The sequence below is a fragment of the Salvia splendens genome, chromosome 9 (genome assembly GCF_004379255.2).
Source record: "Salvia splendens isolate huo1 chromosome 9, SspV2, whole genome shotgun sequence".
NCBI classification, from domain to species: Eukaryota; Viridiplantae; Streptophyta; class Magnoliopsida; order Lamiales; family Lamiaceae; genus Salvia; species Salvia splendens.
This window is the reverse complement of record NC_056040.1, coordinates 8018266-8264479: the sequence shown is the minus strand read 5'-3', so window position 1 is coordinate 8264479 and position 246214 is coordinate 8018266. Positions and strand designations below refer to the sequence as shown.

The 246214-nt window shown below is 37.8% G+C and overlaps 27 protein-coding genes, 3 long non-coding RNA genes, 2 other non-coding genes and 6 pseudogenes across 46 annotated transcripts; 17 read left to right on the top strand and 21 right to left on the bottom strand.

Annotated features, from left to right (window-relative positions):
* Positions 1-2881: 2881 nt before the first annotated feature.
* On the bottom strand, positions 2882-4967 carry LOC121749096 (lysine histidine transporter 1-like). The gene is made up of 7 exons (XM_042143702.1): positions 4944-4967; positions 4623-4780; positions 4056-4439; positions 3492-3991; positions 3321-3412; positions 3167-3235; positions 2882-3088 (listed from the first exon to the last, which is right to left on the bottom strand). Exons 1-7 carry the CDS (start codon positions 4965-4967, stop codon positions 2882-2884), a joined length of 1434 nt encoding a protein of 477 aa, XP_041999636.1.
* Positions 4968-5893: 926 nt separating this feature from the next.
* On the bottom strand, positions 5894-8567 carry LOC121749642 (lysine histidine transporter 1-like). Its single transcript, XM_042144225.1, has 7 exons — positions 8383-8567; positions 8140-8297; positions 7511-7894; positions 6820-7319; positions 6656-6747; positions 6410-6478; positions 5894-6324 (listed from the first exon to the last, which is right to left on the bottom strand). The coding sequence occupies exons 1-7, from the start codon at positions 8428-8430 to the stop codon at positions 6226-6228; spliced, it is 1350 nt and encodes a 449-aa protein (XP_042000159.1). The 5' UTR covers positions 8431-8567; the 3' UTR covers positions 5894-6225.
* Positions 8568-12059: 3492 nt separating this feature from the next.
* TRNAD-GUC lies at positions 12060-12131 on the bottom strand. Its single transcript has one exon. It is a non-coding gene; the product is annotated as a tRNA-Asp (tRNA).
* A 477-nt stretch (positions 12132-12608) lies between these two features.
* LOC121749095 lies at positions 12609-16540 on the bottom strand (annotated as a pseudogene).
* Positions 16541-18377: 1837 nt separating this feature from the next.
* Positions 18378-21886, bottom strand: LOC121749094 (annotated as a pseudogene).
* Positions 21887-23317: 1431 nt separating this feature from the next.
* On the bottom strand, positions 23318-27397 carry LOC121746800 (RNA-binding KH domain-containing protein RCF3-like). The gene is made up of 8 exons (XM_042140730.1): positions 26366-27397; positions 25228-25695; positions 24826-25053; positions 24297-24557; positions 24009-24097; positions 23805-23910; positions 23599-23725; positions 23318-23497 (listed from the first exon to the last, which is right to left on the bottom strand). Exons 1-8 carry the CDS (start codon positions 27113-27115, stop codon positions 23481-23483), a joined length of 2046 nt encoding a protein of 681 aa, XP_041996664.1. The 5' UTR covers positions 27116-27397; the 3' UTR covers positions 23318-23480.
* Positions 27398-29394: 1997 nt separating this feature from the next.
* LOC121746710 (protein PLASTID TRANSCRIPTIONALLY ACTIVE 7-like) lies at positions 29395-31141 on the top strand. The gene is made up of 4 exons (XM_042140627.1): positions 29395-29502; positions 29579-29635; positions 29700-29765; positions 30481-31141. Exons 1-4 carry the CDS (start codon positions 29446-29448, stop codon positions 30808-30810), a joined length of 510 nt encoding a protein of 169 aa, XP_041996561.1. The 5' UTR covers positions 29395-29445; the 3' UTR covers positions 30811-31141.
* A 4139-nt stretch (positions 31142-35280) lies between these two features.
* On the bottom strand, positions 35281-40219 carry LOC121747872 (importin subunit beta-1-like). The gene is made up of 3 exons (XM_042142013.1): positions 40055-40219; positions 36522-38945; positions 35281-36435 (listed from the first exon to the last, which is right to left on the bottom strand). The coding sequence occupies exons 2-3, from the start codon at positions 38936-38938 to the stop codon at positions 36237-36239; spliced, it is 2616 nt and encodes an 871-aa protein (XP_041997947.1). The 5' UTR covers positions 38939-38945; positions 40055-40219; the 3' UTR covers positions 35281-36236.
* Positions 40220-41362: 1143 nt separating this feature from the next.
* On the bottom strand, positions 41363-47043 carry LOC121747891 (acyl-CoA-binding domain-containing protein 1-like). The gene is made up of 7 exons (XM_042142038.1): positions 46843-47043; positions 43835-44076; positions 43421-43526; positions 43208-43323; positions 42469-42560; positions 42059-42156; positions 41363-41793 (listed from the first exon to the last, which is right to left on the bottom strand). The coding sequence occupies exons 1-7, from the start codon at positions 47041-47043 to the stop codon at positions 41614-41616; spliced, it is 1035 nt and encodes a 344-aa protein (XP_041997972.1). The 3' UTR covers positions 41363-41613.
* Positions 47044-47297: 254 nt separating this feature from the next.
* Positions 47298-47368, bottom strand: TRNAG-CCC. Its single transcript has one exon. It is a non-coding gene; the product is annotated as a tRNA-Gly (tRNA).
* A 4805-nt stretch (positions 47369-52173) lies between these two features.
* Positions 52174-54233, top strand: LOC121746772. Its single transcript, XR_006039073.1, has 2 exons — positions 52174-52598; positions 53914-54233. It is a non-coding gene; the product is annotated as an uncharacterized LOC121746772 (long non-coding RNA).
* A 610-nt stretch (positions 54234-54843) lies between these two features.
* LOC121747876 (pentatricopeptide repeat-containing protein At4g04370-like) lies at positions 54844-58962 on the top strand. 2 transcript variants are annotated; one of them, XR_006039362.1, is made up of 2 exons: positions 54844-57336; positions 58334-58962. XR_006039362.1 is itself a non-coding variant. In XM_042142017.1 (1 exon), exon 1 carries the CDS (start codon positions 54946-54948, stop codon positions 57223-57225), a length of 2280 nt encoding a protein of 759 aa, XP_041997951.1. In that variant the 5' UTR covers positions 54844-54945; the 3' UTR covers positions 57226-57963. The 2 variants fall into 2 exon arrangements, 1 of the variants encoding a protein (XP_041997951.1); XM_042142017.1 differs by lacking the exon at positions 58334-58962 and having other exon boundaries at positions 54844-57963.
* Positions 58963-59029: 67 nt separating this feature from the next.
* Positions 59030-63836, bottom strand: LOC121747877 (WD repeat-containing protein 44-like). Of its 4 annotated transcripts, none has more exons than XM_042142020.1 (8): positions 63506-63836; positions 61872-63044; positions 61697-61787; positions 61437-61594; positions 61303-61354; positions 60862-60941; positions 60674-60788; positions 59030-60512 (listed from the first exon to the last, which is right to left on the bottom strand). In XM_042142020.1, the coding sequence occupies exons 2-8, from the start codon at positions 62955-62957 to the stop codon at positions 60010-60012; spliced, it is 2085 nt and encodes a 694-aa protein (XP_041997954.1). In that variant the 5' UTR covers positions 62958-63044; positions 63506-63836; the 3' UTR covers positions 59030-60009. The 4 variants fall into 4 exon arrangements, with proteins under 4 accessions (XP_041997954.1, XP_041997952.1, XP_041997953.1 ...); XM_042142018.1 differs by having other exon boundaries at positions 63531-63836; XM_042142019.1 differs by having other exon boundaries at positions 63552-63836.
* A 10397-nt stretch (positions 63837-74233) lies between these two features.
* LOC121749574 lies at positions 74234-75653 on the top strand. Its single transcript, XR_006039641.1, has 2 exons — positions 74234-74669; positions 74990-75653. It is a non-coding gene; the product is annotated as an uncharacterized LOC121749574 (long non-coding RNA).
* Positions 75654-81707: 6054 nt separating this feature from the next.
* On the top strand, positions 81708-83196 carry LOC121748987 (dof zinc finger protein DOF4.6-like). The gene is made up of 2 exons (XM_042143587.1): positions 81708-81866; positions 82196-83196. Exons 1-2 carry the CDS (start codon positions 81843-81845, stop codon positions 82937-82939), a joined length of 768 nt encoding a protein of 255 aa, XP_041999521.1. The 5' UTR covers positions 81708-81842; the 3' UTR covers positions 82940-83196.
* A 4678-nt stretch (positions 83197-87874) lies between these two features.
* On the top strand, positions 87875-90488 carry LOC121746389 (annotated as a pseudogene).
* A 163-nt stretch (positions 90489-90651) lies between these two features.
* Positions 90652-92368, bottom strand: LOC121746390 (protein yippee-like At4g27745). 2 transcript variants are annotated; one of them, XM_042140195.1, is made up of 3 exons: positions 92109-92368; positions 91722-91834; positions 90652-91092 (listed from the first exon to the last, which is right to left on the bottom strand). In XM_042140195.1, exons 2-3 carry the CDS (start codon positions 91812-91814, stop codon positions 90865-90867), a joined length of 321 nt encoding a protein of 106 aa, XP_041996129.1. In that variant the 5' UTR covers positions 91815-91834; positions 92109-92368; the 3' UTR covers positions 90652-90864. The 2 variants fall into 2 exon arrangements, with proteins under 2 accessions (XP_041996129.1, XP_041996128.1); XM_042140194.1 differs by having other exon boundaries at positions 91722-91831; positions 92109-92365.
* A 2495-nt stretch (positions 92369-94863) lies between these two features.
* On the top strand, positions 94864-101833 carry LOC121748155 (RNA-binding protein 1-like). 3 transcript variants are annotated; one of them, XR_006039406.1, is made up of 9 exons: positions 94864-95142; positions 95670-95791; positions 95872-96106; positions 96218-96279; positions 96367-96448; positions 97609-97729; positions 99506-99588; positions 99710-99792; positions 101064-101833. XR_006039406.1 is itself a non-coding variant. In XM_042142380.1 (7 exons), the coding sequence occupies exons 1-6, from the start codon at positions 95049-95051 to the stop codon at positions 97713-97715; spliced, it is 702 nt and encodes a 233-aa protein (XP_041998314.1). In that variant the 5' UTR covers positions 94864-95048; the 3' UTR covers positions 97716-97729; positions 97838-98144. The 3 variants fall into 3 exon arrangements, 1 of the variants encoding a protein (XP_041998314.1); XR_006039405.1 differs by lacking the exon at positions 99710-99792; XM_042142380.1 differs by lacking the exons at positions 99506-99588; positions 99710-99792; positions 101064-101833 and adding an exon at positions 97838-98144.
* Positions 101834-102135: 302 nt separating this feature from the next.
* On the bottom strand, positions 102136-103486 carry LOC121748156. Its single transcript, XR_006039407.1, has 2 exons — positions 103268-103486; positions 102136-102253 (listed from the first exon to the last, which is right to left on the bottom strand). It is a non-coding gene; the product is annotated as an uncharacterized LOC121748156 (long non-coding RNA).
* Positions 103487-106346: 2860 nt separating this feature from the next.
* Positions 106347-109779, bottom strand: LOC121749658 (molybdate-anion transporter-like). Its single transcript, XM_042144245.1, has 8 exons — positions 109491-109779; positions 108481-108625; positions 108239-108407; positions 107757-108027; positions 107318-107583; positions 107018-107236; positions 106807-106909; positions 106347-106682 (listed from the first exon to the last, which is right to left on the bottom strand). The coding sequence occupies exons 1-8, from the start codon at positions 109639-109641 to the stop codon at positions 106618-106620; spliced, it is 1389 nt and encodes a 462-aa protein (XP_042000179.1). The 5' UTR covers positions 109642-109779; the 3' UTR covers positions 106347-106617.
* Positions 109780-114011: 4232 nt separating this feature from the next.
* On the top strand, positions 114012-115883 carry LOC121749661 (rhodanese-like domain-containing protein 14, chloroplastic). The gene is made up of 6 exons (XM_042144246.1): positions 114012-114318; positions 114402-114448; positions 114864-114956; positions 115071-115209; positions 115344-115446; positions 115633-115883. Exons 1-6 carry the CDS (start codon positions 114123-114125, stop codon positions 115745-115747), a joined length of 693 nt encoding a protein of 230 aa, XP_042000180.1. The 5' UTR covers positions 114012-114122; the 3' UTR covers positions 115748-115883.
* A 552-nt stretch (positions 115884-116435) lies between these two features.
* Positions 116436-119206, bottom strand: LOC121749659 (annotated as a pseudogene).
* Positions 119207-120756: 1550 nt separating this feature from the next.
* On the bottom strand, positions 120757-122603 carry LOC121749657 (AAA-ATPase At3g28580-like). Its single transcript, XM_042144244.1, has one exon. It carries the CDS (start codon positions 122506-122508, stop codon positions 120973-120975), a length of 1536 nt encoding a protein of 511 aa, XP_042000178.1. The 5' UTR covers positions 122509-122603; the 3' UTR covers positions 120757-120972.
* A 3062-nt stretch (positions 122604-125665) lies between these two features.
* On the bottom strand, positions 125666-129810 carry LOC121748589 (vacuolar protein sorting-associated protein 26B-like). 2 transcript variants are annotated; one of them, XM_042143044.1, is made up of 12 exons: positions 129652-129810; positions 129381-129453; positions 129213-129287; positions 128809-128883; positions 128652-128724; positions 128354-128398; positions 128067-128178; positions 127599-127665; positions 127199-127243; positions 126927-126982; positions 126505-126680; positions 125666-126163 (listed from the first exon to the last, which is right to left on the bottom strand). In XM_042143044.1, exons 2-12 carry the CDS (start codon positions 129381-129383, stop codon positions 125988-125990), a joined length of 903 nt encoding a protein of 300 aa, XP_041998978.1. In that variant the 5' UTR covers positions 129384-129453; positions 129652-129810; the 3' UTR covers positions 125666-125987. The 2 variants fall into 2 exon arrangements, with proteins under 2 accessions (XP_041998978.1, XP_041998979.1); XM_042143045.1 differs by having other exon boundaries at positions 129381-129478; positions 129652-129774.
* Positions 129811-131397: 1587 nt separating this feature from the next.
* LOC121749054 (outer mitochondrial transmembrane helix translocase-like) lies at positions 131398-134810 on the bottom strand. 2 transcript variants are annotated; one of them, XM_042143672.1, is made up of 6 exons: positions 134483-134809; positions 133656-133956; positions 132794-132952; positions 132285-132580; positions 131891-132031; positions 131398-131699 (listed from the first exon to the last, which is right to left on the bottom strand). In XM_042143672.1, exons 1-6 carry the CDS (start codon positions 134681-134683, stop codon positions 131694-131696), a joined length of 1104 nt encoding a protein of 367 aa, XP_041999606.1. In that variant the 5' UTR covers positions 134684-134809; the 3' UTR covers positions 131398-131693. The 2 variants fall into 2 exon arrangements, with proteins under 2 accessions (XP_041999606.1, XP_041999605.1); XM_042143671.1 differs by lacking the exon at positions 131398-131699 and having other exon boundaries at positions 131864-132031; positions 134483-134810.
* Positions 134811-145340: 10530 nt separating this feature from the next.
* Positions 145341-148290, top strand: LOC121746641 (2-hydroxyacyl-CoA lyase-like). Its single transcript, XM_042140548.1, has 2 exons — positions 145341-146800; positions 147771-148290. The coding sequence occupies exons 1-2, from the start codon at positions 145388-145390 to the stop codon at positions 148083-148085; spliced, it is 1728 nt and encodes a 575-aa protein (XP_041996482.1). The 5' UTR covers positions 145341-145387; the 3' UTR covers positions 148086-148290.
* A 3914-nt stretch (positions 148291-152204) lies between these two features.
* Positions 152205-155558, top strand: LOC121748272 (metal-nicotianamine transporter YSL3-like). 3 transcript variants are annotated; one of them, XM_042142514.1, is made up of 8 exons: positions 152205-152459; positions 152627-152979; positions 153361-153533; positions 153639-153736; positions 153815-153949; positions 154033-154222; positions 154300-154414; positions 154500-155558. In XM_042142514.1, the coding sequence occupies exons 1-8, from the start codon at positions 152263-152265 to the stop codon at positions 155432-155434; spliced, it is 2196 nt and encodes a 731-aa protein (XP_041998448.1). In that variant the 5' UTR covers positions 152205-152262; the 3' UTR covers positions 155435-155558. The 3 variants fall into 3 exon arrangements, with proteins under 3 accessions (XP_041998448.1, XP_041998449.1, XP_041998450.1); XM_042142515.1 differs by having other exon boundaries at positions 152318-152459; positions 152575-152979; XM_042142516.1 differs by having other exon boundaries at positions 152322-152459; positions 152578-152979.
* Positions 155559-156456: 898 nt separating this feature from the next.
* Positions 156457-158075, top strand: LOC121748274 (annotated as a pseudogene).
* Positions 158076-158290: 215 nt separating this feature from the next.
* LOC121748466 (rab GTPase-activating protein 22-like) lies at positions 158291-163500 on the bottom strand. Of its 2 annotated transcripts, none has more exons than XM_042142840.1 (5): positions 163033-163500; positions 160834-160969; positions 160643-160692; positions 159943-159996; positions 158291-159785 (listed from the first exon to the last, which is right to left on the bottom strand). In XM_042142840.1, exons 1-5 carry the CDS (start codon positions 163290-163292, stop codon positions 158543-158545), a joined length of 1743 nt encoding a protein of 580 aa, XP_041998774.1. In that variant the 5' UTR covers positions 163293-163500; the 3' UTR covers positions 158291-158542. The 2 variants fall into 2 exon arrangements, with proteins under 2 accessions (XP_041998774.1, XP_041998776.1); XM_042142842.1 differs by having other exon boundaries at positions 162737-163177.
* Positions 163501-164441: 941 nt separating this feature from the next.
* On the bottom strand, positions 164442-166787 carry LOC121749093 (uncharacterized protein At2g29880-like). The gene is made up of 4 exons (XM_042143701.1): positions 166500-166787; positions 166321-166428; positions 165071-165412; positions 164442-164984 (listed from the first exon to the last, which is right to left on the bottom strand). The coding sequence occupies exons 1-4, from the start codon at positions 166785-166787 to the stop codon at positions 164442-164444; spliced, it is 1281 nt and encodes a 426-aa protein (XP_041999635.1).
* A 12908-nt stretch (positions 166788-179695) lies between these two features.
* On the top strand, positions 179696-181509 carry LOC121749092. The gene is made up of 5 exons (XM_042143699.1): positions 179696-179881; positions 179923-180202; positions 180289-180384; positions 180631-181382; positions 181483-181509. Exons 1-5 carry the CDS (start codon positions 179696-179698, stop codon positions 181507-181509), a joined length of 1341 nt encoding a protein of 446 aa, XP_041999633.1.
* Positions 181510-182339: 830 nt separating this feature from the next.
* On the bottom strand, positions 182340-183776 carry LOC121749650 (probable 6-phosphogluconolactonase 4, chloroplastic). Its single transcript, XM_042144233.1, has 3 exons — positions 183511-183776; positions 183259-183394; positions 182340-182985 (listed from the first exon to the last, which is right to left on the bottom strand). Exons 1-3 carry the CDS (start codon positions 183768-183770, stop codon positions 182521-182523), a joined length of 861 nt encoding a protein of 286 aa, XP_042000167.1. The 5' UTR covers positions 183771-183776; the 3' UTR covers positions 182340-182520.
* Positions 183777-186457: 2681 nt separating this feature from the next.
* Positions 186458-187978, top strand: LOC121746499 (ubiquitin-60S ribosomal protein L40). The gene is made up of 5 exons (XM_042140360.1): positions 186458-186618; positions 186759-186845; positions 186929-187031; positions 187631-187697; positions 187790-187978. Exons 1-5 carry the CDS (start codon positions 186516-186518, stop codon positions 187814-187816), a joined length of 387 nt encoding a protein of 128 aa, XP_041996294.1. The 5' UTR covers positions 186458-186515; the 3' UTR covers positions 187817-187978.
* Positions 187979-200610: 12632 nt separating this feature from the next.
* Positions 200611-201555, top strand: LOC121749091. Its single transcript, XM_042143698.1, has one exon. It carries the CDS (start codon positions 200611-200613, stop codon positions 201553-201555), a length of 945 nt encoding a protein of 314 aa, XP_041999632.1.
* A 4543-nt stretch (positions 201556-206098) lies between these two features.
* LOC121747313 (auxin-responsive protein SAUR32-like) lies at positions 206099-206934 on the top strand. The gene has a single exon (XM_042141329.1). It carries the CDS (start codon positions 206436-206438, stop codon positions 206751-206753), a length of 318 nt encoding a protein of 105 aa, XP_041997263.1. The 5' UTR covers positions 206099-206435; the 3' UTR covers positions 206754-206934.
* Positions 206935-221820: 14886 nt separating this feature from the next.
* LOC121748846 (RING-H2 finger protein ATL66-like) lies at positions 221821-224813 on the top strand. Its single transcript, XM_042143387.1, has 3 exons — positions 221821-222604; positions 223024-223121; positions 224294-224813. The coding sequence occupies exons 1-3, from the start codon at positions 222446-222448 to the stop codon at positions 224682-224684; spliced, it is 648 nt and encodes a 215-aa protein (XP_041999321.1). The 5' UTR covers positions 221821-222445; the 3' UTR covers positions 224685-224813.
* Positions 224814-225739: 926 nt separating this feature from the next.
* LOC121746890 lies at positions 225740-228534 on the bottom strand. 3 transcript variants are annotated; one of them, XR_006039084.1, is made up of 7 exons: positions 228325-228534; positions 227874-227976; positions 227328-227784; positions 227063-227215; positions 226669-226768; positions 226202-226423; positions 225740-226015 (listed from the first exon to the last, which is right to left on the bottom strand). XR_006039084.1 is itself a non-coding variant. In XM_042140847.1 (3 exons), the coding sequence occupies exons 2-3, from the start codon at positions 227907-227909 to the stop codon at positions 227123-227125; spliced, it is 675 nt and encodes a 224-aa protein (XP_041996781.1). In that variant the 5' UTR covers positions 227910-227976; positions 228325-228534; the 3' UTR covers positions 226788-227122. The 3 variants fall into 3 exon arrangements, 1 of the variants encoding a protein (XP_041996781.1); XR_006039083.1 differs by having other exon boundaries at positions 227328-227976; XM_042140847.1 differs by lacking the exons at positions 225740-226015; positions 226202-226423; positions 226669-226768 and having other exon boundaries at positions 226788-227215; positions 227328-227976.
* Positions 228535-232650: 4116 nt separating this feature from the next.
* LOC121749090 lies at positions 232651-242305 on the top strand (annotated as a pseudogene).
* Positions 242306-246214: the final 3909 nt, after the last annotated feature.

The following is a 246214-nucleotide window of genomic DNA, read 5'->3' as shown; positions in this document are numbered from 1 at the left end:
CCACTCTAGAGTTGATTTTAACCCACAGATAATGTCTGGTAGATCTTGATACTTACTTTTGAACCCTGGAGTAGACATATTCTGGAGATTTCTTAAAACTTGGTCATGAACTCTCTTTGCTTGAAGCAGTTGATCATCCCCCGTCGTTTGTTTACTGGTAGACATTTGGACTATGAAACAGAGATATGGACGAAGTAAGCAGTGAGTTACTTAACTGAAGAACGCAGAGAGTCGGAGCGGCGGCTTGGACAGAACCGTGGTGCGCGAGCAGAAGGCAGATCGCCGGGAAAGGCAGCAACAGAACAGGCGTTAGAAGGAGTATAGCCCCCTGCCGGAGAAGGAGAAACCGAGGGAGAGAAGTGGAGAGCAAAGAGAAGCGATTCTCTAAAATTAGGGCTTTCGGAAATGGGGATAGTGGACTACCTTCGGAATTTGCAAAGAGGTTCCCCAAATTTCAACCCTCTTAATTCACATAAATGGCATAATTAAGCCCTCCATGTTCAATTAACTCTATAATTAATCCCCTCAATTAGAAAATTTGAGGAACAGCCCTCCCACTTTTGTAGATATTCAATAAGACCCATGTCTTCTGCAAAGCTCAAAGAAATATCCTAGGAAGTGGCTTTAGGATAGGAGCAAAAATTATTTAAATAAACGACTATGCACAAGCGAAATTCGTCTAGATACGAGCAAAACTATCTAACTTAGCTCCTAGATGCAGGTCCAAATTGTCTGAATTAGGTCAATGATTGTCAAAGAAAAATTGAAGCGACTCCTAGACACAAGCAAAATTGTCTAGCTCGGAGCAAAAAATATCCGAATTAGCTCATAACACGAGCAAAAACTGATTAATTAGCTTTTTGACATGAGTCAAAACTATACGTAGAAACAAGCCTAAGTTTTTGAAGAAGAATGAAATAGCTCCTAATGAGCATAAAATAATGGGGGAATATGATTGAATAAAAAATAGAGCATATTTATCACTGCGCAATATGTTACATGTACCACATTCTACAAATGACCAAAAAAAAAGTGTTCACAAAATAAATTTGCTAGGTTCAATAAACCTCAAAAGGTTATAACAATTGTCAAAGACTTTGTGGTTACAGCCTACAAGCATTGGTTCAACAACCATTAAAGCAACAACAAATGTTATGCAAAACTGAAACTTCCGTAAGCTAAGTTGCATCAATTCAGCTTATTCACAAAATGTAGTACCACATTATCTGCTACCTTAGAAAGCCATTCCTTCTGTGCTTCTACATAGCCTGCCTGCAATCTTCCTTATTTCATTAGGATTCACAGATCCTCCAATTCCTATTTTTTGTGCAATGATTGCTTGAAGACCTACCAATACCATACAATTGTTTGTTTGAAGAACTGCATATACCTTATGATTGAAAATCCTTGCATAGTGCCACGTCATACGGACATCCCACTGCGGATGCCACGTCATACGGACATCCCATTGCGTAGTGGCGGACATCCCCAAGGACAACGCAATTTAAAAAAAAAAGAAATTAATGCAATAATCAGGACATCCGCTCGGACGTCCGTGAGAGTCAACGCCTATGCGGCACCGATACGTCACCCTGTTGCCGTATCGCGTATCGGATACGTTTCCGATACTGATACGCGACGGATACACCGACGATACGTATCCTGGGCGTATCCGCGAGGTGGGCAGTATTGGGCCGGGAAACCTCAGATTCGATACGTATCTTCGGTGGATACGGCCCAGTTTAAAGCCCATCTAAAGGAGCCCTGTTGAAAGGAGTATATAAGCAGCGGCTAATGTGTTTCCCTACCCCAGCTCGTCCCCACGCCCGACTCGCGCCTGCGCCGCCACTGCGACGACGACGACGACCCACGCCCGCGCGGCTGCAGCAAGGTTCTTGACATCGTTCTCTCCCTTCCCCTGTTAGAGCTTTCAATTTCAGCAGTATGACATCGTTCTCTCCCTTTTAATTATTTCCTAATTTAGAACCTGCTGCTATCATGTTATTTTGAGTGTAATAGACCTTTAATGTCTCTATGTTGAATTAGAATATCAATTTTGTAATTTATTATGCACTATTATTATTTATTAAAAAAATAGTTAAAACGTATCCGCGTATTGGGTTGTTTGGGAAAGAGCCGTACCCGCGTATCCGTATCGGTGCCGCACAGGTCAACGCAATGGCGGACGTCCGCACGGACGTCGCGACGGAACTCCGCGGAACGCAGCGGATGTATCCGTGCCTCCCTTGCACAATGGCGGACGTCCCGCGCGGACTTCCGGCACGCCGGTCGGAATTCCGTCGGGACGGGCGCCAAGGGTTTCCGGAAACGGGGAAAAGAGAGAAAAGAGATTTTCCTGGAAATCTGAAAAGAGGTTCTCCACATTTTAACCCTCCTAATTCACATAAATGGCAGAACGGTCCACTCAACTTGGAGGAAAGTAAATGAAACCCTCCTCCAGCTTCAATAAATTGTGCAATTAAGTCCCTCGACTGATGAGTAAAAATAATCTAAATTATCTCATAGGCACAAGTGAATTTCATCTAACACAACTTCTAAATACAATCAAGAACTATATGAATTAGTTCATCAGCACAAATCGAAACTTTTTAAATTAATTTTTTGACATAAGTTTAAACTGTCCACGAAGAATTAAATATTTTGTTGAAATGAACAAAATTTTGAAATAATGCAATAGAATACGGAGTAGTATTTATTTGGAATCCATAATTGAATATCGTATCACGTGGTCCCCAATGGTAGAAATTAATGAGATGCAATCAAGTAATTAATCCCCATTTTGTGACCACAGGGTCTATAAATGGCCCAAAAAATAAGTTATCACAAAATAAATTTGCAAAGTTCACCAGAAGCAATAAGGTTATTTAGAAGGATGAGCTTTCTGGTCACAAACATCGTCCGTACAGGGGCGGCGACAAATTAGAAATGTGGCAAACTTGAAAGAAACATACAGTGATAAAAAAAGGTTCATGATTTGTAGAAACTGATTTTGGTTTTTAAGTATAATCTCTCGTAGCCCTCCAATTGGTCCAACAACCATTAAAGCAACACCAAGTGTTATGCAAAACTGCAAATTCAGCAAGCCAACTTGAATTAATTCATCTCTTTGTCACAAGAGAGTAAAATAATATTCCAAAATAATTACCCAATTAGCGAACCAAGACATGCTGAACACTTTCGGCTTGTGAACAACTAGCCACATCACGCAAGGAAGCTGCACATACAACATTCGTAATACTTGAACTGTTTCTCCCTAAGAAACAAATGAAGTTGAAGAGAATTAGAATAGAGTGGCTTACAAAATATGTCGTTGGCGCGAATCCAAATCCTCCGAAAAATCCAAGAAGCGCGTTGAAGAAAGGGAACGTCACAGCAAGAAACGTTGTCAACGCTGAAATTATGTTGATAAAATGACACCATATTCATGAAAAGTGAAAACATATACATTTGATAATTGGCTAGTAAATTACCAACATATAGATTCCTGGAGAAAAATCGCAGATACCAACTCGGTTTGAACTTGCGTTTCTTCACCAGCGCAGCTTCTATCATGTCGAAAACCGGCATTGCATAAATCTGGTAGCCTCCTATGAGATGAACCACGACAAACATGTTAGCCATGGCGATGAGCCATCTCGGCCTGTGGAGTGTGATGAGGATGTTTTCATCGACTGCATTGCCAAATTTCCAGTATCCAATTGTAGCAACAGGAAAATAGCAAAGTGCGACGATGACATAAGCAACCACAGCTCCCTTCCACATAGGCTTCTTGGAAGGCCTATGTGGAGTGGAAGGCATAGTCGCTTGGATCTCCATGATCACGTTGTGGCCGCCATAGGCGAAGGCAATGGTCCCCATTGCATTGAAGAAGTTGAAGACGGTACCACTTGTTGTATTCGACTTATATCCATATTCCACGGCCGGTTGAACGCCTTTATCAACTGAAGCAGCCCATGCAACGGTCGAGTAACTGCAAAACCAAAAATCAAAACCAATCTCTAAAACTCTCCATGATGCTATAGTTTGTTGTATACCTTATGGACATAACAGCGGCAGCAAGAGAGACGCCGGAGATTGAGTTTAAGCTGGGGAGTTGGGAGAGCACAAAGTGAACAGAAGCAAAGATGAGTATGAAGTAAGTAGTGCTGATTCTGTGGCAATCTGTGCAAACCAAATCATGAAATTTGGCGAGGGATTGGCCGCCTGTGATGAGGTAAACCGTGTTCAATCCGACTAGAACTGTTAGCTGTGCTGGTACCACGATCCACACCCCAAGCTTTTGTCCGAAAGCATACTGTCCCAACTCATGGTACCTGTCGAACCGCCTCCCAGGAACCATTTCATGCATTTCCACCATTTGCCACAGCGAGTAGAGCGTCACGATCCACGACACAACCAACACTGTCACTCCAGGCCCCCTGATAATATTTACAGGATCAGATAAAAAAAATTCAATTAAACAGGGCATGTGGTGGATTAGTCTCTTTTTACATGAATTATGGAGTACTTAAATTTTGATTTTTAGTCAATTCTCTTTTAGGTGTAATTCATGTATTTACATAAAAAATTATGCCTTGCTATCAACCTTTGTTATGTCTTACCATCCGAGTTGAGCCATAGCGTAAGGGAGGGCGAGGACTCCAGCCCCGACTATGGCGGTGACGTTGTGGAAAGCTGAAAACCACCATTTTGCAGTTCTTGAAGAAGTGATTGGAAGCCAATCATCTATTGCTTTCTCTTGTAAAGATTCTTCATCCACCTAAACATATATATAATCCCATGTTTCTGAGTTTCTCTTGTAAATGTTTATGCATTTCATATTGTAATTGGAAATCTTGAAGCTGAATAACAAACTAGCCCAGTTTTCTGGAAATTAACTACACACATAAGGATTCAAAAGATAATTAAGGGATTTAGCTTACACTGGTGTAATCTTCACTAGCCATGAATTATACTATTGTGCGGTTTGTCCAAAGCTTGCAAATCTGAATCAGAAAATGGTGGAATTTCAGATGATCATGTAAGAAATAAAAGGATTATAAGAATTAAGATATGAGAAGAATGTGTTCTCGTGCAAACTGGGGTGCAACTACTTCATTTAGTTTAAGTATTATTTTTATGGTAGCTGGCTGTCTGAACCTTAACATTCATAGTAGATCATTTTATTTTGTTCCATCTGTCTTTTGTTTTAAGTGATACACAGTAGGTCGTGAAGATCAATCATGTATTATGATAACATTCTTTTTGCAAAATACACACATAAATATCTGAATCATGAGAATCTGGAATTATATATGAATTTCAGAGAGTGATTAACCATTAATCGGTTGTATAATTAATCCAAGAAAGTCGGATAGTGTCAACGGAACACATGCAATTTAACTGATCCTATGTTGTTTCCGAACATCAGTATGACACCCTAGCTTTGACTAATTAAAATTTATAAAATCTATCATTATTTAAATATCTTCTTGAATATGTACATGAAATATGGAGGAAGAAAATGAGTTGATTTGGATAAGTAAAAGCTAAACAACAACATTCTTTAGAGATACAGTGAAAATAAGGTCTATTAAAGTATGTCTCAAAGCTAATTTAAATACGTACGTAAATAATTTTGCACGTGTTTTAAGTGTGTTTGATTGTGATTGCGTTTGTGATTTGTGAATTATGATTGCGGAATTTTGTTTTCTTCTGTCATTAATGTGTATTAGCAATTTTTGAGAAAATATTAATGTGGTATACTTTTAGATTGAATGGTTTGACAATTTTATAGGATGAAAAGATAATGTATTAAGAGTACATATAGAAGTGGTAGAAATGTAATCCAGCTGCTGTTGGATAGTGGATAAATAAAAAACTAGCTAGAGACTAACCGCAACGTATATCATATTCAATGAAAATCATCAATACAAAATTATAAAGTCATTTTAGTATTTGATCCGTTTACAAATCCGTTGGAACGGCGAAACGTGACAACTTAATTTTAGTTAATGACTTTCCATCTGGATGAATGGTGAACAACCAAACATACTATTCCCTTCATTTGTAGTACAATTTTAAATTACTTAATCGCTCAAATGCAAATAAGAAAAAGAAAATCAGTACTCTTTATCATAAACAAAACTGAGAGAAATTTGATCACGAAGTATAACTATAATCAAGAGATACCACCGTATCTATTTCGAGTAGTACTTTTTTTTGCTACTCGTAGAATTTATAATTTTTGGCATGTGTTATAATCTGCCTTAGCCCTCCTATAGGTCCAAGCGTCATCATAGTAACTCCAAATATAATGCAAAACTGCAATTTTTGAACCAAAAATTCAAGAACACTAGTCAGTTTATATAATAGGAGCATAAAAAAATCGATTTTGGTGAAGACGTACCCAATTTGCGAACCATGATGAACTGAACCGCCTTGGTTTGCAGATGGCGAGCCACAAGATACAGGGAAGCTGCAAATGCGTTGTGTTATTGACATTACTCAAAAGATAACATTCTTTGATGCCTTTCAGCGCAAATGAAACCAATGTGCGCTGAAAGACATCAATTTTTTTATCTGGTATCGTAGTTGTTATGCCCGATATTACTCTAGTAGGACCCTATATATATTTGAGATGCAAATTGCTTACGAAGTATGTGGTAGGGGCAAAGCCGAATCCTCCAAAAAAACTAAGAAGCCCATCAAAGAAGGGGAATGTGATGGCAACAAACATGGTAAAAGCTGCAAAACAAAACTAAAATGATCAAGTGCACAAGTTAAAGAAAGTTAAGACAAAATGACATTCATACATACCAACATAAGTATTCCTTGTAACCATCCTCAAAAACCAAGATGGATTCAGCTTCATTTTCTTCACAAGCACACTTTCCATCATGTCAAAAACTGGAATGGCATATATCTGATAGCTTCCAATGAGATGAAACACGACGAACATATTAGCCATGGCAATGAGCCATTTCGGGTGTTGGAGGGTGAGAAGTATGTTTTCCTTGACATCGTTTCCAAAAATCCAATACCCAATTATAGCAACAGGGAGATAGCAGAGGGCTATGATTATGTAAGCAGCCACCACTCCTTTCCACATAGGCTTCTTTGATGGTTTTTGGTCTGTGGAAGGCATAGTTGCTTGAACTTCCATCACAATGTTGTGGCCGCCATAGGCGAACACAACCGTCCCCAATCCACTGAACAAGTTGAAAGTAGTCCCGGCTGCAGTGTTCGATCTGTAGTCATACTCAACGTCAGGCTGCACGCCTCTGCTTATCGAGGCATAGCATGCAATTGCAGAGTAACTGCACAGGCAGATAGGCTTGTTACAATTTCAAGACAAATCTATGTTAGGGGTGCAAACCACACCCCACATCGAGGAATAAGTAAATGTTGCAAGCAATATATAAGAAAAAAGCTTAATACCAATGAAGCCTTTTATACAGTGTCTCAAAAACAAAACTGTGGGGGCTTGAGCGAGGTGATGTATATATACCTCAAGGACATGGTGGCGGCGACCAATGAGAGGACGGACATGGAGTTGAAGCTGGGAAGTGGGGATAGGAGGAAGTGGACGGAGGCGAAGATCATGATGAAATAAGTAAGCTTGATATCACTGCAATCTTGGCAAACAGATTGATGGAATTTCTTGAGTGATTGGCCTCCTGTGATCATATAAACTATGTCGACGCCAACTTCAACGATGAGCTGCTGAGGCACCACGATCCACAGCCCCAGCTTCGGCCCGAAGGCATGCTGCCCGAGTTCGTGATATCTGTCGAAACGCTTACCTGGCACAATCTCGTGCATCTCCACCATCTGCCATAGTGAATACAGAGTCACAATCCAAGATATCACCAGGATTGTAAGCCCAGGGCCCCTGACAACATCGTCATCAACATCGACATCAACAAGCATGTATGTGTGCAAATATATGCAAATAGTTTTATTTTGCCATTTTAGTTCGTCTCACAAGATTAGTTCACTTTCTATTTTAGAAACTTCTTCTCTATCCACTAAACTTCAGTTACTTTTCTTTTTGTTTATCATACTTTACCAATTTCGTATAAAAACTTGTGTTGATATTAATACTAGTATTATTGAAGGTGAAACATGGTGTGTTACCATCCAAGTTCGGACATGGCATAGGGAAGGCCGAGGACGCCGGCTCCGACAACAGCAGTGACGTTGTGGAAAGCTGAATGCCACCATTTCGCAGTTCTTGAAGCAGTGATGGGGAGCCACTCGTCTATGGCCTTTTCTCGTGCCGAGATCTCCGTTGCCTATAATCCGTTACTAAAATATGAGTAGCGTAGATTGGCTGCTAACCATTTTTACTAGCAGAATCAAGAACTGAAATGGACTTACATCTTCGTAGTAGTATTTCCTGTCGAAAAGTGGGCCGTCCGTAGCCATTAATTGATGTTTGAATTGCAGATTTGAGAACTAAAACAACTGAAAAGAGAGATCAGCCATTTAAACAAGTGTGGAAGTGGAATGCTACTTGTTTTATTTTATACACAACGGAAGTTGGTTACTTGGTTTGGTAGCCATGCTGCCTTCTCTTTCCAAATTATTTAAATCTCTATTTTCGTCCTTTTCGAAACAAGAGATCTATAAAAGTCCGTGGACTTGGAAACTGAGACATAAAAAATATTCTACCATTTTTCTCCTTTTCTTTTTCTCTTGATTAATACTAATAATTTCTCATTTAGGCCATCAATATGGTGATTCGAATCTTCGATCAACAGGTGACCTACATTTTATCGTCTTATTTTTATTAATTTCTCCTACTCTATTAATTATCTTATTGAGAATTTATTTGCTAGTTTCCGTTCAGGCTAAGGATTTTAAGAATTTAATTTTGCAAAAATAACAGATCGAGGTTTTAAATGAAAAGATAGATAAACAAATCAATCTTGCAAGTTTGCTCAACGTTGTAATCTCTTAAATTTTAGTGTTTTTCAAAAAATAAAAAGAAAGCGAAAAAGAAGTTGCTGCATATACAAGACAAGTGTTGACGAGGTCTTCTTAGTGCTTGATATGAAATTATATACTACAAGTGTATAGTCCTTTAAAATAGTGTTGTCAAATGCCACCATCTGCTTCTAGAATGACGTTATTAGTATTAAAAAAAGATTCTTCATAAGAAAAAATAGATATAATTAATATTTTGGACAATCGTTAGTATGGTCTAATTTAGAATTGTATTAAGTATAACAACTAATTTCTTCTAATAGGTTATAAAGAATACCCTCATTAAAAATATATGTTCTAGTTCTTATACAAAGCAATAATTAATTAAGATCATATGGTTATTAATATTAAAAATTTATCTTGGTAATTTATTTGTATTAATTAAGTACACCAACATAATACCAATAATTGAGTGTTTAAAATTGTACTGTAATATTATATGGACTCAAAAACTGTAGTATATATTGTAGGAATATATACTCCTTTCGTCCTTAAAAAAATAGATAAACTTGTAAATGACACGAGTTTTAATGTGCAACTGGTAACATAAGAGAGTGATGAGAAAAAGTAAGAGAGAGAGGGAAAAGTTAGTGGAAGAAGTGTTAAACTGTTAATGGATTATGAGATTTATATTATAAATGATGTCTAAGGTTATTATTTGATGAAAACATTCTATACTTAGATTAGACTTGATCTAATTTTGGGGGACGATAAAAAATGATAAAATTAATTTATTTTTTAATGACGGATAGAGGGTACAAATGACTATATGAGCATCTAAATACCGAGCTAGGATGAACCCCACCTCTACAAGAGGAGTGACTTTCAACATCTTTGAAATTATAGCACATATCGTGTGGTATAGTACAATAATTATTTGCATTTGCTTTTGCAAGCGAAGATGTCACCAATATTCCATTCCACTTATTCAAAAATTCGCACCGATGGCCCAACCTCACTAATCCCTATGAAACTCTTGACAAATACTCTACACTTTTGTGGGCGCCCGTGAATCACTAATTTCCATTAATTATTTACGAGATTTAAATTATTGATGACAATAATGTGGAAAATATAGCACGCGCAAAAGACCATCTAATTGTTTTCTGAGAGCATCTGCAATGGGGTGGACAATGGCGCGCCTGATGATGACAATAATGTGGAAAATGTAGAACGCGCAAAAGACCATCTAACTGTTTTCTGAGAGCATCCGCAATGGGGCGGACAATGGCGCGCCTGATGATGACAATAATGTGGAAAATGTAGAACGTGCAAAAGGCCATCTAATCTGTTTTCTAAGAGCATCCGCAATGGGGCGGACGATAGGGCATCGTCCGCCTACTGTGGGCGACGCGGACGATGGCGCGGACGATGCAACGCGTTTTTAATTCCGCACAACGCCCTCATGCAATGTCAGGACCCGACCAAAGCCGAATACCTTCGGGGGATGATCGATGAGCTGTGCCGCAAGTTGAGACTTTTGTAGAGTAGTCAATTTTTTTTTTCATTTCTAACTCGTGTAAAACTTTTTTTTAATCAATGTAGGATTTGCCGTTTTTAATTAATCGTGGTATTTTTTAATTATTTTGCATTGACATATTTGAAAACATTTAAATTAATTAACAAAACAATAGTGAAACCTATCGGGCAGCCTTTAGGCGGCTTATAGGATGGCCCACAGCAGGTGGAAAGGTAGGAGGATAAAAATGCTGACGTGGCGGTGCAATAGGCGGAATGCTCTGACACAAGTAAATAACACTAGTAAAATCACTAAAGAAATATTTTTTAATTACTTAAAAATAATGATTTCTTGTTATTCCCAACAAGACTGCATTGCGTGTGAGCCAATATTATTCAACATTTACAGCTTGTCTGTAGCTAGCGATGGACTTATCAAATTGTCCATATTAATCGATCGGTACAAAGACTTCGTTGTGGCATTGTTTATTATCTAAGTCGTTGTTTATTGACCTTTTGTTTACGTCGTGATGACTAGGAGAGAATGTTGTGGCTTGTGCAAGACAAGTGGAATAATCTTATATAATTGGGTAAAATATATGTCAACAATTAGTGACAGATAATCTGGAGAGAAATTAGAAGGCCATGATTTATTCCTAAATCGTACACCTGTAATTAAGTAGGCATATTATTACTCCATTTCCTTGTTCACACATTCATGATGAACTAGCATTGAAAACACAACTAAACAAACGCAAAACTTATTCAAGTCCCTCTTAATACGACTGACTGTACCAAATAATAATATGTATAAATATTCAACATACTTAAGATCTGATAATAAAACAATCGCGGATAAGTATATATACTCTACGTAGTGATGCAATTCCATCGGTCGATGCCAACGACGGCGCCGAAAACATCAATTGTGTCAGAATGAGGTGAAATTCACACGACGCTTGCGAAATGGGCCGGGCCGAAGAGACAAGCTCATCGCCTCAGCCATGTTGATTTTGATTTCGAGCATCTGGCATGGTTTAAGAGGCGAAATCGTTATTTTATTGTATATTTTTTTTGGCTTTTTTATAATATTTGTATTTTTTGTTTTATTTACTTTTAAATTCACGGGGTTTCCAAAACCACTTTCAAATAATGATTTTTTTTGTTTTATAATCAGCTTTAATAATATTAATAAATTTTGTAAAACGATAAAAAAAAATGGTGTGTATTTGAAAAATTACTAAGACGTTAAAGAATTTTAAATTAATTAAATCAATTTATCAAGTAAATACAAATTAGCTTATTTACTTCCTCAGAGTAGAAATTTAATGTCCCTTCCCCAAATTTAGTAAAGCTTGTCTTGTTTTGATACTCTTTCATCTGAATTTATTTTGAACATCTCATTCCAGCTTTATTTTTCTTATCATTATTTGTTTTTGTTTATTATCTTTGTTTAGTTTTATACATATTTTTACTTTCTAGTCATTATTTCATGTTTTCGTCAAATTTAAAAGATGTAGTATATCGTATTTTCAAAATTAGAAAAACACAAATCCAGGTTTAAACAAATTTCAATAAAAAAGTGAAATATTAAAACTAAAATGTTTATACGCCGTTGCCGGGGATCGAACCCGGGTCACCCGCGTGACAGGCGGGAATACTTACCACTATACTACAACGACTTGTTGTTCTGTTGAGAAATATATAATATATGTCTATATCGGAAAATATCGTGGCATTTGCCTATATATATACTCATTAATTATCCTCTTTCATTGACAACTTCTCTTCCCAAAATACTGATTAATATTGAAAGATTAAACACAACTTCATGGAGAAATCCTAAAACATCAACTATTTTACACAAAATTCTAAAAAACCAATAATTATAAAATTGCACACTTTTACACTGGAGTACAGAATGTAGCAGGAGAGTAATTTTTACCATGTTTGGCCAAAATAGCAAGCTTTTCTTTATCAAGGCATCCAATATATTCACACTTTTACATTGTCCTACCTAACATAACTCGAAAATGCACAAAACCTGTATTTTTTTCATGAATAAAGTTGATTTAGATCAGAGAAACAAGAATAGAAACCAATGTAGTACATGAGATATAACATTAACAAAGATTCTTTGTATATGCATATATCTATGTTTATTGGTAGAACCGATATGTATTCGCTTTGGTTATAATCTCTCGCAATCCTCCAATGGGTCCAACAATCGTCAAACTAACTCCAAAGATTATGCAAAACTGAAATGCCACAACCCCAAAGTTATAAATTAGCTAAGACAATACACAAATCAAGGTCAACACATACTCTATAGTATATTAATTTAACATTCAAAAAACGTACCCAATTGGCGAACCAAGATAAGCTGAAGATGATAAGCCATATGATACAAGGAAGCTGCACAAATAATACATAAGATCTCTCTATTAAACATTTCTTTCATTCTATTTAAGCATGTAACAACGCAAAAAATGTGTAGCAAGCAACTATAATTACTTACAAAGTATGTAGTTGGCGCTAACGCAAATCCTCCAAAAAATGCAAGAAGGCCGTTGAAGAAAGGGAATGTGATAGCAATAAACATTGTAAAAGCTGAGAATCAAACAACTTAATAAATCACAAAACACTTACTGGGTTTGAAGAAAGTAAAAACATGTCACTCTTTTGCATACCAACATAAGTAGTCCTTGTAATAAGTCGTAGATGCCAAGTTGGTCTAAACATGAGTTTCTTTACAAGCAAGGATTCCATCATATCAAAAACCGGCATTGCATATATCTGCTTAAGTCAATCAATCCATATCACAATAAAGATATCGAATTATCATAAACTTTTTAAAGACATGAAACTAACCTGATAGCTCCCAATGAGATGAACGACGACAAACATGTTAGCCATGGCAATGAGCCAGGTGGGTGTTTGCAGTGTGAGGAGAATGTTGTCCTCCAAATTATGTAGTAACCGACGAGAGCAACGGGGAGGTAGCACAAGGCGATGATTACGTAGGCAACGATGACTCCCTTCAACATAGGTCCCTTGGAGGGCCTCTCCGGTGTTGAAGGCATAGTGGCCTGTATCTCCATCACAATGTTATGACCACCGTAGGCGAACACGATCGTCCCCAACGCGCTGAAGAAGTCGAACACGGTCCCACCCGTTGTATGCGACTTGTACCCGTATTCCACATCAGGCTGCCGCCCCTTGTCAACCGATGCACCCCACGCAATTGTTGAGTAACTGAAAAGGCAAAAGTTACCAAATTACTTTTCACATTTATTACTTTTATCAAACTATTTAAGAGTATCCACAGTGTGCGCCCTAAAGCCCGCCCTATGCACCGCCATGTCAGCATTTTATCCTCATGCCCTTTCACCTGCAGTGGGGCGCCCTAAGGCGTGCCCTAAGCATTTTCTTCTATTTGAATACTTAAATAACTACAAAAATTGGGAAAAACCTTCATTTCATTTATAAAATTAATACGTTACAATACGGATTACAAAAAAAATACGCAAACTCAGCGACGGCGGTTACGGGCCCATACTTCTTCAACCATGTCGTTCATGAGCTGCGCATGGTCGTGTTGGTTGCGCATTGAGGTCTGTCTAGATAGAACCTCATTGAAGCCCGTCGGTAATCCTCGAGCGGGGAGCTCGGTCGCCGTGCTGGAGGAGCTAGATGTACTTTCGTCATCGGTCTAATCGGTGATGCTCCCACTCCCACCTTCATGTTCGACTATCATGTTGAGCAAGATTATGCACGCATATATGACATCGGCGAGGACTTCCTTGAACCAGAGACGGCCCGACCCTTTCACTATTGTCCACCGTGCTTGGAGCACACCAAATGCCCACTCCACATCCTTCCGCGTCGCCTCCTGCTTTTGCGCAAATAAAACTCTCTTCTCACCAATTAGGCAGTTGATCGTCTTCAGAAAAACAGGCCACCTTGGGTATATGCCATCGGCCAAGTAGTACCCCATGTGGTATTGGCGCCTGTTGGCGGTGAAGTCGATGGCCGGACATTTGCCGTTGCATTGCTCGGTGAAGAGGGTGGATGAGTTGAGGACGTTGATGTCGTTGTTCGACCCGGCTACACCGAAGTAAGCATGCTAGATCCAGAGCCGATGGTCAGCGACGGCTTTGAGGATCATCGTCAGGTGGCTGCCCTTGTATCCACTAGTGAATTGGTCTCTCCACGCCGTCGGACAATTCTTCCATGCCCAGTGCATACAGTCGATGCTCCCTGGCATCCCAGGAAAGCCGTGCGCCGTCTCGTGCATTCTCATTAGGCCCTAGCAATCTATAGTTGTTGGCTTTCGCAAATATGTGTCGTTGTAGGCCTCCACAACTCCCCTACAAAATCTCTTCAGGCACTCGCGGCCTGTTGTATCTCCGACGTGGAGGTACTCGTCGAACATGTCAGCGCTGATGCCGTAGGCCAACTGACGGAGTGCAACTGTGCACTTTTGCAACGGCGTAAGTCCGGGTCTGCCGATGTCATCTTCCTTATACTGGAAATATTCATCACGTGACTGTAACGTCTGGACAATGCTGAGAAAAAGGTAACGAGACATTCTAAAACGGTGACGGAAAACAGTCGGGCTCCACCGTGGTTGCTCGGCAAAATAGTCTATACGTAGACGTTCGTGAGCTGCGGCGTAGTCGCGTCGGACAAACGTCCGACGTCGAATAGGCCTGGGGATCTGCTCCGCCGCTGCTGCCACTTCCGCCTCCTTGTGTTGCATTATGGCTAAGCATTCCGCCATTGCGTCGTGCACCGCTGCATTTAAGGCTCGAGTCAAGGTCGGACCACCGGCCTCTGAGGAACTCCGGTCGTCGTCGTGGTTCATTTTGGTTTGTGAGAGATGGAGAAACGTGAGAGATTAGAGAAATGAGAGATGCGAGAAATGTTCGTATGAAAAATAGAATGACAATCGAGGTTTAAATAGACAAATTTCAAATTAAAAAAAAAAAAAAAGAACGCATTGCATCGTCCGTGCCATCTTCCGCGGCGCCCACAGTGAGTGGATGATGGCGCGGACGATGCCTTATCGTCCGCCCCACTGTGGATGGCCTAAACCTCCTTTTTGTCCCATATCAATAGATGGTAATTCAGACTCCTCGAAAATCACACTACAAAAAACATGTGTTTTACCAGCAGATTTCACTAGCGGATGAAGTTCAACACTATTAGTAGCGGATTTGTAACAGAAAATATATCCACTAGAAAAATTACTAGCAGAATTAGAAGATATCACACGCCATAATTATTGGCGGAGTTATAGCGGATTGTCCGTTACTAAACAGTAGAGCGGACACATCCACGTGTCTTTTTTTAACACAAACTTCATGAATACTAATCTAACCTCAACGACATTACTGCGGCGGCGAGGGAGACGCCGGAGATGGAGTTGAAGCTAGCGAGCTGGGAGAGGACGAAGTGGACGGAGGCAAAAATCATGATGAAATAAGTGAGCTTAATGTCTTTGCAATCAGAGCAAACCAAGTTGTGGAATTTCTGGAGGGATTTGCCTCCTGTGATCATATAAACTATGTCGACACCGACTTCAACGATGAGCTGCTGAGGCACCACGATCCACAGCCCCAGCCTCTACCCAAAGGCATGCTGGCCGAGTTCGTGGTATCGGTCGAACCGCTTTCCCGGCACCATCTCGTGCATCTCCACCATCTGCCATAGAGAGTAGAGTGTGATGATCCATGACAGCACCAGAGCTGCCATCCCTGGCCCCCATCCTAGCTGAGACATGGCGTAAGGGAGGCCTAGAACTCCGGCGCCGACAACGGCGGTGACGTTGTGGAATGCGGAATGCCACCATTTGGCTGTTCTTGAAGCAGTGATTGGAAGCCAGTCGTCTATAGCCCTCTCTTCTACAGATCGCTCATCCTCCTGCCATCACAAAAATTGAAAGTTCATGAGTTTGGAGGAAAAATCAGAAAATGTTGAAAGTTCGTGTATTTATAGACAAATACTTCCAAGATAAATAAATGAAAGCTAGCCTTACATTTTCGCAGTACTTATTGACATAACTACTACTAGGCCGTTCAGCTGCCATTAATTGTTTCATGGACTAACGAAGTTTATGGAGAAAAAAAGAAAACAACTTGAAAAGAGTTAGATCAGAAGCTCAAAGGAGAATGCTTTGATCATTGCCTTCATTTTTTGAAATGCAGTATTGAATATATGAGAGAGTGGGAACGGAGTTGTAGCGCAAATCACGTTTCAAGTTTACTTAGAGAGGATTAAAAATTAATTGGCTAAATTAACTAAGAATTAATTGTGAAGTGATCCTTATCAGAGTTGGTTATATAACTAGTTTTGAGACTTAATTCTTTGGCTTTAGCATATACAAATATTTTATTTAACCTTCTTCGAGAAAACGATTGACAATGCCTTTTGTCTTAAATAAGTCTTTTCCCACCGTAATCATGTTTAGCTAAACACATATTGAAAAAGCTTACGAGTTTTAGTGTAAAAAATTAGTATGCCGTTACAATTGTGTTTACAACATAGTAACATACCAAGAGTTTATATGTTGCCAAGTGTGATTGGATAGTTAAATACTTAAAATTGTACTATGTCTTATAGAAAAATGTGATATGTTTAGAATAATCTATTATCTATCTTATGTGACTTTTGAAGGTTATTTTCATAATTTATAAGTAAATTGTTTACGGCTTATTTTGGGAGATAATTCTAAAAAATTGATTTTAAACTCAACCAATTTAAAAGATAGTACTACTATTTTAAGGAGCTTAAATATAAGCTCAGCTAAACATCCGTAATTCGGGTCGACTTGATGAATGATTGTGATAGTTTAAATTCGAGTCGTCGTTTGAACTATTAATTGGTTGGATTTGCGAAACAATTGTTGAAAGTTTTCATTTTAAAGGGAATTTTATTTTGAGGCACACACTTTTACTTTGAGATGAATGTACTCTCAATTTATTCATAATTTCTCAAAATAGGTCTAGACACCAAGAAATCATAAAATGCAATTTTTTATAATAAAGAATATCGAAGCTTCTAGCTGGACTTATTGTAATTTGTATGCTGGATTATTTTCAACGAGTCACAGAGTTTTTTTATTTAATCAGTAGTCTTTCATGTTGTTTGCACGAACATAACTCGCTAGATTAAACTAATTATATTCAAAGTATTAGTATATATACTATCGTACCAACTTATCTTCAGGTCATTTTATGGAGTAGTATAGTTCCTCGTAATTAATGATTATCCAGCTGTACTTCACTTTAATTAATTAAATTTCAAAATATTTCGCAAAATATTGCATGTCATGATGAGTACAGTATTAATTAAGAATGAAGTTGAATAAGTTCTTGAAATAATTTATAGCCACAGTTATAAGTCAAAGAGCTAAATAAGAGTCTTCATTAATTATTCCCTTTTTCCAATTTTACTTAATTTATCATCTACGTTAGGTTAAGGAAATTGATAAGTTGGAGTATTATTTAAATAATCCATGACAGACACTGTTTAGGTGGAATTTTATGATAATCAATAATTTCGTAATATTCCCGTAAGGTCAACTTTCATTTTGATTGGCACAACAGGTATTTACAATTAATTCAATTTTAATGAAATAGCATATATGTACAGCCTTATCATAATTATTATATGTACAGTTATATTATACTATAAAAAATATCGTCTTCATGATTAAAAATATACCATATCAAAATGCATTGATACTAATTTTCTTGATTGAGATCATACTATGATAGATGGACAAAAATAGCTCTAAAATAAACAAAATTAAAAAATAATTCAAATGAGATTATGTCTTTATTCAAATATTTCTGGTGATATTTTCATAACGGGGTATCGGAAATTTACAGACTTTCTTTCTATAGTTCACTCTTTCACAAATATCAATTTACATTTAACTACACATAAATGATTAAGACAAGTAAATGCAAAAATAGACTATCATGCAAGATATCTTAATTTGTTAAATGTGCTAGCATAGCTTGAATTATTTCCAGAGTAGAACTTGTAGACATGTGCATTGACGCCCCCGACTCCCGGAGCAGGGTCCCATACTTCCCCGGCTCCTGGGGGAGGTGGTTGGCCTCCGATGAGCGGGTACTACAACATGTACCCGTGGCAGCATATGATTCCGGGGTGGGCACCCGGCATGCAGCACCCTATGCAGATGATGCCGGGGTGGGCACCCGGCATGCAGCCACCGGCGCAGCAGATGATGCCACCGGCGCAACAGATTATTCCCCCGGAGCAGGGGACGCACGGGGGGGACAACGCCTATCGGCCGACTTTTGATTTTTCCACCGGTTCTTCGCACACATCGACCCCAACGGATGCACAGTATACGGAGACCTTCTCCTTAGCGGACTTGGGTTTTGATATTAACGAGGTTTCGGAAACTCTCATTCAAAGCCAGGGAGTAGGGCGGGGTAAGAAGAAGGGCAAGGCGAAGAAGGTCGGCGAGTCGTCGCAGCCCCAAGCCGAAATCCGGGGGCGGAGGAAGTGGACAGACGCGGAGAACGTTGCGGTTGCCAAGGCGTGGGTGAGTGTCTGCGACGATCCTCTGGTTTCGAACAACCAGAGGATCGTCAACTTGTAGGCCAAGATAGCCGCAGCCTACATGGCATTTTGCCCTGAAGGGCGACCGTGCACCGGGGAGAAGGTCCGGAAGTGCTGGGACCGAATCAAGGCTGACGTCTCTCGATTTTCGGGTTTGTACGCCAACGCCCTCCGCATGCAGACCAGTGGCCAAACAGAGGAAGACTGCAGGAGGATTGCGGAGAGAGCCTACCCCGATCCGGATAAGAAGTACTATGAGTTCACCTACTGGAACTGCTACGTTGTGCTCAACGAGTCGGAGAAATTCCGGGCAGGCGTCGACGCTGGCTGGCCGAAGAGGCAGAGACTGAACTATACCGGAGATTATAGCGGCAGCAGCGGTGGTTCGTCAGACCTCCCTGAGACGGCCCAGGAGGTCCCGACTCCTCGGTCGTTCGGTCGCCGACCTCGCCCGGTTGGGCAAAGGCGGGCGCAGCAGGTTGCGAGGGGGGGCACCCCGAGTTCCCAGGACGTCCATTCGGCATCCCCCCTCGGCAGGTCTACCGAGGAGCTCAAATTCTTCGCGCGCCAACAAACGCGCGCTCAAATGGTGAAGACCTTAGCCGACTTCCAAGCGGCGGTGGACCCCGAGGTGAAGGATTTTCTTCGTGTATTGCTCCAGAGCCAGCGTGAAGAATTGGAGGCGATGAGGAAGGACACCGGCGGCGACGGCGGCGGCGGCGACGACGGTGAAGAAGCGCTGGGCGACGACGGAGACGAGGATGGCGGCGATGAGTGATTTTGTTTAACTTTTTTAAATTAATGTACTTTTTAATTTTTGTACTTTTTTTATATTATTGTACTTTTTTTATAATTAATGTACTTTTTAAATTTTAATATTATTATTCGAATTTTCCGTATTTGTCTCGTAAATTAAATTCCGTATGTTGATACAAGTGTAAATTAAATTATATAATTGTTATTAGTGATGTGGAAAGGTAGTGTGAAGGCTATGTGAGGGCTATTTGATGTCCAGTTGATGTGGCAAGCTGATGTGGCAGGAGAATTGTAGTGCTGATGATGTGCCAGTGTGAAGGCTATTTGACGTCCAGTGCTATTGGAGATGCTCTTAGCCCTCCAATCCCAGCAACCACCATCAAAACCACACCAAGTACTATGCAAATCTGATTTATATATACACACAAATCATTATACTTAATTTATACAAAAAAAATAAAAATACTAGTCAATATATTACACCTTGAAATTGTACGTACCCAATTAATGAACCAGGAGGGCTGAACTTTCTTGGTTTCTTCACTACAAGCCAAATGATACATGGAAGCTGAAAAAAGGATCAAATTAAATTTTCTAATAATCCAAATTAGTTTAACAAAGTTGTAATTAAATATCAAAGACAGTAAATTAAAAATTGCTTACAAAGTATGTGGTTGGCGCAAATGCAAATCCACCAAAAAATCCAAGTAGCCAACCAAAGAAAGGGAACGTCATGGCAATACACATAGTAAAAGCTGAACTCAAAAATGAACAACTGATTAACATATAGGAGTATTTCCTATGATCATAACTATTATTTTCTTCAAATATATAAGTCTCACATACCCACATACGTATTCCTTGCAATAAAACGTAGATACCAACTTGCCTTGAATTTTAGTTTCTTCAAATTATTAATTAGAGCCACATATAATAGGAGCAATAAGTTAGTAAAAATATCTCAAATGGACCTGATAGCGGCCAATGAGATGGACCACGACGAACATGTTAGCCATGGCGATGAGCCAAACAGGTTCATGTAGCGTGACAAGGATGTTATCTTCTACGCCATTGCCAAACCTCCAATATCCAACGATGGCGACCGGGAAGTAACAAAGAGCCACGACGATATAAGCCACCAACACTCCTTTCCACATAGTTTTCTTGGAATGCCTTGACGGTGTGGATGGCATCGTAGATTGAATCTCCAGCACTACATTGTGACCCGCGTAGGCGAAAGCGACATTTCCCAACGCGCAGAAGGAGATGATCGTACCACCCGGGTTACCAGCTTTGTACCCATATTCCACCTCCTCCTTCTGCTCCTCGGCTAACGAACCTCCCCATGCTATTGTCGAGTACCTCAATTAAAAAAAAAAACTACTTAGTTTTATTAAAATTGAGAAAAACATTACAATATGAGGTAACTAGTATACCTCAAGGACATGACTGCAGCAGCGAGGGAGACGCCGGAGATTGAATTGATGTCCGGGGAGCTGGGACAGCGCGAAGTGGACTGACCCGAAAATCATGATAAAATAAGTAAAATTAATCTTGTTGCAATTATTTCTGCAAACCAAATCATGGAATTTACAGAGAGATCTCCCTCCGGTGATCATGTAAACTATGTCGACCCCAACTACAACTATGAGCTGCTGAGGCACCACGATCCACAGCCCGAGCTTCTCCCCAAACGCATGCTGCCCGAGCTCATGGTACCGGTCGAAACGCCTCCCTGGAACCATTTCATGCATCTCCACCATTTGCCACAAAGTGTAGAGTGTTATCACCCAAGATAGCACCATGGCTGTCACTCCTGGCCCCCTAATAACATCATTTATTTTATAATTACATGAAGGATTTAATTATGTTTATAAATAAAGTTGATTTGGGTAATAGTACCATCCTAATTCAGACATGGCATAAGGAAAACCAAGGACTCCAGCACCAACCATAGCTGCAACATTATGAACTGCAGAAAACCACCACTTTGCACATTTTTGTGGAGAGATTTGAATCCAATCATCTATAGCATCCTCTTCTGCGGATCTCTCATCAGCCTATCATTACATTAAATCACTCAACAACTTCTTTCCTTCAATAGCCAAATCACGTAGGTTGACATTGTTTTCTTGAGCTTCAACATTTGATGTGTGGATTTTCCATAGGTTTTTAAACAGATTAAATAGTTAAACTAAAAAAAAGTACTACTATCAAAATTCATACTTTAAAATTCTCTTTAAAATGGAGCCCCATATTGATACTAATGGGCCTTTAAACACATTGTCACTTCGGCCCAATCTCTCTCTGTCTGCTATAGATATGAAAATTTATAAAGTGCAACACTAAAAATACTCCATCAAATAAGTAAATAGAAGTTTATAAAGTATTGTTACTTTTCAATGTAGATCCAACCTCAAATTGATTTTCTATTGATTTGGATAAATTTAGCAATATACTTGCATGGATGTGAAAAAAATTCAAAATCATTTCAATTTGACATCAAGAAATTACAAACAAAAATATTACTCCCTCTTTCCCTAAAAATTTGTCTCATTTTTTTATTTTTGTCCATCCCATAATCAGTGTTTTAAAAACCAAACCGGACCAGCTGAACAGACCAAGCCAGCCGCAAGCCGGTAACCTTTCCGGTCCGATTCATCATATAAAACCGGCAGGAGGTTGGGCCATTTTGGACTGGGTGAGCCGGCTGATTGGACCAGAAACCAGGAACCAGTTGAACCGGTTCGAAAAAATTTTAACTTTTTAAAATAAATTAAAATCAATTTTTAAAATAATTATAATTATACTCCACAATATTCTTCTTTCATTTCACATTAAGCCATACTTGTATTGGGCGTATGAATTGATAAAAAAAATTATACTTGAAAAATCATTTGTGACTCTCTTTATAGAAGTGTTCCACAAGATTCTTCTTTCATTTTTCAATGTGGGATGAAAAGTCTTTTTTTTATAGTCATCTTTTATAATCTTTTGCCTTTACTTTTTCAATGTGGGATGTAGTTTCTTTTGTTAATATGTTCCATATTATATCAACCATCAACTATATACCATGATATATCTATAATTGAAAGATATATACATATAGTTTATATAACTACATCATAACTAAAAAATTAATAAATTTTAATTAACTTATTCACATGTACTATACTACTACGATACAATTTCACAAAAAAAATTCATTATACAATAATTACCAATACATTAAAATTTTATAATTTTTCTAGTTGATTTTTAAAGTTGCAAGACAAACGAAAATTTGATCAAACTTCGGAATTTTCTAGCAAAATCATTTCGCTAGCAAAAACTTCAATTTTTATTTCATACATTTACCTTACAAATTCATACACATGTCATTGATAATCCATGGATCATAGTTTAGAGTGTAAAAGGGTTTTGTAGCGTAACCCTCTCATATATACACACTACAACAACAAATTATTTGCATAAGCCAAGTTGAAAAATATTTTCTAGAGAAGATATATACTGAAAACAACAACAAATAATGCTTACATTTCCACAACATACAACAAAGTCAGATACCTTAAATGAATAACATTATGTTCCAAACAACTGGTCAATTATCATATCCTTAAAACTCAGATCATCCACGAAAACTGTTGCTGCGTCCCACCTAACACTGGTCGCGCCTATCCATCTTCTTCGGCTGAAACAAGAGTCGCGAGTTTGTGGCAAAATAATTGGATATCAGATCATATTGCTAGTTCTACTGAGTGTGTGTTTGAAAGATAAAAGAGAGCAACTTACTGCTCAAGATGAATCCTTGAAGTAAACTCTGAGCTCTCTCTGCTTGCTCTGGAGTACCTGAAATTTGAATTACCTTCTCTGCTGCTTCTGGTCCGTTGTCTACCAGTTTCACAGTTGCTCCCGATAGCTGCTTGCGTGAATGTTATATATGTCAAGGCGTATGCATGGCGTATATGCTCAAATGATCACAGAGAACTCAAACTCACCTCACTGATCAAAGTGAGCTTTCTTGATTTCTTGGCTAGTTCAGACGCTGCATGGGGCGGAATGACAACTTCCAGTATGCTTCTTGTCACGAGTGGTACTGATATTCTGGAGGATAGACAGAAGAAGAAGAGGGCGAGCGTGAGCAATTTGAATGCAAGTTAAATTGCTGTGAGTCAGCTGGACTGAGATTGAGATAAAGTGACCTATTCAATTTGGTGGGTTGAGGATCTTCGCGTTGCTCAGCCGCATTTTGCTTCCATGAATCAGCATTTGATGGTATGGAGGCCACATCCTGCAAATTGAGGCTTATTTTATTCAAGAACGATGGATGGAATGAGCTACAAAACTCGGAAACAGGTTCAAACATACAATAACTCAAGCCCAGCAGTAGGTTCATGGAGATAGAAACAAGTACTGAATAAAACTGGAGTAAATAATTCCAGCAAATTATAGGAGACTCGTCGGCAAAAGAGAAGGCGCAGCCGACTTACCTTTACTTTTTGAGATGTTGTAGCGGCTGAAAAACTATGTGGGGCAGAAAGAGTAGGACCATTTCCAGCATGCATTTCGAATGATTGAGGTATTATGTTTCTTGAAGGTGCCTCAGGTTCCACACCACCATTCACAGGGTTAGGAGCAGAAGTATGAGAGACAGGTTCATCCTTCTCATGAAACTTGCGATATGTGTAACTCCTTATCCTTGATGTCACCTCCACGAGGACCTCTCGAGCAGCTTTGATCTCCCCAACTATCTATAGTCAAGAAATGGAAGATGACAAAGCCAGAATTGTGTTAGTTGTGTATCTTTTCACCTATGGCGTAGATGAATCTTGTCAGAAATATTCAAGTATGAAGCAGTTGAAACAACGAACAAGAGCAGCAACCGAGTAGATCTAACACTGGCTACAAAAGGAATATGTATCCATAGATCCTTTACAAAATTATAGTGTAAACCATATCAAAGGAAAAGGGAGAGAGCAAGACATGATCCTCAAAGAAATAAAACTGTATAGAACAAACCTGTAAAATCTCATCCATCCCTGATACACCCACGGGACGTTGTTCTCTTGGCAGAATCTCGACACTAGCACCATTGATTTTACCTATGTCAGCCAAAGAACCAATTTCATCTGATTGTAAAAGTAGCCGAGTTGTAACAATATTTTCTTTTTCTGGAATAAGATCAGCAATGCGAGTTTGTATATGTAATAAAGCTTCTTGGGCAGGAAACAACTCGTCGTCCGGACCCTAAAAGCCATACAAGTGAATCAGCTTACAAGACATTCCAGAAGACATAAAAGCCAAGAGTTACTGAAAATTTGTGGTCAAATTCATATAGAGCTGAAATGTAGTTTAGAAGACTGCCAGGAAGCAGAGAAGAGCTCCCGAACATATTGATTACTAAGAGAGATGCAGGCTAACCTCATCAGAAGATATGATTATTACAAGTTCATCCAATCCAGCAACTGGACTAGATACATCAATGTTGACGCCTATTTCATTGTGAAGCAAATCAATGATTCCATCCGTTTCCCCAACAATATAATCAACCTTACTATCAGGGCATAGTATGCGAAACACAAGTTCCTCGCCAGGAAATGATTGAGTATTATCAGATACACTAGCAGGTCCGGACTCATGGGAATATCCAGATGAACGTGGGGGATAGTTGTAGTTCCTGGAACCACCAGAATACCTATTTCCAAAGCTAGGCCCTTCTGCAGATGATCGTCTGTTGTTGTTGGCATGGAATTCATCATCTGGAGGATAGAAATGGTCAGGTGATTGTACTCTGTTCTGAAAATGGCTGCTATCGCGATGTTGGCTTTCCCTCAAACGAGAAGAAATGATTGCTAGAGCATTTTTCACAGCATGCGCATCACCAACCACCTGTACGAATTCTACAGTAATGTTACACAACAAGGAGAAAATTATTAGACATAATCTTTCTGTACTGCAAGTTAATTTTCCACTTCCAAAAATACATGAACAACTTCTGCAAACATCTCCTCTAGATTTACATCTTATGCGCTATTGTCCTCATGGGAGAATCAGATGAACCTTGCCCTTCCACAAGGTAACTACATATTGCAAAGTGAATAAAGCAATGCAGTATGCCTATAGCATGCAATCAAGAGGCTGAATATCTAAGTAAAGGCAAGATAGTCTTAATTAGGTAAATAGAATTTCAGATCGTCTATTCATTTTTGATGAATTAGTCATCAATTCTCCATTTAATGCTATGAGATTATCAGCAGCATATTATCACATGCTATATTCCTACAGCTCATTAATGCATCTCCGTCCATCATCAGTAGCATAACAAGAAACTACATTCCATCATCACAAACCTCAAAGTTACTGCATTAGGGCAGCCGTTCTCAGTTTCAGAAGGCAGTCATGCCTGTAATCACCTCATAGTTACATCTCAACCATTCAAATGAGTTGAGGAATCATAAGTTCAATTCAAGTTCTGTTTTTAAGTCAATGCACAAAAGATAAGGTTTTTCATGTTCAACAAATACTCAAAGCTCCAAAGGAGGGTGTAACAATCAAGAACCTGAACAATCTCCTCAGACATGGAAACACAACGAGGAAGAGTGTGATCTCGCGGTAAAATCCTAATATGTGTCTTGGTCTCCATCCTCATTTGCTCAATTATCTTCCCCCCTTTCCCAAGCAAACACCCCACGTGCATCCGCGATACCACCAGCCTCGTCACAACTCTATTACCGCCGCCACCTCCTCTCCCACCATACTCATCATTCTCATCCTCCACAAAGCCATCATTATGCCCATACCCTCCTCCTCCCCCTTCAGTCTCAAGAATCCTCTCATGTATCAAGAGCAACGCCTCCTGCGCAGGCGAGAACGACGGTATCCTCCCGTCCGGGTCCCTCCTCCGTGTGTCAGAGATCTCGATAATCCTCTCCTCGTCCCCAGGCACCAGCTCGTGCACATTAATCCACGCCCCAGTATGCTGCCTAATCGCCTTAATTATACTCCCTGATTTCCCAATCACTCCCCCTGCCTTCACATCGTGGCATAGAATCCGGTAGCTAGTAGTCACCATCAACTGATCAGGCAGCTTTCTCCCTCCTCCTCCACCACCGCCGCTGCCTCCACCTCCGCCAGAGGAGGATGAGGAGCGCCGGTAGCTCGGAGCATAATGGTGACCTCCCCCTCCACCTCCGCCGCCGCCGCCACCACCGTGTGAATTGTTTCCGTAGCGAGGCTTGCTCCGCGAGTGTAGGGTTTCAGATTCATAGTCCTGGTCATAATAGTATCTCTTAGATCTCGATCTATCCATTTCCGATTTCTTCACTTCCAAAAATCACAACAATTATTCCAGCAAAAAAAACAGAGTCTAAATCCGAGATTCGGTGCTAAAGATTCAAATTTGCGGCCGAAACAGCAGGGGAAATTAGGGTTTAGATTCAAATCCTGCAATTCTTGTCAGTACAGGTCGCGATTGGAGGAAGATTCGCAATGGCAGATGAGGTCTGAGCTTGTTGAAGCAGAAGCCATGAACTAAACAGAATCATAAAATTTTGTGATGTGGAGGAGTAATTGAATTTACAGTCCTATATTTTCCTTTTATCTCTTAAATAAATTGGTTCTATTATCCAATCTCTTAGTCTCATCTCTTCCTTATTTATAGACCCCACTATACTTTTCATCACATCTCTTGACTAAAGAGACCACATCTGTAACCCTCCCTCTCTTACCTCATCTCTTAATCATCTCATCCCTTAACTATTCATTCAATTTTATTTTTTATTTTTATTTCTAACAAATTCAATTAATAAAAACATACTTCATTAAATAAAATAAAATTACAACTTAAAATTCTAAAAAAATAAAAAACCACATTAATAAAATCCTAAATAAATGGATCCAAGAATTGATTAAATTTGGGAGAAGAAGGTAGAATGTTTGAGAGTGTTTGAGTGAGAATAGAGAGTTTTTTTTTTGGATTAATTTGTGAGAATGATTTAATATGTTTAGAAGTGATTGAGGGCTTAAAAAAATACAAAAAAAATAAAAAAATAAATTATAAAAATGACTATAAACGGCTAGTATAATTTTGGGATTTTTTTATTTTTAAAATTTTTTCCTGAATTTTAAAAAACAAAAAAAATACATTTTCAACGGAAATAAACGACGCCCACTCGTGGGCCGGTGAGTGGGCGTCAAGGACGAACCACAGCTCACCACGTCGCCAACGCGCGTGGCGAGCTGTCTCGCAGACTGTCTCTCCGCGACGAGGCACGCGACGGGATGGGGACGAGACGGTTCCCGCAACGCCGTCTCGCTGCCGTCTCGTCTCTCCGAAACGAGATAGGGACCGCAACTAGACCCGTTGCGGATTGGCCAGATCAGATAGATTCTTATGTCAGAAAATTTCTATCCTCTATCTTTTAGTCTTTTGTCTAAAAATCTATTCTAATTTTTGCCATAAATAATTCACTAATCTATTCAACTTATTTTTTAATTTTATGCCAAAAAAATAAGTACTAGTACTCCGTAATACCATGCTTATTTTTTAATCGTGTAATGATGGATGGAATAATACCATGCATATTTTGTATATTCATCTTAACATTATTGGTATGTATTGTTCTTATTTAATTTATCTAGTGCTATTTTTTATTTAACTTTTATTTTAATATTGTGAAAAATATAATTGATATTGCTAAAAATTGAAAACATTACCTTGGGGGACAGATTGATTATGTATTTGATCAAATTTAAGTTGTTTAATATGGGGTGCGTTATATGGCTAACTATTTAAGTTGTTAACTCCTCAACACAGTGTATTAAAAATGTCAACACATAACGTCACACACAATATATTAAAATATCAACAAAATTATGCATTGGCATATTAAAGTCATCATGTTGACATTTTTAATACACTGCGTTGATGAGTTAGCAACTTAAGAAAGTTAGTCATTGATCACACCGGTTAACGTGAATCCACATTTTAATTAGAAGTTCGGTTACAAGTAATTAATGGAGTATTTGGATATATTTAAAATCACAATATGCTATGGGTTTTAACTTTTAAGACATTCCAGTATAAGGAAATAGTGATTATTACAATGGCATTTGAGCTGTTAATTACAATAATCGGTATTCAATAAAGATCGAGTTAACAATAGATAAAGCTAGAAATCAAGTTAATTTACTTTTTCAATCAGAAAATAATAAAGTCATATTTTACTAAATTATCCTGGTTATCTTTGTACCTCACGAGATTATTAATTGATGATTTTGATGGGAACATAAATTTATGCAATTGTCTTCGGAAAACTAATTTATATATTGGACCAAACTCGGGATCGAAAATAATTATATACGAGTACATATTAGGCCAAATGTTTGACTGAAAATTCTATCATCTTATACTAAATATTTTAAATTTAGTGAATATTTAATTTATAAATCAATAATAAGATGAATTAAACGAGAGTAGTGGTTACAAATAATACTAAAATTTATTCACATATTCTTAACCTCATGGGCCAACAGCCCAAAATATAGGGTTCTATTTTGGGCCGATTCCAATATATTTGTGATTATATTAAAAAATTGCAGATACCGGAAAGGCGGAAACTAGATAAAGCTTGACTTGCAATGGCGCTAATTGCTGCTACTTTCAGCATTTCATTGTTCCACTCCCTCCCTCCAAATGTATGTTTCTGTAATCCTCTAACTATTCGCGCTTAATTTTCCATAATTTATCGACCTTTTGATCCATCATGTGCAGAGAATCGAAGTAAAACCGGACAACAAACGGCGCCTCTGTGTTGCTTCGAAGTCGCAGGTTACAATTTTGAGTTTTTTTCGGTTTATGAAATCGATTTTGTTTTTGAGATTTTGATTGGCAGGATAATAGTTCGAGCTCACGAAATTCAGGAGGCAGTCATAGGCAAGTGTGGAGGCGGAGAAAATTGGTATGATTATGAGCCATATCTACCTAGATATGTGTGTGTGTTACAAGGAATATTTTTTATAGAGAGGGAAGTGAGGATGATGTATTTGTGAGAGAAATGATTTTTCTTACCCTTCTTATTCTTGTTGTATTTGGGGAAAGAGTTGAGACAGATGTTAGGTATTCAAAATTCAGATTTAGGGAGAGAATATTTTATGATTGCTTCCGAAACATCGATTGAATAACTCAAGTGTGAAAAATAAAATCATCTTATTGTTTTGGAAATTGAGAGGTAACTGTAAGATAAGAAACTGGAAAATATCTTTGAATAGTTAGTTTCGGAGTTTGGTTTCCACTTTGGAGCTCAAATGAGAATTCCTTCCACTTGGTAGATGATAATTTTTTGCTGGGTTTTGTTGCTATATATAGCTTTGTTAATGGTTGATTTCATGAGCATTCTTCATTCAATTTTTGGCTTACTGATCAGCATGCTTGAATACAATACAATCATTTACTCATCTTGGGAAGCTCAGTTGATGTCAACAGGACTAAGTAAAATGACATAGACCTCGAATTTAGTGATATTATGCAGGAAAACCTGAATATTTGGAGAACAAATATCTGTCTATGCATCATCTCACATGTAGTGTGGGGGCTTTGGTGATGATGATGATTGAAACTTTCATTTTCAAGTGGTGGTTGTTATTAAGCTATCTTTGTGTATCGTTTGATTTCAGGTGAAAAAAGATAAGGCGAGGATAGAAAGAGTTCCGTTTCTTGAGGAACAGGTGAGGAGGATAAGGGAGACAGGAGAGCTCCTGACAATGGACATCGAGAGGCTATTGCTCTCGGAAGATAACAGGTTTGATTTTGTTAATGAAGTGGCAGCAGAGGCGAAGCAGTATGTAGAGAACAACCGTGATGAGTATGGTGCAAAGAAAGCAATCCTCCACGTCATCAGCAACCGTATGAATGACTCTGGAGTTCACCGTCCTGAGGCATACAGAGAAGACGATCCTTTCAAGCCAGGTCCTGGCTTCCTAAGGCATGAACTCTATGATAAATAAGTAGTTCTTGTTTTTTTCTTTATACCAAGTATACGTGCATGTTCTTATTCGAGCGAATATTGATATTGCTGTGACCTGCTATACCAAACTATGTCTGAGAGGTATTTTGGATGCACTTGAAAAAGATCACTATCTTATCTTCCCATCAAGATTCATCATCTTGGGTTAGGCTATTGGTTTTTTAAGGAGGAACCGGGGGCGAAGCCAGGGAGTCTTGTAAGGTGTATTGTTACATGATTAACTCTCCTTCATTTTGTTGTATGCAATTATGTTGCAAAGATTTAGATTGGATCCCGTGATTGCACATTCAAATTTGAGGCTTTTCCTTTAATGAGCTAGGTGCAATCTGTTCCATATACGTGTTTTTATATAGTGGAATGTAGGTAAAAATATAAGCTATTTAGCCTGTTTGAAGCTTTATAAAGTTCTTGAATATTTTTGGGCCGCATTTTCCCAACTCAAATATTAGTTTTATGCATAAACATTCAGGCTTCGGGCCTGGTAGGGCGGGCCTTTTTTTACAGCTCTATTAATAAGTGCTCTTTGTTGCTTCCTATGATGTTTGTTGTATCACACATTTAGGATACCAACAGCTGCTACTATGGGCTTGAAACCTATAAGATGTTAGTGAGATTCAAATCCCCACTTCTCAGCTAACAACATGTTATGGTTTGAGCCTAACTTTATTCCACGTTTCAAGAAATGACATTTTCCTATATACGCACATATCCATATCTAAGCAGCAAACAACTGTTGTTTGACTTACTGTATGGAGCATCATGCTCTTATCTTTCACTATACTGACCTAATAGATATAATACATACACATGCCTACCTCAGGGACATTGTCTTTTTCTATTATTCAGCGGTCTGATAATTTCCTGTTGGGAGCTACAAGGGTCATTTGACCCTTCAAGAATCCCTACTACATTTAAAGTACACTTTTATTTTCTACTATCTCACACCAATTTGATGGTGGTATGTAAGATTTAGGAGCATTTACTTCATGTGATAGATTCAGTGTTGTCAGGAGTGCGGGTTCCATCAAGGCGATTAGGCAAAACCAGATTCTAACATTTAGGGTTAGATAAGTGTTAATTTCTTTTGAGAATATCCAAAGACAGTTAAACAGAGAGTGGAATGACCTGCTCGCCCCAGCCACCTTGGGGCGATTCCAGCTGCGCTCCAGGCAGGCGTGCCCTTAACACCACCGGATAAATTAGATTGATGTAACGTAGGACATGTATACCACATAAAATTAAATAGGAGTACCGATTAGGTGCATAATGTATCCTCCTCTAAAGTTGTGATATTGGTATGAGATCACTGAAATAATTGAACAAAGTCGTACACAAAGGAAAGGGACAAGCAGAAAGTTTGTGAAAAAGATGGGTCATACATTTGTGAAGAAATTGAAGTCCACTTTAATTGATTCCTTAATATGAACTCATTCATGAGTATTAATTTCAAATATGTCTTACAATACTTTGATGAAACACTAATTATTTTTTGGGATTTCAAAATTTAATCACAAAACAGTGATCATATGAAATACGAGTAAAATTTAGGTCATGTTTGGATTAGAGGAGACAGTCACATATGCTAGTGCTCAAAATTGAATTCAATGATCGCATCATTTTTCAGCGACTACTCATATTTGCACTTAGAGGTTGTAATGTTTTATGTATAGAAAATTGAGTTCTGGTAGAACTATGCCTAATTAAGGCATATAGCTGCACGATGCAAAGACTTTGATAATTGTGAAGATTAATGCTCTAAATAAATAGTGGTGCTTGTGCTTTTGACCAAACTATTTGATTTACGAAGACAAAGTTCATCCATATATATTAATTAATTATTAATTTCTCGACAAATACAACTGGATCAAACAAATCAGAAATGGCAAACACAGACCAAAACGACATTAATTTTCTTGATATAAGTATTAATTATTGGTTAACACCATTGATTGGTTTATCCAACTCAAGTGAGTTTGTTTTGTCTGATAAGAGTGTTAGTATATCTATAAGTCAATGAAATTGAAGTAGTCAAAGATAATATACTAGCATTAGTAAAAACTGAAAGAGCCGTAATAAAAGAACATGTGCTTCCTTTTTAGGTATTTTACATTTTACATTGGTTCATGAATGTCGATTAATTTTAGAATGAATTAATATTAAAATTACAGATATATATATATATATATATATATATATATATATATATCCTTTTATGAGAGTAATTTATAAAAATTAACATTTTCAAGTTGAATACATACATATTTAAAAAAGATTAACTTTTTCATTGAATATTTGTATAATCATCCTTAAATTAAATTGTAAATCATACTATATAAATTTATCATAAATATTTGTGTCGTTTCTTTTTCATTGCCATAAAATAAATATTAATAAATAAAATCAACTTCAATAATACCGACCCAATATATAAATTATATTTATGTTTTATCTTTATATCCTAGTAACAAATAATGACAGCAAGAGGCGATACAATAAATAATATGGTTATAACATTACAATGTCACAAACATTGATACGGAAAACACATTACAACATAACATATAGATTACGACAAGAAGTTACTGAAGCACCATGGCTTTTGTTTTGTACTACACTAGTGTCTAGTGGTTATTGGTCGGATCATAACTATAATGTCTTAGCATTATTTGTAATATGTAGTAGAATTTAGGGACCTTTGCCACCTCTCCTCCCTCTTGGATCATGCTTCACATTAGGTCCAGCATCATCATAATCTAATACTATGTCGATTCCAAGAAGCTTTCTTGAATTTGCTCCCATTTCTCCCTTACAAAATAAAAACACCTTTAAACGTTAGAATTACATTGGGAAGAGGGTGTGGACTTCCTCAATTCCAACAAAGATGGCCTCTTTTTGCACATCACATGATTTTATACAATATTGTTTTGTATGTTAATCGAAGAGAATAAAGTATGAGACATAATAAATTAGAGACAAATGGAGTATATAACTACCTTGTGAAAAAGATGGTTTGTCTTGATGTAGTTTGAGCCCTTAGCTGCACCTGCATAGATAAAATGATATACTATAATGATATCTTAAAAAATATTTTACCAGAGAAATAAAACACAATTCCACACTAATATTCCAGACACAAGTAATTATTAATAGAAGGATAAGGGTCTTATGATGTAAAATACATAAAAACAAGTCACCTATTTTGCATAAAATGTATAGTAATTTAGGTTTGGATACCTGCAGAGAGGAACATAAGGAGCAACAACATTGCTAAACTCTTTGTCCTAGCATTCATCACTATTCAATAAATGTGATGAGTGCTTGAATTTTTTGAGCTTAAAGAAAATAGCTGTGGGTTTTTGCAAGATTTATGAGGGAAGGCAGCCTTTTTTATAAGCAAAAGTGGCCATGAAATGTGTGTGATATATGGCAATGCCCACCACCCCCCAATGGCTTATACAATCATGATGAAATGCATTACCAAAATGTTAAGTCAACTTCACAATATGCATGTTTACATCATGAATTCATTGCATACATGTATATGCAATGTATGCAATTTTGTGTGTGTGTTTGATCTTGCATGTCATGGATCAAATTAATCAATTGGAAATTTCAATCTATTGACTTTTTATCGCTTCCAAGTAAACATCTTTTTGGAACAATTACAAATATTACAAACTAATTGAAAAAATATACATTACTCATTTATCTTCCGGAAACTAAGGAAACATATGAATATATGATGATGAGAATTCTCTTACTGAAAATTGTTGAGATTTGTTATAGTACTATTAACTATATACTCTTGTTAAGGTAGAGCTGTCTTTCTTTGTTAGAGTTCACTTTTGTTTTAAATTGCTGAAATTTGATGCTTTTCAACCAATAACACTTAATATTAGAGTTAATTTTCATTTTTCGTTCGCCGTTCTTTGCTAGCAACAGTCGTCTCACCAATTTTACCTTCCGACATCGACAATAACCTTATTCACTGTTCCTATTCCAAGATTTTCGTTTCTTAAATCCACAATTAAAAGTGATACTTTTACCATTTGATCTTTTGTCATCATTCAACTAGGAGCATAACTTTTGCTAGAGATGTAAATGGACAGTCGCCTAACCTACAAAATCGATTCTAGTGCTTTTATATAAGGGTTTTATTATTATTTGAAAAACTAGTGTCGTCACCGCTCATTCATCCATAAAAATAATTGCCTCACATGGTAAGAAAATATTAAAACTATAATAGTAACAATTTCAAAAAGATATCTACACAAGCATGGAAAAAAACTCTATTAGGTAATTAATGCTCAAAGAAATCATTAACTAACAAATTAAAGGTCATATGATTCATATCCACATGAAATTTACAAGCAAGACATATAGTATTTAAAAGCAGTAAAGAAGACATAAAACAAAAGCAAACATATGTATATAACGACAGCATAAGAGATGAATACCACAAGGCCACAAATACATTGCCTTGGCTCTGGAAGAAAAATAAAATTAACTGCAAAGCAATTCTTCAATCCTATTCTCAAATCTGTTCAATGTCATCAACAAATTTCATGACATTTCCCACTCTTGCAACGTCACTATCTCAACAAAATATATAGATTTTACATATTCAAAGGAAAGATTGAAGAAAAATCTGTACGAGACGGCAGAAAATTGCAGGTTCTTCTCCTCGTAAATGGAAGGAAATTCGACACTAAATAAACCACCAGTGAAATGCCTACGAACTAATGAAAAATGTATGCAAATGAAATGTGACCTAAATCTGGAGTAGTTTGACAAAACCCCATGCAATTTTCTAGATGAATGAAATGAATGATTTTGTGTGCAACAGACTAATGAGTTTGGAATGTTTATGCATGAAAAATGTATGGATTTTTGGGGAAAAAAGGAAAAAATGAAAAGAAAAAGTGGGTATGACAGACAGCTTGACTTCATGCAAATACAGAAACAAAAGCTGCAAGCTGATGCTTCATTTGAGACCATTCGACGAGCACATGGCGACCAGAGCAGTACGGGAGCTGTTTCTGAGCAGCCCAAGAAAAGTAGTTCATGTCGAGCATGCAGCATATAGTTAACCTGTTCAGCCCACTAACAAGCATCCATACCCAGCACAAAATTGGTATTTCAACTTACAACTTCTCCAGAAGGAATCACAGAAGCCACCATCACCAACTACCCCACCCCAACACCAATCCAAGGTAAAAGAAAGGAACCTGACCTGACCTGACCTGACCTGACTGGACTGCATGATGCTTATGCATGAGTTAGTGACAATGCTTCTGTAGTCAGAAAATGGTATGATCCAAAATGATATGACTATCCCAACCTCAACCCTGACTCAACACGACCATATGCATGCAGGTAAAGTAATATGCACCAAGTGAAACCGCCTCAAACAGATATGGCACGGCTAATAGCCAACCTGGCCCACTCAGCAGATTCCTTAATCAAATGGTCGTCTGAGGACAAACATTCATTTAGGAAGTCTTTGCTCGACAGAGATTCTTTAATCATAGAACCAGCATTACTTCCCAGAGTGTCTGCAAGATCTCCCAGGACACCGATAGCAGTTTTCATCACAATATCATCCCTGAGTCAAAACGATAACACAATCATTAAATTATTATTAACAGCCAGAGAAAAAAAGGGAGCAAAAGTAGATAATTGTAAACATACATATCCTTCTCTATGTAAATGCTATCCAGGAAATGCAAGATGTGAGGTGCATATGGTATCAGAAGTTGGGTTTTCGGTGAGTTCTTGAAGCCCTGAAATATCCCCGAATATGCCTCCAAAATTCCATTTCTAAGAGAGTTAGTGTATTCAATCATTTCATCATCCGCACCAGATGTATGGGCAGACAACTCTGCAGCACTCTGTAGCATGGGCATGGCATACATCAAATACTTCTCAAAGTTCTCGCCTATAGCTAGGGCTATATCTCCAAAGCATGAAAATATCGGAGGCTTCACAGACCGGTGCAACTGATTGCTCGACAAGTCCTTCAGTAGCTGCGTCATTATACCATCACAGAAAGACAGCACCTTATCGTCCAATGCCCTGCAGATATCCCCCACAACGCCAACAGTGACAGCACAGACCTGGTATTCCTCAAAATTCTGAAGACCCATCTCCAAATACTTGTAAAAATCTGGCATATACTTTGCAAAGTTTGGCCCTGTTGCATAGGCAAGTGCACCAATGGAAAGCATTGCTTCCTCGTGGACAGTGGCATTTCTACAAGCAAAGACTCGCAAAAGAAGGTTCATTATCTGATCTGCATATTGAAGTAACGCATACTTAGTAGGATCTGATGCCCCTAGTTTTTGTATGATGACTTGCAGGCACCCACAAAGAAGGCCTTGCAATTCACTCTGTTTCTCCCTCTCATCTGATGAAAGTTTTTGAGCCTCAAGTGTTTTGTGAAGCTCCGTCATAATGACTTGAACAAGTTCCACCACTAAGCGAGCTGTTTCCTCTGTGGAGCTCCTCACTACTTCATTTAGCGTTTCATAGGCAGCTGTCCTAAGTCGAGACTCGCCTGCATCTTCTCTATGAGTTACATAGAGAAGAGATTGTACAATTTCTTGGAAAAAAGGTGTTAATGGTGATGTTGGACCAACATCCTCATAACCTTTGGCCAGAAAATAAAGAGCACCACAAGCTTTCTCAGCAACATTTGGAGCATCTTTCATGCTCTGCAGGAGAACTGTGATTATCTGTTGACAGTTAGCTGAGGTAATAATGGGAGTCTCCACGGAGGAGCCATGAAGAAACTCAAATATCCTCCCAAGAGTCCAGGCAGTTGTGTCCTTCACATGACTATTAGGGTCTTTGGTCAAGGCAGTGAGCATGAAACCGAGGGCAACATTGACGATAGGGATTAGTTTGTCTGGTGAAGGGCCCTCCAATATCGAGCCAAATGCATAAGTAGCCGCTTCTCTTTGCCTCCAATCACCTTTTGTAATATTTTCTTCAATAAATGGCATGACAAGTGGTACTATGTCATCCCCCACTGTCCGAGCAACTAATCCAAGACAAGTACCACCAGCCATTGCAAGATTCCAGGCACCTTCATCTTGATCCTGATCCTCTTCTTGCTTAAGAAGTGTCTCCAACAGCAAGGGCACAAGAGCAGGGAGTGCCTGCTTGATGAAATAGTAGCAGGGAACATCCGAATCTGCTGTAAAATCACCTCCAAATTCGTCCAGAATATCAATTTCCTCATCACAAATCGAGCTCCAAAATTCAATTGCCTGGAGAGCAACTGGTTCCTCATCATCCCGGACAGCTTTGGATGTGATGTTAAAAATGTCTTGTATGTATGGAGCTAGTTTCTCATAATATGTGGATCCAATTGAGACCAAACACTCATACGCTGCCTGCCGAATTTTCACTTCTGGAGAAAGTGTGGCCTCGCAAACGACTCTCATTATGTAATCCCGCTCCATATCGTTCGAAAAGTTAGCCTGGGCAAATCCAAGAGCGTTGTACAAAGCTCTTGTGGATGCAAGCCGGACCTCAATATTAGCTTCATTGGCATTCATACCTTGAACAACAGCTGTGAGTATCTTATTCACTTGATCTTGATCAATCACCTCCGGAGCTACTTCTTCACACAAGTATCCAAGTGTTTCAATGGTAGCTTGCTTTACATGAGGAGGAACTTGATGAACATTTGACAGGAGAGATCCAACAAGCTCAGGCCACTGCTTCTGTGGCAGCTCAATGCCTGCAACCTTCGCAATCACTTGTGAAGCAGTTGACCTAGCATCAATAGCGGTAGATGACAGGGTCTGCAATAAGCATGCCTTTATCTGGCTCTTCACAGAAACATCTAATGACAACCACCTTTGCACAAGCTCATACTTCCTATGCTGCTCCTTCGCATCCAAAGCATTTTTTAAAACCAAACCAGCAAGTTTACGGCTGTCGACAGGCTTCTCCTCACTAGCAAGTTCTACAGAAAGGGACAACAAAAAAGCCGGAAGGTTTTGCTCTTGAAATTGTTTCAGACTCTCTTCAGCATGTTTCCTTACTGTTGAATCAACTGACTGTGCACTTAGAAGGATCTGAGTGACTTCCATAGCCATATCTTCTCTGTGGATACCACAGCATATTAGTTCAAATTATATGATGAAATGATAGGTTGCAGTATATATTGACAGTTCAAAACATTCAGAGGACTAAAATTGTATATTCCAATAGAAAATACTAGTGAACATAGTAGAAGACATCCATGAAAACAAATGGTCAAGCAATTAACATATTTCACTTAAAATAATTCTCTCATAGTAGTTCACTAAGTCAATTTTAATGTAGATGTTTTGGCTGAGAAATATCATACCAGACTTGAAACATATAAAAAAAATCTCTCAATCCAACAAATTGAACTTATATGTCAAATTAACAAACTGTTCACTACAGTTTTTCCCCAAAGTGCACAAGAAACAGCATTACAGGATTACCGCCATAATCCACCCAGTAATAGAGATTATATGAGCACTATAAAGCACTAACTTTATGACAAAGAAAATGGCCAGGTGAGAAACATCCTTGCATATAAAAAGCATAATAGAATGGCCCAGTCACACAGATGAAATAGCTTTCTCATTGTAGTTCACTGCTGTTTTTAGGTAGCCGTTTGAGCTGGGAAGATAACAACAGAATGAAACAGATCCAATGAAATCGCCCTTAATCGAACCAAAAAAAACGTGAACAGTCAATCCCACAATGCACAAGAGCTATCATTACAGTATTGCCACCAAAACCAACCAAGTAACGGAGGTTCCATAAATCAGATTAAAGCACAGATATAACCTAAAAAATCCACTTGATAACGACAAACTCATCCAAACAACAAGAGTAACCACAGCTAAACTGCAATAACACGCAGGAAAAAAAAGCTTCAGAGCGCGATCCATTAAAATATACTACTACTCAATAATTCTTTTTATTTACATATTAGCTAGCAAAATAAGAGATCGTGGCTATTCCCAACCTAAGGTTTTCAACTACGCAATCAGATCGTCCCAACAGGAAGATCCAGTAATCATCCAATTGCGCAAAGCGCTATCCAAACTGCCATTTCCGTTTCACAATAAAAAATAATTCTTTGATTACTCAACACACACATGTTATGTTATAGTCTGATACCAAAGGACAAATGGAAATATAACTCGAAAACCAATGCAATAACATGAAATCACCTGGGGAGAAATGAGGAGGGAGGAGAGAGCGAGTGAAGAGTTCACTGTCGGATCGTATTAATTCAAAAGCGGCGCCCCTGAAAACCCTAAACAGGAGTTTTAGAGAGAGAAAGTGGGGAGTTGTGTGTTTTTAGATAGAGAAAATCCTTACAGATGAACACTTGAATTATGAGATGTAATGAGTTACAATAATAATAATAATTTCCTTTTTGTTGAGCAATTATTGTATGCGGAAACGACCGGGTAATTTCTACAGCATTTATACGCTGTATCGTGTCGGTCCCACTCTTATGAAGATTTTCATTCTAATTTTTATTCTCTTCCTTTTTAAAAAAATCGAGTTTAATATTTTAATAGGAGTAGTAGATAGTGTATGACATATTTTATACAAGTACGTTAGTGAATTTGATAATATGTATTAATGTAATCTATATCCATTAATAAATGTTTAAAAGTGATAAAAATGTGTCTAGTTGTTCAATATATATTTCGATTAGTCTCAAACTAATTAAATTATTACTATTTTAAGTCAAAAATAGAGTATTTAATTAATATATTAAAATTAATCAATTGTTTGCTCTCTCGTTACACATAAAATATTGAAGAATCAATCCCAAACTTACAATTTAAAATGAAAAGTGTAAATAACATAGGACGGAAGGATTATATTTTTTTTCTTTATTTCGAGAGGTTTTCCTTCTAAGTTATATATTTCCTTGTTTAAAAAAAGTTTATGACTAGAAGAGTTATTCTAATTAATTGTAGTATGTAGTTTTAAAAATTAGGTGATTGTTGATGGGTAAATTCTCATTCAAATCCCAATTTTTGGTTGACTTTTGGTCAATCCATAACTTATAAGACTAGCAAATTAAATCACAACTTTTGTACATTTCTTTGTTGTCCCATACAATTAAAATTTTATTGAAATTTGTTGTAACTCATAAGAAATTTGCCATGTTTATACAGGAATACATCCTTTATCTGATTTACATTCATTTTTTTACTACTCCTATGATAGGATGTTGTGACTTATGAAACTCATAAGAAATTGGTCATGTTGGTAATTGTTCAAGGACTCGGGTCAATTTTTTTGTGTAATCGAATACAATGAAGATATTTTGCTAACCATAGATGACAAATAAAGAGTAGAGTTGTTACACCATGAAGCCAGTGACAACTCCAGACTCGATTTCAATGGAGTTTTCCAGTCATCGGACCAGTGGTGGGTCGGTTGACCCCCCATTCTGCCGGTTTCTGCCACTTTCTCTTGAAAGTTGCAGTAAAATATAGGCATCGAGAAGTGAATTGTTGTTAAATAAATTGACGCTAAGAATGTTGCATAACAAACGAAGACGAGACAGTGCATGAATTGGATTAGCTTCAATTAAACATGAGCCCTCCAAACTCTCATTTATCCAAGTAAGCAAAGAACAAATCGAGGTGAGGAACTACAAAAGTTCAGACAGCAGCGCCAATCTATCAAGGCTTAAAAATTGCCTAATCTTTGAGAAGTTTAAGACAGAAGAATGTACATTGTTGGAACCCTTGAATTGAAAGAATTAACCAGCCGCTTTAGTCACAAGCTCCAACCCTGACCACCTTGACCCACAAAGATCCCTAGGAGCATTTCCTTCATTGTCTCGCACTTCTATGTCAGCACCGTGTTTCACAAGTAACTCTGCGATTGCAGTTCGCTCACACCCAGCAGCATAATGCAAAGGGGTTAGACCTTCACCATCCTACAATAACACACACAAATGCAGCTCTTTTTTTTACAACAATCGAATGGTAAAAACCATATTCTCAGAGCATCTCTACTTTTTCAGAGGCAACCGAACATCTAATAACAGCCTGCTCAGAGCCCAAGATGTATAACTCACCTTATAAGTTCTAAACATTTTACCACATGAAATAGAAAATATGATGTTGTATACTGGGCATGCTATCCTTTTGTAGCCAAGCAAATGATAACATGTGATCAACACGTATAAAATTTGCAGCTACCTTAGCATTTACATCAGCGTTCTTGTTCAGAAGCAATGCAGTAATGTTCAAATGGCCTCGATCTACAGCCCAGTGCAAAGGAGTGCGGCCCTCACTGTCTGCAAAATTGGGAATTATATATCCAAACAAACAAATTAACTGCCGTGAATCAAAAGGATTTGCAGGCTAGAAATGCAAGACACACATTTTGATCTGACAAGGGCGGTACTGAATTTGTTGAACTACAGTTTTTCCTTTTATCTCCCTGAAAACATAGAACAGATTGAGAGCCTAATTGTTTAAATTTAAAATTCTCCTTCTCAAGAAGCAGCTTCGTGGATGGTGATCATCAGCGAACAAGTTATCATAACATGCCTACAAGAATGGGAGAAAGTATAGCAGGGGATACAAGAATTTTGACATCTGCAAACCTTTCAGATTTAAGGGGGCATCGATCTCAATGCACTTGAGCAGGTTTACTTCATCTCCTTCTCGTGCAAAAGCATGAAAATCATCCAATTTCCTTCAAAGAACATAGAAAGATAAAATTCAAATAACCCTTCCTCTCTGAATCATAGTCATGAATAAAAGAACTAGCAAAACAGTTTAATGTCCAGACTCCATGCCAACTACCTCAAACTCCATCTAATCCCTGGGGGCTTATCTGCTGCGAGTACTAATTTACTCAGACTTGACTGGACAATAAGAAGTTAGATCCGTAATTCAAAATCGCCACGGAAGTATGCAGTATTAGTTGAATTCAACAGAGCATAAATATGTTTGAACCAAATTGTAAAACGGGCAAGAAAAAATGACAACATAAACGTGAAACAAATTTCAGTAACATCTTCAGAGTCAAGGAATTGAATGAACCATTAAGGTGTTTGATTCATAAAAAAGATACAGCCAGTCAGCCACAGTAAAGATGCCAATACCCTTGTTGGTGGATAGGATAGAGTGAGAGACAAGTCTTGCAATAAGATCTCAAAAAGCTAGCATTTAATGTTCTTCAACAACCATCTCTACTACTATCCTTGTTTATACTGGGTTAAACTATGGTTAGATATACAAGATTGTGCCACAGAAGTCAAGAAACATGAAGACAATACAGAGGATATGATGGGAGACATGGAAGTATAGTACATTAAATGAAATAGTTAGAATACCCACAAGTCACTTCCTGATTCCTCTTCATAAGCAAATGTACTAAAAACAGGTCCCATAGGTCCTCCCCCGGCACCTCCCATAGATGTATCGCTGTTACTTTCATCTCTCTTCTTATGCTGCTACATGACGCATGTGAATGCCAACAACAATGGTCAAGATGAAAATCAATATAGAACTCGGAGTTCATAAAAATGAGCTAAATGAATCTAATCTCACACTGGCAAGGCAAGAAGCCCAAGTGGGATATAACTCCGAAACAACATCAATGTACTTCTCCATTGCTTCTTCAGGAGGCATAGCACCCAATTTCTTCCATGCTTGCCTTGCACACAAAAAGACATAGGAGAATATTTCAATGGAGTCGGCCACAATATCTTCAATCCCAAAAGTCAGAGAATTAGAGAAAACCAGCAAAAACATGAAGTAGAAAGCCATATACCACTGTAATTTTGTAACTTCAGGCTTCATATTAAAGAATAACATGTTTCTGAATCGAACAAATCCTAATCCCACAACCTCCAAACCACAATTACAAATTTAAAACACACATATATTACAATCTCCAAGATATCAATAATAAATGAAAAATGACTCGATCAGGAATAAAAAATGTAGTCAAATGAATATTACCATTTGGCACGAGCAGTCATTTTCAAGGCAGAAGGCTTTGGATCCGAACATGGTCCCTCGATCGCGATCTTATACAAGCTATAGAGCTGTAGCTGGACTTCATTGGACACCTTCACGGCCGCCCTATCGGCAGCCGTGGCCGCAACAAACGCAGTGGCGGCACTGAAGATCTCATCCAATTCGGTACTCTCAACGCCCTCCCAATCGTCATCACTATCACTATGATCATGATACGAGTATATCTTCGGATATATCTTCGGAAATATATCTATATCTCTATTATTATATTATCATATCTTTATTATCTTGTTCACCAAGTTAGGTCATAAAAGTATTGTAAATAGGACCTATTGTTATTCTCATTAATCATTCATGAAATAAGATAATTTACGTTACTTTCTCTTCTTCTACAATACAAACCCTAGTTCTTGTCGTTGTTGATCGTTGGGCAAAGATTCCTGCGACTTCACGGAGGAATTGATCCTAGTTCTTGTCGTGTGCGATCGACGGGCAAATGTTCCCGCGACTTCACGGAGGAATCTAATCGAGGTTAAGAAGCACATCCTTAACAACTGGCGCTTTCATTGAGAGAACTCACTTTTCATTGCCGATCTCAGATTGACGATGACGAATCGTGTGGGAAATATATCTATATCTCTATTATTATATTATCATATCTTTATTATCTTGTTCACCAAGTTAGGTTATTCATAAAAGTATTGTAAATAGGACCTATTGTTATTCTCATTAATCATTCATGAAATAAGGTAATTTACGTTACTTTCTCTTCTTCTACAATACAAACCCTAGTTCTTGTCGTTGTTGATCGTTGGGCAAAGATTCCCACGACTTCACGGAGGAATCTAATCGAGGTTAAGAAGCACATCATTAACAACTGGCACTTTCATTGAGAGAACTCACTTTTCATTGCCGATCTCAGATTGACGATGACGAATCGTGTGGGGAGCTGCACGGAGCCGATCGTCGTGACGCCTGCCGGCATCATCCGCGGACTGGAGCAGTTTCCGGCGTCGAGTGGCGCGCGGGACTCCACTGCCTTGGCGTTCCAACACGTCTTGGCGTCGTTAGCCCGCATCGAAGCGCGCCTGGACGCTTCGGAGAGGCGATCGGCCTCGGCGCAACCGCCGCCTAGGCCCGAGCCTAAGCCGCCCTATGAGGATTGGCAGAGGGGGAGAGGCGAGATGGGTAGGCAACGCCCGATTCTATCTCCACCCACATTCGTGGCTTCTCAACAAAACCTAGGTTTAGTCGGCCCTTCAACAAAGATCGCGATTCAGCAGCCAAGGACAGATCCGCTGCCATGGGATAGGTACGGCAGTGGTAGCGTGGGATTTCGAGGGCGACGTCCTACTTCCTGGGATAACCCCGCGCTTGGGTTCGACGATCAGCCGGGGCGACTTGCGCCTATCTGCTTAAGTTTCATCAGTGTCAGTTACCAATACTAATATTATAACTGAAAAAGGATCTGATCTTGTTAGCTTAAGCACACCTGCTACTAACATAGGCGGTCGTGATGCCATAGCAGTTAGATCTTCAGGTGCATCTGCCTCATCTTCTGCACTGGATCTCACAAAAAAAAAGTTGCAAGATTCTAGAATTCCCGATTCTAGTTCCTCCCCATCTGTGTCTGGTTCAGTTGCAATAGAACTTAATGGCTCAAAATCAATGGAGGATACCATGAAAAATATCCAAAATGATAATAAGGATAAGAACGGGGATGGTGACATATCCAATTCTTCTTCTGATTCTGAGGATGAAGAGGGAGGCCCCACCATGGAGGACTGTCTCCTCCAGTTCAAGGAGATGCTTAAGGAAAGGGGGTGGCACCATTCTCAAAATGGGAGAAATAACTTCCTAAAATAGTTTTTGATCCACGCTTTAAGGCCATTCCAGATCAAAGTGCACGAAGAGCTCTCTTTGAGCACTCTGTTCGAACTCATGCTGAAGAAGAACGAAAGGAAAAACGAGCGGATCAGAAGGCTGCTTTGGAGGGTGTTTCAAGCCGTTACTGGAAGAACGAAACGGTTTCAAGCAGTTATCAAACATTTAAGAGGAGATGGGGTGAAGATCCTCGATTTCTCTCCTTGGACAAGAGAGAGAGGGTACATTTGTTAAATGACAAGGTGTTACTTCTGAAAATGAGTGCTCAAGAAAAAGCTCAAGCACAACGTGCTGTAAAGACATCTAATTTAAAGTCGTTGCTTAAGGATAGAGAAGACATTACATCTACTTCCAGGTGGTCAAAGGTGAAGGATAGCTTAATAAGTGATCCCAGATACAAGTCAGTCAAGCATGAAGACAGGGAAAAGTTATTCAATGAATACGTAGCAGAACTAAAGGCTGCTGTAGAAGAGACTGCTCAGAAGGCAAAGGCAAAACAAGATGAGGAGGACGAGATCGTGATTTTGGAAGGGATGACAGAGTGCCGGAACAAGTTCAAAGTCGATCCGTTGGCGAATCTGGATGATGACGGGAGACGTTCAGCTATTCGTTGTGCGTTTGATCCAGGAGGAGACGCGTCTCAACAATTTTTGGCTATCAACTCTCGTCGTTACTTCGTGGTTTCCACCTTGAGGACAAGGTGGATTTCAACCGTGGGGGAGTTGATACGAGTATATCTTCGGAGTATATCTTCGGAAATATATCTCATATCTCTATTATTATATTATCATATCTTTATTATCTTGTTCACCAAGTTAGGTTATTCATAGGAGTATTATAAATAGGACCTATTGTTATTCTCATTAATTATTCATGAAATAAGATAATTTACATTACTTTCTCTTCTTCTACAATACAAACCCTAGTTCTTGTCGTTGTTGATCGTCGGGCAAAGATTCCCGCGACTTCACGGAGGAATTGATCTTAGTTCTTGTCGTGTGCGATCGACGGGCAAACGTTCCCGCGACTTCACGGAGGAATCTAATCGAGGTTAAGGAGTACATCCTTAACAGATCACTAGTCACCACGCTTTCATTCCCCTTTACCCCATCTCCGGGGATCAAGGGCTCATTCTCATCCGAATAATCTGCGGCTTTCTCTTCAGCTTCGGGTTCCGATGAACTAGCTCGCGCGATCCTCAGATTATCGTCGCGGAAGGTGAATATAACGGAGAATAGCTTCGCGAGCAGGTAGGAGAAGATTAGCCCGAACAACACCGATTGAAGGAATTGGTGCCACTCCGCCATCAATTCCCGATCAACGGCCGAATGAACAGAAACCGATCCAAATTAAAACTTGACAAATCGGCATAGGGATTTGGTAAATGAAGGATTTGCGAGAAAAAGTAAACCTATAAACAGCGGAACTGGAATTTGTGAGATTTGTGCTTTTTTTTCCTAGAGTGCAAAAAATGCAGTGAAAATTAAGCGGCAAAAACTTTCATCTTGAAAAATAAGGCAAATTAAAAAAATAAAAGCAAAATGAAAAATTATTAAAATAATGCGCATCCAGGGAATCGAACCCTGGTCAGTACCGTGGGAGGGTACTATGATACCACTACACCAGATGCGCTATATTAACTGTGCCGTTATGCATTTATATAAATCGGTTGAAATATTGTGTACTCCATAAATCAAATACCACGTTTTATAATGACGCTTATAAAAAGTCAAAATAACAATGATTATATGATTCTAAAATCAACATTTTAAGTAAGATCAGTTGTGATGTGTTATGTGGAAATATGTTTTGTATCCAAACATGTTTAAAAAGAAAAAAGATTAGATATGTGCTTCTAACATATGTTTCCATTTTTTGTAGTATAATTAATTATGATATGAACTGAACTATGAGATTAGACACAGACCGGATGGTATAGACAATCTTTGATACTGAATGATGGATTTACCCTTATATGCAACAAATCATCGACAATTATATTCAACAAAGAGAAAAGATTCGAACACTGAAGTCGAAGAATACCTCAATTTGCAAAGTACTCCTATAAAGTCGACAATATCGTAGACGTACTACTGAGTACTCCGCGAAACTAACATGAAATACGCTATTGATAAGTTGGGGAAAATAGAATTGTCGTAGTTGTTTGATGTACTTCGTAGCAAAACAATTAGGAAGTATTCCCTCTGTCCGTGAATAGGAGTCTCGTTTTTCCATTTTAGTCCATTCGCGAATTGGAGTCTCAGTTCATAATTACTACTCCCTCCGTCCATTAATTGGAGTCTCATTTCTCCATGGCACGGGTTTTAAGAAAGTTGTTGGAATGTGTAATAAATGGTGTGTGATAGTGTAATATGGGACCCACCTCTATTGTGTTAAATTTGCTGCCAATATTCGAATTTTGCAACCAAAATTCGAAATTAAATATGCTTTCAAAAGTGAATTCAATTGCATTTAATATGCTTCCCAATTTCGAAATTTGCTGTCAACCTTAATTCAATTCAATTCTATTCAAGAGATTCACAATTTAAAACTGAATTTAAAGATTACAGTCAACATATTAAAAAACCCTTCAAATCATAATTCATCAAAAAGTTTTGAAATATGTTCAACATTCAATAACCACAGAACCTGTTATTGTTTGAAAGTACAATGAGGGAAACCAAAAATCAAATTTCCCTCTACAAAAAAATGAGGGAAATTTGAACAACAAAAGGTACAACTTCAAGGCTGCTATTAATATCTCACCTACACTCATTTACTCCACTTCTTATTTTTCTCAATCTGAAAAACTCCCAAAAAATACTCCCAACATTTATGTTGATGTAAATCCCTCAGAAAAAATTCATCATAGGGATGGATATTGGGCAGAGGCAAACCAAACACTTGAATAGCAGCATCAAGAACAATATGGTGCAGTTTATACTCAAGCACAACCATGATGGAGTGCTCGCAAGAGGGGCTGTTATGGAGGCAGCAGAGACATTTGAAGTCAGTAGGAAAACCGTGTACAGGCTGTGGAAGGCAGCCAAGGAGCAGATGCAAAGGGGAGAACCTGCAATGATGCAAGGAAAGATTAAAGGATACCATCATGCTGACAAATTTGTACTTGATGAAGAAAAGGTTAGAAACTTATCTACTCTTGAGAGAGCTTCATTGAGGAAAATGGCTATCAAATTAAATGTGAGCAAGAGCACATTAGCGGGTAAAGCAAGGAAAACTAAGGCCACATACAAATGCAATCAAACCTGCTCTCACCAATATCAATAAGCTAGCAAGGGTTAGATGGAGTCTTAGTCAACTTCAGCCACAAATTACTCAAGGTAGGGTTCCATATCAAAGCATGCATAATGTAGTGCATATAGATGAAAAATGGTTCTATATGACCAGAGTATCAGACAGGTATTACCTCTTGCCGGATGAGGATGAGCCATATAGGTCATGTAAATCCAAGAGATTCATAACCAAAGTTATGTTTATGTGTGCTGTCAGTAGACCACATTTTGGTCTTGATGGGCAGGCAACATATGATGGTAAGGTGGGAATATTTCCATTCACTGAAGTTATGCCAGCACAGAGGAGATCAAAGAACAGGCCCAGAGGGACCATGGAAACCAAGGCTATCCATTCAGTCACAAAGGAAGTGATGAGGGGACTGCCTTATCAACAAGGTATTCAACTTTTTGCATTCTATCAGATCTTAAAAACTCATTAAAGATCATCATTTAGATATGTTATTTTTCTCCATGGCAGATCATGCCTGCAATAAAGGCCCAGTGGCCTGTTTGGGCAAGTAAAGATATTTACATTCAGCAAGATAATGCAACCTCACACATAACAGCCATGGACCCAGATTTTCAAGCTGTTGCCAATTCAGATGGATTTAGAATCCAACTGATATGTCAACCACCTAATTCCCTTGATACCAATATCTTAGACCTGGGCTTTTTTAGAGCAATTCAGTCACTGCAACATGAGAAACCATGCAAGACTGTGGATGAACTTGTGGGGAATGTGTGTTGCTCATTTGCAGAGCTTTCACCACAAACTCTCAACAAAGTTTTCCTCGGTTTGCAGGCTTGCCTCACTGAAATTATACAGTGCAGGGGTGGAAATGGCTACAAAGTTCCACACATCAACAAGGATAGGCTACAAAGGACTGTGGGACTGCCCAATGTTCTTGAGGTGGAGGAGGATGTTGTGAGAGAGATGCTACATTACTTACAAATGCCAGAGAATAATTATGGGTCAATGTATGAAATAGGCCCTCTGTCAAATGCATTTGGTCTCTAAGTAAGCCAAATGGATGTTTTTTGGAATAGGGTAGTCTGATTTTTTTGGTGTGTTGGTCAGCCCCTATTCTTTTTTGGGTTAGGGTCTGAATTTTTTGTTTTTTTGGTTTATAGACATAGTGCAAACCTAATGTAATGCACATACTCAGGATGATGATATAAGACCCTCAGAAAAATTTCATCATAGGGTATGGACCCAAGCCTCCAAACCATTTAAGGGGTGGCTTTTGACTTTACCATATTCAGCACATACTCAGAATAATTTCATCATTTTGCAGCAAGAAAAACTTCCAAACCTTGTCAAGGGGTGGCTTTTTACTCAAAAGAACCAGCACATACAAACATCATCATCACAGAAACTCTAAACTGCATATTACACCAAGTATAGCCACAATTCACCATCATAGAACATACTCAGAATAATTTCATCATTTTGCAGCAAATAAAGCCTCCAAACCTATTCAAGGGGTGGCTTTTTACTCAAGATAACCAGCACATACAAACCCCATCATCACAGAAACTATAAACTGCATATTACACCAAGTACTGGCAGAATTCACCATCATAGAAACAACTCAGAATAATCTCATCATAGTTCAACAAGTAAAGCCTCCAAACCTAATCAAGGGGCCACAATTCACTCAAAATAACCAGCACATACATAATCACAGCAACAACCAACAGCACATTCACCAAGATAAAAGTACCAGGGACTAATTTCAATTCACTTCCATCACATATCAGTAGATTCAACCTCCTAACCCAAATTGGGGGTGGCTTAAACAAAATTCATTAACCACGGAACAGCCCAATGCACAAATTCCACCAACCAACAACAAATTCCATAAACATAGTCAGTCAGACAAGATTAAACCTCCTAACCCAAAATGGGGGTGGCTAAAGCAACAAGGCAAAATATCCCTACCTAAACCCCCAAAAATCAGACCAAAACATGAATCTCCAAACCCTAGATAGGGGGTGATTCTTACACAACTCACAATTGTTAGAGCAGATCTTTCATGCCAGGCAAGAGAATCAAGAGGATCTCCTTGAACCACTCCTCGCCCTCCACAGGACGCCTCCGCCTCTTCCAGGGACGTGGTTCAGGTACCACGGTGGAGTCAACAAACTCAAAACCCGGTGTTTCAGGGACGATAAGCTCCGAATCGAGCCAAGCATCCGGCGTATCAGGGACGTATAGCTCCGAATCAACCCAAGCATCAGGCGTATCTGAGACGATAAGCTCCGAATCGAGCTTACATTCCACATCTGGTGTTTCAACGGGCATAGATGGCTTAGAATCGGTCGAATCGAGCTTCGATTCCACCATCGGAGTTTCATCAACTACAGTGGACATCGAATCGGTCGAATCGAACCCATTGATGGGGGATAGGGTTTCAGAGGGTCCATACTCCATTTAGGGTAGAATGAAGAAGAGGAGGAGGCGGCGATGGTGAGGAGGAAGAGGAGGCGGGTAGAACTAGGGTTTTCGAATGGGGTGAGAGACCGAGCGAGAGAGAGAAAATGAGAGTGAGATAGTGAGAGTGAGAGTGAGAGTGAGAGAGAGTGAGTGAAAAAATTAGATTGTGGGAGGGGGGTGTTTTTTAATGGCATATGGCGTAAATAATAAAGAAGGGGGAGGGTAATTAAAATGTCCATTTATGGTAAGTAGAACCGGGACTCCTATTGTCGGACGGACAAAAACGGAAAAACGGGACTTCTATTGCTAGACGGAGGGAGTATAAATGGTAAAGAGGCTCATATTCCACTAACTTACTTCGTTCGCAATTCATTGAAAACTAATATATATATAAATGAGACTCATATTCAACTAATTTTCTTCTACCCACTTTTCTACTCGTGCCGTGAAAGGAATGAGACTCCTATTCGCGGACGGAGGGAGTAATTAGTTGTACTAATGATTTTCAAATTTATTAATGAATTTTTTTTAACTTATTAGCGTAATTTAAAAATATCTAATAATTTGAGTCATTTACTTATATTTTGTAAAGAACTTTTCAAATTAAAATATATATTTATAATAATTACAAAATATAAAATAAATAATTAAGCCGATCTAGAATTTAATTTGAAATCTGGATCATTATAAAAGTTGAAAATAAATAATCACGTGTTCGTGTGGGTTATTCCCATCTTTGGCAATTCTATTTCTCTAAAGCATCCACAATTCAACCGATCGATCATCAATCCAAATTCCAAAATTCAAAGAATCAATGGAGAATGAGGACGAGAACGGGTCGTACTACGAAAAAGTCGATTGCCTCGCGCGGTGGCTCGGCATGGGCGTCGCGGCGGCGTTCTTCGCCTCCCTCGAGCGCTGCTCCTGCGTCAACCTAACCACCTTCGACACCGACGACGACGACGACACGGAGGAGGCTAAAGATCGCCCCCTCGTGCTCACCTCCTACCCTTCCTTCAGCTCCCCCACTTCTTCTTTCGCCGCCCCCAATAATCCCGTTGTTAATTTGAAAAATCCTCCCACGCCCGTTGAGAATCTGCCGGTCTGATCGCCTCGCCGATGAACATGATCGGTAAGAGATTGCATTTTGTTCTGCGATGTATTTGGGCATTTTGTTATTATTCGTTTAAATTTGGAATTTATTGCGGAAATTAGAGAAATATTTGTTGATTGAGGAAGTGGATTTGTTACTGACGATATCTGTTATCAGATTGTATGTGAATCTGTGATCAATTCCTAAAGTTACTTTTCAGCTGAACGATTAAATGTCTCTGATGCTTTATGATTTCCAGTTGCTATAAAAATTTGAGCAGTTCAACTAATGGAGTTTTTGCTTGTTCATTCAGAGTAGATCATAAAGTTATCGATGGTATTTGTAGATGTCTTTTTCAAGGTGTCTACTTCATCCTGTTTTGAGGATATGAGATTAAAAGATAGTATAAAAGGGGAGAAAACATAAGTGGGTGCTTAAAATATCCTTAATCTAAGAAATGAAAAGTTTAACCGTATGTTATATTTGGCTAATAAAATGCTTGGTTGCAATTCAGATCATGATAGATACAATCTGCAACTTGTAATTGATATTCATTAATTGAGCCCATCCACATTTTACCATACACTAAATAGGATCTGGGTATAAGGATAGATTTCGAAGTAGTACTCGTTTGTAGCCCATTCACATTTACATGGTTGCCAGAGTTCGTGACTCGGCAGTTACCATATTTGGATTCTCGTGTTCTCTTAAATTGTATTTGACTTCTCTTAATAGCTACTTGAGTTGCTTGGAATGCCTTGCATTTGTTTTCAGGGAAGTACACAACTCCTATCTACTGTCTACTTATACTATACATGGTTGATATGTCAAATGCCCATGATAGTTGAACCTACCTGAACTAGTGGGGATTAATTTTTGTTTTAGTTTATTAATGAAGTTCCAACGCGTGGATCTCTCCAGTGACCATGCTTGAAACATGAAAATCTGCTAAACCAAATAAAAGATTGTTCAAAGGGTAAGGTTTGCTTCACGAATATACTAGTAATTTTTATTAATGATACGGATGCCATATTAGTAAATTTGTCGCTTAGTGTGTCTAGTTTTTTTCTAAAGCTTCTCTGCGAGGTCGATAGACCAACAACCATGCGTTCTGAGTGTTTCTATATGAGAACAACTTTGATCTTCGTTAGCTTGTATAGATCATTCCTGGGTGCTTGCTGCTCAATCTATTTAATCTTTACTACTAACATATGGCTGAAAATAGGAGATGATCGATGTGGATCAGTGGGGTGGGTTCTTTAGCTTTTTTTACTTCTTGTTTTGTTTTTTTGTCTTGGATCTGGTTTCTGGTAATAAGAAAGATATCTGACGTCATTTTCACATTTGAACCCAGGTTATCTTGGTTAGGCAGTATATATATGTGGAATTCGAAATTCTGGAGGCTGGACATCTTGTGAAGCCCGACTAAAGCCGGTGTTTGTGTTGGATGTTTTTACTCTTGCACTTGAATAATAGTAGTACTAGTAGTAATTTTACAACTTGGTTTCACATAGTGTCACATGGGCAAAATAGCTCTTTTACAGCTCCATGTTTCCATTTTTTTCAATCATCTTATATTTTTGAGATGTTAATCTCAGCGTCTTGTTGTCTTGTGTGAGAATATATAAAGATGTTAAAATGCCTACTGCCTAATAAGTATGACATTTCACTTCAGTTTGCCGTGTGATTTTTGCTAGTTTTTAATTTGGTAATCTTTTTATTTTTTGTAACAAAAGCTAAACAGAGTAAGTATCTGAGTGCCTCTCGGCTCTCAGGAGTCAGGCTCTTTATCCATGTTTTCTGAAAATCAAGAGATTGTGTGTAAACGAAAATTTGTTACAGATATTTACTCATTAAATTATCAAAGATTCAACGGATTGAATGAAAAACTGTAATTAGGAAATATTTTTTTTGCGTTGAAATCGTATTATTTAATGCTTGTATCGATAAATGTCACATATTGTAATTTGATGTATAGATATAAATATATTTTTCTTCAGTAAATGATTGTATCGCTCGCATGCATCGTGGACTGATTCGATCAATGAATATGTTAATTACTCTATTAATTAAATTTGACAGATGATCAATTATCTAATTAAAAACTTGAAGTTTCACAACTAATTATACTAGAAAAATGTTAATTACACTATTCTAGCAAAAGGCTTTATTTTTCGAGTACATAATGTTGTTTTTCTTTGTAGCTTTTATGATGTGCAAAACGTATGAATCTATATTTACAAAATAAATAATACTAATATACCATAATCAAATAAATTGAATTGTCGCTGCATGCTCTCACATTTGATTTATAAATTTCCCAATATAAGTACTAATAATTGGAGTAGTTTAAATTGTTAAAATTGGCGGATTAATTATTGGAGTGATGAAGAAGCTGAAACTGAGCTGCCTCCACCCTCCGACGCCATCAGCGCCACCCCTAACCGCTGCCGGAGCCACCACCGCAAATCCCTTCAATGCCACCATTACGCGCCTATCCGCCAAGAGCTTCCACCGCGAAGTCATCGCCACCTTCTCCTCCATGCTTGAATCCCCCAACACTAATCCAGACGCCTTCACTTACCCTTCCGTGCTCAAGGCATGCTCCTCGCTCGGCCTCTTCTCTCTCGGCCTCCATCTCCACCAACACATCACCGTCAATGGCTTCTCGTCCGATGCTTATATCTCCTCATCACTCATCAATTTCTACGCCAAATTCAACAACATTAATTATGCACAGAAGGTGTTTGATAGAATGCCTTACAGAAACATTGTCCCATGGACCAGCATTATTTGGTGTTATTCTCACGCCGGTGACATTAAAGATGCATTTACTTTATACAACGCTATGCAATATGAAGGTATCGCGCCTAGCCCGGTCACCATTTTGAATCTGCTCTCCGGGGCTTTAGAGATTGAACATGCCCGTGTTCTGCATGCCTGCATCGTCAAACATGGTTATAGTTGTGACTTGGCTTTGATGAATTGTTTATTGAGTGCTTATTCCAAGTGCGGAAGAGTTGAAGATGCTAGCGAGTTGTTTGAGTTGTTGGACGAAAAAGATATTGTTTCGTGGAATAGTTTGATTAATGCTTTTACTGTGGTAGGGAATGTTACAAAAGTCCTATATTTATTTTCCCAAATGAGGTTAAATAACTTAGAGCCGGATCAGAAGACCTTTGGATCATTGGTCTCTGCTTTGGCAAGAGGGGGCAGTCTTGATGTGGGAAGAGTTGCGCATGGTCAGATAATTACGTCTGGATTTGAATTAGACAAGCATGTCGGAACATCGCTTGTATATTTTTATTTCAGATGCAGGAACGTGGATGATGCATTTCAAGTTTTTGAGCGAGCAGCGGATAAAGATGTAATATTTTGGACGGCCATGATATCCGGGCTTGTACAGAATGATTCTGCAGATTATGCGTTAAGAGTGTTCCGAAAAATGTTGCTTGTAGGAATGAGGCCATCCTCTGCAACCATGGCTAGTGTTACTGCAGCTTGTGCATTACTGGATTCTATTAATCATGGAAAATCAATACATTGCTACATTTTACGGCAGCAAATGGCTGTGGATATTGCTCTACAGAATTCTCTTGTTAGTTTGTATGCAAAATGTAGCCTTTTAGAGCAGAGTTTTACTGTTTTTAGCAAAATGGATGAGAGGAATGTTGTCTCCTGGAATGCAGTTGTCGCTGGTTATGCACAAAACGGATATTTAAGTGAAGCATTGTTTATGTTTTATGAGATGAGAGCAGCTAACCAACAACCTGATTCTATAACTGTAGTTTCTCTTCTCCAAGCATGTGCTTCCATTGGGGCATATCATCAGGGGAAGTTGATTCACAACTATGTCCTCAGGAGTTGTCTTGGACCATGTATCCGGATAGGTGCAGCCTTAATTGATATGTATGCTAAATGTGGCAACCTAGATTGTGCTAGAAAATGTTTTGACATAATGCCAGAGCACGATAGTGTTTCCTGGACTGCTATTATTGCAGGATATGGTAGTCATGGTGAAGGGGAGGCTGCTTTGAAAATGTTCTCGGAGTTTTTGCAAAGTGGGCGTGCACTTAATGATGTCATCTTTTTATCTGTCCTCTATGCCTGCAATCATAACGGGCTGGTTGATAGCGGCATGAGATATTTTGAGTCAATGATACATAACCATAAGATCGAACCAAAGATTGAGCACCTTGCATGCATTGTTGATCTCCTCTGCCGAGCTGGCAGGGTACATGATGCATATAGCTTCTATAGGAAGATGTTTTCCAAACCCATGATTGATGTCCTAGGCATACTACTTGACGCTTGCCGGAATAATGATGATGAAGTGCTTGGGCATGCCATTGCTGAGGAAATTTCTGAATTTGAGCATGCAGATGCTGGTAAGTATGTGCAGTTGGCTCAAAGTTTTGCTTCAATGGACAGGTGGGATGGAGTGGGAGAAGCTTGGGTTCAAATGAAATCTCATGGTCTAAGGAAAGCTCCGGCATGGAGTATCATTGAATTGCATGGTACAATCACCCAATTTTTCATGCAACATAGCTCTCATCCAGAAAATGACACAATTGTCTTTATATTGAGAAATCTGACTGATAATATGAAGAGACTGGCATTAACTTCAGAATATGAAGATCTCTCTTCGTATATTGAGGTCATTTGAGAAATTGAGCTCCTGTTTCTGTATCTGATCTTATGACTTATCTCTTATGGAGATCCAGACCTGGCTCGCATGAAAGGCTCGGCAACTTACTTTTCCATATGGACGAAACAGGTGGTACTTTTTAACTTCCTTCAGCCTGCTGTTCAAGAAATTATATCCATTTCTTCTCTTAAATTATTTTTGCATTACGAGCTGAAATTTGGTGCATCTGGGCGTGCTTTAGATATAACATCAATTTAGAGGAAGGCTTGAAAGAGCAGTTATAAAATAAAGGTTGGGTTGGGTAAAACTATCGAAAATAACTGCTTTTATCAAGTTTATAGTATTATTTTCTAAAGGTTCAATGTTGATTATATAGACTTTGGTTATGCTATTGTTCACTGAAGAAGTTGCAGTGGGGATTGATTTCTGCTTATTGAATTATTGTATAGCTGATACTAATATTTAGAATTTAGAATGTAGTTGATACACGGTTACTTGATGATTGTATTAGAGGGTAATTATTTGAAGTTAGTGGGGGAGTTATTTGAAGTTAGTGGGGAGTTAATGGGTGGTTACATAGTTATTATTGTAGTTAATAATAATTATTATCTTTATTTCCTTAGTAGTATATATAGGTCCCTTAAGGTTTTAGAGATTATGAAATATTAAGTTTAGATTAAGGACGGTATTTTACCGTAGGGCCTCGTTAGAGGGTTGGCCTCGTGAGAGGATTATTGTTGTTCATTTCAGTTTGTATTTCTATTTCCTATCATATTTCAGTTCGTGTGTATAACTTATCATGGCCGTCTTTCACTCTGTATCAGTAGTTCAACCAAAATATGACTGGATAATACGAATGACATCTTTGTTTCGTGCTCTACAAAAGTATTGGTCTTTATTATGAAGAAGAAATGGTATTTATTATATTTCCTGACAATTGTGTATCCTTGCTTCAGTCTAACCTTGATGAAATGTAGTTTGCAATGTCCAACCATTGTATTGCATTAATGTATTAGATATGATTGTAATTCAAGGACATTGAATTTCATGGTTCCTTACATTACTTGAGGTTCACTTGTAATGTGGATAAATTAGATTTTGTTTATCTCGTGTCCTTCTATGGCAGGAAGTTCAGTTGATCTACCAGAGGCTCAAGATGGCCATGCTATAGAGCAGGAAGACATACTCTTATTGCTGTGGCTCTTCTTGTTGCATCTGCGACTTCTATAAAAAAATGCAGGATCCATCTCCCAACATGATACCGCAAAGCAGTCCTGTGGATTCAAGCTAAATTAGATTGGTGCTTGTTTGCTTGATAAGATTTTGAACAGATGCACTACGAACCAGAGATCAGGATCAGGATCAGGATAATGCGGGCCGGATTCAACCATCATTTTGTGATTACCTGCTGGGTGCTCGTCTGGTATTTCTTCGATTTGGATGCACTTATGCACGTAATCCTTAATAACTAGAGGGAGACTGATGTATATCTAAGAAATGCTTTCCCACAAAGCTTTACCCAGGATGCATGGACAACCTCATCAGAAATACTCCATATGACACCAATCTTGATCTGCTGAGTTTGGGTTGTTCTTAGTCTTTTTTAAATTAGTCTTGGGACTTCATAAGCATTGAGGTTGCAAATAAGGGTGGCCTTACTTCAAGCAGACTTTAGATATTGCTCCACTTACTATATATCACGGCTACCATTTAACTGTGCTATTTTCTGTTTCAAAAAATATTAGCATCTTCTTGTAGTGATTCCAATTATTAATTGATACAGATTGAGATATAACACCACTTACAATATCAGTAGTAAGAATAACAAGAAACTTACATTTATTTCTAGGCATGAGAAAGAAGAAAATACATACAAAACGTTGCAAATACTGTAATAAACTAAACTACTTCCATTGAAGCTAACAATTGTAGTAGCTGGAATAAATATACACGCGGAAATAATGTATTTACATCAAATGTCACCATAAACATCAAAACTTTTTTCCTTTCCTTTTCTTTAAACTATAAACTCCCTCAACTTTACACTCATATTAAAATCATCTCAAATCTCAATATCCCAAATGTTGCAGCAATGACCTCAGGCTGTCAGAGACACATCCAACAGTCTCCGAGGACTAAGCTCACATAGCGGGCAAAGTGAATGCAGTTAGCCTATGAAATGGACGCTTTATAATTCCTTAACTATTTTCCATCAAGAATCAAAATGGCAGATAAATGAAAACTCAATAATGCAGCCACAAAGAAACCATTCCCCACTACTTTTCCTACGACAAATTCCGGCCACCAGCCCCAGTCCCTCCTCAAGCGCAGTCCCACCACGAATAAAACGTATGGAACTGACTGTACACGGTCCTACGAGCACCTCCATAATGCACGTCAATCTCAAGCAGAGATTGTTTCTTTCTCGTGGTCACTCAAATGGGCCAGCAGATAAAGATCCACCGAGATTTTAAAAATGAAAGAATCATCGATACAATTAAGCCCAGCAACAAAATGATGGGGTCCGTATACCAAACCTCAGCTCTCTCAAGAATTTGAACATTTGACTTAGCCAGCTGTCATTGGTCTGGTCTCGAATGAATGCATGCATCTGAACAAGCCCAATGATTCACAATTGTGGAATACCCCCAAAATACGTAGCAATCTAATGGATAGGGTATGCTTGCCAGCCCCTCGTGCAATGAATTTGCATGCACATACCAAAAAAAGGGGAACGTCGTTAGCAGAGGGCACCTTTCAAAGGATATCATATTCAGTTTTGAGCACTGATGTTGCCTTGTGTTAAAGTTGTACTGGCAGACCATAATTGTGGAATGACCTAATCCGTCCATCCCATGCGGCGGTGACGATAACCATGCCCCAAGCATGAGAAGTCGACAAACTCTGGAAAGAAGTCCTGAAAAGCTTGTACTCAGACTTGCTCATGGAATATCTTATGGGTAGAGGACTTGGCGTGGGAAGCTTTTCCTCGGGCCATGTTGCTGAGCCCTTGGAGTCGATGGGAAACTCTTGGCTTAGTGAGAAGCCATTGGATGAAAAGAATGGCAACGGATTAACTGAGCTGTCAAGGTGCGAATTAGATTTCATGCCAGGCCACGTGATAGCAACGGAGGCATCAGCGGAGAAGCATTCAAATGACCTAACAAGTTTTGGTTGTGAGAAAGCCGAATCTCCATCCCCATTGTAGCTCCAAATATAAATATTTGAATCCTCGCAGGCTGATACAATATGCTTTCCACTTGGAGTAAACAAGGCAGAAAGCTGGTTCCCTGCATTGCGGAGGCCTGGCCACAAGGAAATCGACGAGTCAATTAAGGAAATTTGGGAAACTGGTCAAAGATTATTTTCTGCCAAAATCAGGAGTTAAGTAAAACAAAACAGGTAACACCTGAATCTGTACATAACTTGTAACCACAAAATACGAAAAAATGAATCAAGTATATACCTTTGTATTTTTCTATCACATTTAACGCTCCATCAACAATTCTGACGTGTGAATCAGCAGAAGTAACCAAGAATTTCGTTGGGTTTTGTGGTAAGAACTGCATCGTTGTAAATGACTATTTTAAAAAAATAAAACACACTAATAATCTCGTATCAGGTAAAGTCAGATATTCGGAAGTCGGAACTAACCTGAAAGTCAATTATCCTTTTGCACGACGACTTTTTCTTACCGGCTAAACACATCTGTCCCTCCAACTGGAAGAGATTATCTGATCAAAGCAACAAAAGTAATTAATGTCCTGCGAAATACAAGTCCATTTTAAGGTACTAATATTTACAAAGACATTGAACTTCAAAATCATTTTACGTCTTCAAATATCACAAAAGGTTCACATAAACCAGATAAATCGACCTTCAAATGAAAAGGCTAGCAAACTAGAAACTATATTTATTAGTCCCTAAGTCGAAACATATCACTGAAAGGAAAGGGTCATAAACCTACTAAGAATTATTGGAGTTGAAACTAGACAGATAATGAATAATGACATTTACAAGATTAGAAAACAGATAAATAGAAATTAATGACAATCCTAGATCAGAGGAGAGTTTGAGTATTCCATAAAAAGTTACCAGATATATTGAAGAGGTGACAGGTCCCCGTAATACAACCAATAATCCCTCCCTGTATAACAAGAAAACCCAAAATCATTACAAATATGCCGTATGAGATATAAAGTTGTTTATAAGCAGGGTAGTAAACTGACCTTTGCATCAGGGCGATACGAAACAGCAGTAACTATGTCCTTCGTTTCTGCCCAGTCAATAACTTTAGAGCCGCTGATACTCCACATTCGGACCTTCCCATCTATTGAACCACTGATGAAGAGATTGTCATTGACAGGGTTAAACTGAATGCAGGTCACTGCACAGCATTACATGAGGTCTTTAGCCAAGGAAATCAGTAACAAGAAATCAGATTTAGTCTAAAAATTTTCATTTCATAAAGGAATACAAGCGTTCTTACCGTAATCTGTATGGTTGAAGACCTTGAGACAATGATCGACCCCGACCTTCCACAACCGAACAGTTTTATCAACCGATGATGAAAGCAGGCACTGCACGCAAACATGTAAGACTACTTATTCCCATTTAACCAAAAACAAATTGTATCATTAACAAGTTGCAAATATTACACCTACATTATTGTTTGACCATGAAATATCCAAGATCTCCCCGCTGTGTCCACTGAAAACATGCAACGGCTCCTCTGAAATACGAAAACCCTTTTGAGGGAAGACAATGCAGGCCGAGTCTGATGTCTGTCTCAGCCCAATAGATTTACCAAATCTGTCTTTTTCTGCTATGCGAGGTGCTAATTCAGAAAGATGGTTCACTGAGAAGTACACACACGAAGGATCCGCATCCGGTATTTCAACTGTTGCTGGTCTATCATCTTCCACCACTTGCCATATTCTCACAATCTTGTCTTCACCGGCACTTGCTAGGTACTGCCCATCAAGGCTGAATTTCATCGCCAATATTGAACCCTGATGGGCTTGAATATCTTGTCCTGTGAAGAGTCCTGAGAGTTCTTTTAGCTTTTTCCGACTATGTTGAACCTTGACCCTACAGTTCTTTTTCCCCTGAGCTTGGCTATCTTTAACACTCACACTCATCATACAACTCATGGAGCGCAATCTACTCAACCACCTATTCCTCAATCTATCAATGAATGTAGGTGCATCACAATTACCCTCCTTCGCAAGTTTCTGAACCAAGGGAGGGGATTGAGACTCAAATTTTCCAGAAGATTTAAACTGGTCCAACCCACCAGCCCAAACCTCTCCTAGCCTGACATTTTGCCTCACCCTAAATTCAGTTCCACCATTACTAGTCCTATTGACATCATTTGAACCGACTCGACAAGGCATATCCAAATCATCAGCATTCCAACTAGACAACGAACAGACACTAGAAGAGGAATTATCTTCTACACCTGAAGGTCCCAACACAGCCTCGACGTCCTCCCCAATTCCGCAAATATCGCCACCGTTGCCGATTTCACAGGCATCCACGGAATTTTCCCCTTCAGATGCATCGGGGTCCAACATCCATCTAATGAATTTGCTACGGCGATCCCTAACACTCAGAGGAATGCTAGTCCACAACTCATATTCCTGATGTTCAGATGATGAGATATTAGAAAGCACATCAGGCTCTTGCACAATGTGCTCGAGGGCGTCAAAAAACAGTGACTCTTCACCCTCGTCGCTGCAGCTATCCATGGTTTTTCAAGTTCAAGCCATAGAAAGACAGAGAACCCCTCTTTTTGAAAACCTAGGAAATGTGCTTATTGCTTTCCAATATAAAACCTTTAAACAAACAGCGAGAAGAAACACAGTTTAAGTGATAAAAAATTAACCGAGTAAACAAATACACCAGCACCACAACCAAGGCTTTCAGCAAAACTATAAAACAATATTAAAATAGAAAACAACCCAACAGCAAGAACATAAAACAATTACTATACAAAGTGATAACTAAACATGTGAAAACATAAACAATAGATCCAACATGGGTCCCAAACCACACACATTGTAACTAGCCTTCCCACATCAATAGCACACACAGCAATACCAAATAAAATAATGAAGAAAAAAATCAAACTTTTCATCCAGAAAAAATCACAGAGACCCAGACACATTCAACCCAGAAACCGAAAACCCATCACCAAAAACAAGACTTTTCAAACCCCAAACAACGAATTATCACAATAAAGGCGAATTAAACAAATATCACCAAGTAAACCACATCATTTGCAATGAAAACTCACAACATCATTTGCAATGAAAACTCACAGAAATGGAAGGTTTGCTCACATGGCTTTGATTCAGATTTATGAGATCGAATTGGAAGTGGCAACAGAGGGATCGAGGGGTTTGTTTCCTCTCTCTACAAAGTAGAAAGAGAGCAACAGAGAGCACTGCCCATTAAAGAAAATAGGTATTCGAGAAAATCATAGCTCATTTACAATCAAAGGGGGCCAAAAAAAGAGGGTGAAAAAAAACTAACAATGGAAAATAGAAATTGGAAAAAGCTGAAATGCCTTGATATCCGTGAATGGATGGACCGAGAAAGGAGATTTTATGCTTCGTTTGTGTGTAACAGTGCGTGTGATAAACAGTATCTTCTGCAATTATGCCCAAATTAATTTACTCACAATATTTTTCCCATTATTTATGCAATATTTCCTTTCTTAGCAATTTATTAGAAAAGTTAAAAGGAGATATACAAATATATACTCCATAGTAGAGTAGTATTATTAAAAGGGTAATAATATGTTAAAAAGGAAACCCGCCTTGTTACATAGGATCCATGGTTAAAAACTTTAAATAACAATTAACAACTAAACATGAGTATTTAGTAAAGTTGAAGTGAATTTAAGGAATCCACTATTTAAATTTGATTGATTGTGTGAAAAAAAAAAGAAACGTGTCAGATGATCTAATTAAGAATGTGTGTAATGAATAATAATAGGACTAATGGAGTAATATAGATAGGTAAATTAGTATTTCCTACATTCGATTGTTTTCAGAAAAAAACAGATAAGCTAATGTAAGAATTTGTTTAAAATAGTATTATTTTTCGTCGGGGGAAAAGACAAAAAGATTAGTGAAAATGTTTAAGCGGTTTTCCTTCCTTTTCTTTTTATTTAGTTGAGTGTATGACGGCAATTTAATGATGAGAAATTGCAAATCTGAAAAAATAAATATTACTGTAGTACTATAAATATAATAATAAATAGGGGTGATTTGTTTGCATCCATAATTGAATTCAGGCTATGTACCTCAATAAAATATTCTGTAGATTGCTATGTCTTTTAATTGCTATTTGCATCTCGCTCAAACTATAATATATTGAGATGAATAAATATATATGTCGATTATGTATGGTGGAAAAAGTAGTACTAGTAGAAAATATGAAATTATCTGGGGTCGTTTGATGAAAGATATTCTCAATTAATTAGTCTATCCTTTCCTTTCTCGACGTATTCGATTTAATTAAAGTGTATAAAATTTAAACTTTGTTTTAATACAGAAAACGTTAGTATATTTCGTTTGGTATCATAACTAAAAAAATCCATCTGATATAGAGGGCAAGATCTCATTGAATCTATCAATAATTTATAGTATAAAACTTTGGAAAACTTTTAATCTGCAATTAATTTGTTGTTCCCTTAATCCGGGTTTAAATACAATAATTTACATACTACGTGAAAGATATACACCGCCAAACAATAAACTTAATAGTACTATTATATTCACTCTAAGCTTTAAGAGTCTCCACAATGGTGGCCCGGCCATCATTCGTGGCTCTCATGTGGCCCTCCGCAATGGTAAAGTAACAAAATTAACAAAATTAGCAAGGGGCACCAAATGTGGCCCTCTATAAAAAAAATTAAATTGTTCTCTTTTTTTAATGTTATTTTTAATTTAACTATATTAAATTTTAGTAGACTTTAAATTTATGATATTTATAAATTTAATTAAAATAAAATAAAAAATATTTATTAAATCTATCCATACATAGCAATGTAATGGATGGAGTATATTCTATGAAATATATGATTTTTCATTTTTGTTATATATTTTGTTTTTTTCCCTTTTTATATGAATTTTATGGCTATTTACCAAAAAGAAAACGTTATGTGAGGACCGACCATGAATAATAAATTCACGAATATTATAAAGAAATCGTAATAACTTGAAGCTAAGAATGCCACCCTTAATTAGTCAAAATTCTATCTATTATTATCTAACTTTTTAAATGTTTATTTAAAAATCCGTGTATCGAACGATCGATTTACATCAGCACAATTAATTTTGTAAACTTAATAAAAATTTAAGCTCAATTTATTTATTTATTTATTCATTCATTTTAAATTATAAAATATAAATAAAATGAACATTGATTTTTATGTAATTTATAAAAATAATCACGTCAATAAAAATAAATAAGGTATTATAAATAAGCTAAATGTAGAATAAAGAATTTCGAACTTGTATGGTGCGAGATATAGTATACTATCATTTCTCATGTGTGTATATATATATACACACACTTGTACTATATTTTTGACTAAGCATAAAGAATTAACAATTATGTAAAGTATTTTTCTGAAAAAACACACTAATCTTAATAAGACCAACAAGGGGAATGAGAGTGCCCATGTTTGACCATAATTATCATAAGAGGCTCGATAAGGCTAAAAGAGGCAAATATCTTTTCAAATACTCAAAAAGTTCATCTTTCTCGGTCTAATTTGAAGGCTACCAAACAAGAATAAGACTTGTTTTAATTGATCAATTTGAAAATTATTTTGGCTCATATATACTTACTTATATTTTGTAAGGCAAGGAGATTGGGTATCGCTAACATTTTGTCTAAATTTTAATGTTGAAATTACTTTAAAATGCATACTGAAAAGCATATTTGACAATTAAATTAAGAACACAGGATGTTTGTTTAAATTTCCAAGCATATAAATTAAGAACACAATTATTACTGTTTTTTAAAGTTTGTTTTTAAGTAGAATGCCCGCCAATTCATACCTATTTTGGTCACACACACGCCCCCAGATATTATTAATCCCAAGAAGAAAGTCACATTTCAGATAGGTGTGGATATGAAATCAATGGAAAAGTAATACTATCAGATTTTATTAATATTCGTCAAAACTTTTGAATAAATTTTGGGCTGCTCTTTGATGAATTTTCTGGACCAAAACAATCAGACACACTGATAATAACTCCATTGCAATAAAATAAAATAAGTAAGATTTTTCCCGATTTTCCCCTATTCTCTTAATCTAAGTCGCCTTATTTGTATAGACACAAAATTTAAAAAAAATATTTACTCCCAAACTTCTACTTTAGAATCCAACAAAGAACTTACCTGAGTTGCATTGGAAGAACTACTATAAATAAGAATTTTTTTATATTACAATCAATTTACTTTTATATTAGTATTTGATTATTAGCATAATATCATAATTACAACATATAATTTGTTGACTTGCAATATTCAGCAGTAAATACTCTAATAGTAATAGTAATAAATATTCTAATTATACTGCATTCTATAATAGTAATAGTTTGAATTATTCACAGTACAAAAGTTTCGGACCTCCAATATCACTTACCACTATTTCTTGAGTGAGTCTGCAAAATTAAATTGTTACTACTTACTAACATTTAACTTAATGTTGATTTTTTTATGTTGCATTCTATTTAATGTCGTTTTCTATATATAGCTCCCCACCTATTATTTTGCATATAAAGTCAATGGGGGCGAGTATGATTTCGAAATGATGAAATGACTTTTATAGTTAGTCCACAGATAAATAACAAAACAATTATGGTTTTTTTTATGCAACTAATAGTAACCTTTTATTTCGAATCATCATGACATGCATGTCTTGGCATTTCTTACATTATAGTATTTCAATATTAAGTAGATAGGCTGAATTCCCTATATTCTTACATTATGGAGTATATATCTTCTGATATACTAAGTACATTTGATTTCACAATATTTTAAAAAGTGATAGTACTAGTTTTGTTAAATGAATAAATAATATAATTGGAGAGAGAATCAAGGTTAGTTTTGCCGAAGGATAATATATGTCACATAATTTTGAACGTCCTAATACAAAATATGCACAATTTAACTAGAGATCTATTCTTTTTAATTTGTATTATTTCATTTTCTCGATATTTGCATGAAGTGGGGGGAAGGGATTACGTTGAAATTGAAACTTAAATGAGTATCTTAAAACAAATTCAAGTGGCTTGAAGTGTACCTAAACCATGATTTGATGGTTAAGTGTGGACATAATTATCAATTAAGAACTCAAAGCCTGATTATGGTGTGACGCATTGACGCATGTTAAGGTTAACTAAAGTCAAGAGCGATTATTGTACTTGTTTCTATTTTAATTAAACATTATACTTTGATGCTTTCACCATAATCATATTAAACCAGCACTTTTTTATTGGTTATTTCCTATGATTTTCCGACCAAATTATCTAATAGTAGGAGTGATGTAAAAGAGACAAACTCCCAACAAGCTCAAGAGCAATTAATTAAGGTCATGTGAACAAAATATTCAATAGTACTATTATTATTATTTTTACTTTTTCTTGATACCGTACGCCGTGTTAATTGTATAGTTAAATTTCTAAAAAAGACTATTACTATTATTTTTACTCAAGAATAAATGTAATAATTATTTATATTATATACCTTTATATATATAGTGCCTTTTTTTATTTTGAGCTACAAAATTAAGAGACAAACCATGTTATATTATGGATTCCTTAGCTGGAATTGTGCCAAAGGAAATAATTACAAAATAAATAACAACAGAGCACCAACCATCATTATATTTAATCATTGATCTAGCAATAATTGAAAAATGATCATTCATTTTACGAAAATTCTACTTTATCACGGTTTGCCAACATCAATTTGCTTTAGTTTTCTTAAGGAAAATAGATATTTGGGTGAAATTATACAGATCACATTAACGTATTTTTGGCATTTTAATCAATTCCAATTTCATAAATGTACCTTTTGCGTAATCATCACTTTCGATTAGTCCACATTATCACTATTTTTTTTAAATTGACATAAATGAGGAGTACTACATGCATAAGTTCAAATCTCAATTTCTTCTTTTATTTATTTATTTATTTGATGTCGTAGAAACTTATCAGTTTGATGTTAATTAGTTACATGATGAATTATTTGTCCTTCAATTTTAAATATAGTCAATGATGCACTCACAAAACGAAACTCGTACATCAGACATAATGAAAAAGGTTGTTGTCAATGTCAGAAGGCAAATTGATGCAGGGCAATAACTATCGCTAGCAATGGAAATCTACGATGAAGAAGAGTTAACTTTCAGATAGTACTATATCGCGATTGACATTAGTAACAATTTCACATACCAAATTTATTTAGATTTTTCGATGCCCGTGAACCTACAAACCTCTAAGCATATAACATATTTACGGAATTATATATTTTGAGGTCACCATTAAAAGAGATTTTTTTTAAACCATAGAAAATTGAGAATGTGAAAATCACCTGATATGTTTCATTTTCAGATTACAAATAAAAAGGTTTGGGAACATAGTTAATAATCATGCACGGCCTTTGATGTGACACAAACCCTTTTGTTCTAATGAGGGTGAGATTTGTCACTTTTCTATAATATCAAAAAACATAAATTAAAAGAAATTTAATTTTATTTATACAAGAAGAAAATATTAAAAAGAATAGACAGCCAATATTCAATTTCAGCCACAACATTATTATTAGGAAGAAAGACTAGTCAATATTCATATACACCAATATCTTCTTGTATTTTTTTTAATGGATACAGAAGAATTCGATAAAATTTGAAAATTACAAGAATGTGAGAATAACGCATGTGTGTTGCATGATTTGCATTCATGAATTAACGAGATGATAATTACTATAGATTTTAACAATTGAATATCTGAAAATAGTTTTTTCTTACATATGCATGTTAATTTTGGTTGTGTGGGAATTTAAATCATCATTTTTTTGTCTATTGGATTTCGTATTAATTATGATCATATGAAGCTTAGGGAAATTATTTTCTCTCCTTTAGCAAGTGAGTATCAACAAAAAAAATCAAATTAAACCACAAGAAAACGACAGCAATACACACAGACATACTTGTGTGTGCATAGGAAAAATCCACCAGCTAGCACGTGTTAATTATTTATTAATTCTACTATTACCTCTCACAATGTATATTATTATGAGTAATTTAAAATTAATCATTTATTAATTACTGTATTTGGTTCTATGTAGAATTTCCCTACCAATTGTCTCTTATTATATACTACTATTATATGTTTGCTCTAACGTCAGCCATATGTATATATTATTATATTCTAATTCTGTTAGATGCATCAACTCAATTATTTATACTCACCATTACATAACTTGTTTTTAATGTCTTATAAATCCCACAAACGCCTCTACAAGAAAATAACTTTGCCACATCTAATTTTTTTCTAAATTTGATTTATTTCTCTAATATAATTTGCAAGCTATTACACATGAACACGAATTTAATAATTTGCATTGAGTGTAACGACCACGCACGAAAAAAAAACATGCCTTATACTAGGAGTACTATTTACACTATAAAATCAGAATTACTAGGAGTACTATTATTCCACGTTAAGTGCATTATTTCTCAATCACATCATGACTCTCATGATTGGTTATGCAATAACGAATTACAATTTCAAGTTAAATAAATACAAACAGAAACCATATTAATGGTCTCTACAAAACCCCAGTTACAAAGTTTCAAATCAAGAATAATTATTGGAGAAATAATTGTAGCAGAAACAGTTAGTAGGGAATGTATGTTTTAATCATTCATATTCACCAACTACTTGATGCGTGCAACGAATTTTCCCCTCAAATAAAGGGAACAAATGCCATTTTCTGCCCCTAATAATTGAAAATCCATTTCCAATAATACATTTTTGGTTAAATAACATAGGGGGTGGATACTTGGAATATGTGGTCACAAAATGGTGGCAAACTAACCTAACATATTTTAATATCTCTATTTATTATCTCGAATCTACTAAATTAATGAAAGATTGTGAATAAAACATACTATAACTTGACAGTCTAAATTGTGATAGAAATGAGTTGGGGAATCCAACAACCTACCAAATATGTATATTTTGAGAGAAATGATAAAATAAAAAAGAATTAAATATTTGCCATTATTAGAGCAACATGTCTGAAAAATGATGAAACCATATAGATAAACAAACAAACATATAAAATTGAATGAGAATTACCAAACTGAAAGAAAAATTGCACAAAGAGGCATTAAAAATGATTGTTTTTTAAAATAATAATAAAAGGTAGAAAACGAAATGACGAGGAGATTGATATTTATAGTTTATCTGGTAGCGGATGGATGTATGGAACAGTACTATAATGGAGCACGAGTGGAGGGTTTTTATTACAAAGAATTGAATTCTGATAATTTGTAAAAAAAAAAAGTAGAAATGAATATGGAGAGTGAGGAGCAAACAGGTATGAGAAGGTGGGCCTTTGATAGTTGCATTTCTCTGAAATGTGATTAATTAGAAAATGGCCATTTCATTTGCAAGAACTATGGAAATCATTTTTAGCTATCTGCTTTTATGTCGAATGCGTATGTTGGGTGAAAGTAACATATATTCGAATCTAATAGGAGGAAATCATTCTATTTCTAATAATGAATTGAACAACAAATGGGATTGACACTTACATTTCTCGAAAATATAATTTCCTATAAAAACTTACCCATATAGTAGTATTATTATATGCAGTGTGAGAGAGGGTTAAAGGTCAACCAACTATGATTGTGGGATTTTATTATTCGATGTTATGGATGACTATTTAGGCAATTTGGGTGGATCCATATATAATTGGATTTAATGTCACTGGATGCCAATGATTTTCAGGATTGTGTGAAGCCAGGGATTTTATGGCCTATAATAATGTATCGCATTATTGAATTTCCACGTCTATTTAGATTCAAATCAACATATTTAAGCCTTTAATTTAATTAGATATTTCATCATTATCCCTTGACAATAAAGGTGAAATTTAAATAAATATATTGCAATATCTATATAACGAAAGAATCAAATCTTCATGTCTTTGCCATTGGGCCTAAGTCCTCTTTCGTCACGGTGCATATTTATACAGCCATTGGTCAAGAGTCCAATTAAAGAAATCAAGAAAATTTACTTAATTTTTCTTATAAGAATCAAAGTGAATTTAAATCATAAAATTTCAAGAAAACACAACAAAAAAATGACTATAAGTACGTGTATGGTAGAACATCTCCCTACATACGTGTCCACAATAAATTGAATTGAATCCAACATATATCGAGGTGGGCCTATTTAAATTTATCTATTTTTATTTTTGAAAGTTTAGAGCAAGATGTGATTTATAACTAGAATTTATTACTCCAGTTTAGTCGATTAACTAATTAATAGTTAATACAATTAATACTATAACCATAGACTTAAGAGGTTGCTTTATAATTAAATAGTGATTTTTTTTAAATTTTAGAATAAAATAGTGGAATACACTAGTGAAAGAAGAAAACAAAGTAATAGTACTAGTTCATACCAAAACGAACATAAAAAATTGTTTATGAATGAGTTTGTGGGGATCTGACCTCTGACCCCAAAATCTCTGGTCACTGAACTCCTCTTGCTGGCATTTTTGTGGACATTTTTGTATCACACCTTGTAATCATAAACACGTACAACCACATTAGCTTTGCCGCCCTCGGCCTTAATATTTCGGGTTTACTTTCATTCTTCGTCTGTACTCCATTGTTAAAGACGGTCGTCGCATTGCATGTCTTCGAAGCTGACGATGATCTTTTTTACTGTAACTATAAGTTTTATTTCTTGGATTTGTCATTGGGTAGCAACCTCGTCGTCCAAACAAGGAATAAAAATTAAAAAAATGTGATTTGGGAGATGGAAAAAATGGTTGGGGTTTGATTAATACTCCATAAGGGACAAGTGTGGGTGTGGGGAGTAGTTAAATTCTGATCCAAAAACAGATAATGAGGGTGTGTGATCCAGCTAGGGATTGTGGCAAAAAGAGGTAAAATTGGACCACCCTATAGAATTAAAGATTTGCACAAAAGGTGGCATTGATGTACAACAATAGTGTGGTCCTATTATTGCCTCATAATTACCCTCTCTCTCTCTCTCTCTCTCTCTCTCAAGAATTTGGCTGGACTGACAGTCACTCCCCTGAACTGCCCCTGCTCCTTCTGTACCTCTTTACTTTGCCAAAATCATACCACTAATTCAATTCATCTCCACAAATATAAAAAACTATGATCATTGTGTCATCCATTTGTTTTGAGTAATTGTTGTTTGGGCTCATTTTGGAGAACAATTTTGAACTAGGCCTTACATCACTACCCTTTGGGCCTTACTTTAAAGCCCTGCTACCTTTTGAAAGCCTTCTTCTGTGATTTCTTGTGCTTTTATATATATGTTGAGAATTTATATATTGATCTTTGTTTCTCATGTTACATTTGATAGCTCGGGTAATGTGGGCCGGAATCAAGATGAAGATTTTAGGTCACACGGAGTAAATTTTCCCCTATAGATAGATAAATACTTAGCCCAATTTTCGTTCAACTTAGAAAAAATGAATCTTGAAGATAAAACAAACAGGTAGTGTGGTTTCTGCAATAATGAAGGAACTATGTTCATCTTCTCTCAATAGCCTTTTCTGATGTAAACACTTAACATTTTGCTTTTTCTTCCCATCCCTGTGTCAGAGGAGCAGAGTTTCAGTTCTCGAATGCTTATTAAAGTAGAAGAAAACCAACAGAAAACATGCAAATGAGACAGTGATTCCACTAGTTTATCTAAAAAGACTTGCTCCAATCCTCCATTACAACGCTAACAAAGTAATGGGCATGAAACACAACCATATGACTTGTTCCATCATATTTTTGCGTCTTTTTTTTAATAACTTAATAATTAAAATTTAAAAAAAAAACATACTACAACATCTGAATAAAACAGATTGTAGCAAACATAATAGTACTCCTTCCATCCCACTCAGGATGTCTAATTCTCGAGTGACATGAGATTTTTTTACAAAGAGATGTTAAGTTGAATAGTAAAGCGAAAAAAGTTGTTGAATATTTTATTAATGAGTGGTAGAGATAGGTTTATTTCAAACTGGACATTAGGAGTGGGGAGTAATAACAATTTTTGTCGAACGTTAAATTAGAAGACTGCGTAACAGTTAATCTTATTTTTCGTACAAATCTTAATTCCATCTTAGTTGCATTTAGAGCATCCGCAATGGGGACGGATGTCCCGGCGGACACCAAAAAACACATCTTGCCACGTCATAAGGACATCCCACTGCACAATAGCGGACATCCCCCAAGGACATCCACAATAATAAAAATTCAAAAATTCACAAATATGCAATTTATGGAATTAAAATTTCATCACGAATACGGGAAAAATGCAACCATTTTATTTTAAAAAAAGCATACATATTTAAATTTTAAAAAATACATAGTTCACAAAAAAAACCATCCCAAACCAAAAAACAATTCAAACAAAGTACGTGTTATGCCTTGAATCTGTATAGTTTGCCGCTAGCTGAACGGGGTCCCGACGGTATGATACATTTTTGTTTTAGGCCTTCATTTTCGACGATAATACATGCGTTAAAGTTTTTAAAAAAATCGTATATATAGAGTTTGCAACAAACCGTATATATAGAGTTTACCACGAACCGTATATATTGATTTTTTTATAAAAAAATAAAAAATAAAAATAAATTGAAAATCGGGACGTCCGTCGTGGCACCGTAATGGCGAACGTCACGACGGACGTCACCGGAAGACCGCGGATACCTCACATCCGCCGGGGATGTCCGCATCCGCCTCTCCTGACCAAATGGCGGACGTCCCGCGTGGATGCCCGGCACGCCGATCCGATGTCCGTTGAGACATCCTCCATTGCGGATGCTGTTAGTGCTGTAGCTAAAGATGCCAATCTCCTGCCCGGACGGGCCAAAATTGCGATCCTCTTTCTATAAGCTCAGTTTATGCCTCCTTTCCCCACTCTCTCAAACCTGCGAAAACCCCACCTCCTACTCTCTCGCTTTTCACTCTAATTTCACCATAATTCTTCCATCTAATCACAAATTCCTCCTAACCCACATACTATACTTGCCATTTTGGAAGAGATTCACCGATTAATTTTGTTGAATTTGTGGGTTTTGACCAAGAATAGTTCTAAGAAGAGCAATTTTTCGGTTTTTGCCTAAACAACAAAGGCATGTTTTTTACCCCATTCGTCATTATTATGGTAATATTTGGTTGATTTTATGCTGGGTATGAATTTATGCACCTAGAGTTTAGATTTGTGGAAGAGTATGTTTTGAGCTTAATTGTTGATGAAATTACTATTGAAGTGAGTATTGGTGTTTAATTTTAAGAAGAGATTGTGTTGCATTGTTTGCTTGTTGATGGCTTTGATGTTGGGGTGAATATTGTTACTTTAATTCAAGGAGGAATTGTGTTATCCATGCATAATTCACAATGGGGGCAAGCTCTTGAGTAGATTAAAGTTGTTGTGTTACTCTTGTGTGATCGGAGAAGATATTGTACTAATACTTCCTATTTTAGAACAATTATCTCAATTGCCCCTACATCAATGAGTTATACAAGTAATGGAGTTATTCCTGAAGAGATCCCCATGCGCAATCAATGAATGATGAAGAGCAACTCGCTAGTACATTTGAGAGAGGCGAGGAGAGCAGACCGAGGAGGAGGGGAGGAAGAGACGCCTCAATGGAGAATTACATGAGGGAGATGGCCTCGAGCATGACGAGACTCGAACTAAGCATGCAGCAGGCTAGGGAGGAGCAGACCCATTTTATGCAAGGCAGGAGGACCTCAAGTGGCAAGCTGAACAGGATACACGGTGGGCTCAGCAGGTGGCATGGCAAGCCCAGCAGGTGGCATGGCAAGCTGAGCAGAAGGCATGGTGGGGCAAGATGGAGGCTTACATGGAGCAGCAACAAGCCAACTGGAATGCATACCGTGCGAACCAACAGTGGCAGCAAAAGATGGAGCAGAGGTTCAGCTCCTGGCCCAACTATCCTCCACCTCCCCCGCAGTAGAGGTAAAAACCATCCAGGGTTCTGACATGGATTGGTTTCTTTTACATTTTTCTGTATTTTTTATTTGTTTGCGTGTTATTTGTATGTCCTCCTTGTGGGACTTGAATTTGGAGTGGGATGGTTGTAATATTCGTGCATCAAGATGGGGCATTGCATCGGCGGATCTACATGGTGCCTTCCTTGGCAAATAGCCCTCCTCAAAATTGGATACCTACATAGTTCAAGCATGAAATCCCTAAAACCACCCTTATAGAAGGGTTATCAAGGCCTCTGGATGAATTTCAAATGGGAAAGTTGCTTGAGAAAATACACTCCTCCACAGCCTCAAGCGTCAAATTTGAAGACTGCAAAGCATCTCATTCTATAGAGCATCAATCTTAATTCAAGACAAGAAGGGTAAACAACATTTGAAAGTACCTGCATTCCGCCTCGTTCAAGAGTAGCTCAGTTTGCTGATCTTGGAGCCATGCCTTGGGTATAACTCAGCTCGTTGCTGAATTCCGTTCCAGTTGCATTTTGTGCAGTAGCTAAAGAGGACATATGTTCCAATCTCCTAGCAGGATCCTCAGTTGGAACGAAAGGGAATGACTTCCTTATCTTCTTTGACATCACTAAACCACCTGTTCATCTTCAAACAGAGAATCTAATGGTGGGGATGCGAGAGAAGGAGATTGAAATGGAGAAATAAGGATTTTGACTGTGGCTTAGGAGATAAAGAAATTTTAGAGAGATTCCCGGGTAAATTGGATTTCGCGGCAATTGCACGCGTCGAAAATAAAAATGTTAACTTATTTTTCAATAATTCACTTGAAATAAATAAAAAATTAGAGCCCAATAAGCCCATGCCATATGTTAGAAAGGAGCAAAATCGAACTCTTACAATCCATCTAATCACCCCCATGACTCGCCCGAGTTCGCTCACCTGACAACGCGTTGACTCACTCTCAACTTAAAATCAAAGCATTTAAATCAGTTTTTGTGTTCAATTTTGTTCGAATTTAATCAGATGAGGACCACGTATTCAAATTTTTTATTGAATTATTAAAGAATTTTGGAAGGTGATGAGTAGTTTAATTATTTCCGGTTGTCAAAGCAAACATCTACCCTCAAGAGTTTTGCAACCACAAAATTTTAAAAATAAGTATTGGTCATAGGTTTGAAAAAGAGCATGTTAGTACTTTTTTTTATATCCATTCTTCTCATTCCACTTGACCTATGCTTGTGGTCATGTTCAAATAAGACTTGTGGTCGGGTCATTATATCCCACTTGATAAGTTTTGTTGATGTCAAAATAAGGACTTATGATCAAACCATCCATAGTATATGTCAAGTGGGTTGGAATGGTCCAACCATATGCCTGGTTTGTGTGTAACTAGACTTATCAAGTGGGTCGAAATGACCCAGCCACAAACCTGGTTTGTTTGGAGCACCAAAGCTCCTTGTGAGACCAAATGACAATTAAATGGTAACGATGGAGAACTAATACAAACAGCATTGACACTAAAATACAAGTTTGATTTTGTTTTTCTCATACATAGGTGTGTACAGAATTCACTCTGTAAGAGTGGTTGATGACTTGAGCTCACTTTGTTGGGTTAAATGCGAACAAGTCATTATCATGTTTATTGACATACTAATTCTTGGACATGGGTCCATGTCTATGCCCTTAATGTACGAATTAGCATCATAAATTGCTTTAGGAATTATAATTAAGTTGTCCAATATTGCTATAATCTATTGAAATAAATTTGACTTGGGAGGATGTGTGATTCTTCCTTTTGAGTTGTCAAAGCACTCATATTTTTTTTATATTATGTTTTATAGCCCGAATGGGATGGCTTTGGATTATTTTTATGGTTTGGTGAAGATATTCACAAACACTTAAGTTGTTTAATTGAAGAGGTTTTGAATAGTTAAGAAGTCACTTCATCATGCTTTATTTGAATTTGTAGTTTATTAGTACACAAAAATCTAAACTTCTCTTGTTACATGTGATGAAATTACCGGTAGGTCGTTTTAGATTTAGAAAGAATTTACAAATAATTCATCAACTATGACGCATGTTGCAGTTTCAATACCAATTAAAATTGTAAGACATCTCCCATATAACAATAGGACCAAAATCATTGGAAATACCGTTGAAATTGAAGAAGAAGAAGAAGAAGAAAAAAAATCAAATTTACACATTTAATTAAATATGTCTCTCTAACATTCTAATTAAAAAATTTGTAATGGAGTAAAAAATATTGCACATTCTTGGTCGACCACATTTAATACAAGGGAATTATATGAACTTTCAAATGCAAGATGATAGGATGGGACTTTGTTGTGGAAATAAGTAGAAAGTGATAGTTGCATATTTATAGTATTTATTAGTAAAATAATACCAACAACTTTCTAACAACTTGTTTGTGTGAGATTTTCTTATACAATAAGTGGGCCCTTTACAAATATTTCGCAACTTATGAATAAGCCTTTTTTAAAGCACCATGTAATTTGGTAAAAAAAATATGGCCTGTTTTGTAAAAGGAAGTACCTGCTCCCTTACTTTTTTTTCTTCTACTAGCATTTTTTTTAAGAGAAGAAAGAATGCTTTTCATCTGCTAAATTGAAAGTGTTATTGAAGTCTACTTGTGTTCTACAATTGTAAGGTACATTGGTTGATTCACTTTTTCAGAATGAGATATTATGATATGTTTGGTTATATTTGGATTCTTGGATCTCGGGCTGAAGATGATAATAATTTGTATTTGATGAGCTAGATACGAGTTTTATTGAAATAATTATGTAGATAATAACTAGTATAATTAACATTTGAATTGAAATCTGCCATGTCCAATTTAACAAGTGTGGTTTACTGATAATATTTACCACTACAATATTTATGAAAAGAATAAGTACACGAAGGGAACATGTTTGGAAAAATACAATTATTTCAACTGAGACTTAGAAAATTTCGTCATAAAACAGGTTAAGAATACTAGGAGTATAAATTATGACTAACTTTACATGTTATTGTCCCACAATTTACTAGTGAGGTGAATCAATCAATCGAACAACCTTGATAATGGCTCTTCAGTCTTCAGTCTCACTATTGGGGTTGTAATATGTTCCATAGCATAGGTTGTTCATCTATTAAAAAAGTACTATGTCAATTGGATTCACAGCATTGTAAGACTATTTTTCATAGACGGACTATAACATCCTTATGCTTCAATTTCATTTATTAGATGTAGGTGATTGTATGGGATGTTGCCCTATCACTATATCACATTCCCTTAAAATATGATCTATTTTTATTTTAGTCCGGATTAAAATGATGTACTTTCTATTTTATTAGGTGAGACTCATCCTCTACTAATAATACTTTCATCATATGGTTATATAGTTAAGGGTCCTAGAAATTTGCCGATAGTCATTACACATGTGGATTTAACGGTTGAGATTTGTTCTTATTGTGATCGTACAACTTCCTTTCACATATGCATGTCCATTATATACACCCTTTTCACATAATATGGTTTCTTCGCTTTTTCTCTTTTTTAGTAAGTACGTACGTATACTGAGAAGTTGGGTGGGGATCCTTTGCATTGCAAGTTTGCACAGCAGCCCCTGCAGTTAATCACATAACAATAAAATAATATAATATGATTTTATTTAATTTATTTAATTTATTTGATTTGATTATTTTATTTATATGGGTGTAACAACATGTGCTACTCTGCAAACTTGCACGGCAAAGGATCCCCATCCCTAAGTTAGAGAAATAAAAACAACAATCTCCAAACATAATAACGATATAGAGGTATTAGGATTTGAGTCCATGGCATTTCCCATCATGAATTTATGCCATTTAAGTGCATGTGTAAAAAATTGGTATTTAGAAAGAATACATAAATATAGATGATTTCTAACGTTTACACGAAATATAAAAAAATGCCTTCATATTTCAGAAGTACTCCTAGCAAGTTTGTAGCCAATGATCTATTATTGTAAATCATGCGAATTGCGACATTAGGCCATACGCATCGCGTCTCGATGCTGTCCCTATCTCGTCTCGAAGAAACGAGACAACGATGCGGGCTCCGTCTCGTCCCCAGCCCGTCTCCTATCTCGCCGAGGAGAGGCGCCCCGCGAGACAGCTCGCCACGCTCGTTGGCCACGTGGCGAGCTGTGGTTCGTCCGAGACGCCCACTCGCCGGCCCGCGAGTGGGCGTCGTTTATTTCCGTTTACAATGTATTTTTTTTTGTTTTTATAAAAAAATTCAGAAAAAATTCGAACAAAAATCCCAAAATATACTAGCAGTTTACAACCGTTTTTTACAAAAATTTTAAAATTTTTTGTCTTTTTAAAGCCCCCAATCACTTCTATAAATATCAAATCATTCCCACAAATTAATCCACAAAAAAACTCTATATTCTCACTCAAATACTCTCAAACACTCTACATTCTTTATCTCAAAACATTATTCTTCTCCCAAATTTAATCCATTCATGGATCCATTTGAGCAAATGCGTCGAATAATGGAAGAATCGCTAGAAGAAGATCGACGTAGGGAGGAGGATAAGGCCGCGCCACCTCAAAGGCGATGCCGGATATACATCCATAGTAACCAGGAGGAAGCCGCCGTAAGGTTGGTACACGATTACTTCTATGAGAACCCGGTATGGGGAGAGAGCTACTTCCGTCGCCGTTCTGCATATCGCAAATACATTGGCAGCCCGGGAAGAGTACTTCAAGAAGGGTTCGACGCCGTTGGCCGTCCCAATCACACGACGCTCCAGAAATGTACTGCAGCAATCCGTCAGCTTGCTACTGGACAAACGGCGGATGTGTTCGACGAATACCTGCACATTGGGGAAATCACTGGGAGACTGTGTTTGATGAACTTCTGCAAAGGCGTCCGGGCAGCCTTCACCGACGAATTTCTCCGGAAGCCAAGCACCGCAAATTGTCAGTTTCTGCTCCGACTTCACGAAGAAGTGCACGGATTCCCCGGGATGCTTGGCAGCGTCGATTGCATGCATTGGCAATGGAAGAATTGCCCTGTGGCGTGGAGGGGGTCATACACGAGCGGCCACAAAGGCACCCACCCCACCGTTATACTCGAGGTCGTTGCCAACTACCGGCAATGGATTTGACATGCGTATTTTGGGGTCCCCGGATCGAACAACGACGTCAACGTGCTCAACCAAGTGCACGGATTCCCCGGGATGCTTGGCAGCGTTGATTGCATGCATTGGCAATGGAAGAATTACCCTGTGGCGTGGAGGGGGTCATACACGAGCGGCCACAAAGGCACCCACCCCACCGTTATACTCGAGGTTGTTGCCAACTACCGGCTATGGATTTGGCATGCGTATTTTGGGGTCCCCGGATCGAACAACGACGTCAACGTGCTCAACCAATCCGACATCTTCAGCGAAGTTTTGAATGGTAAAGCGCTGGCCATCAACTTCATCGCTAACAACCGCCAGTATAAAATGGGATACTATCTTGCCGACGGCATCTATCCGAAGTGGCCAACCTTCGTGAAGACGTTCAACAGGCCGATGAACGAAAAACAGGCTCTTTTTGCGCAGAAGCAAGAGGCTGCCCGCAAGGATGTGGAGAGAGCGGGGTTCTCCAAGCTCGATTCAACATTATCAAAGCCCCGGCTCGTACGTGGTTTATGGAGAATATGGTCGACATCATGTATATATGCATAATCTTGCACAACATGATTGTCGCCGACGAAGGACCTGAGGCAGGAAATTGGTTCGACCCTGAAACCCCGGGAATCTCTACCGCAAGTAGTCCGCCTCGCAGTGGAGTGCATCCGTCTTTGCAAGAGCGGCTGTCTGTTCGGGCAAGGACACGTGATTCTACCGCCCACGCCCAACTCCAGGAGGATCTAATGGAGTATATTTGGGTAAAATTTGGCAACCAGTAGGTGCACATGATCGTCATTAGACAACTCTTTCTTCTGCTTCTTTGAATTTTAAATTATGTATTTTTTAAATTTTTTAGGATTTTATTAATATGATTTTTTATTTTTTTTACAATTTTAAGTTGTAATTTTACTTAATGGAGTCTGTTTTTATTAATTGAATTTATTGGATTATTGACTTGCTTCAATAGTTATTGCCACAATGGCTGTGACAATAATTCAATAGTTAAATGACGAATGTAGCCTTCCTTTATCCCGCACTAGCTGCGCTGAGGCAGCAGACTGACTGCAAAAGAAGCAGAAAGCAAACACACACAACCGCCAAATAAAACATCTTCAAGTAGCTTTCTTGCTCAAAAGTAGTTACTTTCCTCTCTTTCAACACAACCCCCCCTCTCTCTCTCTCTCACATCTTCCTTTTCTGCTATGGATACTGCTCAGTGGCCACAGGTAAAGCGATAAAACATGTTTTTCTCTCTTCGATATCATGACCTCTTTCCCTTTTCTTTTCCAATTTGCCATTTCTCGCTTGTTGTTTTCTGCGATTTTCGATTTCCTTTTAATATTCTATACGTGATGAAACCCCACTCAAAATTTTCGATTTTAATTTCTGCATATTGTTTGCACTGATCATCACCTTTTCCCTCCCCACCTTCTGCTTAAAAGGATCGATCAGATTCAAAACCACTTTATTTTTACCCTATTTTGTTTTCTTATGTGCGTCCCCTCGATTTACGCTATTCATCAATTCTCCCACTAAATATTCCTTTGTTTTCTAGTCAATTGGAGTTCCCAAATCCGCCGCAGTCGAAATCTCAAACTCCAGCTCAAAACCTAACAATGGCGGTGGACCTGAGAAGAAGCCACGGCCGGAAAAGGAGCAAGCTCTCAACTGCCCGAGGTGCAATTCCACCAACACAAAATTCTGCTACTACAACAACTACAGCCTCTCGCAGCCTCGCTACTTCTGCAAGACTTGCCGGCGCTACTGGACCGAAGGCGGCTCGTTGAGAAACGTCCCCGTCGGCGGCGGCTCACGCAAGAACAAGCGCTCATCTCCGCCCCTCGCGAAGAAGCCCGATTTCACGCTTCAAAACCCTAAGATTCAGGAAAGCCACGACCTCAATTTGGCCTACAATCCCTCCAATTACAATGCCATGCCCGAATTCGCCTCCCTCCATCAAACCCTAGGAAACCCTAATTCCGACCGCCACCACCCTAATCTGCCGCTGATGGAGCTGCTCAAGTCCGGGGGAGGAGGGCTGAGCTCCTTCATGTCCGACGCCGCCGGATTCCCCTCCTCGTCGGCGGGATTTCCTGCGCGGGATTTCAAGGGGTTTTCAGTGGATGTGATTGATCAGTCGTTTGGAAATATGCAGGAGAATCAGCCGTCGAGAATTCTGTTCCCTTTCGAGGAATTGAAGCCGGTAAATTCGAATCACGATGAGTTTGAGCAGGAGAGAGTGGTGCAAGGTGAGAGTAATGTTTACTGGAATGGTATGCTTGCTGGTGGCTCTTGGTGAATGAATGATCAAATCAAGAAATATGTGGTGGTGAGTGAGACTTGTATCTGAAATTTGATTTGATATGAATGATCAGAAGCTAACAGCAGATGATAGGTTTTCCATGTTCATAGTTTGCTCTTTTTTTTAATGAAATTTCCCACTTGCTTGTTCAGTTAATATTTGGTTTCTTCTGTTGTTTGTTAAAATGTAATTCTCCATGTCTGATTTTTTGCTTTGATGTTTAGTTTATATGAAAAGATTTTATTTTTGGGTTAGTTGTATTTATATATGATGATGATTTGATTTGTTTTGTACTGTCACTGCACATTGGCCTACATATTCATTCGTCCTATGTTTCTTGAATCAATGCTCTTGGATTTGGAAATGAAACAAACCAAATAAATGTTGGGAGTTTGTTTTTGTTATGTGTTTCCATTTTCAATGTGTAAAAACCCTAATGTATGTGTTGTATTTTTTCAGTTTTTGTGTTATTGGCACTACCAAATATATAGCACACATGATGATGGCCGAACTATGGTTGAAATAAATAAACAGTAGAGAGAATGAATGATTTATATTGGGGCTGTAAATTTTAGTGGGATTGGTGATTGATTTAGAGCAATAAATAAAACATAAATTGGTGTTCCCCAAAATCATAGATGAAGTTAATGGGGTGGCTAGGCCTGCAGTCCTTTCTTTATTCTTTTCTACTGCTCTCGCTTTAACTTGTCTAACAGTTCATCACTGTCACCTGCTTCGCCAGAACACACATACATACAATTCTATACATTCCTCAATTGTTTCGTCCACATTATTCCATATAGTACTACCTATCTTATATTGGTCCACGTGTATTGACAATAGTGTAATTCAGCTAATTACAATTAAAGACTTATTATTTCTTGAAATAAAACGTTATTTAATAAAGTGAAACTAATTTATTGTGTGTTCCAGCGATATATAGTGATGAAAAGCAGAAAAAAAAGAAGAAAGTGGGTTGTGGTTTGCATAAAATAGAAGTAATGGGGCATGATAGCACATGGTAAGCACTGATAATGTGGGAAAGAAGAGATAAACCCTATTGCATGATAGTATGAGATTTGAGAATATAAAGTGATAGTGGTGGTCACCACTTTGCTTTGGGTAGTGGGCCCCATATAAACATTGCCATATTCAATTGAAATTGGTAAGTCATTGCATTACCAATTAGTTGTACAAATTACCGAATGAATGTTCTTTTAATGAGGTGGAAAATTATGCTTTCACTGATTAGTTACTTAAAATTTTAAATTTGGATGAGTCTTGGATTGTTCCTTTTTTTTCATACAATTAATAGCATCTCCAATGGCGGCTAGCGGACCGGTTAGCCGATTCCCGGCGCTGGCCGGTCCGCTCGCCGAACCATTGGAGTCGGCTAGCGCCAAATCGGCGAGCGGACGCCGATTCTCGGGCGCTGGCCGATCCGTTCGCCGGTCGGCTGGCCGCCATTGCAAGCTCCCGATCGGCGAGCGATCAGCAAGCTCGATTTTTTTTAAAATTTTTCGAAACACTATATATACGCGATTTGCACGTCATTTTCATTCGCACCACTTGTTTTAACGAGTTTTCTCTCCATCTTAATTAGGGGTCCAACGAGTTTGTGGCATGTCGACTGCATTGCTGATATATGTACGCTTGTATTATCCTGCACAACATGATTGTTGAAGATGAAGAGGTGCAACTGACTAGTTGGGCCAATGACGATGCTAATGAAGCCGGCCCAAGCCACGGCGTGGCCGCCCCCAACGTACGAAAGGGGGTACCTCACGATGAAGTCGGCCGCCTCAAGACACATGCCGACATGCGCCAAGTAGATGCTCATATTCGACTCCAAAATGATTTAATTGAAGAGTTGTGGGCACGGAGGACTACACGTCATTAGATTTTTTTAATTAATGTACTTTTTAAAATTTAAATATTATTATTGAATTTTCCCGTATCTGTGTCATAAATTTAATTTTGTATTTTGTGTGATCGTTAATTATTTATTTTTTATAATTTTGTTTATTGTGGCTAGCATATTGCTTATCCAGTTGCTTATCCTGATGATATGATAGGAGGAGTTTTAGTCTTAATGATGTGGTAGAAGGAGTTTGTGACTAGCCTATAGCTGACCTATTACGATTTTACATTCAACTATGGAAAATACAAACATGATTGGTTTTGGGCGAAAAAGGTGTAGGTGGAGAAGATATAATCCTAAAGGTTGAAAAGAAGAAGATGATAATCTTCCCGAGCACGCATGTCGGAGGAGAATGTTTGTAGGGCCCACTTTTCTCCATTAAACAAAGTCGAAGTCAGTTTGCCACGTCTATGGACTATGATTTTTTTTTAATTATGATTATTAATAATTCCTAAGATCCGACTTAATTAATTAATTAATTAGAAGAGAAGTGAGTTTTAACATGAAGGTGTGTTTTATAGTTAACATAAATACATAATGGTTACCATAGTTGGGGCCACTTTCAATGAACTTAGTACTATTACATTAAGCCTCAAAATATTTTTGCATTATTAATTATTCTCTAGATTATTGAAAATATCTTAGTAGTAGTATTAAAATGAGTTGTCGATTTTGTATCTTTAGAGCATCCATAACGGTGGCGTCCGTCGCCACGGCCCGCCGCTGGCACGGACGCCACCCGCCGCCGATGCGCTCGCGCAGCTGACATGGCGCGCCCTCATTCGTCAACGGCATAGCCGTTGTGTTTAATTTTTTTTTTAAATCGGTTTTAATTAAAAAAACCGATAAAAAATTAAAAAAAAAATCTCACTTCCCAAAAAAATTATATCCGTTTATAATCATTTTTTCCCACTTTTTATTTTTTTTAATTGTTTTTACCCCAAAAATACACACTTTCATCTATAAATACCCCCAATTTCACTCCCAAAAATTCACATCAAACTACACAATTCTCATCATCATTCTCTCATCTCCATTCTCATCTTCAATCTATCATATCCATTTTCATCTTCATTCTCTCACACCCTACAACACCACTATGTCGGGTCACGACGATAACCCAAGCGGCTCCCACGGTTGGAACTCCGAATGGTTCGGTTCACAACCGTTTCCTAGTCCGGAAACGGACTATTCGGCCCCTCCTCTCACCCAAGATTCGGGCGTTCCGGGTGGCTACCGGCCATACCCGGTCGACGACCAAGGTGGCTCCGATGGGCGATACGGGTGGACACCGGAGCCTAGGCCTCCCGTCCCTTCCCAAACTCCGACTCCTCCATCTCGCGCCGGTGTCCGCACACCGTACTCACCGGCGGAGATGGATAGATTGTTCAAGGCGTACTTGGAAATATCCGAAGATGCGGTGGTTGGCACGAACCAATCCGGCGATCACTTTTGGTGGCGCGTCTCTCGGCGGTACAATGCAAACCGGCCGCCGGGAACGATCGAGCGCAACGAGAGTATGATGCGCAACTGCATCGGCCGAGCCAACGACGAAATTGGCAAGTTCAATGGCTATTTCCTCAAGGAGTCGCAGAATGCCAGGAGCGGCCGGAGCGAGGTCGACATCATCACTGCGGCGCTGAGCACCTACCAATCCATGAACGGTAAGTCGTTCAAGTACCTAAATGTTTGGCAGGAAACGAGGACGCACCCGAAGTATCTGGGAGGCGTAACATCCTCCTCTAGCGGCTCCTCCAAACGGTCACGGTCGGCATCCCTATCCGACGCCGGCGAAGAAGTGGCTAGCCAACTCGCCGAAGCTAACTTGGGTAGCCCCGACGCCGGACCAAGCGGTTCCCGACGCCGACCGCAAGGAAGGAAGAAGGTGGCGGCCGAACGCCGTCGCGCCGCGACTCCATCTGCCCCCGCTCCCGAACCCGCACCCTATGTTCCACCTCCACCCCCGAACAACTCGTTGTGGGCACTTTTGGCCCAACTCAATATGGCCGATGGGTCATCTATGACCCCCACGCAACTTCAAACGCACGAGACCATGATATTGGGTCTCCAAAAACAATTGGGGTTGGTGCCGCCAGATGCGTTGTCTTCCTCGGGTAATATTAGCCAATAATTGTGTAATTTTTAATTTTTAGGATTTTAATTATGTAATTTTTAATTTTTTGTATTTTAATTATATAAATTTTAATTTTTAGGATTTTAATTATGTAATTTTTAATTTTTAGGATTTTAATTATGTCTTTTTTATTTTATTTGTAATTTGTAATGTTTATTGTGGTTTTTTAATGAATTTTAGTATTATGGAAATGTTTTTGTGTAATTGAATTTTAAATTAATTGTGCTCGTCCTTGCGGAAGAGCACAGCTGTGGGTGTTGTGCTCTTGCCAGAGAGCAGGCAGAAAAAGTGGGGTCGTGCCTACAACCGTGCCTCTGGCAAGAGCACGGTTGTGGATGCTCTTAGTACCTATGTCAAAATTTTTAAATTAGAATGTTGACGTACGTATGTCAATTTTTCAAAGCCCAAAATTGAATGTGGTGTACAATTGATAGTTTATGGTTAAAATGTTTCAGATTGTTGATGATATTTGTCCACAGAAATTTGACAACTTTCTATTACAAAAATAGTCTCAAACTTTTTCCTCTACGGGTGATGATAATCTTTTGATTTAAACTAATTTTACCATAATATCATTAGCTGATAAAAAATGTTTCGAAGTTGATTTTTTTAAATCTGATAGAAAAATACGTATTTAATTTACATTTTTCAATACATCTAAGCAATATGTTCATGTTTCAATTTCGTACTTAATGTACAATATCTGAATTCATAACGGGAGTATATTGTTTCCATTGTATATTTAAAACAATGGGAAAATATAATTAAAACTAATATAATTCTTAAAATACAAACATATATATAGTCAATTTTATTCCTTAAAACAACAATATAACTATATTAACTGTATTCTTCATGTTTAGATAACGTACTAAAACAGGATTGAGAAAATATCCTGCATCTCAATAGATGATTTCACAGTTTCGATCAGTAATCAACACGCCGACGGCGGTGCCACCTTCAACCACTCCAAACCGCGCTGACTTCAGAACAGATAGGCGGCAACGGAACCAATCCGCTTCTCAAGTTTTCCATTTCCTCAACGGCGGAGCAAATTCCACCGCCTACGCGGCGGGGCTCGAGTCCTGCCCCTGCCCGGACTTCGGCAAACAGCTGCACGCTCACTTGCTGAAAAATGAATTTCACGGCCGTGAATTCGTCGAGGCGAAGCTGCTTCAAATGTACGGCAAATGCGGCTGTGTCGACTATGCAATGCACGTGTTCGACAAAATGCTCGACCGAAATCTATACGCATACACAGCAATTCTCAATGTGCTTCTCGATGATGGGCTGTTTGAGGAAGCCTTGTTGCATTTCGAGAGGTTGCTTCTAGAAGATGTCGAGCTGGAGTTTTTCGTTTTCCCTGTTGCTTTTAAGATTTGTGCTGGCTGTGGCGGGGTTGAGTTGGGGAGGCAGTTGCAGGCGCTAGCGACCAAGGCAGGCGTTCTACAACATCTCTACGTGGGGAATGCGTTGATTGACATGTATGGGAAATGCAGGAGCTTGAGCTATGCCAAGAAGGTTTTCAATCATATGTTGGAAAGGGACTGTGTTTCTTGGAATTCTATGGTTACAGCTTGCACTACTAATGGGAGGGTTTTGGAAGCATTGAAGTTGATGGAGGATATGTTGGGGAAAAAAGAATTGAATCCGAATTTCGTTTCGTGCAGTGCTTTGATTGGTGGATTTGCTCAGAATGGGTACGACGAGGAGGCAGTGGAGATGCTGCACAAGATGACAGCTGCAGGATTCGAGCCGAATGCAAGAATACTGCCACTGTTCTCCCTGCTTGTGCTAGGCTGAGGGAGATGAGGTTAGGGAAGGAGATGTACGGATACATCATGAGGCGCGGATTCATGTCCAGCCCTTACGTTGTCAACGGATTGATAGATCTGTTCCGGAGGTGTGGAGCTATAGAGAATGCTCTTAACATCTTCTCAAAGTGCTCGTTGAGGGATGCAGTGTCATTCAACACCATGATTGCAGGATACTGCGAGAATGGGGAGATTATCAAGGCGAGGGAGCTTTTTGATACGATGGGATCAAAGGACTTGATCTCGTGGAACTCCATGATCTCGGGTTATGCAGATAGTTCAATGTTTAGTGAGGCTTTGAGTTTACTTATAGATTTGATGAAGAAAGGAGATATCAAACCTGATTCTTTCACATTAGGCAGTGCTCTTGGTGCTTGCGCAGAGACAGGTTCTCTGAAGCTGGGTAGATCAATGCATTCTTACTGTGTCGTCAGAGGACTGGAGTCGAACCCTTTTGTTGGTGGAGCTCTCGTCAGCATGTATTGTCAGTGCCACAAAGTAGAATCTGCAGAGAAAGTGATGCAGAAGGTAGAAGATAGGGATATAGTTATATGGAATACTTTGCTCTCTGGCTATGCTCGTTGCAACGAGTTGCAGAGTGTGGACAGTATTATTCAACGAATGAGAGATGATGGATTGGAACCGGATGTGTACACATGGAACGGGATCATTGCAGGATGTGTGGAGAATTGGTGCCATGAGATGGCTCTGCAGCTGTTTTCTCAACTGCAGAGTTCTAATTTGAAAGCTGATATCTACACAGTTGGAATAGCTATACCGGCCTGCTCGAGGCTCGCTAGTGTAGAAAGAGGCAAGCAGGTCCATGCTTATGCGATCAGATGCGGATTCGAGAAGGATTCGTACATCAGAGCTGCGCTCATGGATATGTACGCAAAGTGTGGAGCTATGGAGTATGCTGAATCCGTGCATGATGGGAGCCGGAGCCGTGATCTGGTGACTCAGAACGCCATGCTGAATGCATACGCGATGCATGGATATGGCGAGGAAGGGATAGCTTTCTTCAGAGAGATGGTGGCTCGTGGCTCCGAACCAGACCATGTGACATTCCTGGCAGTTCTGTCTTCATGTGTGCATGCAGGTGCAGTGGAGTCTGGGCAGGAGTTCTTTGATCTGATGGGGTGTTACAGTGTAACACCGACGTTGAAGCACTATACGTGCATGGTCGACCTACTTGCCAGGGCAGGGAAGCTCGAGCAAGCATATGGGATGCTTGAGAGGATGCCCTTGGAGGCTGATTCAGTGATCTGGGGCGCCTTGCTTGGTGGTTGCATTATACACGGGGAAGTCGGTCTAGGTGAGAAGGCAGCATGCGAGCTCATGAGGTTGGATCCGGGGAACTCAGGGCACTATGTGATGTTGGCGAATTTGTATGCTTCAACGGGCAGATGGAGTGAGCTGAGAGGAATAAGACAACGGATGAATGACGAGGAGATGCGTAAGGCACCGGGGTGCAGTTGGATCGAGGATAGAGACGAAACTCATGTGTTTATGGCATGGGACAAATCACACAAAAGAGGTAGAGAAATTTATGAGATGTTGAATAATCTAACAGCTCAGATGAGATTACAACATGTTTAATGTAAATATCATGGTACAAACTACATTGTAAAAAAACTGTCAATTGCTTTGGTGCTCAGTAAAGATCGATTATTTCAAGGACTGATCGGGTTTGAATCTGCAACGGTGATAAGTGACAACGACCAAGTTGGCATTGATTAGAGCAACAAAAACATTGGTGAGACACTGGCTTTTGCATCATATGGAAACAGAGGATCAATGCAGTAGACACAAGAAAGATAAAATTTAAGCAAATTGCAAATTAACAAGACGATTACTTATATTATTACAAAGACAAATTGTTTATAAACTTGGAACACATAAGATGTTCGGATGGGAGGCCAAACGCTGCTAAATTTCGATATTCGAGCAATGACTGTACAAGATGGACACTTGAAACAAATAAAATCCTATGTACTGAATGAATTCATGAGTTATTAGGCATAGTTACATCAAACTTTTGCATGGCATAGGGCTACCAGTTCTCCTTCACAATCTTTGATTTCTCGAATATGAATTTACCCTCCTTGTATTTCTGTGATGCCTCAAAAGCCCGTTCGTATTTCCATCCCAGCACCTCACTGCAATCTACACAGGAGATATCAGCAACAGTGTGGAGACCAGTCATTAGATTCCTGTCCTCTTTGGCCCCAACAGCAACGTTCATGGCGTGGGAGAACAGAAACGCTCGTCCGTGTCGTCCCTGGTACATAGAAATCACTCGTGATGTTGCATATCCGATGACAAACGCATCACAAGATACAGCCACACGAGTAGGGTTAACTCATTCAACCAAATTAATGCATGATGACAAATGAGTATTGATTACTTCGAGTTTGCAGATCTTCATTCATGAGCATACAAATTCAAGAATTATCTATTTATCTTTGGATGCAATCAACCTAATTCATATTCTACAGCGTCATGAAGTGTGCCTGACTCTGCAACTCATGCTACATCAAAATGCATCATATAAAGATTAAAGAGGCCAATGGTGAGATAACACAGCTCTGCAATGTAGTTCTACATAAAAAATGCATCATACAAAGACTAAAAAATCCGACAGTAACATGATGCAAATCTGCAACTTAATTCTATGTCAATATCCAATATGCATCATACAGAGGCAAGAACAGCAGATTCTGACATCAAATAGCTCTGACACTTAGTTCTACGCCAAAATGCATAACACGAAGATTAAAAAAGGCGATGATAACATGACACATCTCTGCAACTTAGTTTTACATCAAAATGTAGCATACGAAGACTAGAAGGGCAGCTGGAAACATGATACATAGCCAGGAAATGCTGAGAACAGATCAAATGCTTAACCTGAAATGCCTTAGAGATTATGTCGTCGTGAAGGCAAACGTGATTCCGGCATCTATAGCAGCTGTAGAGACGAGGGCCGACTAGTTCGTCCATCCAACTACAGAACCTCACTACTTCCAAAAACCAATATGTAATTGAATCAAAAACCAGAAAACCCCACAGAAATAACACACTCAAATTGGAGCATAATTAGAGATATACAAATATGGATCAAAATTATGAATTCTAGACTCGAAATTAAGAAAGAAGGTGTCAAATTCGAATACAATTCGCAGAAATCAGTAAATTTGGAATCCTCAATTCAAACAAAATAATACACGGGCTGAAATCGCAATTCAACCAAAAAACTGAAGAGTATGTATAAATTCAAGAGAGTAAGATGATTACCCTAAAATCAGTACCCAAATATGAGGGCTACAGCGCAGTATTACAGTAATTGGGATTGCGATAATTTGCAGAAAATATTAAAGCGGCAGTGAAGGAATTAGAATCAGGAAAGGAGAATTAGGCTGCTCGAAAAAACGGAGTCGGTGGATCAAGAGTGAAATACAAGCAAAATGAGAAGGAAAAAAACAAAGCTATTGAAAAGTAAACTGTGGGAGTTTTACTATTCTTCACTCTAGTGCTCCGCTGATGAACAGTGATCCCAGAAATAATAAATTAAGGAGTGCAATTATATGGATAAAATCTACGATTCATTAATATATGCATTCAATCTAATTTAATTACGATTCATACATTTATGATAATAATTTATTAATTAATTATTAATCAAATTTTATTAACCGAATTAAGTTTAATTAAAATGATTGCACGTGGACAGAGGCGTGCCTCTTATTAAAATCCATCGTTAGTTTTGTTAAGAAATTAAATCGAAAGCTATTTCTATGATTGTGGCTTTTTATAATGATTACCGGTTGGTGTGGTGTGGTGTGGCGAGGTGACGTGTTAGTCTATTATCCTGGTTTTGACTTTTGAGTTTGATGGTTTTATATTTTTATGTGACAGTGAGAAACCCATCTCCACATAGAAGGTGGACATGCTTTCACATGGATTTGAGACTAAATAATTCCAGCAAAGTATGATAAATCACGCTTAATTAATTAGTAAGACAATAAAAAGTCGTTCAATTAGCGTGTTGGGCTATCGGCAGATTTAAATTGAGCCATACGCTTTTCTGATTATGGATCCCTCAATTTGCATGCGTTTCCTAGTTCATATTGCTTCATTTTAGCATAAAATTTCATTTGATTCTAAAAACTTTCTACGGATAAATAAGCACCTTCTCTAAAACGTTATTTTTCCTAATTCAAACATAAAAATTGTCAATCTCATTTTTTAAATCCCAATTTTGAAGTTTAGAAACGTGCAACAGCACTAGTCCCTTACTCAAATAAAAAAGTATGCACTACGCAATTTGTAATTGATGACATATGAATTTTATGGCAAAAACCGTGATATGCTTGTATAACTTTGGAGTTTTACAACTCAAAAGAAACAAAGTCAGAGATATTAAGTCAAGTGTAACTTGGGTATGTTATAGAATCTATATAATATCAAGTATATATCAAAATGATTTTTTTAGTAGTACTCCTCGTTCAAAAATAAATAGATATACTTTCTGGACAACATGAGTTTTAATGTGAGATTGATAAAAAAAACTATATTAATAATTTTTGATCGATTTATAGTTTATCTCATAACTTATAAAAATAGCTAATTACATCACAATTTTTGTACATTTCTCAATTGCCATGTACACTTAAAATTTTGAAGAAATTGCGGTTAATTCTTTTTGTATTTTAAGATAACAATGCAATTGCATAAGTGTATTGTGCTTTTTTAGCTTCTCAGCTTGTATTGCTTATATTAGAATAGAAAAAGAATTAACCAAGAAATTTGTCATAACTTCTTCACCAATTTAGCATTGTTCTATATTATGATGATTGGTTTTATATGATTATTATGTAATTGGTGATACTATAATAACGAAAAGTATGAAAGGTATAACAGATTTCTTAAAAGTATGTGACAATTGAGAAATGTGCAAAAATTGTGATTTAATTTTATAAGTCGCGTGATAGACTAGCGGTCAAATAAAAGTTGTGATTTAATTGCAATTTTCTCAAAGAGGGAACATCATTTTTGGTCCACGAACGTTGCCAAAGTATCATTTTAGGTCTGTGAACTTTGAAAATATCATTTTAGGTCCGTGAACTTTGAGTTAGTATCATTTGAGGTATTTTTTACTATTTCCATGTTTTTGGACGAAAATACCCTCAATACCTTAAAGTGTATATATTTTTAATAAATTTATCATATACTCATATTTTTTTATAAATATCTCTACAATATATTTTTGGCAAATTTTCTAAATATAATTTGACCTTAAATATTATCACTTAATTTTGTGACATGCAAGTAAAATTGCTTCTTCAATTTTTATATTAATTTTTTTAAAATTGAATAAAGAACTTTTCTTTAATAATAAAAAATTGAATAAAGATCTTTTCTTGCATGTCACAAAATTAAATGATAATATTGAAGGTCAAATTATATTTAGAAAATTTGTCAAAAATATATTGTAAAGATATTTATAAAAAGATCTTTATTCAATATTTTATTATTAAAGAAAGTTCTTTATTCAATTTTAAAAAAAATAACATAAAAAATTGAAGAAGCAATTTTACTCGCATGTCACAAAATTAAGTGATAATATTTAAGGTCAAATTATATTTAGAAAATTTATCAAAAATATATTGTAAAGATATTTATAAAAAATTATGAGTATATGATAATTTTATTAAAAATATATATACTTTAAGGTATTGAGAGTATTTTCGTAAAAAAAAACTTGGAAATAGTAAAAAGTACCTCAAATGATACTAACTCAAAGTTCACGGACCTAAAATGATATTTTCAAAGTTCATGAACCTAAAATGATACTTTGGCAAAGTTCGTGGACAAAAAATGATGTTCACTCTTTCTCAAAATAAGAAAGAGGTGCAGTGCAGTACTTTTTTTTTATGTCTTATTAGTGAAAGAAAGAATAATTTTAAGTAGGGTGTAGTAGTAGTTACTAGTATAATAGTATTTCAGTTACACATGTTTATTACGCGGATTAAAAGTAATAGGAGTGTAATGTATTTACAAACAATTGGATGCCCAATTTCTACCAATTAATCAAACCTACTCGATACCAAAACGTAAAGGGGGCACCCTTAGTATCAATTTGATTTGTCTGAAATTCGTAAACCAAAACCCTAGTTTTTCAATTGGATTGAATTTGCCCGCTTTTTCTTGTTGAATTCTCACTACCAATCAACAATGGCGGACGCTTTCTGGAGGTACGGTGATAACAGGCAGCCGGCGGTGTCGCTTCCAGCTCAGATGGCTGCGAAACGGACTCGATCCGAGTTTGGTATATCCCTCTCTCCCTATCTTAATCTCACGATTCATCGTTCTCTCTGTACTTGTACGATGTGAATTTCTCGTGATTTCGCTCTATTTGGGGTTAGGGCTAGTGCTTATTTATTAATTTTTAATTTTTATCTATGTATCTTGTTCGGCTTCATGTGTATAGTCATACTTATTGGGTATGGTGAACGTGTATTTATGGTAATGGCACGCCTCTTGCAAAATGATTAATTTCTGATCTTGGGTACTGCATAGTTGAATGTGTTTTGTTTTGGTGGCCGGAGTTTGCGACCTCAGTTGTGTCTTTGTATCTGTTGCAATTTAGGACCTGAATCCTTAATTGTGGGCGATTTGGATCTCTATGTAATTTTCCATGACTCACTTCAATCTTATTGAAATTTAAACTATTGGCTACTTAAGGAAATCTCCTTAAGGTTCTCGGCCCTTTCGAGTGATAATTTAAATGCTTATTTGGTTGTCACCTCATTTTCTTTATTAGTCTATTCTCCATATTTAATGTTCATTGTGTAGAGATGCCAAGTGGACAAGACACATCAAGATACTATACTCCCGGCAATGAAAGGCCAGGAAATGTTGTCTCTAGAGATACTGACTCTGTCAATGCATCATATGAACGCTACTTGCGTAGTTTGGTATTCTTCTTATTCCTTTATCCTTCTTTTTTCTGAACCAGGGCCTAGTATTTTTGTAATTTGTTAGTGGACTGTAACAGCAAGTTCCATCATACGGTGGTCAAACTGGAAGACCCGGTACTGGTGGGCTTGATGGTGTTGACGAAATTGATGATCTTAGGGTCCTAGGAATGGTACAATCAGGCCCAGCAGCTGCTCCACAAAGCCGGTTAATGGGAGTGGGTGGACGACCTGAAATTTCACTCCCTCCTGATGCTAGCAGCACATTGTTCGTGGAGGGATTGCCTGCGAACTGTACTCGCAGAGAAGTGTCTCGTATCCTTTAAGATACATGCTAAGTTACCTAGTAACCCCAACTGGTTTGTTCCTTTAAATTACCTTGTATCCCCAACTGCCAACTGGTTTGTTCCTTTACTTGTGATTTAGACATATTCCGCCCTTTTGTGGGCTACAAGGAAGTAAGGCTTGTAAACAAGGCACCAAGAAATGTAAGAATCCTTTTTTCTTCATGAACAAAATTTAAAACAAAAGAATGTATGTGTAGTTTTGCTAAAGTTGCTTCCTAATCCATGTAGCCTGGGGGGGATCCTGTGGTGCTTTGCTTTGTTGATTTTGAGAGTCCAGCTCACGCGGCAACAGCAATGGATGCTCTGCAAGGTTAGTCAGCACATGATTTGATTATATTTCCTGTATAAAATCTTTGCATCTCAGGTTGGCATGTTGTTCTGGATTTGATTTTTTGTTAACTTATGATGTGTGCGTGTTTTAAATTGCTTATGTGATTATCACTGTTAACAAATTAATATGATACTTTTAGCTAATGTGCTTGAGGTCATAATGAGGGTTTGCGTTTTTTTTAAAGAAAAATATTGAGCGTATAACATGTGTTCAAAGATCAAAAGTAGATCTAGTTAATAACCTTTGACCTTATTCCAACTAGAATAAACTTGATGGAGAAACTCTGATCGAAGTTGGCAGCAACAATGGCATACTCCACCTAGATATTCTCTTAGTATTCTTGATGTGGTCACCAAAATGCTTCCTTGCAATTAATAATATGTGATTAAAAGAAAACTTTTTTGATATATGATTCAACAACATTTCTTAGTCTTTTGAATTTTTGAGGGTACTGTTCTTGCCCCATGCTTATGTGTCTGGTCATGGATTTTTTTGTTGTTGGGACTTCTGTATGGTTCTTTGTTCGGACATATGTATGAATTTTTAATAACTCATATGTCCTCTGGTTTTCAAAGTACACTTTTATAAGTTTTCATGATAGTTTGGATCTTGATATTAGATTGTAAAATGGTTCTAAAAAATTCAAAGTCACATTTTCATTCAACAACAAAATTCTTAATAGTACACTAGTACTATTACATTTCTCTAGGAGCTAAAGTGTCATAAATATTAATGAATTTGTTGTCTTTATCTACGTCAAAATAAAATTTGTCAAATTACTTGATGTAAATAACTATTTAGAATTCTCAATGTATTCTGTTTCTTTCATTATTATTTTTATTGATATTAGCAATACTTCAGTGATTTTATTACTTGCAATACTTGGTTATTTTTGGTGTCACAAAGCGTCGTTGTTCAAGCCAACAATGTTGAGTATCTGATACCGTAGTTGTGGTAGTGGGATTTATTGGGATTCCCTTTCTGTTACGGGTTAACTCACTATTATCGACTATGATTTGATTGTTCAGGCTTATAATGGTATAAAACTGGTATAACCTTCCTCTGAAAAATTAGATGTTTTTTTGTTGTCATCTAAAGTGAAGCTATTTGCATCATAAATACTCGAGCTAATCTTTCAGGTTACATATTTGATGAGCACGAGCGGGATTCAGGCCACTTAAGGGTTCAATTTGCCCGCAATCCTCCTGGTCCAAGGTTAGGTGGTGGGCATCGTGGTAACCGTTGAGATTGGTTTGACAGGTGAGATTTATAAATGCTCGACCCCCATTGCTAATAAACCTCTTGGTATGAAGAAAACATAAGACGGTCAACGAATTGCTCTAAATGTGGACATGCGCTTCTGTGTAGGACCCACTGATTGTAGAGGTTTACAGTTTGTGAGTATCGCAGCTTTGGAGTGTTGCGACATACTTGCAGAGGCTTTGCTTAGAATCAGGGGGTTTATCTCGATTGTGTCAGTTGGAGGGACGACTGGGTGGCCTAACCTTCCCTTCTCTCAATTCCCTTAACCGGCCGATAATAAATATCAAATGTAATAACATTTAGTGAGTTGTAAGGAACCTCCTAGGAATGCTGGGCTTATCATCTCCTGCTGTGAGATTATCGTTTTATTTCGCTACTTGCACCTTGATTTATGAATGAATATTGTGCTTAATTACCTTCCTATTAAGCTTGATGTGGTTAAATGTCATAGACAAGAACCACTACCATCTTTTGCTTTTGCATACATATTTTAAAATTTTCCTTGGAGTGTCAATGTCATCATATCATATTAATAAAAAAATATCTTGAAAATTCTATAATGAAATGACCCGCTATTCTATGTAGGCTTAGATTACCTGTCGTTTCCTAATAAAGCATTAGAGCTGTAAACAACTCTATGACCTGTTATCCCCCTCCCCCCAATAAATAAATAAAATTTATGTGTCTTCCATTGGAGCACAAACAAGATGAGCATGCATCATCACAATCCCCCCCGAGATAAAAGGCAAGTTATTGTTCCTCTCTTCCATTACTCAATAGATGCACTATGTCCTCAACTGACATCATGCTAACGATATCATACTTACCATAAGTGATGCGTCTAAAATAATTCTTGAAGACAAGCTAGTCATTGCCTGAGTTGGCTTTAGGATTGAGGACTTTGGGGGTATGCTTTGTGGAAGAGGGCTGACTTTAAGCAATAAATAAAAATACTAGTGTGGCAAAAATAGTGGATCTCACTAACAAGGATGCATAGGAGGGACATCTAACATGGCGTTTGTTGTAGTTATAAATGAGGATCAGGGATGGGGAGCTGTATTCACTATTTATTTTTGTACCGTGATATATATTTATGCACATATACATACACATGTATTAGTTTATAAAACATATATGACATTGTTGCATTTTTTATCCTTCACAATACTTTTACACAAATTTATGTTAATATTTTAAGGATTTCCCTTGAATTGTTTTGTTATGTTGTTTTAAACATACATTCAACTTTTCTTTGTGATTTACATTTTTGTCATTCTTTTTTTTTTCTAAATTTAAAAAGTATCCGGCATTTCTTATAACTTTATAATGATCTCAAGTTGTATTTTGATGAACATAATTATATCTACTAATCATATTGCATCTTACAACATAATTCTACCTACAGTCTCAGTTTTGGTAACTACATTTTGTTCAGAAAAAGGAATTTACTATTCAAATATTATTTTGTCAATCTCCAGTAGTTAAATTACAGTTATGAACATCTTATAAATGCATAAATACCACGTGGGAGAAATATTATGCCACATGCCTTACGTGAGAATTGCTCTTGTTTAGTTTATGTTAGCATTAGTTTTTTATTTACTATAATTTTAGTTTGATTCAAATGCCTTGAAAATTGTTATTAACAATATTACTTCTACACATTACATAAAACTTTGATTTGTTCTGTTATTCATTTATTTAAAGTTAAATAGAAAATGAACAGTTTTTATGTAATTTGTAGAATTAATGATGTTAATAACAATTTTTTAGGTATTAGAATCAAAATATAAAACAAAACAAAAATTGCTAGCGTGGACTATCGGAGATCGGTGCTTACACATGGTGCTCACAAGGTACGTAACATAACATTTACTGTAATGCTATAAAATGTATCTACATTTTTTCTGTTATTCATATCTAGTGCAATAGAGACAAACACTAAGTCTTGTTTCATTATTTCTCTTACTTTTCCAGAAAATGGACCCCCCAAAATCCAGCCCTCCAGAATAAACATAACCACACAAAACCTTAAGAGTTAAATGATGTACGAGCATCTGGTATGCTAATTATGTATGATCTTCTACCAGTGGATGCTTAAGGCTATAAGAAACAGTCAAGAGAGTCTGCAATCCCTTTGTCCCTTAGTGTTTTTTTTAATCTTGGGGGTTTTAGTACTAAGGGGTTGTCATAATGTTTTGGAAATTTGCGGAGTGTCCATGAATATATTTTTGAATGATTTCTTCAGAGTTCATTGGAAGGCTCCTTCCTTTAAAATGGTTTACTTCATTTAATTTGAATTACTACATTTTTTCTTTCGGCATATTGGTACCTGAATCAAATATTTATATGAGTATATCTACCTGTTTAGCAACAGATTTTCTAAACTAGTTCAGGTGTTTGCATTTTAATTCTAAGCTCCTCTGTTTCTGTTCATCTAAATGTATCGTTTTACTTTTTATAGGTATTTGTTGTGTGGAATCCTTATTGAATTTCCACCTCCAGTAATTCTAAGTTATTTTTTTAGAAAGACACTCCATTTGTCAAAACTTGAAAAACGGTATAAAAACATTTCATACAGGCTAAATTGAATCAAGGAAAAAATGTTAAACATGGCTGATGCGTTGGATTGGCAAATTTTGTCCTTATCTAAGTTTGCTTAATCATGTTCAAAACTCTAACCTATTTTTCTCCTCCCCATTAAAGAAAAAAGAAAAAACGACAACCCCACACTTTGTGGACAGACCCTCCCCAAACATATATGTATAGCTGTATACACGACTAGGATGCTATTTATTGATTTTCATTACTGAAATGCTGTTTCTGCTTGAAGAATCCTCAGATTATGCTGTCTCAATATTCTGGATTTAGTGTTTTCATGCTTGAATAAAGTGATGATTTGCTAAATTTACTGGAAATTCGTTGATTAAGTGAAAGAAAAACAAATATGGGATCATAAATTTCATGCTCGTTTGTGCTTGTTATTATTTAAGTGCATTTATTATAATAAGAGGTCCCACAGTAGGAAAAATCACTTAACCTCCTTTCATGGAAAGTGCATAATTACTATGCATACCTTGATGTCAAACTTTATTTGTGCTGTACCTCCCAGATTATGTTTTCTAGTAATCTACAGATATTGATTCAATCTGTAGTGCAGCTTCCTTTTTATTTTCGTTGCGTAGTCCATCGTGCTACTGTGTAAGCGCTACATTTGCTTGCATATAATGATATGTGGTTATATGCTACTGTGTATATGCTATTTGCCTGCATATGCTGAAATGTGCTCTTGAAAAATGCTTTATGAGAGTAATTTTGGCTTGTTGTGCAGTGTTGTACGCGGGGCCTGCCATTTGGTTGGACACTATATAGTATCTTGCTTGTTTGTGGCAGAATGATGCGCTCTCCCACAGCATTTCCACTAGAGGACTGTATTTAAACAAAATGGTCTCCACTCTCCTGAGCTCATGGAACAAAGACATTATCAATGGATGCAGCCAAAGGTAGATAAAGAAAACAGTTATTTGTGAGCAAATAAATGAGGGGACGAGGATAAACAAATTTAGGTGAAAGAGGTTCCTTTTGAAGAACGACACTTGTGCTATGTTCCGAAGGCAGATAAAGAAAAACAGTTATTTAGAGCAAATAAATGAGGGGACGAGGACAAATTTAGGTGAAAGAGGTTCCTTTGAGGAACGGCACTTGTGCTATGTTGCATTGTAGTTTTCTGTGCTGAATCGCATTCACTTTGATACTAATATATACGAGCCTAGTAACTGAATGACGTGATCTTGTCGTAAGCACCATGTCTAAAGCCAGATTGCTGGTTTAACAGAATCGGAAATGGTGCTTGTACATAACCAGCGTGTACATTATTTTGGCCTCTTTGTATAAAGTTGTAGAGTCTGGCCGGTGCGTCTCCATTTTCTGGGAGACAGCACTATGTGAAGCTTCCATTTAGGTGTTGCGTTTTGATGCCTTGATGTGAAGGTGCAAATTTGTACTTGTTTCTTTTATGTTGCCAGCTACCTTTTAGGTTTCATTTCCATGTGTGAAAAGAGATTTAGCTCATTTCTGTATAATATTAAATCTCCAGTTAAATGCTTGTATTTTTTTGGGAAAATCAAGAAGGGCTGAAAATATCATTGGATGTTGTTCATAAAATAATACTAATATGTTAGTTTTCTTTGATATGTTTGAAGACGTTTTTATGACACATGAGAAGGCCTTCTCGTTTATTTATAATAATCGGCTCCAAGAAATTTCAGTTAAAAGATGTATGCGTATCATTCATTCTACCTAATAGAAGAAGAAAAGGGTTGGTTTCTGTCTCATTTGAGCCAGAGCATTTTATAAATTGCCACTTTCTCATGAATCAATACTTTTTTTTGTTTGTATAATTCTAAGAGAACAATAGCTTATAAATATATTGAAATTTGATCAAAGTTGGGTATCACGTTTCAGAGCTTGGATTCATAAAGAATTACTGCATTTGTACGTATCATGTCTCAACATCAATTCCTGTAGTTGAAAGAATGAAATATGATTATTACTGAACAAGCAATCTTCTAATTCATTACACTCATGATAAAAGTGAAATTTACACTACTAACTTTTTTCATCACTTTCATTCACATTTTGTAAAGCTCGTATCAAGTCAAAACAAGACTATAAATCATGGGAAGAGTGTATAAAATTCCAAGTGACAAGTGATGCTAAATGATTTGAGACCAATTCAATCCACGAAAGAAACAAATACGCCCTTCAAAAAAAAAAAAGGATGATTTCGGGAGTATAATATTAAACCAAATCCTCGTTGGATTATTTTACATAGTATTTATTTTTATAATAGAAATTTTACATTATTCATCACTATTAAATACCAGTCTGTAGTACTAAAGAAAGATTCTTGCAAGTCCAGTCAATCGGATTACATGTAGTAAAACCTAGTCTAGCTACAGTTTCAATATTTAGGATTGACATTGATTAGTTACACTAAAACTAATGGGGTGGATCCCCTGCTGTGCACACACAAAAAAAAATTTTAATAATAAAAAAAAATTATTTTTTTATTCCCCTGTCTGTGCACAGCACAGCAGGGGATCCAAATCCAAAACTAATTAATTGGTTTTTTACTTAACCAAGTTGATATTTATTTATTGCAAGATATATAAATAATATGCCCACAGAAAGCAACTATTTCCGGAAGTATTAAAACGTGTGCGTATACCTTATGTTTTTTTTTCTTGCATGAGATGCTTCACAAATTCTTTCCCAGAAAAAGACAAAATTACTGGTTTTGAAACAAACACAACTTAACAAACATTAATCTTGAGAGAAAGAGAGATGGAACACCATTGTTAGTTCATTTTTCTACATGAAATATGAAAGAAGGTTTCGATTGTAAACTGTAAAAGTAATTAAATGAGCATTAATCGTCACTGTAATTCATTTACTCATTTAGAGTAATGGTGATCACACATAAGAAATTGACAAAAAGTGAAATAGTTATATACTAATAAATTTGTTAATTACCTGGAAGGTAGCTAGGTTAAAAGAAAATGCTGTTGGCCACCACAGAAGTATTCTTGCAAGTATATTGGAGATGATTTTATTTTATTCCCATTTTTGTGTGATGAAAAGTATACAAGAGTGATATTGGTTCGGCTCATCGCCAAAAATAACTGCTTATTTTGGTGGCGAACCGAAACAATATCACACCATGTCTACTTCTTCAAGCTATGGAGTGAACAAGAATAGGGTAAGGAGGGTGTTAATTATGAAAATGGTGAAACCCTGTGATTATATAGAGGGAGGGTTTTATTATTTTAATTATGGAAATGGTTGGTCTTGGTCCATCCAGCAAACAAGGACCCTAGTCCTAAATTTAGGAAACGGGGCATCATGTATTTTTATTTGAAACTAAACAATATTATCATCACGATTTCAAGATCTAAGAATCCACTAAATATGGTCCTATTTTTTTTTATGCAAGTGGGGTTTTTAATAGGAATGCCACGTGAAAATGGTACGGACCTGAATGATCATCCAATTAGTGTGAATTAAAATAACCCAACAAATTTAATTTGGTACTAGTAATAATTACAGTACTAGTAGTTAATAACGGCATCGAAATTAATGCTAAAATTAAACAATACTGTATTTATTTTTCATTATTTCAGTACTATTTTTTATTTTATTTCATTTCATTTATTTTCATTATTTTTATTTCTTACGTTGTTTTTGCGCTTAGTAGTGTATGGATTTAATTATGATATTAACTTATTTTTAACAAATTTTATATTTTATTTAAATCAAAATATTAATTTAGTTATAATATACTGTATGATATATAAAAAAATTAAATAAATACAAAATTTAAAGATGAGAGCCATGAAAAAATATTAGTGAACTAAACAAAAGGATATTTAAGGAATCGAAAATCATAGATAACCAAATTCCTCCCCTTCAACACTTATAACTAAACAATTAATAACTCTACCTAAATATGTCCGTCAAATAACCTTTTTACATATAATTTGCATCTCCTTACAACTTTCTAATTTCTTTGCAATTCAACTCTTCATCATCTCCAAAGTACTAACACGAGTTTTAATGCAAGTAATTTATGTACTGTGAGTGGAGAAATATCTTACTTTACAAATTATATAAATGAATTGATATATTTAATTATAATAGTGATAAAATGCAAACTCATATATTGTACAAACTCCAAACTTTTCAACACAATGTCAATACAATGTAAAATTTTAAGATTTTGAAGTCAACACAATGTCAATACAATATCAACACAGTGTCAACCGTTGACACTGTGTTGATATTTTCTGTTGCTATTATTTTATAATCTGTTGATATTTTTTAACGGTCCATATCATATTTTAGAGTTTGTACTATATTTAGAGTTTGCATTTGATTACATTCCTTTGTGTTATAGTATTATACTTCCTACATACCTATATCTTACAATAGTGTCATACTTTTCTTTTTAGTTTATCATATAAAAATATCATATTTTTATTTTTCGACAAAGTTATCTCTCACATTAATATAAATATATTATTTTCTCTTTTCATTTAACATATAAAACATTTACTAAAATCTCATGTCATTATCTAAGTGTGTCATCTATTATGCGATGTAGGGGAGTATACAATTAAAATTCTTTGAATTCTTTTTTCTGTTTGAACTTTTCAATGGGGTAGATTCCAGCGATCTGAAGGAATTGTTATTTCTGTAGATTGTACTACTAATCATTTAAAAACAACTACGTACACAGGTAGTTTGACTCCCTTTACATATGTTTGTGCAAATAATTTTGATTGAATTAATTAATTATCATTCTAGGTGAAATCTACTAGTTAAAAAAGCGACCTACTGCTAATTCTATATTGCATTTTTATTAAATTTAAAACCGGCCTAGCTACACTAGTGGTTATATTCTGATTTATTTTAATTAAAATTCATAACCAAATTCTCAAATTAGGTAAAGAAAGCAGATATGAAAAGATGAGCCGCCACTTCACTGTAGATATCCTATGATGGTTATTGTTCACTTACTTCTGTCGCTACTATGCATAATTTCACTTGTTTTAAGGATTTCACACTCCCTCCATGCCTTTTCAAGTTTGCATATGTAACAACTAACAACAACGTTTAAGGTTTTTTCAAGGCAAAACCATGTCCAACTTCTAAACAGATTATTGTGATTAATTGTCATCTAAATTTTCATTAAATTTGTATTAAAACACTAACAATTACTAGTATGAGTAGGAGAATAAAGTGTGCTCTGTGGAGTTTTATTCTTAATTATCTATAATAGTAATATGCTAAATATGATTATAGAAAACTAATCACGTCTGATTACCTTTTGAAATGCATTACACTGCACTATTGCATGCAGTATGTTTGCAATTTTGAATTATTATTATTCAGTTTTGTGTTTAATTATACTCATAATTTTGTAACATAGTGCAATTTCGTTTGATGTGGCACAAAACATTCAAGTTAAAAAATTTACGTTAATAACCTACGTTTTGATTTTTTTTGTCTGTTTATCTGGATTTGATTTACGTCAATTCGGATAAAATTTCATAACTTGACTTCTTCTTGAAGTTAAGTACTCTTTCCTTTCACAATTTCACTTATCCGTTTTAATAATTTGATCATACCACAACATACTTATTTTAACCACTATACACTCAATCAATTTAATCACTATAATTTTGTATGCGTGAGTTAGCTAAGCAGTAGAGAAGTTAATACTTGAGGCTAAAGGTCTCAAATTCGAGCCTCCATGGGGCAGTTTGTAAATTTGAGTTCATTTACCAATAAAAAAATCACTATAATCAAATCAGTTTACAAATCATTATAATTATAGATTGTGTCAAATTCATCAATCAACCATTTTAATTACATTCATTTTGAAATGCTCTACACACAATTAAACAATAATAGCAGCTGGGAGTTAGGCGAACAAAACACGCGACAAAATTGGCAAAGCAAATTAAGTTTGCTTGACAAAGCTATTGTATTACAGTAAAAAAGCAAATGGCTGATACAAAACTGGGCAATGGGAATACTTAAAAATCGAAGATTTAAAAAATACTATTAGTAATACTTAATAGAACTGGAAATTATGGGAAGTATTCGACTACCCTTACAGCGTGAGATAAATCCAAAATTTGTAGTATGGTGTAAATTTGCACATTTCTGTTAGAGAAAAAGGACTCTCTCTCCTCTTCTCACAACCATCTTTTTATGCAGAGTGCAAATAATTTAAATAATATGCTCGACTACAAACTCTACTTGCTCTCTGCAATTTATGGCAGAAAACAGTTGCTCATCCCAGATTCAAACTAAATCAATCAAGCATCGTTTAGTGGCTCCACCTCACTGTTTCTCTCCTTCATCATAGCCCAATCTTCAGTCTCTGAGGAAATTGCGACAAAAATGAGACAACGGCAGAGGATTTGAAACGTCTTAGTTAATAATTTCCACATAAATCTCATGTCGTGACTCTAGTAAGCAGTTAAGTTCATGCAATGTTTACTTACTTGGCTTCTCTCCAATTGCTGCAAGTCGTCGTTGCAAGATGGAGGCCACAAAGAGGAAGATGGAGCACATACCAAACATAACTGTGATAGGGAACGCATTGACCTGCAATAAAACAGAACAGTCATGAGTTCTGATCGGGATATAAAACAGAATTTTGAACTATATAATCGAACATGAACAAAATTTGAGGGGAAGAACCAGAAGACGTACATTGTATAGAACAATACAAACAAAGATATTGAGTGGGACGCGGAAGAAGTTCATGATAGTGCTTCGAGCCTCCTCGGGTATGTATTGTGATCTCATCTTCATAATGGATGGCCAGAAAAGCCCGACACAACTTTCAAAAGTGCAAAAGCCAAGAAGTTGGATACAGCCAGAAAATGAAATGCTGCCGCCTTTCTTCTCCAGATCTGCTGGTACTAAGAACTATCATAGAGCAAAGAGAGGTAAGATATTGTCCCCTCAGCCAAGATTATATAATGCATAAGAATAAAAACTTGGGCATACATTTGTCAATATGGGAAGCATTAGAGCAGCAGATGAAACGATGAATACAATCTGCATATAGCTCTCCACTCTAAGTGTGTTGCGGGCCAACAAGCGAGATGCAATCGAGCTTCCCAACATTGAAGCCAACATGAATGTAGCAAAGATAAAACCATGGGGAATATCTTCATCGTTTGGGCTCAGGGCAGGTGTCCAGAGGAATACAAATGTATACATCGAACCTTCAAACAGAGATTGAATTGCACCAAGCAGTGCTATCTTTTCATCTGACCAATGAAAATTATTGAGTCAGGACACAACTTAAATTCAATCCATTTTATAGGGGAGTCAAGATTGGCATATCTCTTTCCTTGCATTACTATCTAGGTGGTGAAAGATGTAGATGGGACCTATTCTACGGTTGGTAAATATACATTTCAGTTAAGAAAACTATGAATACCTGAAGCAATTGCTACGGCTGCACCCTTAAATTGAGAGAGCAAGTCTTTGCTCTCTGAAGGGTCACCATAGTTCTCACTCCATGTTGATAATATCACAGCCATTCCAATAGCAAGAAATATGGCAGCAGCATCAAAAGGAGATACAGGCCCCAAACTAAAAGAATCAACCAGCAAATTTCCGAACAAGCCTGCCACAATAGCAACAAGACCATTGCCAAGGAATATTGCCTTGGAGAAAGTTACTGAGAGCCATTGTTGTTCAAAGCCTCTCTGAAAGAAAGTATTGAATGCAATCAATACATAATAAATTTGTAATAAAGTAAATTTGTACTAAAAAGACCATTTCTAGATAGCAGTAAACTTGATAAAAAAATTCAATGCAAATGCAAGTTCATTACAGCAAGAAACAGAAAGGTGAGCTAGCACAAGTACACACTCATAATTGGAAATTCAGCAGGGTTATATTTAAAGAAGACAATACCTTGAAGTGCTCTGCCACAAGCCATGACTCAAATGAAGAAAACAAGAGAGATGTGGCAATACCACCCAAAATGCGTCCAACCATCAGAACTTTATACTGAGGAGAATGCTTGGTAATGCAGCTCAGTATATACGTGATACAGTAAGTCACACAAGCTCTCTTTCGCCCCCTACAATTTCATTACATGCACGTCAAACAGAGAATATATCACAGTAAATCAAATTAGCATCACTTCAACTCACTGTTTATCTGCTAGAGATCCAACAATGGTTCCAAACACCATGGAAGAGCCAAATCCAGCAATAAAGAGCTGGCCAATTTCACCCTTCCCAAAACCATATGTACTGTAGAGGTAGTAAACATATGGACCCTGCAGCCAGTCACCAGCTGTTTCCACACGTAAAACAAGCCATCAGAAAGCAGAAATTCAAAAATGCTTCGAGAATAAAAAGGAAATCATTTAACCACTGTTCAAAATCAAGTATGATTGAATGAACATGACATGACAATTATATGGTGATGGGAAAACATGATATACAGTATGGTCTATAGTCATTAATTTTAATATATTATCCAGGCACTGTATTTACTAAGGTACCAAATTCTATCAATTAAGATTCAAATAGGCATAAAATAATTAAATCAATCAGCCACAGAGTTCCAAATTCATAAGCAGCAGAACTTTTATACTTGCATATTGTTTCATAAGCAGAACAATCGATGAATCAGCAAACATATTAAGCAAATCGACCCAAACACAGACCCCACAAGCTCTCACCTGATAGTACCTAACAAACTCAATTTCCATTTATTTTTATCATACTAGTACAGAATCAAACTAAACAGACCTGTTATAACCAACTCAGACAAGTAGAAATGACTTTAAGTTCAATAAACATTCTCCAGCAGCATATGTAACCATGTTAAACAAACTCAAATTCAAGTAAGGTACAGATCCACAAGATACAACATAGAAATCAAATCACATTCACACAAATCAGATCCAGAATCAATCTCATACATTCAGTCACACACAGATGCTTTCGAATCATAGAAATCATACAACACAACAAAAAACTGATACACATAGAAATCCCCGTCCCAATCCAAATCATGCAGAATTCCACAACATCACAGCATTTTCGCAAACATTTCTCCTCTCACGCGAATCGAACTAGATCAAATTAATTTTCCACGCAATGCGATATCGAAAATGCCTAAGATCTGAGATCGGGAAACGAAATCCACTTACCCATCATGAGCGAGTAGACGAGCAGGTAATTATTCTTGAACGAATTGAAAGCTGAAGACGTATTAACCCGATCCTTGTTACTTTTGCTGAGCTCCAGCGCCGCCACCACCGCGGTTAGGCCGCCGAACACCATATAGTAGAAAATCTCCATTCTCTCTCACCTCCACTCTTCACTCGTTCAGAGAAAAAAAGAAAAATCGAGGAAAAATGAAAGAAGAGCGAGAAATTTTCGAATTATCCTCACTCAGGTTTAGCTGTATTCCGCGTATATGTATATATGCACACTCACACACACTAGAGTGTGCTTCTCTGTGTAAAAGTATCTACGCTGCTTTGCCAGAGCTGTTCTTGTCACACTCTAATTCATCATCTCCTTTGGTCTCGACACGTGGAGGAATTGAAACCGTCGATTAGTGTCGGTACTTGGTTATCGGAGCGGGCCGGTAAACGGAGAGAGAGGAATCTGGGCCGTTGGATTATAGATCTGTGGTTTCTGACCGTTGGATTCAAATTGTGGGCCCGTCATTTGGCGGGGTTTTATCATTTTTCATCAAAACAATATCGCATTACTAATCCGTATACAGTTTTTTTTGCGATTTACGGAAACTTGCATTTAATTAATTGGCTCAATTTATGATCATCCATGTGCATATGTCAAATTGTCTATTTAAATTCCAACCTTTTATTTCTACCAACCTTGTAAAGATTCGTGAATTGAGTTAAAAAATTACTCCGTACTGTATTTGCATTAAGAAAAAAATGAAAAAAAAATTATAAAGGGAGTTTTAAGAAAAGAAAAAAAAAAGACGAGATTAACTCGTCGTGCTAATGCTGATAATTCATTAACCTGACAAGATTTGTTGGTGGTTTAATTAAACATTTAATTCACCTAGAAATTTAATTTTCTTAGCACTATCATCTTGAAGTCTAATCATCACTCTCTCTCATAAGTAGAAATGAATAGTCTTTAAAGCGAAACCATAAATTTATGATCAGCTACAAGTTGCATAATTTTATACTAGTAAGTACTATTTATACCATGATTGAACTCTCGGCAGTCACGTTATACTCCCTCCGTCCCATTAATATGCAACATTTGGAAATCGGCACGAGTTTTTATGTAGTGCTGTTTTGTGAGTTAATGAAGAGAGTAAAGTAAGAGAGATGAAAAAGTAGAGATAGAGATATTTCCATTTTAGAAAACGTTTCATTTTTAATGGTACAATCCAAAAAGGAAAATATTTAATTTTTAATGGGACAGAGAGAGTATTTATTAGATTACAAGGTTAACAGATTTAATTTTAGGTTTGTCCAAACAACCAAAAAAATAGAGTAAATGCCAAAAGTGGTCCTGAACATATGACGAATTTATGATTTTGATCCAAAACATTATCTTTTGAATTATTTAGTCCTTCACAATTGAAAATGAGCCGGATTTAGTCTTTTAGGACGGTGCCGCTTAAAATTGACGGTCAACGACTAAATTAGAAATTTTGACTGGATTATAGCTTAAATTAGAATATTTAGTTATTTTCTTATTTTTTAAAGATAAATTAAATTTCACACTCTCTAAACACTCTCTCTTTGCACCTTAAATCTACCATCCGCCGCCGCTCATTGATCTCTAATGGAAGCAAAGGCGGTGTACCTTAAATCCACCTCCTGCCACTCTCGACCACCAACGAGTCCCTCCTCTGCCACACCCACCAAATCGCCCCCAATTCTTCCTTCCTCCCCATGCCCTCCTGGTCCACCTCGCCCCTCCTCCCTTACACGGCACCGAACCTGTCACTCACAACCCCAACAACAACGCCCAAAACTTGCCCGGAGTCCCTGCAATTTCGCCCTCTTCAACTCCCACACCAGCCCCTCGCCTCCATGGACGCCCGCTCTTACCCTCTACCGCACCACCTGCGTCTGCGCCCTCGCCTCGTCTTATCCATCGAGAGAGGACGCCGAGATTCTCGTCATGGTCAACGCCGGTGAGGGAGTGCGACGAGAAGACGGTGAGTGTGAACTCAATTTTCTGACGACACAACGCACTTCATCCAAGAAGAGGAAGGCACTAGAATCCCCCTTTACGTCGCCGCCTCTCACTCTGATCTCAGTTCGCGCCGTCGCTAGCTCCGATTTTCGGTTGGTCAAAGTGTGGCCTCGCCGGGGCTGTCGCCGCCTTCCATCCCTCTCTCCTCCGTTGCTTATTTCCAAATTAAAGGAGAATTGGTCTCCCCAATTTAAATCTCCCCAAACAGAGAACCCAATTTCTCCTTCTATCTTCAATTTTTCTGTCTCGATGTCGTTTCTAAGATAATCTATTTAGTTTTTTTATTTGTAGTTCTTGTCTTTCTGATTTAGATGTTCAAGCATTTAAGAAAAAAGTTTGGAAGAAACATTAATGATTAAGTATTAAGACTTTGAACTAAAAAAGAAGGCGCTGCCATGATTAAGAGAGAGAGAATTAGACATTTAGAAAAAAAAATTCTAATCTAAATTCTAATCCAGTCAAAATAATTTAAATAGCAGTTAACGGTGCTGTCCAAAAAGGATTAAATCCAGCCCATTTTCAATTGTGAAAGGCCAAATAATTCAAAAGATAATATTCTTGACCAAAATCATAAAATCGTCATATGTTTAGGAGCACTTTTGGCCTTTACTTAAAAAAAAATACTCCTTATATTTTTCCCTAGTAGTACTAGTGTACTACCCTTTACTAGAAACTAGAATTGATGAAAAATGTGAGAAATATTTTAACCTGGTCTAATTGTTACTGAAGTCATATATTCAATTTTATTTATAATTATTATAGTTATCTACTCCAAAAATTAGCCTCCAAAAAGAGAACATGGTTTCAGGCTGCCTTCATCACTCCGACTCCTATTTGGCTACATGCATGTAGCATGAATTGAAGTCAATTGATTGTAGTGGCAATAAATAATGTCCCATGCAAAATGGCATGGATTTCTGTATCATGACAAAAATTAGAGATCTAGGAACTAATAATTCCATCCAGTTGTATTGCCTTCAATAAGACCGACACTATTTTATAACGTTTCGGATGCCTATGGTTTTAAATTTAAGTAAATATATATCTATGTAACTATGTTATATGTACCTTTAACATTCTTCGCAAATACATCAAATTTAACACTCATCCAACTAATAAAAACGCACGTCAAAACACGGTAGTTTATTTATTAAAAAGAAAATTTAATAATTCCTCCGTCCCCAAAAAATTAATGAACTTGTAAATGACACGAGTTTAATTGATTGGTAAAGTAAAAGAAAGATAAGAAAAAGTGAGAGAGAGAAAAAGACAGTGGATTGGGAAGTCCAAATTATAAATAATATATAAGATTATTACTTGTTGAAAAACTTTCCTTTGTCTAATTTTGAAGGACGGTTCCAAATAGTAAAACTAATCTATTTTTTGAAGACGAAGACAATATAAAACTCTGCTAAGTCCTAACCATGTGCGATATGCAAGGATCATGGTTATCTACCACTATGCATGACAAAGTTCATTCAGCTTCACAAAAAAAAAATCATTAGTGATATGTTATCCCTCAATTTAGTCAAAAGGTTCAAGCCGGCAGATTGTAGCACGTGACTTGTTTTTCATACTATAGGACACGGCATTAAATACAAATATATGTACTATAGGGTGACGTTAAAATAAAAATAATTTCAAATTTGAACGCAGAACTTTTAACAGTACATATTAAAATTATCAACACAAAGACACAACTTTATCAATAAAACAAGTAAATTCAAATAGCAATAGTCTTGTGTTAATATACTTATAACTTTGTGTGGCTAATTTTAACATATAAAATTGAAAAAAAGTTATGGATTATGGATTGAAAATTAATTAGCATTTGATCACAACTACGTCGGAGTATATATATTCATAAACGTAATTCATAAATTTGATAATTTTTTGAAAACTATGAAATAATTAAAACGTCAACAATGCTCAGAAATGATCTGTAGCATATATGATATCACTCCTTTATATGGATCCACATAGTATATAATAACACATACACAAATGGTGCTTGCGTGTGTGTAGGGTGCTGCAAATATTTGTTTTAATATTCAGATATTGTTTCAAAATCATTTAATAGTCAAATGCTTTAAGTTTAAAGTTAGATATACACTAAACACAAATTTTTTTTTATGTAGTACGAGTATTAATGATAAATTTGTAACACGCACTGTATTAAATAATTAAACTGAGAACATGTTGATCTATCTCAAACTCAATCATACCTAATTGGTTTCACAAGTACAGTATAGCATGATAGAGAGAGAGCTGAGAGAGAGGGAATGGTGACTTATTATCCTAAAGCAGGAAAACAACAAATGATAAGAGATGTAGGAAATCCCAAGTAGAAGGAAATCTTCTCACTACCACCACAAATTCAGATTGGGAAAGCACTAAAATATCTAACATTTCCAATTTATTGGCCCACCTATTTCCTCCATTTCAATTGTTGCAGGCATTTAAATATAGAAAATCAAGAATCAAATCATTAAATAGACCACTCTAATATCAACCAGAGAAATAGACATCATCTAAATCTTAGGAAAGCAAATCACAGCACCAATATCATCAAGTTTTGGGGTAGGAAAATGGTTGCTGCATTTACTTCCATTAGCCCACACCCACTATCTTCGTCTCTACATCACAAGTTTCAACCTTCTCTTCTAGCCTATAGTTTGAGCTCTACCACTGAATCTACTAATTTATCCAACACAGGGAGAAACTTAAGCACCTGTGTACCCTTGAGAATTCAAAACGCAGCAACCAAGCCGGCAAAGTCGCCAGGTATGTTTATGTAGATCAATCGTCGAAAGTGTATGAAAATGAATGATAGTATATCTGAATGTTTCAATTTTTGGATGAATCAGCTGAAGAAGACTGGAAGATAAAACGGCAAGTTCTACTCGAGAAAAAGGTAAACGGTGATACATGTGCATGCAATAGCAAAAAATTCATGATATCAATGAATGAACATAACTGTCATGCTACATCACAGAATTAGGATAAAAGTTGAGGCCTCAAATTCATTAAGTTTAATAGAGCTTTACCATGTATCGGTGATCCCATTTCCAAACCTGCGAACTGAAACAGTTGCATATCGACTGTCTATTGAAGCTCAATCTGCGTTGAGAATAGACGACAATTTCAATAACATGGAAAGCCTCATGTATGTTATAGTAATACTAAACCATCTAGTATTATTTACAAGTGGAAACTCTTTCACAGTAAATTCAAAATTAGAGTCAGTAGCAGGGAAGTATAAATTTATTAGTGAAAGCAATGCAGGCTGCTTAGTGTGAAGTGGACAGGGATAACTAGAACTGATGCAGGTAAGAAGTGTTGACGTAAAGGAAGCATTGAGACTTCAAAAAGAGAACAACTTCGTCATTCTTGATGTACGTCCAGAGGCAGAGTTCAAGGAGGTAAATAGACAGTAGGCCAAACATGTAGTACTTATTTAAGAGGTCTAAAGTTGAGCAGATTTTTGTCCCAATTTGAACTTTCTGGTGTCATTCTCTAATCGTTTCTCGGTTTAGGCTCATCCAGCAGGTGCTATTAATGTGCAAATATACAGGCTTATAAAGGAATGGACTGCATGGGACATTGCTAGGAGGGCTGCATTTGCATTCTTCGGCATCTTCCAAGGAACAGAAGAGAACCCTGAGTTTATACAAAGTAAGATCTGTAGGATATTGTATTCCTCTACCCTGCTTCTACTAAATACTATCTATCTATCTATGGGTGCCTATTTTTTGCTTTTTCTCGCCAACCACAAAATCGTTTACTAAGCCTACAACTTGCACAATCAGGTGTAGAGTCAAAACTACCTAAGGATGCTAAGATTATAGTGGCTTGTTCAGCTGGAGGAACAACAAGGCCAACGCAAAATCTTCCAGAAGGACAGCAGTCTAGGTAAATGCATAATTAACGCATAGCTAAGGTTTTGCTGTCCTAAGTCCTAACCCAAACAGCACCTGTTTTGAACTTTGATATATAACCACAAACACCCCCAAAAAATTTACATCAAAATATATGCGTTCTTCCAAGGTAAATAACAGAAATAAGATGATATAATTTGCTTCATAACACTTACTGCAGGTCATTTATAGCTGCTTACTTGCTGGTGCTGAATGGCTTTAAGAATGTTTATCACTTGGATGGAGGAATCTACAAATGGTTTAAAGAAGACCTGCCATTAGAATCTGAAGAGTGAAATTCGGCAATAGGGATGCTTTTGAATAACCCTGAGTGTAGATTTAATGAACAGTAAACCGTTTCCTTAACAGAATTGCTGCAAATATGTAAATGGTTTCGGAAATCAATTGCCTGCACTTTTCTATGTTCTAAAAGACTCCTTATGCTCACATGAAACTATACATCAGCACCCATCACTATTATAAATAATACAAATGTTGCATTAGAAAAAGGAAACTAGAAGTTATCGCAGGAACTCATGAACATGAAACAACACTGTATCATATTTGAAACTTCTCTGTGTTCATTAATCAACTCTGCTTAGTGCAGTAGATATGACGACATGTTGGACAGCAACAAGTAATATCTAATTTGAGTGGCTTCACTTGTCAGTATTTCTTACTTATTTTCCTCCCAAATTTTAAGGAAAACAATGGTCTCACGTGAATATGAAGTTAACTGTGACAGCTCAACCCACTATAAAATACTAACATAACGTAAGAAGAAAATAATACAAGTGCATATGTCAAGCTCACTCATATTTGCCTCAAAATTGCTTGGTTGATTAGAGGGTCACTTTACAAGAAGCAAAAGCTGAGAACATATTGCTCAGATTAAAGTTATTCAGGCTTCCCTCTCACGAAGTACCATCTTTTATCAATCCTCACCATGTCCAATTTATAAACCCCAACACAGAAAAATATATATTGAAAGAGCTTGATTTTGATATACACTATATTAGCTAATGGAAGAAAACAAGCAGAAGTTTGGGAGAAATTTTTCTTACAGTCTTCATTCATGTAAAGTGCCTGAGTGCAGTTGGGAGGGGAAACTAACTTTCGTATTACATCCCAATAAATCAATGTGACAATTCTTCCAAGACAAATTCCTAAGTTGAGTTGAATTCTCTATCATGCTAGCATCAAAGATGTTCTTGCCATTGCTAGAGCACCATCATAAGTTCTATTTCCTCCAATAAATCCACTTATATGCACAAAGGTGCAGCAACTAATTCCTGAAACTTGTGAAAGTTCATCATCATTCAAGCCCCTCCAAGAAGCTGGGAGAGGTTTGCGACTATCAAATTATCAGGTCCAACTGCCACAGCTTGCAAGCGCCACTTTTAGCTCCTGTCATCCTGAAAATTGCACAGGGAGAATCATCAATTAGTAAATAGTTAAACAGCAAAAGTTATTATGAAACCTCAGCTTTCTTACTCTACAATATAAAATAGTAGATGCTTTCTATGTATCTGTTTATGCCATGGGAGAATTTATCTATGGGACTTGTGTAAAAGAAGGGAGAGAAAAGGCATGCAGACCACTACGTTCACATTTATGTTCACATCCAGAGAGAAAGATGATGAGAGGTTTAAGGAGTACCGCATAGACAACATATTTAATGCTAGGAGTGATCTTCAGTTCCTACTCAAGTTAAAAAATGTGAAGCTTCCACTGCCAAAACATTATATTCATCAGTTATGATTATATTCTCCATTATCAAACAACTTACCCACTAACAGAAGTTCAGGAAGAGACTTAAAGGGAAGGGCCTTGCAGAAAAAAATGTGGGACAGTATCACAAACTTTTGCGTAAAGTCCATTGCAACTTACAGGTACTGAATTCGTTAGCATAATGATTTCACCACTTGAATCTATACTTTTCCTGGCCAAGAGACTATTCATGACAACCGATCGAGCTGGCAACCATGATTTAGCATGAAAATTGATACACTGGGAAAGATGTGTAGAATATTCAGTTGCAGGTATAATATCTTGCCAAACATCATTAAAATTACTAGGATCCATAAAATACGGAATTTCCAAAGTAGAACCTCTAGGAACTCATTGCCAGCTACTTTCATTGCTTGTTGAAAGGATTCATCCTCTTCTGCAAGGGATTGATTTGGACATATCCAGTCAGGATTTAGTCTTTCCACTCTTGATGACAAGCTTGTATTATTTACAAACCTCGGAAGCTGAGTAGTGTTGTATTGACTGATTCCATTGTCTACAGCATCAACAGCCTGCTTATGCAAGGTGAGTATAACTCGTAAAAGTACAAGACGTTAAAAAACCATATTTCCAATCACCACCAGCACTCATGTAAAATATTTCAGGGACCATTCTATGTTTATCGAAAAGCATCAGCTAAGAACCTCTTCTAACACAACAGACACACTTTTGAGCAATATAGTATACTAAATGAAGTACATTACAATAAATAGAAAACTTTATGATCTTAGGGTGTTCAAAATAACTAAGATGAGGCTTCAATTTGTTCAATAGTTTGATATGCTTACTCCACTACATGAGCCATGTAATATAATGGTTCTGAATCAACACCTACAAGCAAACGTAAACGTACAAGTATGCAAATCATGTAGTACCTCTATAAAGTTCTTGTAGACTGTAAGAAATAAGCGATGCACATCAGGATGGTCTGAGTCCAACTGAACCTCTTTCGCAATTATTTCTTTTCCATAATGCTGGGATGAGAAAGGAATCAAGACTATCGTAAATAGAATAGTAACGGATATTTTGCTTGAGAATAAAATACTTAATGAAAGTACAAGTTCACAGACCAAACAAGCTGTGGATATGAAAATCAACTGAATAAGAACACACAAATTCAAGAGTTATTCGAATGGAAACACAAAGGCAATGCTTCTCATATACTATCACTAGTATTCGTATCAATGCATAACAACGAATTTCGAAAACTAGTCAACTATATCACACAACGAATAGTTCTAAAGTCAAAAGTAAAACATTTCCACCATATGCATTTAAACAAACATAATCCCACTGACTCAATTCAATCGTGAAATTCATCCCAGCTAAAGTGAACCATCAATTTCAGAAACTCCAGACGCGATTGATTATCATAAATGAACGATAAGGAGTAAAAAATTCCAAATATTCTTTCAGGCATTTAAGACAACACCTTATAGACAAGGCCAGCACTGCTGAGCTTAGTCACATATCCGCAACCAAAAACCTCCTCAAAACCTTTCTGATGGTGATCGTATCGGTCGCTGCTCGGATCGTAAACTCCTCCAACATCCAGCACTGCGTCGAGCTTTTCCAAAACCTACAAGCAAAGTGTTAAGCCATGCAGTTTCCACCAAATTAAACGCGGCAGCAATTAGAAGGAAACGAAGCGCACGGATTTTCTCCTTACCAGGGGATCACGAGAGCGAACGATGTCGGCGTCGTAGAATTTGGCGGTGCGACGGATCATGAAGCAGCCGAGCGCTTCATCGCAGTGGAATTTGCCGTCGTGTGTGCCGACTCTCTTAGGAGCGGCGGACGACGAGAGGGTGCGCCACCCGCAGCTAAGGATACGGTTAGAAACTGCGGCGAAAGCTCGCCGTTGTATCGCGCCGGCGAATGAACTGGAGAAAATATTCATCATAGGCTTGTCGATGATGCTGTGAGCTCAGACCGTCGCGGGTTCTATTGTTCTTTCAAATGTAAAATATTTTCATTTTTATCCCTTATAAACTCTCTATTTGCAATTACTCAAAACTAGGAGTACCTTTTTTTTATTAGAGCGATTTAAAAAATGTGTAAAATGACAAATTTTAGTCAGGTTATAAACCTTAGAAAATAACCGAGTATATAATTTTTACATTTATTTTTAATTGTTCGTAATCTGAAAATTATGTATTGATGATAAATTCTTCCTCCGAAAAAAATCCAATTTTTCTATTATAGAATGTCTAAAAAAAATAGTTTCATTTATAAATATGAAAAATTTATTTCTCTCATACTTTATCCCCTTTTCTAATCTTGCTTATACTTTATCCATTTTTCTTTATAATTCTTATATTTTATTTATGTTTTCTTCTTCTCTATTACATTATGAATTCCTTATTAGAATTCGTATCATCCATAAATGAAACTCCTCAGTATTTTTTATACACTGGAAGGAGTGAAAAATACTAATGTAGAAAAAATATTCAAACTCTTAATCTAATACACCAGTCAACTAATGTTTTTAATTTTGCGCATCCACCTGACGTCACTAAATTCAAACACATACTACTAGGACGTGTTTGGTTTATTGATTACCTCCGGTTAGAGAAAAGTAATTTTACCGGAACAATGTATTTCAAGTGTTTGGTTTGCAAAATATCCTAAAGTGCAGCCCGTGTTATTAATCTATGGCCTGTCTCGAACCGTGAGATTTCCACTGTTTAGGCAGGCTAGAGATGTATCTCCCACCTCCCCGTGCGATGATAGAGCAGGTTAGTGGAGGTAAAATTTCTCCCTCCCATTATTATCCCTCTCTCTCTACTTCTCTCTCTTCTCTCTACTTCCTCTATCCTCTCGGCTCTCATCTCCTATAAAATCTGAGCCATTTTTTTTCAAAATTCTTTTCTTTGTAAGATTGTTCTTGGATTGGAGTGATTTTCCAGAGATTTCAATTGGATCAATGTTTGAGGCGATGATGGTAACTAAACATGATCCGAGCCTCTTTCTTTTCAATATTTTATTTTGATTTGCATGTCTTCAATCCATATATCTTTTGTAAAGAAAAATTATGTTACTTTATTTTATAAATTTTGATGTGTTGTGTATCTTGTCTGCAAAAAAAATATGTTCTTCAATGCAGTTCGTCATTAGTTTGTGTTGAATTCTTCAAATTTTGGTGTTGGGTTTTGTTGCTTTTTAATTGTTTTTATTCGTCATAGTAAAATTAATTGTTCTTGCTCAAAACTTTTGGTGTTGGGTTCGTAGTTTGCAAGCTGTTCCTTTTTTCTCAAAAATTATGGATTCAATGATTTTGTCATATGGTTCATCTTCACAATTTCATTGATTTTCACATCAAATATGGACCGTTTGATTATTAACATAAGTTTTCTTTAATCAATGATAAATATGATTAAACTTGATAAAATTAACTACTATATTCTTAAATAATAAACAAATTAATTACTGATTTAGTTAATAATCCAGAAATATGCATGGTAATCTTTAAATAAGTTTTTTTTCTGTAAGGATATTTCTGTAATTTCTTATCTTACCTATAAAACAAATTTGTGAAATATCTTAATCAACCAAACAACATTATAAAAATTCTATCTTGACGTTGTCTTACTGGTGGCGAAAAACTAGTATCTTCGAATAACTATCTTATATATCCTATGAATGAAACCAAACGACTCCCTAACAAACATGTGTACAACAAAAAACTAAACATCCTAATTTTTTTGCTTTTCTTTTTGTTGCATAATAACTACGCACCATTTAATATGACCACGCCATCTCTGCTGCTGCTGGCCTGCTCGTTCTCTGCAACGCCATTTTCTTTCTTCTTCTTCTCCTCCTCCTCTTCTTCTTCCGCTAATTTCTGAGCCATGAGCTTCTCTTCCTCCTCCACTTTAACCAACGCCTCCACCAATCTCATCAAACACCCCTCCTTATCCTCACCCTTCACTTTAGGCATCAAATTCTCCGCCACATCCGCCGGCGTCATCTTCGTCTCCCCCAACAGCTCCCTAATCCTCCCAAACAAATCATGCTCCTCCAAATCCAAATAATTCTTCGCCAAAACCCTAAATGCCTCATATCCACAGTAAGACAGCTCAATGTGCTGATCCATCCGCCCTCTCCGAATCAGCGCCGGATCCAGCTTCTCCACGTAGTTCGTCGTGAACACGATGATCCTCTCCCCTCCGCACGCCGACCACAGCCCGTCTATAAAATTCAGCAGCCCCGAAAGCGTCACCTCGCTCTCCTTCTTCTCCTTCCCCATCATCATCATCTTCTTCATTGGATCCTTCTCCTCCTCTTCCTTCTTCTCATCCTTTTCCTTCTTCTCTCTCTGCCCCGTCACCACCAGCGAGCAATCGATGTCCTCGATCACGATAATCGATTTACTGGAGGTGTCAATCAGGAGCCTCCTCAGCTCAGTATTGTCCTTCACCGCCGTTAGCTCCAGATCATACACGTCGTATTGTAACAGATTCGCCATGGCGGCGATCATGGTGGACTTCCCCGTCCCGGGCGGGCCGTAGAGGAGATAACCTCTCTTCCACGCCTTCCCCACTGATTTATAGTAATCCTTCGATTCTGAGAAGTTGGTTAAATCATCGATTATTCCTTTCTTTTTTTCGGGATCCATAGCTAGGGTTTGGAATGTGGCAGGGTGGTCAAACACCACCTCACTCCACAATCTCCTCCGCAGGAAGTGGGAGCCACCGCCGCCTTCGTTTTCCCTACTATTAGTAAATAGCTTCCTCTTCCTCTCCCTAACGGCGATCTCCTTCCCTTGCTCAAGCACGTGCTTTAAATAGCGGTCGCAGACTGCGGCGCGGTGGCGGATGTGGAAGGTGAGGGAGAAGAATCGCTTATCGGCCTCCTGGGGCCCGAACGTGATGGTCTGACTGGACGGCTGGGTCTCGCCGGAGGACCACCAGAGCTTGATATTTTCAAAGACGTCGGCGACCTCCTCGCTGGAGTTGGAGGCCATGGCGAGGACCACGGCATCCGTGTCGGGGGCGACAGAGGCTTGGAGGTGCTTGGCCTGGGCGGAGGAGAGGGTGTTGAGGTAGCGCTTGATGGAGGCGTAGGAGGAGCTGCGCTGGAAGTCGTCGTCGGCTTCGTATTCGGGGAAGGTGATGGTAATGTAAGGGTAGAAGAAGTTGAGGAGCTTTTTGGAGTAGTGTTTGATGGGAGTGGTGATTTCGTGAGGGAAGAAGTTTTGGAGCATGGTGTAGGCGAGCATTAGCCCTCCGATTGCTGACCATAGTTTAGTTAGCATTTCTGTCATGGGAGATGGACGGTGATACTGTGTTATCACATTGGTATGGGTATATATATAGACATGTTGGTCTGAAAATTGAACAAGTAATCGATGTTATGGTTATTTGTTTATTAGAGAAAGAAAAAATAATAGTCTAAATGATGACGTTGAGACCTGGCCCAAAAGGTATATGGTTTTGCTTGTGCATTTGGTTTGTCTAAAAGTCTAAATTATAATGTGATAGGAACTCTGTCCATTGGTCATGGAATTTACTAATGTTGTGTTATGTTACCAAACAACAGAGACAACGGAGAATGAAGTCGAACCGGGACGAGAATCGAAGAGTCGGGCTTTGAGCAAACAGAAGCCGTTGTGGGCCAAGATCCATGTGTGTTAAGGGAGGTTTAACTGTTTGATGTCAAATTATGTCCCGGATAGTAACAAATATCTAAACCCTGTACTCCCCATGTCTACGATTAAATGACCCGTTTAGCCATTTTGTCATGTCAACAATTAAATAATTCATTTATTTTTTTCATTTTTAATAAATTGATCACATATTCCACTAACTCATTACTCTTACATTCTACTCCTATTATAAAATTACTCCATATATCCCACAATAAGAGTCATATTTTGTCATTTCGGCTATCCCACAATAAGAGTCATATTTCACTTTTACCATAAATGGTAAGTAGTTTTCACATTTCATCAACCTATTCCACTCATATTTTGTTATAAACAAATACTTCCTCCGTCCCCAAAAAGTATGAACTTTGAGTTCGGCACGGTTTTAATGCATTATTGATAAAGTAAGAGAGAGATATATAGAGAAAGTTTTTAAGTATAATTAGTGGAGAGTGGTCTCACCTCATTGGAGAGAAGAGAGTTTCCAAAATTGAAAGTTCATAGACGGACGAAAAAAAGAAATAGTGCATACTCTTTAGGGACGGAGGGAGTATATATATATAAGTGGGACCCATATTCTACTAACTTATTCAACTGACTTTTCTTTACATTTCTTTAAACTCGTGTCATAACTAAATAGGACTTTTATTCCGGGACAGAGGGAGTATTTAAAAATATGTCTCATATTCCATAACTTTTCTCCATCCAATTTCCTTAAGAAAGTTAAATAATTACTTAAAACTTTAGCTGAATCAAAACGAGTCATTTAATCATAGATGGAGGGAGTAACATGTTCATAAAATTGTAACTAATGGACCGTTTTATAATTTTATTAAAAGAGTTATTCTTATTGCTGTCCGATGACCAAGACTTTTATTTCCATCCTAAAATTGTAACTAATGGACCGTTTTATAATTTTATTAAAAGAGTTATTCTTATTGCTGTCCGATGACCAAGACTTTTATTTCCATCCTAAAATTGTAACTAATTGACCGTTTTATAATTTTATTAAAAGAGTTATTCTTATTGCTGTCCGATGACCAAGACTTTTATTTCCATCCTAAAATTGTAACTAATGGACCGTTTTATAATTTTATTAAAAGAGTTATTCTTATTGCTGTCCGATGACCAAGACTTTTATTTCCATCCTCTCTTTGTATATATGTTAAATTTGATCCTTTGTTAGGTGAAAGGTTGGCAAAATATATTTTCATATTGATAAGCATGCCAATCAATATTATGAACCGTTCTGGTTTCATTTTTTGACCGTGCGTGAGTCGCGTGACGTCCAAGGCTTCATCAGTTTAATATTATTAATTTGATTACAAGCAACAGTTAACAATATATTTTGAATTAGTTGACATATAGAATAGAATAAAAAGTAGACTAAGATGGTGGGGTGATTTAATTGTAAAGGTCTTATTTAATGTACATATTATATTGAATGACTACGAAAGATAGTGACCACATTATTACTATATTGAATGACAACAAAAAGATATTGACCAAGGAATTTGAGGAAGACGATCATGTGTCTTGTGAGAAGGTCGAGGGGGAAGACGATTTTTTCTCCTTCTAGTATTAATTGATCGAGTCCTACTTTTTCTTAGATATCTTGAATTAAAGAGATTATTTCTCCATATGCCAGAAATTAAATGTTTTTATATTTTATTATTTTCTCAATTTAATCTATTTTATTAATTTTCTCTATTCGACTCGCAAAACATCACTTGCTTAAATTAGTACTCCATATCCCAAAAAGACACCCATCAAACGCCACTTAAATTATGTCCTAAAAAGAAACCCATTACTTATCGTATGATGGAGGAGTTGTATTCGCAATATAACATAAATGGATGTGGGCATCGACCCACTTTTATTCATTTTTTACTCTCTGCTATTTGACAATAGCACAACACCCACATCCATGCTCTTCCACAAGAAAATGTTCAAGGGTCCCACCATTCTATTATTCAATTTAAATAAAAAAAATTCCACAATATTAAAATGCATTAAAAATGCCCAAAATACTATTACTAATTATTAAAAAAATTAAAAATTACATAATTAAAATCCTAAAAATTAAAAACTATATAATTAAAATCCTAAATTAAAAATTAAAAATCGTTGATATCCATTTTTGAATTTAGAGAGGGTTTGAGTGAGAGCGGAAGATGTAGATGAGCTGTATGAAAAGATGGATGATGAATGTGTGTATTTATAGATGATTTTGGGATTAAATTTTTAAAAAAAAATCAAAAAATTCAAAAAAACGGCAATAAAACAACTATATTTTTGGGAATCCAAAAATATTTTTTTAAAATTTTGGTATTATTTTTTATTTTAAAAAACGTCCCACGTCGCCCTGCTCAGCGGCACGGACGTGTTTGATGCATCGAGCAGAGTCGTGCAGTCAACAAGAGCACAACGGCGGACAGGGGCATGCCGTGCCGATGGCACGGACGGCGTCCTTCCCTACAAGCACCGATGCAGATGCTCTTAAATTTCTTGAAAATACGTATCTCATGTTTTGAATTTGTGGAAATTAATCCACCAAATAATAACTTAGCTACATAAATATTTTCCGTAACTATGTTAAAGCAAGATAAGGACCCCTATCTCGCTTTAACTGTGTATTTGTCTATATGCTACGCAATTCAGCCTATTTTACTAGGCCCGGGATATGCCCTCCAAAAGCCCATCGCTCCAAACTCAAACTCGACATACACAGTTACACTGTACATTGTAGTAAGTACAACTTATAAACACGAAAAGATGGCCAAATATGAAGTTGTTATTATTCAGATCAAACCACACAAGAATTAAACATGAAAATGACACAAGATTCAACCGACCCTGGGGAGTACAAGAGCCTGTTTACTGTCAAACAATGTTACCTAATTGTATCAAACTTACCAAAAATATAAATGTGGACATCCAGGACACATACTTTTCCCTTTGTACAGTATGTATGTGTTATGTATAATAGAAGGGTGTACAACAACAAGACACAGTTCTTACTTTTGTGTCAAACGTCTAAAATCAAGAGACCCTGGGGTGGAAGTAATTCCACATCAATACCTGATTAACTTAAATCACTATGTTTCCCCAATGCGGTATATTGCAATCTCCTGTTGCTTGAAATACCGACGGTCCTCTTCATCAACAAGTACAAGGTTTAAGTAGTACTTTACGCTAAATTTGTTGTTGATGTTCCGACAAGTGGGAGTCAGCTCATATGGGCTGAGGAACAATCTAATTGGAATTGATTCACCTGCAAACCAAGTGCTTGTTGAGTATATCATCTCATCAATTAAGTAAAACAGCTATTAGTAATTGACTAAGATAAATAAATAAGCAGTTTTGCACCTAATTACTAATAATGAAGTTGAATCAACTAAGGTGAGCTGAAGAAAGTTAAATAAAGTGAGTTGAATTAAATAAAAACTTCCTTAGAAGACAAACAAGAAGAACACAGTCGAAATGAAGAGGTAAAAGGGAAATAACAAAATTCCGGAGGAGGAAAATTTAATTCAGTCAAATAAAGAAAGCACTTGCATCTAGCTTAACCGCTAGTTCATGCAAGCAACAGATAAAGGTTAGCCGTCAGCATACCTCTGACAGGAGCACCATCCATCAGTTCAAACTTTGCAAGAGTCTCGGTCTCAACATGGGTGTTGGACCCTGACCCTGTTGATTCCCGTCGCCTAATCTCCAGATCCATATTTTTTATTTTGATTCTTACGAGAAGAAAGTATATTTTGCCTATAATAACATCTTTCAGATGATACCTGGATAAATCAGCATTCACGTTCAATATGAGCATCACAATCAACCTCTAATGAGCTTCAAGATTTGAGAATTTTTTTTTACAAATTCTAAGTAACAAAACCACTCAAATAAGGTCTTTTTAATGATCCAAAGTTGCAATAATCATATAATACTTCACCTACTTGACCTAAGAGACAGCAAGAAGTGCAATTCAGTTTTGTCTCAAATGGACTGGTAAAGTGGAGCTGAGAGTTAGCATTGCATACTTGCTCTTATTGTACTCGAACTCGATATGAAGGCAGTCCTCAATTCCAACTTCCATCTACAATAAATGGAAAGTAAAGACAACGATTATAGGCTTACTCCTGTTGAATGGGTGGGACGGTGAGCATTTTACATTCAATAGCTTTATCGCATACTAATACAGTACTACTACTTATTATACTGCATCACAAACACTCTCAGTGGTGTTTTCATGCACAAAGTTTCCCGGCCATAAACTTCAGACTATTGTAAAACTCAGAGCATATAAAAATACCTTGATGCTGTGGTTGATTGATGGAGGAGGGGTATAATTCCAGACCTAAATATCAGAAAAGTAGACAGTACTTGAGTACGACAAGTATAACAACTGTGGCCACAAAGCATTAGAAAGATTCATCCAGTTAGCATAAAAAGTAATCAGAGCTTATACAAATGAAGCAAAGACATAAAAGTTTCTTATACCCACAGAGCAATACCAATTGAAATTCACTTCTAAGAGTGCATGAATTTTCTATTAAGTCACAGTTTTACCAACTAGGCTAAATAATTCATGGCAATTACTGCAACAGTGCCATACTGCCAACTCATTACAATTAGTATCTTGATCATATATGGTTTCTGAGTATGGTAAACAAATTAAGAGTATAAGTGCAAACAAGAAGATGCTACGTTACCACAAAGTCTTGAAAGTGTGTAATGCTTCCACCATAACCCCGGCTTATTGTTACTTTTAGGACATACCTGAAACATGCACAAAGATTTGATGAAGTTGGCCAACCAATTTGGCAAATGACACTGAAAAAAACACGAGTTACAGCGGTGGCAAATCAAGCAAAACTGTAACTGAAAGGATGCAATTTCTCAGCTTTCAGTGCACCTAAAAATATACAGACCTGTCAGGCCATTTTAATGCAAAAAGAATATGGGAGCTTTCCATAACTTCAAACAACTAACTAAGATCCTAAGCTGTCATTGACACAACTTCAACAAATCTAACCACAGAAATACTAATGGCTAGTCTGACCAATATCCAAGTACATTTTCGACATTGCTAAAATGTAGCAAAACAGAATGCATAGTCCATGTCAAAGTTTAAGAAGAAATAAATGCACTACATTGAAAAAAAGAGATGTGTAACTAACCTAAGCCGCACATTTACCCCATTGTATGTCTCATATGGCATTTCCACGGTAGAAAATTCAAATTGAAATGTTTTCCTTTCATATATTTCTCCCGGAACATCCAGCTCACGAACTATATAAACAGAGTGAGAATTTCTGTAAGAGGATGATGTTTTAAACTGATATATTGAGCTAATGGGCCAATTTTCTTCAGTATATGTTAAAATGATCAGAAAGGCAGAAAGTGTAGAACACACTTAGTTTGTTATGTAGCTTCCATAAAATACAAAATCCACTAAAATACTCACCCAAAGATGTAAAGTCATAGAAGTTTCCTTTGTCGAAATACATTTCTGCAAACAAAAAAAGGTGTTAAGAAGAAGGTTGTTGGACAATAAGTCAACTAGTTATCATTTTTCAATCTTTTAGTAACCCTTCATGATATTTGTACATTTTGGGTACCTAAAAAGAGACTTCACAGTTTTGGTTTAAGATTTAGTGCGGACAGCAGAAAACAAAGAAAAACACATATCTAGAACACACATTAAGGAGTGAACTACATGTACAAGCTCTGAATTACATCCAGGATGCCAAGCAGAAACATACCTATCTGGCCAAGAAGCTCAACTTTGATTCCGTTGTGTTCCACCTTCTTCCCTGAAACTGGTTCAACAGTAATCTAAAAAGAAGACAAATGAATAAAAATCAACTCAGAAGCAACAGTAACGTGGGAGTTAAGTTGGCATCAATGAAGATACCTTACCGTGCCAGTTATATTATCTTGACTGTGAAAGAGTGGAACTGTTGTTGCTTGACCATTATCCTTCTTAATTGGGATCTACAGTTAAAATAATATGAATGCTAGTAATCAACTACATAGGAATGTTAGAAATTAACAATGCAAACTCAATATTAACAGAAACTGTCGGATCAACAACTATCAATTAACAAATGCATCAAAAAATAATCATAGAGCATTAATATTTCATGGAAAACAAAATAAATGCATACATCACAGAATAAGAGCATGTATGAGTTCAACATTCGAGTTTTAATCCTCAATCAGAATAGGTAACTCAAGGCATTGTACTCCGAACAACTTACATGAGAAATTCAACTGCAGATGAGTATTTTAATTTCAAATCAGGAACAATTAGAAAATGATACCTGCTTACGGTTTTTTCCATCTGAGAATGTAACTGAAATGTGGCATGCTGGTTTGAAAGCTCCAACAATAAAATTCTGAAAACCATTAACCCAGCGGACAGATAAACAACAGTAGGGCAGAAAGGAATCAAATAATCAGTACTGCTAAAGCAGGAACAACGACTTTACCATTGCTAAAATTCAACCCTTGTTCAATCCAAATCCCTGATCAACAATCTACTGGCAGTTCAAGCTACGGAAACTGCACGCAGATAATTAGGGCAGATCTAACCATATAAAATAAAAAACGAGTACTTCATAAGCTTAAATGCAATATACTAAGTCAATTAACAGGTAAAAGCGTAAAACTGACGCACTCAAAACCCTAAAACTGATCATTTCTTTTTAGTTTCAAATTGAGAAGATAATCTATATGAGAAATGGAGGATCAATAACTTACTGAAGAGGATTATGTCAACAATCGGAGAGTATGACTGTGTGATGTCTACGAGAAATGCGAGCTGAGAGAGAGTGGGAAATGTTTTTCTTCTGTCAAAAACGCCAAACGCCAACTAAGCGAGTCTCTATATTAGACTTTGTTTGGATGGTGGGTATTATTATGCTAGGAGAAACAGGAAATAGACCTTGTTGGCAAATACAAAACCCAAACATTCCCCTAAATATAAGTACAGTACATAGGAGTACTATTTAAATTCAGGAAATGGGGAAAAGCGAATATCCATGTACTTAATAAAAAAAGCAAAAATACGTCGCGAAGAAGGTTCTCGTCGAAGTTGGAAGACAAAGTAGTTCGATAGTTGCTATTAATCAATTAACTAAGGAAGCAAAACCCGGGGGATGGTGTTGAAAACGTGAGAAATTTGAAGAGCTTTAAGATTTTCATTTTTTAAGTCTTTTGGCTTTTCACTTCTAGGATAACCTTCAAAATGTTTATGAGGTTCCTTAATGCCAAAACCTCTCATATGGTCACTCCTATCCTATAAATAGGTGTGGATTTGAGAGATGGAAAACACACCAACAAATCATTATCTCTTCTCTCTAGCTCTCAAGCATTCTAGTTCGCATCATTAGGAGCATTGCACTGCTCGGTTCTCGCCTCCAATTCAAGTTCGCCAGAGCCTACTAGTTTGAGGTGCTTCAACTCGGTAGGAGGAAAGTCGTTTCATCTTTGGGGACGTTGCGTCAATCCGTGAGCACTAGCTGGGGCGTATCTCGTCTTGCGGAGAGAGGGATACCTCGACTCGACTTAAAGAAGACTATAGTTTGCATCTTGTTCCTTTTATTGTATTTACTTCGTTTTATTTACCTTCTAGTTTGTTGTTCTTTTGCAATAGCAAGAGTTTGCCCGTGTAAAGGCTGCAATATTTCCAACAGATGGTATGTAGTGAAAAAAGTTCTCGTCAAAGTTGGAAGACGACAATTGCTAACAATATATAGTGAAGTAGTGAACAAAGAACATAAGTGAACGATATAACTGTCGCGTCATAAAATCAGTCACAACTCAAAAAGCTAAATAAGTAGTTATATTGGAATTTTTTGGCCTTTATGACCCGGAAAAGGGATTAGTCGACCCATCCAATCGACGTGGATGACTTGATCTGTTATCGACTTTAATCTTTAAGTGCATTTATATTATACTATAAAAATAATATTTAGTTTTGTCTAGCATTTATTATAATAATGCACATGAATACAGCTAGCTTAAGTAAGTACTATTTTTCTTAAATGCTCCTTTTTAGATAGTATAAGATTTTGTGTAGTGTTATTTTATTCTCTCTTTTTTATTATGTGGAAATCGAGCAAAGTACAAATGTATAAAATATTTTATTATCTAGATATGAGTCATTTTTATTAAGAAAAAAAAATAGATTATCTTCATTGGACGTAAAGACTAAAGAGTATAGAAAAACACCCATGGACAATTAAATCTGAAGAATAACTTCAACAATCCCGGTTCAAAATAATAAGTAAAATTTTGGAGGGGAAATAATGTTTACCCTCATGTTCATACTAGCATTTTTTCATTCAAATCACTCTCATTTAAATTGCTTCTTTCAGGTATTATTGAAATTGTCAATAATATTGTTATATTGCAAAGTTATTTACCAGCTAGATAGTAGTATATGCTAAATCAACAAAAAATAATTTGGAGCAGGCTCAAGCATATAGACTGAGCCTGAAGTAATAAAGAGAAGAAAGAATGAGGATAGCATTAATGTCCCACAGGATTAACATTTTATCTCACAAAATAATTGGAGCATTAGTACAAATTGGAATATAAAATGGTAAAGCAGTTTCCGGCATCGGTGAACAACCGGCCCAACCAGAATAAGCCAGTTCCCTAATCCTCCACCGCACAATACACACCACATGCCATGGGAAACTGGCAAATTTCCATAAAATACTCGACTTTAGCTGGTTAGGGGTTACGGAGGCAAAGCCTGTCTGATGGCGCAAAGATAACTCATTTCTGGCGTTCAACTAATCCTGGAAGTAGAGACATAATACTACCAGTAGGTTAGAAACATAATACTATAAATCATATTGGATGTGTTCATTAAGTTGATATAATGATAAGAAATCAAGATAGATTGTATTAATAAAGATCTTGCTTGACTATTTGAATGCTCAAGATTGGGAAAGAAGAAATTCTATAGCTCACTAATGGCATTTTGTACCTGATAGTCACCGGATCCTCTCTGCCATGGCCATCCTGATGATTGTGGGCTTAACATGCTGAATTCGCTTGCTGCAACGGTTGTTCTTGTTGTGGTAGCTAGAACGCTCTCCAAATCCAGTTGGGACAATGGTCTAGGACCCTGACATTATGGCACAAAACATGAAATAAGTTGAATATTGATTCTAAATAATATCTTGCCAAAAAGATAAGATACCCTCATGATATTGTTTACTTAAACTAGATGATCAATCAACTTCATCTAAAACGTCATTATCCTATATCTTTAGCAACATTCACCAATAGTGTAGTTGCACGGGCAACAAATGTATTTTGGCTGAAGGCGAGCAAAGCACAACAAAGGCGTGTATTAACAAAGAGAAAGGAATACTGACCCTAGAAGAATTTCCATTTTTCTCGTCATTGAGTAGGTCCCTAATTGGATAGTAGGCAGCCTTTTTGCAAAGCTCAAGAAGATCCGAACCTGTGCATCCATCACAGAGACTGGCAATGTGATCATAATCGATACCATCTTCAACATTCTCATCCTTCAATATCACCTTCAATACTGCAACTCTCTCCTTAAGATTAGGTCTCCCAACTTCGAATGACTGTGGAAAGCGCCTAAGAATTGCTTCATCAAGTTCGGATGGACGATTGGTCGCAGCAAGAACCATCACCTGAGCATGTTCTACACGAAGACAATCGAGCGAATTCAACCGTTAGACCTTCTCAAGTACAACAATTTGACTACATTCGCCTCATTGTAACTATTATATCACCTTGACTGCAAACCATCACTTAAGGGCGAGAAAAACACAAACCAGGGTGCAGGAAAGATCCACCTCAAGAGAAATAAACATGGTAAAAATTTATCCTGCAGGGATTCTAAAAGAATACGTACGGTCCGTGGTGAACCCATCCCACAAAGCCATAAATTCAGTCTTCATGTTAATTAAAGCTTCATGGTCTGAACTCTTGCGCTGACCCAAAAAACTATCCACTTCGTCAATGAATATAATAGCTGGCTGAATTTTGTATGCCAAGGTGAATATAGCAGTCACTGCAGAGAAATATAGTTAGGATATTTTTAGCAAAGAAAAAGATAAAGCTCATTAAAAATTTATAGCAAATCCAAAGTTTCTACAACCAAAACTTATCAGCATTGGACATTCAAGTCAATTGTAGCCTATTCTTGGAATCATATAAACAAAAGCATCCAAAAGATACAGCAAAATGAAGAATGTCAAAACATCCACTGCTCGCTCCTTACTCAATGAGCAAAGATGAACTCTCAAAGCCATATGTCATGTACCCATAATCTTGGAGGCCAAATATTGATTGGGTCTGATAAAAGAAATTCATATGGCTTTAAACCCTCCAATTCCTGGATTCGAGTGATAAAAGATAGCACTACACTTTTATCTCACTGAACACTGTAATTTCCAGTTTGGCATATTTTGATACTTCACAAATTTAGTAAATGATTTCTAGGATTACTAGTTCTGCTCACTTTAAATTCCACTAATAATAAGAGAAGTTGGCCAATTGTCATCTTCCTGTAAATTTGCATCAGACAGGAGCACACCCTGGCATTACATTCTGTTTATATTAGCTCTCATTAAATTTTTCTAAGGTGTTAACTTTCAATTGCAAAGAGGAAGCAACAAAAGCAGCGGAAAGCATTCCACCTCAAAATTAACAATAAAATGAACATGTAACAGGAACAAATACCTTTTAAGAGGTGAAATAACAATATACATTACCCAGTTTTTGCGCATCCCCAAACCATTTGCTCATCAAGTTCGATATTCTCACATTAATGAAAACAGCTCCTGATTCTTTTGCAATTGCTTTGGCGAGCATTGTCTTCCCAGTACCAGGCGGTCCATATAGCAAGACACCTTTTTGAGGAGAAAGAAGCTTCCCATGAGAAAAAAGGTTGGGTCTTCTTAAGGGAAGAATAACTAATTCATTTAATGCTTCCTTAATAGAATCCAATCCTCCAACAGAGTCAAAAGTGACGTCGATATCATCGGGGTTCACAACATCACAGGCTATTACATCCTAGAAAAAAGAAAAAAGATCGAAACTGATGACAGTAAGCATTACATATCATTTCTAGCTGGCATGTAAACTGAATGGTCCAAAACTTTAAACACATAAAAGAGAAGAGTGTCTCAGAGCTCATCACTTAAAAATTGTTTCTTTGACTTCATTCAAACCCCAATCTAGAATTGAATCCATTCAATACTACACTGCTTTTCCACAAAAGTACCATACTAGTATTTCTCTACTTGGTAAACATAGTCATTACCAAAATGGCAAATTGAGTATAACATTTTTACACAAAGAAGTAGGAGTATTGTAATTGTAAACTGCAACAAACTCAACAGGAAACAACTAGTGTGAAATTTGAACTGGCTTAGTCATTAAACAAGGCTTTCCAAAATCACGAAGCATGCCACAATTAGACCTAAAAAATCAATACACGCAAACGCATAGCTAGAGATACCAGCCACGACACATCTACAAAATACAATTCAAATATAACCACAGAAATAAAGACGCATAGTGAGAGAGAAGCCGTAACCTCGTAGGAATTGGTTTCAATGAGAGGGCGCCCTAGACGCCTGGCAATTTCCTTTTTATGGTCCATAGCTTTCTTCGCAGCGTCGCGATTAGGGTCCAAACTCCGAAGCCCCATGAACAGCACCAAACAGCTCAGAGCTGCGCTCGCCGCGTAAAGAAGCAATTCTTGCACGAACCTCGTCTCCGACGAACCGCCCTTCATTCCACCTGAACAATTCTCGGAGAAGAATAAAATCAAAATTCTTGGTTTATTTTTGGAGAATGGAATTTGAAGAGGAAAATTGTATACGAGGGAAGATCGCGAATAGCAGATAATCGCTCAAATTACTGAAGTACCCCCACTCGAGAATTTCTGATTTAACGACGGTAACTGTGGCGTTGAAATGTAATCATACTATTTGACTAACTAAAATAGTGATTGTATATAATTTTAATATTAAATTTAGCATTTAATATGGATTTTGATCCACATGCACGTTCCACCGCAAGGTGCGTGCGTCTACTAAGACCATCCACAATAAGAATAGCCCAGCAATAGTCCAGCCATAGCCTAGCCACTGCCATATTATCAGCACTCAAAATCCTTCTGCCACATCATCAAAACAAACAAATAGCCCAGCAATAGCCCAGTCATAGCCTAACCACATAATATCCACATCACTATTAACAAATATATACAAAATGAAATAATTAACAATCACACAATATACGAAATTTAATTTACGAGACATATACGGGAAAAGTTTAATAATAATATTAAAATTTAAAAAAGTACAATAATTTAAAAAAATACATTAATTTAAAAAAAGAACAATAATAAAAAGGAGTGCCAATTCACTCCTCGTCTCCGTCGTCGCCGCCTCCGTCGCTGTCGCCACCATCGCCGCCGCCACCACCGCCGCCGCCGGTCTCCCTCCGTGCCGCCTCCAACTCGTCGTCGGGGACCCCCCAGAAGTCCACTGTGTAGCCGGTACGACCCCCGGAGTCCCCTGTGTCGGCGGTACCCCCGGGCATCATCTGCATCCTGGGTGCCCATCCCGTTGGTGCCCACCCCGGTATCGCCGGATACCCCCCGGCGGACTCCCCCCGTTGGCATCTCGGAATACATCTGCTGCCACAGGTACATGTTGTAGTACCCGGGCATCTGACCCCATCCACTTCCCACGGGGATCGACGGAGTTTGTGACCCGCTATTCCCGGAACTAGGCTCGTTGTTGAGATCCATTTCCCTTGTTGATCTTGTACATAAATTAAGATAGAGAGAGTACTCGTTAAAACAAGTGGTGCGAATGAAAATGACGAGCAAAGCGCGTATATATAGTGTTTCAAAAAAAAAATTTAAATTTCGCGCTAGGCGGTGCGCTAGGCGATCCGGGCGCTGCAATAGCGCCGAGCGGACCGCCCAGCGCCACGCGACCGCCCAGCGCTGCGCGGTTTCTCTCTCCATTCGCCCGCTGGGCGACTGCAATAGACCGCCCAGCGAACCGCCCAGCTTCGGCGCTCGGCTGAGCAGTCGGCTGAGCGGCATTGTGGATGGTCTAAACATTCAACAAATTAAATCTATCATTTAGATACAATTGTAAATAACACAAAATAAAATAATGAAAATTTACATCTTCACATGATATGAACAAAAAAGGTTCACAGAAATGCCACATTTTTACATGTATACCGATAAATGAATTCAAGAATCAGTATTAGCTAGAATTTGTTCTCGGATTTATATTTACATTTACATTTACATTTGACGTTGGTAATAGTCCATTTCAAGTAAATATTGATTTGTTTAAAATTATTTTCTTTAAATATGTTGTGTCGCGGAGGCAGTAGCGCTAACTCGACATATCAACCAATAAGATATTTAAAAATAGTACTACTGTGTTTTAAAAATATGTTATGTCAGATTATTTATGCATCGCCCGGTGTTGCCTCTAATCTAATAAGCATCTTTTGTTCGAGTAAACGTCACCAATTTTCATTTGTCTTTAAGAAATTGGAGCCGAGTCAAAAATAGTCAGCTCACGTTCACAAACAAAATATGAGTTTTGCTTAATCACTTCTTTTGTCCCCATGTTTTTTAACTCACTTTGTTTTATAAAAATAAAAATTTTAAAACAAGTATAGATTTAATGCCAAATTAAGTATGAAAGAGATAATTATTTTTTTTTGAAATGTTGTTATTTAAAAAGGAGATCCATCTTATTAAGGGAGAAAATTTTACCAAGAATAAAAATAGAGTAATTTAAAACGGATCAAAATAAAAAAGAAGATTATTTTTAAATATTTGAGGAAATTTATTTTTGGAATAGCTTCATTTGATTTAAATTAGTCTTGATCCTTGCCATCACAATCATATTTAAATAATTTCCATAACAATCAATAAATTTAACTTATTTTATTTCTTCTGTATTTATTATCATACAAAAAAGTTGAAACCCAACCCTAAGGGCCTCACACATCCCGATTCGATAGTATTGTGAGGGGTGTTAAATCAGGGTACGCAGTGACCCGCCAAGGGGGAGGGCCTACACGTATGAATTTTTTTTTGGAGGAAACTCAGTTTCACTAACAATTGACCGAGTGAGTTAAGACTCACCTCCTCTAAACAAAGTGGAAATAAATTTCTAAATTTCTACTATTTTTGTTGCTGAGAGGGCCGAACTCGAGACCTCTATTAAAGATGTTTAAGCAGTAGGATCAAAATAGAGTAATCTTCTCTCATTGAAAAAATTTCTCAACTACTATAATCAAACAGAGATACAGTATATTATATTCACAATGCTATATTAAATACAATTAACAGATATTCGTATGACAGTGTTATGTTCTAAATAATCTTGCCAAAAAATCAGCCAAATCATACAAAAAAGGAGTGTGATGGGGTACGGACTAAACAAGCCCAATAGCAGTGACGGCCCATCAGCCCAAAGACCAAGGAAGAGTATCAGTTCGGCATTACCAAAGAGTTCGGCCCTAGCCTATAGCTCGGTAAAAGCCGACCAATCAGTTCGGCATTACCAAAGAGTTCGGCCCCAGCCTACAGCTCGGTAAAAGCCGACCAATCAAGCTCTACTCTCAGATCGGCAAAAGCTACTCGGCAATAGTTCAGCAGTTCGGTCTCAGTATTCGACCGAACTGGAAGATAGTGGACCCATGCAGAACCTCCACGACCTCCACTACACGATCTATTTAGTGGTGGACCCATGCAGGATCTCATGACCTCCACGACATCCACGACATACTTAGTGGTGATGTAAGCCACGACCTAGTTAGTGGTGATGTAAGCCACGACCTAGGTAGTGGTGATGCAAGCCACGATCTTAGTTCAATGTATAAATAGAACTTAGATCAGATAAAGAAGGGTTAAGTTCTAAAGAAGTTCTCTAGAGATCAAATATCAAATAGCAAGTCTGTATTGTAAGCTGTAGAAAACAGATCAAGCAATACAACTCTGCCCTCTTTTCTTCCCGTGGACGTAGATTTACCTCAGTAAATCGAACCACGTAAATCTCTGTGTCGTGATCTGCATCTTCCTGCATTCATCACCATCAAAAATTCGCCAAACCATCACTGGCGCCGTCTGTGGGAAACAGAGAACCAAATTTGTGATAAAGCGAATTTTTGACCCTTTTTCCACCCAAAAAAAAAATGCATACCAGATCACATACTACCCGTAATACCGTTCGTGAAAACCATGAGGAAGCTAGTCCAGCCCGCAGGTCCGGAAAACAGCCTCGGGAGACATCTACTTCCAGTTTTCACGATGAAGGAACAAGCCGCTCAAAAGGTCCACACACCGAGTCTTCCCAGCAGCCTGATTTGAATGAGGCTGTCAAGCTGTTCTTGGCTGAGAAGCAGGATGAGTTCTTAGCCTTCCTGCAAAAGAGCCAAGAACCGAAGACGAAAACGGTGGATTCTCCTTCCTCATCCAGACATGAAAGTCACTACCGCAGTAGTGCCGTGTCTTCCAGGAAGAAGAATCCTCAACCCCGACATGTTCCTGTTCCTCCTCGGTACCGGAATCACAGGAGATCTCCATCTCCTCCATACCGAAGAGATGTCGGGTTCGCCATGTACGGAGCATTGAAGACTCCGTTCTCGGACGATATCACCCGAACTCCCCTTCCACAGAACTACCGAACTCCGTCGATGACTTATGACGGGTTGGTGGATCCTCATGACTTCCTGGGACGCTATCAGTATAATATGGCGAACCAGGGTCTCAATGAGGTCCATATGTGCAAACTGTTCCCCGAGCTGCTTATCGGGAACGCGAGAAGGTGGTTCGATAGCCTCCCCCAAGGCAGCATTAGATCTTACCGAGATCTAATGGATGCTTTCCACAGGAGGTTCTTTCAGAAAGCGGAAGCCCGGATCACTTCGGCTCAGCTGCTTTCTATACGTCAAGGTCACGACGAAAAGATCAGCGACTTCATGACGAGATTCCACAAGAAATGCCTACAAGTAGATGATCTCAACGATCTACTTATCATTTCGGCATTCCAAAATGGAATCCTGCCCGGAGCTCTCTACAGAAAGCTCGTGGAATGCAGTCCGCAAACAGCTCAAGAGATGTGGGACATTGCGGACCAGTTCTCCCGTGCCGATGAGGCAGACCGTCGCAAACGGTCTTTAGACAGCTCATCCCGAGGAGACAGGAGGAAGCCCGATCATAGCGATCAGGGACATCCTCGCCGAACTCCTTTTGGTGATCAGGGACATCCTCGCCGAACTCCTTTTGAAAGGATTCAAAGGACTCCGGTGCAAGACCGATTGGGGCCACGTCTCAATCCTGAGAAGCCGCCCGCTCAGTTCGTACCATTGAACAAGTCAAGAGCGGAAATTTTTGAACTGCATTCCGATATGTTCGAAAAGCCAAGGCGGATGACGAAATCGGCCGCGCGCCGACCTCAGGATCAATATTGCTCCTTCCATCAAGACTACGGTCACGATACCGAGGAGTGCCGACATTTGGCTGCAGGTATTGATGCCCTTGTGAAAGCAGGGACGTTAAAAAAATACCGAAGCAAGCAGCCGAAAAAGAACAAAAAGCAAGGAGGTGCGAACTGCGCTCCTCAGGATCCGAAAAGGCAACAGGATCCCGAAGACGATAACGAGCTGCAATATGATGGAGTAATCCTAACTATTGACGCTCTCCCTGCCGGGAAGACTAAATCGTCTCTGAAGTCATAGAGCAGAGGTTTAAAAGCTCGGTCTCCCACCCACAAGCAAACAGACTGAAGCCGTGATTCCGGTTGAGATCGGCATACCCAGTCCCCGAACTCTTAATTTCTCAGCAGAACTGAATGAGGACGGACTGAGAGCCGAACTAGATCTGGCCGAAGAAAGAAGAGAATTGGCCTGCATAAAAGCAGCCAAGTACAAGGAGCAAGTAGCCCGGTATTATAACCAAAGGGTGAAAAAGCTGCAATTTCAAGTGGGAGATCTCGTCTTGAGAAACAACGAAGTAAGCCGAGCAGAAAAGCTGGGCGAACTCGAACCCACATGGGAAGGTCCATATCGGGTGTCAGAAGTCCTCGGCAAAGGGTCTTACAAATTGACTCACGTGTCAGGAGCACAAGTACCCCGAACATGGTACGTTTCCAACCTCAAAAAGTTCCATTTGTAAGAGACAGTCCGGTCTGTCAGTCTTGTGTCTAGTTCGGTCCTAAGGCTATGTGCGTTTTTGTCTCTATGTGCTTTTTATTTGTCTAGGTGTGTTTTGTCTATGTGCGTGTCGTCTCTTACAAATGTTACTGAGGTATCTTGTTCTTCAAAGGCTGATCCCCTTTTTAGAACATATATAAGCCAACGATTGTGAGTCCAAGCTTCTAAAGAGGATACAAGACCACAATTCGGCTTAAGAAACAAGCAGTTCGTCTGAAACGAACTGCAACAATAAGCCAACGATTGTGAGTCCAAGCTTCTGAAGAAGATACAAGACCACAATTCGGCTTAAAAAACAAGCAGTTCGTCTGAAACGAACTGCAACAAATGGATAGTCCGATCCACGCGATAAAACTCGCCGAATTAGGACAAGGGAAAGTCCGATCCAAGCGATAAAACTCGCCAAATTAGGACACAAGCTTAGTCCGGTCAAAGATGTTTATTTCATCAGACCAAAGACGAGTCCGGTCAAAGATGTTTATTTCATCAGACCAAAGACGAGTCCGGTCAAAGATGTTTATTTCATCAGACCAAAGACGAGTCCGGTCAAAGATGTTTATTTCATCAGACCAAGGACCAAGTCCGGTCAAAGAAGTTTATTTCATAAGACCAAGGACCAAGTCCGGTCAAAGAAGTTTACTTCATAAGACCGAGAACAAGTACGATGAAATTATTTCGCTGAGCTGTTAATACACAGTGTTAGAAGCGAAAACAAAATTTCATTTTTCAAATCTTGTTCGGCACACAACTCCGCTACCCTACAAAATGGCGTTACGCTATTACAAAGGACTATTCTACTGTCCAGGGTTGCTGAAGTTGAGCCACCTATTCACAAAATCCTCATGAAGCCGAGTTCGGGCGTTCTCGGCAGCTGAAGAATAAGCAGGTCGACGAGATGCTCTAATCGACCTACCGCCTCTTCCCTGAGCCCGGGAAGCTCTAGCACCTCGGCGGCGAAGAGTCTCTTCACGAAGCATTTGTTGATCTTGCTCACTCATAACCACAGCTCCTCTGCGAACTTCAGTCCGTCCTCGACTTGACGTCTCTGGTTGTCCCTGAGTTCGTTGCTGACTTGGAGTAGGGTTTTGAGCAAGTGAATCAGAGGTTTGAGCTGGAGTACTAGCATCTGTTGGCGGGAAATGCCTGAGGAATCTCTCAATTGAGGGACGCCGGGAAAGAACTATGTCGTACCGAGAAGCCCAGCGCCGCAATGATTTCACGACTTGTTGGCAAGCCGAGCTCTCCAGCGCATTGTTCCTCCGGAGTACATTATATTCCTCCCACAGTTCGTCAACTCGTTCCTGAACTTCAGAGATGGTCATTCCCCCGCGCCTGCAGATGAAATCCTCATACGCAGTCCTCTCAGCGACGGCGGTATTCAGCTCGGCCTCCAGATCTTTCTTTTCGGACTCTAAGTCCTTATTGTCGGCCTCCAGCTTCACTGAACGAGCCAAGAGTTCGTCATTCTTCACCTGGTCAGCTATGGCTCTTTTCTCAGCTTCGTCTAAAGCCGAAGAGTACAGCCGCTTCCAGTGAAGTACCTCCAGCTCCTTAAGAGTTCAGAATATAGAGCAGCTATGTCAGTTCGGCATTTCAGATTACTGAGCAGGTAGTAAACCACAACAGGAGTAAAAGAGAGTACGAAAGGCTATACGAAGACACAAGAGCAGAAAGAAGAATTTTTTCATTCATAAGAAAAAATTTTTTCTACACAAGGGCTTCAAGGCCGTTTTACAAGAAGGAAGAAACTAAACTAAGAGAAGGGAGATGAAATCATACTCCGCTAGCTTCGTCTCCGCCTTCTCGGTGAGGTTCAGCTTCCTTCTCCTTGTCTGCTTCAGCTTCAGCCTCGGCCTCCCTGCTCTCCCCAGCCTGTTCGGCGCCACCGTAGCCGATCTGATGCGCCTCCTGCTCGGCCTGCTCATCGCCGGTCTGCCGCTCATGCTGCTCGGTCTCACCCTCTCCATGGAAAATTGGAGCGGGTGAAACTGACCCTATGGAGGCAAAGATAGCCTCCATGTTCTCATCGCGGTCAGCTCGGCAACTACGAACTTGGTCTGCAGAAAGCAGGACCGAGGACGAAGCAAGCTCCTCAAGCACCGGCAGACTCTGAAGCCGAGCTGCTATCTCTCGGCCGTACAGCGGCAGGATGACTTCGGGACCCTGCTCGGCTTTATCGGTCATCAGTTTCAGCAGATCACCGACAAAGGCTGAAAATTGGTTGCTCAGAAAGAGTTTCTCCGCGAAAGCACGGAGAGCCTCTCCTTGGGCAACCACGGCGGCAGCATCCCTCCGTTTCGTCTGCTCTCGCTGGATGACGAGCTGGTTTTTGGCGAACTGAGCTTCATCCTGGGCCGAGATCCTAGCAGCTCTGGCCTTCTCAAAGTTGGCCTCAGCCTGTTCGGCCCGATGACAAGCAGCCGCCAACTTCCTCTGCATCTCAGCATAGTCATTGGACGCTTTGGAGAGTTCGACGGCGACGAGCTTGGAGAGCATATCGTTCCTCTGAAAATGGATAAAGAAAAAAGTCAACAGAGGGCACCAAAAATACAGGAAAGAAACAAAGCCAAAGAATCAAGAAGACAATTCACCTCGGCGAAGTCCGTGGGCCATGCAAAAGGCTCACAGACATTTTCCGAAGGGGGCCCCATGACGATGTCTCTCTCCGACGCTCTTGGGGGCTTCTGGGCCTTCCCCTTCCCCTTTGCCGAAGTCGACTCCGGCTTCTTCGGATCCGAAGAGGTTTTTTGCCTCTTCGGAGTCCTCTCGGCATCAGACGCCGAGCTGGTGGTTTTCGGCCTCTTCGGCTCCTTGGACTCCGAAGATTTGCGGCTCAGCTTATTCAATATGTTCACTACCGAAAAACAAGGAAACAAGGTTAGTTTTCGCCGCTAAAGCAGTAAGGCATAAAAAAGAAATCCTCACCCTCAGTCTCTTCGTCCGAAGACGAGATATTGAACACGAGGTCGCCCTTGACGAGCTCAGTTTCCGAGTATTGTTTCCTAATCATAGGAATCTTATTGAGCTCGCCCTCGAGCTCGGCCAACGGTTCTAACCGAGGATGGGGAATCACGGACTTCGGCCCTCTCCAAGGAAAGCCCGGAGCCGAAGTCCTATTATAAAAAAAGAAACGATTTTGCCATTTCGGCCACTTGGTTTTGCAGAAGGCCCTAAAAGGCTGTAAGGGGATCAAGTAAAACCAAGATCCCTTCCTTTTAAACTGGAAAAAATTAAGGATTGCCCGCAGAGACAGATCCTTATCTAGCCTACGGAGTTCGGCAGCAAAAGCCGACAAGTGCCTCCAAGAATTCGGAGTCACCTGACCTAAAGGGAGTTGAAAAAAATCAAGAAGCTCTACAAAAGGTGGGGGAAGAGGGAAACGAAGCCCGCATTCTAAGCAGGCTTCGTAAACGGTGGCATAACCCTCCGGCGGGTCGTTAGCCCTATGATCATCGTCGGGAACCACCGCCTTCCCCCCGGGAAGAAGATATTTTTCGTGTAGAGATATCACGGTGTCCTTACTCAAGACGCTGTGAAAGTATTCTACAGTCTTCTCCCCGGACTCTTTCCGGCTAGAAGACCCCTTGCCCCCTTTCCTACCGCTACCTAACTCAGAAGAAGAAGAAGAAGACATGGTTCTTACTCTTTGCAAAATCTGAAGAAATTCTGAAGAAATTCTTGAAAGCGGAAGGAAATTTTTACGCAAAAGAGACAGAGTGCAGAAGAAGCAATAGAAAAAGTATTCAAAGGATGAAGAAAGGGCGTATTTATCAGATTCGGAGAAGATTTCAAAATCATCGCACCGTTTCGAATCCCACCTTTTCAGGATTCAACGGCCGGATTTTACTGTCGCATTTAATGCAGTCACGCGCAAGGCACGTCCCCCACGTCAGCCTCCCCCGTACCTTTATCCAGAATGCCGAAGTGACTCGCTTCGCCGAAGTGATTCACTTCGCTTTTCGGGGGGGGGTAGTGATGGGGTACGGACTAAACAAGCCCAATAGCAGTGACGGCCCATCAGCCCAAAGACCAAGGAAGAGTATCAGTTCGGCATTACCAAAGAGTTCGGCCCTAGCCTATAGCTCGGTAAAAGCCGACCAATCAGTTCGGCATTACCAAAGAGTTCGGCCCCAGCCTACAGCTCGGTAAAAGCCGACCAATCAAGCTCTACTCTCAGATCGGCAAAAGCTACTCGGCAATAGTTCAGCAGTTCGGTCTCAGTATTCGACCGAACTGGAAGATAGTGGACCCATGCAGAACCTCCACGACCTCCACTACACGATCTATTTAGTGGTGGACCCATGCAGGATCTCATGACCTCCACGACATCCACGACATACTTAGTGGTGATGTAAGCCACGACCTAGTTAGTGGTGATGTAAGCCACGACCTAGGTAGTGGTGATGCAAGCCACGATCTTAGTTCAATGTATAAATAGAACTTAGATCAGATAAAGAAGGGTTAAGTTCTAAAGAAGTTCTCTAGAGATCAAATATCAAATAGCAAGTCTGTATTGTAAGCTGTAGAAAACAGATCAAGCAATACAACTCTGCCCTCTTTTCTTCCCGTGGACGTAGATTTACCTCAGTAAATCGAACCACGTAAATCTCTGTGTCGTGATCTGCATCTTCCTGCATTCATCACCATCAAAAATTCGCCAAACCATCAGAGTGAGTATCACTAAAATAGCATGCACACTCTTTATGATATTTCATAATGTTTATTGTTATATTTCTTCAGTTAGAGGAAGGATTTGATAGACGATGCGAAGTGAACCATTTTTATAAGAGTAACCATTCTATATAGGTCTATATATTTTCTTATATCGTTACGGTCATAACCTTATTTCGATCATAAATTCATAATGTAATTTCCATATTTACTTCTTTGGGCCGCACCTATCCAGGGTACGCTTTTCTTCTACGTCAACAAAAACACCTTGCCATCTCCGAAGCTATATAATACTCCCTCAGTCCCGGGCTACTCGCTCATTTCCTTTTCGGCTCGGAGATTAAGGAATGAGTGTATAGGAAAGTAAAAAATGACGGCTGTAGGTGAAATTTTTTACTAAAAATGGAAAGAGTGCAAGTAACTTGGGACGCCCAAAAAGGAAATAAATGCGAGTAGTGCGGGACGGAGGGAGTATATAATGTAACACAACCACAATCACTCTGTGTACCCAAATTGGCAAATTCTCACTCTTCCTACACCTGTTTCTCAGTCATCGCTCACTCTTCCAATGGCGGACGCTCACGTCAAAAATCCGCCACCAGCGATTGACGGGAACGCTCTGGTATCCATGTGCCTCTCACGCGCCGGCATCGACAGGATGTTCGGAGTCGTCGGAATCCCCGTCACCTCACTCGCCAACCGCGCCCAAGCCCTCGGCGTCCGCTTCATTGCCTTCCACAACGAGCAATCCGCGGGCTACGCCGCCTCCGCCTACGGCTACCTCACCGCCCGCCCCGGCGTCCTCCTCACCGTCTCCGGCCCCGGCTGCGTCCACGGCCTCGCCGGCCTCTCCAACGCCGCCGCCAACGCATGGCCGATGATCCTCATCTCCGGCTCCTCCGATCAGAGCCTCACCGGCCGCGGCGATTTCCAGGAGCTCGATCAAATCGCCGCCGTTAAACCTTTCTCCAAATTCTCCGCCAAGGCCACCGACATAACCGAAATCCCCAAATCCGTCTTCAGTGTCGTCGATTGGGCCGTCGCAGGCCGCCCGGGGGGGACGTATTTAGACCTCCCCACCGATGTGCTTCACCAGACTATTGATGAGTCTGAGGCCGAGAGGTTGATCGCCGAAGCCCTAAAATCACGAGACAAAGCCCTAATTGAGAAGCCGAGAATCGATAATTCCAAAATTAAGAAGGCGGTGGAGCTGCTGAGGTCAGCGCAGAGGCCGCTGATCGTGTTTGGAAAGGGGGCAGCTTACGCCAAATCCGAAAACGAGCTAACGAAGCTAGTAGAGAGCACTGGAATTCCAATTTTACCTACTCCGATGGGGAAGGGGTTGATTTCAGATAAGCACGAGCTGGCGGCCACGGCCGCCAGATCACTGGCAATCGGTAAATGCGACGTCGCATTGGTGGTTGGCGCGCGGCTGAATTGGCTGCTGCACTTTGGCGAGCCGCCGAAGTGGTCGAAAGACGTGAAATTCATCATTGTGGATGTATGCGAGGAAGAGATTGAGCTGAGGAAGCCATTTTTAGGGATATTGGGAGATGCCACAGAAGTGGTGGGGATGATTCATAAAGAAATCAAGGATGATCCCTTCTGCTTGGGGAAGACTCATCCATGGGTTGAGGCTGTGAGGAACAAGGGGAAAGATAATGTGGCAAAGATGGAGGTCCAGTTGTCGAAAGTTGTGGTGCCGTTCAATTTCTTGACACCGATGAAGATTATCAGGGATGCGATTTTGGGGGTGGGGAGTCCCGCGCCTGTGGTGGTTTCGGAAGGGGCTAATACCATGGATGTAGGACGGTCCGTGCTGGTTCAGACAGAGCCGAGGACTAGGTTGGATGCTGGGACGTGGGGGACGATGGGCGTTGGTCTTGGATATTGCATTGCTGCTGCAGTGGCTTCGCCTGATCGCTTAGTGGTGGCTGTTGAAGGGGACTCTGGATTTGGATTCAGTGCTATGGAAGTTGAGGTACATTTCTTTTTCATTCATGCAACGTAGTGTTATATTAAGCTAATTTACAGATGTGGCTTATGTTTGGGAATTGGAGACAGAGAAATTGATTAGAGCTAGTTAGGTGCTTCTGTGTGCATTTTACTCTTTTGTATGCTTAACTTGTTAGTATTTCTGGTGCTGTGTTTTTGGTAGAGGAATGTAAAGGTGGATATAGTGGTGAATTGCTTCTAGCTCTTGTTGGATTTTTTGAATTGCAGCGCAGTCTTACTTGTTCCTTTTTAGTTTAGAGTCTTTAGACAGGGTTGTATCAACTTTGTGAAACACTGGCTCCTGTATTTATGATTCCTAGTTGCGAATTGGAGTGTCGATGGATATTAGTCGAGTATATTGTGTATGTCACTTTTTGTTAGAGGATGCTGGCATAAAATTGGTTTTTAAGGATCATAATATGCAGCAGTGTGTCTTAACTTCATCTGATGAGCATGTTTCCATGTAATATCCTCAAATTTGAATCTTGAAAACAATTACCAAATGTTTTTTATTTTTTTCATCCTCTGATGTTCCTGCTGCCACCTAGAGTAGGTTCTTGGAGGAGCACATTTTTGTTGTTCTAGCAATTGGCATCCTTCTTAACTCTATGTGTGATTGTGAGTTGTTCATAGTCCTGCTCACTCCACTCTAGTAACAGAAAAACGTTAAGACGTAAGAACCGTGCTATAGAATTTATTTTTCAGGCATGTAGTAATAAAGCTGAAATGATCAAATCTTTTGACAAAGGGATGCTTTTAGCTCCCACAGAGAAATTCCTAGGCACAAGTATATATATTTCTCAAATTTCATTAACTGTGTGCTGTGGAAACGTGATAAGTTATCAGATGCTTATGACGGCAACACCAACACAGACTACTATTTCGGCTCCAATAATTTAAACCTGCAATGTTTCTCCAGTGCTAAATCAGTGTATGCTTTTATTTGGCCTTTCCAGACACTCGTTCGATATCAACTGCCCGTGGTGGTCATAGTCTTCAACAACGGTGGAGTGTATGGTGGCGACCGGAGAAACCCAGATGAGATAACAGGACCTTACAAGGATGATCCTGCTCCGACATCTTTTGTTCCAGGTGCAGCATATCATGTCCTCATCGAAGCTTTTGGGGGCAAGGGTTATCTTGCTGGAACTCCTGATGAGTTGAAATCTGCACTTGCTGAATCCTTCTCGGCGAGGAAACCTGCAGTCATAAATGTCACCATCGATCCATATGCAGGTGCAGAGAGTGGGAGGTTGCAGCACAAGAACTGACGCTGAGGTAGATCGATTGTTTTCAGTGATCAAGTTCTTGAACTTGTTATAGTGGCACCTTCACTTGTATTCGGTATATATAATGATATACTATTTTGTTGTAGTTTTGAATGTTTATTGGAGTTGCTCTTATTTGAGTAACAGTCACCAACTTAATTTGTAGCATTATAAAATAGTATTGGGCGCGTGAATCCCTTACAAATAACTTGGTCAAATGAAAATGTGTAGCCTAAGCTAAGATTTCTATGCTGCTTGTTTGTAGTACAACTATTTACTACTAGTACTAGTAATTGATGATTTTTATTACAGTTGTAATCGAAGGTGTAAGAGTATCCACGATAATGTGGCACAGCTACGGAGGCACCAAGGCATTGACACAAAAACTCTTTCACAGCCACAAGCCCAATAGTGGACACACAATAGCTACAAATCACATTATTTTATTAATTGTCAGTATATTTTAATTGGACTGGAATAAGTTAATTGGACAAAAATAAATAGAATGAAATAAAATAATTGATTTGAGAATAGATTATTTACAGATAAAGATTTTAAAATAAAAAAATTAAAAAAATCAACAAATTGACCACTGGCGGAGTATATTTATTTTGAGACAATGTTTTAATAATTTTATTAAACAGTAATTTTATATTGTGCTATTTTCTGAAATCGGTTTTGGATTTTCATAATTTTTCTAAGAATCATTCTAGCTATTTCATAATTTTGATAAGTTAAACCTTTTTAGTTTTTCCTTTTGTTGATTTAAATTCGGTCTCGTATAAAAAACAAAACGGTGTAACATCAAATATTAAACGAGAATTATTTAACAAATAGAAGCAGTTCGTAAGAAGATATTTGACCAAACTTCTCTTTTAAAAGAAATAGAGATATATTTCAATAGACATGGTTGGTAGAGTATTATTTTTGTATTTTGAGTTGTAACTTCTAAGATCATCCACTACGCTGTCCCCCCACCGTCCCTTAAACTATTATTTGAGGGTCACACTGTACTTTATTCTTCAATCCCTTAACTAAGGGACGGAACCTGCAACGCTTCGTCCCTTAAATTACTATTCATTCAATTTTATTTTTTATTTTTTTCCAACACAATTCAATTAAAACAAACACACTTCATTAAAATTAAAATAACATTACAACATAAAATAAAAATACAACTTAAAATTAAAAAAATATATATATAATTAAAATCTTAAAAAAAATAAAAATGACATAATTTAAAATACAATTTTATATGGACATCCTTGAATGTTTTATGTTTCACTTTCGAAAGTGGAACATAAAACATTCAAGGTTGTCTCTATAAAAGAGAAGCAACCAAGAATGACTTTGTCCCACATCGAAAGTGGAACATAAAACATTCAAGGTTGTCTCTATAAAAGAGAAGCAACCAAGAATGACTTTCATAAATTCGCAAGCCCATCAAATATATGTGGGCTATTACGAATTTCTTGTATTTATTTATTTGTAAAAATTGTTTTTAAATATAAAAACAATTTTTATAAATAAAAAGCATTTTTTTTAAAATTCAATTTTTTTAAAAAAATTTGATTTATTGCGTCAGCGTGACGACGCCCGTCCCGTGTCTCGCAGACACGGGCCGCGGGACGGGACGGCGTGTGGCAACGCGTCGCGCGAGCGTTCCGTCCCTCCGTGACGGAACGCGGGACGGTGGCGCGCCGCGTAGTGGATGCCCTAAGAGTTGAATATACACCAAAACCTTCCTACTAAAATATGACCCGGAAAATATAAAGGTATGACGTGGAAATATACACCAAACTATCTAGAGTTTTTCATAAATATTTCATTTGTCCCATTAAAAGTGACATATTTTTTTTTATTATCCTATTAAAAATGATATATTTTAAAAAATTGAAATAACATCATATCTATCTTATTCTATCGTTTACTTTATTCACATCCTCTTTTTTATTTTACCAATTATGCATTGATTCTTGTGCCGTTCCAAATATCCCTATTTTTATGAGCCGAATGAATACTATATGGAGTACTATAAAATCTCATGTGAAAAAGTATATTATTATATTAAGTGGGATGTTTAATGTTTGAAAACATTAATTAACGCCATTAATACACTAATTAAAGTCATTAATAACTGATATACTAAGATACTACAGAAGTAAAAGGCTGTAGGACCTATAGAATAAAAGTACAGTGGCAAGAAAATAATTCGAAAAAATTTCATAATCTATCCAAACCAAAACCAAAATGTCATTAAATGTGTTTAGCCTTATTTATGAAATAAAATTATCTTCCACCCACTCATGAGTCATCAGTCAAGAAAAATATTATCATCCATTTTCCACAATACCGAAACCACTATATCTCCTTGCTTTTGTCCCCACACACAATTGACTATATCTGTACTTAATAAAACAATTTAATTTACATCTAAAAGAAAAAGCAAAATACGTAACGCCATATTTTTAGATTGAGGAAGATGGCAGGCAGTGATATTTGTTGAGATAGTGGATATTGTGACGCGTTAAGCCTACAAAACCAATTTTGATAGTAACTACTCGACCCAAATACACTTTTTTTAATCAAGAAACAAATGAACAACCCAATGATTCCAAAATTCTCAATCTGTTTGTATAAAAGGAATTCTCAATATTAGAAAAGTAAATCCAAATTATAATAATTATTCCAATATACAAATCCAAATTATATAATTATTTCAATATACTCCGTATAAAATATTCAATATGGGCCACAAAACAAGGTGCAAAGTTATCTTTGTCAATATCAGTGAGGATTCTTTTTGTTTTTTGTACCAAAAAAGTTCATATTTTAAGTTTTACTCCATAGAGTATTATATTACATAATCTTGCCCATTGTTGATATGGTAATGTTACATGGAGCATTTGAGTCTTGAATTTTACATACTAAGAAATGAATCGGGGTAACAAGTTTAGCTGATTGATTTTATACACAAAATTATTGCTGATTGTGTTTTCCATAACTTATAGTACTATGTCTGTCTGTTTGTTTATATGAAAATTAATTTTTAGATAAATAATTGATAAACATATGTGTTTGAAAATTAATTTGTAACTAATCAATGTGTTTAGTGTGTAAAGTTATTAGAATTTTAAATTTATATTAATCAACTAATTGATGTAATGATGATTGAAGTAAAAATTTTAATTTAGTTTTAAATTGACAAATAATAACAGCAATAATAATAATAATAATAATAATACATGACCTTTCAATATTATTATTATTATTATTATTACTACTAGAGTTATTTGGCGACCTTTCAATATTTTCTGGTTTTTCCCCAAACTTTTATTTTTAAATTTAAATATATGAACTTAGAATTTTTCTGATTTTTCCCTAAAAGAATTAAGGAAAAGTTACTTTCTTATAACATGGTTTATTTAATTTTCACATAAAAGAAACATTATTTATGTGAAGTTTAGATGTCCTATTACAACCTAACCCTTAAATATAGAAATAAAAAATTTGCATTAGAATTTCTCATAATTGCATAAATCAATCATAATTGTTAAAAATACCTCTATCCTCTAACCTTACTCTCGTACACAAGGTCCTCAAAAAATAACATCATTTAGGTGTCATATTACGACATAATAATCCTTAAATGTAAAACTAATAAATTTTGTTATCCTCTTTTCTACTCTCGTACACAATCCTTAAAAAAAACTCTCAAAAATAACATCATTTATATGTCATAACATAATCCTAAAATGTAAAATTAATAAATTTTGCCAACCACACAATATGAGAGAGAATCAACACCAACAATAGTGCATTGAACATAATCCTCTTTTTATTTAAAGTTATACGTTTAATCTAGCTACAAGTCTAGTACTATTTCTACTGCACGTTTATATTTTTTAAGGTAAAGAAAATTCAAGAAGAAAATGCGCACATTTTATTGCTTGTGTTTTAAAAAAGATAGTGACAATAAAAAGGTGGTAACGTTGATGATATGGCAAATTTTCTGCCTACCATTTGTTCAACAATCTAAAGTGGGATTTACTTAATTTCTCTAATTTTGTAGTACAAATAAAAACATTTAATGATGCCTGAATTTGTACTACTCCGGCTGTACTAGTACACAATTTCAACCAAATTATTCCTTTTGCAATGAATTCCAACTATTTCATTGATGGCTTTAAATTCAGGTTCTGTCCATCACAGACCATACTACATTGCGGTAAAAACCTCATTTTGCTTAAATTCGTTGAAATTTCAAATTCTAATCACGTGGAAGTGGGAGGTTTTGGTTGTGGAATTCATATATTTTGTGGGTTTTGCTGTAAATCCAATTTTCATCTTGTTCAGTGGAAGAAATCATATATACAGGTAAGAATTCTTTGTAAAATTTTATGTTTAATGATTTCTTTGAGTTCTTGAAAAAAAGACTTCTTGCTTTAGTTTGTATTGACATGAATTTCTTTGCCTTTTGTGATTATGATAGGAGATTACTTGCATTTTCCAGTTGTTGATTGTGAAATTGTTGGTATGGAAAGGGAAATGGGGAGTCATGAAAACAGAGAAATTGAGACTGAGAATTTGGGGGAAAATGGTGGGTTGCCAGATGACATGAAGAGGCTTCCTCCATGGGAAAAACAGATTACTATTCGAGGAATGATTGCTGGTTTATTTATTGGAATGATTTATAGTGTTGTGTCGATGAAGCTCAATCTGTCCATTGGGTTGGTGCCAAACCTCAATGTATCTGCTGCTCTTCTTGCATTCGTGTTCATTCGAACATGGACTAAACTGCTCGAAAAGTCTAATTTTACGACAACCCCCTTTACGAGACAGGAGAACACGGTGATCCAGACGTGTGCAGTTGCTTGCTATGCTCTCTCTTATGGAGGTCAGCATCTTTAACATTGGTTTGGTTTTGAATCACATGCTTTTGTTTTGAGCATTTGATTTAGTTTTGGTTTTGGTTTTGGTTTATATATCATGCTTTTGCTTTAAGCATTTGATTTGGTTTTAGTTCATATGTCATGCTTTTTTTGCTTTGAACATTTGATTTGGTTTTGGTTCATATGTTATGCTTTTGCTTTGAACCTTTGTTTGTTTTGGTTTATATGTTATACTTTTGCTTTGAACATCTGATTTTGTTTTGATTGCTTTGGTTAGGCTTTTCTTGGAAGAATAACATTGATTTCGTTTAGGATCATATGTTTTTCTCTTTTTCGAACATGTGATTGATTTGGTTGACTATATTGGTTAAACATTGTGGCATTAGGTGGTTTTGCATCCTATCTTTTGGGAATGAGTAGGAAGATATACGAGCAGGCGGGAGTCGACACACGGGGGAATTCGCCTGCGAACCTGAAAGAGCCAGCTCTTGATTGGATGATAGGATTCCTGTTTGTTGTTAGCTTTGTTGGTCTGTTAGCGTTGGTTCCTCTTAGAAAGGTATGCAGAAATAGTTTTTACCAACCTCTTAGAAAGGTATGCTGAAATAGTTCCAAGTCCTTCCGTTCGAAAAGTAAGGATCTCTGATTTTTGTTATTGTGACAGATCATGATCATAGACTACAAGTTACCATACCCGAGTGGAACTGCAACTGCTGTTCTCATCAATGGATTCCACACTGCCAAAGGAAACAAGATGGCCAAGTAGGCCTTCTTTCCATCTTTCCTACGTTAATCGAGTTAGTTCAAGCGTATGTGTATTTAGCTTGATCTTGATTTCAGGAAACAGGTCCGTGGATTCGGGAAGATCTTCTCATTCAGCTTCATGTGGAGCTTCTTCCAATGGTTCTATTCAGGTGGTGATCAATGCGGATTCGCCAATTTCCCCACTTTCGGGTTGAAAGCTTGGAAGCAAACGTACGTTCGCTGCAAACTTTACCATTTTGGTCTCGTGAATTGTTTATGCATAGCAACTAATTTGAAACAGCGAAATCCCACAGATTTTTCTTCGACTTCAGCATGACCTATGTCGGAGCAGGAATGATCTGCTCGCACCTAGTGAACGTGTCTCTGCTTCTCGGAGCCGTGCTCTCGTGGGGCATCATGTGGCCATTGATAGACCAACGGAAAGGGGATTGGTTCCCGAAAGATATCAAAGAAAGCAGTATGAAGAGTCTCAATGGTTACAAAGTATGCAACACCTAAAAACTTGTCATTTTCAATTCTTTTCCAACATAAAACTTATATGTTTTGTTATTGATTTGCAGGTTTTCATTTCAATCTCTCTCATTCTTGGTGACGGTCTTTACAACTTCGTTAAGACGTTGCTCTTCACGTTCCAAAGCATGCGAACGACGTTCAACAAGAAGAATCAGATCTCAGGTGATCAATTAATTTCTCTTTGTTTTGGAAGCAATGTTAATCTGATGTTCAAGAATCTGATCACTCTGTGTGTTCGTGGCGACAGAATCGGACGACAAGGATCAAAACACGGTAGATATCCGAAGGAACGAGGTTTTCAAGAGGGAGAGCATTCCGCTGTGGGTATCTTGCGTTGGCTACGTGTTATTCTCCGTCGTCTCAACCATAATCATCCCGATGATGTTCCCTCAACTCAAGTGGTACTACATCGTCGTCGTGTACATCTTCGCTCCGTCTCTGAGCTTCTGCAACGCATATGGGACCGGCCTTACGGACATGAACATGTCGTATAATTATGGCAAGGTTGCCCTGTTCGTCCTCGCGGCTCTGGGTGGGGAGGAGAACGGCGTCGTGGCGGGGCTGATCGGGTGCGGCCTCGTGAAGTCGATGGTCTCGATATCGTCGGACCTAATGCACGACATGAAGACCGCGCACCTAACCCTGACCTCCCCACGCTCGATGCTCGTCAGCCAGGCGATCGGGACGGCCATCGGGTGCGTGGTGGCGCCCCTCACGTTCTTCCTCTTCTACAAGGCGTTCGATGTGGGGAACCCTAACGGGAGCTACAAGGCGCCATACGCACTCATATATCGGAACATGGCCATTCTCGGTGTGGAAGGGTTCTCGTCTCTGCCTCGTCATTGCCTGGAGCTATGCTACGGGTTCTTCGGGTTCGCTGTCTTGGTGAACCTGTTGAGGGACATGGCGCCGGGGAAGGTAGGGAGATTCGTCCCTCTGCCGATGGCTATGGCAGTTCCGTTCCTGGTCGGGGGGGCGTTCGCAATCGACATGTGCATTGGGAGCTTGGCTGTGTATGTGTGGAATAGAATAAATAGGAAGGAGGCTGGATTGATGGTTCCTGCAGTTGCATCAGGTTTAATTTGTGGGGATGGATTGTGGATTTTGCCTTCTTGCATTCTTGCTTTGGCAAAGATCAATCCACCAATTTGTATGAATTTCTTTCCTGGGAAAACATCATAGGATTGTTAGATGATAGATTGTATTAGCTAATTGCAAAATCAGAGTGTAAATAGATATGGAATAATCAAAGTTTTGGCGATGATGGTAGATATAAAATAAATAAATTCAATCTTCATTAACAAAACATACTTGCTAGTATCTTTTACCAAAACTCGAGGCACAATGGTATATGCACTATACTAATATTTGAATTTATGTATGTAATGTAATACAATGGAGATTTGAATCACACTAGCATTCACACATTGGACTATTTATTTGACAATGTTTTCTTAAACCACATGGATCATTGTACCAAAATAAAAACAAATTGACTCTTTTAATTGTAGGAGTAGAACATTTATGGAGGTTGACATTAAATAATTATAATTATATTAAAAATTATGAATAGTAGTAAAATTTTAGATGAAGCCCTTTTCAATGCCGTTTACGATTTAATCAATTCACACCATTACATTTACAATACATGAATATTTTTATATTTTAGGAAGAGATACAAAAATTACACCATTTATTCCAAGATAAGTGATGCGTACTAGTTGACATAATTCCTATTTTGACAAAACTTATTTTTTCTTCTCTCTCTCTCTATTTTATTTATCTCATATTTTATTATTTATCAACTTAATTCACTTAACAACAATTTCTTAATTCCTGTAACAAAAAAAGTATTACTATCATTTAAATTGGGACAGATAAAATATTAAATATTAAAAATCAAAATGTAGATTTCTGTTACATGCAAATGTAAAAGAACTACTAGTATGGAGTACTACTTAAATTTAGAAGATGATTCTTGCATTTAATAAAAAGTACATTTATAAATGTGAGCACACAATTATATATTGTTAAGTCAGCTGTTTTATTAGCTACTACTATATATTTTAATTAAAATTTTCGACATTTTTGTTTGATAGTATAAAATAGTTACATAAATTAGCTAAAATTCCAATTTCTAGCAGACCACACGCGTGGGCCCCCCATGCCCAAAAAGTGAAATTTAATGAGTTTAAGGACCAACTGATAAATTCAGCACAACTATATATCTTCGATGATTTCAATACTCCACAGTCGATTCACCTGCATACAGATAGAGTCAATCCTGTCACACAGTCAAACGTTATCTCTCTGGTAAGCTCCTCTCGCTCCATTTCTTTCTGAGATTCTACCTTTTTCTGCGTAATTGCTTTTGGATCGTCGGTTTTCCATGTCTGTTGTGTGTTGGTCGTGGAGAATTTTGATTGTGATTGTGAGAATTTTGTGCAGAGTTGCGTGGGGAAATAATGTCGTCAGATCCAAAGCTTCACGTGTTTGAGGAAGTTGCGAAGCATAATAAGACGAAGGATTGTTGGCTCGTTATCAGTGTGGAAAGTTTCGATTAAAAAAATACATTTGATTCGTTTTCGTTGCAACAAAAATTAGGACTCCATGCGTTATTAATTTATTTTAAAATTTTCAATGAAAATCGGTTTCCTGGAGGTTTTGAGGTTTGACCGTTAATCGGATGCTGCTTTCGGTTTTTCACTTATTCATGCGATCAAAATTGCTATTGAACTTAATCAAGTATCCTAAGTTTGTCAATCTGATATGTGAAGCTTTTTTTGTTAATTTTATCAATTCAATAAAAGTCATGTTGGTGAAAGATTGTGATCCTCGATTTTCTTCTGTATGATTTGGGAGTTTGTTTTGTTGCTAGTATGTAGCTTCATGTTATGGTATTTTTAGCTTTCAAATGATTTAGAGAGGGAAAGAGAGAGAAACGTGTAGAAGATTTGTTTAACTGTATAGCTTAGATGAAACTCTTGAAGCAGCACAGATGGAAACCTGATTATACAAAATGGAGCAAAGATGAAGCTTGTCTTCGTGAGAGAGAGAGTTCGGTTGATTGGTTGAGATAAGTATGAGGTTTACAGTAATCTTTAATTTGGTTCTACCCTGTTACGGGCATCTAAAATCTGCTAAAATGTTGAGTGTTTGGTTGCATTTACGTTTGAGTTAATTTGTATGTTCATTAATCTTTCAAGAGATAGCATAGTATACTAACACGAAGATGGCGTATGCTAAATGGATTCTCCTCAGGTTTATGATGTGATTCCATTCATGGACGATCATCCCGGAGGTGATGAAGTTCTACTATCAGCTACAGGTAAATATAATCTTTCCAATGCTCGTATCGTTGTCATCAAACTCGACAAAGTTGGGTTCTTGAAATTGTTCGCTCATTACAGGGTAAGATGCAACCAATGACTTCGAGGATATTGGGCACAGCGATGAAGCTTGTGAGATGATGGACAAGTACTACATTGGGGAGATAGACCCGGCAACAGTTCCCTCGAAACACACTTTCTCCCAACCCCCGCAACAATCTGCTGCCCACAGCGCCAACAAGTCACCGATTTTGTCATCAGGATCTTGCAGTTCCTCGTGCCTCTCTTGATCTTGGGTCTGGCCTTTGCCGTCCGGCACTACACCAAAGAGAAATCATCTCAACTCATATAGGCATACCCTTACTTCTCAACTCCTCTTAGTTGTTAAGGATTCAACTTTTATCACCCTCGCTATCCAATATTTTTGGGTGTATGTTGAATGTATTAATTTTCAAGTAATAAGTCCATCCCAATAAAATAAAAGTATTTGGCAAGTTGTTATGTTTGATTGAGTATTTTTGTATTCATTATTTGCGCTATCCAATGGCAGCTAGCATTAAAATGACGTAGTTTTAATGCTTAGGTGATAAGAAAAACCATCCAACACCTTTTCGTTGTAGGATTCTTAACTGAAACTATAATCAGAGGTAGATACAAGCAGAGGGCAAAAACAACCGTTTAAGGTCTCACAGTGTTAGCAAGTTGATAATTAAATAGGCAAGCATAGAGTCATAACATTAATAAGCTTCAGCAGAAAATTTCCAATTGTAGAGATACAGATGGAATCAAGGATTTCTACTCGGAAATTGCCTCTATCAAAGACCCCTACTACGAGTTGCCTCAGAGCTTTGCTACTTCCCCAAAAACAAGCACCAAAGTTTGCTGCTTACCAAGAAACGACTAACAGAGAAATTCTTCCACGATAGACTTAGCAATAATTAGAGGGAACAAAATTACATACTCAACAAGTCTCGATCTTGTCATGGAGGTTGACAACCAAGTGGTGCGCATCATCCAGAAGCTTCCACACATCGAGATGCCCTGCCATCGAGTTGCACTCCCTAAGAATCTCGTCCATGCTGTTGTATTTTTCCACGATTTGCTTCCTCCTTTGCAGGACGGAAGCTGCAATTGCATACAGCAAGAGATCATCGGTTGGAGGGGCCCGCTGCCTGATCCTGCTCCAAGCAGACTTCCCTATACCAGCTCTGATTGCAGCCTGATCCGCCCACACGACTTCCCAGAGGCATAGAGTTTGGTCGAAAGTTAGTTCCCTTCTAAAGAGCACGACCACCATCCTGTATACGAAGAAGCAATCCTCAGCCTGGAGTTCCTCGAGATGCCTGTAGAGGTGTGAGTCCTTGTACTTGATGATTTTTGAGACGATGTTCAGCTGCCTTCTGATTCCCACTTCATCAAGTCGGAAATTGTGACGAGCCTTCTTCATGAAACCCACAAAGCACCAGAAAGCTTCATGGTCCTCTGTCACCACAGCTATTATAGGAGAAAGAAGATCACTCATCCCCTGACAATAGCCGATTTCAGGGTCATACATTGCATAGGCTTCAAGAATGGCTACCAAACGAGCAGCATGGAAGATCCTGCTAGGAATGAGATGTTCGTAATCCTTCAGCCTCGCTGCTTCAGCAGCGCGATGGGCTTTTGCATCTGTCACCGTAGCCTGTGATGGGGAGTATGATATCCAATCCTCATTGGCCCGAATAGCATCTAGCCGGATAATTCGCTGCCAGGTGGCAAAATTTTCCCTACTGAAGGGTTGAGACTGAACATCCGTGCTTGAAGGAGACGAATCCTCCTTTGAGGAGAGGTCATTTTCAGGGTCCTGGTCCTGTGTGCTTTCTGTTACGTCGAAAGTTTGACTTAATTCAGGATCATCTGAGGATTCAGACTCTGAGGATTCTGAGTCAGAGGTGACGTTGGAATCTGTAATTCTCTTTGAGCCCTCGTATTCATTCATGATTGAGCTGGTGGTATGACATTCCTCCTCATTATTATCGAATGCTTCCTCACTCGAAAGGGATTCTCTGGCACTCACCACCTCTTCAGAGCAAGGAGAATCCACCTCTTCAGTGATACTTCCACCACCAGCATTGCTTGTTTCACCATTTGCATTTAACTTACAAGGTTCACTGATATGTTTAAGGAGCTGGCGACACTGCCTCCGTAGTTTCTCATATTCCTTTCTGCATAAAGTAACAACCAATAAATCTACGGCCAAACCTTATCGACTTATTAAAGTTAAACATATAAATGGATGGGAGATTTTGGTAAAAAAAAAGGTAAAAGAGAATGAATAGAGTCCACTACATGGGTAACAAACTCATGTTTGTATGACTGTACCTGTTCTGGACCTTAGTAGTATCTCTTTCTTCTTTGGTACTTCTCAGGTCATAGCTGCAGAAAGAAGTCGAGATCATAATCATTATGACTAGGCCATATGCATATTCTTGATGTACAGAAATAAGCTTGAAAGCAAAACATTGGCAGGTCAAAATATATGTTAGTAATGTCAAACGCATGTTGATGACAGAGATGGCACTAACCCTCAACAAGGGGAAGTGAGGTCAGTACATCCTAAACATTAAAGCTAAGGACTGGATAAGGGGAACTTTTGTTGGACCAAAGAAGGAACACGAAAACTATGTTCAAAGACATTAATAATCAAATGGTTTATTACAAGCAAACACAATCATCAAGAAGCAATGGAGGTCCATGAAACCTAGTCTACCCTTACTCTTCAGTTATTTACATCTCACAAACAGAAATTAAACTATTAATGCAATGTTCATCCACAAGCAGAAAATGAGAAAACATTGCCACTCAGATATCTTATTCCTGAAATCCAAGCCCCTTGGCCTAGTGGTAAAGGGTGCTGGATACCGCGTCCATCTTGGAGGTCTCGAGTTCGAACCCTGGGTGGCGTAATTTGTCTTTCCACCTTGTTATAGGAGTTGATTTGTAATTATAAATATATGAAGTTAATTTTAAAAAAAAAAAAAAAAAAAAAAAGATATCTTATTCCTGAAGTGAGTAAACTTACACTCCGAGAAGAAACGGCCAAACCTCTCCCCTAATACTAGGATCAACACCCTGCACAAAGCAAGGTATAAAATCAAATCAAGCAGTTACCAACTACAACAATTAATTCATTTTGGCAAGCAACAATTCAAAAAGGATTCTTCGTAAGAGAAGAAAAATAAGAACTTGCATCTATATGTAAGCATAACTCACTCCGCTTCGAACTTTTTTCAGGAATTTAACTCCATTGTCACGGAGCTTTCCATCTGGAGTGAACAAACTTTTCCACTGCTGAGGTGAGAGTATATGCTTCCTTTTTCTCCGGGACCATGGCGATTTAAGGCGACCCCTGAAAATTGGCAATATCACCAATTATTCACTTGATCAATGAGAGGCCGTGTTAACAAAATTGAAAGAGTAAAAGGTTCCCAAGTCACAAGATTATTAGGCACAATCATGTTTGGTAGCATAAGGACAAAATTTACTAATTATCACTGTCTGCATATAACTCCAAAGAAAGAATTTGAGATGAAAAGAGCATATCCTTCCGCAGAAAAAGTATGAGATGAAAAGCAATACAGAGCATGCAGCATTATAAAGTTCCATAACTTAACAGTTAGCAATTAGAAAACGACCAGCTGATATTTGAACAAACTTGCTAACTCAAGTAACCACTCCAGAAAACTCCTTTAAATTCCACATGTTTGTTTAAAGGTTTATATTCAAAGAAGATGCTAACTGTCCACTAATACAAGAACCAGCACAGTAGCGATGTATTTTTCCATGAAGTAACTTGAAAGTACAAATAAACTTGTTAGCTTCTCTGTAGCTGTCCAAGAGAAAGGTTCATTCATCTTGCATCCTAGATAAAGCAACCAAAACACTTATCAGGCAACTAATACAAATACACAATGTTAAATAAGTGGAAGAGCCTATTAAATATCAACAGGTTCAGATGTTGGCATGGTTATATCTCTTTGATGTGTGAAAGTACTGGTTCTGTGGAATATCTAAAATATACTCATATATAATATATAATGCTGTCATTCAAGATATGAATGAATTGATGCAAAATATAGCTACTGGATGAGATTAGCAGGGTGAATTAAAACTTGAGGTAGCTGAATATGAACTACTGCTAAGGTTATAACACAAATGAACTAGACAACAACTGTTAGATATCACAAAGTTTAATCGGCCAACTTTCTGATTGAGGTTCTGGACATTAAAATCTTGAAACATAAACTGGACTCAACTTTCAACCTAGAGCATGAGGTCCACAACCTTGGTGTTTACAGCCATGCACAAAACATCACACAGTGATATAGCGTTCACAGCCATGCACAAAACCAGTTATATCAACACCTTAAAATATGTTGAAAGACAATAGTGTATTCAAATTATTGAGAAAATATAGATACTTTATGGTCGCATACTAAATCTCCCAAAAAGGTTCCAGGTCTATAAAGCTTGATTTGATGTAAAAATTTGATCTTCCATCTTGTTCAAGAATCAAGACTTCAAAGAAGCTTCAGAGAAAATCGATGTACAGTCACTGGAAAAGCAGGTCAATAGCCAATTTCTACTTCGAGGGAGATTTCATTTTTCATCCCATCTATATCCTTTTCCTACTTGGACTAAACTACAAATGTAAATACAATGACTCAATATTTAGAAGTTTACAACCTTGGTGACCTTGCATAAATTACACTTTAATTTGACAAAATCCAATATAAGGGCAAGAATGAGTGTTTTATTAATCAAGCACTAATTATTCAACAACAGTCGATCATTCAAAGTAGTATATTGGCCCATTTTGGCTGACAAATAAAAAAAATATTTCACATTACCAAGTCAAATTAATACTACTTATTACTCTTATACTATCAATCCTAACAACTAAACTAACTGAAGCGTACACCTAGGGCGATGACAAGCAACACGAAGAAATGGACAGCTATGAATCGAGCTGCAAAGAAGCGGCAGATTGAATGGTGGGTAAGTGATATGAGATTGAAGAAAGCTCATATTTTGGAAGTATAAACTCAAGATCTGAACTTAAAGATTAGAAAAAAACTAAGTAGGTGTTTTAATTTAGAGAGAGAAAGAGACTCACCGATCAGAAGAGGAAGAAGAACAAGAGGCCGGTGAGGAGTTGGAGGAAGCTACTATGAACAGAACCGATCTCAAATGAATCCACGACGAAGACGGTGGAGACGAAGACGTATTTGAAGACGGTGACGAAGATTTTGACGAAGTATGACTTCGTCTTAGAGCTCTCATCTATGAACTCTTTATCAGTTATCACTCCTAAATTTTTCACAAATTTTTCCCCGAATCTAATTAAATTAAGTCTCCCTTGGGTTTACAACACCGGATTCAGAAAATTTCCGTCACACTGTAGCTCTTTACCTAGAAGTGTAGAAGACTGCGGCGGCTAAGGCGAGGCCAGCAAACGCCGTGAAGGCGAGGGTCAGGCCGCCGTTGGACGCCGCATCCCTCCAGAATCCTCCACCGCCGCCGCCTCCGATGAACACCACGCTGCTCAGGTCGCCGATTCTGCTCCCGATGGCTTGGACCGCCGCGGCGCCGCCGGCTAGCATGGGGTGGATGCGCGGAATGACGAATCTGCCCCTGGGAAGATGTGACACGCCTTGTTGATTCTCCACCATCAACCAACTGAATACCACCAGCAACCGCTTTAATGCTTCCTCCTCTCCTCTTTTTCTTTCACTCTGCTTTCCTTTTCCACTTTTTGTGTGGCTATTTATTTTGATTTCATTTTTTTTTCTTTGAGGGCTTTTGTCTTCTCTCTGCGATGATGCGATCTATGTATCCATAGATTTTCTCTCTCTAGAGTTTTGCTTTTGGAGAGAGCTTGGGAGTAAAACGACGCCGTGTAAACCGTTATGAATGAAATGACCATTGACCACCTTTGTGTTAGTGTCATTTTTTAAATTTAAATATACTAAAGTACTTTGAATTAAATGATTTAAGGTGAAAATAAAATTAAACCACAATGTGGTGGGCTTGCTTTGCGTACTAGGCTCGAGATCAAATTCGATCATTCTATGACTGATTATCAATAATAAGCACTTCTAACTTTATATAGTCCAAAATTATCATTCGAACTGAGAACGAGTCATGAGGTTATCTCATCCTCGGCCTTTTATCAATCTATTCATTGTAGAATACGTGTCGCACAAAATATAAATATAAGCGGCATGGTGTGATGTTCTTAGACTTATCACTAACAGTCTATTCAAAATTTCAAATTCAAGTTATTGGATTCTAAAAAAAATTTTCTTATTTTGAATCTCATTTTTTTCATTTTTGATCTAATGTTTGATATGTGGAGACAGTGGAGTAGATTCTAGTTATTCATTCGAATTTAGCTAACACCTTAGGGCATGTTTGATTGTCAGGAAAGTAAAGGAAAGGAAAGTTGGCAGGGAAAATGATTCACAGGAAAGTGATTCCTAGTAATATGATTCCCAACAATTTTACTTTCCTGTGTTTGGAAAATGTCAAGATTTTGAATTCTATATTAACTTTAAATGCTAAACTAAAAAATACAACAATTAATCAAAATATATATATCATCCGTCTAATATCAATAATGCTAATTAAATATATAACTTAAATATAATTCCCTTTATATGCAGCTAATAAATTTTGAAAATATAAAAAACACAATACAAAAATTATTTTTAAAAAAACCACAGATTGAATTTAATTATAAAAACAAATAATCTTTAGCTAGTCAATAACATGAAATTGAAGAAGTCTAGTTTGTCAGCAAAAACGTAAAAAAAGTAATTTCATCCTAATAGTTCTATTAGAAACATCTTTTTCGCCCCTTCATCATGAAGAGTGAAAAAGTAATCTAATAAATCAGGATCTCGAACAAGTTTCATTGCAGCTTTTTGTCTCTGAGAATCAGTCAACGCTTCAATCTCTTGCAATTTCTCATAAAGCATATGACGATTGTCTTTTTTCTCTTTGTCACCTCCGGTAACACTTTCCAAAATCTTGTTCATTTGATCATTCGACTTATCCATATACGCAACAAGCACATTAGTCATTCGCTCCAAACTTGATATGAAACCATCTGAACTTCTTCTCCTCTTACGATCAAGTCTTTTTGAAGTTCCTTCGTCGCGAGGTGTAGTTAATGAAGGTACACCATCTTCACCAGATTCTCCATCTACTTGATCTACATTTTCTTCTCTATCTAATTCCTCAACTACATCTAATGGAACTTCAGCATGTAATCCAGCAGCTCTATCTTTACCCCATACAATTGATAGTTGATCAAAGTAAGGGAAAGACTTGTTTTTCATGAAAGTACAATCTGGATGGCTCTACACACAATAATACAATTTCATTATAATATGTTCGACATGCAACAAATAAATAAAAAAGGAATATGAAATATACAAATTGTTACCTTCAAATAATCAGCCCAAACATCCGCACTTGCAGTAACACATTTTCTTTCATCATCCCAGCCAAAGCCACTCAATTCTCCATTAGCACGTACATCATAGATAGCATGATATTGTTTTTTCAATAACTTACAACGAGATTCGATGTGTGGCTTTTCTTTAAGACCATTACCTGGAAGCTTTTCTTGCAATATTTTTTCCAACTCCTTTTGATAACCTTTTCTCAACCCACTTCCACTTTCACCATCCCAATTCTTACTCCTCTTCAACTCAACAATAGATTCTACAAGTTTTGCATCTTCTTCAATAGTCCATACATGATTACTCTTTCCTCGGCGAGCCATCTGAAAAAATGAAAGAAACAAGTACAGTACAGTACAATTTAAGTTATTTACCCCTATTATATGAATGAGCTTCATACATAAATACAAAACACAAAAGAAGCAAGATACTGAGATTCTTGATATCAAACATAGAACATAAATATACTAGAAATTAACATACATGTTATGATATAAAAGATACAAAAATTCAAACCGAAAGCTAAAAGAAATTATCGGATATTATGAAAGGAAAAAGTAAAATAGTAATATCAAGCAACATGTCTACTTTCCATCCACTGACTAAACATTCCATTAGCTAAATTATATCTCCAATTTGTCCACTCTTGAGTTGGTTCAACAGAAATAATTGATTCTCCATCTAGTCCAACAACCTCTTCTTCATTTCGCAAATTGTCACCATAATCATTTTCAATAGGATCAACTGGCATATGTTCTCTAATGTGATTTTGAAGAAGACAACATGCCATTATAATTCTTCCTTGTTGCTTGATTGGATAAAAATTTGGATTCCTAATAATGCCCCAACGCATCTTTAGCATACCAAAGCACCTCTCAATAACATTTCTAGCCGACGCGTGCTTCATATTAAAAAATTCTTCTGGAGTTGTTGGTTGACGCCCATTCCTCCATTCACTAAGATGATATCTCTGTCCTCTAAAAGGAGCAAGAAAGCCTTTTCCATTTGTGTAACCCGCATCCACTAAATAGTAGTAACCTAATTTTAAAAAATATATTAATTAGACTATTCATATATATTGAATTAAAATTTTAAAAGTGTCTAGCTACGTACCATCTTGTATTGGTAACCCATTTCTTCTACTTAAAGCATCTCGAAGCACTCTACCATCTGCCGTTGAACCTTCCCAACCCGCAAGTACATATATAAATTGCATGTCTTGTGAACATACTCCTAAAACATTTGTAGAAGTATGACCTTTTCTATTGCGATATCTAGGTTTATCAACCTCGGATACTTTCACTTCAATGTGGGTACCATCAAGAGCTCCTATGCAATTCTACAATTTTAACTCAATCAATATTAAAGATATTTGTGTATATAATGAAAAAGAAGGTGTTTTTAGGATACCTTAAACCATTTCCATTTCGCATCAGTTGAATCCTCAGATATAGAGGATGGAGCTTTTAGTAAATGACCTTGAAGCCTAAGAACTACATTTAGTACCCTATTGAAATATCTACTAATTGTTTCGCCTGACCGCATGAAATTAGTTTTCATTGTACGATTCTTTTGATGATGGGCTAGGATGTACAAAAATATAGCAACTTGCTCATCAACTGTCAGGTTATTCGTAGGTCTTAGTCGTCCAATAGTTCCAAGCATGTGAACTAGGCGCCTAAATGTATATCTATCCATACGTAATTGTTCATGACATGTGGTATCACTCTCATAGATCAGTCTGTGAATGTAACGTGATCGGTCAATCTCACTCACGGAATATGGGGTCTTTAAATAATATACTCGATAGTGATGTGCAACAATAGCTCTAATCATAAGCATCATTAGCTTCAATGTATCCATTCTCTTCATATGCATACTAATTAGAAGGCAAAGATGTTTTCCCAAATTTGATTTTACTTTCATCATCCTTGCCAAGAGACCCAAGAGACCCTTAAGCAAGTCTAATATAAAGCTAATAACACTAAATAATTAGAATCTACGCGGCAATGCATCATAAGCATAATTAAAGCTATGAGCCTGTGACTTCGTTATCCCATTCACCACGAATCTACGCTGCAATACATCTCCATCCCTTAAATATCAACGCGCGCACTCTCTCTCTAAATGCTCCGACTAAATATTTTTTTGCAATTTATAATTGACGTATTAAAAGACAAAGGATTTCAACAGAAACCTAGAATATAAATCATAAATTTCTTGATAAGAAGCAAAAATCTTACTTGTTATTGAAGAATTTGGACAGAGTTTCGCCTGACTGCAAATCAAAAGTGAAGGTGTAGAGAATAAAAAGGAACCGTGAATAAATAGAATAGAAGATGAAAATTTTTGTGCATATATTTTTTGCGTATCTTTTGCTGGAAAAAAACTTATATTTTGTGCGTGTATAGGATTCTCATATTGGGGAAAAAGAATAACTAGGTTAGGCAAGGGAATCATAATCCGCATATTTTGCCCAACTTTCCACATTTTTAGGATTCTTATTACTTTCCTAATTTCTTTAAAAATCAAACAAACATTGGAATTTAAAAATTGAGGAATTAAATTACTTTCCCTGCCAGAATCCGGGCAACCAAACATGCCCTTATAGTATTTTTGTTATTCAAAGAAAAAATTACTTTTGTTTAAAAATACGATATAGATTGGCACGCTCCACAAGTTATTCCTTATTCACACCACAAGTCAACTAACTACTAAAATTTAGTGAGTTTGGACATTCAAATTATATGACTACTAGTATTATTTTATAAGACCATATTACTAATTCATTTTGTCTCGTTATTTGGTCGTTGGACTGTGCGCCTTATTCATACCTTGAAGTGCAGAGATCAATTTTATCTAATATTGAAATGAAATTATATCTTAAAAACAATTTTATGCTTAAATTAAACGAATTTCTAATTTACGGGAGTAATTACTATATGCAGACGTTAAGAAAATGTGGACAATTGGACATAATGATTTTGAGAAATTAGCAAATGTCCCACCATACTCAATTAATGACTTCGCATTGACGCTAAATAATTATAGGATGTATTGATTATTGTTTCTAGGAGATCACTCCTAATCTCTTATAATGGCCGATTTAAGTGGAGTCCGGAGGTTGGCAATTCCCATTACTAATTTCGGGTTTCATTTTCATTCTTCGTCTATCATCCATTTTTATACATAATTTAGTATAAAAGGCTCAAGCAAAAAATATGATAAATTGGCAATATAAAATGTATCCAGCATTCAGTTAGAGATTTGAAACGCTTATTTTTTTTAGCAATAAATATATTTATCACAAACAATAAAATTGAACAATGAGCACCTCTGTTTTATTAACAAATCGACGTGTAAGTTAAGTAGGGTATGGTATGATTAAACAGTGGTTTGTTAACAAATAATTTTGTCATTGTTTATTTATCTATATTTATTTGAGGAAAGGGACCCCTAAATGGCTAAATCATAAGTCTTCTTATCTAAACTCTCTTTATTCGCATTGTTCTTTTCTTTTTGTTTCCCCTTTCCTTTTGATGATTGTACTTAGCTTTGTGTTTGTTATGAAAGTATGCAAAAGTTCGATGATGACAACCATGCGAAAAAGAAAGAACACTAGAGTTTTACGTGGTTCGATCGTAAGATCTACGTCCACGGCCAAAGGCAATATGATTCAGTATATTGAGAAATATGCAGAGATTTACAATCACTCAAGAACTCTCTCCAAGAACTCAACACCTCTAATCTAATTCTAAACCAAGAACTAATCAAGTGATAGTTTGGAGACTCTTTTCTTGAATATCGAAGTAGCTGATTAACTATTTCAGATGCAGCCTTCGTCTGCTTTATATCAGTCCCTTCATCCTCCAACGGCTCTCTTGAGATGTTAGTTATCAAACCAGTTATAACTGTTCCAACGGCTACTTCCCGTTTCTTGGTTTGCATCAACATGCCGAAGTGCTGCATGATGCCGAGCTCAGTAAAATGCCGAGCTCAATGAAATGCCGGACTCAATAAAACGCCGAGCTCAATAAAACGCCGAGCTCACCGAGCTCAATAAAACGCCGAGCTCACCGAGCTCAATAAAAACGCCGAGCTCAATAAAACACCGAGCTCAATAATATCTTGAACGAGCTCAACCTCTAACAAATCTGCAGCTGTTGAGAATGACATTGATTTTAGCTTGCTGCATCCAACGGTGATTGTGAGATTATACTCCAACAAACTCCACCTTAATCTCAGAATCAACAATGAATCATAATCCTCTGACAAAACCTCAAACTCATCACTCCACAAGTCCCACCAGCCCCAAACAGTATTTAAACTTCATGGCTGGCAACGGCTTTGTCAACATATCAGCCGCATTATGCTCAGTGGATATTTTCACCATCTTGACTTCACCTCTCTGTATTTCATCCCTTATGAAGTGCATCCGCACATCTATGTGCTTACTTCTTTCGTGAAACACTTGGTGTTTGGCAAGGCATAAGGCGCTGCTGCTGTCACAGTTTATCTCCACTGTATCTTGCTTCTCCCCAAAATCTTCTAGGATTCCCTTCAGCCATATTGCTTCTTTCACAGCCTCTGTCATTGCCATGTACTCAGCTTCCGTAGTAGATAAAGCAACCACATGTTGTAATCCAGATTTCCAGCTTATAGCAGTGCCATTTAGGGTGAACACATATCCAGTTTGAGATCTCCTATTATCTCTATTTGATGCATAATCAGAATCGCAAAACCCCACCAGTGCTCCACCTTGATCCTTACAATCTGCTTTGTACAACAGACCATAATCTGAAGCACCCTTCAAGTATCTGAGCAACCACTTCAATGCTATCCAATGCTCTCTCCCATGGTCTGACATAAATCGGCTAGTAACACTTATAGCCTGAGCCAAATCTGGCCTTGTGCATAGCATTGTGTACATTATGCTTCCTATGATGTTTGCATAAGGTATCTTGCTCAGCTCTCTCCTCTCTGAGTCATTCTTTGGTTTCTGATCCATGCTCAACTTAAAGTGAGCAGCCAATGGTGTAGAGACAGGTTTGAAGTCATCAGCCTGAAATTTCTTCAAAACTCTCTGGATGTAATTCCTCTGCAACAACCTGAGCTCTCTCTTTGGCCTATCCCTCAGTATATCCATGCCAAGGATTCTCCTTGCATTTCCAAGATCCTTCATTTCAAACTTGGATTCCAGTTCAGCCTTGATTCTCTCAATCACTCCCAGATCTGCTCCTGCCACAAGCATATCATCAACATACAAAAGTAGAAAAGCAATTGGTACACCATTCCTTTCTCTGATGTAAACACAGCTATCATACTGCGATTTTCTGAAACCAATACTCATCATATGCTCATCAAACTTGAGATACCACTGCCTACTACTTTGCTTCAATCCATACAAACTTCTCTTGAGCAAACACACTTTGTCTTCATTCCCAGCCTCCATGAACCCCTCGGGTTGATGCATATATATTGTTTCTTCAAGTTCACCATGCAAGAAGGCTGTCTTGACATCGAGTTGGTGTAACTCCCAATCATACTTTGCAACAAGAGCAAGCAATATCCTGATGGAACTGTGTTTTACAACCGGAGAGAACACATCATTATAATCAATCCCCTCTTCTTGAGTGAATCCTCTAGCAACAAGCCGTGCCTTAAACCTGACACTCTCAACTTCACCAACTTCAATCTTCATCTTGAAGATCCATTTGCAGCTAATAAGCTTTTGGGTCCCTGGATTCTTCACCAAAATCCAAGTATGGTTTTTGAGTAGTGACTGGATCTCTTCTCTCATAGCTGCAAGCCATTTCTCCTTTTCCTTACTCGACATAGCTTCAGCATAGGTGGATGGCTCTAAGCACTCCAATACCTCAGCAACACAGAGAGCAAAAAAACTCATCTCATAATCACTGAACCTGGCTGGCTTTCTGATCTCTCTTCTATTTCTGTCCCTGGCTATAATATGTGATCTCTGACCATCATCAATCTGATCTCGTTGCTGGGGTTGCTGTGGACTTGAAGCTTTATGGGAGCTTGAAGCTCCACCTCCATTCTGATCATCTGGATCACTAGGTGGTGGCTGGCCATGCTGAACTTCTTGATCAATAGATACTCTTTCACCCATCTGATCCTCAGTCTTCAAGAATGGCATATGATGCTCATGGAAGACCACATCTCGGCTCACAATTATCTTCTTGTTCCCTTCTTCAGTGCACCACAACCTGTACCCTTTTACTCCATGTTGGTACCCAACCATCACACATTTCTGAGCCCTTGCATCAAGCTTTCCCTGCTTGCAGTGGGCATATGCTCTACAACCGAACACCTTGAACTGATTGTACTCTCTATCTCCACCATACCATCTAACATCTGGGATTTCATTTCCTATAGCTGATGATGGAGAACTGTTAATTAGCACTGCAGCAGTACACACTGCCTCCCCCCAGAACATCTTTGGCAGGCCTGATGATAAAAGCATGCATCTGACTCTATCGAGGAGTGTTCGGTTCATTCTTTCAGCAACTCCGTTTTGTTGCGGATTAGCCGGGACTGTCCTATGCCTTTGTATCCCATTTGATTTGCAGAAAGACTCAAAATCTTCAGATAAGAACTCCAGCCCGTTATCAGTCCTCAAGCACTTGAGAGTGGTGGATTTCTTCAGCTTCATCTCTGTGCACCATTCTCTGAATTTTTCAAAAGCTTGTGACTTCTGCTTTAGGATGTATATCCAGACTTTTCTGCTATAATCATCTATTATCGACATGAAATACCTGCCTCCTCCCATAGAAGCAGGCTGAGCTGGACCCCATAAATCACAATGCGCATAGTCAAGAGGTAATTTGGAGGTGTGTTTACCAGCCTTGTATGGTAGCTTCTTGCTCTTTCCCAGAGCACAGTGTTCACATTCCTTGAACCTCTGATCACTTCCAGCCGGAATGACCCCTTTCTTGATCAGTTCTCTCATCCCACTTTCTCCAAGATGGCCGAGCCTCTTGTGCCACAGACTCATATCAGAGTCCTCTGCAAGATTCACTGAAGCAACAACAGTTTCTGCTACTAGATAATATAAACTGTTTCTTCTCTCAGCAATCAGCAAGATTTTTCCATTAAGTGAGACATTCATATAGCCTTTCTCAGAAGAAAACCTGAAACCTCTAGATTCAAGCATGCCAAGTGAAATCAAATTCCTCTTAATCTCAGGAATGTACCTGACTTGAGTAAGCAGTTTTGTTGATCCATCATGAGCTCTCAATCTGATATCTCCAATGCCTTTGATGTAGCACATCTGATCATTCCCCAACATTACTGACCCGGTTGCCTCAGAAAGGTTTTCAAACCAAGCTTTGTTGGAACAAATATGGAAGCTGCACCCGGAGTCCATTATCCAAGAACTCTCTATCCCACCACTCACCACATTCATGATCTGGGGTGGATCTGTGTCTTCTGCAAGATCAGCCTGATTTTGGGTAGCCTTCTCTTCGTTTTGCTTCCTTTTCCACGAGTAGCAATCCCTTTTGAGATGCCCAGGTTTCTTGCAGTAATGACAGCTTCGCTTCTCCTCATTTTGCTTCTGATACTTAGGCTTTTGATTCTGATTGAATTTCTTTTTCTTGCCTTTGAAAGTCTTTACATTCAAGGCTTGACTGCCACTTCCTTCATTTGTTGTCGAAGAGTTCTTTTCCAGCTCCTTTGATCGAAGAGCACACTGAACTTCTTCATATGTGATGCCAGATTCTGCATTCCGGCCAATCAGCATTGCATCTTTAAGATGCTGGAATGTTTTGGGAAGAGCATTCAAGAGCAAGATGGCCTTGTCTTCATTCTTCATGGGGCCATCTACATTCTCCAAATCATCCAGATTCTTGCTGAAATCATCAATCTGCTCTGCGAAGGGTCGGTCTTCAAGAATCTTGTATGAAAAGAGGCGCTGCTTCATGTATAGGCGATTAGCAAGCGACTTGGTCATGTACAGCGCTTCGAGCTTCGTCCATACCCCATGCGCTGTGGTTTCCTTCGCAACCTCGCGCAACACCTTGTCCGTGAGATTGAGAATAATGGCGCTATGGGCTTTCTTGGCAATCTCAGCCTTCTTCCTCACGCTCTTCTCATCGAGATCTTCTTTTTCTTTCCCCTTCGGATCAATTGGCTCGATTGCTTCATCGAGCCCTTGCTGGATCAACAGAGCCTTCATCTTGATCTGCCACAGACCAAAGTCATTCTTCCCCGAGAATTTCTCCGCTTCGAACCTCGTCGTCGCCATCGATATCAACTCCGATTGCGCTTCCCACAGACGGCGCCACTTGTTATGAAAGTATGCAAAAGTTCGATGATGACAACCATGCGAAAAAGAAAGAACACTAGAGTTTTACGTGGTTCGATCGTAAGATCTACGTCCACGGCCAAAGGCAATATGATTCAGTATATTGAGAAATATGCAGAGATTTACAATCACTCAAGAACTCTCTCCAAGAACTCAACACCTCTAATCTAATTCTAAACCAAGAACTAATCAAGTGATAGTTTGGAGACTCTTTTCTTGAATATCGAAGTAGCTGATTAACTATTTCAGATGCAGCCTTCGTCTGCTTTATATCAGTCCCTTCATCCTCCAACGGCTCTCTTGAGATGTTAGTTATCAAACCAGTTATAACTGTTCCAACGGCTACTTCCCGTTTCTTGGTTTGCATCAACATGCCGAAGTGCTGCATGATGCCGAGCTCAGTAAAATGCCGAGCTCAATGAAATGCCGGACTCAATAAAACGCCGAGCTCAATAAAACGCCGAGCTCACCGAGCTCAATAAAACGCCGAGCTCACCGAGCTCAATAAAAACGCCGAGCTCAATAAAACACCGAGCTCAATAATATCTTGAACGAGCTCAACCTCTAACAAATCTGCAGCTGTTGAGAATGACATTGATTTTAGCTTGCTGCATCCAACGGTGATTGTGAGATTATACTCCAACAGTGTTAGTACTAAATTCTAGTCTTCCAAGTTTTTAGTTTATTTTTTGGATAAGTCTCCGACTTTCCATGAATTCAAATCCATCATGTGTAAATAATGAAATCGGAAAATTCAAGAAACTCCTACACTATTAAGTTAACACTATTTGTGCTACCGAAAATTGATTGCAATTGCTTAAACGAAAGGAATAAACAAACAATTTCATAGCAAAAAATGAGTTTTGAGAGAAGAAGAAGAATAGATACGCTAAAAAATTATTTCTCTATCAACATTTTTTTCTGCATTCACTCTTGCATGCGTATTCATTGTATCAAAGGAGGGAAACTGATTAGATAGTAGCCAACTAAGTCTTGATTTATTCCCTTCAAAACATACCAAAACTATGGGTTTTTTTTCAAAATAAAAAACAACGGGAAAAATATAAGTTGAAAATGATATTGTGTGGGAGAGATGTGTCGCAATATATGTCTGCATTTTAGTGGTTCGACAAGTGTTTGCTAGAACTAATTAGATCTAATCTAGTAATAAAATAGACCCATTATTTTTTTGGAATTATGAATTTATGCAATATGGCCAAACATCATGAATGATGACAATTTAACTAATTATGTATTGTGGTGGATCAACATCTTAAAAGGCCAGAAATGTGGGAATAGTTTAAGCTGTCATGAATATAATTGTGATTTTGCATAATTCCTGTTTTATAATCATTAAAATACATACTAATTGATACACAATCATTGGATTTTGATTCAATGAACGATATGTTTAAGATTGTATTAAAATAGTAGGGCCAAAATATAATCACTTTTCAACATGCACTAAAAACAGTTATGCTATAAGTATGTCTCAAAAATCAGAATACATTAGAACTAGTGAGGTTAGTAGTAAATTTTGGATAAGAAAAATTAATCAAAATGTATATAGAAATGATAAAATAAAATAAGAACGATGTTGATATAAAATATACTTTTGAGTGGGTACTGGGTAGTTTAGGTTATAAATCCAACATTTATTTGAATAATGACATTAAAGAAAGTTGACCATTCACACACCATGTGAGCAACACGTGGCAGATGATATGCGTTCAACTTCAGAAGAATATTGGGACGGTGGATAGTACTGTATTTTGAAGGGAGAAATTGAAGTGAAACATATGATGTTAATAATAATTTGCTTTCAAAAAATAAGCCTATGCAATATAAAATTATAAATAGATAAAATAGACGAGAAGAATGAGTATTAATATCTTCTTGGTCCGGTACAAATTTCAGCGCATAGATTCATAGTATGTATCGCCATGATGTAATATTTCCAGCGCATCAAACTTGAATGGAGACCAATGCAATGAATATAAGAGTACGTATTTAAGCACGTTTTTTATATTCTTATTAAAATTTAAAAACTACTCCCTCTTTTATAACCATCTGCACCGTGATTGATATATTAAAATGCAAAAAATTTGGGACACAAAGTGATATTTAGGCCATTCAAAATGCTGTCCCTTAACCGTCCCTTAAATTACTATTCGCGGGCCCCACTGTACTTTTTTACTCCATCCCTTAACTAAAGGACGAAACCTGCAACCCTCCGTCCCTTAACCGTCCCTTAAATTACTATTCATTCAATTTCATTTTTTATTTTTATTTCCAACCAAATTCAATTAAAAAAACACACTTCATTAAAAATAAAATTACAACATAAAATAAAAATACAACTTCAAATTTAAAAAAAAAAAAAACAAAATTAAAATCCTAAAAAAATAAAAATGACATAATTTTTTATGGTGGATTAATTTGTGGGAATGATTTGATATTTATAGAAGTGATTGGAGGCTTAAAAAAATAAAAAAATAAAAAATTGCAAAAAACGCCTATAAACGGCTAGTATATTTTTTGGGATTTTTTTTAATTTTTGAATATTTCCTGATTTTTTTTAAAAAAAAACAATTTTCAGATAAAAACGACTTCCACTCGCGGGCGTCACGGACGAACCGGAGCTCGCCACGTCGCCAACGCGCGTGGCGAGACGTCTCGCGAGCTGTCCCTCCGGGACGGGATGGAGACGGAAGGCTGCAACGCCGTCCCTTAACCGTTCCGTCACTCCGGGATGAGATAAGTGACGGGTAAGGGACGCGTTGCGAAAGGCCTTAGACCATCTCTTAATGATACACTAAAATTTATGTCATCTGCAAAGCTGTCTCTTATCCGTCCCTTAACCGTCTCTTAAATTACTATTCTTGGGCCCCACTGTACTTTTTCACTACATCTCTTAACTAAGGGACGGAACCTGCAACCCTCCATCTCTTATTCGTCCCTTAACCGTCTCTTAAATTACTATTCATTCAATTTCATTTTTATTTTTATTTCCAACAAATTCAATTAATAAAAACACACTTCATTAAATAAAATAAAATTATAACATAAAATAAAAATACAACTTAAAATTCAAAAAATAAAAAAAAACACATAATTAAAATTTTAAAAAAATAAAAATTACATAATTTAAAATACAATTTTATAGAAAATAAAAAAAACTACTCCGTCGGCGAATCATCCCCCGAAGGCGGTGGAGGTACACTGAAGCCACCTGGAGGCAGAATACCAAGTTGTCTTGCCATAAACTCAATTCCGGCAAGATAGGCTTGGTATTGGGGAGGCGTCATGCGGGAAGTGTCTGCCATTGTGGCGGTCATGTACATGGACATTAGGGAGTTCGAGGGTGCCCCCGAGCCCGAGCCCACCTGGCTTGATTCGGCTCGGCCTCTCCTCCCTCTAGTCGCATTCGCCGCATTTCTCCCTTGCGGCCGACGGTGCCCACGGGAGGACCCCCGACATCGTCTGTCGTGCCCTCAACCTCCTGCGAGGCAAACTCTTGTGTGGCGCTGCCCGAACCGCCCTCACTAGACGAGTATTGGCCACCCGTCGTGTGCTTCGTGCACTTCGAGGTCGAGCCCGAGCTGGACCGGACACCGCCAGCCCGCCTTTCCTCGTCTTTGATGACCTCCCAAACATCGACATGTATGAATTATTTGTCGGTGTCGTCGAAGTAGACTCGCAAAGCCGACCTCAGAATGTCGGCTCCCGTGGCTCCGCTTTGGTAATGGGTCGCTTCACTCTTGTAGATGGCGCGGAATTTTTTGACCTCTCTGTCGACTCGTTCAAAGTGAGCGCGGAGCATCTTAAATGTGCGGCGGCGGGACCCCTTCGGCTTAATCTCGTGGTAGGCCTCGGTGACCTTTTCCCAGAAGCACTTCCGGGATTGTTGATTCCCGACGATGGGATCGTACGAGACGCTGATCCAGGCGTTGTACACAACCAGCGTTTCCTTGGGGCTGTACGGATGCCGGCCTAGATCCCCATCCTCCGCCTCCGCCCTGGAGCTTCCACCGCCTCGACTGTCTCCACTGCCTCGGCCTCCTTCCAGAGTAGGTTCAGCCGAATAATCCTCCCGAATCTGGGATAATCCCTGCGACTACCTCGGGGCGGAGGGACGGGCGTATGCATCCACATCAAAATGGGGTGGTTGGTACCCCTGGCGTCGACGAACCGGAACCACCACCCAGGACATTGTACATGCCCCCCAATCGCCGAACGCGTTGATGTCAAACCCGCCGGAGCCGCCACCGCCAGAGTTTCCGTCGCCGGACATTTTGTGATAAGAGGTTAGATGAAAATTGGAGAGGAAATGAAGATGATTTGAGAAGAATAGATGTGTATTTGTGTGTGAAATGATGATGAATTATGAGTATTTATAGAGTAAAAATATAAAAAAAAAAAGAAAAAATGGTAATTATAACGGTAATATTATCGTTTTTTGATTTTTTTATATGTTCCTTGTGTCTCATTCTTTTCATAATCATCTTTTCGGCCTAATGTTATATGTTCATTCTTTAGTTTACCTTATACTCTCTGGAAGTATCTGCATTATAGATCTAATGTTGCTCTTCTGTTTAGTTTTTTTAGATGACTTTGTACTCTCTGGATGTAGCTATTTTTTAGTTTATTTTAGTGTAACTTACATGGTTATACTCTATGTTTATACACTGTTGAAGTAGTTGTTGTATAGTATTGTTTAACTGACCTCTTTGGAAGCTTTATTTTCTGCAACACTTCTTGGATGTCATTATTCAGTATTGTATAACTGCTCATTATATGGTATAATGGGTACATGCAAAAGAAGTTATTTAGAATATGCCTCTATACAATATCTGTCTCTTTAATACCAGTTTTCTAACCAGTGGGTAATTCTACTATTAATCAGTTTTTCAGCCTAATCTTATATTCAGTTTCTTTAGTTATTTATGGTTTTCTGTTACTGTAAATCTACTTTACTACATTACTGCTCATACTCTTTTGAAGTATCTTCAATTTAGTTTTGTGTAACTGACCTCTTTGGAAGTTTTGGAGACTCCTACACTTCTTGGGTGTAACTTACATGGTTATACTCTATGTTTATACACTGTTAAAGTAGTTGTTGTATAGTATTGTTTAACTGACCTCTTTGGAAGCTTTATTTTCTGCAACACTTTTTGGATGTCATTATTCAGTATTATATAACGGCTCATTATACGGTATAATGGGTACCTGCAAAAGAAGTTATTTAGAATATGCCTCTATACAATATCTGTCTCTTTAATACCAGTTTTCTAACCAGTGGGTAATTCTACTATTAATCAGTTTTTCAGCCTAATCTTATATTCAGTTTCTTTAGTTATTTATGGTTTTCTGTTACTGTAAATCTACTTTACTACATTACTGCTCATACTCTTTTGAAGTATCTTCAGTTTAGTTTTGTGTAACTGACCTCTTTGGAAGTTTTGGAGACTCCTACACTTCTTGAGTGTAACTTACATGGTTATACTCTATGTTTATACACTGTTGAAGTAGCTGTTGTATAGTATTGTTTAACTGACCTCTTTGGAAGCTTTATTTTCTGCAACACTTCTTGGATGTCATTATTCAGTATTGTATAACTGCTCATTATACGGTATAATGGGTACCTGCAAAAGAGGTTATTTAGAATAACACAGACACACATAAGGGAAAACACAGAAAACAAAACAACACATAGATGTATAAACTGGTTTAACTTCTAGCAGCCGCCCCCACAAGTTTAAGGTCAATCTAATCGTCTACAGTCTCAGATTCCTTCCCCTCACTTCTTCTATCGGGTCAGTTTGTCAGTTCGTCAAGACCGTCTCTACTTTCACTAAGTTGTTGGATTCACTTGGTCACTCATTCCTCACCAGAAATGTTAGGACCATTCACTCATTCATTTTTGCTATACCACTGATGCCTTGAGTTCTACTGACACAGGAAAAGTTCCTTAAGGTCTTTGCATTTGGTTGTAACGGGCCAGGGGATTGTAGTGTAAGTAGGTGGGAATCCTAAGGGGTCTAAGTTCTGTATTTGCAAGTTAAAGCATATGAAGGACATGTGAACTCAGGGACAAAAAGATGGAAACAACCTCCCTTGTTACAATCTAAACTTCCCAACTTGGAGTTGTTCCCTGGCCATTTTGGCCCTATTCCTCTATCCCTTTCATCTACCGGGTCAGGTTACAAAATTTTCCTGCCCTGAAATTCCTGTTCCATTGATTGATCCTTATTATTATGAGTGTGTTAAAGAACCTATGATGCATGGCCCATGTGGTGTTGTTCGAAAATCATCCCCTTGCATGCGTGATGGACGTTGCACTAAGTATTATCCCAAGAAATTTGTTGATGATACAATCGTTGATGATGATGGTTATCCAATTGATGGTCATTGGCAACCTAGAAAACAATGTTATTATGTTGGGAGCTACATGCTCCTGGTTCTGGTGATATGTATTACTTGAGATGTTTATTGAATGTCGTTAAGGGAGCTACATGCTATGAGGATCTTAGGTTTGTTAATGGTGTTCAGTATGATACATTTAGAGATGCGTGCTTCGCTTTAGGATTGTTGGATGATGATAAGGAGTATATTGACGGAATTCTTGAGGCTTCTTTTTGGTTATCTGCCCATTCACTAAGATTGGTATTTGTAAGTCTGTTGTCATCAGAATCTGTTTCTCGACCGGATGTTTTATGGCAAAAGTGTTGGAAACATTTATCCGATGATGTTGTTTATAACCAAAGAAAATTAAGGAATCAGCCAGGTAATTTTTAACTAAAATTTAAAAAGTTTTTTTTATTAAATATTTTTTATGTCAGCCTAATGACATAAATAATTTTATTACTCCAGGTTTGGTGCTGGGTGATGATGAAATTCAGAATTTTGTGTTTGCTGATATTGAGAAATTGTTATTGAACGTTGGTAAAAGTTTGTGTAATTACCATGGTATGTCGTATCCAGAATCGCAGTATTTTGAAACATCTCAGAATACATTGATTAGCGATTAGTTGTGTTATGATCATGAAGCTTTAGGAAGAGCACACTTAGAATTTATTTCAAAGTTCACGAATGAGCAACTTCATGTTCATGATTTGATAATGTCGTCTGTGAATTCGACTAAAGGAAGAATGTTTTTTGTTTATGGTTATGGTGGTACTGGAAAAACATTCATCTGGAGGTCTTTGTGAGCAGGTATTCGTTCGAAGGGAGGTATTGTATTAAATGTGGCGTCCAGCGGCATAGCCTTTTTATTGTTACCTGGAGGTAGAACTGTCTGCTCACGCTTTAAGATTCCTATCAATGTTAATGAAGATTCTATGTGCAATATCAAACAAGGATCGGATCTTGATGAGATTATCATAAGGTCGAAACTTATCATATGGGATGAAGCTCCGATGATTCATAAACATTGCATAGAGGCCGTTGATAGGGCTTTGAGAGATATTCTTCGCGTGTGCATTGAGTCAAGTATGAACAAACCGTTTGGTGGAAAAACTATAGTTTTTTGTGGTGATTTTAGACAAATTTTACCTGTTGTTCCTAAAGGGAGTCGACAGAATGTTATAAATGCCACCATTAACTCTTCATATCTTTGGAGAAATTGTACAATGTTGATGTTGATCAGGAACATGAGACTGTTGAGTGTCGAATCTTCTGTTGAAGCTTCTAAGTTGAAGGAATTTTCATCTTGGGTTGCTTCTATAGGTGATGGAGTTGTTGGTGGTCCGAATGATGGTGAAGTCGTAATTGATCTTCCCTCTAACATTGTTTTGTCTAATATTGGAGATCCTCTAAAAACCATTGTTGAGAACATATACCCTTCTTATATGGATCCTAAAGAGTTGAGCAATTGTTTGCATGATCGGGCTATACTTGCTCCTACGCTTGATGTTGTTGATGAGGTTAATCAGTTCATGATTTCGTTGGATCAGTCTCAAGGTCGGGTATATTTGAGCTCTGAGAGCATTTCAAATTCAGATTCCACATCGAATGGTTCTGCTGAGATACATTCAGTTGAATTTTTTAATAATTTGAAATGTTCAGGTACCTCTAATCATGTATCGATGTTGAAAGTTGGAACTCCTGTGATATTGTTAAGAAACATAGATCATTCCAATGGTTTGTGTAATGGGACCAGATTGATAATTACTCGTTTAAGTGATTATGTTTTGAAGGCCCGTGTTTTGGGGGGTCATAATGTTGGTGATAAGGTTTTGATTCCGCGAATGTCATTGATACCGTCTGATCCAAGACTACCTTTCAAATTCCAACGACGCCAATTTCCTTTGGATGTGTCATATGCAATGACCATTAACAAAAGTCAAGGCCAATCTTTGTCCCATGTTGGATTTTTTTAAAAAAACCGGTCTTCTGTCATGGACAACTTTATGTTGCTATATCTAGAGTCACAAGTCGTGAATGTTTGAAGATTTTAGTAGTTGGGTATGAGAATGATAGTAGAAGTGATTCTACTCTTAATGTTGTTTACAAAAAAGTCTTTCAAAATGTATTAATTACTTGTATCAGAAGATGTTTATAATGTTGTTGTTCAGAAGATGTATGAATTCTATGTTTTGTTGATCGAATTTATATTGAACTATTTATTTTGAATTTAATTTTATTTATTTACTTTAGTATTTAGTATTTCTCAATCTTTTTGTTTGTATATCCTATTCTATTTATATTTATTTCTCTCATGTCCTTACGTTACAATGGATTAATAGATTGATAGATATAGAAGTAGAATAATATTTTTTAAATCTTTATAATCTTATATATACAATATTTAAATAGTTTCTATTCTGGATTTACAATAATTTTTTATATTTCTTCTATATATTCTTTATTTTGATTTAATTCGTTTTAAATATAGTAGATTGAAAAGAGAAAGCACAAGCATCTAGCATTTGAAATGAGTAAGTAGTGCTATCATTTAGTTAAGCAGCATTTATAAGTGCAGACACAACATAATCTGCTACAACAAGAAGTCCACAATACACACTTTATATCCTCCCCTTTATTCATAAAAGATGCACACACTCTATATATGCTCATCTTCATTCATAAAAGATGCACACAGATTCACAGTTTCGAAGCAGCATCTTTGTCGAGGAACCACGTGAGCTCCCCTTCAGCCGAGACCTCAGCTGCAGGCAGCAGAGGCGAGCCCTGATGAGGATGCAACACTGCCTTCGTGGTATTAGCAAGCTCGGCCCCAGTGACCACCATTGCGATCTCTGCAGCCGCGTTTATGACCGGGAATGTGAAGGTGATCCGCGGTGGAGGTGGTTTGGGGGAGTCAGTGATGAAGGTGACCCAACGCTTCTTCTCATAGCGTTGCTGGCGTGTAGGGAACAGAGACGCTATGTGCCCATCCGGCCCCATCCCGAGCAGCATTAGGTCGAATTTGGGGAAGCCCGTGGCGCTTGAAACGCGTATGACCTTGCTTGAAACCAGGCGTCTCAGGCGCTCCTCATAGTCGTCTGCTGCACCCTCCGGGGACAGCTTATCGTTGATGGCATAGATGTTGCCCGGAGGAATAGGTACCTGCAATTGTTTCGATATGGAGATTTAAATCACTGAACAACGTAACTCAGTTGGTAAGATGTTTCGCCTAACCAATAGATCAAGGATTCAAGTCATTAAAACGTGAACCAGAATCACCACATCAGGATTTCAGATGCAGAATTGCCACTTCTTGAACACCAATTCTACTATTGAGAATCTGAAATTCTTGATTTTTTTAACAAGTTTTAAATCAATATATGAATCTACGATTTCACATATACAAAAAAAATGATCTTGAAAATTCGATTGTACCTTTGAAAGAAAACCACGCGAAGCAAGCAGAAAATTGCTGTCTTCAGAATCAAGAGGAACGACTCTCTCATCAACCCAAAATATCAACCATTTCGACCAATCAACAGATTCCTTATACGGAGATTCCACCAGCTTCCTACATAATACAAAAAATCAATCAAACTAAATTGCAACACAGCCTGATAAAATTACTCAACAAATTCTCACACAGTCATTTTCGCAAACAGTTTGTGCGCGCCAACGAAGTATTACCTGAGCGTGTCGATCAGAGAGCCGCCGGAGAGGACGACGGAGAAGGAGCCCTTTTCTTTGACGAACTTCGCAGAGAGATCGGCGGTGTACTTGGCCAGAGCGACGGCAACGTCGCACTCGGATTCGAATTTCAGCACTTCGGTTTTGCCTTTTTGTGGTGTGGCGAAAGCCATTTTGGCATTTGGAGTGATGAGTGAGGCCAAAATGATTAAAATGAATATGGTGATCTGATACATATTGAAATCCATGGCTATGGACATTTAAATCAATAGGCAAACTATTTATAGGCCCAAAGATTCTTCTTCTTAAAGCCTGTTTTAAAAAAATGGCAAATTGTCCTCAATTCAATACAATATTTGGAGTATATTAGATTCAGAAAATTAATGGGATATTGTCCCCTAAAATTCATAAACTTTGGTGAAAATTTGGTATTTCACACAAATTTTAAAATTGATTTAGAATACCTTCAAACTTTGCACTTTGTTTGGTATTTCTCACGGCATGTCTACGTGACTTTTTATCCTACTTGTTATGAACTTAAAAAATAGTTTAAAATATCATAAAATGTATCAAGGTTTTCCACGTAAAATAAGATTTTGATGAAAATATCTTATTTGGGTCAATTTGGGAAATACCAAACAAAGTGCAAAGTTTGTGATATTCTATATCAATTTTAAAGTTCGGGGAAAATACCAAATTTTGACAAAAAATCATGATTTTAGATAACAATATCCCAAAATTAATTGGCCAAATATTTTCTACGCCCAGAGATTATTCTAAATGTCTGTTTTTTAAAAAAATGGGAAATTGTCCTCAATTCAATACAGTACTTAGATTGAGAAAAATGATAAATTTATGAAATAATTGATTATTTTGAAAATTGAGATATTAATAAAAAATTTACTAAATTTTACTATGATTTTTTGGCAATTTGTGTTTTAAAATAAACTCACTTTGTTGCACTGTAATTGAGAGACAATTTTTTTAAAGCAACGATATTCACTGAATTAAGTGTCAGAGAAGAATAAAGTAGATAAGTTGAAATAGTATAAGGTAATAGCAAAAAATAAAATAGATAATATGTAAATATGAAATAAGGTGTAATATGGATAAATAGAAGAAATAAAGCAAAAGGAAATTATCAGCCATTAAATAGCATGTTATTTAATAAAAGAAAAATAAGAAACAATAAAGCAAAGGATATTGTTAGCCATTAAATAGCATATTATTTAATAAATGAAAAATAAGAAAGGAATGAGATAAAACTTAATGTGGATTAATAAATGAAAGAAAAGAAAGAATGAGACTAGATACAATAGGAATTACAAAGAAAATTATTAAGCACGAGATAATATATAATAATAGTAGTAAATTTTATTTTGACAGCCATGAAATATAATGTTATAGGAGTATGAATTAATAAAAACTTACAAAACAAAATTTACATTTTAGTTGATATGAGATTAAATGTATATGGATTAATAAAAAAATTATTTCCATTAAATATATAACATGAAACAAAGTACTAGTTAGCACTTATGTCCCTAATTCTGGGCCCTAGCACTCCATATCATGCAAAAATATTGTAGGAATATAGATTTTGCTTGCAATGCAAAATGTAATATTCTTGCCTAGTGAGTAAGCAAACTTAATCTCTCTCGTACTGATTTTTATTCTTTGATCGAAAGGTGAAAACGAAAAAGCAAATGCCAAAAAAAATTGTATTTTATGTTAAAGTTTAGGATGCGAACTAAACAAATCTTTCAAAAATTCTGGGTATATTGTACCTTGCAAACTTGAACTGTGTCAAACTGTCAATATGAAAAAGTTAAGAATGATACAATTGCAACAGAACACAACAAATGACTGTGTAATTGCAATTATTTGAAAATCATGTCACTAATGTCAGATCTGATTAACTATCGTGTTAACTATAGAAATTAATGAAATGAAAAACATAAATCCAACAATCCAACATGGACACTAGGGGAATGCAAGTGGTATGAATGAGTAACGAGGGATATATATTTAGAGAGGATATGTCATAGAAATTAAAGATGCATCTATAATAATGGTGGTTAGAAACTGCGTCCACTTTTTTTTCCCTTTCCATTTTAGGTAATGGACCCCACACTTCACTAAATTATTGACTCACATTCTACTATAAAAATTATACTATAAAAGTGTGATCTATTTTCCATTGAAATTTTTCACAACTTTCATTCACATTTCTTAAAACTCGTGTCAAATCAAAACCATGACTTTAAATGAGGGACTGTTTCTTAAACCCACGCCAAACTCAACCAAGACTCCTAAGAGCATCTCCAAGGTGAGAGGTAAATGGAGAGGTAAACTAATATAACTACCATATTTACCTTTTTTTTCATGAAAAATCATTCTCCAATGAGAGATGCATTTGAGAAGATATTATACCTTTTTTCTATTTTAAAGCTATATCTTTACCTCCCCATCAATGGAGAGGTAAAATCTTATAACTAGCATATTTGCATTCTTTTCATGAAAAACTCTTCTCTAAGAGGAAAGGTATTTGAGAAGGTATTACACTTTATATTTTTAATGCATTTTGTTCTATTATTTTATTTTTAAAAAATAATTTACCTTTCTATATACCTTTTCCCTTTGCAATGTGTTACTTTTTAGAAGGGTATATTTCACTTTTTAAGAAGGTAAATACGTAATATAGCTTTTCTATATACCTTCTCCCCTTGGAGATGCTCTAATTGCCGAGTGAGGGACGAATACTGCAGGAGAGCATTTAAATTGTGTTTAAAAAAATAAATCGAAACATATTTTTAAATAATTGAAATATAGTATTTCATCAGTGTATAATTGTAGGTAATAAAAATTAGGGCAACTATTAAACGACGTCGTAAGTGGGTCAAAGAAATCCAAAACCCTAAATGGTGCAGATATATAAACAACGCAGCAGCAGTTTGCATCACTCCAAATCTCTTCTGGAGAGCGCCGAAACACGATAAGCAAAAATGCAGATCTTCGTCAAGACACTCACCGGGAAAACCATCACGCTCGAAGTCGAATCGAGCGATACCATTGACAATGTCAAAGCCAAGATTCAGGACAAGGAAGGTACTCCAATTTTTACTTTTTTCCCATTTTTTTCCGGACTTATCGAGTTTCTATGGTGTTCGATGTTAATTTGAAGAAAACGGGGTGTGATGAAATGTTGATGGTAAATTGATGTGATTTCCTTTTGAAATTATGTATAGGAATCCCACCGGATCAGCAGCGATTGATTTTCGCCGGAAAGCAGCTTGAAGATGGCCGAACACTTGCTGATTACAACATACAGAAAGGTAATTCTCTCTCTCCATTTCTAGATTTAGTTATGCTGTTACGCTCTGTATTCTGATTAGCGGGGTGATGAATAATTCGGTAGAGTCAACTCTGCATTTGGTATTGAGGCTTAGGGGAGGTATCATTGAGCCTTCGCTCATGGCATTGGCTAGGAAATACAATCAGGATAAGATGATCTGCCGCAAGTAAGTTTACTCGTTTAGCTAAATTGCTCGATTTGCTATGTTAACATTTAATTCCCTTTACCTTCGTTGATATTGAAGCACACAGTTTGTCGTTTTCATTTGCTTTAGCTATTCAGTATTATGTGAAAGACTATCCATAGATTGTTTAAATTTGGCACTGTCTTGGATTGAAGATAAGAATTATGATGAAACTTACTTGTTACATACTGATTCTAATTTGTGAATGCGTTGTAATTCAATTTAGAGATATGATGTTGAATTTTGTAGATGCTATGCTTGTCTGCGAGCCATTGCGTAAGAAGTTTACTTGTTTAGCTAAATTGCTTGATTTTCTGCTTTATCATAGTTAATTTCCTCTACCTCCATCGATGACCGTCTAGTTTGGTGTAGTGAAGCACACAATTTATGTTGAAATACATTTGCTTTACCTTTTTAGTTTTGTGTGAGAGAGTATGCACAGATTGTTTAAATTCGGCACTGACTTTGATTGAAGGTATGCATCATGAAGAAATTTACTAGTTGCGCAATGATACTAATTTGTAAAATGTGATGTGAATTCGGTCAAGGGATCTGATGTTGAATATGTTATTGTCTTGTAGATGCTATGCTCGTCTTCACCCTCGCGCTGTCAACTGTCGCAAGAAGAAGTGTGGACACAGCAATCAGGTTTGTGGTGATGTATTATTGGCAAATTTATGCTAGTTAGTTGTTCTAATTGACAGTTGATATTGAAATGTTTCAAATTTGTCTTTGTACAGTTGAGGCCTAAGAAGAAGATCAAGTAGACTGCTGGATTCATTGCTTATCTTGTTTCCATTTTGTCTCCTCTACTTTAGTTATTACCAATGAAACTAAACAGTGTTGCTATTTTCTGTTGGAGTTTAGTGGCACTCTGCATTTCATTGATTTGCAGTTTTACATTGTCGAAATGAATTGGTTTTCTCCTACTTTTTGTTGTCACTGCTGTTAAAGATTTAGTTCCTTCTTCACATTGTTTCTTCTTTTGATCTGTGCATGCCTGCTTCATTATTAATTTTCACAGTTTATCAGTTGGTTCTATGTGAGAACTGATGGTCAAGAAATATACTACTAGTATGAATCAAGTTATTTTCTGATTTTCCTCATGACATTGAATTCTAATTGAAATTTCTAGAATGAGAGCCCTCACAATTATTTAGATATTGTTGTTTTTGTGAATTTGTTTGAAATTGGGTTCCTCATTAGAGCATCTCTAACCATTTACACTAAACTCATTTTAGTATAAATGTCACATCGAATATGATTTTACTCTAACTATTTATATTAAACTCAAACTTAAAAAAATATTCTGTATACTATGATTTTTTTAATCACAAAACTTGAAAAAATTTTAGGTTTTGCTTTAGTGTAAATCTAAAGATAGGTATTTTTTTTCTCAAAATTTAAAAATAAGATTGGTTTTTGAGTACTATTGGGGCTAAATACTTATCCCATTTTAGGTTTTAGAGTACCTTTTAAGATGGTCTTAGTTTTCCTGAAAAAGAAAGGATAAGTAAATTTGGAAAGTTTTTTCCTTTCATATTTTGAAAAATTGAGACAAATTAGAATTTGACTATTTTTCATCATTTATTTAATGATTTCTCTATGAAAAAATTGTTAATAATCTTTCTAAATTTGTCTTGCACGGCCATGATTAATCAATCTCCGTCATCTGGTCCGAAGAGACCCAAAATTCAACAAATTTGTCTTCGAAATCAATCCTAAACTATTTCCACTTACTAGGTATTTACTACTGATATATTGGTTATATTATCTAATTTATTTGTGATTTTATTAATTTAAGTTGCTTATTTAAATCTAATTGATCGTTCATATTGAATTCAATGTCTTAAATCGTTTACTATTATTAAATACTACGTCTTTTCACTTAAAAAAAAACCAACAAACTGTAATGCTATCAGATACGCGACTCAATCTTGTTATCACAACGAGATCGATTCCGGAACGAGAAGAACGAATACTTGATATGAAAATGAATAAGCAAAAAAAAACAATTCTTGGAGAGTCAATGGAAATCTTGTGTTTTATTTGTGTGGAAGATTACAAAACTCATGGATGAAAAAATTCTTTTTCTTTTTCCACAGCTCGGCTCTATTTAACTAACACTTATCTAACAACTAGTTCAAACCTAACGGCTTTCATTTAAAGCTAACTAACTAGTCGCATCCGACGACGTGCATCAGTTAATAACAACTGTCAACTCCGAACTCGTTTAAGTTCGGCCAACACCGAGCACCAACACCGAGCACTGAGCACCGAGCTCAACACCGAACATTGAGCTCGGTTAATCCCTGAGCACGACTACAAACTCGACCAATCACCGAGCATGATTGCAGTTCGTCAGATCACTGAACAGCATATCGGTCCCTAATCGCCGAACAGTATATTGGTAACCGAACTGAACTGATTGTGCAGTTTTGCCCCAATCCTCATAACAAATCTCCACCTTGGGACATAACTGGACAATCCATAGATTTCATCCATCTTCCACAATCACTCCAGCTGAATCAGATTCACCAAATCCATGCAATACTTCAACTTAAGTCCGGGCAACACCTTTGTTAGCATATCAGCTGCATTGTGCTCAGTAGCTACCTTTTCAATCTTCACTGAGCCCATTTCAACTTCATCCCTCACAAAATGAAGCTTAACATCCACATGCTTGCTCCTCTCATGGAATGTCTGATGTTTTGACAAACATATGGCACTATTTGAATCACATAATACAGTCACAGCTCCTTGATCAATTCCAAAATCCGAGCAGATTCCTTTCAGCCACATGCTCTCCTTTACGGCCTCAGCCATGGAAATATATTCTGCCTCAGTTGTTGAGAGTGCCACCACAGATTGCAAACTCGACTTCCAACTTACAGCAGCTCCATACATGCAGAAAACATAGCCGGATTGGGACTTCCTTGTGTCAATGTTAGTAGCAAAATCAGAATCACAATATCCCAATAGAGGCTGTGCATCAAAATTCTTACTTCCATCAAACAGTATGCCATAATCCTGAGTACCATTCAGATACCTTAGTATCCATTTTAAAGCATGCCAATGCTCCATACCTGGATCTGCCATGTATCTGCTCACAACACTTATGGCTTGGCTGATGTCTGGCCTTGTACACACCATGGTGTACATGATGCTTCCCACTATGTTTGCATATGGGATTTTATCCATCTCTCTTCTCTGACTATCATCTTTAGGGCACTGATTTACACTGAGCTTAAACTGCTGGCTCAGGGGCACACTCACTGGTTTGCTTTTATCCATCTGAAATTTCTTGATCACATTCCTGATGTAATCTTTCTGAGTTAGCCATATCCTTTTCTTGTCTCTATCCCTTATGATCTCCATTCCAAGGATCTTCTTTGCATCTCCAAGATCCTTCATATCAAATTCAGATTTCAGATCACCTTTCACTAACTCCACCTCTTTCTTATGCTCTGCAGAGATCAGCATATCATCTACATACAATAGTAGATATGCCACAGCAACTCCACCTCTTCTCTTGATGAAGACACAATGATCATACAAAGACTTCTCAAAACCGATCTTATGCATGAACTCATTGAACCTGAGATACCACTGTCTTGAACTTTGTTTTAGACCATACAAGCTTCTTTTCAGCAAACACACCTTTCCTTCATTTCCTGGTTGGACAAAACCAGGAGGCTGCTCCATGTAAATTTTCTCTTCGAGCTCTCCATGAAGAAAGGCTGTTTTGACATCGAGTTGCTGCAATTCCCAATTTCTCTGAGCAACAATGGCAAGTAGAATCCTGATGGAGCTATGCTTTACCACAGGGGAGAATATTTCATTATAATCTACTCCCTCCTTTTGTGTAAAGCCTTTGGCCACCAACCTGGCTTTAAATCTGATTTGATTGTTGTTGAAGGCCTCAATTTTCTTCTTAAAAATCCATTTACAACCAACTGTTTTCTGATCAGTTGGCCTCAACACCAAAATCCATGTGTGATTTTTGTACAAGCTATCAATCTCCTCCTGCATGGCTAATAGCCACTGATCCTTCTCCGGACTCCTTATTGCTTCCTTGTAATTTGAAGGCTCATGATAGTCCATCTCCTCAGCTATGGCCAGTGCATAGTGCATCATATCAAAATCCTGAAATCTGGAAGGGAGCTTGATCCTTCTTCTGGTTCTGTCTCTTGCAACCAGTCTCTGTGGAGTCTTGATGTTACTTTCATGTTCAGAGGATCCACCAACACTGGTTTCTTGTGAATTTCTCACAGTATCTGGTGGACTTCTTACAGCATCAGATGAGGATTCCCTCTGACCCTCCACCTCAAACTCAACAGTCTGAACTTGCTTCATGAAGAAAGGCATTTCAGATTCCCTGAAAATAACATCCCTACTGATGACAACCTTCTTATTCCCTTCCTCACAGCACCATAATCTGTAACCTTTAACTCCAACCTGATAGCCTATCATCACACATCTGAGAGCCCTTGGTTCCAGCTTTCCTTGTTTGATGTGAGCATATGCTCTACACCCAAATGGTCTTAATTTTGAATAGTCTCCATAAGATCCATACCATCTACTATCCGGAGTCTGATTTTCAATGGCAGCAGAGGGGCATTTGTTGATTAAAACAACAGCTGTGGAGGCTGCTTCTGCCCAAAATGGTTTTGACATTCCAGATGCTATCAACATGCATCTTACCCTTTCAAGAATGGTTCTATTTATTCTCTCGGCGACCCCATTTTGTTGTGGGTTGTGAGGCACCGTTCTATGCCTTTTAATTCCTTTTCTCTTGCAAAACTCATCAAACTCATGGGACAAAAATTCCAGCCCATTGTCAGTTCTTAGGCATCTCAAAGGCTTCCCCTTTTCTAGCTCAACTGCAGTACACCACTCCTGAAATTTCTTGAAGGTCTCTGACTTTTCTTTCATGATCATTATCCAAACCTTTCTTGAAAAATCATCAACAAATGATAAGAAATACCTGCCTCCTCCAATGCTATTTACTGGTGCAGGGCCCCATATGTCACTGTGAACATATTGGAGAGGTTGTGTTGAGTTATGTTTGCCCACTCCATATGGCAGCTTCTTGTTTTTGCCAAGAATGCATTCTTCACATGATCCAATGGCTCTTTGTATCTCTGAATCAGCCATCTGAATAATGCCTTGGTTTACCAGCTGCATCAGCCCAGTGTCCCCCACATGGCCCAGCCTAGCATGCCAATTGATGGTCTTTTGTGTGTTGTTAGCTGTTCCAGCAACTGCCTCAGCTTTCAGATAATAGAGCACATTGTTTCTGACAGCCTTCATGATCATTTGGCCATCCTTTTTGACAAGCATCTCTCCACCAAAGAGAGTCAATTCGTAGCCATTCTTCTCAAGAAGACCCAAGGATATAAGATTCCTTTTAATGGATGGGATGTATCTCACATCAGTGAGAGTTCTGAAAATTCCATTGTCCATCCTCAAACATATGCTCCCAACACCCCTTACATCACACACATGGTCATCTCCCAGCAACACCGAGCCTTCAGATTCCTTTAAATCTTGGAACCAGTCGAGATTGGAGGACATATGGAAACTGCAGCCTGAGTCCATGATCCATAGCCTTGATAATGGGCTATCCTCCACCACATTGAGAGCTCTTGCCTCTTCAATTTCCTCAGTGATAGCTGCTGTGCCATCTCCTTTGTGATTTTCAGATTGCTTTTTCTTCCAAGCAAAACAATTTTGCTTGATGTGTCCTGGTTTCTTACACCAGAAGCAGCTTCTAGATTCCTTTTGATCTCCTTCCTTAGATGATCTTGGCTTCCACTTGTCAGATGGGGGTTTCTTGAATTTGAATTGTTTCTTTGAAGTTGCCTTCACATTGAGGCTTTCAGCAGCTTGATCGATTGGCTTGCTGACACATTTCTGCATTGCCTTCAGCTTTAATGCAGAAAATACCTCCTCCAAAGTCACTTTCGAATCCCTTCCAAGAAGTATTGAGTCTTTGAATTGCTCAAAACTCTGAGGCAGAGCATTCAATAACATCAAAGCTTTATCCTCATCTTTCATGGGATCATCCACACCCTCAAGATCATCTATATACTTTCGAAAATCTTCCAGCTGATCCGCCAAATTCTTGGAGTCAGAAAATCTAAAGTTGAACAATCTTTGCTTGAGATGCAACCTATTGGAGATTGACTTCTCCATATATATTTTCTCCAATTTCTCCCACACTCCCGCGGCATCATCCTCTTTCTGAACCTCCCTCAAGACTCTATCGCTGAGGCACAAGACAATCGAGCTATACGCCTTGTATTCCAGTTCTTGACATTTCGCCGCATCCATCCCTTGAATCTCTTTCTTGTCCGTCTTGGATTTCACATAATCCCAGACGCCTTGCTGCATCAGAACAGCTCTCATCTTCAATCTCCACAGGCCGAAATCATTTTCGCCGGTGAATTTCTCAACGTCGAACTTTGCGGTAGACATTGTTGAATTCGTCGTCCTTCTTCGATTCCCACAGACGGCGCCAATTTGTAATGCTATCAGATACGCGACTCAATCTTGTTATCACAACGAGATCGATTCCGGAACGAGAAGAACGAATACTTGATATGAAAATGAATAAGCAAAAAAAAACAATTCTTGGAGAGTCAATGGAAATCTTGTGTTTTATTTGTGTGGAAGATTACAAAACTCATGGATGAAAAAATTCTTTTTCTTTTTCCACAGCTCGGCTCTATTTAACTAACACTTATCTAACAACTAGTTCAAACCTAACGGCTTTCATTTAAAGCTAACTAACTAGTCGCATCCGACGACGTGCATCAGTTAATAACAACTGTCAACTCCGAACTCGTTTAAGTTCGGCCAACACCGAGCACCAACACCGAGCACTGAGCACCGAGCTCAACACCGAACATTGAGCTCGGTTAATCCCTGAGCACGACTACAAACTCGACCAATCACCGAGCATGATTGCAGTTCGTCAGATCACTGAACAGCATATCGGTCCCTAATCGCCGAACAGTATATTGGTAACCGAACTGAACTGATTGTGCAGTTTTGCCCCAATCCTCATAACACAAACAAACTAAGTTTTTTTAAAACTGTATCATTTTCATTGGTCGAGTTTAGCTCCCAATTAGTTTTGATATTAATTTTTATTTCCAATTCATTAATGAATAGATAAAATATCACTTAATTGCTAGTACTGGTGAGAATCACAAAAGTTTCGAAGTATATAGGTATAATTATTAGTAATAATTTGTAATTAGCCCATATATTTAATACCCCTACTTTGTAATTTAATAAATAGTCATTAAATAAAATTTTGTACAATTTTAGTACTCCCTATTAAAAAAACAATGGAGAGAAGGTTATTTTTAATTTTTAGTTTAATGTTTAATATTGCTTAAAGTATCATGATTTAGAAAATTTCCTAAGTTTGTATCATGGTTGTAGTAGTCCATCTGAATTTGGGCCTAGCACAAATAGTTAAGCTTATTTGGTCCTCATTTTTTTGATTGTTCCATCCGGGTGGGGGGCCTAGCTAATACCTATTTCCTGTGTAAGTATATAACGTACTAACAAATCATTGTGTTGATCATATCATTATCATCATATCCCAGTATCCCACCCCTTGCAATAAGAGAGAGAGAGTTGAAGAAGATGAAGAAGAATTACTGAAGTAGCCAAGGAAGATGAAAAGCCATAGATATTTGAGGAGAATGTTGTCTGGCTCGATGAAACCAACAAACTCCAATTATATCTCATCTATTCGGTGATCAATGGTTGGTTTCGTCGGACCAGGCTTCATTCCTCCCAAATTGCATCTAATGATTCTCTTCTATGAGTCTATCCATTGCCCAACCCCTATACAATCACACTACTAAATTTCACAAAACACACACACACACACAATACTAGTACTGTGTTTCTGAGCTTCTGGGTGTGCATGTCTATTATTATTATTATTACTATTATTATTATTGAAAATACATTGATACATACATATCCACACAGATACGAGGCTGGCTAATATACGTATAGAGGGAAATGGATGTTATGCTAATATGATGTGAGCGCCACATGCTAATGACCGTTCGAAAAAAATGTAGCAATTTCATACCAAAGGAGTAATAAATTGATATATATATATATATATATATATATATATATATATATATATATATATCGATATATATCAACTCTTTCATCCCAGTACTAATTAGTTTTGTAGCTCCTTAGTTAATTTATTTATCTCAAGACAAATTGGACATAGATTGATCAATTTCGATGATTATAAAGAATGGTAACTATAAATGTATTTTATTTCATACTAAATGTTTTGCAAAAACAATTTATGTGGAGAAGGTTATTTGAAGAGTACTCTTCTATCTTTTACACAATATCTTTCAAAGAATCTTCTTTATTTCTTTATCTACACGAACACAATCCGCCTCTTTGATTTTATTCCCACCCCCAAACCATTATCCATCAACTTCCACATTTCGTTTTTGGTAATCTTTTTCCATCATGTTATATATATTCTTAGTTGTTTCATTTTTAATTTTATTTAATGCGAGTACATATTGATCAATTTGATATTTTAAAAATATATCTATAGTCAATAGTCAATACCATCCTTGTTCCTAAAAAATGTAATACAATTACTATATTTGGTGTCAATAGTACCAATGTAGAACATGTTCACACACTCTACTTTATATTTCAACATTCTAAACTCATCTTACCAAAAAAACCACAATTTTTTTGTACTCGTATAATTGGACCTTTAGGGGGTGTTCATTTTTAATGATATGATGAATTGATAAAAAAATAAACAATTGAGTATTTGAAGGATCGATAATATATGCTTAAACAAACTCAAAATTAGTCAATTCATCAAAATATCTAGAAAGTAAATAGTCGATTTGATTTGATTTTTTTTATAACTTCATCCTATCAATCACAATAAACCCCCCTAATATTACCTCCACCCAAACTACATTTGCAAATCATTTTCTTAGAACTTGTTTCGTCCAATTTTGTATACTTCAAATAATTTTGTGGACGCGGAGGTAATGCATTTGCAACGTACATGCATGAATTTTGGACTTAGTGGTAGAATGGTAATATAAGAGGCCAAATGTCTCTGGTTCAACTCGGCCTTGAAATTTATGGTACTACTTTACTTCATTACCTATAGAAATATAAGTGTGAATACGTTTTCGTTTTCTTATTTAATATACTTCTGAATTTCGTAATTTATCATAAATTCATTCGTGCTAAGAAGGGCTGGCTAGTTCCCTGTACTACTTATGTATGGGAAAAAAATTAATTTCTTTCTGTCAGTAATTAGAAAGTTTTATTGATTAGAAGAAAAATTGAATGGACTAAAGTGTATTGTGAGTTTGCAATTTGCATCTATTCATACCGTAAATGGAAGGTTTTTTTAGAGAAGTAGAAAGCCTCGAACTTCGAATTGTTTCCTTTGTATGACAAGTCATTTCCAGAATACTTGTATGCTCTTTGTTACATCATTATTTCTGTAAATGGACGTTTTCTTTTTATCCTTTTCTCCATGCAAATAATCCTATTTTTTGGTGTATACTTTGGAACCGGTGGATATTATTGCCTTATTCGTAAAATTCGAATGCATGTCATCTCTTCATCTGCATCCGTGTCTCAATACTGTCTCATCTCTTCATTATTCATGGGTCGAACTGCACTTTTTACCTCATCTCTTAACTAAGAAACATCACATGCATCCATCCATCTCTTAACCATCTCATCTCTTAACTATTCATTCAATTTTATTTTTTATTTTTATTTCCAACAAATTCAATTAATAAAAACACACTTCATTAAATAAAAGAAAATTACAATTTAAAATCCTAAAAAAATACATAATTAAAATCCTAAAAAAATAAAAAACACATAATTAAATCCTAAAAAAATAAAAAAGACATAATTTAAAATACTAGAAATTAAAAATTGCACCCTTAAATTATAAAAACTACTCCACCGGCGAATCATCCCCCGAATGCGGTGGCGGTGCCCTCAAGCTAGGTGGACGCGGAATACCAAGTTGATTTGCCAGATACTCAATGCCGACAAGATGAACTTGATATTGAGGAGGTGTCATGCGGGAAGTGTCAGCCATCGTGGCGGTGAAATACATGGACATTAGGGAGGACGGCGGCCCTTGGGAGCCCGCCTGGCTTGATTCGCCTCGGCCCCTCCCCCTCCCTCTAGCCGCCTTCGCCGCCTTGTTCCCTTGCGGCCGGCGTCGTCGTGTACCGGAGGAGCCCCCTGCATCGGATGTCAGGAACTCAATCTCTTATGAGGCGTTGCCTTCCCCGCCATCACTAGACGAGTATTGGCCACCCGTCGTATGCTTCGTGCGTTTCGAGCTCGAGCCCGTGCTGGAATCGACACCGCCAGCCCACCTATCAAGATGTTTGACCGCCTCCCAAACATCGGGAAATTTTGAAATCTTTGCCGGTGTCGGATTTAAAGACTCGCAAAGCCGCTCTCAGAATATCGGCTCTGTTTTGGTATTGCTCTGCTTCCCTCTTGTAGATCCCACAAAATCTTTTGACATCTCTGTCGGCTCGCTCAAAATGAGAGCGAAGCATCTTGTGGTTGCGGCTGAAGGCCCCTTCGGCCTTTTTGCGTTGTATACTTGGGTGACCTTTTCCCAAAAACACTTGCGGGTTTGTTGATTCGCGAGGATGAGATCGTTCGACGTGCTGATCCAAGCGTCGAAGAGAACCATCGTCTCCGCTAGTGTGTATGGATGACGACCGCCGTCCTCACCGCCCTCCACCGCCTCCGAAGTGTGTTCCTCCGGAATATCCTCCCTAATTTGGAATAATCCATGCGTTTGCGTTTGCGTGCTCCTCGGACTGGCGGGACGATAGTATGCATCAACTGGAAAAGATGGTGTTTTGTACGCCGGCGTCACCGAGCCTTGGGTGGACGGCGACGAACCGGAAGCACTCAAAACATTGTACATGCTCCCCCAGTCGAACGCGTTCAAGTTGTAGCTGCCGCCCTCGCCGCCGGAGTTTCCATCACTGGACATTTTTGCACAAATTGGAGAGGAAAAAGAGATGGTGTTTGTGAGAGTGTAGTGTTTGTTTGTGGAAAAAATGGTGAGGAATTGGGTTATTTATAGATAAATGTGGGAAAAAAAGAAAAAAAAAGCGGTAAAAAAACGGTCAATATTTTTTAATTATTCAGATTTGTTTAAAAAAATAATTAAAAATAGCCTAAAATCGACGCCCACTCGCACAGTCGGCGAGTGGGCGTCACGCCCCAATCGCTGCTCACCACGTGGCCGACGCGCGTGGCGAGACAACCCGTGTCCCACCCCTTTCCCCCGAGCTACGCGACGAGACGGAGATGCTGCAGCGGCGTCTCGCTGTGGGCTCGTCTCGCCGGGACGAGACCAAGCCTGCAGCGAGACACATGCTCTAATTCTCTTCGAAATTAATTCAGTAGTTGAGTAAATGTATATATGTACTTATTAAATTTATCTTTCCCCATTAATTAACTAATATTGTATCGGAATAATTACGTAGTCCTTTCGATTTTCATTTGTTGTGACAAGATGTGGCTGAGGTTTTTGTTTCTAAGACGTAAATTATTAACCTTGTTTATTGACATGTACAATCATTTGAAAGGTAATATTTGACATGCGCACATCATCATTTTCAGACTTTGGTAGAGTGCTTGTCCCAAATCAACATAGTGCAGTAAACATGGTTTGAAGTTTGAACATATCAAAATTTTTACGTAATAAAGAAAATCCAATTACAATGGTTTGAACTTCGAACATCAATTTTTTATTTGAAATCATTTTTATAAAAAAATTAAAACCCACAAATTTCAAGATGAGGTGGGGTCAGGAAATTGTCTAGATGGATTCATAGGCTGGCGGTGTTGTTCCATACTTAAAGACGTCTTCGTTTTGAGATTAAGAAAAAAACATCGGTCCATTTTTGTTAGACTTCACATAGTCCATCTCTTGATGTATATCATTGTTATGGTCTAGATTTTGGTTTTTACATTAATATCATGATCTTCTAATTGCTAGGAAAAATTATGTTATGGCATGAGATTTCTATCTTGTATCGTTTAGGACTCTCTCGCTTGCCAATCTAGCAATCTCATTGTCAGAATTATGATCAAATTCAAATGGTATTATTGAGAAAAATATAAAAAAAAAATCAGGATTTTCTTGTATATTTTCAAGACCAGAATTATTTTGCACAAGGTACAAAGTTCAATATTGACGTACGTAATATTTATATACAAGTCTTCTAAATAAGCATTTTTAGAAGTTGTAATTTGTTATTCATAATGTTCCATTTTTCAAGATTTATCAATATGACTCCTCATTTACCTAGCTGTGAATGTGATAACTTGAAAGGGTCAAGGGATCTAAAATGAAATTTGAGCCCGTACGATCCACTTTGTTGGACTCTAGAAGGCTTGATCAAGCCCAATATACTGGAATAGGCCAACCTTTCAGTACTCATGGGCCTACTTCCCAGTAATATGATCAAATAATAAATCATTATTTATTTATAATGATTTTAAATAGATTCTACTTTTGCGTAATGATTCAGAAATATGAATCAACTGCAGTTATTAAAGAACCTGGTATAAGTTATAACCACATGAAATGTTCCTAGCAACTGTGGACAAAATCATAAATCACACACGACTGGAATAAAGAACCTGGTATAGTTTTTTCTTGTCGGAAAATAATCACTATAAAGTTAATAAAGATTTTTCTGGAATTATACTGGAGTGAAATTTAGGTTTCCTTTAGTTTTATTAACTTTATTCAAAGTAAAATTTATTGATCTGACATATTATCGCGTGGTATGTCCAACCAAACCACATATCTACTCTTTCTTTTCTCTCTCCTGCAATTAGGTTTGAGAAATACTACAACCCGAAAAATGTACTCCCTCGTACTGCAAAGTTTGCCATATTTTGACCGACACGGTTTTTATAAAATGTACCAGTTGAAAAAGTTAGTAGAATGTAAGTCTTAATACTTATTTTCTGTATATTAGTTTTATAGTAATGTGAGAATGAGTTAGTGAAATATCAAATTGACTATTGCAAAAAATGATAAAAGTAAAATGTAATAAACTTTGTAGCGTTTGACAAACCTTATGAAACAGAGGGAGGGAGTATGTTTGTCCACGTTTGCAACTTTAATTGGGAAGATGAAACCTATTTATTGCAATATTTGAAAGGCCAAGCTATTTCTAGTTTTCCACAAACCTCACACCATAACCTACATATCACAATACTAATTCATCTTGCCTCCTCCGAAATTGATGGAGCCACCATGATTTCAAGGTAGCCCCTCTCCCCTCTCCCTCTCTCCCCTCTTTCTCTGCCAACGCCACAGCCTGCACTCCCCCTCGCCTTGGGAGTAAGGAAAGGGGAGTGTCACATTTCCATCCCCCTCCACCCTCCTTTCCTATTATGCCATTATTCCCCCGCAGCGCCCCCGCGACGGCCCCTGCCGTCCCCACCCATGACATCCCCTCCTCCCTCTAGCCTCCTCTTCGACCTCACCACCATCCTCTTCCTCGCCGCCCTCCTCATCCTCTCCCTCTTCGCCCTCTCCTTCATCCTCCACCTCCACGACCGCTCTCTCCACACCCACTCTTTACAAAACTTCACCTCCCTCTGGACCGTCCGCCTCCTCCTCGTCCTCCTCGTCCTCATGTGGTCTCTCAACGAGATCGCCCGCCTTCCTCTCATTCGTCGAAAATACCTCTTCCCCTTCCGCCAAGAATCCGTATGCCAGCTCAACGTCGTCCTCTCGCTGGGGTTTCTCCAGCCCTGCTTTCTATTGACGCTTTTGTATCTCATGAACGCCTCCATCAAGAAACGAAACCCTAACTCGCTCCGCGCGATCGTCTCTGTCATGTTGCTCTCCATGCCTGTTATGTGCCTACAGATTGTTTTCGTCTATTTCGCGCCCTTTTCTGAGAGGCTGCCCAAGTTCATGTACGTGAGCTCGGTGGTGTCGGCGGATCTGAAGGGGGAGAAGATGGTGCTATGCTCGTGCCCCTTCTTCAGCTGGCTCGTCTACGGCGGGTTCGCGGTGGCGTACGGCGTGGCGTTCTCGGTGTCGTGCTGGCGGGTGATGGCGTTCGTGATCAACAAGGGGATCGCCAGGCGGATCAACGTGCTCGCCACCACCGTGATGGTGGCGCTTCCGACGCAGATCGTCTGCCTCTGCCTCTCCTGGGTCTGGGTGCCGGAGACGCGCCTCTACGGCGCGATGCTGCTCACCATGTTCCTCTCCGTCGCCGTCTGCATGGCGGTGGCCGTCGTGCTCCTCGTCGTCAGGCCGATACAGGAGGCGCTCGACGCGGGAGGGGGCTACTACCTCTGGAGCAATGACGAGACGCAGCGGCCGCCGCGGGAGGAGGCGGAGGCGGAGGCGGAGCATCATCAGCCGGCGCTATAGCGATGGATTAATTGGAACAAAATGTTTGGTATGGTTTGGTTTGTGATTTTTTATTTTATGATGATTGATGATGGGTGAGGGCTTTTTGGTCATTTCCGGCATTGGGGATTAAGGGATTTGGTTGCTGAATGAGAAGCGAAATACTACTAGCAAAATCTTGCTGTGAGTCTCTGATTTTCTATTTTGGCAGTTTATATTGTGTATATAACTACATACAATCAAATACCAGATGTATAGAGGTGTAGTTAGGTGATCTGGGAGAATTTTCGAATTCTTAAAGTAGAAAATAAATTTTCAAAGTAAATAGAGAATTTGCTTCACTTAATTTCAAAACAAGTAATCAAAATTTATTCCTGTATTTTGTTCGGTATCAAAAACTTTGGCGTCGGATATATCTGACTAGATATCCGCATCCTTACTTTATTCTTTCGATATCTCTTTGGTTCGAGAAATATGTTTTATAGTTCAATCCTAGTTTTGGGATCCACACCATGATATTTTTATGCGTGATCAAATTAAACAAATTTACAAAATAAAATTAAGCTCATAAACCATTTTTTTCGCCTAAGGCTATAATCGACTCTATATTAATCTAAAACTAAATTTATTAGACAAAAAAAAAACATTTATTGTCACTTAAATTGTGTGCAAATTTTATAATATTGCAATGGAAATCCAGACTAATAAAGATGCATGGATGTAGGATCCATATAGGGTTAGATAAATTTAAAGACTTGCTAAATGGGCTAGGTGACATTATTTTCAAGACATACTTCTCTTTTCTACATACTATAATTCAAAATCCACACTATTACTGATAAACGTACTAATAAAGCATAAAAAACATCAATCACTTGACTAGATTTTTCATAAATTTCAAAACGACTGTAGCGATATATGATCAATATTTTTGTTCAAGCCTATAATTTTTAAAAAATGCGTTACACACATGGTCGTTACGTATAGGAATATCTAGGTAAGAAAATTTGTTCTGTACTATGTGATTTATTTCCATAGGAAAATTGTCCTGAACCTAAAAACTAAAATTGGTTAAAAATTTAAACCGAACCGGATTTTAAATTTTGATTTAGTTCAGATCTAATATTCGATTTGTAGTTATTTTGCTTACCCCTAGTCATTATGAATTTTCAAAGGTCACATCAGTAAACAAAAACTATAGGTTTAATGTAGTACATGGAATGCGTGTGGCCGTTGCACAATGTTGTTTTTAATGTTGAATCCCCACCTACACAAAACACAATTTTGAATGGATAAGACTATAGAGGAATTCCATGTGTTTGTACTTGGATTTAGTACTTTGTCAATGTACCCAAATCACTTTTATTTAAAGAATTTCATCTACCGTTATGAAAATTACTTTACACGTCATCCACACGTAATTTTGAAACCTACCCCAATTTCAACAATACCTGATTTTCTCGAACTTTGAAATTTGAATAGGGATAACTGCCTTAAAAATTACAAACTTTGCTCAAATTTCGGTTTTTCCCACGACCTTTAAAATTGGCGTATAAAGTCATCAACTTTGCATTTAGTCGCCGATTTTCCATGATGGTTTTTCCGGCGAACGAGTGAGCTGATGTGTCGTTTTTAATTGATGTGGCAGATCGTGGCGGCTGACATGGTCAACTATTATTGACTGTGCAATAAAATAAAAGAATAAATTTAAAAAATAAAATTAAAAAACAAAATAGCTTGTGAAGAAAGCTAGCACATTTAGCCCGAGGAACGGGAATCAAAGCCACGACGGATATGAAGAGGGGGATCAAGGCGTTGAGAAGGAGGTACACAGCTGATGAGGAACGATCGATTGACTTCACTACGAGGTTGTATAGAGCAGCACTTACACCATTAAAGCTGACGGTGAGGGAGAGCGCGAACGGCATTGCAGAGGGGAAATTCTTGATGCAGAGAACAAAGCAGACTGTGTTGAACCAGCAGATGCTGCAACCTGCTAACAAGCAAAGTATAAATACCTATAGTTGAAATTTAGGCTTCAATTCAATCAAAATGATTAAAATTGGGGAGAAACGCACACACAAACACACATTGGCATTTCAATTCAGTGAAAAAATTTCATTTACAAAGGAGCAAATAATTCTTCATGGATTCAAATATTTCCAGATCAATCCACAACCTAATCAAATTACTATCGAATTTGCAATTTTACGAGATACTAGATTGCATTATTGCATTTTACTGTAACCGATAATATAGAATTGGAGCTGAATCAGCAAAACCTAATCAAATTGGGGGAAAAGAGAAAGCAACTAACCACCGAATACGGCAGCGTAATAACTTTAGCAACGACGAGCCATTGCGCACCGTAGCCAACGAGCCCCATCGCCGCGGCAGCGAACATTACCGCCCAAAGCGGCATCCACATGACGGCAAGACCTGCCGACCAGCCCAAGGCCTTGCCTAGGTCGGAGGCGGTGGCGAGATAGTTGAGTTGGACCTGCGAAACCCCCAAAACCGACTTGAGCTCGGAAGAGTAGGCCGAAAAGTCGAGGTTAGTCCCCGTGAAGGCCTGTATCCAAATAGTGGCCGCGAGCACCATCCATTTCCCTGATTGGGCCACCATTGTTGAGAAGAGAAGGGAAGAGTAGCGTTTGATGTTGAGCAAAGCGATTGTGGGGGATGAAACGACGTCGTTTTAGGTGTTAGAAACGACGTCGTTTTACGATTTTCCGATGCCATCCACGTCAACATTCAGGCATGCCACATTGGACACTTAGTTGCCGGAAAACACAGGGTCGAGTCAATTTGGGAGATACCAGCGACCCAGCAAATTGGTGACTTTATACGCCAATTTTAAAGGTCGTGGGAAAAACCGGAATTTGGACAAAGTTGGTGACATCTAAGGCAGATGTTTACACATTTTCTTTGACAGAACCTGTGCCCAATTTCTTAATTTGTTTAATTAATTAATTAAATTTTATTAATAAAATCAAATTATAAGTAACAAACTTGCAACATACACTGATAATCATAAATTTTACCAAGACCAATTAAGTACAACATCCCGCTGGTAAAATGTCATCCCCTTGCCATAATCCAACTAGGTGTACTGTCATAAATCAACGACGAACATATATATATTCGTCGGTAATCCGCACACTTTTGTAGCTTGGTTGAATCCATATAGTACTATTTCTTTTAGTTTACATAAATCCATTACTTTTGTGATTATCTTAATAGATGATACATAAAGGCCTCATATATTTTACATGATAATATAATGATAAAGGATGAAATCGCTACTTTAATTTGACATCTGCAATATCCGCCAATTTACTTATATTGATTAACATCTGCACCCACTAATTTAATCTGTTTATTATAAAACCTAATTATCCAAAACAAGAAACATGCTCCCTGTTACGGATCGACTTTATTTTTTTTATGTTTTTCATAAAATATAGAAAAAACACTCAATTATTTATATAAACTTATATACATGGTAACGACTTCACGAAGTTTACGTGTGAAATCACATGATTCATTCAAAGAAAATTCAAGAATATTATATATCTATGCATTAATTAAAAACTGAATAATAAAAACCTTGCAAATTGCAACCATATCTATCAGCCACCAAAGTAATTATAATCCAATTGAGTGGTTCAAATCTAAAACAAATAAATATAATAAAATGCATATAAAATATACACCAGAAACTATGAAAGATAAACTCTGACTTTTGACATTAAATAGCATTATAAAATACAGGTATGCTAAAATATTTTTGCCTGGGACAAAGTGGCCATCCTTATGTTTGCCACGATTTTTATTTTTATGCAATAAATATTTAGTGAAGTTAATTGATATTCATAAGTGTAAAAGTTGAAAAGCAGTGCCCTACACACTCCACAAATTGAAAAGAAAATTGAGAAAAAAGGAGAAGTATCCTTTGGCTTAATCAAATGGCCAATATATTCTTTATATGGCTTATTCAATTTCCACATGGTATTAATGAAATGCCTTTGATTACAATCTTCTACCAAATTTGTTAAATACTGCAATTATATCCGGTGATTCAAATTGTGAAAATTTGAAACACCATCGTCGTCTAGCATCGTAAATATTCAACCATTAATTATCTCAAACGTACGCATTTTCTAAAATAAAGTATATATATCCCATATCAGAGAATATAACTGTTCATATCTATGATATTGAGAAAATATAATTTGTAATAGTACTTGTTAACCTATCATTATCATGTCATGAAAAAGCAAAAAATACTATCATTATCGTTCGTATCTTCGAGAAATTCTATCTATGATTATTTCCCTTTTGAAGATTTAGATATTGGTTCAGTGTATTACAAGATTAGATTTGGAAATTTAGGAATCGTATCTCACAATATGACACAGATACATTACCCAATTAATAATTAATTACATTAAATTAATCAAACGGCTCGAACTATCTATAGTTACCAATTATAGTTTAATTATCAGCAAATCTCAAATTGACACGAAATTCCCAATATACCCTCACCCGCCCCAAAACCAGAAACAAACCCTACAAATCCATTCACAATCAAACACAATATCTCTCTCCCTCTCTTCACATTCATATTAGTGAAACTCAACCTTCTCAAAGTCCCTCTTTTTTCATATCTGAATCGATTCATGCGTTTCAGTTATCGTATATGATATGATGAGCAATATCCACAGATCTCTTACCGATTCCGTTCTAACTCTCTTCAAGCTCGCCATCTCCTCATCCGATCCCTGGCCATTTTCGATCTAGCTTCGTTCCGTTTCAAAAGCCCTAATTTCTGGCGATCTAATTTAATTCGTAATTGTACAGCAATTTACACCGATTGATCTTCTGTATAGCAAGGCAAAATGCTGCATATTCACTTCCACCACCACGGCGGCGGGCGGCGGAGTACTCCGAAGGGATGCCTGGCGGTGATGGTGGGGCAGGGCGATGAGCGGCAGCGGTTTGTGATTCCGGTGATGTACGTGAACCACCCGCTGTTCACGCAGCTGCTCAAGGCTTCGGAGGAGGAGTACGGCTTCGATCAGAAAGGTCCGATCAATATTCCGTGCCACGTGGAGGAGTTCTGCCACGTCCGCGGCTTGATTGACAAGGAGACGGCGGAGCACGGCGGCCACCACCACCTCCACGGCCACCACCAGTTCTTGTGTTTCAAGGCTTGATTTTCTTCATGCGTTTGTTGAAATTTGATGTGCTGTAAAATCAAAACTCGTTTTTTCTTTTTGGTTTTATGTTGCCTTGAATTTAAGTAATCTTTATTGTTTTATGTTTCGATAAAAAATATATTAAGGATTTTCTATTACGAATTTACAATATTCTTATCTATGTTTGCAATGATTTCAATCGTAATGTAACGTAATTTATACGGATTAAATCCTTGTAGTTATTTCATTTCCATCCCCATCAATTTCTTTATGTTTAGTTCATTGTGAGATTTAATATAGTCATGATAATCTACAAACCCTCTATAATACAAACTTTAGGTGTTGACATTGTTCACATTCACTCTAGTGGCAGAATTTATATTAGGCGTTGACATTGACATTCCCCAGTGGCAGAATTTGTATTAGGCGTTGACATTCCCCCAACGACAGAATTTGTATTAGGCGTTGACATTGACATATGAATCTCATTGCTAACCGTTGATTACTTATAAGGAGTGTGTAGGATTAAAGTTTGTAGTTTGTATTATATATATAGAGGTGTGATCAAATACAAACCTCTATCTATAATACAAACTACAAACTTTAATCCTACACACTCCTTGTAAGTAATCAACGGTTAGCAATGGGATTCATATGTCAATGTCAACGTCTAATACAAATTCTGTCACTGAGGGGAATGTCAACGCCTAATACAAATTCTATCACTGGGGGGAATGTATGTCAATGCCTAATACAAATTCTGTCACTGGGGGAATGTCAATGTAAACGCCTAATACAAATTCTGTCACTGGGGGGAATGTCAACAATGTCAACGCCTAAAGTTTGTATAGTTTGTATTATAGAGAGTTTGTAGATTATTATGACCTTATATATATGTAGGGATGTGATCATATGATAATCCATATTTATGGTGATAACCTAATAACCTATCATTCTATGGACGAAATATATCATTTTATAAAATAGAATATCATTTTATGGATTAAAAGTATTATTCTATGCATGCAGAAAAAATATCATTTTATAGTGTATAAATATCATTTTTAGTAAAAATGATATTTTTGATCCATAAAATGATAGGTTATTAGGTTATCACCATAAATATGGTTATCATTTTAACGCACCCCTAGGGATGTATTCATATGCTTTATTCATCTTTTGTTCTATTGTCCTTTTTAATCTCGTCCATTCAATTTCAAGATCTAATGGCCCAAAGTAATGCCACATGAATTTAAATTAAATCATTAAAAAATTCGAAAAGGCTAAATTTGGTATACACAAATGTTCTTGTTATGGTAACTTCCTTGATTTTCTCTTCCAAAATCTCAGCGGTTATTCTCAATGATATTTTCGTTCAATCTGTCTTCTCTCCGTAAAAGTTAAGCGTCTATACTGCATAGAACACATTAAGGTATGAAATTCTCGTGCGTTTTTGTTTGTCGACGCGTTCCGGTTTTTTATTTTTTGCTAACAACACTGATTTGGTGGAGGGCTCGGTCGTTGATTTTGTTTTACTGAACAATGAAAGAAGGTACTTATTTTTTTGTCTGCATAAATTTGTATTCCTAATTGTTAACTGAAATTCAGATTTGGTAGAGTAGTAGACCGCATGTGATGTTTTGTTTTGTTATCCAAAGTCATGAGTAATATATTATTTGTCGAGTTTCACTGTTCAACGCACCTTACTTGTTTCCCCCAATGGTTGAGCAACCATTGAGGGAAGGGTTTTCTGTGTACAAATTAAAATCGTCGTCAAAGTCTACGAGTTTTAGTCATTCGACGAGGGTTTAGAAAGCATGGCGGCTAGGAAGTATTTTTTAACTGATACACATAATGTACATATTATATTTTATAATGGTTGTTTTAGGTTCTGTAATGCAGGATTTGTGATCTATAATGTACATTTTTACTGACCAGTTTAATTCAAGTTTGGCCGTATTTGCTTGTTCGGCGCACGTTTCTTGTTTTCCCAAAGGGTTTAGCAATTCTTAGGGCTAGGGTGTAGTATGTACTAATTCTTAAAACCGTAGTCTAAGTACACAAGCTTCAGTCATTCATCTAGGGTTTAGACATAATATTGGCTAGGTAGTAGTTTTTACTGATACACATAATGTACATATATTACTCTGTAATAGTTTTTTTTTATTTTCAGTAATGGACGATTTATGATCTGTAATGTAAATGTTTGTTTGCTGAGCAGTTTAGTTTAAGATTGGTCGTGTTTGATTGTTCGGCGCACGTTTCATGTATTCCCCAAGGGTTTAGCAATCCTTGGGGCTAGGGTGTAGTATGTATTAAGTAACAAAACCGTCGCCAAAGTCCACGAGTTTCAGTCATTCACCTAGGGTTTAGATATCATCTCGACTAGGGAGTAGTTTTTACTTATACACATAATGCACATGTATTACTCTGTAATGGTTTTTTTTATTTTCAGTAATGGACGATTTATCATTTGTAATGTAATGTTTGCTGAGCCTTTTTTTTGCGTTTTATACGGTGGTGGTGGTTATACTTGGTAATTCTCTTCAAGTTGGAACTCCTACAACGTCCACCTCTAAAAAGAGGCGAATGATTGAAGAGTTTTACGGTATGGTAAGGCCTGAAGTAGTTGAGGTCCATCCTCCAGATGTTGTCAAGACCAAGGGCCACACTAGCAACTCAGCGAGCCGTCTGATTTCCAAGAGAGAAAAGGTTGTAAAAGAGGCTACTAGGCCTCTTAGACGGTGTAAGGCGTGCAATGAGATGGGCCATCACGACTCTAGAAATTGTCCAATGCTTAAAGAGATGGCAATGGAGAATGAGCTGCGGAAGGGCAAGAAGAAGAGTTGATGTATTTTTCACCTCACAACATTTTTGGTTTTGTTTTTCGATTAGTCTTATGATTTACATCATTGTCTTATTCTTATTAGTATTACCACTTTCAACATTGTATACATAATATAATTGCATTATTAATTTGTTAAAGTACGTTATCATTACTGCAGTTGTACATTATTGGTTACTAACACTTAACTTACTGCACACAATGTTTCGAGTACAGTTCATTATTAGACACATTCTGCACATTACACATTGCATTACGAAACTGTTAATGTACATTATTATTCATGAAGTTGTACACTTTTATTCACAATCACTTAATGGTATGTACATTAATATTCTAGTACAGTTAATTAATAAGCACATTACGTTCATTATTCGGTTAATTATATCCATTATATGCAGTTTGTTGTACATTATTATTAAAATACAGTTAACTTGTTCTACATTATTTTTTTTTTCCTATTGTCCATTATTAGGGAGTGACGTTTCAATATTCTGTAATATACATCAATTACATGTTTTGAGTTAATGTCATCATACACTAATACCAAAAAATGTTTCTGTTTGCAAGAAGTACACTACATATTGTGCAAAAAAGACCAAGCCACAAGTCGGCTATTTCCCCTTCCAACATGAGTTATCGAAAAAATTCGAGAGTTCAAACAATCACTCCAGCCCATAATTGTGCAATCACCAGCCTCGGTTTCCTATGCTCAGCCTCTTCCTGAGTTGTACTTGTCTCGGCCTCGACCAATCTCTCCCGAAATTTCTGGGCAATCGCAACTGGAATTATATCATCGACCGCTTCGTCGATGTCCAATCTAAGCTGATTCGCTGTTGTCCAACATACAACATCAGAACATGATTATAACGGAAGTTATCAATATTGTGTCGCATTTACATTAGATAATGCACCATTCACCCATGTACACAAGCAGTCAATGAATACATAATACTTGATAAATAATGAATAATACTTGCTAAATAATGTACATAAGCAATCAGATAATGCACAACGGAATATTACATTGCACCCATTGGGTTCATATACACAAGTAGTCAAATAATGCATAATACTTGATAAATAATGTATAAAAATAGATAAATAATGTACACAACCAATCAAATAATGCACAAAGGAATATGGCATTCACCCATTCACCTATGTACAGATGCAGTCAAATAATGCATAATACATGATAAATAATGTATAATCCTTGATAAATAATGTAACCAAACAATCAAATAATGCACAAAGGAATATTCAGTAAATAATGCATAATAACAGGTAAATAATGTAAACTACTACCTACATAATGAACAGATTTAATCAAATAATGCACATAGGTATATTGCATTCACAATTTCACCCATATCACTCAGTAAGCAGACCAAAAATGCATAATAATTGATAAATAATGTATACTACCGAATAAATAATGTACAGTTTCACTCAAATAATGTACAAGCACACTTGTGAGTTGTGGTATTCACCATTTCACCCATGTACACAATGATTCCCATAATGTCTCATACATGGTACATAATAAAAACTACTGGATACATAATTTACAAATTCAAACAAATAATACAAATATGCATATTCCATTCAGCATTTTACCCATACCACTCAGCAAGCAAACAAATAATACCAAATACTTGACAAGTAATGTATACCAGTACATAAATAATGTACATTTTCAATCAACTAATGCGTAAATTAATACTTTACTGAGATAATCTCCCATGTACACACGCACTTTAAAAAAGTAATAATACACGATACATAATGTGTAACCCGAGATTTAATCATGTACCACAACAATCAAATAATGCACAAATGAGTTTTACAATTACCCACCCAACCATTTACCAGATCCGTCGATGAACGCACAACAGAAGCCTAATAGATGTTCAACTACTCAAGTAATTCTACATTCAATTCGATTGATTGGTTACCTGCAGCCTATGTAGGTTGAGATCTCGACGGTCGACCTCTTTTCATCATTTAAACTCTGTCATACGAACAACAAATCAAATCGCCGAATACACAAGTTTAAACGAGTATATCATTACATTTTCAGAATAACACAAAACCCTAACCAAAACGCCAACCCATTTGTGATTACACAAAATCGCGACTGAATCGAGGTTAAAAGCATTGATTTTTTGGATGAAAAATACAGAAATCGACTAGTACACGGTGTCTACCGTCATCTACCGGGTGCTATTACTAAAAAAAACATTTTTGCAACCCTACCTTGTCGACGGGTACAGAAATATATTCGCGCGCTACTGGAGTGCGAGTTGGAGAGTGAAACCGACGAAAATGATTAGTTTCTGGAGATAACCGACGAAAATCAGTGTCGGCTAGGGTTTGACGATTGGTGGAATATGAGGAGACGAATTGCAGAGGCATGGAGAGAGGGATTGACGTTTGGAGTGAGAAAGAGTGAGTAGATGGAAGGTTGTATCAATTTCCCGCTTAAATTTCGCTCCTGCCGTTTTGGGCGGTTTTCAATTAGGTTGTTTTACTTTTTTTTTATTAAATTAACTCCTATATATGAGATGAAATTATAAATAAACTCATATACTATAGATAGGAGGAAATTACAACTGATGTCAGGAGGGCTCGAACTCGGCACCTCATGCAATAATGTCTAAGCTCCTTGCCGCTAGGACAAAGGCTCTGGACAATTAGGTTGTTTTACTTGTTTACCCTTATAATGCATAGAATCCTCCCTATAATGCAACACGGGATTAAAAAAAAGAATTCCATCGTGTCCCTCCATCCATCTAATCTAACGCTCCAAATTAAGAAGAAACTTAAATCTAAGGGAGTAATATGATATTAATGCTCCTATATATATATATATATATAGGGTTTTGATCTATGCAAAACCATTCTTAATACAAAAATGCAGAACCAAGCATACAAAAGTCATTTTTTGGTCATTGTAAGCTTATTTTTACGTCATTATAGTAAGGATGACATGAAATGATCTTAACATGACCTCAAACCCAAAGTTTATAATATGACCTAAAACTGCTTTACAATGACCCTCCGTGTTTTTGTTTAATTATTGACCATTGGATTGTCAAATCTCATGGTCAGGATTTGGTCTGGATTTTGTATTGAGATCAAGTTTTGTATTGATCATTTTCCTATATATATATATATATATATATATATATATAGTAGTGATATGTGGCAAGTGCTCATTAAGTACATAACTAGAGAACAAATATCAGCCAGAAGATTAAGAAAATCAAGGGCTGACATTCAACATATGATCAAGAAAATTAAGGGTTGAATTGGTTCACTATAATAAGGTGGGGGAAAAATAGTCATTCACAAAAGTTGGAAATAGGAGCATAATGAGGGATCCCTGGGATGCTGATCGCGCCGTCATGATCGGAGCCAGAGACAGCGGCGGAGCTGTGGTCGGTGTTGGTAACTGCACCGCCTAAAACAGGAGAAAATCAAATCAATCAGCAAACCACAAATTATTAAACAAATCCAAAATTGAAGACTCACCGTCGCAGGTTAGAGAAGACATTCCATCAAATTGAATATGTCCTTGAAAATTGAACACGAAATGATTTGAATTTAGTACAACAGAACAAATGTTTATGTAGTAGTAGTAGTAGTAGTAATGGTAATACCCGAGAATCCAAGTGAGGAGGAAGAAGATGGAGATTCTGTGGCCGGATTTGGTTCAAAAATTGGTGATGACTCCCCAGCAGATGAGGCTGACGAGGCCGAAAGCGAACGAAATCTCATCGCGAATGTTGCAGAGGCAGTCTTTGAAATACGTCTCCACCCACCCGACGATGCATGCCTTGTCCGTATTCTGCAATATAGTAATCCTTGCTTATAATGATCTATTTGTTCACATCAGTGAAGTAAAAACATGCTTAGAGTGATATATTCCATGGTTAGAGTGATGTGTCTGTGATCCTTGCTTATAGTGATCTATTTTCTTCATATCAGTGAAGTAAAAACATGCTTAGAGTGATGCGTTCCATGGTTAAGTGGTGTTTCTGTGATATATGCGTATAGTGATCTATTTTGTTCACATTAGTGAAGTAAAAACATGCTTAGAGTGATGTGTTCCACGGTTAAATGATGTTTCTGTGATATATGCGTATAGTGATATATTTTGTTCACATCAGTGAAGTAAAAACATGCTTAGAGTGATGTGTTCCAAGGTTAAGTGATGTTTCTGTGATATATGCGTATAGTGATCTATTTTCTTCATATCAGTGAAGTAAAAACATGCGAAAGTAATGTTTTTCACGGTTAGAGTGATGTTTCTGTGATATTTTCTTATAGTGATCTATTTTGTTCATATCAGTGAAGTAAAAACATGCTTAGAGTGATGTGTTCCACGGTTAAGTGATGTTTCTGTGATATATGCGTATAATGATCTATTTTCTTCATATCAGTGAAGTAAAAACATGCTTAGAGTTATGTGTTCCACGGTTAGAGTGATGTTTCTGTGATATATGCGTATATTGATCTATTTTGTTCACATCAGTGAAGTAAAAACATGCTTAGAGTGATGTGTTCCACTGTTAAGTGATGTTTTTGTGATATATGTGTATAGTGATCTATTTTTTCATCAAAGTGAAGCAAAAACATGTTTAAAGTGATGTATTCCATGGTTAGAGTGAAGTGTTTGTGATCCTTGCTTATAGTGATCTATTTTTTTCATATCAGTGAAGTAAAAACATGCTTAGAGTGATGTATTCCGTGGTTATAGTGAAGTTTCTGCGATCCTTGCTTTAGTGATCGATTTTGTTATAGTGATCTATTTTGTTAACATCAGTGAAGTAAAAATATGCTTAGAATGATGTGTTCCAATGTTAGAGTGATGTTTCTGTGATATTTTGTTATAGTGATCTATTTTGTTAACATCAATGAAGTAAAAACATGCTTAGAGTGATGTATTCCAAGGTTAGAGTGATGTTTCTTTGATATTTTGTTATAGTGATCTATTTTGTTAACATCAGTGAAGTAAAAACATGCTTAGAGTGATGTGTTTCAATGTTAGAGTGATGTTTCTGTGATATTTTGTTATAGTGATCTATTTTGTTAACATCAGTGAAGTAAAAACATACATCACAATATTACAAAATTCTACTCCATTTAAGATCTGAAAATCTAAGCAGATTGAGAAAAAAAGACTGAACATATACGATTCCTATTCACAAATCAAATAACCTCAAGAAAGACGTATACATGGAAAGAAAGCACAATATAACAATTAAAAACACACCAATGTATATTCAATTATTAATTCCTTGTATATCAAACACCCACACCCCCCAAAAAAGAAGAAAAAATGAAATCAAAACAAAATGAAGAATTAAAAAGTAAAATTAATAAGAAAGAATATTAGATAAAGCTGAGATGCGGAATCCGTTCAGCTCCTGCAACGTGTGGTGGCGCTGCAGCCGCGCATGTAGGGGTTGGCCTGAGCACCGGGGTGGCAGTTGTAGTAGGACGCGCCGCGCCGCGAGCAAGGCACATTGTTACTCTGCAGAGCGCCGTAGCTGATGTAGCGGCGCGTGGCTAGGATGCGCATGTTCGACTCCGAATCCAGCTCGAATTCCTCCTCCTCATTGGCCAGACACTCCGCCACGGTGCCCCTGCACCCCGATCTAATCGCTGGCATCACCCACCCCGTTTCCGCCGTGGCTATTGCGTGTGGGAGTATGAGACACCCTATTAAGCATAGTGCCAACAGCAATTTCCAAGCGTCGCCTGAGAGGAGGTTGATTTGTGCTCCTCCACCTCCTTCGTAGAGAGAGAGTATGCATGAATGTGGTGTGTATGTCAAAATATGGAACAATGTATTTCCCAAAATACCCCCATGCAATATTTATTAATAGAAAATAAATACTTAATTTAGTCATTAGATTAATATAATGAGTGGTTGAGATTTGTTCTCCAATATATTAGTTATACTTTGATCATCTTCATATATATATATATATATATATATATATATATATATATATATATATATAGGGAGATGATCAAAATAAGTATGTGTTTAAATCCAGAAATGCAGACCAAATCTCAGCCCTAGGATTAGATGATCTAATGGTCAATAATTAACCAAAAACACGGAAGGTCATAATTAAGCAATTTTAGGTCATATTATAATATTTGGATTTAATGTCATACTAAGATCGTTTTAGGTCATGCTTTGTTAGCATGACCTACAAATTACCTAATTATGACCTAAAAGTGCCCTAATTATGATATTGTTCTGCGTTTCTGTATTTAAATCCAGTTTTGCATAGATCAAAACCCTATATATATATATATATATGGTCATGATAATCTACAAACCCTCTATAATACAAACTATACAAACTTTAGGCGTTGACATTGTTGACATTCCCCTCAATGACGGAATTTGTATTAGGCGTTGACATTGACATTCCCCCCAATGACAGAATTTATATTAGGGGTTGACATTCCCCCCAGTGACAGAATTTGTATTAGGCGTTGACATTGACATATGAATCCCATTTCTAACCGTTGATTACTTACAAGGAGTGTGTAGGATTAAAGTTTGTAGTTTGTATTATAGATAGGGGTTTGTATTTGATCACACCTCTCCCTCTCTACATATATATATGGGTGAAAATATACATGAACTAAGAAATCAAATGAATGTTGTTAATCCTGCACGATTTTTTTGGATGCTGAAGAAATTAGATAAGATTGAAAAAATGCGATGATTAGATGCACTAATGACAGGGATGTGGGTAGGCATGCATAAACCGAACCGGCCTGGCGGTTCGGAACCGCCGGTTCATGAACCGAAACCGGCACTGGCGGTTCGGTGGTTCAAGCGAGCCGGTTCAGGTTCGGGAATATGACGATCCGTAATCGAAGGTTCACCGGTTTGAACCGACGGTTCAACGGTCCCAACGGGCAGATTCCGGCTAGGGCGTAGGGTTGCAGGCGAGATGTGCATAAAAACCGGCGGTTTTCTACGGTTCCCGTGCTTTTTCAGGTGGCAGTGTATAGGCCTGAAAACCGATCAGAAACCGCCGGTTTCCGTCAGAAACCGTGGACTGAACCGCCGATTTAGGCGGTAAACCGGCTGAATTTGAAATTTGAAATTTTAATTTTTTATTTCTTCCAATTTTACTCCTATAAATACCCTACTTCCCCTATCATTTTTACTCACCTCATTCTTGTGTTAACAATGATTTCCTTCTCTCAATCTCAATTTCTCTATTCTCTCATCATTCTCTCTAATTGCTCAAGTTGTTTACTAGTTACTACTTACTACTTACTACTATATGTCTTGTTGTGTTCGTAATTTACCATTTATTCAATACTCCATATTTCATACTACTTTCATTTTGCACTATGTCCTCTTCTCGTGGTGGACCGGGACGTGGTGATTGGTGCAAAGGAATTACCCAAGATCAAAGTAGTCGTCCCTCAAAATCAAGGTGACCTAGTCGTCGAGAAGTTATGGAAGAGGTTTCCCGAGTGGCGGCTGAACGCATGTAAGTAAGTTCTAAAAAATAAAATTACTTGTACAATTCATAATTTCATAAGATTGAGTTTTTTAATTTTTTTTTGTATTCCTAATTAAAACTTCAACTTATATAATATTTATAGATAGAAGAAGATCATAAGATGGTCATGCTACTCGCTGAAATGCATCAAGGTGGGGGATGCAAGGTGGTAGATCCCAACAACAAGATGACGAGTACGACGTGTCTATATCTTCGGACTCGGACAACAATGATGATAAATCTCATTCTCATATTCCGTCTAGCACCGGCGTAAATGAGGACATGCCTCCCCCCCTCCACCCACTAACACTACAAAAGCTTTGAAATCTGATATTTTTGTTAAACACTACAAGAAGGTCCCAGTGGTGATTCCAAGTCCTCATGATCCGCACTCTCAAGAAGAGACATTGACGTTTCATGCATATTGTAACTACTGTGATAAAGTCTACAAATTTGCGAGTGGTGGGGGATATGACACCCTCCGTTGTCATTTGGTGACAAAGCATCCGGTAGAATGTGGCACTACCTCTACCCAAACCCAACTAAACTTCCAACCCGGTGGCTCAGGTTCGTCAAGTACGCCTCTTTTTAAATATGATCAAAAAGTTTTGTTGACGTTATGACTAGATGGGCTGCAATGAAGAATTTTCCTTTTAATGTTTATGATGACAAAAAATTTGAGGTTACTATGCAAAGTGGTTTGAACGTAGCTATCAAAAGAGTGGGTCAAATGACCGTTCAACGATCTACCGTTAGACAATGTTTGGAGAAAAAAGTTGAATTATTACGTTATTTACTAAACTTGGGACACAAAGTGAACATTTGCTCAGATGTATGGACTGGTTGTTTTAACCGGCGTTCATACATGGGCATTACGGTTCACTTTGTGGACAATAGTTGAACTTTGAACAAACGTTTAATTGGTTTTTGAGAATTTGAGACACCACACACTGCACCCGAAATTGCTTCTTTAATTATTCAAGTTTTGAATAAATTTCAATTATGCAATACGATATTTTCTGTTGGTTTTGATAATGCAACTGCTAACACTATAAGTATTAATGACTTGATTGCAGCTTGTGCTCCGGTTATTGGAGGTAAGTATTTTCATCAAAGATGCATATATCATATTTTGAATTTATGTGTAGAAGATGCGCTTGAATTATGACAAAAGCATGTTACTCCTATTAGAACTGCAGTTAGATTAATCCATCAAAAGCCACGTATTGTCAAAGCTTGGAAGAAGTATTGCCATCAAAAGAATGTAAGATATACGAATTTTACCATGGATGTGTCTCATAGATGGAATTCGACATATGATTGTCTAATTCTACTTTGACGCATAAATAACCTATCACGTTCATGATTTATATCTTTCGCATAGTTGTTGGGATCATAGCGTGACCTTATTTAAATTGTTCAAATATTTCAAAAATGCAACTGTTGAATTATCGGGTGTTTATTATTGCACTGTTGTTCGTGTTTTAGAGCATTGCATGTATATATCATTTGGTTTTAAAACTGCGATGAAAAATGCTTACTCTTCACCTGAATTTATGTGTGTTTTATATTATATGATTGAGAAATTGCTTAAGTATTTTAGTGAGATTCCAATGATGTTTTTGATTGCAAAGTTCTAAGATCCAAAATGGAAATTAGCCGGTACCTCCAACATTTTAGATTTTTATTATAACAATTTGAGTTCTATTGATCTTGGTCCAATTAAAGCATTGCAATCGGATACCAGTGACGAATTCGGAGTAGACCTCTCAGAAACATTTCAATTAAACCTCCCGAACCGGTCAATTATCCAACAAACCTTCGAGTTTAACTTGCGTGCTCTCTACACCGAATATGAAACCAAGTATAACAGTACCCACCAAGTCAGAAGACCTTCCCCTCCTCAACAACATAACTTTGGCTTCACATTTCAAGCTGATTATGATGACCCCGACGCGCAATCCCAATTAGCCGACCTATACAGCTACCGCACCGGCGGAAGGTCCTCAGATATGGTAATTGAGTTAGATTTATATTTCGATTAACTCTTTTCCTTTGGTGATGAAGGTCCTATTCCTCTCGCCCAAATCGACGTCCTCGATTGGTGGGGAACACACGAGAAAGATTTTCCCATACTTGCGTCAATGGCTAAGGAGATTTTTTCTGTTCCTGCTTCCACTGTCGCCGTCGAGTCCGATTTTAGTGTTGGCTCGCGTGTGTTGGATGAATCAAGAAGTAAGATCTCAGCAAAAAATATAGAAGCCATGATGTTACTTGATGATTGGGCCAAAGGTGACGTCAGAGAACAAGAAAATGATTGGGATGATGGTCAGGAGGGGTCACAAGAAGAATTCACCGGGGATGAATCGTAGGCCAACCGTCAACCGCCGGCCAAGCCAAATAGGTAAGTAAGGTAAGAGAACTGCGTGGGCTTTGATTCCCTAATGCAAATGAGCATTGAGGATACGTAGGCACCTCAATTTAAATTTTAAATTTAAGTTGAGCTCAAGTCCTTTTTCTTTTATTTCTTTTTTTCTCATTTGTTTCTACTTTAAAAATATGCAAATACAATTAAATAATTGTATTTGTATATACTCTAGTCGATGAAATAGATTTCTCTATAAGTCTAAATCCGGAAAACTTTTGACAATTCTACTATAATTGTTGATTGTTAGACTAAACTCAACATTTAAAGTTGAATTGCTAAAGGTGTCCTCAATTTAGTTATGTAGAAAGATCTCATTCGCCGACTAAGAGTATATATACTTATAAATTTATTGTTCAGAGCTTCTAAGTCTTTTTTGTAATTTGTAATTAGCTTCGTTGTTGACTAGTAGTCTCGTTGTATTTAAATTTTTGTTTAAGACTTCAAGACCTCAAGGTTTTTGTGATTTGTAATTGTTGTAAATTGTAATCTTAATAAAATCGCAACTTTCATCGTGTTTTTTTGAATTTTATTTACGCACATTTCATAGATAAACAAATAAAAAAATGCAAAAAAAATTTTTGACGAACCGTCGAACCGGCCCGGAACCAGCGGTTCAGGCAAAAAACCGGCAGTTTTAAACTACCCCGTAAACCGGTGATTTTTTGAACCGGGACCCTTGGCGGGCCAGTTCTGCTTCATCAGAATGATGAACCGTGAACCGCCGGTTCATGAATCGGAACCGGCGGTTTTCGACCCGTGTGCATGCCCAGATGTGGGCCTAGCATCAAATTAACTTCCACTTCTTTTTACTTATAAATGAATATAAATTTAAATCCTGTACTTGAACACTATGTCGTTGCATGACAAAAAGAAATTCATCCAATAGATAATAAGTAACCAATACTTTGGAACATGAGGTATGAAATCAATTAAAGTGGTGTTTAATGGAATCCTAATGAGATGGTTCTACCTTTAATCAAAGTCCTTTACTTTGTCATTTTTATTATTTATTGGAGACGAGTTATATAACACTTCCAAAGTAGGAAGGGAGCTGCTAGCGATCGAGGAGCTGTCCGATCCCCAAATTAATAAAATAAAATAATTATTTTTTCTGTTGTCTCAATGTATTGAGATGATTAGCATAAAAGAAATATCATTACAAAACATCTCTGATTATTACTACTATTACTCTATTAGTATTACTGAAAACTTGATTTCATAAAAAAATTAATACTAACTTTTAGAAAATTTTATTTTCGGGATGATTCACATCACATAAAGGTTTTCCAAAAATAGTTTATCTCTATCCTTTTATCTGATGGGTTGTGAGGCTATATAACCAAATATGTGACTTTGTAGTCTTCTTTTTTTTTGTTATGGATTATTTAATACTTATCATTAAATTATATTTTAAATGTAGTCTTCTTTTTAATCTTATGCTGAAATTTAGACATACTGACACTCCTATAATTCTAGTGAAAATAACTATATGCGCGTTGAAGTTGGGAATATTTTTATACTTTGTCCAATGGGCTGAGTGATGGGCCACCGCCTCCCTTAAATTAAAGTCCAAATCAAATAAATACCCAACAATATTATTTTATACTACTCCGTACTACTTACATAATCCATTTAGTAAGATTCTTTTTAATTTATCTCAAATAATTAATCATTAATTATCTGGACTTATTCATGTAAAAAATAGAGAGCCTACCCTTAGAGTCAGTGATGAACGGTCATATATAATCTCTATTATTACCTATCCAAGTCCAAGAAGATTATATTTCAATAATTACAAAGATTTGAACTTTGAATTTTTTTCCATTAGGGATTGCTATACACATAATCAAATGAATTTACTATGAGAAAAGACGGTCTGGACAACATGTTGAACTTCAATTATTAATTTAAATTGGCGACACAGCTCACGGGTCATTGGTACTAGAATCTTTCGAGTAACTAATAACAACAATCGTTTTTATCAACAAATATAGTCATAGTTTATCGAAATTCATTAATTTTTTTCAAACTATTCTTAAACCTGCGAGGATGACCCACGATCATGTTCTTAGCTCTTGAGCTCACATAATTGATTATTTGATTACATACGAAGTTATAAAAATTAGATTAAATAATGATAATTATTTCTTAATAAGCATCCACAGTTTACCATTTCTCTGTCGCTTTCTCTTCACCTTTACCTTTATCTTTGGAAAATAAACATGAAAATTGCTGTGACAGTGCCATTACTGCTATAATTGTATTAAATAATCAACTCCTTGTCTCCTTGTCTCGTATTGTTTGCAAGTATCTTCTTTCTCACTTCTTAATTCTCACCATTAAAGGTGCCACAGCCACTCTACTCTCTTTCTCCTTTTCTCTCTCCTGTTTAAATTTTCCCTTATTTTTTGGTTGCTTGTATTTTCACACCATGGGTCTCGTTGACTTGGGTTCAGCTAAATTCCACTATGGGTTTTCTCCCACCTTCACCATTACCGTCTTCTTTGGATATGCGGTCGAAATAGCATGTTAGAGAGAGAGAGGGAGGAGTTGTAGGAGTCTTAAGAAGAGTTAGACTTGATAAAGATTGAATTTTTTTTGTAGGATAATTTAAAATAGGTATGCAGTAGTTGTTCAAAGATGCAGTCTTTTCTAGCTTTTCCGATTTCTTGATTCATAGCCTTGTATTTGTTGGAGGGTTCTTTTTAATTTTATTTTAGCTGCTATGAACAGTGCAAGATTTGAAAATTTCGGGTATTTGCAGTTGTGGGACACTCAAATTATTAGTAGAAAAAGTAGATAGAGGTGAATTTCAAAGGAAAAAAGCAAACTTGATTATTTTTGTGAAGTAGGCAGGCGACAGTCAATAGCAAAAAGGGTAAAAATGATAACTCCAGGTATAAATTTAGTGATGACAGTGATTGGATTTGGATTGAGTATTATGTTCATAGTGTTTGTGTGCACGAGGCTAATTTGTGCTAGGATACAATTGAGTGCATCACGCAGGTCTCTTGCCAGAGCTAATAGATCTGATCTTAGCAATGTAAGCATTCCTCTTTAACTACTTTGCTGCACTTTATTGTTTTCGAATTTTGTTGCAGATTTCATGTTTCCATATTTGGCAAATTCTTGAAATAGTTGTGTATAGTTAGTTACATCTTGTGCAATTTGAATTAGCTGGTGTGGGTAGGGTTCGGGGGAAGTTTTATGCTGTTTTAGGCACTTGAAAGCGATTAATGAGTGTTTGGAATTGAGTTCCTTCGTACCGTGCTTCTGCACGAGTAGTTTATGATGGTTTGTTTTACATGAGGGAATGTCATTGCTTTATATATAACAAAGGGATGTTTTTGAATGAGAGAGTTTTTAGTTTTATAATACTTAAGCAAGAGCTATCTTTTTATTTGGATCTCTTCTTACTTGTTTTATTTGGAGGGAGTTTAATTCTGTTCTGTTGTTGAACAGTTGGAGAGGGGTTTACATGGTCTCGAGCCTCTAGCGCTGGCCAACTTTCCTGTGATGAAGTATAGAGAGTTATGCTTGTCCTCCAGAGAAAATGCTTGGTAAGTTGATTGTTACATTTTTCGAAAAAGTCATTATATATTTATCGTCTCCCCATATTTTCTCAATTTGTATGCTTCATAGATTCTTGTCAACTGAGTAGCTTGTAGCATTCCTTAAACTTGATATAATTCACTTGAACTCGTCACGATTCATAGTTAAATGATGTGCCTCCTTGCAAATCCTTGATTACATAATGGGCGTAGCAGAGTACAATATAGTTTTAAGGTCAAAATTTATGTTTACAGAAGCCCTGTTGTTCAGCGGATAGTCAAGTTTATCGTGTAATTTTATGGCTGTGAGCTTCTATTCGAGGCAAGAATGGTTCCCTGTCCCTAGATATGTGAACTCTTTTTAGTAGAAAAACTTCAATGAACACTTTAAGATAGATCTTATCCTCTTTTCTCAACCTTATGCTCCCTTGCTTCTTAATTTTCTATGTTGGGCATAGTGTTTAATTCATGGATTTTTCATTTTTGGCTCCCAATTCGTTACCTCATACTTAATGACTCACTATTTCAAGTGTTTATCTGTTTGCATTCTGCACGACTATCCTCAACACGAACTTGCTTCCTTTTTAGTTTGTGAAATGTTATACTGTATGTCAAAGTTGGGGCCACCTTATGGTAGTGGTTAATTTAGCCTTGGTTGAACTGAATGCTTCGCTTACTTTTTGTCGAGTTCTCCTTCTGTGTATGTTATGCCCCAATGAATGATGGATGCGCTTGTGTTTTAGTAGTGAACCTTGTGTGGTTCCCTTATCATCTGACCTATATATCGTGTCTTAATATGTTTATTAGCTATAAAACCTTTCACGTCGAAAAAGAAACAAAAAACCCTCCTCAATCAAATTGTCTGTTTTCTCGTATAAATAATACACTCGTGGAACTAGTAAAGTGAGTAAGGATCGCCAAATTCCTACCAGTACTCTCCAGATTGGAAATCGGATATTGGTTTAGGTCATAAAACTCGGGTTAGAGTCCGTGCTTAGTATTGTCAACAAAACTGACCATAGGCTTAACATAATCACAACATGGCCTTTATGCATCTCAAGTTCACCGGATTTGGCCTAACCACGATTTTCACTAGTAATTATTGTTAATATATATGTATAGTTTTCGTCTTCGACTATTGTCTGGAAGTCTGGAACTGATTAATTTCTGGCCAATTTCAGCCAGAGATGCACGGTATGCCTGGCCGACTACCACGAGGAAGACATGCTGTGCGTGCTGCCAGTGTGTGGGCATTCATTCCATGCAACGTGCATTGGGATCTGGCTGCAGCAGCAATCCACGTGTCCTGTTTGTCGGATTTCTCTGCGCGAGCTTCCAGAGAGGAAGTGGTATATGCAGCCGATGTTCAGCCAAGCAGTGCGGTCTCAGTACCGGATGCAGTCAGTTAACGCGCACTATTATTGCCACTGCATGGCAAACGGGAACAGGCCAAGATCGAACGAGCATGTTGAGGAGCCATCGGAGGGTGGTGCAGTCCATGCCGGGCACAGCAACTCGGGTATTGCTCATGAAAAGAATCGAAAACCAGAGAGCCCGTCGTCAAACCAGTAGTGAGCCAGCTTGTTGGTGTTGGTTTTTTTTGTAAATATGGTGTTGGTTTTTTCTCCTCTTTTACCTTGTATGAGGATTTTTTTTACTTCATTTGGAAAGCAATGTGATAGTATAAGTTAGAGCGGTTAATTGGATTCGTCTAGATTTGGTTGCCGAAGTGATATTTAATTTCTAATGATTGATTAGGTCAGGATCTTCAACAGTACTTAAAAGGGAATCAACTTAACCTGGAATAGTAACTGAATACCGACATTCACATGTTATATTAATTCGATACATGAATAATAATCGATACAATAATTCTATATAAGAATGATAGGTAATCCTTATAGAACTTTAAACAAAAAACTGTCTCGATTTATCTACAATATTTCTCTACAAGAAACAAATGAAGCATATAATATACTCCTCCATTATTTATCTCAACAATTAAGTCCACTTTCATTTTTCACACAAAATACATTTAATATTCAAAAATGTTACTAACGTACAATTTTTTTTCTATTTTACCTTTAACATTACCCTGTTTATTTTATAATAAAATTGTATCAACTATTAAATAAGATTATTTTGGTGAATAAACATTTTAAGATAATGAAAATCATAAAAAAGGATTATGATTTGAGGCATCTCAAGAAGAAATAGTAATGGACAATATTGATGCGACGGAGAAATGTTAATTTACAAATTATTTGTTAAATATAAAGTACTACTAATATATAGTACTCCCTCTGTCCCGAGCTACTCGCTCATTTCCTTTTCGGCACGAAGATTAAGGAATGAGTGTATAGGAAAGTCAAAAATGACGGCTATAGGTGAAAATTTTTACTAAAAATAGAAAGAGTGCAAGTAACTTGGGACGCCCAAAAAGGAAATACGTGCGAGTAGTGCGGGACGGAGGGAGTAATAAATATGCCTTTATTATATTATCAAATGCAATTTAATTTAATATAAATATAAACATCAACCAAAAATATGAATATCACGCATGCAACACAGATTCTATTAACACGACCAAAAATGAAAAAGAAAACTAATCAACAACAAAATAGTAGTAGTAATAAAACCAAACTCAAGCTTTCTTCATTTGACAGTTAATAGTGTCACACCAAAAAAAGATTGGATTCACAATCCCAAAGAAGTAGAAGAAACACACCCACAAAACATATGACCTCAAACTCTTCAACAACAAAAAATTTTATGCATTCTTCGAATCAGTTGTAGTCGGGACGTAAAGATTTTCTTCGTGCCAAGAACCAAGCGAAGTCGTCTTCGTGTTGTGTATGGAGAAGGATCAAAATTGAACGAGGAAAAAAGAATTTATTGAAGCCCTGCAACATCATTAAAGAGAAGCCAATATTATTTTTCCTCAAATCATACAATAAAGAAAACATATCGATGCAGTCATGCAGAAGTATTCCACACAACGAACAGAAGCCAATCCACAAGGTACCGATAATATAGCTATCGATGCAGCAACATAATATACACGAGATCCCATGGATGAGAAAACATACCTAAAATAGCTATCATCTCCTTCAAAAAAATTGAGACGATAAAGCACCAAGAAATCATTAGGCAGTTTGATCATGGATCAGCTTTAGAACCAGCAGAGGGGATGAAGCATTCATGTGATCGCAGAAAATGACAGTTTGGGTATTTCCAGAGATAAATGGTCGGATTGATTTGACAGCATCGAGGTAAGTACCTCCGACAGGGGCTTCTAGTCCATCTATAACCTGCAATTACGAAAGCAACCATATTAAAAGAAAAAAAGGTGTCAATGCAAATTAAGCTAAACTGACTGCATCCAACACTGCAAAAATACACATACAAGAAACGAATATCTGAAATGTTCTATCCATGGTCTTCCCTAAAGAGATTAATCGGTCTTTGACGTTATTACTGAAGAAAAATTACTAAGCAGGCCCATGGCAAACACGAAATCAAGGAAAATATTAGTGGCATGGCTGATTAAATTTACCATTAATGCCAACTCGGAAATATCAACCGCCTTCAATGACAGAAGCTCTAGGAGCGTCTCTGGGGTGGCGATTATAAACTCAGGTTCAGAACTCTTTAAACTGCCACAGGCAAACATCATAGTGCAATCAAAAGAGTAGTTTAGAAGGACTATACACAGTCAGCAGCAAAGAAAAAGTACAGCTAAAATACATGGATATATAACATTCACAAGTTGCAAATCTTTTGAGATGGAAATATATACTACTACAAGATTTCTATCAATCATCTTTACCACTAATGCAGTAATGCATTAGTCTATTTACTCGAAAGACTAATGTTCCAGGATTAGACGATAAATTATAAAGCTATTTAAGCATGCTCGTTTTAGAAAAAATGTGTACCGACTTACTAACCAGGAAATAATATGAACCGAGTTACTGGCTTAAGATTGAGGGACTTTTTGGGTGCTAAGGCTAACTTTTCAATTTGGAGATCCATGGAAACACCCGAGTGCAAAAACTATGTACATAGCCACATTCTTCCAAAGTCTTGCAGACCTCGAGCACCTGACCATACCCAACGAGATAAAATAAATAATCAGATTATGCTTTGAATCAAGTCGATGGAAGTAATAACATAATGCCAGTATTATTTAGAAATCAACAAAGAATCAACAACCTTGGAAGCTTTTTCTTGAGACGGCACAAGGTACAAAAGAAAAGGTCTATCTAATGATACACCCTCTGCCTCTGCCTTTGCCCCTGCCTCTTCCTCTTCCTCCTTCATTGAGATTGAATCAGCAGCAGTTGATGCTATCCAAGTGATCTTCCTAGCCTTAGAATCAACTCCATCTTTATCCAACACATCAATTCCTTTGTTGTAACAACTCCAAAAATCAAATCCCCAAGAATCGGTAAAATAAGGCTTGTCATCTTTGGAATTATACGGCTCATCTTGATACAGAGCTTCCTGAACTGAGTTCAGGCACATAGTCAAGAATTTCGACGGACATCCTTCACCTTTGTCAGCAGCAAGCTCTTCCAAAGAATTATCGGAGCTGTCACACTTGATAATCCGCCATGTTGGCTTCCCCAAATCGATTGCAACCTCCGGTCTCACAGTACCTAAAGACCACCTAATCAATTCATTCAGTTCATTCTCCCCACTCTTGGGGTCCACAGTCTCATGTTTTTGACTACCTGAGTAGTCAGAATTGTCACTCACCTTCCATAAGCTACCCTCTTTGGTTCCCACTGTCATACTATCTTTACAACTAAACTCCTTTTATCTATCAATCAAACAGTGCTCTGAGACTAATGCGTAGGCCCTGTATATAAAGATTAAATCACAACAACAAACAAACACTCTTATGTTTCATCATCAATCAAAAAGTAATTTCAGCCAAACAAATTATTGGCAAGGAACATCAACCCACTAACTGCATTCCTCAAAGAATCATTTCCTTCCAAACATATCACTCTAGAATCTATATTCAAGATCACAAAATTAATCAATGGAAACATAAAAAATGCAAACGGTTAAAAAGAGAATCTTGATTACTTAAAGCAGCCCACAAAATCACACAATGAAAATAAGCGACAGAATCATCAATCCCGGATAAAAATAATGAAAAAAAAATTTAATATCTTTAGTTCTTGGTGTAAAGAAAAATGACCTGACAGATACGAGTGTGATTGGATTGACTGAGATTCTCAGCGGCCTCCGATGAAGAAACCCGTTTGCTTTTCTTGCTAAAAGTATGGTTTTCGCAATTGATGGCAGAGTATAGCTGAAGATGAATTGATTTCAGCGGCCTCCAACTGGGCCTAGGGGATTAACTGAATGCTTTGACTACCTTCGATTTAGGTGTTTAGTTGGGATTTACTGATTTAGTCATAATTTAGAATGTTAGACATTATTTAAGAAACTGAATACTTAGATTTACTTGGTATATATGGTAAATGAAATCTAATATGTTAGATAAATACTTAGACGTACTAACTAAGTAACTAGTGGAGTAGTAAAAGTTAAATATGATAACGAAGATCTGAAAATAATTAAATGAAGTATAATGGTAGATGGATGAAGTATTTAATAAGTAGCTTATAAACTCTTAAAAATATTTACTAAAATGATTTTCTAAATATATAATGGTAGATTCATATAAATTATCACGGTATATAAGCTCACTGGAAAATAACTTACTACTACTAATTTATAGTAATAATTATTTTATAAAAATAACTTGATTAAATTTTCTATTTTCAATATTTATCCTTGATTTCTCTTCTATTTTTTCGCACCAACTATGATTTTTAATTTATCTGATTCGCAATTTTTTTTAACAGTTTATAGTTCTTAAAATATGACTACATTTTAATGAATTCTTTAACACTTTATCTTGCAAACCTCTGAAATAAGTACCATTTTTTGTATCACAATTTTTTGACCGTTTGGCAATTTGCAATTACAATACGTTCAAATGATTTTGTATCACAATTTATTATATACATAACTATATGCTGCAGATGATGTTTAAGGGCATCCGCAATGGGCGGACGATGCGCGCCATCGTTGCCGATGCACGCCCGATGGGACGATGCGCGCCATCGTTGCCGATGCACGCCCGATGGCGCGCATCGTCCGCGCCATCCATCGTCCGCACCCATTGCGGGTGCGCGCCATAGGGCGCGGACGATAGTCGCGCCCTATACTTCGGTCGCGGAGGATAGCACGGACGATGGCCATCGTCCGTGCCATCGTCCGCCCCATTGCGGCTGTCGCGGACGATGACCATCGTCCGCGCCATCGTCTGCCCCATTGTGGAGGTCGCGGACGATGGCACGCGGTTTCGTTTTTTTATAAATACCGTTCATCTGTAACATTTTATTTCACTCGATTTCATTTTCGAAACTTACAATTACATAATTGCTACGAAATGGATTCAAGCCCCAATAGTCCTACCTTTAGCGCAGGGGCGCATTGGCTGGGTACACAACCCGACGATTATCGTTCGTTCGACACCAACGCCCATTACGATCCCGATTTCAGTACGGAATCGTATGGGTTGTCTGACATGGAGTCGTCTCCGCACTACTCAACCGCAGCGGCCGATCCCGACCCCGCCGCGACCGCTTCCGCCCCAGCCAGAAAGAAGCGGAACCGGCAGCGGGCGCAGAAGTTGCCGCCTCCCGGTGATTGCGATGAGTACGCCCACGGCCGTACGAACTACAACGACGACGAAACTCTCACCTTGGCCCGGTGTTGGGTAGATATATCGGAAGATCCGATATTCGCAAACAACCAGCGACAGATCGCGTACTGGGAACGCATCGCGGACCTCTACAATTCGGTGAAGCCGCCGACCGCGTACAAGCGCAAGCGTGAGCAACTCCGCAAGCACTGGGATCAAGTCAAGAAGCAAGTGAACTTGTACGCGGCGGAGTTCGAGAAGTTCACGCGGTCACAGAGGAGCGGCGAGAGCGCGAGCGACGTGCGCGCTAAAGCGTTGTTGTCATACCGATCGATGTACGGCGACTTCAAGCACGGGGCCATCTGGGCGCTCTTGAGGGACAAGCAAAAGTTCCAAGGTGGAATTCTGCACACTGGTGCGCCGAAGAGGACGAAGACCACTGAAGCTGGTGATTACACGAGCAGCGGCAGCGGCAACCACTCGGTTGACCTCAACCGGACATACGTGGATGAAGGGAGTTCCGGCACACCGGTGTCCTTCCGGCGTCCTCCCGGCGTCAAGGCTGCGAAGGCCAAGGGGAAGGCGACCGCGACCTCATCGTCGACCGCTGCAACCCAAGCTCTGGTCCCGGTAGGCTTGCACAAGGGTCGGAACCCGCCGGTTCCGGGCCCGAACCGGCGGGTCAAGGGTCGGAAAATCCGCGAACCTGAACCGGCCCGCCTAGCTCCCGGCGGTTCCGGTTCAGGTTCAAAAAACCGGCGGGTTACGCGCCGGTTCAAAACCGCCGGTTTTCGGCTCGAACCGCCGGTTCCGGGCCCGAACCGGCGGGTTGACGATTTTTTTTTTTTTTTTTGCATTTTTCAACTTTTCAATTTTAATCAAATTACATTACACTTTTCAAGTTTGCTTTTGTATGCAATGTGAGTAAATAAAATTGAAAAAAATACGTCTAAAGTTGCAATTTTATTGAAATTGCATGTTTACAAATTACACGTTACAAGTTACAACAATTACAAATTGAAAACATATGGCGGTCTTGAATTCTTAAACAAAATTTAAATACAAATGAGACTACTAGTGAAGAACTAATTACAAATGACAAGAAACGACGTTGAAGTTCTTAAACGTATAAGTGTATTATATATATACTCTTAACCGGCGAAGAAGATCTTTCTACATAACTAAATTAAGGACACCTTTAGCAATTCAACTTTAAATGTTGAGTTTCGTCTAACAATCAACAATTATAGTAGAATTGTCAAAAGTTTCCCTCATTTAGCCGTATAGAGAAATATACTTCATCGACTAGAGTATATACAAATACAATTATGTAATTGTATTTGCATATTTTTAAAGTAGGAATTAATGGAAAAAAAAAAGAAATAAAAGAAAAAGGACTTGAGCTCAACTTAAATTAAAAATTTAAGTTGAGGTGCCTACGTATCCCAATTGCTCATTTGCATTAGGGAATCAAAGTCCACGTAGTTCTCTTACCTTACTTACCTATTTGGTTTGGCCGGCGGCGGTTGACGGTTGGCCTAATCTTCATCCCCGGTGAATTCATCTTGTGATCCCTCTTGACGATCATTCCAATCATTTTCTTGTTCTCGGACGTCAGCTTTGGCCCAATCATCAAGTAACATCACGGCTTCCATATTTTTCGCCGAGAGCTTACTTCTTGAACAATTTAAATAAAGCCAAACTGTTATCCCAACAACTATGCGAAAGATATAAATCACGGTAGGGGTTAGTTCTATAAAAATCACGGTAGGGGTTAGTTCAACCTCAAAACCGGCGGTTTTTCCACGAAACCGGCGGGTTGGTCCACGGTTTTCCGACACAAACCGCCGGTTTCTGACCTCACCTAGCCCCCTACGCCTGAAAAGCTTCCGGAACCGGCGGAAACCGGTCGGAACCGCCGGTTCAAACCGGCGGTTTTCCTCCAAAACCAGCGGTTTTCGCCCAAAACCGGCGAACCGCCGGTTCATACCTATCCCTACTTTGAACCCCTACGAACCCTAGCCGTTCGACCCTTTGAACCGGCGGTTCGAACCGCCGAACCGCCGGTTCACGGTTCAAGTTATGCCCGAACCTGAACCGGCCCTTATGACCCTCCGACCCTTCAGCCGGTTCAACCCGCCGGTTCCGGGCCCGGTTCCGGTTCATGAACCGGCGGGCCCGAACCGGCGGTTAACCGGCGGGCCGGGCCGGATTGTGCATGCCTAGGTCCCGGTAGAGCTCCCGACCCAGACGGCCACCGCGTTTGAGTCGTTAGCAACAGCGTCGATGGCAAGGACGATGTTGCAGACGCACAGGGCCCTCAAGAAGTGTACCGACCCCGACGAAGCCGAATATCTCCGGGCGTTACTCGATTAGCTGCGTCGGAAGTTGGGAATTAGTCCGACTTAGTTTTTTTTTATTTATTAGTTCAATGATGTAACTTTTTTTATTAAAACATCGCCGTTTGTTATTTAGACCGTTTTTTATTTACTCGTTACTTGTTATTTGAAAATAGTTAAATTAATTAAACAAAACAATAAAATGATGATGTGGCGCGCCATAGGGCGCACCTTATGGCGCCCCACTGCAGGTGGGGAGGTAGGAGGATAAAACTGCTGACGTGGAGCGCCATAGGGCGCGCCTTAGGGCGCCCCATTGCTAATGCTCAAAGTTTTTGTAACCTTTTAGCATTGACCGTGGAAAAATATCTTTAATTAGTGTCATTTCCCCATTTCTCTGATGACTATTAATTTATATCTATCATTAACACATGCAATCACTTAGAAATAGAACAAAGAGAGAGAATTAATGGGAAGTGTTGCAGTAGATTCCGCCGGAATATTCCCTGAAGGTGGTGAAGATGGTTCGAAGAATCTTGACGTCGGCGCCCTCTTTGTCCTTAAATCTCGAGGTCAGCAACACCAAAATTGTTGAATTTAGATTTTTCTCTTTTTGTAATAAAATTATATCGTGATGTGAACATGTTCGTGGCAGCACTGCGGGTACCACCTAACGATGGCTATAGTTTCGCCGGTGCTGCTGAGCTTGCCGTTGGCGTTCACGTTGTTGGGTTGGAGCGGTGGCGTTTTTTGCCTCACTACGGCGGGATTGACCACTTTCTACTCTATTGTATTGGAGCACTTTGCGCTACTTGGAAGGCGCCATCTTCGGTTTAGGGACATGGCCCACGATATTTTAGGTGCACGTTTGGTAGAGAAGATAAATAACAAAGCAAGATAAGAACACGCATTTAGGTCATTTTTGATTATATAACTCCAAGATATATGAGTTATCTATCCTATCATCTATTCATATTTTAGCAAATTAGGCTTTGATTCATTGTGTAGTTTGTGAAATTCATGACATCAACAACCATTTTTAAAGTATTAGAATTAAATTAAAAACAAATAAAGGCCACTGACATGGAAATGAGATCAATCGTACCCAAATAAGTTAAATAACAAGACATTTCAACTTTTGTTTCTTTCTAATAAATAATAATACCTAACCATTGCATTCATGCTCCTCTAGCATTATTATAGTATTACTAGTATCTTTGAAATTTTGTTTCTCCATTAGTCATTTACTTGTGATCTGTTGACTAGTACTATACATATTTGGAGTATAAATATCTAAATTATATTTGAATGTTTACTTAATTAATGCAGGCCCTGGATGGGGACGCTACTTTGTGGGCCCTCTTCAATTGGGTATGTGCTATTTTGCTGTAATTGCATGTACACTTCTTGGTGGACAGAGCAGAGTCTCAAGGTTAGACTTTCTTCTTCTTTTTTCTAGCCCATTAAAACAACTTTGTGTGCTTTTTTTTAGCACAACAATTAGATTTCAAATATTTTAGATAAAAATAATTAAGTGCCATTTAATTAATAAGACACTTTACCTTTTGCAGTATATATGTTTACTATCTACACCTTCATCAATTCATAGCAATATTTGGAGGGCTAACCCTAATTATGGGCCAAATGCCATCTTTTCATTCTCCAAGGCACATCAACCTTGTTTCCCTTTTTCTGTGTCTTCTTTATTGTGCTTGTACCACAGCTGGTGCAATTTATATAGGTAAATTTATTCACCATATAATACATATATATATGACACTCTAAAATTTCTAGATAATATATATTGAATCATTTCATTTTGGCATAGGACATTCTTACAAAGCACTTAAAATGGATTACACGGTGACCGGGGAAGGCATAAATCGTGTTTTCGGTATCTTCAACGCTCTCTCAATCATCTCCACAGCGTATGGAAATGGTATTATTCCAGAAATACAGGTAATTCATTCAGATTTTAATAAATTTGATAATTTATTGATATAGAAGAAAATTATGAATAGAGAATTTGGTCTGGGACAGGCTACTATTGCTCCACCAATGGCCGGCAAAATGTTCAAAGGATTGTTAGTCTGTTATTATGTGGTGATATCAACTTTCTTCAGTGTAGCAATTTCAGGGTATTGGGCATTTGGAAATTGATGGAGTACGGACTAAACAAGCCCAACAGCAGTGACGGCCCATCAGCCCAAAGCCCAAGGAAGAGTATCAGTTCGGCCTTACCAAAGCATTCGGCCCCAGCCTACAGCTCGGTAAAAGCCGACCAGTCAAGCTCTACTCTTAGATCGGCTAAAGCTGCTCGGCAATAGTTCAGCAGTTCGGTCTCAGTATTCGACCGAACTGGAAGATAGTCAACTCATGCAGGATAGTGGACCAAGTACAGAGATAGTGGACTCATGCAGGATCTCATGCAAGATAGTGGACCCATGCAGGATCTCCACGACCTCCACGACATCCACAACCATCATTAGTAGTGATGCAAGCCACGATCTTAGTTCAATGTATAAATAGAACTTAGATCAGATAGAAAGGGGTTAAGTTCTAAGGAAGCTCTCTAGAGATAAAAGATTATATAGCAAGTCTGTATTGTAAGCTGTAGAAAACAGATCAAGCAATACAACTCTGCCCTCTTTTCTTCCCGTGGACGTAGATTTACCTCAGTAAATCGAACCACGTAAATCTCTGTGTCGTGATCTGTATTTTCCTGCATTCATCATCATCAGAAATTCGCGAAGCCATCACTGGCGCCGTCTGTGGGAAACAGAGAACCAAATTTGTGATACAGCGAATTTTTGACCCTTTTTCCACCCCAAAAAAATGCATACCAGATCACATACTACCCGTAATACCGTTCGTGATAACCGTGAGGAAGCTAGTCCAGCTCGCAGGTCTGAAAAACGGCCTCGGGAGACATCTACCTCCGGTTCTCACGAAGAAGGAACAAGCCACTCCAGGAGAGATCGCACCGAGTCTTCCCAGCAGCCCGATTTAAATGAAGCTGTCAAGCTGTTCTTGGCTGAGAAGCAGGATGAGTTCTTAACCTTCCTGCAGAAGAGCCAACAGCCGGAGAAGACAACGGCGGATTCTCCCTCCTCATCCAGACATGAAAGTCACTACCGCAGTAGTGACGTGTCTTCCAGGAGAAAGAATCCTCAACCCCGACATGTTCATGTTCCTCCTCGGTACCGGAACCACAGGAGAACTCCATCTCCTCCGTACCGAAGAGATGTCGGGTTCGCCATGTACGGAGCATTAAAGACTCCGTTCTCGGACGATATCACCCGAACTCCTTTGCCGCGGAACTACCGGACACCGTCAATGACTTATGACGGGTTGGTGGATCCACATGACTTCCTGGGACGCTATCAGTATAACATGGCGAACCAGGGTCTCAATGAGGTCCATATGTGCAAGCTGTTCCCCGAGCTGCTTATCGGGAACGCGAGAAGGTGGTTCGATAGCCTCCCCCAAGGCAGCATTAGATCTTACCGAGATCTAATGGATGCTTTCCACAGGAGGTTCTTTCAGAAAGCGGAAGCCCGGATCACTTCGGCTCAGCTGCTTTCTATACGTCAAGGTCGCGACGAAAAGATCAGCGACTTCATGACGAGATTCCACAAGGAATGCCTACAAGTAGATGATCTCAACGATCTACTTGTCATTTCGGCATTCCAAAATGGAATCCTGCCCGGAGCTCTCTACAGAAAGCTCGTGGAGTGCGGTCCGCAAACAGCTCAAGAAATGTGGGACATTGCGGACCAGTTTTCCCGTGCGGATGAGGCAGACCGTCGAAAACGGTCTTTAGACAGCTCATCCCGAGAAGAGAAAAAGAAGCCCGATCAAAGCGGCCAGGTGCTTCCTCGCCGAACTCCTTTTGAAAGAATTCAAAGGGCACCGGTACAAGGCAGATTGGGGCCACGCCTCAATCCTGAGAAGCCGCCCGCTCAGTTCGTACCATTAAACAAGTCAAGAGCGGAAATTTTCGAACTACATTCCGATATGTTCGAAAAACCAAAGCGGATGACGAAATCAGCCGCGCGGCGACCTCAGGATCAATATTGCTCCTTCCATCAAGCCCACGGTCACGATACCGAGGAGTGCCGAAATTTGGCTGCAGGTATTGATGTTCTTGTGAAAACAGGAACGTTAAAAAAATACCAAAGCAAGCAGCCGAAAAAGAACAAAAGGCAGAGAGGTGCGAACTGCAATCCTTAGGATCCGAAAAGGCATGAGGATCCCGAAGACGACGACGAGCCGCAATATGATGGAGTAATCCAGACTATTGATGCTCTCCCTGCCGGGAAGACTAAGTCGTCCCTAAAAGCAGAACGCAGAGGTTCCAATCAAGAGGAGCCAACACATAAAAGGCTGAAGAAAGACGAAGTGATTACATTTTCAGATGCCGATCCTGTCCCAGCCATCTCTCCTCACCAAGACGCTATTGTCATTCAAGCCGGAGTGGCAAACAAACTGATCCACAGAGTATTTGTGGATACAGGAGCGTCAGTCAGCATTCTTTTTAAAGAATGTTTCGATAAAATGGAAGTGGATCCAGCTCGGCTCAGTCCGGCTCCACTTCCTCTGAAAAGTTTCGCCCAGGAGGACACCCGCCCTGAAGGTATTATCAGCCTTCCGATCACGGTGGGAAAAGCGCCTACAAGCTCCAATACGATGATCGAGTTCTTTGTGGTGAAAGCTCGGTCCCCGTACAACATCATCCTGGGGAGAGACTGGCTCAACACAGTTCGGGCCGTTTGCTCTACTTATCACCTCACCATCAAGATCCCCACTAAAGGTGGGATAGCGGTCATCCGAGGTGATCAAAAGAGAGCAAAAGAATGTCTGCAGATTGCGCTTAAAAGTGCCGAGCAATCAGTTCGGCACCATCAAGCATAGCAATCACAGCAACCGGAGTCAGAGGCAAGCGAGATGACCGAAGTCACTTCAGAGCCGAACTCAATGACCGTTCAGTTATACGAAGATGATCCATCCAGAACGGTCAAGATCGGCTTCGCAGGAACGCCTCTACTCCGGGAAAAGACCATTCAGCTCCTCAAGGAGTACAAAGATGTCTTTGCATGGTCTCCGTTGGACATGACCGGAGTGCCCCCCGAGGTAATCACTCATCGGTTAAATATTGATCCTTCAATCCGGCCAGTAAAACAGAAGCAAAGACTCTTTGCGGCAGAAAGAAGCCAAGTCATCCATGACGAAGTCCGCCAATTACTAAAAGCGGATGTACTATTCGAGGTGAAATATCCTTCTTGGGTGGCCAATCCTGTGATGATCAAGAAAAAAGAAGGAGGATGGCGGATGTGCATAGATTTTACCGATCTAAACAAGCACTGTCCTAAAGATTGCTATCCCCTTCCGAATATAGATAAAAAAGTAGAAGCTTTGATCGGCTTCGAAATTTTCTGTTTTCTTGATTTATACAAAGGATATCACCAAGTGTTGATGGATGAGAGTGACGCTCCGAAAACAGCTTTCATTACCGATTTCGGCATTTTCGCTTATAAAAAGATGCCATTCGGTTTAAAGAATGCCGGAGCCACTTATCAAAGGATGGTAGACAAGCTTTTTCGGCACCTAATCGGAAAACAGGTTGAAGTGTATGTCGACGACATAGTTGTCAAAAGCAAAAGCACTTCGGAGTACGAAGACAACCTCAAATCCACCCTCGACGTGCTCCGAAAAGCCAACCTCAAACTCAACCCCCAAAAATGTACCTTTTTGGTAGATTCGGGAAAATTTCTGGGTTGTTGGGTTTCAAAGGACGGACTCAAGGCAAATCCCTCAAAAGTTCAAGTTATTCAGAACATGGCGATGCCGAAGTCCATACACGATGTGCAAAGACTAACTGGATGTCTAGCCGCATTGAATAGATTCCTTTCCCAAGCAGCCGAAAAGCAACTGCCGTTCTTCAAAGTGTTAAAAAAGGCACCAAAGTTCGAGTGGGGAGCCGAGCAGAAAAAGGCCTTTGACGAGTTCAAAAGTTATCTAGCCGAGCTTCCTATTCTCTCTGCTCCAACCGAAGCCGAAGTAATATTCTTATACTTAGCGGCATCGGATCAAACCATCAGCGCGGTGCTTGTACGAGAAGAAGGCCTAAAGCAGCTTCCCATCTATTTTACAAGCCGAACATTAAGAGGTCCAGAAACCAGGTATCAACCTCTGGAAAAGATTGCTCTGGCATTAGTAAATGCAGCAAGGAGACTGCGGCCATACTTCTATGCTCACAAGGTATGCGTCTTAACTGATCTGCCACTTCGGCAAGTGTTGACCAAACCAGAAGCATCAGGCAGAATCGCCAAGTGGGCTATAGAGTTGGGAGAACACAATTGAATATCTACCTCGGAAAGCCATCAAGGGACAAGCCTTGGCAGATTTTCTTGCAGAAGCAAAGAACGATCAAGCAATTCCTGTTATTGCCGAACAGAAGAATTCTGCCAATGCCGAACTAGCACAGCCCTTGGAATCCGAAGTAGAGCCGCCGGACTGCTGGAGCGGATTTGTAGATGGAGCTTCAAACAAGATGGGAAGTGGAGCTGGTATTTTACTTGTCGCTCCCGACGGACACGAGGTAACCTACTCACTTCGGTTCCTATTCCCCACTACTAATAATGAAGCCGAGTACGAAGCCCTCCTGGCCGGACTCCAGTTAGCGCAAAGTCTGCTCGTCAAATCTCTCAAAGTCCATTGTGATTCACAAGTCATAGTAAATCACATGTTGGGTACAAGTGAAGCTCGTGACGAGAGAATGAAGAAGTATTTGGACAAAGCGCAAAGCATCAGCCGAAGTTTCTCCTATTTTCGGATAATCCGCATTCCCAGAGCGGAAAATAGCCGAGCAGATACCTTAAGTAAGTTGGCCTCAGCTCCGAGCTCAAAGGCGGAAGAATTAATGCATCGAAGCATTGATGAAGCCGAGGTACATTCAGTATCCAGCTCGCCGAACTGGATGACGCCGATCTTGCAGTATCTGGATCAAGGACAATTGCCCGAGGATAAGAGAGAAGCTCGGAAGATCACGTGCCGAGCACTTCGGTACGAACTTCATGAAGGAGTCCTCTTTAGAAAGTCTTACCTCCAGCCGTTATTGCGGTGCGTAGGACCAGAAGAGACGGACTACATCCTCAGAGAAGTTCATGAAGGATCGTGCGGTAGCCACATCGGAGCCAGAGCTTTAGCTAAAAAAGTTCTGAGATGGGGATATTATTGGCCAACCATGGTACAAGAGGCAGTGCAGCTCGTCAAGAAGTGTACGAAGTGCCAAATTCATGCAAATGTCCCAAGGATGCCGCAGACCGATCTATACACTATGCAAAGCCCTTGGCCTTTCATGCAATGGGGCACAGACATAGTGGGACCACTTCCTCAAGCTCCTCGGCAAATGAAATTCCTTATCGTTGCCGTGGACTACTTCACGAAGTGGGTGGAGGCTGAACCATTAGCTGCGATAACGAGCTCAAAGGCATTGGACTTCGTCTGGAAGAACATAGTGTGCCGATTTGGCATACCCCACATCCTCATCTCGGATAACGGGACTCAGTTCACCGACAAGACGTTCAAGAATTGGTGCCAAGAGCTGAATATTCAACAGCGGTTCACTTCGGTCTCTCATCCACAAGCAAACGGACAAACGGAGGTAACAAATCGTATCCTGGTGAAAGGGTTAAAAGCTCGGTTAGAACAAGCCAAAGGACAATGGGTAGAAAATCTCCCTCAAGTCCTATGGTCCTACCGAACTACACCCACAACCTCCAACGGTGAAACTCCGTACAGTCTTGTGTACGGCACTGAAGCCGTGATTCCGGTGGAGATCGGCATACCCAGTCCCCGAACTCTAAATTTCTCAGCAGAAATGAATGACGACGGACTGAGAGCCGAGCTAGATCTTGCCGAAGAAAGAAGAGAATTGGCATGCATAAAAGCAGCCAAGTACAAGGAGCAAGTAGCCCGGTATTACAACCAAAGGGTGAAGAAGCTGCAATTTCAAGTGGGAGATCTCGTCTTGAGAAACAACGAAGTAAGCCGAGCAGAAAAGCTGGGCAAGCTCGAACCCACATGGGAAGGTCCGTATCGGGTGTCAGAAGTCCTCGGCAAAGGGTCTTACAAATTGGCTCACATGTCAGGAGAACAGGTACCCCGAACATGGCACATTTCCAACCTCAAGAAGTTCCATTTGTAAGAGACAGTCCGGTCAGTCAGTCTTGAGTCCTGTTCGGTCAATGTGCTTTCTTTGGTTTGCTTGGTCTTTGTTTGTCTCTGTGCGTTTTGTCTGTGTGTTTTGTTTGTCTCTGTGCGTTTTGTCTGTGTGTTTTGTCTGTCTCTGTGCGTGTCGTCTCTTACAAATGTTACTGAGGTATCTTGTTCTTCGAAGGCTGATCCCCTTCTTAGAACATATACAAGCCAACGATTGTGAAGTCAAAGCTTCTAAAGAGGATACAAGACCACAATTCAGCTTAAACAAGCAGTTCGTCTGAAACGAACTGCAATAAGCCAACGATTGTGAAGTCCAAGCTTCTAAAGAGGATACAAGACCACAATTCAGCTTAAGAATCAAGCGCTTCGTCTGAAACGAACTGCAACAAAAGTCCGATTCACGCGATAAAACTTGCCTGAATTAGGACAAGGGAAAGTCCGATCCACGCGATAAAACTCGCCGAATTAGGACAAGGGAAAGTCCGATCCCCAAATTAGGACAACGGAAAGTCCGATCCGAGCGATAAAACTCGCCAAATTAGGACACAAACCAAGTCCGGTCAAAGAAGAGTTTACTTCATAAGACCAAGGACAAACATCAACTTACCCCGTACCTTTATCCAGAATGCCAAAGTGACTCGCTTCGCCGAAGTGATTCACTTCGCTTTTCGGGGGGGGTAGTGATGGAGTACGGACTAAACAAGCCCAACAGCAGTGACGGCCCATCAGCCCAAAGCCCAAGGAAGAGTATCAGTTCGGCCTTACCAAAGAGTTCGGCCCCAGCCTACAGCTCGGTAAAAGCCGACCAGTCAAGCTCTACTCTTAGATCGGCTAAAGCTGCTCGGCAATAGTTCAGCAGTTCGGTCTCAGTATTCGACCGAACTGGAAGATAGTCAACTCATGCAGGATAGTGGACCAAGTACAGAGATAGTGGACTCATGCAGGATCTCATGCAAGATAGTGGACCCATGCAGGATCTCCACGACCTCCACGACATCCACAACCATCATTAGTAGTGATGCAAGCCACGATCTTAGTTCAATGTATAAATAGAACTTAGATCAGATAGAAATGGGTTAAGTTCTAAGGAAGCTCTCTAGAGATAAAAGATTATATAGCAAGTCTGTATTGTAAGCTGTAGAAAACAGATCAAGCAATACAACTCTGCCCTCTTTTCTTCCCGTGGACGTAGATTTACCTCAGTAAATCGAACCACGTAAATCTCTGTGTCGTGATCTGTATTTTCCTGCATTCATCATCATCAGAAATTCGCGAAGCCATCAGAAATCAATCTCAACCGTCGATTCTCTCAAATTTCATTGTTGATGGAGTGCCCTTGCTGCCTAAATGGTTTCTCCTCATAATCTATGTCTCCACTCTTATCCAAATCTCAGCTGTCACTTTAGTAAGATTTCCATATTAAATACTCACTAGTCTTTGGATTTCTCTATCACAAACATAAATTGATGTTTGTAATAATTAATTGATGCAATTTGTTATAATTAAATGTGACATGCTAATAATATGCAGGTGTACTTGCAACCAACGAATGTTGTTATAGACCGCAAGTTTGCAGATCCTAAGAAGCCTGAATTTTCGACGCGTAACATGGTTCCACGGCTCGTTTTTAGGTCATTATCGGTCGTGATTGCAGCCATGGTCGCGGCAATGCTTCCTTTCTTTGGCGATATGATGGCGTTGGCCGGTGCACTTGCTTGCATTCCTCTAGATTTCATTATGCCTATGGTTTTCTATAACGTGACATTCAAACCCTCGAGAAGGAGCTTAATTTTTTGGGTGAACACCGTTATCGCCTCCGTCTCCACCGTGTTGGTCGCCGTTGCATCCGTCCGGCAAATAATTTGGATGCCAAAACTTATAAATTGTTTGCCAACATGTGATGGACTAGAAATTGTTTCTTTTTTATGTTACTTTATTTATAATAACATGAATTAAAAAAGTGTGTTTGTAATCATATTTATTGTACTTCTTAGAAATAGAATTTATGTTCTGAGGTGGCATAACGTAAAAATTCATTATTATTTTCAAAATAAAAATATAAAATTGCTACAATATTGTAGAAAGTCTTTGTATTCACAGTGAAATTAATTGCATTCGAAAAATATAAAATTTCACTTCTCATAAGATTCACATAACCACACTCTAGTGTTGCACTTATTCAATAAGTAGATGTGTCCATACATATCAAATCTTCATGTTTTGAGGGTTGGAAATACTATAAGTTCTATAATTTAAACCGTTTCTTAAACTTTTATGCACATATAGTATTTGTGCGCTTTTATTATAAGTCAAATCATCACTTCTCAATTATCATTACATCCAAAACCTATTTTGGGCCTTAGATCCAATACCAATAGCTTTGAAATGGCTGAATCTGGATCAACAAATGTTCAATTGCATACATTACATAAAACTGAATCTTATGTAGTATATTCTTTGATTATGTGGATTCGGCGAATACTCGTTATCGGAATAATGTCACATAAGTTTAGTCATAAATTATAAATCTCCGTCTTTCTCTTATGACAAAATTAATCTTGGTCAATTCAATATCGGATAATTTCATATCACTATAATATACTCCTAGAAGGTTTGAGCTTCGGTCTGAGAGTGTTTTTTAGGTAATAAGTATAATAAATTAGTAATAAAAAAAGGTGAAATTGAGTATTTAAATGATAAAATGATCAAATAAGTTCAAGAATAATTAGTTATTAAAATAATTAAGCGTCTTCTTCTTAAGATACAAAGTTTTAAAAGTTGAAAGAATTTACGTATAAGTTGTTACCATCTAGTCTTGTAGAAATATATATAGTTCGAGTGAATAATATATAAAATGAAGTCTAATTTTGTGCTAAACCGTTGACCTAAATATTTGGTCATTTTTTAAAGACAAAAAGATGAGGTCTATGTTTGCTATAATAAGGTTTGGTGATTGGGTTTACTTGGCTCAAGGCATGAAATTTACAATTTTTTTGGGCATAATGAAAGTTGACTTATATAGATAGTGCACTAGTACTTAATATAGCTATGCTATGCAGCCTGTTTTAACATTTTAATTGTTTGGTTAAATAAATTAAAGAAAGAAATTTGAGTTATGTATGTAGTGCTTATGGAATAAAGCTATACACCCTGTTGATTCATAGTATTTAATTGTTTGGTTAAATAAATTAAAGAATTTCTTTAATTTATCCAACTCGATAATATATCTTTTATACTATTAAACATATTTTTTCTTAATTATGGATAAGTCATTTATTCACCCATTCTTATAACAGAATTTTTTTTATATGCACACGAAATTGACGATTTCAAAGTCTCCATTCTTTAAGCTGGGTTATAACACTCCAAAATTGGAAAACATTTCTTAAAAGAAAAACCAACTCACGGTCACGGGTTCAATGACTAATTTAACTTTTATGACTCAATATACATCTCCACAGCACACACATTCAATTTGTTAAAGAATATTCCCAACTTTGACCTATTTTTAGCTTAATTTACAATAACTGCAAAATTAACTTGAATTTATATGGATTGTTCATTTTATAGAATGTTAAAAAATACACCAAATAAAAAAGGTTTGGGGCTAATTTTGAAAAGCAATGTTAAATTATGGGAGAAAATGATACTGTAGTTTTCTCTTTATGAAAGATATATAGTTTTATGTTAAAAAGTTAGTAACATGGATATTAAATAATTGTAATATTCCTATTGCAAGCACACGAGAAAATCACCCTATAATCAATGTTGTTAGTTGTTAACTTGTTACATTCAAATTACGAGTCAACAAAATCTGCAATTATACAATTCCAAAGTACTACTAATGAAGATTTGAGTCCAAACTTTGGTTAAAAGAGTTCAAATGATATAGTTTCCATTGCATGATATTAAGATTGAGATAATTAGAGATCGAATGTATATGGATATCTAGTAACTTCATTCATTATAAATTTGATAAAATTACTAAAGATAGAGATAAAATTAATAGTAAATTTTAAGGATTACAAAAAAGTTGGAAAAAAACAGTAAACATCGTAATAGATTAAATTATTAACCAAATATTATTTTAAAAGTGAAAAAATGATGTTATGGTCAAATAAGTATCAAGATGTACACCACATAATTGAATTAGTGACCACATGAGACGTGGGCTTAAATTCTACTACTAGAAAAGTAAATCTACAAACAAAAACAGCTTTCTTTATGACAAAAAAGCACAAAAATCAATTAATAACTATCTAAAGTAGGAACGCTTATTCCACTTTAAAAAGAAGCTTTACAAAATCTTATCATGTCGCCTTAAAAAGTCAATTGAAATTTCCAATTACATATGCAACGAAATCTTTTTTTATAATGTTGTGTCATGTCTTCAACTATGAACTCAATAATCATTACAATTTAGAGTTTCAAAGATAACTACAATTTAAAAGTAGAAGGTTTTTTCTAGGGGGCAAATTGAAGCTTCTTAAAATAAGATAGACATAAATGTATAATCTCCCTCAAAACACCATAATTATCATACTAAGATGGAAATTTTGGTCCCACTTTTAGTAGTAATGGGCTAATGGCTAATGAGTGACAGACTTGGTCAATCTCTTTAATTATTAGATCCACCCCTATTAAAATGGAATTTTTTTATAATTCTTTTAAGTAGAGAAATAGGAGTACCTATCTAAAGTACTATATACATTTACCTAGTGGCAAATTAATTGTGAGCATATCAATAACATTTATCATTCTACTACTTAAAACACTAGCAACGCTAAATACTTCTCACATCGGTGTGCTGCATTGAAGGAAAGCGATGTACCAATTTCACACGCCAACACGTGTTATCGGACACTAACTTTTACGGCTCTTTTTTAATTTTTATACTCCCTCCTTCCCAAGAAAGATTGTCACAGTTCATTTTTTTACTCATTTTGTAAAAATAGTACTCCCTCCGTCCCGGACTACTTGCACTTATTTCCTTTCTGGGCGTCCCAAGTTATTTGTACTCTTTCCATTTTTAGTAAAAATTATCACCTACAGCCGCAATTGTTGACTTTGCTATACACTCATTCCTTAATCTCCGTGCCGAAAAGGAAATGTGCGAGTAGTTCAGGACGGAGGGAGTAATAAATAGGTAAAGTTGAAATATAGTAAAATAAGAGAAAGAATAATATAGGTAAGACTATTCTCTAGATTATTATCTCTACTTTAACTATTTATTATTATTTTTGTAAAATGAGTGTGAAAAGGGAAATGAGACCATCTTTATGGGACGGAGGGAGTAGATAAATAACAATATCAATTAACAAAGAAAACGCTTCCATTTCGTGTAAGAGATCGGAATCAAGTCACTGTAGAAGTAAACGGAGAATTAGAGATCTTTTTTAAAGATGCTCCCACTACTCTTTTAAAGGCCACTGGTCTGATTGGACCGGCGGCTTTTCTGATTTGAAATCAGTTGTGGGGTCAATTTGAACCGGTCACTTCAAATTCAAATTGACGTGGGGTCAAATTTGTAAATTCAAATTTCTCCGCGTGGTCTCCTATAATGATTGGGGCCACTCCGATATTCTCGTTTTCACCCAATATTTGCTTTTATTGTGAACACTCCCCATTAATTAATTTATCATATTGTTGTAGTATATAAAAGCAAAATGTAGTGTACTTTTTTTACCCTCTAAAATTCAAAGATTCATTCGTGCATATGCTATTACACTACACGCCGTATCGCTCCAAATATTTAATTTTTGCATTTCAAATAGTATATTTTTACTTTAATTTGGAAGCATTTATGATTT

Bases quoted from the DNA above. Each gene is read 5' to 3' on its own strand.
- LOC121749096 (XM_042143702.1), bottom strand. From the start codon at position 4,967: ATGGCTAGTGAAGATTACACCAGT. The intron at 4,781-4,943 runs GTAAGCTAAATC...ATATATGTTTAG, and splicing joins CTAGTGAAGATTACACCAGT to GTGGATGAAGAATCTTTACA. The intron at 3,236-3,320 runs GTAAGCCACTCT...TTGTATGTGCAG, and splicing joins TCGCGCCAACGACATATTTT to CTTCCTTGCGTGATGTGGCT.
- LOC121749642 (XM_042144225.1), bottom strand. From the start codon at position 8,430: ATGGCTACGGACGGCCCACTTTTCGACAGGAAATACTACTACGAAGAT. The intron at 7,320-7,510 runs GTATATATACAT...CTGCCTGTGCAG, and splicing joins GCCGCCACCATGTCCTTGAG to TTACTCTGCAATTGCATGCT. The intron at 6,479-6,655 runs GTAAGCAATTTG...ACGCATTTGCAG, and splicing joins TTGCCCCTACCACATACTTC to CTTCCCTGTATCTTGTGGCT.
- LOC121746800 (XM_042140730.1), bottom strand. From the start codon at position 27,115: ATGGATAGATCGAGATCTAAGAGATACTATTATGACCAGGACTATGAA. The intron at 24,558-24,825 runs GTTTGTTCTATA...TCTTGACTATAG, and splicing joins GGATGGATGAGATTTTACAG to ATAGTTGGGGAGATCAAAGC. The intron at 23,911-24,008 runs GTCACTTTATCT...TCTATCCTCCAG, and splicing joins CAACCCACCAAATTGAATAG to AATATCAGTACCACTCGTGA.
- LOC121746710 (XM_042140627.1), top strand. From the start codon at position 29,446: ATGGCGCTAATTGCTGCTACTTTCAGCATTTCATTGTTCCACTCCCTC. The intron at 29,503-29,578 runs GTATGTTTCTGT...CATCATGTGCAG, and splicing joins TCCACTCCCTCCCTCCAAAT to AGAATCGAAGTAAAACCGGA. The intron at 29,766-30,480 runs GTATGATTATGA...GTTTGATTTCAG, and splicing joins TGTGGAGGCGGAGAAAATTG to GTGAAAAAAGATAAGGCGAG.
- LOC121747872 (XM_042142013.1), bottom strand. From the start codon at position 38,938: ATGGCTATGGAAGTCACTCAGATCCTTCTAAGTGCACAGTCAGTTGAT. The intron at 36,436-36,521 runs GTATGTTTACAA...GTTTTGACTCAG, and splicing joins ATTTACATAGAGAAGGATAT to GGATGATATTGTGATGAAAA.
- LOC121747891 (XM_042142038.1), bottom strand. From the start codon at position 47,043: ATGGCGGAGTGGCACCAATTCCTTCAATCGGTGTTGTTCGGGCTAATC. The intron at 43,324-43,420 runs GTGAGATTAGAT...TGCGTCATGTAG, and splicing joins GGGCTTCTTGCCTTGCCAGT to CAGCATAAGAAGAGAGATGA. The intron at 42,561-43,207 runs GTGGGTATTCTA...TGTTCTTTGAAG, and splicing joins GAGGAATCAGGAAGTGACTT to GAAATTGGATGATTTTCATG.
- LOC121747876 (XM_042142017.1), top strand. From the start codon at position 54,946: ATGAAGAAGCTGAAACTGAGCTGCCTCCACCCTCCGACGCCATCAGCG.
- LOC121747877 (XM_042142020.1), bottom strand. From the start codon at position 62,957: ATGGATAGCTGCAGCGACGAGGGTGAAGAGTCACTGTTTTTTGACGCC. The intron at 61,788-61,871 runs GTAGGTGTAATA...GTTTGCGTGCAG, and splicing joins TTTCATGGTCAAACAATAAT to TGCCTGCTTTCATCATCGGT. The intron at 60,789-60,861 runs GTTAGTTCCGAC...TTTTTAAAATAG, and splicing joins AAAGGATAATTGACTTTCAG to TCATTTACAACGATGCAGTT.
- LOC121748987 (XM_042143587.1), top strand. From the start codon at position 81,843: ATGGATACTGCTCAGTGGCCACAG. The intron at 81,867-82,195 runs GTAAAGCGATAA...TTTGTTTTCTAG, and splicing joins ATACTGCTCAGTGGCCACAG to TCAATTGGAGTTCCCAAATC.
- LOC121746390 (XM_042140195.1), bottom strand. From the start codon at position 91,814: ATGGACGAACTAGTCGGCCCTCGTCTCTACAGCTGCTATAGATGCCGG. The intron at 91,093-91,721 runs GTTAAGCATTTG...TCTATGTACCAG, and splicing joins TAATCTCTAAGGCATTTCAG to GGACGACACGGACGAGCGTT.
- LOC121748155 (XM_042142380.1), top strand. From the start codon at position 95,049: ATGGCGGACGCTTTCTGGAGGTACGGTGATAACAGGCAGCCGGCGGTG. The intron at 95,143-95,669 runs GTATATCCCTCT...TTCATTGTGTAG, and splicing joins ACGGACTCGATCCGAGTTTG to AGATGCCAAGTGGACAAGAC. The intron at 96,449-97,608 runs GTTAGTCAGCAC...CTAATCTTTCAG, and splicing joins AGCAATGGATGCTCTGCAAG to GTTACATATTTGATGAGCAC.
- LOC121749658 (XM_042144245.1), bottom strand. From the start codon at position 109,641: ATGGAGATTTTCTACTATATGGTGTTCGGCGGCCTAACCGCGGTGGTG. The intron at 108,408-108,480 runs GTGAGTTGAAGT...ATGAAATTGTAG, and splicing joins GGATCTCTAGCAGATAAACA to GGGGCGAAAGAGAGCTTGTG. The intron at 107,584-107,756 runs GTATTCATAGTT...TTCATTGGTCAG, and splicing joins AGCCGTAGCAATTGCTTCAG to ATGAAAAGATAGCACTGCTT.
- LOC121749661 (XM_042144246.1), top strand. From the start codon at position 114,123: ATGGTTGCTGCATTTACTTCCATTAGCCCACACCCACTATCTTCGTCT. The intron at 114,957-115,070 runs GTAAATAGACAG...TTCTCGGTTTAG, and splicing joins CAGAGGCAGAGTTCAAGGAG to GCTCATCCAGCAGGTGCTAT. The intron at 115,447-115,632 runs GTAAATGCATAA...CACTTACTGCAG, and splicing joins CCAGAAGGACAGCAGTCTAG to GTCATTTATAGCTGCTTACT.
- LOC121749657 (XM_042144244.1), bottom strand. From the start codon at position 122,508: ATGACAGAAATGCTAACTAAACTATGGTCAGCAATCGGAGGGCTAATG.
- LOC121748589 (XM_042143044.1), bottom strand. The intron at 128,179-128,353 runs GTGAGTATTTTA...CTGTTTATATAG, and splicing joins CTATGACTTTACATCTTTGG to TTCGTGAGCTGGATGTTCCG. The intron at 126,681-126,926 runs GTATGCAATGCT...TGATTTATCCAG, and splicing joins TTCGAGTACAATAAGAGCAA to GTATCATCTGAAAGATGTTA.
- LOC121749054 (XM_042143671.1), bottom strand. From the start codon at position 134,683: ATGAAGGGCGGTTCGTCGGAGACGAGGTTCGTGCAAGAATTGCTTCTT. The intron at 132,581-132,793 runs GTACGTATTCTT...GTCTTCGTGTAG, and splicing joins GGATGGGTTCACCACGGACC to AACATGCTCAGGTGATGGTT. The intron at 132,032-132,284 runs GTCAGTATTCCT...CCATAATGTCAG, and splicing joins AAAATGGAAATTCTTCTAGG to GGTCCTAGACCATTGTCCCA.
- LOC121746641 (XM_042140548.1), top strand. From the start codon at position 145,388: ATGGCGGACGCTCACGTCAAAAATCCGCCACCAGCGATTGACGGGAAC. The intron at 146,801-147,770 runs GTACATTTCTTT...TGGCCTTTCCAG, and splicing joins TCAGTGCTATGGAAGTTGAG to ACACTCGTTCGATATCAACT.
- LOC121748272 (XM_042142514.1), top strand. From the start codon at position 152,263: ATGGCTTTAAATTCAGGTTCTGTCCATCACAGACCATACTACATTGCG. The intron at 153,950-154,032 runs GTACGTTCGCTG...GAAATCCCACAG, and splicing joins TTGAAAGCTTGGAAGCAAAC to ATTTTTCTTCGACTTCAGCA. The intron at 154,223-154,299 runs GTATGCAACACC...ATTGATTTGCAG, and splicing joins AGAGTCTCAATGGTTACAAA to GTTTTCATTTCAATCTCTCT.
- LOC121748466 (XM_042142840.1), bottom strand. From the start codon at position 163,292: ATGGTGGAGAATCAACAAGGCGTGTCACATCTTCCCAGGGGCAGATTC. The intron at 160,693-160,833 runs GTGAGTTATGCT...TGCTTTGTGCAG, and splicing joins TGAAAAAAGTTCGAAGCGGA to GGTGTTGATCCTAGTATTAG. The intron at 159,997-160,642 runs GTAAGTTTACTC...TTCTTTCTGCAG, and splicing joins TGGCCGTTTCTTCTCGGAGT to CTATGACCTGAGAAGTACCA.
- LOC121749093 (XM_042143701.1), bottom strand. From the start codon at position 166,787: ATGGATAGATATACATTTAGGCGCCTAGTTCACATGCTTGGAACTATT. The intron at 166,429-166,499 runs GTATCCTAAAAA...TTAAAATTGTAG, and splicing joins CGAAATGGAAATGGTTTAAG to AATTGCATAGGAGCTCTTGA. The intron at 165,413-166,320 runs GTATGTTCACAA...TCATTTTTTCAG, and splicing joins CTTCTACAAATGTTTTAGGA to ATGGCTCGCCGAGGAAAGAG.
- LOC121749092 (XM_042143699.1), top strand. From the start codon at position 179,696: ATGCATGGCCCATGTGGTGTTGTTCGAAAATCATCCCCTTGCATGCGT. The intron at 180,385-180,630 runs GTATGTCGTATC...CTTTGTGAGCAG, and splicing joins AAGTTTGTGTAATTACCATG to GTATTCGTTCGAAGGGAGGT. The intron at 181,383-181,482 runs GTATATTTGAGC...TGAAATGTTCAG, and splicing joins TGGATCAGTCTCAAGGTCGG to GTACCTCTAATCATGTATCG.
- LOC121749650 (XM_042144233.1), bottom strand. From the start codon at position 183,770: ATGTCCATAGCCATGGATTTCAATATGTATCAGATCACCATATTCATT. The intron at 183,395-183,510 runs GTAATACTTCGT...TGTATTATGTAG, and splicing joins TCTCTGATCGACACGCTCAG to GAAGCTGGTGGAATCTCCGT. The intron at 182,986-183,258 runs GTACAATCGAAT...AAACAATTGCAG, and splicing joins CGCGTGGTTTTCTTTCAAAG to GTACCTATTCCTCCGGGCAA.
- LOC121746499 (XM_042140360.1), top strand. From the start codon at position 186,516: ATGCAGATCTTCGTCAAGACACTCACCGGGAAAACCATCACGCTCGAA. The intron at 186,619-186,758 runs GTACTCCAATTT...AATTATGTATAG, and splicing joins CAAGATTCAGGACAAGGAAG to GAATCCCACCGGATCAGCAG. The intron at 187,032-187,630 runs GTAAGTTTACTC...ATTGTCTTGTAG, and splicing joins GATAAGATGATCTGCCGCAA to ATGCTATGCTCGTCTTCACC.
- LOC121749091 (XM_042143698.1), top strand. From the start codon at position 200,611: ATGACATCCCCTCCTCCCTCTAGCCTCCTCTTCGACCTCACCACCATC.
- LOC121747313 (XM_042141329.1), top strand. From the start codon at position 206,436: ATGCTGCATATTCACTTCCACCACCACGGCGGCGGGCGGCGGAGTACT.
- LOC121748846 (XM_042143387.1), top strand. From the start codon at position 222,446: ATGATAACTCCAGGTATAAATTTAGTGATGACAGTGATTGGATTTGGA. The intron at 222,605-223,023 runs GTAAGCATTCCT...GTTGTTGAACAG, and splicing joins ATAGATCTGATCTTAGCAAT to TTGGAGAGGGGTTTACATGG. The intron at 223,122-224,293 runs GTAAGTTGATTG...GGCCAATTTCAG, and splicing joins TCCTCCAGAGAAAATGCTTG to CCAGAGATGCACGGTATGCC.
- LOC121746890 (XM_042140847.1), bottom strand. From the start codon at position 227,909: ATGACAGTGGGAACCAAAGAGGGTAGCTTATGGAAGGTGAGTGACAAT. The intron at 227,216-227,327 runs GTTGTTGATTCT...GGGTATGGTCAG, and splicing joins CTCAAGAAAAAGCTTCCAAG to GTGCTCGAGGTCTGCAAGAC.